The 275,600-nt window shown below is 41.5% G+C and overlaps 3 protein-coding genes and 1 long non-coding RNA gene across 7 annotated transcripts; 3 read left to right on the plus strand and 1 right to left on the minus strand.

Annotated features, from left to right (window-relative positions):
• The first annotated feature begins 2,311 nt into the window (after window positions 1-2,311).
• ND-ASHI (NADH:ubiquinone oxidoreductase subunit ASHI) lies at window positions 2,312-15,134 on the plus strand. The gene is made up of 4 exons (XM_071694155.1): window positions 2,312-2,435; window positions 9,324-9,544; window positions 11,211-11,369; window positions 14,976-15,134. The coding sequence occupies exons 1-4, from the start codon at window positions 2,354-2,356 to the stop codon at window positions 15,033-15,035; spliced, it is 522 nt and encodes a 173-aa protein (XP_071550256.1). The 5' UTR covers window positions 2,312-2,353; the 3' UTR covers window positions 15,036-15,134.
• A 12,606-nt stretch (window positions 15,135-27,740) lies between these two features.
• On the plus strand, window positions 27,741-58,813 carry LOC139765783 (insulin-like growth factor-binding protein 7). Of its 4 annotated transcripts, none has more exons than XM_071693574.1 (5): window positions 27,743-27,924; window positions 34,833-34,898; window positions 36,542-36,653; window positions 42,070-42,229; window positions 58,176-58,813. In XM_071693574.1, the coding sequence occupies exons 1-5, from the start codon at window positions 27,902-27,904 to the stop codon at window positions 58,355-58,357; spliced, it is 543 nt and encodes a 180-aa protein (XP_071549675.1). In that variant the 5' UTR covers window positions 27,743-27,901; the 3' UTR covers window positions 58,358-58,813. The 4 variants fall into 4 exon arrangements, with proteins under 4 accessions (XP_071549677.1, XP_071549675.1, XP_071549674.1 ...); XM_071693573.1 differs by lacking the exon at window positions 27,743-27,924 and adding an exon at window positions 27,933-28,016; XM_071693575.1 differs by lacking the exon at window positions 27,743-27,924 and adding an exon at window positions 31,228-31,276.
• A 24,646-nt stretch (window positions 58,814-83,459) lies between these two features.
• On the plus strand, window positions 83,460-161,894 carry Aldh (Aldehyde dehydrogenase). Its single transcript, XM_071694157.1, has 10 exons — window positions 83,460-83,726; window positions 131,790-131,894; window positions 132,574-132,714; window positions 132,808-133,054; window positions 134,407-134,594; window positions 134,749-134,898; window positions 160,003-160,140; window positions 160,516-160,680; window positions 160,809-160,966; window positions 161,187-161,894. Exons 1-10 carry the CDS (start codon window positions 83,604-83,606, stop codon window positions 161,332-161,334), a joined length of 1,563 nt encoding a protein of 520 aa, XP_071550258.1. The 5' UTR covers window positions 83,460-83,603; the 3' UTR covers window positions 161,335-161,894.
• Window positions 161,895-217,856: 55,962 nt separating this feature from the next.
• Window positions 217,857-257,177, minus strand: LOC139766037 (uncharacterized). The gene is made up of 2 exons (XR_011716772.1): window positions 256,245-257,177; window positions 217,857-218,142 (listed from the first exon to the last, which is right to left on the minus strand). It is a non-coding gene; the product is annotated as an uncharacterized lncRNA (long non-coding RNA).
• Window positions 257,178-275,600: the final 18,423 nt, after the last annotated feature.

The raw sequence follows: 275,600 nt of genomic DNA on the forward strand, positions 1-275,600 counted from the left end.
GTTAGTGAAACCTGATTTCTATTGATTCCCACTATAGTCATTCAACTATTTATGTAAATCTAGGATACATTTACAGTCCTCCAGCAACTAACAAAGCTATAATATTACTAGATGCAGGGAAGAGATGGATTACTTTGGAATTAGGCCCTGAAAAACACTACTTTTTTCACTGATATAACCTCAACAAATATTTTTCTCTTGCACTGTAACCCCATTCAAGTGGGGTTTGGTGACTCCTATTATGTATTATGTAACTCCATGTACTTTCATTCTGAAAAAAACCAAGCTAAAGAATGTAAACAACCTTTTTTAAAACATATCTATACAGTAAGTTATGAGACGAGGCAACACACGTAAAACTCTCTACCGGTAACACCAATAATGATCTCAGCTTGGGTTATGGTTACATGGAGGGTGGGGTAGGGTTCTGTTTTTCTAAAGTCTTGTTAATTTACGTGAGTGACTTGCCAAAAGCTATGGATTCCTACCTGAGTCTTCATGTAAATCATTTAAAGGATTCCTTCCTGAGTATTTATGTAGATCATTTAAAGGTCATGAATGAAGTAGAGTACATGGAGGACTGCAGCAAATTACAAGGAGACCTTGACAGACTCTATAGTTCGTCTGAAGCATATTTCATTAAGTTCAACTTAATCATATCTAAAGTACTGAGGATGGATTACAGGGAAGAAAACCTAGATATGAATACCATCTAGTAAGATAATAGTTACAGATGTCTTTGTCCCTAAATTGTCGCCAAGGTTCCATGTTAACAGAATAGCGAACGAGAGCAACCAACTTTCTGGTAACAAATGATAGAAACATTCAAGTTTAATTGTATGTAAATATTCAGGCAGGTTTTCGCGTCCTACATGAAGCCAAAACCAGAAAGTAATTCTCAAGTTTGGTCTCCACGCCTACAGAAGCACAAAGAGCTCGTAGAGAAGGCCCAGAGGAAAAACAAAGAAGGTATCGGAATTAAGATAACTTGAGTTACAGGGAAAGGACAAAGGCCTTAAGTTTGTCCACTTTGGAAGAGTTAGGGGTGACATGATGACAACTTTTAAAGTTGCTAAAACATCGATGACTTAGTGAACAGTTTGAGATGGATCTCAATATAATAGGAAATCAAGCGAAAAACTTGTTTGAAAGAGATGAAGAGCTCTAACAGTATGAGTGGGAGATGAAAGAAATAGGATTACTGAAGACATGCGGACAACACAAAGAAATTCAAAAAAGATTTTGACAAGAAAGAAAAAGCCTTGGACTTAAACTAGTTTAAGTCGCTGGACTTTGTAACTTGTAAAATGCTTGGAAATGGATTAATTAACGTCCTAGCTGCGACCTGTTGTTGCCGCTATTTGTGGAACCCTATATATGATATACAGCTGTTAACGATAATGAAAACTACTCAATATATCATAAAACAACAAAATAGCAGATCTAAAAGGCACTATCTATTCTTTATCATTTTATAGTTTTATCGTTGAGCCTTACGATATTGATGTCTGAGTGGCCATATGTAAGGAATTCCATTAGCGGTTCATATTCATGAAATACATAATGTCAATTCAGTTCAATTTCAATACTTTATTGCTTACTCTCATTATTTTGTTCAAGTACCAATTTCAGTGTAATTCACCAGATCCAAGGAAACAACGGTTACTTTTTAATATTTGATGAAATATCAAAATACCATACATATCTCTTTTTTTGTCAGATTAGTAAATCATTTTCCTTTAAGTAAGCAAAAGCATATCGTATGTCCCATGCTAGTAGGAAAGCTGACAAGATGTACCTAAAGATTGTTGATAATCATTGAGACAGGAGGGGGCAATATAAGCGACAGGATGACGAAAATTCAATTAGTTTCTACAATTTGAAATCAATCCTCATGGTTAGATTCTCATCCCCTGGATGATTGGTGGCATGAGTGACTGGCTTCTCGTACCATTGAATGTTTCTCAATCCGGCTCAGCTGGGTCGTTTTTCCGCTAGGACGAACAAATACTAACCGAATAATTTTCGCAACTCTAGATGCAATTTTGTAACCTAGAACTAAATCAACCATATTTACTACTGGATGCTGTAGGTCATGTTTCGGCTTTAGATTTGCTTGAACTAAATAAATGAAACATTAATCTGGATCTGAATAATTTCAGATTTATTGTAGTTGCGTTTCTAAAACATGCATTAACATTTAGAAATTTCAATATAAAATAATTTATGCCTTGTTAGAATATATATAGGCTAAAAATTATTGGAATACCTTACGAATTGATTAAATTGCGTTAGTCATACTAGGTAAAGAAACAACCTCCGGGCAGCTGGTGAACGTAGCCGAGTAGTAAACATGGCTGCCCTGGGAAGGTGTCTCCTGAAAACTAAACATCTTCAGGGTCTTGGCGGCGTCCAGGTAACTCGAGCAGCGGGAGGTGTGTATCACCATTGATCTAAATATCGACATAACCCACTTCTGATATGACGTAGACCTTTGGTAATGCGAATTATTAGTTGTTAGAACTAATCTCTTGCTGAGAAGGATATTGAATGGTTAATCTTTATATATTTTCAACTGCCATAGGAACCTCAAGGAGGGGTCGTGGTGTTACCCTAGACCTCATTCCAGGAGCTCCCGCAATTTCAAGGCTGCGCTACATCCAGTAGCAGTGAAACATTTTGCTTCTTTGGGATGAAAAGTTTTCTTACCCGACTGTACTGCTGTACAGGACTGTACAGGACTGAGCCTAAGAGGGAATCCTCACTTGGCCCCCTTCTCTTCCTTTTTTTGCAAAAGTAAAAACTGGAGGAGAGGATTTCCAACCCCCAGCTGCCTCCCCTATTTCGACATGCAGGGAATACGAAGGAATTATTCTTTCTCCCCTATCCCCAGGGATATATTTGTCTTGTTCAGCAAGACTACTGTTGTCAGATAGTTAGTGAGCTAGCTAGTACGTCACTTAGCCAGTCATTATGTTATATATATATATATATATATATATATATATATATATATATATATATATATATATATATATATATTATTAATATTGTTTTTTATTATACTCAGTCGCTTCTCCCGCATTAGCAAGGTAGCGCAAGGAAACAGACAAAAGAATGGCCCAACCCACCCACATATACATGGATATACATGAATGCCCACACACGTACATGTACATACCTATACATTTCAACATATACTTACATATAAATACACAGACATGTAAATATACACACATGTACATATTCATACTTGCTCCGTTCATCCATTCCCATCACCACCCCACCACATATGAAATGACAATCCCCTCCCCCCACACGTGGGCGAGATAGCCTTAGGAAAAGACAACAAAGGCCATATTCATTCACACTCAGTCTCTAGCTGTCATGTATAATGCACCGAAACCACAGCTCCCTTTCCACATCCAGGCACCACAAAACTTTCCATAGTTTACCCCAGACGCTTCACATGCCCTGGTTCAATCCATTTGCAGCACATTGACCCTGGTATACCGCAACGTTCCAATTCAACTCTATTCCTTGCACACCTTCACCCTCCTGCATGTTCAGGCCCCGATCACTCAAAATATTTTTCACTTCATCCTTCCACCTCCAATTTGGTCTGCCACTTCTCGTTCCCTCCACCTCTAACACATATATTCTCTTTGTCAATCTTTCCTCACTCATTTTCTCCATGTGACCAAACCATTTCAATACACCCTCTTCTGCTCTCTCAACCACACTCTTTATTACCACACATCTCTCTTACCCTGTCATTACTTACTCGATCAAACCACCTCACACCACATAATGTCCTCAAACATCTCATTTCTAATACATCCACCCTCCTCTGCACAACCCTATCTATAGCCCACACCTTGCAACCATATAACATTGTTGGAACCACTATTCCTTCAAACATATACCAATTTTTTGCTTTCTGAGATAATGTTCTTGCCTTCCACACATTCTTCAACGCTCCCAGAACTTTTGCCCCTCCCCCACCCTGAGACTCACTTCCGCTTCCATGGTTCCATATGCTGCCAGATCCACTCCCAGATATCTAAAACACTTCACTTCCTCCAGGTTATGTCCTTTTAAACTTACCATTCAGTTGACTCGTCCCTCAACCCTACTGTACCTAATAACCTTGCTCTTATTCACATTTACTCTCAGCTTTCTTCTTTAACGCACTTTACCAAACTCAGGCACCAGCTTCAGCAGTTTCTCACCCAAATCAACCACCAGTGTCGTATCATCAGCAAACAACAACTGACTCACTTCCCAAGCCATCTCATCTGCAACAGACTGCATACTTGCCCCTCTCTCCAAAACTCTTGCATTCACCTCCCTAACAACCCCATCCGTAAACAAATTAAATAACCATGGCGACATCACACACCCCTGCTGCAAACCGACATTCACTGAGAACCAATCACTTTCCTCGCTTCCTACTTTTTACATGCCTTACATCCTCGATAAAAACTTTTCACTGCTTTTAACAACTTGCCTCCCACACCATATACTCTTAATACCTTCCACAGTGCATCTCTACCAACTCTCATATGCCTTCTCCAGATCCATAAGTGCTACATACAAATCCATTTGTTTTTCTAAGTATTTCTCACATACATTCTTCAAAGCAAACACCTGATCCACACATCCTCTACCTTTTCTGAAACCAGACTGCTCTTCTCCAATCTGATGCTCTGTACATGCCTTCACCCTCCCAATCAATACCCTCCCATATAATTTCCCAGGAATACTGAACAAATTTATACCTCTGTAATTTGAACACACACCTTTATCCCCTTTGCCTTTGTACAGTGGCTGCATACTTGCCCTCTCTCCAAAACTCTTGCATTCAATTCCCTAACAACCCCACCCATAAACAAATTAAACAACCATGGAGACATCACGCGCCCCTGCTGCAAACCGACATTCACTGGGAGCCAGTCACTTTCCTCTCTTCCTACTCGTACACATGCCTTACATCCTTGATAAGAACTTTTAACTGCTTCTAGCAACTTGCCTCCCACACCATATATTCTTAATACCTTCCACAGAGCATCTCTATCAACTCTATCATATGCCTTTTCCAGATCCATAAATGCTATATACGAATCCATTTGTTTTTTCTAAGTATTTTTCACATACATTCTTCTAAGCAAACACCTGATTCACCCATCCTGTACCACTTCTGAAACCACACTGCTCTTCACCAGTCTGATGCTCTGTACATGCCTTTACCCTCTCAATCAATACCCTCCCATACAATTTCACAGGAATGCTCAACATACTTATACCTTTGTAATTTGAACACTCACCTTTATCCCCTTTGCCTTTGTACAGTGGCACTATGCACGCATTCCGCCAATGCTCAGGCACTTCACCATGAGCCATACATACATTGAATAGCCTCACCAACCAGTCAACAATACAGTCACCCCCTTTTTTAATAAATTCCAGTGCAGTACCATCCAAACCAGCCGCTTTGCCGGCTTTCATCTTCCGCAAAGATTTCACTAACTCTTCTCTGTTTACCAAACCATTCTCGACCAAAACACCCTATATCTGCCACTCTATCATCTAGCACATTCAACAAACCTTCAAAATACTCACTCCATCTCCCTCTCACATCACCACTACTTGTTATTACCTCCTCTTAGCCCCCTTCAGTGATGTTCCTATTTGTTCTCTTGCCATTTGCACTTTATTTACCTCCTTCCATAATGTCTTTTTATTCTCCCTGAAGTTTAATGATACTCTCTCACCCCAACTCTCATTTGCCCTCTTTTTCAACTCTTGCATGGGGATAATGAAACATGATAAGTTCCCAAGGGCACTTTCGTTTACTGATCACATCATCAGGGGAGATATGAGAAAGAAATATAAGTCAGCTGATATACAAACGAAGAGACGTAGCTAGGACGCCATTTGGTAAATCCGTGATTGTCCAAGACACAATGAGCGTATCATAAACTAATTATGTGGACAAGAAGGTAAATTGTTTACGAGCTTTATCAACAATAAAGCTATCCAATTTGTGTAGACCTTCACTTATATTAAGGTTATAATTCTTTGTGTATTTGATATTAGAAGATTCAATGATGTTTATTGTGGTACTGGAGTTAGATTTAATTACTGAGATGGTATTACTCCAGTCAGTACATTGATCGTAGATTTAACGTGATTAAACATTAAACATACATACTTGTTTTCTCACGTTTGTGAGTTAGTGCCAGGAAACAGACAAAGAATGACCCATGCACTCATATACATATATATATATATATATATATATATATATATATATATATATATATATATATATACTTAAATGCCCAGATATACTCACATAAACATACATATATATATCAACATATACATACATAGACATATATATACTTAGACATATTTATACATGCTTGCCTTCAGCCATTCCTGTTGCTACCCCACCCCAAGGAAATGGCATTGCTACCCCCTGCTTCATTGAGGTAACACCAGGAAAACAGACTAAAAAAGGCCACATTCTTTCACAGTCTCTAGCTGTCATTGTGTACTCGTTCACACTCAGTCTCTAGCTGTCATGTGTAATGCACTTAAACCACAGATCCCTATCCACAAGTCCAGTGGGAAACATTGTACTCTTTTCAGAGATGAGTAGTTAGACAGTACCTGGGAACTGTGAAGCTTAAAGGCACCTTAGATGCTTAGAAATTTCAGTGATTTGATTTTGCAATGGGTGTATATCTTATGTAAAGATAAAATGAAAGCCAGAGAGAATACTTTGGAGCATCCATTTTATTCTTTCATTATAAAAAAGATGATTGTAGCAAGATACTGTGTTAATCATCAAAAGTTGTGGGGTAAAGAATGTAAATGTAGGTGAAATACTGGGAGAAACCAACTGAATATGTGAAATCCTTTTTTGACTTCTAAGAGCCAAAATTTACTTTATTGACATCATTGCTATAGTTTGCCTGTGACACTGAAAAGTAAGGTAATTGTCCATTGCTAGAAGAGATTTGGTGAGGTTTCCATTATGTTTGATTTTTTTTCTACAAGTGTTTCACTTACTACAACATTAATTAGTCCTTATTTTCCCTGAAATTCATTACTTTATTGTTGTCTTATTTTTTATCACAGAAAGAAAAAATATAAATCATGCACTTCTGGCTTCATTCTACTCTGAATAGAGTATGGCATTGCAAAATGATATTACTGATAAACCTTATACTTCATAATTACTGGACATCTTTACTAGACTTACAAGAGTAACTTGAAGTTGATATCAATGTCATCTGTAAGGGTAAGTGGTAAAATTTTATAGCGCCTAAGGGCACCACAGAAACAACATAATGATTCGAAAGAAATGAGTGTAAATGGATTCCTAACACTCAATAGATATGATTTAGACTGGCACTGCATGATTTGGAGAATTGCCATATATTTTATAACAATAAGTAGGAAGGGCTGCAAGTTCATATTATGTGTTAGAAAAATATTGAAGTCTAGGAATCAGCAAAAGTTTCCCTTGCAGCCCAGACTTAACCAGAATTATAATTCTGTAGTTAATTGTACTGTGATTCTAGTCCATACATAAAGCCACATGTTCATAGGCATTTAGTGATAGATTATGTGTATATAAGCAAATTTAGGAGAGTGTGTTTCAGCAAAAAATAGGTTGATTGATCTAAGCTTTTATGGTCAAAATGTAGTCTTTCATAAGGCCACATTTCTGTTGATGCACTAGTAGCATTGTTGATATACTGTAGTCTACATCTGTGGCTAACAAAGGGAAGCATTGGCGAGGAGCTGTATGTAATGCATGCTATAACCTTCAGATATTATCTTAATAACTTAAAATATTAGATATACATTGGTTGATAGAGGAGGTAAGGTTAGGTTTTTATTGGCTCTGTTGGTTCTTTGACTAGTTCCTCTGATTTCTCTTTTATTTTATCCCCACATTTTTTCTAAGCTTCATAACCATCTTTGCTTTAAAAATATTTTTTTGTTGCATAAGAAATAAAGTTCCAGGTAATCCTGTACCATAGAATTTTACTTTTAATAAATGTAAGGGACCAATTGATATGTGTTTCTTCCAAATTCACTATTTCTTTTACTCCTCAAAGTGATATTTTAAGGTCCGTTGACTTTACAATTGTTTCATTATATTAAGATCGTATGCATTTTTCACTGTAGTCTTTGAGTGATAATCATAAGTGTTGGTAAGTGGTTGAATAAATATTTCCTTTTTTTTTTTATTCCAGTTATTTGTAGATACACGTATACTACCGAATTTCCGGCAATTGATGGTTTGGTACCTCCTTTAGTCCAGACAAAATTATGAGGGAACTTGAAATTACTGCGGCCATCAGACTAGTTTACTGGGCGGCCACAGATGGCGTTGTGTGTAGGGTGTGCTTATTTACATTCTTTACACTGCACTTGTTGGTGGTGATACTGCATTTCTGTGATTCTTGGCTTATTTTGCTTAAATTTAACCCTAGCTATGGCTTCTAAGACATATGAGAGTGTCAGTCGTGGTGTCAAAGGTAAACACCAGTCCATATCGATCTAAGATATTGTAGAACTGTTGAAAAAATGGACCGTGGTGTTTCGGTGCATAAGCTGTGTGACATCTACAGAATTGGTTTGTCAACTGTTTTATGATATAAAGAAGCAAAGGGAGACTATTGAAATTCTATGCAGACAGCGATTCCAAGAAGCAAATGACAATTAGAAAAACTATGAAGATGATAAGAGCACTGAGTACGATCGAGTGATGATGGAATGGTTTCAACAGTGTCGGAGTGATGCAGTGGACTTGTCAGGGAGCATGATAATGAACCAGGCTGTTGTTCCATAGAGAACTTAAATTACAACATGAGTGTAACTATAGTGAAGGATGGCTTCAAAGATTCAAGAAGCATCATGGAATTTCCATGAATAAAGTGTGCTGAGAAAAGTGGCCTGCAAACCATGAAGCAGGTGCTGAGTATGTGAATGAATTTGCGAAACTTGTAGATGATGAGCACCTCAGTCCTGAGCAGGTGTGTGATGTATTTCATTTATTTATTTGATTTACATTTAATATTTGTTTGATTTAAATTTCTAGCAGTCCATGGTATACTTTAGACACATGGGAGATATATGATTAATGGGTTAGAGGTGTGTTGATGAATTATTATTATGTGACCACGGTTGGTCCAGTAAAATGGTTAATCCGGCAAGGCTTTGGAACCAAGAGTGCCGGAAAATTGGTGGTGTACCTGTATTTGTTTTAGAACAGAGCATTTATCATCTCAAATTTACAGGATGGAATAAGGATTGGAAACCTGGTCCATATCCAGTTACACCAGAGGAGCGTGCCGCGGCTGCGCGTAAGTATGGACTGCGGCTAGAAGATTATGAACCATACCCCGATGATGGCGCAGGTTATGGGGACTATCCGAAATTACCGATTGTATCAGCAGAATCCCGAGATCCCCAAAGAAACTGGGATTTTCCAGAACATCGCAGAGATTTTGGAGAGCCGGTAAGAGAGTTATATGCAGTATGTATGGACAGTATGAGATTTAGAGAAAAGATAAAGGAGCTTCTGTCCCTGTTTGAGGTGGTTTATATACATGATTTGAAAGTGTTTCCAAATTTGTGACAATAAAACAAACTGTTAAATGTAAAGCATATTCACCAAAATAGTTCCCATTGTATGAAAACACTGATTACTTGCTTTGCTTTCTGGCAGTATTGTATTAATATTAAGGAGAACATTTTTTGTTTGTGAAAGTTGGTGATTGGCATTTTTTCATATGGTGAAAGAAGTTTCAACCATAAGTGAGAAGCCAAAGCTGATTGAACGCTCGAGTGAACCTCATCTCCTACCAGGTAAAAGAAAGATCAAGAGGCACCCTTGTGACATTTGAAGTTTGTGTGAAAACATTTCCCCTAACATCAGTACCTCTCAGGTATGGAAAAAACAGAGTAATTACCTCAAAAGTGATTAAGTTACAGTAAGAATGTATCAGAAGGGTACCACATGAAATAGATTTGCAGGTAGTGAGTACTGAAACTGTAAAGACTGGACAGATGGCTTAAAACTGTTCTAAATGTACCAAGGATATAGAACAATGCAATATGTATGGCTAAGGAGATCAGCACTACTGTATTGTGAATTTGTAACTAACAGAAAGTCTATAGTAGTAGCAAATAGAGTCATGTCTGAGGATGTTTATTAAGGAACTGCATTAGCATCAGTACCCTTCATAAGAATATCAGGCATCGGGAGCAAAATTAGAAAAAGCATGGTTAGGAGCTTTGATGATGGCACTAGAATAAGCAACATGATTGGATTGGAAGCATGATCAAAAGGAGACATTTCACAAGCAAAATTAAGGAAATGGAATATTTCAATTGCTGTACCGTGATAAGTTGAAAGACCTAGAACTCTGTAACCTAGAAAGAAAAAAGTATATGATAATTTAAGAATGGCTGTGTATTTAAGGTGTAAGGGAAAACATAATGATTTTGAAACTCTAAACAAGGTGTCTGCTAAGGCAAAGAAAGGTATGTTTGAAGGTATAGTAGTCCTAGCAGTGATGTATGGATGGAAGTCTTTGGGCTTGAATGCAAAATAACAGAAGAGGGTGGAGATATTGGAAATCAAGTGTCTAAGGACAGACAATATATGGAATGAGGTGAGTTGATCATGTATGCAATGATGGTGTAAGAGAGGGATGGGATTGTAAGTGAACTCTGACAGAGAGCTGACCAGGGTGTGCTGAAGTGGTTTGGACATATGGTGAGGATGAATGAAGGCTGGCTAACTAAAAGTTTCTACATGATGGGAATGGAGAAAGTGGGAGGAGACTAAGAAGGATGGAGTGAAGGAGGCTTTGAGCGATCAGAAACTAAACATTCATGCAGGGGAAAGGCATGTGTGCTTTAAAAGGAATTGGATCCATATGATATACAGTAGGAATATGCTGTCACTGGGATGAATCAAGTCATAGGAAGCTGTCAAAGTAAACCATAGAATAGTCTGTGTGGTTTAGCTATGGATGTTGGGCTTTGGTTTCCATACATTATGCTTGACAGAGAGAGTGAGAATAGATGTGTGCAATGAGACCAATGTTCATTTTCTCCTGACATTACCTTGCTAAGATGGGTGGTATAGTTTATAATGAATATTTTTTTTCTTACAGATCCATCCTGACTTTGACATGTATGGATTGGATCGGGTGAATATTTCTGGGAAGTTTCGCTTCTCAACTCAAGATCAGTTGCTCTCTTTTTTGGCTGTAATGGCAACATTCTTGGGGGCTTACTACTATTTAGATGACCAAAAGATGCATAGGCCAGTTGTGAGTATTATGAATATTTACTATAATTATTATTACCATCTGTTTAATGTGTTCTGGTTCTGACTCATTAAGCATGTTAGGCTGCAACCCCTTTATGAAATAGTTGTTTGAATGCAGGCCATGAGAATTATTTATAATTTTTAAAATATTTTTTGTTTATCCTTTTGCCACTTGTGTAGCTTTCCAGGCACTTTACAATTACTTTCTCTGTTTTGTCTGTCTGTCCATCATAGGGAGTGTAACTTTAACCTACAATATGATCTTGGTCATATCTTAAAAGTTCTGAATTAGATCCTTATGAAACTTATTTAATTATTGTTTCTCAGCATCAGATGATTGAATGGTATGAGATGTGTAACTAGATTTTTGTTTGAATTTTCCTCTGTACGAAAACCTAGAACATAACCTGGCTGATAACCCCCTTTGGCCATGGGAGTTAATATTTTTTCTCCTGTCTGTTCATTGTTTGTAGTCACACTTTGTGCAGCTTAAATGTGGTCATAACTCAAAAAGTCTAAAGCATATAATCATAATACTTCATCCAATTGTTTTCCACTGTACAGAGAATGAAATGGCATAAGACCTATAACTTGCTTGAATTATGCCTCTGATACACTGCTTTTAAAAGGGTTTGATATAAAACTTAAGCTGGCTTGTAACTTTCTTCCGGTCCATGGTTCAGCCATTCCTATTATAGGCCTATTCATGCAAGGAACCTGGCATATTAGACCTGGAAAACTTTCCTCTTTCTGACTTTGTAAGCTTTTGTCTTACCCTAAATTCATATTAGATATGCTGTTCATGAATGAAGGTATTCCTTTGTGTAAAGGAAGTGTGACAGCCTCTCCTTTTCTTTCTTTAATTGGTCTTTCACCAAAAAATGATCCCTGAAAAACTGGTAAAGCTGCTGTTCTTGCTTTTTTTTCAGACAACATTGTAGCCTTCCTGCTAATGACAGAGCAACTTTTTTTTTCTCTCTCCCCAAACTCCACCTTGGTTAGCTAACATTCGCTCGCCTCCTGTCATTCCTTACTAATCTTGTGTCCCTCCCCATGATTTCCTCCCTTAGTCTTGAATGTTCTTGTCTCAGGATATGAGCAAGGCAGATGGATGTGATGACATCTCTCTTAGTGTTTTGTTGAAAGAAAGTTATTCTGAACATGGACCATTGCTTGCTTGTCTCTTCTGCTTCTACTTCAAACAAAACTTTTTCTTCTGAAAAGCATGTACTTTTACAGCCTGTCCCAATCATGGTGACCATTTTGATTCTGCCAATTTTTGTGTTGTTGCTCTGAGTTGTACTGTTTCCAAGGTCAGCTTATTGCTTTTCAGGCCTTATTTTCATAGGCATTTTGAATTTCGCAGTATGGTTTTCACAAGGCAGTGTCTTTGTCAGTGATACCCTTTTTTGTCTTATTGTTCCTGAGCAACTTTTGGGAATCTCTGTTGTAGCCTTTAATGTGTCTAACTCTCTCTCTTGCTATTTCATTTCCATAATTGTTGATGAGTCATCATCTTAGTCTTTTTGTATCAATAGCATCATCACAGGGATTTGTCGTGCCTCCAGCACTCCTCTTCCTTTCTCTCACTGATTTTCTTTAATGGACAGATAACATGCATTCATGTACTGATGACTCACTGCTACAATCTTCCATTTCTTTTAAATCCTCTCCATCTTCTCTTGTTCATTCGTAATTTTCTCTCCTCACAAATGGCTTTATAAACTCAGATTTGAGCAAGATATCTCATTAGTCAAAATCATGAAATTTAATGCCTCCAAAACACACTTTCTTCCTGTTTCACTTATGAAAACCACTCACAGCTGTTAAGTCTCCTTTAATGACTTTGTAATTCAACAACTTGATAAACATATTCAGTACCAGGATATTATCTAATCCTTCTATAAAAACTTTATAAACATATTAGGTATCAGGATATTAACTGATTTGTCCTACAAACCCCACTTGAAACAAATAGCTAGTCTACCTTTTAAGAAACTAGAAGTCGTGTTTAGTTGCCAAAAATTCTTATCTTTTGAACAGTTGCCCAGATGGTACCATAGTTTAATTCATCCTTATAAGGGAAGCTTTGACCTCTGCTTACCTACTTGACTGAGTAAACAGACTTATCAGCTCTCCCAGTTTGACTTCAGAACTTGGACCCCACTTGCCGTACAGCACTGTGTTGGTTCTTGTTCTCCTGTAGGTTTTTGCATTTAAAAACTGACTGATTTTGTGCCCTAACATTAGCTAGACCATGTAATGCTCAGGAAGCTAAGCCAGTGTCACATGATTAGTGTGACTGTTAGCAACTCTGGGATGAGCCTTTGTGATGCCTGTCTGTTATCCTAAATCATTAAGTTTTTGAACTCTGTTTTCTCATGGCTTTCCTAACATTTATGACCTGCCACTTTTTATCCCCTTGGCTGCCAAGTAAATTTCCAGCTGCTTTCCTGAAGTGTCAGTTCTCCAGTAGGACTAGTAGTAATTGGTCCATTTTTTCTTTCTTTGTTTCAAGGCACAACCATGAAGCTTCCATATCTGGCACTAATATTTCGTAAAAACATCTGATAGCATGGGTTGTGAGTGTGTGTATGCATGTATCTTTGATGAGATTTAGCCAAAATGGCAGGGCTGGTGCGAAGCACTCACCACATATATTGCTTGATGCTTAAAACTTCTTTTCAGCTACCACAGATATTACATAATTATTGATTTTTGGTTCATCAGGGATTGGCATCACTCATATGTTGTTTTCTTTTACATGTTCCAAAGAGAGAGAGAGAGAGAGAGAGAGAGAGAGAGAGAGAGAGAGAGAGAGAGAGAGAGAGAGAGAGAGAGAGAGAGAGAAAGAGAGAGAGAGAGAGAATAAGGATTTATTAGTGATACCTGCAGGATGGCATAAAGTCACTCAGGTGTAACAGGTCTTTTGCTCCATATCTTCATAATTATGAATGAATTATGAAAGGCAAGAAAAAATTTACATGTACATATACAATTATATGCATTTACACTGCTCATTTTGACCATATAATGTCCATAGATTCCTTAGATGAATGTGAAAATGAAGAAAAAGAAGAGATGAATGAATCACAGTAGGTGGTGGCTATCATCTGACTGACTCATTATTGTGAAGTTTCAGCCGGTCACCAAATGGGGTCAGCACCCTGGCTGGGGGAGAATGGGTAGGCTGTATAGGATGTGCAAACTTTTTTTTTTTGACAGCTCTGAACTTGAGTTATATTTCACAGTGAGAAGGAAAATTGTTTCCTGTATCATGACTTTAGTCATGATTTGTGGCCAAAGGGTTAAAAAGTACACTTTTCATTTCCTTTAAAACTTATCTTCCTATTCCTCAACTTTTTTTTGTCTTTTTAGCCCTTTTTAATCTTTCACATAAGGACCAGCCTCAAAAGAAGACTTGTGTCCATCTGGAACCTACAAAGTTGAAAAAAAAAATGGGGGAAATGACCCATGTTATTCCATTTTGTGTAAAACATCTCACTTGTTAGTTGCCTGTACTGCTTTATCAAGCTATCACAAAAGACTACAGCTTGAGTTTTAGGTAGACTTTACTGCTCCTTAATGTGATTTTTTTTTTTTTCAGCTTCCAAAGCAGTACCCGCAGGAAGGAGTTGTGCACTACTCTTTTGAACCTGCTGAATGATTCATAAAGCTGTTATTATTGTTTGTACATAAGTATAATGATGAGTATATGATTTGTAAACATATTATGACATAAAGTATTCATAAATGGAATATATAATTATTATCCATTTAGTTATGGTACCCATTAGGGCATAGATTTTTTTTTATCTACCCCTTGATGATATTTCTTTTCCTCCGTCTAGAGTAGGGAAAGAGATACAGTCTTTCAAGGTTTTAGCTACTAGCATTTTTTCAGTCAAATTTCATCAGCAATAGTATATGAACCATTCGCCAGATTTTTTTTTTTTTGTTGAGATATCTTACAATTGAAGTAAGTGTCACATACATGCATTGATAAATAGATTTTTTGATGAAAGGGGGAACTTCAAGTTTTACAGTTTCTAGACTTGGCTGTTAATATGAAATACATGGTACTTGACAGGTACTGAGTGTGAATAACTAACATGAATGAGAACAGATCCATATTTTCACATTAGCAGTCTCGTTGCTGTAACATAATGTTAATTCTCAGCATATCCCCAGTTTTTATGTAGGACATATTCTAAAAGGCCATTAAGATGCTTCAGATTATCTCGGGTGTTTGTACTTCTAAGGCATTTTGAGGATTGTGAGAAATGTAGTCCATACATGGCACAAATTTCTGCCTCCAGTTTCACTGTACTCTATTGAAAGTAATGACATAAAGTCTATAATCACTACCTAGAAGGTAATAAGCTTCAGGATTGTGTGTGTGAGAGGAACCTAGGAGGAATAGACATCATACCTAACCTTTCGCCAGTCACATATGTATTAGGAGAATAGCAAAGGAAACAAACTGCCATCTGGCAATCATCAGAACAGCTTTCAAGTATATGGGTAAGGAAATATTTAGCAAGGTATTCATGTCCTACATGAGGCCAAAACTAGAATATGCTTCTCAGGTTTGGTCACTGCGCCTAAGCAAGCACAAAGAACATACAGAGAAGGTCCAGAGGAAGGCCTCAAAGATGGTACCAGAATTAAGAGCCCTAAGCTACAAGGAAAGGCTTTAAATTTACCCACCTTGGAAGAGAGAAGACTGAGGGATGACGTGATCATAACCTTTTAGGTTTTTAAAAGAGATTGACAAAGTGGATGCAAGGACATGATATCAAAAATTAAGTAATAAACTTGTAAAGAAATCATTTTTTATGATAAAAATGGTGGATATATGGAACAGAATGACTGAGGACATAGTTAATGCAAGCAGCATAAACAAATTCAAGAATTTGTATGATAGTAGAGAGTGTTCAAGAGATGGGGCCCCATGATTGTAAAAGTCCCTCCCTGTACAGATACGTAATTTTGGTACAATCATGGAAATGCTTTCCTTTCTTGGCTATTACAAGAAGCCACTTAGTAAATTAGAAGCCATAAATTTTATCTCATTACCTGTGCAAACAGATGTAACAGTGATATGGCTGTTGTCTGCTAATTGTAATCTGATACACTACCATGTGACAACATGTAATTGTCAAATATAGTGAGTGTAGCTCTATAAACCTCATAAACATTCTCCAATTCCTGAATTAATGCTGCAGCTTCTTTACACAGAACTTCATGTCCCAAGTAACCATTTTACTTACAACACTTTTATGCTGATGAATAGTTGAGTAATACCCTGTTAAAGCAGTATATCTTCAAAAATGTTGCATGCTATATTAAAGTGAGGTATCTACATAGGAGAAGTACCATTTGATTGTGTAAGATAGGAGTGAACAATACATTCACCGATCTTATGGTAAAGAAAAAACAGGATTACTTTCCTTGCTGCTGATTCAGTACTAAGTAATCTTACTCATTTATAGACATTTATTTATTTTAATTATACTTTGTCGCTGTCTCCCACATTAGCGAGGTAGCGCAAGGAAACAGACAAAAGAATGGCCCAACCCACCCACATACACATGTATATATGTACATGTCCACACACGCACATATACATAACTATATATTTCAACGTATATATATATATATATATATATATATATATATATATATATTTATATTTTCTTTGCTTTGTCGCTGTCTCCCGCATTAGCAAGATAGCGCAAGGAAACAGATGAAAGAATGGCCCAACCCGCCCACATACACATGTATATACATACACGTCCACACACGCAAATATACATACCTATACATCTCAATGTACACATATATATACACACACAGACATATACATATATACACATGTACATAATTCAAACTGTCTGCCTTTACTTGTTCCCATCGCCACCTCGCCACACATGGAATAACAACCCCCTCCCCCCTCATGTGTGCGAGGTAGCGCTAGGAAAAGACACCAAAGGCCCTATTCGTTCACACTCAGTCTCTAGCTGTCATGTAATAATGCACCGAAACCACAGCATCCCTTTCCACATCCAGGCCCCACAGAACCTTCCATGGTTTACCCCAGACGCTTCACGTGCCCTGGTTCAATCCATTGACAGCACGTCGACCCTGGTATACCACATCGTTCCAATTCACTCTATTCCTTGCACGCCTTTCACCCTCCTGCATGTTCAGGCCCCGATCACTCAAAATCTTTTTCATTCCATCTTTCCACCTCCAATTTGGTCTCCCACTTCTCCTCGTTCCCTCCACCTCTGACACATATATCCTCTTGGTCAATCTTTCCTCACTCATTCTCTCCATGTGACCAAACCATTTCAAAACACCCTCTTCTGCTCTCTCAACCACACTTTTTATTTCCACACATCTCTCTTACCCTTACATTACTTACTCAATCAAACCACCTCACACCACATATTGTCCTCAAACATCTCATTTCCAGCACATCCACCCTCCTGCGCACAACTCTATCCATAGCCCACACCTCGCAACCATACAACATTGTTGGAACCACTATTCCTTCAAACATACTCATTTTTGCTTTTTGAGATAATGTTCTCGCCTTCCACATATTTTTCAACGCTCCCAGAACTTTCGTCCCCCTCCCCCACCCTTTGACTCGCTTCTGCCTCCATGGTTCCATCCACTGCCAAATCCACTCTCAGATATCTAAAACACTTTACTTCCTCCAGTTTTTCTCCATTCAAACTTACCTCCCAAGTAACTTGTCCCTCAACCCTACTGTACCTAATAACCTTGCTCTTATTCACATTCACTCTGAGCTTTCTTCTTTCACACACTTTACCAAACTCAGTCACTGGCTTCTTCAGTTTCTCACCTGAGTCAGCCACCAGCGAACAACAACTGACTCACTTCCCAAGCCCTCTCATCCACAACAGACTGCATACTTGCCCCTCTCTCCAATACTCTTGCATTCACCTCCCTAACAACCCCATCCATAAACAAATTGAATAACCATGGAGACATCACACACCCCTGCCGCAAACCGATATTCACTGAAAACCAATCACTGTCCACTTTTCCTACTTGTACACATGCCTTACATCCTCGATAAAAACTTTTCACTGCTTCCAGCAACTTGCCTCCCACACCATATACTCTTAATACCTTCCACAGAGCGTCTCTATCAACTCTATCATATGCCTTCTCTAGATCCGTAAATGCTACATACAAATCCATTTGCTTTTCTAAGTATTTCTCACATACATTCTTCAAAGCAAACACCTGATCCACACATCCTCTACCACTGCTGAAACCACACGGCTCTTCCCTAATGTGATGCTCTGTACATGCCTTCACCCTCTCAATCAATACCCTCCCATATGATTTCCCAGGAATACTCAACAAACTTATACATCTGTAATTTGAACACTCGCCTTGATTCCCTTTACCTTTGTACAATGGCACTATGCATGGATTCTGCCAATCCTCAGGCACTTCACCATGAGCCATACATACGTTGAATATCCTCACCTACCAGTCAGCAACACAGTCACCCCCTTTTTTTTAATGAATTCCACTGTAATACCATCCAAACCTGCCGCCTTGCTGGCTTTCATTTTCAGCAAAGCTTTCACTACCTCTTATCTGTTTACCAAATCATTCTCCCTGACCCTCTCGCTTCGCACACCACTTCACCCAAAATTCCCTATATCTGCCACTCTGTCATCTAACACATTCAACAAACCTTCAAAATACTTACTCCATCTCCTTCTCACATCACCACTACTTGTTATTACCTCCCCATTAGCCCCCTTCACCGATGTTCCCATTTGTTCTCTTGTCTTATGTACCTTATTTACCTCCTTCCAAAACATCTATTTATTCTCCTTGAAATTTAATGATACTCTCTCACCCCAACTCTCATTTGCCTTCTTTTTCACCTCTTGCACCTTTCTCTTGACCTCCTGCCTCTTTCTTTTATACATGTCCCAGTCATTTGCACTATTTCCTTGCAAAAATCGTTCAAATGCCTCTCTCTTTCACTAATAATCTTACTACTTCATCCCACCACTCACTATCCCTTCTAATCTGCCCACTTCCCATGCTTCTCATGCCCCTACTCCCCTTACATCCTTTGCTCTCACCTTTTTCCGTTCTGCACTGTCTCTCCTGGTACTTCCTCACATAAGTCCCCTTCCCAAGCTCACTTACTTGTAGACATTAAACTTGATATTATATTCATTAATACTGTTTTGACATTTATTGGCAGCTGCTGTGTAAAAGGATGCCGAGTGAAAGTTCCTTCTGAGATTTCATTTACATCTATTCTAACCTGTCATGCTTTATGATGATGAAATGAGTAGAATTACAAAAACAGAACTTTGAAAACTTATACAATTTTTTTGAAGCAATACAATAAAAGGAAATAAAGTTGCTCATGTAATGATTAACGACTATAGAAGCTTAAATAATGACTAGTCTGAGAGTATTCTATAAATCCAGATTTGAATAGAAGCTTCATAGGAACTCGGTTTCCTTGTTCTTTATATTTTAACAGGTATTATTTCCTGTGTCTTACCAAATCCATTAAAGATCCCATGGATATTATTATCTTTAGCAAGTAGTGTTCCTATATGAAAAGTGACTTCCCCAAACAAACTATATATATATTCTGAGTTTGTGACCTTTTGAAAACAAGTGTATTGCCTTGGTCTTTTGCACGTAATCATGAGGGGGCAGATCCACCTTGCTGCTAGAACTCGTTGTGGATCCCATGTTGTTCATTTCCTTTTGAATCAAGAAATAAGTCCCACTGTATGCTTATGGCAGTCGTTTCCCAGAAGTTCTAGATGCTTTACTTTCTTCCTGTAATCTCTCATACCTGAAGTATTTATTTGATCCTGGCAGAAGTACACAATATACTTGACCTCCGCCACACTGGCTAAGGTTTCCTGTTGGTTATCTGGCTTGGCAAGCCAGATTTGCAATTTGAAAGTTGTGCTTCCAGGCTGTTGAATAACCAGTTATGAGGAGCACAACTCACAGTTCTGTGTGCTATTATTTCCAGGTTCATTGCAAGCTTCTACAAAGGCTACCTTCTCACTCTGAACCTGGTGTCACTCAGGATAACCTGTTACCCTGGCCAGCTGTCCCTGTATGTTCCCTAAACTGTTGTATCTTACCTTCCAAGCAGTCCTACCATTGTAGGTTAAGAACTGTCTGTTCCTCCTGTTGGTCAGACTTTTGTTCATATCACTACCTGCTCCCATTGCCAGTCCAACCACTGTGTAGTCTGACCCGCTTGTCGCTCTTGCTGGTTGAGCTCCTTCTTCTGAAGGTCTTTTTTCACCCAATGCTTATTTAGATGTTATGCTTTCTGCCTAAGATGCTTCTGTAATTCCTTGTTCACTATAAATAAAGGTTCTTTCATACCTGATCCTGTAACTGTTCCTATACTTCATTGACTGTTGTCTTATGACTTCTGCTATGCACTGTTTACCTTGTCTAACAGTTGCTTCAACCATTATGTCAGGTTGTAGAACATCTACATCTTTTACTCTGTTGGGATAAACATGTTGAGTCAGGTTGGTTAGCTACTTCAGTTAGGTAATCAACTGAGGCAAGACTTTGCAGTTGTTATTAGGTCAAATTGTCTTACGTCTGTTGCTTTTACTGAGCGAGGCTGTCACACATCAACTTCAGCATTATCATCACTGCTACCTGGCTCAAATCCAAACCTGAATCACCTCAACCATGTGTACTATTTCTAGTACATAGTCTATCCTTATGGTCAAATATCTTCCACTAATCTCATAGTTTTCACACCAGCTTTTACCTGCTCTGTATCACTTTAAACTTAGGAAAATTGTTGAAATGTGTGTGGAGGTTGATAGAGACAGTCTTAAGCCACTTAAAAATTCCTGAGCATTATTAGAAAAAAAATATGTTGTCAGTGTTTTCAAAGGTATGATGGGCTCAGCTTTGGCACTATGTACATGGTAACCTTGAAAAAAACAGAAACACCTCTGGTAAGTTATACTGTTTGCTTGTGAAATAACACTGGAAAGCTTGGTTCCACCTTTTATTGTGGATCCAACCACAGAACTTGATCGTAGGACGCATGTCGGAGAAGCCTTCTCCAAATGGGTGTTCACAAGTGTTGGGACCTTTAATCTTGATCTATGTAAAGGACTTACCCAAAGTTATGGACTCATACCTGAATATGTTTGCAAAGGATGTAAAAAGGGAAGTGAAGAATGAGGAGGATTGCATCAGCTTATAAGGGAACCTGAACAGACTCCAAGTTCCATAGTTGATGCAATTCAGCCCAAGCAAATGTAAGGTAATGATGGGGAAAAAATGAAAGAAGGCCTCAATATAAATATTATACAGCAGGAATTAAGCTTCAGGATTCTCTGTGTGAGAAGGACCTTGGAGTTGACAGTGTCCCTAAACTGTTACCAGAGATCCCCATTAGGGAATAGTAAAGGAGACAAATAGCGAATATGAGAATTGGATAAGGAAATAACTTAGCAAGCTGTTCAGTCCTACATAAGACCAAAACTAAAATGTGCTTCTCAGATCTGGTCACCACACCTAAAGGATCACAAAAAACTAATAAAGTACAAAGGAGGGTAACACATATGGTATTAGAATTAAGAGTGCTAAATTACAAGGAAAGGCTAGTCTTTAAATTTGCCCATCCTGGAAGTGAGAGTGGCCTGATCACAACCTTTTCCTTTATAAAACCAAGTTATGACATAGACAATGAATAATTCTTCAAGAGTTGTAAGGATTGAGCAACCAGAGGACATAACACAAGTAAGAAACTTAAGGAAATGTAAAGTAGCACGTATAAGAGTGTAGGATCAATGGAACTGAATGAAAGTAGATGTAGGTAATGCAGACACATTACATAGATTTAAGAAGTATGATAGCACATGATGTTCAACAGATGGTGCCCCACAAGTGTAGAACTTCCTGTACAGGACAAGTAGGAAATTAAACTGCAGCATACTTATTAGAGAACCAGGAGCACAACTGATATGATACACTCGTCAAAACTTATGTAGTAGTGGTAGAACTCCTGATGCTTGATACCTACTCGATACAAAAGCAGAACTGAGTTGGCCCCATACTCATCTTTCTGACTGGCTGAGGCAGTCCCAACTAGGCACTATGTAACAGACTGACAGGAAACTGTAAAGCATAAAAAAAAAAATCCTTCTAGGGAAAGAGATGATTCATACTTCCATATGTTACCATATGGTAAATTTTTTGAACATCTGGAATTTAGAAACCAAGGTCTAAATGTCCTTTTTTGTGCAAGGGAGTGGAAACTGCTCCAACGCAAGTCCAATCATTAGTCTGGTGCTGAGGAGGGACATGACCCTTTCAACTATACCTAACAGAATTGATGCCCATAATAATTATAGATATGCCTCACCGGGTTGTTGTCTTGAAATCAGGTATTTTTATTCATAGAGCACATTTTTTTTCCCTTTATCCAACTTTAGTATGAAAATGAAACCTGCTGTTCATACATACATAAGCATTTGATGGGATTTCTACCTTGTCTATCAGGATATAAAGTGCTGTGCTTGCAGCATAAACAAGTCAAGATTCTCCACAACAGCAAGATTCATCTCCCATACCCAATGGCGAAAGATTTTTTGGGCCCTGGGGTCAACATATTCTTGCCACTTTCCCAAGTAGGTCTATGAAAAATGTAATGAACGGTATATAGAGCATATTTCTACATGAAAGTATACAAGCTTTACACCTATACCAAGTCTTGGTAACAGCAACTTGAAAAAAAGAATATTCAAAGAAAATGAGAGGTCAATTTCAGGGATGCCAAAAATGTAGGGCCTTGAGATATTCTAAGAAAGTCTGGTCCTTTCATTTTCATTACACTACCCACCCAATTGTTTAAGAAAAGTCAAATCTTATCATTTTCTTATCCCTAGGTTATTGAGTCCAGGGATCATTTAAGAAAAACTAAATTTTCTCATTTTCAAAGACCCGAAAACCATCAGACTTTGGGCCCATATTTTTCATCACGGAGAAAAGTCTACATCAAGGCCAATCCTAAATTGAAAAATAAAGATGATAATGAAAGGGAAAAAGAAGAGACAAGGGAAATTATTTACGAATTTTGGAGGAAGTGAGAAACCTGTCTTTTAAAATGTGCCAGATCATAGCCATTGAGGAGAGACGAGAAGTTAAGACTTCCACAGCCTCGAGGTGTAGAGAAAGAAATAGTTATCAAAACGGCCCACCTTCCAGTTGCCAACACGGCCACACAATAATCATGTGACGCAGCAGCTTGTCGAGTACTGCCTGGTCTAGCTAGTGGTGAGGTCACACAAGCAACCAGCTTCCGAGAGTTAAAACCAAAGTAATACCTATAGAAGACGTTAAGTGAACCACCACTGCGGCGTAGGGCAAAAAGGATCAAGTTTTGAAATTAATCTGTGAGAGTTTACGAGTCGGACCGCTTTCGATTTAACTCTGTCGAGTAAGGATGCAGAGCTAGAATCACTCCAGACGTGGAAGAAGTACTTCAGACAAGGACGATTCAATCATTTGTACAAACGGAACAACTGTTCAGATAAAAAAAATTCGATATCTGAACAGGACACCCAGTTTCTTAGAAGCAATCTAAGCTATTTATCTTCCATCCCTACTGACTCCCTCTACTGACTGTGGATCAGGCGTTAAGATTATTATTACCATCCTTCACCATTAAACCAACCAAGGCCTCCTGTCATATGGCTTTCCCATGTTCCTCCCACGGGCCGTCGTCACCGCCTGACCCGAGGAGAGCCGCCGGGCTGCACTTGACCTATTCCCTGGAGAGCTACCGGGTAATCCCTTAGACCAACATCGGCCTCCCACGCTGACGTCACCTGCCGCTCCAGTAGCAACCCTCCAGTAGTTCTTTGCTGTACGATTGAGTAGTGTCAATAAGAATTTAAAAATCACTCTAGCATATATGATTATTTTTTTCTGTGTTGGAAGTTCCAGTCGCGGACGAAAGCCCACATCAAAGGCCAGGACTCACTTGATATAAAAAGAGGTATATGAAAAGCAATGGTAATTCACTTACCGTCTTCTATTGGTATTACTTTGGGTTTCGTTTTTGAGAGCTGGCTGCTTGTGTGCTCCCACCACTAGCTAGAGCACACAATGCTCTGCAAGCTGATGCGTCACATGATTACTGTGGCAACTGGCAACTCAAGGGTGGGCCGTTTCGATAACTATTTTCCCTACACCTCGAAGCTTTGGAACTCTCTACCATCTGGCACATTTTGAATGACAGGTTTTTCACTTCCTCTAGAATTCGGAAATGTTTTCCCTTGTCTCTTCTTTCACTCTTTCATAATTCTATCTATACTTCAATTAAGGCCCGGCCTTGGTGTCAACATTTGTCCATGACTGGAGCCTCCAACACGAAAAAAAGTCAATCGTTTTTCATGCAAATGTCACAGCGAGACACAAACACCCGATTCTAGTGGTATATAGTGACATTGAAAAGCCTTCACGGCACATCACCTGTCTCGCGTGCCACATCTCTAGAGTTAGCTACGATGATAAACTGTGTACTGTAGTAATCTACCTCGATATCCTCCTGTACTACGATGAAAAGCTATGTAATAGTTTACAAAAATATCCCTCTGTGCTTAGCTACAATTACAGGCCAACATAATAACTTTTAATAGGCTACGGTGATGACTTTCCTAAAAACACTTTGAAAATACTATTGCCACTTGAACTGAACCACAACGATAGCATCCCTTGTACATAATGTATTGAATTCGTTGTTGCTTTCATTAGTTTTATAGCATTTTATTTCACAGTAGCAACATTACAGGAAGACAAGAAGTCACAGTAGTGGGCGTGATATACAGGTATTCCTCAGGAAAATGAAACACCATAAGGTCTCAAGTGCACTTTCGTGTAATGATCACATCATCAGGGGAGATACAAGAATGAGATATAGAACAGTCATTTGCTATATCCATGCATATCGATTGACTGTTCAATATCTTATTCCTGTATCTCCCCAGATGATGTGATCACTACTCGAAAGTGCACTTGGAAACTTACCGCGTTTCATTTTCTTGTGAAATACCTGCATATATATATATATATATATATATATATATATATATATATATATATATATATATATGTATAAGCAGAAAATCACAACAAACACGTAACTCAGTATGTGCAGAAACATTACTAGGAAAAGGAAACACGAGAATCCAGAGCGCTTTCGTGTATTACCACATCTTCAAAGGACTAGTTACAGAGGGAGGGAATAGATATAACAGAGGTTATGTGTACAGAACCGGAGGTAACGTGGAATACGATCAAGTGACCTTGTAATTACCGAGGGCCTGGGTGACCCACACTTTTCCCGACTTCACCTGACTTCTCCCGGATGACCTCATTCTGGTAAAACATAATACAACTTAATCTCCTGTACAGTTGATAAAGCTTTTTACAATTTTCTCTACAAGAAATGTATCTTGTTTGTACCTACCTCGAATGATATTAAAGACATTAACCTCCTAGTGTTCAATTATGCTGGATTCCCTTATATTTCTTTCGTTTCTGTACCAACGCTTAACTGAGTGATTTATTTTCCTAAAATGTACAGCACAAATAAGGCATTGGATGGATTGCTGGCCATTATGTATATCGTATTGATGCTATTGTATTCTAATATCTAATCCCATGCCTGTCTCACCTATGTAAAGTTTGTTACCATCTCTGCATAGGATTTGATAAATACCACAAGTGACCTCAAAAGGAGAATTCATTATTAGTATACCTTTAACAGTGCAATTGTTCTTAAATACACGTATATCTTATTTTTCCAGTTATAAACTATTCTTTGAGTGACGGTCATCTTAAGGTAAAACTAATAGATTTTTTGTAGACTTTTCTGTTTTAAGGTTCAATCCCATAAAAGGTCTTAGTAGCACTGAGCAATTTTCAATAGACAACCGTAATTTATGGCTACTGCTGTAAATAGTGTCATTTTATTTATCCACGAATTCAGGGTCACATAAACGTAAGAGCTTTACGTCATCATGGCGGTCAGACATCGTTGTGCTCAAGGGTCGTTCCGACGTGACTTGAGAGCCACCTGTCGTACGCCAAAGGTTAAGAGCTGTACTGCGTCAACAATTATCGTATATCTTATGGTGTAACTTGAAAGAATGCTTTTGAACGTGGATTACACATCACAATCTGTACTGACTGTAGTCTTAGATCATTGTTTATAGCGCAGCTGGATATATCTCAGTTAGTTCTATGAAGAAAATAGCAGATTCAACTCGGAAATCACTATATAATTGTAGGTGTTGTAGCAAGGGCGCCGGAACGAAGAACTCTTACCTCAAGTCAGTTCCAGATGGGAAACACCAAGTTATGTATGTGTGTGTGTGTGTGTGTGTGTGTGTGTGAGGATTTTGTTTGGCTGTGTTAAATTTCACTGCCTGATGAGTTTCTATGATGTAATTACGTAGTGTTCATTCTTAAATTCACATTCCTAGCCTTATATAGTGTTGGCAATCAGCTATTTTGATTAACTTTTGATGAAAAAAAAGACTTTATATTTGAAGATATTAAGGGTGCGCATTGTCTCACTATCATGAATTACATAATGTAAGATATTCAACACCTAAAGAACATTTGACATCTGGATACCAACGGAACTTTTTATTTCAGCACTTATTAGGAATATCTCTTTGGATCGGCTAATTTATAGCTTGTCTTGTAAACAGTATGAAACAATCTTAATAACTTATTACATTTTAAAGTGATTTAAATGTATCTATTTTTTCATGATGAAAAAGTGAATTTTTAGACAGGCTACGTACGGAGAAACTTGGTTATCTAGCGTTACCATCAAGCTTAACATATTCCATTTATACAGTTATGAAAAGGAAGGTCAGTTTCCATGCAAATGTGAGCCTCCTGGATCAAATAAGGACTCCTACGCCCCTGTTGCACCGTAGAGCTGAAGCATCCTATGGAAAGTATTAAGCTAAGCTTACCACTTACTGATAGAAATTTCAATATAATCAGTGCCAGCTTACCCTTTCAGTACGATGATTTGCCTTAACAAACAATGTAGTATGTCGGTGTTGCACAGACGACATCAAGAAACACTGCGCGTCACATATAGCGTTCGTGATTTAGCGATTTGAAAAAAAAAAATCAGATATTGAGAGAAACGTTATAGCCATACGTTACCTAATCGAAGTGTCTTTACTATGAAGGTTAAAACCTCTCGAGAACAGACTTCTCCTTCAGAACCTTCCTTATTGACGTCACTGACCTGATCACAGAAACTTCCCACACAAGGAGATTGTTAACCTAAGCTACTTACCTCGCCTCCACCTCCTGGCTCGGCGACGCCAGCTCCTCCCTCTCACTAGCCACCGTCACCCTCAACGAGAAGGCCATTTCTTCAGCTCTTCCGTCAGCCTTACACCACATATCACCACCATGACCAACACCGCTACACTCAGGTGGGACATCGAACTGGATATATGTCTACCCCTCTGTCCAAGCAGTGGGCTACTGCCGTTATTAATACCGCTCGTCCGTCTCTCCATCGTCTGTTAGTCGACTCTGTTTTTTGATGTGCTTACCTGGGACATTAATTGTGCTTTCTGGTATAAATCCTCCAACATTACACAGTGACCTACGTCAGGAGTATTGTGTGCTCGTCATAACTCTGAGATCATGGCTACGCCTCAGTGGTCGTCTGTGCACGGTGACGGCCGGTCTTTCACCTCGACACTTTGTATACAACCGTTCTCGGCAGCCACGGTGCCATGCTTCTGTCCCAGACAACCACGTATTTAAGGAAGAACGTCACTGCAGCGCCACATATTAAATAGGCCTTTGATTTGTGACTGACCGAACATACTGGATCTCGTGTGTGCTGGTGCTCGGAGACACCATGCCACTTTCATCCATGTGTAGTAGGCTAGTATTTGTAGTATGTGTAGTAAACTATATTCATGGTCATTGTTTTTCGCTTTTGAAATATTTGCGTGCTGTTAGAACGGATGAGGACTATGAACGTTAGACTTATGTTGAAAATAGGGAGTCCAGACTACGCAGGGGTTGAGCAAGATGACATTAGACTAAAAATAGGCCCCTGCAGTGGGTATTACGATAGACCCGTCTAAAACCAAAAATGTGCTGCATGTTTCTTTGTATCTGTCCTTTTGAATTCAGCCAACGATGCAGTTGTGAGGTGTTTTCCAATTGACTGATGGTGCAGCAGAGGGTGTCTTGTTCATACACAGTGAGGTTGAACACTATCCCAATGAATTATGATTTAAACCAAAGGTACTTTACCCAAGCAGCCTATTGGTAATTGACTTTTGAAAAGGATATAATTTTTAAGGATGATCTTCATCTTATCTGTATTCTTTGTGCGATAGATGTCTTTGTGACTTCAGGGAAATATGATTTCAGGAAAACATTAATTAAAGAAATGATTCTAATTGCTGTTTCCCTCCAATAGATACATTACTCTTCCCGCTGACTCTATGAAATTATTGATTATAAGAATGTTGGGAATTAACCTGTTCACATCACGAACACCAAAATTCACACGAGCAGTAAAAAAAAAAACAATTCTGGCATTAAACAGATTATGAATGGCGTGTGAAGAACCTCATACGATCGTTCAGCGTATAAAAAGATAATGTTAAACAGAAAGTTTGTGTTGTGTCTTACCGAAAATAATGTTAGACTCATTGAGAATGATTGTTGTCATCACATTGATGTGTGGAATTGATTAAAAAAAAAAAAGCCATTGTACTTAGTAATTGGCAGACAGGATCTACTGTGGCCTAAAAATAAGTACAGCAGAAGCTGCAAAACATTACTCGACAGAACAACTGCCATTCCATACAAACGGGTTGCTTTATATGTATGTTGTCCAGGTAGATTCAGGGGTAAAATATGAATATTTCTTTTTTTACTCGATTGCTTCTTAAAGTTGTTAAAAAGTAATCGAACTAACGTTGGAATAAAAGTGCCAATGCCAATATTCATAGACCCCTGCAATATTACTGATGTCTGGTCAAATTCGATTGTAAAATGTTGATATGATTGAATCGTCTGTTTAATATTCAAATCTTACTGACCGTTTGACTGAAAGTTTTCTTGAATGATGGCCGAAGTAATTGATATTCAGAAATGAAAGTTATTTTTCTGTTTGCATGGTATTACACTTAACCCATCCATAATGGCCTGTTATTTGATATACTATTTCAAATCTCGCATGCGTGAATCAGCTGCCGCCCCACAGTGTTGGTACGACAGAAACATGATGAACAGTAGATAGATGGCAGAATAATGTAGGTTCTGTGAAGACAAGCAGCTGAGGACGTTCTCCTGGTCGTGCCGCCCACTAGCCACCCGGGTCTTTCTCCGCCCGTTCCAACATTACCGCCCTTATTTCAAGCATTCTGACAATGCAGCTCTCGTGCCACCCACTATAGCCCTCAGCCCTCGTGCTGCCAACTCTAGATTTACAGCCCTCTCGCCGCCCACTCTAAGACTCCAGCCTTCATGCCGCCCACTCTAACGCTCCAGCTTTCATGCCGCCCAATTTGATACTCTATCCCTCGTACCGCCCACGTTAATAACCCAGCTCTTGTACCGTCCACTCTAATATTCCAGCTCAAGTGCCGCCCACTTTGACACTTCAGTCCTCATGCCGCCCACTGACATCCCGACTCCAGTATAGTCCATTCTAACACCCCAGCCCTCGTGCCACCCACTCTTACACTCCATCCCTTGTGACGCCCAAGAATATTCAAGCCCTCGTGCCACCCACTCTAACACCCCATTCTTTGTGCCGCCCACTAACGTTCAAGCCCTCGTGCCGCCCACCTTATCCGTTGTGCTGCATATGGCGTGAGGGCTGGAGTCTGCGGGTGGCAGGTGTCAGGAGCCAACAGGAGAGAACAAAGGCGGACCACCTTGTGAGGCGGGGAACCACCCGCCACCCTTCCATACAGCCAGGGGGGCCAGCCAGCCTCCCCTGCTCCTGGCAGCCGCTGAAAGTCCGCCAGACATTTTGTCGTGGTGTTGGTGGGTGTGTGTGTGCGCCCGGCCAGCCAGGCTCTTACCCTGGAGACTGTGGCACGGTGGCGCACTTGATGTCATTTTCATACGAGTCGTAATAACATTCCACCACAGAAGTTGAAACTTCAAAATGATATCTTAATACCCGATTTCTTGTAGTTATACCCATTGTTCCACTGAATTTCGGATGTAAGAGATTACTGCGTTATCCGACGTATTTCTAAGATTCAGTTATCAGTACTTAATCATTATTAATCGAATGTTTTCTTGGAAATAAGCAGAGTTTCTTACGTCTGTATGAGAGTTTTGCTTTATTACTTTCAATAGATATTTTTCTTCACTTTACAAGCGCATGTAAAATAGTGGCACACTATTTACATTTTTATCCCATAGGGAACCAAACCTAATAAACAAAGGAATTCAAATTAAGTGAATTTCTAAAGAAATATCCAAAGTATTATGAATTATAACGTACTTCGCAGCCCAAACTCTCAGCATTCTTCAGGTTCATCACAACAGAAGATACAATGGTCTTCCTAACACCTGTCAATAATGCACCGATAGATTATGATTTTCAGGCAGCAGTATTTGAATAATTCCATCTAGAGGCTGAGAAATCATTGATTTTTTTAATACTCCACACTGGATTCAAAATATTCTCCTCCCCGCTGTGAGGACGAAGGTATATAAAGGCGGGAGGCCAGAGCTGGGGTCCACTGTATCCTGTGTCGATCCCTGTGTACCTGTGGTCTCGCCCGCTCTCCCCGAGTGAGTGTTGGTACCTCGCGATATTCCCAATATTCCCGCCAGTTCCCGTAGATTCTCGTCAAGAATGGGCAAAATATTATTTACATAAGTTTGAAATGTAACTGATATCTTTATTTTGAGGCTCATTTAACACTCAGAGGATGGCAGAGTTATGCTCATAGGAAATTGGTGATGACTGAAGTTGCGCAAACACGACCCAGGCATTGGAAAGCGTAGTTTTTTCAAGAACACTTACAACGCACGGCCTCTACCTTCTGTCAAAGCTGTGCAGTCAGTCACTTCTGACCCGTTATATATACATAGCTCGCTTGACTTGGAAGCTTACTTGATTACTCCGCACACAGCTAAATGGATATTGATACTTAATTTACATACTTTTTTTGGTCTAGTATATTTTTTTCTTATTCTTGTAGCGACCCATTGTTGCTCCACAAGGTGTTACCGGACTGACGACGCCCAGACTTGGTGGCAGGTCACCGCGAGTGACCTGACCTGACCTGATAATCCCCGGAGACTTGGGTTTGGTGGCCCAACCTGGGGCCGCCCCTGTGGTGTTATTTACCCCGTGACATCCAAATGGCAGGTCAGAAGATGCCGCTGTAGATGACCTGACCCTTACCATCATAAGAGCCGCTCTCAGACCAACAACATGGAGACATTAAAAGTTTGTGACTTCCACTTGAACGACCTGACTTTCCCGCCTGTTATATAAGCCGGATATCACCACAGGAACGCAGTGAGGCACTTCTCACTCACTCGAGACAACCTGAAGTCTGGGCGATGTAACACCAGGTTCCAGCTGCCCCGAGGGCGTCTCCTCCGTCAGTCGAAGTCCCAGCGTGACCCCTGGCGCTTCACCTTCCTGGCAGGTTTTCTTGTGGTGCCTCATCTCCGACGCCCACCTTCGGCAGGTCACGGGGGAATGATACCACAGGGCGGCCCTAGGCTAGCCCAACAAACTCATTTGTCTGGTCAGGTCAGGTCACCCGCTGTGACCTGCCACCACGTCAGGGCACCGTCAGTAACGTAACATGTTGTGGAGCGATAGAGAGTCACTGCAATTTTTTTTTTTTTCTTTTACATTGAAGGCTCCTGTTACGGTCTAAAGTCCACATCGTGGCCGGACCTTAACTGAAATATATATAGAGAGAATTATTAAGGGTAAAAGGAAAGAGAAGACAAAGTATTTATAAGCTTTGGAGGAAGTAAAAAAAAAAAAAAAAAAACCCTCATTTTTTTTGAGCTTCAGGCTTGGATGTTGATGAGGCAGATGACATAGTCGGCTGGGGGTGGTGTAGGTCAGGTAGTGATGCTACGATTACCCTCCCTCCCCCCACATCTTCCACCTCCTCTGTCGTAGATCGTCACTGTCTGCGTAACGGACACAGTATACGATGCTTCAAGGTTGTAGAGGTGTTTGTCCTGCTGCAACGCCTCACTGGCAGGAGACGTTGTTGCGCGGGGTCCCTCCTTACCGGCTGAAGGAGACAGAATCACTTGGGGGTTTGTGCTGGGGTGGCCGGCTGGACCTGGCAGTACAAGGTGTGGGGCGACGCTGGGCGGGTGGTGGAAAATCGACAATGACAGCAGAGAGTCAAGGAAGGTTGACCATATCGCAGTAAGGACGTGTATGAAAGTCTCTCAGTCAACTGCAGGGGTCACCAGTTTAGCGGAGTAATACCAGAGGTGCAGCTCCAGGATGGGCCACCACACTAATTTCTCATATCAGGTCAGGTGAGGTCACCCGAAGTGACCTGCTACCAAGCCAGGGTCTCGTCAGTAAGACAGAGCGACGGATTTTACTGCTTTGTCACTTTTTTTTTTTCGGTTGGGCCAGTTTCTCTAGAATGGATTAGTTTTTTCCTTCGTCAAGTAGACCAGAATCGCTCCGGATAATGTCAGTCCAGCGTCACATGCCTGCGTCACCCAGGACAATTCGTCACCCAAGCCTTAGAGTATGTAATCACTGGACAGATAAACAGACGGAATGAACCGGCAGACTGATTGCTGTGTCACTACATATCTATCGGATGTCTTGATATCATATGATACAAGATACAATTCCTAAAGACAAACCAATCAACCTTATCTAACGTTCAACATGGGGTTCCGTGCCCCGCGGAACCCCGAACCTAGCATAATTCATCGCAGCCTAATTGGGTTATGAGATATATCAATAAACGTTAAAGATGTCTGGTGTTACAACACTAATTGCTACACAATTTAGATGGTGATTGTCTGCTGCACTGGTCTGTATCACGGAGGTAGCACTTCGGCGATTACTGGTCTGTTTGGGTTAACCTGCAAGTCGGTTAGAATCAAATTTTCCTGATCCTCGTCAGCGCCTGGGTCGCGGGGCAAACAACATCGCTTCCTCTTTATCCCCTTTCGAAAGAGGCGTCAGGCGATGTCCTTAGCAGCCCATTCTACTATTATACGTATATAATAACGTACTAAAAACACCCCCAAGTTAGTACAGCAACGAGCTCATCAACAAAACATAATGCATGCGACGTATTATGTAAAGATGACGATGTGACGACGAGGGGTTTCGTTTGAAACAAAAGTGGAAGTAGATGGAATAACGGAAAATAAAAAAAAAAAAAACTCCGGCTCTCGCTGAACCCAGGGACCTATAGATTCGACCCCCCCCTCCCCTCTCCCAAGTCCTAACTGATCTGGGGTGGGACGCAGCTGTCAGTCGGTAAACAATCAGCCATTCGTCTGGTGTGATAAGATCAAAAAACATATTCGACAGTTTTTGCCACATTCTGACACCATGGTGTCGGGAGGTGACCAAGTTTGCAAGTATTAAAAAAGTGTTCTACTGTCATTAATGGTTGTCTTACACGACCAGGTGTCGGAGGGCCCTATATACAAAGCGAGTTTATGATCTTATCATCATCGTCAACAACTGAGAGTTTTAAAGGCTTTTCGGTTGGTGGATGTTGCCTAACTCAGGCAGTAGATAGGCCTTAGTGAAGCCCAAACAAGCAAATAGTCAGAGCTTGCCTAACTGTGCGGTCCAGGGTGTTTCGATGTTGGGAAGGTGAGTGCATTAACTCTAATTCCAAATAGAATTAATCTCAAGAGAAAAGGAACCCCATCCACAATTCGTTGAAATGTCTGCTTTACATTAGTATCAGTTTGAACTAGCTTCACAACTATGCGTTTTACTTGACAGTTTTCTTTACATTTTATTCCCAGAGTTTAACATCATTAATGCATTTAAAGATAATAACATGTTCAGATTTCCTATTCTATATCGAAACAATGTTACTTTCTTGAATATAGTGTTAAAGTGTACCCATATATTCCCTACTCCCCTTGTATTCTAGTCAGAGATGTTAATCCTCTCAAAATGGTAATAACAATAATGAATCATTAATTAGTCGAGGGGATGATTCGTAATGCTTTGAGCATTGACGTGGCATGCATGAGTGGGAACGTGGTATGAACCGCGAGATACGTGATGCGATTGAGTGTCACTTGCAACACGATGAGTCCAGCGGTGAGGAAGTGAAGTATGAGTCGTGACACAGTCTCATCTTTGCAGGTGTACCATGCTGGGCTTCTTCGCCTTCACGCTTTTCACTGTCTCCGCCGCCGTCACCGCCATTAGGTAAGCCCTCCATGAATCACCCCCCCCCCCCCCCCCCCCCAACCTTTTCCAGTGATCAGCCCTCCATTTCTGCCCGCAATCCTTCCTCGAACCTGACCTGCCCAGCAAAGGTTGGGATTGTAGTCTACCTTACCCAACGCCCTCTACCTCATGAGCGTAGATTTTCCTCCCCGCGTCCCCGGTGTGTATTCTAAATGTGTGTACCAAGGAATATCTAGTTAGGAAGCTAACTGGCACGCAGAGAAGTCCTTAAAGTCGATCACTTATTACTGAACTGGTGTGTTACTTTAAGAGAATGGTTACGGTAAATTATGAATTTGTCAATACAAAAAAAGAAAATCCTATTTTAACTGCCATTGCAACCATTAGAAATCATTTATGTTACTTGAAACATTTCAGTGCATAGGTTTCAGTTAAGGAGTGGATCTTTAGTGCAATGAGGATGAAATATATATAAGAAATCAGATTATATGTAAATCTCTTTGAATTAAACGTGGTATTTCCCTATAATTTCTATCATGAGAAATCAAGACATTTATTTGTAATTATTTGTACATTTTGTAAGAGTAAATAGCAAATTCCTTCATGCATTTATCTAAATGTGAAGGCAGCTATTTAATGTGAAATTTAAGATGGCAAGCGTAGAAACAAATGTAAATAATATATAGCATAATAACGACAGTGGCGCCATACCATCATTGCTCTTCCCAGCTAGTGTAGATATTAAATGTCGCCTTTAAATACTCGCAAAAACCTGTGAGTATTGTTTACTAAAATATTCCTTGGCCTGTGCTATATTTAGCAGTGACGAAGCGCTCCCCCGTTCACCAACCCAGCCTAGTTTATTATGGACCATGGAAGTTGGTATCATGCCAGTTTGTCCTTCAACCCGTGAATCTTAAATACTGTGAAGTGTTTATCAGAAGATACACGTACCATCTCCAGCGTCTTGTAGAGACATTTTGATCCTCTTAAGTGTTGAGGCTGAACGTCGAGTACTAAAGCCTCTCTTAAACAGTGTACATTATGTACATAGGATGCATTACTCAGTACTTTACTGATGTTAATGTGCACAGCCTTATTTAATACTTTTAATTCAGGTTCATCCTTTATGGTTAGGTTCCCAACCCTCTCCGTTATCCTATTCATATACTGATAGGTTCAGTAATCTATGTAAGGTACAGCTTCATGTCATGATTTTTTTTTTTTTTTTAGGCTGTTTGATTGAAGGTTAAGTAAATATATCTAGTGCCGTGTCATATTAAGGCTCTATAGAAATAGAATTTATGAATAAAACTTTTTTTGTTATATCGAGGTGTATTTTATTACTTCCATGAAAACAGATATTCCTCTGAAATATTTCATTTGTAACGTGTTTCCATGTCTTCATTTGTAACGTGTTTCCATGTCTTTTGAAGTAACAGGTTATTGATCAGTAATCTGTGTATTGTGTGTGAAATGACCAGTTATTTTTTCCAGTTGTTATTTTCATTAGTTTATTGAGATTTCTGTACTAATTATTACCAGTATATAAGATATGCACTAAGGTTGAACCATTCATCAATGACAAGTAATCGTGTGACTTCTACCAATTGTATTATGCTGGACGCAGAGTGAAATAATGTGATTATTTCTTGGTGTAGACCAGATGCCTTGCAGTGCGGCCCTTGTGACCCCAGCCGTTGCCTGGCCATCGGCGAGTGTCACCGAGGGATAACCTGGGACGTTTGCAGGTGCTGCGAAGTCTGCGCCAAGGTGAGATGCTTTCTTTCTTCTCTCTATCCTTTGTCAGACAGAGAAAGGCAGAGTTGTTTTTTGTGGTTTTTATACGTCACTGGGCGACTTTTAACCAACAGCTGTTGGTAGTATTAACAGCGTGCTTTGAGTGGTCGCATGAATTCAAATATAGACCACTGCCAGAGGGCCGGAAGGAGCGTCAGACTCAATAAACAATAGTTTGTTTGGTAGGGTAATAATACTTGTGTTTATCAAGGTAAAAGCCAGTGTGCCAGTAGTAGAAAGTGGCTAGGCTAGCATGACTTCTCTGTCCTGTAGGTAACACCAATATTGAAAATCTAATGGTAACTTACCGAACAAGCTGGCTTCTTTCCGTGTGGCGGTAGGTCCTACATATTCTACATCAGAGGTTATGTGATCTGGCATTGGCAGTGTTGAAGAGCGGATGGTTGGTGGATCTTTGGTCCAGGGGATATACAGTACAGTCACAGTACTAGTCATGTTCACCTATGTGGATTGCAGGATACAGACCGAAACACTAGATACAGTACAACATCAGCAACAGCTGGCTGGAATGACATCTGCTACATTATTTGAAAAAGAATTAGAACAACAGGGAAACACTAGCGAAGGAAGTCAGAAACAATTCCAGCAGTACAGCACTACAAACATTAGCTCAAACGGCAGACACAACAGTGAAAAACATGACATCAAACGCTTTACCTCAACTGTGCAGACGAGGGGTTGAATAGCAAAACCTGCTGAATAGCTCCTCTGGGCTGTAAGGCAAGAAGAACAGCTCAGTAAGTCAATGGTGGTTACTGTACTGATGTAGGGCCAAGCACGCAGCCTGGTAGGTCTCAGATTGGGTGGGTATCTAGAGTGAAACCATGCGAGAGGAGCAGCAATCCTCTATTTCTTCAGGACATATGAATGGTTGCTGTGGGAATCCCTGCAAATGCCACACTAATTCTTCCACATACCTTCGTAGTTTTGTACTTATTTTCATTCGCTAGCTTCTAATCAACCCTATCTCACCCGAGTACTTCAACGTGATTTTCATATAGAATTTAAAGTCAACCCTCGTACTATTCTGAAGTACTCAATGATATAACGAATTTAGTTAAAGCTTAATCAAAGAATTGGTCCATTTTTTTTATAACACTTCACAGGGCATTTTGTCATGCTAATAATCTACAAGCGCAAAAATTAGCTGGGAAGTTTAAGACTCCTCTCATACTACGGCATAATAAACAGTCCTTATATCTTAAAAGAAAAAACTGAGTCTTTGCGACGTAGAGTTTCACTGATCAATCTAATTAATTCGCTTTCACGATCACTGGTTCATGGCCAACAGATGATTATTTGACATACTTTGTCCTTTACATTACCGATAACATATCAAAGTTTTCAGTTTAAACCTAAGAATGACACAAATTGTCATAAATTCAGTTACGTGGTTTTTTCAGCTTATGTTATTAAACTATCGCAGAAATGATAAATATATCGTTCCATCGCATTTTAAGCGAGTTTGGTCCATGGCTTCGCTGTCTTTTTTCGCGCGGTCTTTGCTCTGTTCGATTGATCTATTCACATGCTATCGCTGGTTGTTTAGTGACTGAAATGAGATACAAAAATTTAATCTACATTTCTTGCTAAGGACAATTGTACGAATGAGTTTCCCGTACCGGTCCCCGATTTCTCCAGGCTTCGGAAACGGTAGAGCTGTTTTCGAAGTTAGTTCTTGGGCCGATTTTAAAGGCTAGGTCCTGTTAGGTCCTACGTAAGGTTAGGTTAGGTCCGGCCTTCAGTTAGGTTAGGTACTTGGTTATGTTCTAGATTAGGAAATAGGTTTGGTCTCAGGGCGATTCCTTAGGTTAGTACCTGGGTCAGGTTAGGTTCTAGATTGTTGGATTCCGAGGTCAGGTTGTGAGACTGATCTAGGTTAGTTAGTTACATTAGCTTAGATCCTAAGTTAGAAATGTCCTTCGGTTAACTTACGTTCTTAGGGTGTCATTGGATGGCTAGGTTCCTGGGCAAGATCTTTAGGTTAAAATCCTGTTAGATGAAGTTCATACTGAAGTTGGATTTAGAGTGGGTTGAATTTGAAAGTAATCATTTAGTTAGGTTCTTAGGTTATATAGTCACGTTAAGTCCTACGCTATGTTCTAGTCTTGGTTAGGTTTCTAGATTAGGTTCTTATCTAAGGTTTTAGGTTAGGTCAAGGAAAAGGTTCTTGGTTAAACCCTTAGGTGCCTGGTCCGGACTTAGTTCAAGTTAGGCTTCTGTGTCGTGTCATTTGGTCCTTGGTTAAGTTTGTTTGTCCCAAATAAAGCCCATTGTTAGGATCTAGGGTGAGACATTAAGTTACGTCTTACATTATCTTCGTAGGTTTGGATTTTAGGTCCTTGGAAGGTTAACTACTTGTAGATTAGGGTTAAGTTGTAGGTTTTGTTACTAGCCTAAGACGTTAGGTTCTTGGACGTAGTCTAGGACTTCAGCTAGGTACCCAAGAACCTAACCTAACCTAAACTAGAATTAAGCCAGGTTACTAACTTTACACACCTTGCGAGATCACGCTCGAACTCCGCTGTGTTGGTTTCCGAGCCTGGAGAAATCGTGGACCGATATCGGTTTCCATAAGCGTGAGGTCCTTAATCCTTTTTGCTCTGCAAGTAAAAAATTTGACCGAATTTTTTGTTACAGCAGAAAATGTCCGGATTTAGCTAATAATACCGATTGATTATTTACGCAGTGAATGATTGAACAAATAGCAGTATATGCTGATTGTGAGAAAATGATACAAGTACAGAAGTACCTTGGCACCTCCGTATTGTGGATGGAACGCCCTTTTTCTTAGAACTGAAACACAGGTTACGAATACAACTATGAAACTCTATCAGAGGCTTAGAAAAATAAGCTTCTCGTTTCTTCCTGCCACGTAGGATGACATATTTGTCATGATTGTAATGTAAAAGTTGAAAAACATATGTAAAGAATATTTTTGTTTGCAGAACCTGAAAAGTATCGCCCTTTCTCTAGTTAGTTTTTTTTACAGCTGCACATGGTAGAGCTGCTCTATGTAAGTTTTTCAATAAATCATAACTTATATATGAAATGCTGAACTTACCGTATCAGATTTGCCAGCCCTCCAGGAACGGGCGGGAGTCTACGTAATCAGGTGAGGTCGCCTATCCCGCCAAAGAATGTTACTCTCCCGCATGTGACCAATTATGACTTAGCGTTAACAAAGCCGTCACACTTGTTGTCGACGTCGGATATTTTGTGAGTGAAAAGATTCTTGCACTCATAATGCTTATATTGACTCATTATTTAAGAGTGAATGAGCTTTAGTTTGTGGTTTAGTATAAATGCAGTTTTGTGTTGTTAATACAATTTTTAGCTACTTTTGAGTTTGAATCTAGCGCTAGACATTTACAAAGGTAAGTAGGCACTGGGCAATGTACTGATGTTTCTAGTACTGTATGGTGGCCTGGCATCACACTGTTAGCTCATGGTGGTTTCTGCCTGCTGCGTATACATGTTACACCATGTGTGATTATATTTACAAATCCTGCGAAAAACGTGGTAGAAAGGGTTGTTCACTGGAAAATCTTTCCCTTTTAGAATATGGTGGAAGTTAGTAACTTAAAATTGCGTAGATAGTTACCGATTCTGTATTATCGGAAAAGAGAAAATGATTACTAGTTGTTGATTACATATTCTTTGAAAATGAGAAGATAGTAACTGGTTACTGGTTCTGTATGCTCGTAAATAGAGAAGTTAATAACTGGTTACTGGTTCTGCATGCTCGTAAATAGAGAAGTTAATAACTGGTTATAGTTCTGTATGCTCGTTAATAGAGAAGTTAATAACTGGTTACTGGTTCTGTATGCTCGTAAATAGAGAAGTTAATAACTGGTTACTGGTTCTGTTTGCTCGTAAATAGAGAAGTTAGTAACTGGTTACTGGTTCTGTACTCGTGCTACTGAAGTCAGTTACTGCCTCTGGATTTCCAAATTGTTCAGGTTAATCCCTGCTTACATGCAATGGTATTTCAAATCAATAACTCAAATAACATTCCGCGTGTGTATTGTAGAGAACAGCTGACAACATTGTCTTCGAGTAGTTAAGATACACCCAAATATACGTTCACGTACTGACTTACTCACACTATAGAGAAAACAGAATTCAGTTATCAAATCAGTAACTGGTCAATAACATTTTCCAATGTTTGTATCCTCTATGCCATGGATAAGTATTTTTAAGTGTTCCCTACAGTATACGTGGACTACATAGACAGTACCCAGTTGCTGTCTTCTCATATACAGAAAATACAGACCCAGGATAACTATCTCTGTATTACACACTGGTGAAACAGTAGCTATTATCTAATCACATACCATCAAAATCTCCCAACCTGGCATCTCTGTATGTGCTAACTCATCGTGATGAGACTGTGTGGCCACAATTCCTTCCTTTTTTGTTGTATATGGTGTGTTTGACGTGTAGTAAAAATTGTAGCTAAATGATGCCTAGTTTTGGATAGCCATTGAAGTTCAGCAAATTAACGTAACGGCAAAAAAAAAAAAAAAAAAAGGTTTACGATAAGCGAAAAGAACAAATGGATGTTATCGGATTAGCAAGCCAAGCGCATAGAAATTCATTTGTTTTTGCTCAGCCATCATATCATTAGTTCTCTTTACACTGGGCTTATCATTCTTACGTAACTGGCATTAAGTATATTGCATATATTTACAGCAAGTGAATATCATATACTATTCTAAAACTCACATTTTTATCTAGTGACGAAAGAACTGAATGTAGTTTGTCTTGTTTATCTGTGTTTTCAATGCGGAAGATAAAAGCCTTGATTTTCTTTTTTTTTTTAACCTTGGCATATTACTGCCAGCGGGTTACTGTGATCATGTTAGCTATCACTCTCATGTATCCAGGGGCTGATTAGCTTCATTACGCACCTGTCAGCTGTCAACAGTAATGAGAGACGTAGATTGACACCAACCATTAGTTGTATGTTCCACTTGCTCTTGAGATAAGTCTAGGACTAACGTCAAGAATTAATGCTTCCTTATCTGTGGCCCATCAGGTGAAAATGATCACAGTTTTCCACCCGTGTATATATATATATATATATATATATATATATATATATATATATATATATATATATATATATATATATATATATATATATATAGTTGTATTACGAAGCTCTCCTTATGTGGGCGAGGTCACCAAGCCCTCTCCAAGTTCAAGGGAACAAAATACGGTTGGTCGTAAGGTATGAATGTATGTATGAGAGAGAGGGTGGCAGACACATCATTGTCCATTCACCACGGAATATTTTCTATAACATTGTACATCCACATTTAGCATCTTTTGAGACCTTATTCACTCATGATGATCAATGCAGGGTCTGAATGAGGAGTGTGGCGGCCCGTGGAGCGCGTACGGGAAGTGTGGGTATGGCCTGTCCTGCATGAAGGACGCCCGCGAGTGTCCGTACCTCTTCCACCCGCGGGGCTCCCCAGCCGACACTGGTTCCAACATCTGTGACGAATACCTCTTCAACGGTAAGATAACACACGCACTCCACACCCTGACACTTATACTATATATATATATATATATATATATATATATATATATATATATTATTTATTTTTTTATTTTGCTTTGTCGCTGTCTCCCGCGTTTGCGAGGTAGCGCAAGAAAACAGACGAAAGAAATGTCCCAACCCACCCCCATACACAATGTATATACATACACGTCCATACACGCAAATATACATACCTATACATATCATTGTACACATATATATATACACACACAGACACATACATATATACCCATGCACACAATTCACACTGTCTGCCTTTATTCATTCCCATCGCCACCTCGCCACACATGGAATACCATCCCCCTCCCCCCTCATGTGTGCGAGGTAGCACTAGGAAAAGACAACAAAGGCCCCATTCGTTCACACTCAGTCTCTAGCTGTCATGCAATAATGCCCGAAACCACAGGCCCCACACAACTTTCCATGGTTTACCCCAGACGCTTCACATGCCCTGATTCAATCCACTGACAGCACGTCAACCCCGGTATACCACATCGATCCAATTCACTCTATTCCTTGCCCTCCTTTCACCCTCCTGCATGTTCAGGCCCCGATCACACAAAATTGTACAAAGGCAAAGGGGATAAGAGTGAGTGCTCAAATTACAGAGGTATAAGTTTGTTGAGTATTCCTGGTAAATTATATGGGAGGGTATTGATTGAGAGGGTGAAGGCATGTACAGAGCATCAGATTGGGGAAGAGCAGTGTGGTTTCAGAAGTGGTAGAGGATGTGTGGATCAGGTGTTTGCTTTGAAGAATGTATGTGAGAAATACTTAGAAAAACAAATGGATTTGTATGTAGCATTTATGGATCTGGAGAAGGCATATGATAGAGTTGACAGAGATGCTCTGTGGAAGGTTTTAAGAATATATGGTGTGGGAGGGAAGTTGTTAGAAGTAGTGAAAAGTTTTTATCAAGGATGTAAGGCATGTGTACGTGTAGGAAGAGAGGAAAGTGATTGGTTCTCAGTGAATGTAGGTTTGCGGCAGGGGTGTGTGATGTCTCCATGGTTGTTTAATTTGTTTATGGATGGGGTTGTTAGGGAGGTGAATGCAAGAGTTTTGGAAAGAGGGGCAAGTATGCAGTCTGTTGTGAATGAGAGAGCTTGGGAAGTGAGTAAGTTGTTCGCTGATGATAGAGCGCTGTTGGCTGATTCATGTAAGAAACTGCAGAAGCTGGTGACTGAGTTTGGTAAAGTGTGTGAAAGAAGAAAGTTAAGAGTAAATGTGAATAAGAGCAAGGTTATTAGGTACAGTAGGGTTGAGGGTCAAGTCAATTGGGAGGTAAGTTTGAATGGAGAAAAACTGGAGGAAGTAAAGTGTTTTAGATATTTGGGAGTGGATCTGGCAGCGGATGGAACCATGGAAGCGGAAGTGAATCATAGGGTGGGGGAGGGGGCGAAAATTCTGGGAACCTTGAAGAATGTTTGGAAGTCGAGAACATTATCTCGGAAAGCAAAAATGGGTATGTTTGAAGGAATAGTGGTTCCAACAATGTTGTATGGTTGCGAGGCGTGGGCTATGGATAGAGTTGTGCGCAGGAGGGTGGATGTGCTGGAAATGAGATGTTTGAGGACAATATGTGGTGTGAGGTGGTTTGATCGAGTAAGTAATGTAAGGGTGAGAGAGATGTGAGGAAATAAAAAGAGTGTGGCTGAGAGAGCAGAAAAGGGTGTTTTGAAATGGTTTGGTCACATGGAGAGAATGATTGGGGAAAGATTGACCAAGAGGATATATGTGTCAGAGGTGGAGGGAACAAGGAGAATTGGGAGACCAAATTGGAGGTGGAAAGATGGAGTGAAAAAGATTTTGAGTGATCGGGGCCTGAACATGCAGGAGGGTGAAAGGCGTGGAAGGAATAGAGTTAAGTGGAACGATGTGGTATACCGGGGTCGACGTGCTGTCAATGGATTGAACCAGGGCATGTGAAGTGTCTGGGGTAAACCATGGAAAGTGTTTGGGGCCTGGATGTGGAAAGGGAGCTGTGGTTTCGGTGCATTATTACATGACAGCTAGAGACTGAGTGTGAACGAATGTGGCCTTTGGTGTCTTTCCTAGCGCTACCTCGCACACATGAGGGGAGGGGGTTGTTATTCCATGTGTGGCGGGGTGGCGATGGGAACAAATAAAGGCAGACAGTATGAATTATGTATATGTGTATATATGTATATGTCTGTGTGTGTATATATATATGTGTACATTGAGACGTATAGGTATGTATATTTGCGTGTGTGGACGTATATATATATATATATATATATATATATATATATATATATATATATATATATATATATATATATATATATATGTATACATATATATCTTTTTTTCTTTCTTTTAAACTATTCGCCATTTCCCGCGTTAGCGAGGTAGCGTTAAGAACAGAGGACTGGGCCTTTTTTGGAATATCCTTACCTGGCCCCCTCTGTTCCTTCTTTTGGAAAATTAGAAAAAAAAAAAAAACGAGAGGGGAGGATTTCCAGCCCCCCGCTCCCTCCCCTTTTAGTCGCCTTCTACGGCACGCAGGGAGTACGTGGGAAGTATTCTTAATCCCCTATCCCCAGGGATAATATATATATATATATATATATATATATATATATATATATATATATATATATATATATATATAATTTTTATTTTTTTATTTTTGCTTTGTCGCTGTCTCACGCGTTAGCGAGGTAGCGCAAGGAAACAGACGAAAGAATGGACCAACCCACCCACATACACATATATATACATACACGTCCACACACTCAAATATACAAACCTATACATCTCAACGTATGCATATATATATATATACACACACAGACATATACATATATACACATGTACATAATCATGCTGTCTGCCTTTATTCATTCTCATCGCCACCTCGCCACACATGAAAGAATAACCACCTCCCCTCGCATGTGCGCGAGGTAGCGCTAGGAAAAGACAGCAAAGGCCACATTCGTTCACACTCGTTCTCTAGATGTCATGTATAATGCACCGAGACCACAGTTCCCTTTCCACATCCAGGCCCCACAGAACTTTCCATGGTTTACCCCAGATGCTTCATACGCCCTGATTCAATCCATTGACAGCACGTCGACCCCGGTATAACACATCGTTCCATTTCACTCTATTCCTTGCACGCCTTTCACCCTCCTGCATGTTCGGGCCCCGATCACTCAAAATCTTTTTCACTCCATCTTTCCACCCTCAATTTGGTTTCCATCTTCTCGTTCCCTCCACCCCTGACACATATATCCTCTTGGTCAATCTTTCCTCACTCATTCTCTCCATGTGACCAAATCATTTCAAAACACCCTCTTCTGCTCTCTCAACCACACTCTTTTTATTACCATACATCTCTCGTACCGTATCATTACTTACTCGATCAAACCACCTCACACCACATATTGTCCTCAAACATCTCATTTCCAGCACATCCACCCTTCTCCGCACCACTCTATCTATAGCCCACGCCTCGCAACCATATAACATTGTTGGAACAACTATTCCTTCAAACATACCCATCTTTGCTTTCCGAGATAATGTTCTCGACTTCCACACATTCTTCAACGCTCCCAGAACTTTCGCCCCCTCCCCCACCCTATGATTCACTTCCGCTTCCATGGTTCCATCCGCTGCCAAATCCACTCCCAGATATCTAAAACACTTCACTTCCTCCAGTTTTCCTCCATTTAAACTTACCTCCCAATTGACTTGTCCCTCAACCCTACTGTACCTAATAACCTTGCTCTTATGTACATTTACTCTCAGCTTTCTTCTTTCACACACTTTACCAAACTCAGTCACCAGCCTCTGCAGTTTCTCACACGAATCAGCCACCAGCGCTGTATCATCAGCGAACATCAACTGACTCACTTCCCAAGCTCTCTCATGCACAACAGACTGCATACTTGCCCCTCTTTCCTAAACTTTTGCATTCACCTCTTTAACAACCCCATCCATAAACAAATTAAACAACCATGGAGACATCACCCACCCCTGCCGCAAACCAACATTCACTGAGAACCAATCACTTTCCTCTCTTATTACACGTACATATGCCTTACATCCTCAATAAAAACTTTTCACTGCTTCTAACAACTTGCCCCCCACCCCATATATTCGTATTACCTTCCACAAATGCCTTCTCCAGATCCATAAATGCTACATACAAATCCATTTGCTTTTCTAAGTATTTCTCACATACATTCTTCGAAGCAAACACCTGATCCATACATTCTCTACTACTTCTGAAACCACACTGCTCTTCCCCAATCTGATGCTCTGTACACGCCTTCACCCTCTCAGTCAATACCCTCCCATATAATTTCCCAGGATTACTCAAACTTATACCTCTGTAATTTGAGGACTCACTTTTATCCCCTTTGCCTTTGTACAATGGCACTATGCAAGCATTCCTCCAATCCTCAGGCACCTCACCATGAGACATACATACATTAAATAACCTTACCAACCAGCCAACAATACAGTCACCCCGTTTTTTGATAAATTCCACTGCAATACCATCCAAACCCGCTTTCATCTTCCGCAAAGATTTTATTACCTCTTCTCTGTTTACCAAATCATTCTCCCTAGCCCTCTCACTTTGCACATCACCTCGACCAAAACACCCTATATCTGCCACTCTATCATCAAACATATTCAACAAACCTTCAAAATACTCACTCCATCTCCTCACATCACCAATACTTGTTATCAACTCCCCATTATCCCCCTTCACTGAAGTTCCCATTTGTTCCCTTGTCTTACGCACTTTATCTACCTCCTTCCAAAACATCTTTTTATTCTCCCTAAAATTTAATGATACTCTCTCACCCCAACTCTCATTTGCCCTCTTTTTCACATCTTGCACCTTTCTCTTGACCTCTTGCCTCTTTCTTTTATACATCTCCCAGTCATTTGCATTACTTCCCTGCAAAAATCGTCCAAATGCCTCTCTCTTCTCATTCACTAATAATCTTACTTCTTCATCCCACCACTCACTATCCTTTCTAATCTAGCCACCTCCCACGCTTCTCATGCCACAAGCATCTTTTGCGCAAGCCATCACTGCTTCCCTAAATACATCCCTTACCTCCCCCACTCCCCTTACGTCCTTTGTTCTCACCTTTTTCCATTCTGTACTCAGTCTCTCCTGGTGCTTCCTCACACAAGTCTCCTTCCCAAGCTCACTTACTCGCACCACTCTCTTCACCCCAAGTTTCTCTCTTCTTTTCTGAAAACCTCTTCAAATCTTCACCTTCGCCTCCACAAAATAATGAACAGATATCCCTCCAGTTGCATCTCTCAGCACATTATATATATATATATATATATATATATATATATATATATATATATATATATATATATATATATACACACACACACACGAATAAAGTGCATATGAAAGCGCACCTTCATATATATATATATATATATATATATATATATATATATATATATATATATTGTTACGAATTCTATCTTGGCGAGGTCGCCAATTTTTTATATCACAAATTCTAAACTTATCCTTGTCTTTGCAAGGACGTTATATTTGTTACGTTACACAACACAGGATAACACTATCTTAAAGTCATGGGATTAAATCAAACACCAGCATTAAGACTGCTTGTAATGAAAACTAAAGAGTACAAAATGACAAACACATGAAGCAGGCACAAATAATTTATGTTAACACTGAACATGAGTTTAACATTTCAGGTAAGATTTCAAACCAGATCTCTTTCCTTTAGGACAATTTATCTTTGATAACATTATTCAAAATACACTTATTGTTAGACACTTCTGTGACAAGTTACAATACTCTATGACACTCGAATCTGAATGACAGAGGCAGTTCAACACCGTAGAATCTATATCGCGCACTTCAGTCGGGTTACGGGATTTGGGACAGAGGGAAAACAAGTTACTTCGCTGGGCTAGAGAGGAATCAAGGCTCAGCGGGTGTCAGAGGTTTTTATTACAAGTAGGAACAACTTGCGTCCGCCTTGTTACCCTATAATGCTACCCTTGATTGGCTATGGGCCTAAGGTCCAGTTGTGATTGGAGGAGGATGGCTTCTAAGTGCCAATTCTACTTGGCTGGAGGGCCACAGGTCCGGTGGAGATTGGAGAAGGTGTTATCCATGAAACTGCTGGTTGGCTGAAGGATCCTAAGTCCGTCCCACATCTTGCTTAAAGCTCAGTCTCCTCTTGCCCTGACAGCGACGACGCTGTACAGGAGGCCGTAGGCTGACCTCCCAACTTGACCTGGTGCCTCGGATGAAAGGTCCAAGTGTTGTGGTTAACTGACCGCGCGGCCATCTGGAATCTCCAGAGGCGTGGGAACGCAGCAGGCCTAATGGTCCTGTTCTCCCCTCGGTCGTCCTGCCCGAAAATATCACTTACACCATGAGCACAAACACACACATATACATATATACCCGAACATGTGGGCACACACACACTCACACACACACTCACACATGTTCGTAACAACCTCTGGAATCTCCAGAGGTGTGGGAACGCAGCAGGCCTAATGGTCCGGCTCTCCCCTCGGTCGTCCTGCCATAGAATATCACTTACACCACAACCAAAAGTCACACACACACATATATATGTAGACGAACAGTGGGCACACTCAATGTTCGTAACAATATATATATATATATATATATATCTTTCTTTTTTCTTTCAAACTATTCGCCATTTCCCGCGTTAGCGAGGTAGCGTTAAGAACAGAGAACTGGGCCTTTGAGGGAATATCCTCACCTGGCCCCCCTCTGTTCCTTCTTTTGGAAAATTAAAAAAAAAAAAAAAAAAAAAAAAACGAGAGGGGAGGATTTCCAGCCCCCCGCTCCCTCCCCTTTTAGTCGCCTTCTACGACACGCAGGGAATACGTGGGAAGTATTCTTTCTCCCCTATCCCCAGGGATAGATATATATATATATATATATATATATATATATATATATATATATATATATATATATATATATATATATATATATATATATATATATATATATATATATATATATATATATATATATATTATCCCTGGGGATAGGGGATTAAGAATACTTCCCACGTATTCCCTGCGTGTCGTTGAAGGCGACTAAAAGGGGAGGGAGCGGGGGGCTGGAAATCCTCCCCTCTCGTTTCTTTTTTTTTTTTTAATTTTCCAAAAGAAGGAACAGAGGGGGCCAGGTGAGGATATTCCAAAAAAGGCCCAGTCCTCTGTTCTTAACGCTACCTCGCTAACGCGGGAAATGGCGAATAGTTTAAAAGAAAGACATATATATATATATATATATATATATATATATATATATATATATATATATATATATATATATATATATATATATATATTTATTTTTTTTTTATTATACTTTGTCGCTGTCTCCCGCGTTTGCGAGGTAGCGCAAGGAAACAGACGAAAGAAATGGCCCCCCCCCCCCATACACATGTATATACATACGTCCACACACGCAAATATACATACCTACACAGCTTTCTATGGTTTACCCCAGACGCTTCACATGCCTTGATTCAATCCACTGACAGCACGTCAACCCCGGTATACCACATCGCTCCAATTCACTCTATTCCTTGCCCTCCTTTCACCCTCCTGCATGTTCAGGCCCCGATCACACAAAATCTTTTTCACTCCATCTTTCCACCTCCAATTTGGTCTCCCTCTTCTCCTCGTTCCCTCCACCTCCGACACATATATCCTCTTGGTCAATCTTTCCTCACTCATCCTCTCCATGTGCCCAAACCACTTCAAAACACCCTCTTCTGCTCTCTCAACCACGCTCTTTTTATTTCCACACATCTCTCTTACCCTTACGTTACTCACTCGATCAAACCACCTCACACCACACATTGTCCTCAAACATCTCATTTCCAGCACATCCATCCTCCTGCGCACAACTCTATCCATAGCCCACGCCTCGCAACCATACAACATTGTTGGAACCACTATTCCTTCAAACATACCCATTTTTGCTTTCCGAGATAATGTTCTCGACTTCCACACATTCTTCAAGGCCCCCAGAATTTTCGCCCCCTCCCCCACCCTATGATCCACTTCCGCTTCAATGGTTCCATCCGCTGCCAGATCCACTCCCAGATATCTAAAACACTTCACTTCCTCCAGTTTTTCTCCATTCAAACTCACCTCCCAATTGACTTGACCCTCAACCCTACTGTACCTAATAACCTTGCTCTTATTCACATTTACTCTTAACTTTCTTCTTCCACACACTTTACCAAACTCAGTCACCAGCTTCTGCAGTTTCTCACATGAATCAGCCACCAGCGCTGTATCATCAGCGAACAACAACTGACTCACTTCCCAAGCTCTCTCATCCCCAACAGACTTCATACTTGCCCCTCTTTCCAAAACTCTTGCATTTACCTCCCTAACAACCCCATCCATAAACAAATTAAACAACCATGGAGACATCACACACCCCTGCCGCAAACCTACATTCACTGAGAACCAATCACTTTCCTCTCTTCCTACACGTACACATGCCTTACATCCTCGATAAAAACTTTTCACTGCTTCTAACAACTTTCCTCCCACACCATATATTCTTAATACCTTCCACAGAGCATCTCTATCAACTCTATCATATGCCTCCTCCAGATCCATAAATGCTACATACAAATCCATTTGCTTTTCTAAGTATTTCTCACATACATTCTTCAAAGCAAACACCTGATCCACACATCCTCTACCACTTCTGAAACCACACTGCTCTTCCCCAATCTGATGCTCTGTACATGCCTTCACCCTCTCAACCAATACCCTCCCATATATATATATATATATATATATATATATATATATATATATATATATATATATATATATATATATATATATATATATATATATATATATATATATATATAAAACGCATGTACATATTCATGCTTGCCCTCATCCATTCCTGGCACTACCCCGCCCCACAGGCAACAGCATCCCTACCCACTGCTTCACGAGGTAGCGCCAGGAAAACAGACAACAAAGGCCACATTCGTTCACACTCAATCTCTATCTGTCACGTGTAATGCTCCGAAACTAGAACTCCCTATCCACATCCGGGTCCCACAGACCTTTCCATGGTTTACCTCAGACGTTTCACATGCCTTGGTTCAGTCATATGTATATAAGTCAGGTACACATATTTATCGACCAGCCTGAGGGGTTGGGTGTAGGGTGACTGCCATGCCCAGAGCTCCAACACTTGTAGGTTCCACCCCAGGCTGGCCTGTGCTGACTCATGGTGTGTTTGTGTGTGTGTGTGTGTGTGTGTGGTAATCAATCATTTCTAATATGTAATATGTGTTACTATGTCAAACGCTTTCTGGCAGTCAAGATAAAAACAATCTGCCCAGCCTTGCATTTTGTGAAAGACAGAGCTCATTCTCTTGAAGAAATTTAGAAAGCTTTTCAAACATGTCCATCTTTCCCTAAACCCATCTTGCCTCTCATTTAGGTAATGTCTCCTCTGTGGAAAGTCATCCATTTGCTCTGATTTTTTCTCCAGTACCTTACAGTTGTAGAACGGTATGACGATTGCTCTTTTCCACTCCCTTGGCATTTTGACATCTACCGGATCTGCACGTACCTCAGAATCATGAGCCTTGTATGGCTCTAGACCTTCTGACATTCAGTTGATGTCTTATTAAGATATCTTAATGTTTTCTAAAACCTCCTCCCCATCCCATCTCACTACTGTGGGGTTATGTGTCTACTACTGTGACAACACTTTCGAACTTGTTAATCACTTCCTCGCATATCCTTACATCATCCTCAACTAGTTGTCCCTATGAAATCCTTAATTTGATTAGCTGCTCTTTAACTGCCAGTCTGCTTCAGACAAAATTTATAGATAAGTTTTGGAATTTCACCTGCCTTCTCCAAACTCTCGTTCCTCGTTTCCTATCCTAGATTATTCGTTCCGTTCCTCGTTTCTTATCTTAGTGTACTCGTTCCTTGCTCTCGTATACCTTACATAAACTGGCTGGCTGGAGTGTCGTCTATATCTCTGCCACTGCGAAACTCGAATTTCCCTTGCCCTTTGATATCTATGATGGAAACGTTCTTCCCTTTCTTAACCTTACCTCTGTAGTTGAGGCTAAAGGTAAACATGTTGTTCCCCCTCCATTGTAAATTCCACAGAACCTTTCACCACAACACCCTAGTTCCTGAACTCCCTCTCCCAAACTATGCCATTGTAGAAATTGTCGTCTTGTGTAGTTTCCACGATTATACCTCCTCCTCAAGTCCTGTCACATCTCTGCTCTTATAACTAACTGCCTTGGTTCCCACATATTCAAACTTAAGCATTACAGTCATTTTTCCCAGTTGGTGTATCATTTGCGATATTTTCCATAGCCGTGGTAGCCTGTGTGAAGATAAGATCTAGCAATGAGGATGAATCAGTCCATCTTATCCTATGGTGTTCACTTACTTGCTGGTGTGGGAAAGTTTCTCGTTCACGTTTTAGGAACTTGTGTCTCCATGATTCGCTAACACCATAAGAATCCAAAGCCCGTTCGTGCATCTCATAATTAAAATCTCCCGTTATCACTCCTTTACCTTCTCTGAGAAGTGCATTATTTACTGCTTCATGAACCATGCTGAATGTTCCCTTGTTGTTGTCATTGTATATGTATTATGATTCCTTCAAATTCTTAGGAGGATTGTATAGATCAGCAGCACTACTGTGTACTTTCCCACAGTTACCTTTCCCTCTGTGTATTGTTGAAATGGTCATCTGTTTGTTTCCTGAAATTTCAAGTTTTCGTCTATCAAGAGAGCCAAACCTCCTCCCTCTTTATCTTCTCTTTCCCATCTTATGACCACATACCCCTCCGGACGGAGAAGATGGGATCTTATCTCTATAATTTTGGTTTTCACAAGAACAGTGTCAGGTGCGTTTTCCCTCATACAATCCTTAAATTCCAGCTCTTTACCATGTTGTGTACTACTGATCTGTCAGCATTCGTACAAAATGTTTTCAATCTTCTGTTATCATTTCGTAGTTCCTGATCTCTCCGCACCACTGGCGTGGTGGTCTGTGCTCTTGTCTCTCTTGGCGTCTTCCGTATTTTGCCTAATGACTCTATGTAGTCTTTGTTGTTTTTTCCCTTGGTCTATCACGCTTGATGAATACTCTCCCGAATTCTGTTTTATTCTTTTTTTTTTTTTTTAGCCCGTCTAAAACCTGGTTACATGATTCCAACTGAAACGTAGACACAATGGGTCGTCCCTTGATGGCGTGAGGGTTGTGTTAGTGTGTGTTGCCAGAGTCGGCCACCATCAAGTTACATCACGAGTGAAAATTCGCCTCTGGCGACGCTGTATCAGTGAGTCACTCTGAGTTAAGCCTCGTCAGAGAACTTCTCAGTCCAAAAAAGCTCCATCATTTTCCTGCTACTGGATGTAGCGCAAACTAATCTGCCGAAGCCTATAGAAAATAGGCCTAGATAAGACTAGGACTCTTCGTGTGTGTGTGTGTGTGTGTGTGTGTGGCATTTTACCTTTTAATCCCTAGGATGCGTTTGACCTCATATGAGAAGCTCACCTCTCTCACTATAGGACACTTTGCACTTGAGAAACATTTCGTGAAGCTATAGTGTTGTTTGTCAGCCTTGCCCTCACCAGTTACCATATACAGCCGTCGGTAGCGCCCTGATGGTGCTAGTCATCCCGGATGTTGACACAGTAAGAACCAGTGGCTGGTCTTTCGGCTGAGTCACGTCATATGGTTTGCTGGAATGACGTTGCATCATTAAGATTCCTGTAGGCTTTGTCAGTTGTCTTTGTTGACTAGGTTGGATTTCGTAACTGGATGTAACATTACATGGAGACATTTCACCTTGTCCTTGTGAGCTGTCTCAGGAAATGACTTTACAACTCTTTGTAAGTTCTCACTTGTGTTCATACGTTATCATAACAACATTCGTTATGTAACTGATTTATCAACTCAAAATAAGTAAGCAACCCATTTTGTTGCCAGGCTAACCCAGGGTGTGCCCCAGCCTTCGTAACTGACTTCAAGAGAACTATTACATAACATTATATTATAATCATGTTATACCATTTCATATTAAGTGTTGTGTGCACCATCCCCAGTGATGATGTAGGGTTGTGTTGTGTACATCATCCCTGGTGATGATGTGGGGTTGTGTTGTGTGCACACAATCCCTGGTAATGATGTATGGTTGTGTTGTTTGCACCGTCCCTGGTGATGTGGGGTTGTGTTGTGTACACCATCCCTGGTGATGATGTGGGGTTGTGTTGTGTACACCATCCCTGGTCATGATGTGGGTTTGTGTTGTGTGCACACAATCCCTGGTAATGATGTATGGTTGTGTTGTTTGCACCGTCCCTGGTGATGATGTGGGGTTGTGTTGTGTGCACCATCCCTGGTGATGATGTGGGGTTCAGTTTTGTGCACCGTCGCTGGTGATGATGTGGGGTTGTGTTGTGTGCACTATCTCTGGTGATGATTTGGTGTTGTGCTGTGTGCACCGTCCCTGGTGATGATGTGGGGTTGTGTTGTGAGCACCATCCCTGGTGATGATGTGGGGTTCAGTTGTGTGCACCGTCCCTGGTGATGATGTATGGTTGTGTTGTGTGCACCATCCCTGGTGATGATATGGGGTTGTGTTGTGTGCACCGTCCCTGGTGATGATGTATGGTTGTGTTGTATGCACCATCCCTGGTGATGATGTGGGGTTGTGTTGTGTGCACCACCCCTGATGATGATGTGGAGTTGTGTTATGTACACCGTCCCTGGTGATGATGTATGGTTGTGTAGTGTGCACCATCCCTGGTGATGATGTGGGGTTGTGTTGTGTGCACCATCCCTGGTGATGTGGGGTTGTTATGTACACTGTCCCTGGTGATGATGTGGGGTTGTGTTGTGTGCACAGTTCCTGGTGATGATGTGTGGTTGTGTTGTGTGCACCATCACGTGATGATGTGGGGTTGTGTTGTGTGCACCATCCCTGGTGATGATGTGGTGTTGTGTTGTGTGCACCGTCCCTGGTGATGATGTGGGGTTGTGTTGTGTGCAGAATCCCTGGTGATGATGTGGGGTTGTGTTGTATGCACCGTCCCTGGTGATGATGTAGGGTTGTGTTGTGTGCACCATCCCTGGTGATGATGTGGGGTTGTGTTGTGTGCACCGTCCCTGGTGATGATGTGGGGTTGTGTTGTGTGCACCATCCCTGGTGATGATGTGGGGTTGTGTTGTGTGCACCATCCCTGGTGATGATGTGTGGTTGTGTTGTGTCACCAGTCCGTGGTGATGATGTGGGGTTGTGTTGTGTGCACCGTCCCTGGTGATGATGTGGGTTGTGTTGTGTGCACCATCCCTGGTGATGATGTGGGGTTGTGTTGTGTGCACCATCCCTGGTGATGATGTGGGGTTGTGTTGTGTGCACCATCCCTGGTGATGACGTGGGGTTGTGTTGTGTGCACCATCCCTGGTGATGATATGGGGTTGTGTTGTGTGCACCATCCCTGGTGATGATATGGGTTGTGTTGTGTGCACCGTCCCTGGTGATGTATGGTTGTGTTGTGTGCACCGTCCCTGGTGATGATGTGGGGTTGTGTTGTGTGCACCGTCCCTGGTGATGATGTATGGTTGTGTTGTGTGCACCGTCCCTGGTGATGATGTATGGTTGTGTTGTGTGCACCGTCCCTGGTGATGATGTGGGGTTGTGTTGTGTGCACCGATCCCTGGTGATGATGTGGGGTTGTGTTGTGTGCACCGTCCCTGGTGATGATATGGGTTGTGTTGTGTGCACCGTCCCTGGTGATGTATGGTTGTGTTGTGTGCACCGTCCCTGGTGATGATGTGGGTTGTGTTGTGTGCACCGTCCCTGGTGATGATGTATGGTTGTGTTGTGTGCACCGTCCCTGGTGATGATGTGGGGTTGTGTTGTGTGCACCGTCCTGGTGATGATGTTGGGGTTGTGTTGTGTGCACCGTCCTGGTGATGATGTATGGTTGTGTTGTGTGCACCGTCCCTGGTGATGATGTGGGGTTGTGTTGTGTGCACCGTCCCTGGTGATGATGTGGGGTTGTGTTGTGTGCACCGATCCCTGGTGATGATGTGGGGTTGTGTTGTGTGCACCGTCCCTGGTGATGATGTGGGGTTGTGTTGTGTGCACCGTCCCTGATGATGATGTAGGGTTGTGTTGTGTGCACCATCCCTGATGATGATATGGGGTTGTGTTGTGTACACCGTCGCTGGTGATGATGTGGGGTTGTGTTGTGTGCACCGTCCCTGGTGTTGTATGGTTGTGTTTTGTGCACCGTCGCTGGTGATGATGTGCGGTTGTGTTGTGTGCACCGTCGCTGGTGATGATGTGGGGTTGTGTTGTGTGCACCGTCCCTGATGATGATGTAGGGTTGTGTCATGTGCACTATCCCTGATGATGATGTGGGGTTGTGGTGTGTACACCGTCGCTGGTGATGATGTGGGGTTGTGTTGTGTGCACCGTCCCTGGTGATGTATGGTTGTGTTTTGTGCACCGTCGCTGGTGATGATGTGCGGTTCTGTTGTGTGCACCGTCGCTGGTGATGATGTGTGGTTGTATAGTGTGCACCATCCTAGGTGATGATGTAAGGGTTGTGTTGTGTGCACCGTTGCTGGTGATGTATGGTTGTGTTGTGTGCACCTTCCCTGGAGATTTATTGGATTGTATTGTGTGCACCGTCGCTGGTGATGATGTATGGTTGTGTTGTGTGCACCATCCCTAGGGATGATGTATGGTTGTGTAGTGTGCATCATCCCTGGTGATGATGTGGGGTTGTGTTGTGTGCACCATCCCTGATGATGTGGGATTGTGTTGTGTACACCGGCCCTGGTGATGATGTGGGGTTGTGTTGTGTGCACCATCCCTGATGATGATGTATGGTTGTGTTGTGTGCACCATCCCTGGTGATGATGTGGGGTTGTGTTGTGTGCACCGTCCCTGGTGATGATGTATGGCTGTGTTGTTTGCACCGTCCCTGGTGATGATGTGGGGTTGTGTTGTGTGCACCATCACTGGTGATGATGTAGGGTTGCGTTGTATGCACCATCCCTGGCGATGACGTGGGGTTGTGTTGTGTGCACCGTCCCGGGTGATGATTTGGGGTTGTGTTGTGTGCAGAATCCCCGATGATGATGTATGGTTGTGTTGTGTGCACCATCCCTGGTGATGATGTAGGGTTGTGTTGTGTGCACCGTCGCTGGTGATGTATGGTTGTGTTGTGCGCACCGTCCCTGGTGATGTATGGTTTTGTTGTGTGCACTGTCCCTGGTGATCATGTGGGGTTGTGCTGTGCACCATCCCTTGTGATGATGTGTGGTTGTGTGGTGTGCACCGGTCCTGGTGGTGATGTATGGTTGTGTTGTGTCCACCATCCGTGGTGATGATGTGGGGTTGTGTTGTGTGCACCATCCCTGATGATGATGTGGGGTTGTGTTGTGTGCACCATCCCTGATGATGTGGGGTTGTGTTGTGTGTTGTGGGGGTTGGATCTAGAGTTGTATAAAATCTTAAAGATCAAACATTTGAATTATCTTAGGTCACGTCTCACAATCCTTAACAGTTTGAGAGGAGAACCAGCAGTGACTCAAACAGTAGATCTTAATTTATGGAGACAGTGAGCGGTGTTTAGGAGGAGGGATTGAGAATCGCTGTTTGAAAGAGTTTGGTTGAAGTAAAAATTGTTAGTAGAAATGCCGAGCTTTGGAGTGATGTCAGACATCTTCCATCCTTTGGGATAAGAAACACTCGAACTCTGTAGGGTAACCAGAGCTGCAGTCACGCTCCCACACCTACAATAATCTTGCTTTCTTCCTGCAGCTATTGGACGATGTGTACAAAGTGACAACATGGTGGAGTCGGCTTTCAAGAGAAACCTGGCCAAGGAGGTGATTGAGGTTCAGCGGCAGCAGAAGGAGGCAGAGGAGCCTCCCAAGGAAGTCGACAGCATCGTGGGCAAGCGGCTTATGCTCAAGGGCGTACTGAGGGGCGTCGAATACTAAGCGCAGGTCGCTGCCTCCGCCGCCCAGGGGAGCGCCCCTCCCCCAACATGGAAAATAAGCGTAGTCGGAATATTTGGCCCCAGTGTCATCATGGATTGATTAGACTAGACGTAATTCCAGTAGTATGGGCTCACAACGCAAAGTACGGATGTTAGTTCTGAACCATCAGTCATTCGATATATCGTTAATACTTAGTGGTACATATGTTTCTTGAGAGCAAAATATGGAATTACTGCTGTGGCATGACTTCATATTGCGGCGTAAGCCTGTGCTACTGAGAGCCTGAAGATATAGAAATCATTCTTCAAGATCAGACACAAGTATTATATTCACAGAAATTACTGCAAGAGGAACCAAGTTGGTCACATCTGTTCTGCTAGCTGCGTCAACTCCTGTATTTATTGTATATGGTACTCTGATGTACGGCCTTTTATCCAAATACATACAGTACGAACCTTTTGTTGTATTTATTGTAAATTCATTAAGAAATGTAATTGATAATTACTTCCTACCCGGGATATTCCTTCTTATGTTCTATGGCGCTCCTGCAGCGCTCAGGAAACCAGCCACGTCTAGGGGTCGAGACCACGGGTCATAGAGTGTACGGCTGTGTGTGTGTGGGAGGAGTATGGCCAATAAAGCATTAAGTGTTTGGTGTCTTCACTGTTGTAGTTACATCTCGAGCATGAAAGGTCTTGGTAATATGCTGAACCGGTGTTTGTAGTGTTGTAGGAATTGATGATGTTGAGAACGTAGGCGGATAAAGTGTGATTCGTGTTTGTCTGGAGAGTATGGTTTTAGATGGATGTATTTTCCTGTGGCTTGGTTCTTAAGCCAAAGCTGAGAAGGCAGTGGTTTTATTTAGTTCTTGACGTGACATATCGGTTCGTTCTGTCCATGTTGTTGCTGAGAGTATGGAGGAGCTATGGACACAAGCTGTTGAAGTATAGAACAGGAGTAAGCTTTTTATTTTCATGTGGAGGCTCATGTTTAGTTATGGAGTGGTTTGGCTGGGAGGGTCTGGTGCTGTTGTGAAGAACTGAGTGTCCAGCATGATGAGTTGGTCTAGTACTGGGAGGATGTGTGTTACAGTGGGTTGGTGCTGAGGGTCTGTGGGTCCTACACAACTGACGAATGTTCTGAGCGCTCTGTAGTATGTGGTTTTCAGCTTTGTTATATTTGCTTCTGAGAGTGCCCGACGCGCGCGCGCACACACACACACACACACACACAACATCACTACACTTTTTGACCTAAGGTCTCGACCAGTGGACGTGGCCGGGATCCTGAGAGCTGCAGGAGCTTGATGCAGATGAAAGGGTTTCTTGGGCAGCGAGTAAGGAAGAGGGTGGACGATCGGGTGAGAAACTGCAGAAGTTGGTGACCGAGTTTGGTAAAGTGTGTGAAAGAAGAAAGGTGAGAGTAAATGTGAATAAGAACAAGGTTATTAGGTACAGTAGGGTTGAGGGACAAGTTAACTGGGAGGTAAGTTTGAATGGAGAAAAATGGAGGAAGTGAAGTGTTTTAGATATCTGGGAGTGGATGTAGCGGCGGATGGAACCATGGAAGCGGAAGTGAGTCACAGGGTGGGGGAGGGGGCGAAGGTTCTGGGAGCTTTGAAGAATGTATGGAAGGCGAGAACGTTATCTCGGAGAGCAAAAATGGGTATGTTTGAAGGAATAGTGGTTCCAACAATGTTGTATGGTTGCGAGGCATGGGCTATAGATAGGGTTGTGCGGAGGAGGGTGGATGTGTTGGAGACGAAATGTTTGAGGACAATATGTGGTGTGAGGTGGTTAGATCGAGTAAATAATGAAAGGATAAGAGAGATGTGGTAATAAAAAGAGTGTAGTTGAGAGAGTAGAAGAGGGTGTTGAAATGGTTGTCATATGGAGAGAATGAGTGAGGAAAGATTGACTAAGAAGATATATGTGTCAGAGGTGGAGGGAACGAGGAGAAGCGGGAGACTGAACTGGAGGTGGTAGGATGAAGTGAAAAAGATTTTGAGCGATCGGGGCCTGAACATACAGGAGGGTGAAAGGCGTGCAAGGAATAGAGTGAATTGGAACGATGTGGTATACCGGGGTCGATGTGCTGTCAATGGATTGAACCAGGGTATATGAAGCGTCTGGGGTAAACCATGGAAAGTTTTGTGGGGCCTGGATGTGGAAAGGGAGCTGTGGTTTTGGTGCATTATTACATGACAGCTAGAGACTGAGTGTGAAAGAATGTTGCCTTTTTTTCTTTCTTTTCCTAGCGCTACCTCGCGGGGTGGGGGCGTTGCTATTTCATGTGTGGCGGGGTGGCGACGAGAATGGATGAAGGCAGCAAGTATGAATATTTACATGTGTATACATGTATATGTCTGTGTATGTGCATGTATTTATACGTTGAAACGTATATATATATATATATATATATATATATATATATATATATATATATATATATATATATATATATATATATATATCTTTTTCTTTCATACTATTCGCCATTTCCCGCGTTAGCGAGGTAGCGTTAAGAACAGAGGACTGGGCCTTTGAGGGAATATCCTCATCTGGCCCCCTTCTCTATTCCTTCTTTTGAAAAAAAAAAAAAAAAAAACACGACACGCAGGGAATACGTGGGAAGTATTCTTTCTCCCCTATCCCCAGGGGATATATATATATATATATATATATATATATATATATATATATATATATATATATATATCATCGAGATCATTAGAAGATATCCTCTCCGAGTGTTCCGGATACGTGCTGAGGATGTCTCGTGTCTGGCGTGTTGTATGATGTGATGTCAACATTCAAGGTCACAAGTCAGTTGTATATAACTGACAGGAATGGCTGCTAATCCTATTGTATGATGTAGTGAGAAGACATCATTCAAGAAAATAGAAGTCCCTGCTGTTGTATGTAATTAATAGGAAGAATGGCTGCTCTCAAGCATGGCATCAACCAGTACCCATGACAGAACTGTACTCACGTCTAGAGAACTGGCGTAGAAAGCAAGTTTCTCAGAGAAATGCAACACTAAAAGGAAAGCAGCGTAGGAGAGCACTGGTTGCTGTCCTAGACAAGGAGACTGAATTGCTGAGATCCCTTGAAGCTCACAGAGCTATACACTCTGCTAGGAGGAGGAATGCAGCCATTGCCAGGTTTCTGCAGGAGGTGTCTTCTGTACGAATGTGGAATGGCCTTAGTGCATGATATGGAGCAGCAGCAGCAGCAGCAAGAAACACACGTGACCACTGCCGACTCGACAGAACTTAGTTGATAATAGAAGATCAAGACGAAGCTCGAGTCAGCTGTAGACGCGAGGGTCATCGTAAGCCAAGTTTAAGGTATGGCCGGGGTGGCCCGGGCCAGACTTGACCGCTGGAGGCTGGACGAAGTGGAGGACATCAGTGGCGGCCCAGAGGGATGCTTCTTGTTATATAGGAGAGTAGGGAGATGCCACCCAGTACGCTCACTACGTCTTCAATACTTTCAAACAAAACAACCACGGACAGATCAGCTTTGAGCGCCCCTTCGCAAACGGAACTACCTTGGCCCACCAGTGATGCTACTACGTTTGTGAATCGGGAACCATTGCAACACAAACCTCGCCAGGTGGTAGAGTTTCCCGCAGTGTATCGAGACAGACTTCCCCAGAACTTTTTTTAAAGGGGAAGTAAATGTTTATAGTTGTGTTACTGGAGTGATAGTTTTCATACCTGGTGTTGTGACAAGAAAATAGTGAAATTGGAGAAAAATGTAGCTTAGACATTGAAGCTTATTGATACAGTGGTTAAATTGATGAGAACTGCTATTGACGTTTGTGTAAATAAATTATACATTTCCTTTTTCCATAGCCAGAGGTTGAACCATTATGTGACATTCATTTTTTCATTCATTTCAAGCTAGAAGTCTCAGTTTTCTAAATTGTTTCTTACATTTTTCATATGTATATATATGTATGTGTGTGTGTGTGTATATGTGCGTATGTATGTGTATGTGTGTGTATGTGTATATGTATGTATATATGTATATTATCCCTGGGGATAGGGGTGAAAGAATACTTCCCACGTATTCCTCGCGTGTCGTAGAAAGCGACTAGAGGGGACGGGAGCGGGGGGCCAGAAATCCTCCCCTCCTTGTATTAACTTTCTAAAATGGGAAACAGAAGAAGGAGTCACGCGGGGAGTGCTCATCCTCCTCGAAGGCTCAGAGTGGGGTGCCTAAATGTGTGTGGATGTAACCAAGATGTGAAAAAAGGAGAGATAGGTAGTATGTTTGAGGAAAGGAACCTGGATGTTTTGGCTCTGAGTGAAACGAAGCTCAAGGGTAAAGGGGAAGAGTGGTTTGGGAATGTCTGGGGAGTAAAGTCAGGGGTTAGTGAGAGGACAAGAGCAAGGGAAGGAATAGCAATACTCCTGAAACAGGAGTTGTGGGAGTATGTGATAGAATGTAAGAAAGTAAATTCTCGATTAATATGGGTAAAACTGAAAGTTGATGGAGAGAGGTGGGTGATTATTGGTGCATATGCACCCGGGTATGAGAAGAAAGATCATGAGAGGCAAGTGTTTTGGGAGCAGCTGAATGAGTGTGTTAGTGGTTTTGATGCACGAGACCGGGTTATAGTGATGGGTGATTTGAATGCAAAGGTGAGTAATGTGGCAGTTGAGGGAATAATTGGTATACATGGGGTGTTCAGTGTTGTAAATGGAAATGGTGAAGAGCTTGTAGATTTATGTGCTGAAAAAGGACTGATGATTGGGAATACCTGGTTTAAAAAGCGAGATATACATAAGTATACTTATGTAAGTAGGAGAGATGGCCAGAGAGCGTTATTGGATTACGTGTTAATTGACAGGCGTGCGAAAGAGAGACTTTTGGATGTTAATGTGCTGAGAGGTGCAACTGGAGGGATGTCTGATCATCATCTTGTGGAGGCTAAGGTGAAGATTTGTATGGGTTTTCAGAAAAGAAGAGTGAATGTTGGGGTGAAGAGGGTGGTGAGAGTAAGTGAGCTTGGGAAGGAGACCTGTGTGAGGAAGTACCAGGAGAGACTGAGTACAGAATGGAAAAAGGTGAGAACAATGGAAGTAAGGGGAGTGGGGGAGGAATGGGATGTATTTAGGGAATCAGTGATGGATTGCGCAAAAGATGCTTGTGGCATGAGAAGAGTGGGAGGTGGGTTGATTAGAAAGGGTAGTGAGTGGTGGGATGAAGAAGTAAGAGTATTAGTGAAAGAGAAGAGAGAGGCATTTGGACGATTTTTGCAGGGAAAAAATGCAATTGAGTGGGAGATGTATAAAAGAAAGAGACAGGAGGTCAAGAGAAAGGTGCAAGAGGTGAAAAAAAGGGCAAATGAGAGTTGGGGTGAGAGAGTATCATTAAATTTTAGGGAGAATAAAAAGATGTTCTGGAAGGAGGTAAATAAAGTGCGTAAGACAAGGGAGCAAATGGGAACTTCAGTGAAGGGCGCAAATGGGGAGGTGATAACAAGTAGTGGTGATGTGAGAAGGAGATGGAGTGAGTATTTTGAAGGTTTGTTGAATGTGTTTGATGATAGAGTGGCAGATATAGGGTGTTTTGGTCGAGGTGGTGTGCAAAGTGAGAGGGTTAGGGAAAATGATTTGGTAAACAGAGAAGAGGTAGTGAAAGCTTTGCGGAAGATGAAAGCCGGCAAGGCAGCAGGTTTGGATGGTATTGCAGTGGAATTTATTAAAAAAGGGGGTGACTGTATTGTTGACTGGTTGGTAAGGTTATTTAATGTATGTATGACTCATGGTGAGGTGCCTGAGGATTGGCGGAATGCGTGCATAGTGCCATTGTACAAAGGCAAAGGGGATAAGAGTGAGTGCTCAAATTACAGAGGTATAAGTTTGTTGAGTATTCCTGGTAAATTATATAGGAGGGTATTGATTGAGAGGGTGAAGGCATGTACAGAGCATCAGATTGGGGAAGAGCAGTGTGGTTTCAGAAGTGGTAGAGGATGTGTGGATCAGGTGTTTGCTTTGAAGAATGTATGTGAGAAATACTTAGAAAAGCAAATGGATTTGTATGTAGCATTTATGGATCTGGAGAAGGCATATGATAGAGTTGATAGAGATGCTCTGTGGAAGGTATTAAGAATATATGGTGTGGGAGGAAAGTTGTTAGAAGCAGTGAAAAGTTTTTATCGAGGATGTAAGGCATGTGTACGTGTAGGAAGAGAGGAAAGTGATTGGTTCTCAGTGAATGTAGGTTTGCGGCAGGGGTGTGTGATGTCTCCATGGTTGTTTAATTTGTTTATGGATGGGGTTGTTAGGGAGGTAAATGCAAGAGTTTTGGAAAGAGGGGCAAGTATGAAGTCTGTTGGGGATGAGAGAGCTTGGGAAGTGAGTCAGTTGTTGTTCGCTGATGATACAGCGCTGGTGGCTGATTCATGTGAGAAACTGCAGAAGCTGGTGACTGAGTTTGGTAAAGTGTGTGGAAGAAGAAAGTTAAGAGTAAATGTGAATAAGAGCAAGGTTATTAGGTACAGTAGGGTTGAGGGTCAAGTCAATTGGGAGGTGAGTTTGAATGGAGAAAAACTGGAGGAAGTGAAGTGTTTTAGATATCTGGGAGTGGATCTGGCAGCGGATGGAACCATGGAAGCGGAAGTGGATCACAGGGTGGGGGAGGGGGCGAAAATTCTGGGGGCCTTGAAGAATGTGTGGAAGTCGAGAACATTATCTGGGAAAGCAAAAATGGGTATGTTTGAAGGAATAGTGGTTCCAACAATGTTGTATGGTTGCGAGGCGTGGGCTATGGATAGAGTTGTGCGCAGGAGGATGGATGTGCTGGAAATGAGATGTTTGAGGACAATGTGTGGTGTGAGGTGGTTTGATCGAGTGAGTAACGTAAGGGTAAGAGAGATGTGTGGAAATAAAAAGAGCGTGGTTGAGAGAGCAGAAGAGGGTGTTTTGAAATGGTTTGGGCACATGGAGAGAATGAGTGAGGAAAGATTGACCAAGAGGATATATGTGTCGGAGGTGGAGGGAAGGAGGAGAAGTGGGAGACCAAATTGGAGGTGGAAAGATGGAGTGAAAAAGATTTTGTGTGATCGGGGCCTGAACATGCAGGAGGGTGAAAGGAGGGCAAGGAATAGAGTGAATTGGAGCGATGTGGTATACCGGGGTTGACGTGCTGTCAGTGGATTGAATCAAGGCATGTGAAGCGTCTGGGGTAAACCATGGAAAGTTGTGTAGATATGTATATTTGCGTGTGTGGACGTATGTATATACATGTGTATGGGGGGGGGTTGGGCCATTTCTTTTCGTCTGTTTCCCTGCGCTACCTCGCAAACGCGGGAGACAGCGACAAAGTATAATAAAAAAAATAGATAAAATAACATATATATATATATATATATATATATATATATATATGTTCGTGTGTGGGCGTTTATGTATATACATGTGTATGTGGGTGGGTTGGGCCACTCTTTTGTCTGTTTCCTTGCGCTAGTAGCGCGGGAGACAGCGATAAAGTGCAATAAAATTGAATAACTAAATGAAGAGAGGAAGAAAGACAGAGCTAGAACCATACCCCTACCAAGTGTAAGAGTATACAAAAATAATGTAAGAAACAGATAGACAGTTAATTGTGATGATGATGATCAAGTGTCATGGGAGCACTTAAGCCATGGCATGGGTAAAACCTCTTAATAAAGACATTAAATGATCCGATTAGGCAGAGGGACTACCACGTCTACAGTGACCACTCGCTTCCCTGTAGGCCAGCGAGAGGTCGATAACATTCTTACATTCACTATCTTAATTATGGTTAAAGTAAGGTGGCATGCACCGTTACACACACCTGCTAAAAATGACTTAAGCACCTTAATTCATAAGTATACAAGAAGAATTAGGGAAAATGCACTTAATCTAACGACAAAAGAAATAACCGTAGAGTCACTGCATAGAGTTGAAATGCTCTATCATCCTATCCCTAAACAGTTAAGATAATTCTTACAATATAGAGCTGATGGACGAAGGAAGAGTTCTGAGAAATGCTCAAACTAATCATAGCGAAATAACCTGTTTACTGTAATTCCTGCCTCACAGCTTACTGATGGCTGGCGACTCCGCCTCCCTTCACTGATATCAAAACTTCACCTCCAGAAGCAACAGTTTGTCACACACGTCCTGTAAGTATGATATTAGCTGTATTGCAGACAGGCTGACCGGACCGTGCGTTCGGAAGTCGTTGATCCAGCGACGGACCGTGGCGCCCTGCTCACAGCGACGGACCGTGGTGACCTGCTCACAGCGACGGACCGTGGTGCCCTGCTCACAGCGACGGACCGTGGTGCCCTGCTCACAGCGACGGACCGTGGTGCCCTGCTCACAGCGACGGACCGTGGCACTCTGCTCACAGCGACGGACCGTGGTGCCCTGCTCACAGCGACGTACCACGCACCCTGTCAAGTACACCCGAGTTCGACCTTGGTACAGCTCACCCTTTTAATTGTCACTTTCTTACTGTATATCTTTAGTTGAACACTGTGAATATAACATTTTACAAGCTTACTTAATTCTATAGGGGACCTGCTATGGACGATGCTGGGTCTCGCGAGTTTATCAATTTAACTCTTACTGTTAATATAAAGCAATGATATCGTTACATACTATGTCGGATCTAAAACACTACGCCACTTCTATCATCTTACAATCTGATATTTTGCTCATCACTAACTTCACAATTTTTGAGAAATCTGCTAGTCACTCATAAAAGTTCGTGAGGGTGTCCGTGCGTATGGGTGAATTTCATCTCCAGCCGACAAGTCTCTGGGCACAGTGAAACTGTAGGAATTGTGTGACCGTAATAAATATCGTCGCAAATATTGTGGTATGTCATAGTTTTCACACGTGCATGTGCATGAATGTCAGCGTATGAAGGTTAAATTCTCATGGATACCGCAGAGACAGTGGAGACAAGAGGGAGGTTGAAGTGTTTAGTTCCCACACTGCTATGGTACTCGAGGTGAAAGCCATTTGTTAATATAGTAATGAAATGTTATTTACGATAAACATACGAAATCTTCACTGAATTTATATGATGTTGATCGATTACTTTCTATAAACACTAAGCGTCATATCGTAGTATATTGTCCTTAACGGGAAAACTCATTACTCCTAGTTTCCTCCCTTATCCCTAACTTTAGGTGAGTGACGTCCCGTCACGACACCACAGCGACCACTGCATGACACCACAGCGACCACTGCATGACACCACAGCGACCACGGCATGACACCACAGCGACCACTGCATGACACCTCAGCGACCACGGCATGACACCACAGCGACCACTGCATGACACCTCAGCGACCACTGCATGACACCTCAGCGACCACTGCATGACACCTCAGCGACCACTGCATGACACCTCAGCGACCACTGCATGACACCTCAGCGACCACTGCATGACACCTCAGCGACCACTGCATGACACCACAGCGACCACTGCATGACACCTCAGCGACCACTGCATGACACCTCAGCGACCACTGCATGACAACACAGCGACATTTGCATGGCCACCAGATAAGCGGTAATGACAACAGCTGTGGGTAACGAGACGTAATGCATGATTATACAGGATGTCCTCCATCAGTGATACCATGCCAATGTACAGATGCAGTATCATTGATGAATATTACAGCTTGGTTAACGAGTAATCGACAAATATATAAAGCGCAATGTTAGTATCAGTATTGTTATCCATTTCCGGTCAGGAGTATACCACCTAAACAGACGAAGCAAAGCCATATTACAGCAGGTCCCCCCTCCTCTCTCTCTCTCTCTCTCTCCCTCTCTCTCTCTCTCTCTCTCTCTCTCTCTCTCTCTCTCTCTCTCTCTCTCTCTCTCTCTCTCTCTCTAACCAACACCTCCACATATTAATTCGGTGAATAAATCACATACTGTAAATCTAGGGCTACATGATATTATCCAGTGGAGTCATATCTATAAATGATAACCAGAACGCTGACTTTATATTTCCTCATTTATGTCTTTATATTATATTCCTCTTAAACCAAACGTGCTAATTAGGTCAATCAACCTTATAAGTCATAAAGTATTTACTGATCAAGGAAGCGGCAGCAGCTCCATACGTTTTACTGGTTCTGTGCAGAAGTGTAGTGATAGCCAGTAATCTAACCCACCAGCATATTGAAATCATGTGGTACATAAATCATAAAGTATGCAATGTGCGACCATATGCAGTAATATAGATACTTTCTTGTAGAATAAGTAACCATTTCCATGGATGACTTACACTACACTGTGATAGTCTTCAGCAAACATGTAATCATAGTTTTGAACAGACACGACAGTAAAACAAATCGCATAAACGATATCTTTATTTTGTAAATAATGATAAATACAACACAACACTTATCATGAATAAAACATTTGTTGTGGTGACTACATCCAATGATAACACTATATTATGCAAAAATGCATTAATCGAGAAAAATATGTAAAGCAAATATTGATACCAATGATAAATCTGTCACGTAAATGCTAATAACATAACATTGCAACATGTAAAGTATTCAAACGAAATAGTAAAACGGATCATATTAATAACAGTAATGTCATGTTTATTGTAAATAAGACAAAGAACCATGAGATTCGACATGAGAATAATCAATAGATGGTATACACAGTTTACCTTGAACTGAACCACTTGTTCAGCCACATGCACCCAGCCAAATCAACAGTGTAAATTACATTAGAATTTTCCCCATGACCTTTCTCTGAACATCCAATTAATGATATTACAGGCGGACCAAGCGATTAATATCTTCCACATCCCCCATTTACCTCAATTATTGTACTCAACTTGTCTGGAACTGGATCAACAAGACGTTGACAATAGTTTGGCAGCCTTTATATACTCTCCCATTCGGCAGTGGCGTGATTTACTATCGCTGCCTGATATCGTTCGTCTTGTGTATCCCATGTTCTCTCCATCATTGTCCACATGTTCTCAATTACATTGACGTCACACCCTAGGGTTGGCAATACTATAACCTGAATATCTGGGTGTTCAGCGAACCAATCCCTGACCAAGCGGCTGATGTAGATGGAGATTTTATCATGAACAAATCGAATTGGGTTAGGAGCACGAATGGTGGGAATAATTGTTCCAAGTATCTGTATATATATTTCTTTGAATTAAGGAAATCGTCCATTCGTGTCAGATCTCCACACCCAACCATGGAAGCTCAGACTACAGCGTCCACTTCTCAATTCCTGTATGTTCCATTCCGCATACCTGGGAGTTCAGAGGTCGCCAGCAAACACCAGCCATTGCAGCAGTTGTCATGAACGATTTTTCGTCTGTCCAGATCAACGAGTCTCAAAAATTTGCATCATACGCATCACGGGGATAGTGACCAGCCAATTCCAGTTGTGCTTCCTTATTTGCCTCCGTCAGTTATTTATTTTTAGTTGAAATACATCTTATACCGCTCTCATTAAGCAGACGTCTCGTTGTGTCGGGACTACACTGTAAGCCTAGTTCTCGAGTTATGTCAACAGGTGATGCGAGTGGCTTCTCCATCACAGCTTGGACGATTCGCTGATCATCCTCAGCAGTTACCAAACGTGGTCGACCACATCTTGCTCGGGTAGCTAGTTCCCTCGCCACATGATTGCCATATCCAATTGATCACAGTTTTAACGTTGAGCCCTGTGGTCCGTGCGATGGCTGCCAGTCACACCCGCGTTCCTTATGCCAATTAGAGCTCCAAGTTTGCTAATAACCTCGGGACGGTCTGCACGGTGAGTTGGCCTATGTACTCTCTGTTGGATCCGACGTCGACGAACTCGGTTCATTCTGCAAGACAGATAATACCATTACCCCATGTGTTACAGAACAGGTTTCTAACGTATAATCCCAGTCGACTGTTCATGTGGCCCTACACATTAGCTCATATCAGTTGATTGTAGATTTGGATATGGTGACATTGCAACTCAGTATAGTAATGAATATTGAGCCCGAATTCCTTATTTCTAGATTAACCAGTCTGTCATTACGTGGTTGATCATGTTAGATTAGATGGAGGATATTACATGTGTGAGGTTTTAACTGCTCACCAATACTTTATTACCGACGACTCTTGTGTGTATGAAGGCGATCATTAAGTGGGAGGTAGTGGGGACAGGAGTAATGGCAGTTTTGTACTCTGAACTTCACCGTCTTATTACTATACATGTGTAAAACACTGGAAATAGGATTTGCATTGGTTATAGATATATATTTGAATCAATTATCCACTGCATTACTGTGTTATGGAGAATTTTGCCAATTGTGTGGTTTAGGCACCATAGTTTCCGAGACAAAGTCATCTCACAAACCTAAATTCTGCACACGGTATAACAGTTTCGTCGTAATATTTTCTTTATACTAGGTTAGGTTACTACAGATTAAGATATGTTATCTGCAAGAGTGATATGCAGAACATTGGTTTTCTGTGACGACTTGGCTCTGTCTCCTGTGGTGGCGACCTGGTTTTCTGTGACGACTAGGCTCTGTCTCCTGTGGTGGCGACCATGGCGTAGTGTGGGGAGATTCCCACCTTTTTATTTTAATTAGGAAGGTTACTTTAGGTTAGGTTAGGAAGGTTGGTTAAGTTAGGTTAGGTTACTTTAGCTTAGGTTACTTTGTGTTCAAGAGTATAAGCAAAACGTTATTTTCTACAAAAATGTTATGCAGGAAAAGTTTTTTATTTTTGATGACTGGGTGTCTCAAGTTCACATTTCCGTAAGTGAGGTTAAATTTAGAATAGGCTATCATGTAATTATTTGCCGCCAGTGATTGAAAATACAGGTTATTACAGAATTATGGCCCACAGTATTGATACTATAAATTGATTCAGGCCCATAAATATGCCTGGTGTAAGGATCATGCCAACATAATAGTCATCACTGCATAACTCCCGTATTATTTACTTGGTAGTAAATGAAAACGCAATTAGGTCATGCGGTAGACAGCTAAAGAAGGGAGGAAAGCGGAATTGGTGTTTGCCAGCTATCCTCACACTCTCCTCGCCTTGCTTTCAAGCTTGCTTACAACCACACACACACACACACACACACACACACGGACCACCATGAACTTTTATGAGTGACTCTTCATCCGTGGACACGAAGGCGTGGCTGGGCGGACCGTGAGTTATGATGACTAATAACCCTGGCAAGGAAGGCCACGCTATTTCTTACTCCTCAACTCTCTGCTATATTACAGTCAATAACTTCATGGTTATCAAATTGCTGGTATACAACTACCTGCAGCACGACACTCCTGCTCCACTGTCGCGTAAGGTTGGAAAGACGGAGTGATGTTTATCAAAGTGTCATCTGAACCTCCTCCTGCCTGGTTCCTGAGAGCAACTCTCGTGTTTACAAAAGTGACTGAGGTAACCACCCACACACACACAAACACACACACACACACACACACATCCTTGACTTAGGTAACCACACACACACACACCCTGTCTCCCAACTTGTCACACATATCATACCAACCTTCAACAGCCATAATCGAACCCCGGGACCTCTGACTGTTGAAGGTTTGTATGTTCTTTGAAGGTGCGCGTTCACATGCACTTATATATATATATATATATATATATATATATATATATATATATATATATATATATATATATATCCATAAACAAATTAAACAACCATGGAGACATCACACACCCCTGCCGCAAACCTACATTCACTGAGAACCAATCACTTTCCTCTCTTCCTACACGTACACATGCCTTACATCCTCGATAAAAACTTTTCACTGCTTCTAACAACTTGCCTCCCACACCATATATTCTTAATACCTTCCACAGAGCATCTCTATCAACTCTATCATATGCCTTCTCCAGATCCATAAATGCTACATACAAATCCATTTGCTTTTCTAAGTATTTCTCACATACATTCTTCAAAGCAAACACCTGATCCACACATCCTCTACCACTTCTGAAACCACACTGCTCTTCCCCAATCTGATGCTCTGTACATGCCTTCACCCTCTCAATCAATATCCTCCCATATAATTTACCAGGAATACTCAACAAACTTATACCTCTGTAATTTGAGCACTCACTCTTATCCCCTTTGCCTTTGTACAATGGCACTATGCACGCATTCCGCCAATCCTCAGGCACCTCACCATGAGTCATACATACATTTAATAACCTTACCAACCAGTCAACAATACAGTCACCCCCTTTTTTAATAAATTCCACTGCAATACCATCCAAACCTGCTGCCTTGCCGGCTTTCATCTTCCGCAAAGCTTTTACTACCTCTTCTCTGTTTACCAAATCATTTTCCCTAACCCTCTCACTTTGCACACCACCTCGACCAAAACACCCTATATCTGCCACTCTATCATCAAACACATTCAACAAACCTTCAAAATACTCACTCCATCTCCTTCTCACATCACCACTACTTGTTATCAGGGGTGTGTGATGTCTCCATGGTTGTTTAATTTGTTTATGGATGGGGTTGTTAGGGAGGTGAATGCAAGAGTTTTGGAAAGAGGGGCAAGTATGAAGTCTGTTGGGGATGAGAGAGCTTGGGAAGTGAGTCAGTTGTTGTTCGCTGATGATACAGCGCTGGTGGCTGATTCATGTGAGAAACTGCAGAAGCTGGTGACTGAGTTTGGTAAAGTGTGTGAAAGAAGAAAGTTAAGAGTAAATGTGAATAAGAGCAAGGTTATTAGGTACAGTAGGGTTGAGGGTCAAGTCAATTGGGAGGTGAGTTTGAATGGAGAAAAACTGGAGGAAGTGAAGTGTTTTAGATATCTGGGAGTGGATCTGGCAGCGGATGGAACCATGGAAGCGGAAGTGGATCATAGGGTGGGGGAGGGGGCGAAAATTCTGGGAGCCTTGAAGAATGTGTGGAAGTCGAGAACATTATCTCGGAAAGCAAAATGGGTATGTTTGAAGGAATAGTGGTTCCAACAATGTTGTATGGTTGCGAGGCGTGGGCTATGGATAGAGTTGTGCGCAGGAGGATGGAGGTGCTGGAAATGAGATGTTTGAGGACAATATGTGGTGTGAGGTGGTTTGATCGAGTAAGTAACGTAAGGGTAAGAGAGATGTGTGGAAATAAAAAGAGCGTGGTTGAGAGAGCAGAAGAGGGTGTTTTGAAATGGTTCGGGCACATGGAGAGAATGAGTGAGGAAAGATTGACCAAGAGAATATATGTGTCGGAGGTGGAGGGAACGAGGAGAAGAGGGAGACCAAATTGGAGGTGGAAAGATGGAGTGAAAAAGATTTTGTGTGATCGGGGCCTGAACATGCAGGAGGGTGAAAGGAGGGCAAGGAATAGAGTGATTTGGAGCGATGTGGTATACCGGGGTTGACGTGCTGGCAGTGGATTGAATCAAGGCATGTGAAGCGTCTGGGGTAAACCATGGAAAGCTGTGTAGGTATGTATATTTGCGTGTGTGGACGTATGTATATACATGTGTATGGGGGTGGGTTGGGCCATTTCTTTCGTCTGTTTCCTTGCGCTACCTCGCAAACGCGGGAGACAGCGGCAAAAAAAAAAAAATGTATATATATATATATACAGAGAGAGAGAGAGAGAGAGAGAGAGAGAGAGAGAGAGAGAGAGAGAGAGAAGCCATAGAGTTACCTTGATCGCTTGAAGGTAATCAAAGTTGTTCGTTGTGTGATTGTACGACATTAACTACTACAACGACCACGGCGTCAACAGGTGTAAAACCCACATAACTAACTATCTTTACCAACGAATGTCTGGCTTACCCTCTTGTTTACTTTGTTTTCCAAAACTGTTGACCGTAAACATTGTCAAACCGGTTTACAAAGTTGAACGTTGGGATCGTATGTGTTTGTATGTTTACCCGCGTGCAGTGCGCAGGCAGACCTTTTTGTATGTGCTCATGAAAGATGCTGTCTTTCTTACCATTTTCCACAGACGTATAATTTGTAAATTCCTTCTGTCTGGCCAGTAATGAACGTCGCTGAAGCCGAAGTCCTGCCATCACAAATCCCACCACGTTCGACCTCCAGATCTTGGTTGGTGTGGGAGAACATTTGGACGCCAGCCAAAATGGACATAAATGAAACGATCAAACGTTGCACCATTTCCGGTGCAACTCCGCCACACAGGAAATAGCATCTCTACCCCCTGCTTCAGCAAGTACCAAGACCGTCTACTCGGGTCTTCATCTTTCGTCGTCTCCAATTTCACATAGCAGTGTTCTAAAATCATCAAACACACGAGTTCGAGGTCTCACACACGTCTCGCAACGTCTCATACGCCTTCTATCCTCCTAGAAATATCTGGATCGTTTGATAGGCTTGACAGAGATGCTTCGTGGAAAGTGCCAGGAAAGGAAGAACGAAGGAGGCAGAGCTTAATACAAGAGTTAAAAAGACGGCCTTGGAGTGCTCTAAGATTCCAAGCATATCTTAGAGAAAGTTGCGACTTCAGGTGCACGGAACCGCTTCGGGTGAACATACTTGGACGTGGTGGTACAAGTAGTTGCACGGACTGTGATCCTCGCTTTGGTTACAAGAATGTTCTTCCGCCCACTAGTGATGCTACTACTTTTGTGAATTAAGAACCATTGCAACACAAACCTCGCCAGGTGGTAGAGTGACCCGCAGTGTATCGAGACAGACTTCCCCAGAACCTTTATAAAGGGGAAGTAAATGTTTATAGTTGTGTTACTGGAGTGATAGTTTTCATACATGGTGCTCTGACAAGAAAATAGTGAAATTGGAAAAGAATGTAGCTTAGACACTGAAGCTTATTCTTTCATTGAAATGTGAACAAAGGGAGCATTTTTTTCAAAGTGATAGAGATGGAAAGCAAAAAGGAGTTTTTCATGAATGTACTGCAAAAGTTGAGGTCCAGATAAACTTTTGGTCTGTCAAGGCTTTATTATGGCGGATGACCAACTACCTACCCTCATGTATCCAAGATATGGTTGTACTTTGTGTAATGAAGACAATTGAGAAACATCATAAGCCAATATTCCAGTTTCATGATAAGAGAAGTGGACCAGGCAGTATGATACAGTGGTTAAATTGATGAAAACTACTATTGACGTTTTTGTAAATAAATTATACATTTCCCTTTTCCATAGCCAGAGGTTGAACCATTATGTGACATTCATTTTTCATTTCATTTCAAGCTAGAAGTTTCAGTTTTCTAAATTATTTCTTACATTTTTCATATATATATATATATATATATATATATATATATATATATATATATATATATATATATATATATATACATACATATATATATTATCCCTGGGGATAGGGGTGAAAGAATACTTCCCACGCATTCCTCACGTGTCGTAGAAGGCGACTAGAGGGGACGGGAGCGGGGGGCCAGAAATCCTCCCCTCCGTGTATTTTAACTTTCTAAAAAATGGGAAACAGAAGGAGTCACGCGGGGAGTGCTCATCCTCCTCGTAGACTCAGATTGGGGTGTCTAAATGTGTGTGAATGTAACCAAGATGTGAAAAAAGGAGAGATAGGTAGTATGTATGAGGAAAGGAACCTGGATGTTTTGGCTCTGAGTGAAACGAAGCTCAAGGGTAAAGGGGAAGAGTGGTTTGGGAATGTCTTGGGAGTAAAGTCAGGGGTTAGTGAGAGGACAAGAGCAAGGGAAGGAGTAGCACTACTACTGAAACAGGAGTTGTGGGAGTAAGTGATAGAATGTAAGAAAGTAAATTCTCGATTAATATGGGTAAAACTGAAAGTTGATGGAGAGAGATGGGTAATTATTGGTGCATATGCACCTGGGCATGAGAAGAAAGATCATGAGAGGCAAGTGTTTTGGGAGCAGCTGAATGAGTGTGTTAGTGGTTTTGATGCACGAGACCGGATTATAGTGATGGATGATTTGAATGCAAATGTGAGTAATGTGGCAGTTGAGGGAATGATTGGTATACATGGGGTGTTCAGTGTTGTAAATGGAAATGGTGAAGAGCTTGTAGATTTATGAGCTGAAAAAAGGACTGTTGATTGGAAATACCTGGTTTAAAAAGCGAGATATACATAAGTATACGTATGTAAGTAGGAGAGATGGCCAGAGAGCGTTATTGGATTACGTGTTAATTGACAGGCGCGCGAAAGAGAGACTTTTGGATGTTAATATGCAGAGAGGTGCAACTGGAGGGATGTCTGATCATTATCTTGTGGAGGCTAAGGTGAAGATTTGTATGGGTTTTCAGAAGAGTGAATGTTGGGGTGAAGAGGGTGGTGAGAGTAAGTGAGCTTGGGAAGGAGACTTGTGTGAGGAAGTACCAGGAGAGACTGAGTACAGAATGGAAAAAGGTGAGAACAATGGAAGTAAGGGGAGTGGGGGAGGAATGGGAGGTATTTAGGGAATCAGTGATAGAGTGCGCAAAAGATGCTTGTGGCATGAGAAGAGTGGGAGGTGGGCTGTTTAGAAAGGGTAGTGAGTGGTGGGATGAAGAAGTAAGAGTATTAGTGAAAGAGAAGAGAGAGGCATTTGGACGATTTTTGCAGGGAAAAAATGCAATTGAGTGGGAGAAGTATAAAAGAAAGAGACAGGAGGTCAAGAGAAAGGTGCAAGAGGTGAAAAAAAGGGCAAATGAGAGTTGGGGTGAGAGAGTATCATTAAATTTTAGGGAGAATAAAAAGATGTTCTGGAAGGAGGTAAATAGGGTGCGTAAGACAAGGGAGCAAATGGGAACTTCAGTGAAGGGTGTAAATGGGGAGGTGATAACAAGTAGTGGTGATGTGAGAAGGAGATGGAATGAGTATTTTGAAGGTTTGTTGAATGTGTCTGATGACAGAGTGGCAGATATAGGGTGTTTGGGTCGAGGTGGTGTGCAAAGTGAGAGGGTTAGGGAAAATGATTTGGTAAACAGAGAAGAGGTAGTAAAAGCTTTGCGGAAGATGAAAGCCGGCAAGGCAGCAGGTTTGGATGGTATTGCAGTGGAATTTATTAAAAAAGGGGGTGACTGTATTGTTGACTGGTTGGTAAGGTTATTTAATGTATGTATGACTCATGGTGAGGTGCCTGAGGATTGGCGGAATGCGTGCATAGTGCCATTGTACAAAGGCAAAGGGGATAAGAGTGAGTGCTCAAATTACAGAGGTATAAGTTTGTTGAGTATTCCTGGTAAATTATATGGGAGGGTATTGATTGAGAGGGTTAAGGCATGTACAGAGCATCAGATTGGGGAAGAGCAGTGTGGTTTCAGAAGTGGTAGAGGATGTGTAGATCAGGTGTTTGCTTTGAAGAATGTATGTGAGAAATACTTAGAAAAGCAAATGGATTTGTATGTAGCATTTATGGATCTGGAGAAGGCATATGATAGAGTTGATAGAGATGCTCTGTGGAAGGTATTAAGAATATATGGTGTGGGAGGCAAGTTGTTAGAAGCAGTGAAAAGTTTTTATCGAGGATGTAAGGCATGTGTACGTGTAGGAAGAGAGGAAAGTGATTGGTTCTCAGTGAATGTAGGTTTGCGGCAGGGGTGTGTGATGTCTCCATGGTTGTTTAATTTGTTTATGGATGGGGTTGTTAGGGAGGTGAATGCAAGAGTTTTGGAAAGAGGGGCAAGTATGAAGTCTGTTGTGGATGAGAGAGCTTGGGAAGTGAGTCAGTTGTTGTTCGCTGATGATACAGCGCTGGTGGCTGATTCATGTGAGAAACTGCAGAAGCTGGTGACTGAGTTTGGTAAAGTGTGTGAAAGAAGAAAGTTAAGAGTAAATGTGAATAAGAGCAAGGTTATTAGGTACAGTAGGGTTGAGGGTCAAGTCAATTGGGAGGTAAGTTTGAATGGAGAAAAACTGGAGGAAGAAAAGTGTTTTAGATATCTGGGAGTGGATCTGGCAGCGGATGGAACCATGAAAGCGGAAGTGAATCATAAGGTGGGGGAGGGGGCGAAAATCCTGGGAGCCTTGAAGAATGTGTGGAAGTCGAGAACATTATCTGGGAAAGCAAAAATGGGCATGTTTGAAGGAATAGTGGTTCCAACAATGTTGTATGGTTGCGAGGCGTGGGCTATGGATAGAGTTGTGTGCAGGAGGGTGGATGTGCTGGAAATGAGATGTTTGAGGACAATGTGTGGTGTGAGGTGGTTTGATCGAGTAAGTAATGTAAGGGTAAGAAAGATGTGTGGAAATAAAAAGAACGTGGTTGAGAGAGCAGAAGAGGGTGTTTTGAAATGGTTTGGGCACATGGAGAGAATGAGTGAGGAAAGACTGACTAAGAGGATATATGTGTCGGAGGTTGAGGGAACGAGGAGAAGAGGGAGACCAAATTGGAGGTGGAAAGATGGAGTGAAAAAGATTTTGAGTGATCGGGGCCTGAACATGCAGGAGGGTGAAAGGCGGGCAAGGAATAGAGTGAATTGGATCGATGTGGTATACCGGGGTTGACGTGCTGTCAGTGGATTGAATCAGGGGGTGTGAAGCGTCTGGGGTAAACCATGGAAAGTTGTGTGGGGCCTGGATGTGGAAAGGGAGCTGTGGTTTCGGGCATTATTGCATGACAGCTAGAGACTGAGTGTGAACGAATGGGGCCTTTGTTGTCTTTTCCTAGCGCTACCTCGCACACATGAGGGGGGAGGGGGATGGTATTCCATGTGCGGCGAGGTGGCGATGGGAATGAATAAAGGCAGTGTGAATTGTGTGCATGGGTATATATGTATGTATCTGTGTGTGTATATATATATGTACATTGAGATGTATAGGTTTGTATATTTGCGTGTGTGGACGTGTATGAATATACTTGTGTATGGGGGTGGGTTGGGCCATTTCTTTCGTCTGTTTCCTTGCGCTACCTCGCAAACGCGGGAGACAGCGACAAAGCAAAATAAATAAATAAATAAATATATATATATATATATATATATATATATATATATATATATATATATATATATATATATATATATATATATTCCAACATATGTTCTGCTGAAGGTCACTCGCATAGTGAATTCATGTGATATTAGAAGTGTAAGGCAACACCTGAAGAAGAATTTCCAAATTTTTTCTCAGGTTGGGGATATAGGCTCACGCTGACGGCCATAATGACCCTGAGAGGTGATAAGATTAAACCTCAAACAACTTGATAACCAACCAAATGACTGACACGGGGACTGTAACACTGATGTCCAGCCATTATACGCAGGCGCGACCCTACGCTCAGCGTTTCGTTCAACAATCACGTAAATGCAAACGACACAGGATGTGATCAGATTCTGAATGAACAGTGGACCGGTGCTGCGACCAGGATTGGACTCCTTGGCATGCCGCGAGTACATCACGTCTGGCTGGTCGACGTAAACTGTGGCAGGCGAAACCTAAATTGCAGTGGCCAAGCAAGGTTCTAGCCGTGCATGAGAGGCTCCGCCACCTCAAGATATGAGCATCTCTCTTATCAACAAGTAAACAGGTCTTGCAACGACGTCCACAGAATGGTGCTATGGATTTTGTTTCCTAATCATTCGCAGATTTAATGACCACTGACAAATTAATGAAGATATACAACGAAACTTAATGTGACCGAGGTGGTACACGCAATGGGGTGAAGCAGGGTATGACATGCCTAACTGAGCTCTCCAGGTGTAGCTAAAACGTTATATGTTGACGAAGACCGACATGACAAACTCAAAACATGAAGGAGTGCTATGAAAACAGGGTAATAAGATTAAGATCTTTATCAGAGCTACTTTGTTGGCAGACCTGACTGAATGGTGGAAAGGGTACAGAAGATGGGAAAGTTAAAGAGGGATGGAGGGTTCCACAGCTTCGCTGTTCGTGGGAAGGATTTACTACAACGGTCACTCATCGTGTGGCTCGTCTTCACCCACAAACTTTGGGCAGCAGCAGTCATAGGCGAGTCACGGGTCCATGTTTACGTGGCAGGGAAACAGACTGTCATCTCACGAGAGGAAGTGATCAAATAATCCTGCACGAGAGGGCATCAGCATCACGACGGAGAGGTGACGCCAGAGGATTAATGAGACGAAGGATCGTCGCTCCACATTGGTTCATGAAGGTGGAGGGGGAAGAGCTACCCCAGTCATGTGAGGTGTACTCTATACTGGGGTAATACAACACCTGTAACCATACTGGGGTAATACAACACCTGTAACCATACTGGGGTAATACAACACCTGTAAATATACTGGGGTAATACAACACCTGTAACCATACTGGGGTAATACAACACCTGTAAATATACTGGGGTAATACAACACCTGTAACCATACTGGGGTAATACAACACCTGTAAATATACTGGGGTAATACAACACCTGTAAATATACTGGGGTAATACAACACCTGTAACCATACTGGGGTAATACAACACCTGTAAATATACTGGGGTAATACAACACCTGTAACCATACTGGGGTAATACAACACCTGTAAATATGAAACAGCTGCTCACAAGACAGATGATTTACGGCAGTGCAAGACTTGCAATATAGAATTTAGTGGAGTGTCCGGGACAGAGTGGAGGATGTGGTTACGCTCAACATATTATGCTAATCAAGGATGAACTGGGTGAAGTCGCCTTTAACGAGGTTATAGAGTAACATATACACAGACCACACAGACCTAAGGATAACTTGAGCTCCAGCCTCTCGACTTAACAGGTGACATGGGTTAATCAATGTTGTTACTGCAACATGGCCAGAGAGATCAGTGGTTGGGAAGGTAGCATGATATACCTCTATGTTATGATGACATTAAATGAATTAATTAAAGCTACCATGGAGTGACAAGTGGTGATCAAGCCTAATTTTGAAGATATTAAGGGTGTTCCTCCGAACATTTTCTTGGCGCTTATTTCATGGAACAGTCAGGTAACGAAACGCAGTACACATGTCAGAGAAGTCTCCTGAAAGGAGTCCACTTCTTAAGCTTGTATATACGTACGTGCCATGTCATTATTCCTCTGTATGTACACGAACACACACACACACACACACACACACACACACACATACATACATACATACATATATACATATATCTTAGCTCATACTAGGTAACCATTGAACAGCTGGTGTGGATTATGGACCGGTTGCCACAACCAGGATGCAAACCTATGCAGGTTTGATCCTAGGCGGCTCGTGCATGCATCACAATAACGCTAACCGTTACATAGAGAAGGCCCAACCCTGCTACTGGGTGTTGCGCAGCGTTGAGACAGCGGGAGTCCTGGGCTGGTATTGTCTGTTACAGGGATGACTTGCGAAACTGAAGAGGAAAAAAAAATTATTTGTTTCCCCATTCCCATATACTGCACAGGTTAGAGTGGTGTTCAGAACGAGAAAGAGAACGAGTATTATAGTAAGAAGTGAAGGAATACAGAGTGAAACGTGTAGGGTGAAAATATTTAGGTGTTGACTAGATCGTCGGTGGAGAAAAAGACAATGGGCGATACGACAGAACGGTGAGATACACCATGTCGGTAAAAACCATTGGGATATAGCTCATCATAGACTATTGCAACGGCCTGACTGAAGAGGAAGCTGTCTGTGCATTGTGGAACGGCGACAAGCAGAGAAGCCAAAGAAAAAAAAAGAAAAGCAGATTTATTTTCTCATTGTCACATGTTGGAGATGATGAAGGCTACTTGCCTGACTTGGAAAAGTTAAGCTGAATTGTAGTGACGATTAAACTGTCATGGAAGATATTATATTCATTATTTTAACATTAAAAGATGAGGAGCTTGAGAGTGTTCCTCTAGTAAGTCTGCTTTTCTCATGCAGATAGCGTTCACAAGGTAGCACAAGATGACCTTCAGCCGTGGTTACGAACAGTGCAAGAACTAAGGAAGATTTAGAGCAGGAGTTTCCATTGATCAATGTGTTGATTTTTAACTTATACTGATATGGTTATCAGATGTTTCTCAGCTTTTCTTAAGCTGAGATTGTAACAAATCAACCTCAGTCACATTAATTAGGGCTGAGAATCGACTGATCACCACAAAACAACAAACAAAAGACAAAGCTAAGCTGACGACTGGTCATGAACGATGGTTGCCAGGAACAGCTGTGTGAACAATAATGATATCGTTGTCTGTTGTGATGAAAATGGAGGAAAGTTCATGTTATTTATTTCTATGTATCACATTATGTCTCATGTATCCCAAAATGTAATGTTATTAGTGCAGTTAGGTATGATATAACGCTTGTCTCTGATAGGACAGTATTCTCTCTGCTGGGAGAGGGAACAAGTTCTGTGGCAGTCGACGCCCTCCCTCGTGTCTTACTAATCTCACTTGTGTATTTTGTCTGTGAATAAGCTTGTGTCACATCTTCACCAGCATCTTTGTTTCACCATTTCTTCAGGTTATTGTTGACAATTTTGTTGTACATGCTTGTATTTTAGATAATTCACTTGAATCTTTGATAAAAAAAAGTTTGTATTATCGCATTTCAACCTAGCCATGGTATTGGAGCATTCACGAGGGGTAGGGGTATTATGGGCCTAACTGACAAAAGCAAAGAAACTTCCACGTACACAATTCTGTTCTTTAAACCATCACAAAAATTGATGGGAAAAAGTCAGGGGATAGACGTGAGCCTTAACCTTATCTGGCAATCTTACAATGACCACGGGTCTTTTGATGCCATGTGTATGATGTTCGTTGTATGGGGTATAAAACCCTGAGCACATTATGACGATGATGCAGTCGAATTCTTACATTACGCCATAAGAAATCAACAAGATTGACAAAGGTTAGAAATTATATCCAGACACATGCGGCATGCTGAAGGTATCAAACCTCCATATATCAATACCTACATTGGGGTATTTTCGACCTATTTAGTGAGAAATTATGTAAACCATCCATGGTAATATCAATACGTCTTTCAGCTTCATAAAACTTTTTGTGATGAAGATTTGCAATGTCTACAGTGTTCAGCTAATGACTTATGATATTACAAATCAATAATAGATGTTTAATCATGTACCTTACTGATCTGACACATCCAGGGTATTATCATACTGATACCTGAGGATGCATTTGGCGCCCTCATATTCTCGCCACATCTGGCATTGATTCAGCTGCGCAGACCCAGCAGGGCAAGCCACCCGGCTGGTGCGCGCCACTCAGTCGGCAACTCCGAGACAAGACGAGGGTCTGTAGACACGTTGAGTTCGGCACTGGTGTTTCACTCCATTTGTGGTCTAGACGAGAGACATCATGCTACGTTCGATCCTACGTCACTCCTCCTTGCTGAAGGCAGCAGCAAGGACAAATTTGCCATCAGCATCGTACTCGGCCATCCCTGAGCCAGTGACAGCACCAGACATTCCGTATACCGGGGTGAGTTGTGGCGCCGTATGTGAACCCTACAAGTGTGATCTGTTGGGTAACGATATTAAGTGGTCAGTTTATTATTCAAATAGTTTCCATGTAGTGTGTATCGCTTATTATATAAAAATATATGCTACTAAAAGATTTTGTAATGTGTTCGTCTATGTGTTGTATTGCATTTTCCGCGGTTTTGGTTGTAGGTTAACATTTGTTACATTTTTTTTTTTGGTAAGAATGACTGTCCTTCAGAAACCTAGGTTCTTATGAGTAGTGATGTTTGCCTACATGTAAAATACTGCAATACATTAGCGAAGTGGCAGTTGTAGACCCGTTGAGGGGCCAAAGCCCGAGCTCTTCATTTTCAGTTCCTGCTTAACAATTCATTTCAATACTTTATACCTTGATAGGGGAAAGGGATCCTAGTGCTGTTCCTTGATAGAGGAAAGGGATCCAAGTGCTGTTACTAGGTACCCCTGTACAAACTACTAGAAGCACCTGGCAAGTGTCACGAGTACATATAAATATAACAATGGGGCTTGCTAAAGCGTAAGGAAGAAAGGACAAAACTTCGACACTCCAATATTGTTTACATATCAGGCCAGTATGGGGAGGATCACCGTGTCACCATCATGGGGTCATGGAGTGGTAGTTCAGCAAGTGTCACCCAAGTGTTGTGTGAAGGTGATGGACAAGGGTGCGGCTGTCGGATCTTTTGTATAATGCACACACGCGTTGCTCGGGAAAGGTGGGGATGCCAGTCTCGTAACCAAAGTCGTACCCTATGATGATACGAGCAGCAATCACGCCCCTTTTCTGTGACCCACTCCAGTAGACATAGGAGAGGTCAGGGAGTTTATGGAGGGTATCCCACCAGTTGGGCGAGGAGTCTAGGGGGGGGGGGTGACCTGGAGCTTTTCTCTGATTGCAGCGAATTTGGGTTCTAACTTGTAAAAGTGTTGAGGAACAATATAGTCAGGAGTGCCATTGTTACAACCAGTCTTGGCAAGGCCATCTGCTGCCTCATTCCCCGAGATGCCATGACTAGGTATCCATAGGAATGTCACAGGACGGTCTCCATCCTGAAGTGTTGATGTCAGCCCTCATATTCGGAGGATGAGGTCCTTATTCTCCCGTGATCCAAATGCATTCCCATCGAGAGCAGACCTGGAGTCGCAGCAGTCAAGCTGGGGTTAGAAACCACCGGTATTTTCCTCAGCAAGAAGAGCAGCAGGAAGGGTCACATGGCTTTTGCTTTCGCCGTTGAAAGACTGAAACCAAGTGAATCATACCCTCTGGAGACCAGATCAAGGGCTTCCTGCATGCTAGGGTAGTCAGGGGCTTGGAGAAGACATCGTCGGCATATCCTGAGTGGACGTTCTTTTGGCCTGTGGAGAGATGTAGTGGAGTGCATGAGTGTTAAAGGAGTTAGGACTTGGGACTCCACGTTGAGGGGTGCCGAGGTTTATTTCTTGAACAGGAGATATAGAGCCTTCAACGCGGACCAGGGCCTGACGTCCGTCCAGAGAGGTAAGAGGCGATCCATCGAAGTAGACCCCGTTAACCCATAACTGCGCCGATTCGACTTAAATGTGGGCAGGCTGAGCCGTATCAAAGGCTTTCTTAATATCATGGAAGACGGAGACGCGGTCAGCCTGATTGCAATAAAGGGAAGCAGTGAAGTGTGCTGTACTGCAATGTGATATGAAACCATTGAGGGAGTTGTCAAAGCTGCCTATGCTGTGAAGAAGACGATCTATTATTCTTTTCATCTTGCAAACCTGGGGTAAGGCTAATGGGTCGATATTTCCCAGGATCTGCTTTAGGGATGGGAATATAGTGGCCTTTATCCTGTTAATCATGTTTTAGATGTCACACATGGTCGAGCTCTAAGCGAGTGTGCCTCTTGAGCACAGATCATTGCTTGCATATTTCGCCTCCGTCAAAAAAAAGAAAAAAAAATCCACAAGGAAGTTCTCGTGATGCAGCCCATTTCTAATAAAGGATACCACTTGATCCCTTCTAGTTTTAGCCCCATTGCTCACTCTTCTGCAATCTCCAAAGTCTTTAAAGCTTTCTTTAACTCATTTTTTTCCGAACATGTAGAATTCCATTCCCTCCAGATCACCAGTACGGCTGCTACAATGCTAGGTCTGTCTGCAAGCCACTGGTCTTCCTCTCGGGGATTTGGGCGAAACTTTGGTCGTGTCCCTCAACATCTCCAAAACGTTTGCTTTCTGCGCTTCCTTCCCTCGGCATAACTGCTTGCCAGTTCTTAGATGCTTGGTGTTTACACTTTGGTCGTTCCACTGCGGTTGTCGTCGATTGAGTTCCCCGCCTTATCAGTCCCACCAAGAGCGGTTCGTCAGGGTTCTTGCTCTCTCTCTCTCTCTCTCTCTCTCTCTCTCTCTCTCTCTCTCTCTCTCTCTCTCTCTCTCTCTCTCTCTGGTATCACTGAATGATCTCCCGTCTACTTCTAACCTCATTAACATGTGATAATGATTCCATTAAATACGCTTCCGGTCACTTTTCCCCCTCCTTTTTGTATTACTCTTTCTGATCATATTTTTCACTCATTTTGGACCCGTGCAGTATGTTAAATTTGATAGCAGAGAAAAATATATTTCTCCCTGTGTAGCTTTTTAGGAATCAGTCTTTTCCTATACGTAGAATTTCGCCCTTAAATATTTTAAGAACCTTTTGTTTTCCTGTGTTCAATGTCACCATACCACAGTTGATCTCCAGTAATGTTGGGCATGATCGTAATCTCCATTGTATCAGGCAAGCCCCATATAACATCACAAAGTCTGCATCCCCAAAACTAGTGTGTTGCACAGAGGCCGCGATTATTTACCATACGTGCAGATGTTCCCCATCAACGGGGATTTTATTCGCCAAAGTATGGTGGCTCATCCTGCACCTGTCTGTTAACAAGTGGAATCTCATTAATTCGCCTGGCATCACCGTCCCTCTCCCTACGCTGTAATGTTGCTTCCCCCCCACTTTGGAGGCTCCAGTCATGGACAGAAGTCCGTGGCACTCATCCCATGCTCCTACATCAGTGTGGCACTTATGCTCCCACGATAGTGTGCCACCCGTCCCATTCCCCCACGTCAGCTTGACACCCATCTCATTCTCCCACATCAGCTTGACATCCATCCTATTCTCCCAAGTCAGCTTGACACCCATCCCATTCTCCCACGTCAGCTTGACACCCATCCCATTCTCCCACGTCAGCTTGACACCCATCCCATTCTCCCACGTCAGCTTGACACCCATCCCATTCTCCCACGTCAGCTTGACACCCATCCCATTCTCCCTCGTCAGCTTGACACCCATCCCATTCTCCCACGTCAGCTTGACACCCATCTCATTCTCCCACGTCAGCTTGACATCCATCCTATTCTCCCACGTCAGCTTGACACCCATCCCATTCTCCCACGTCAGCTTGACATCCATCCCATTCTCCCACGTCAGCTTGACACCCATCCCATTCTCCCACGTCAGCTTGACACCCATCCCATTCTCCCACGTCAGCTTGACACCCATCCCATTCTCCCTCGTCAGCTTGACATCCATCCCTCAGCTTGACATCCATCCCATTCTCCCACGTCAGCTTGACATCCATCCCATTCTCCCACGTCAGCTTGACATCCATCCCATTCTCCCACGTCAGCTTGACACCCATCCCATTCTCCCACGTCAGCTTGACACCCATCCCATTCTCCCTCGTCAGCTTGACATTCATCCCTCAGCTTGACATCCATCCCATTCTCCCACGTCAGCTTGACATCCATCCCATTCTCCCACGTCAGCTTGACATCCATCCCATTCTCCCACGTCAGCTTGACACCCATCCCATTCTCCCACGTCAGCTTGACACCCATCCCATTCTCCCACGTCAGCTTGACATCCATCCCATTCTCCCACGTCAGCTTGACATCCATCCCATTCTCCCACGTCAGCTTGACATCCATCCCATTCTCCCACGTCAGCTTGACATCCATCCCATTCTCCCACGTCAGCTTGACATCCATCCCATTCTCCCACGTCAGCTTGACATCCATCCCATTCTCCCACGTCAGCTTGACACCCATCCCATTCTCCCACGTCAGCTTGACACCCATCCCATTCTCCCACGTCAGCTTGACATCCATCCCATTCTCCCACGTCAGCTTGACATCCATCCCATTCTCCCACGTCAGCTTGACATCCATCCCATTCTCCCACGTCAGCTTGACACCCATCCCATTCTCCCACGTCAGCTTGACATCCATCCCATTCTCCCACGTCAGCTTGACACCCATCCCATTCTCCCACGTCAGCTTGACACCCATCCCATTCTCCCACGTCAGCTTGACATCCATCCCATTCTCCCACGTCAGCTTGACATCCATCCCATTCTCCCACGTCAGCTTGACATCCATCCCATTCTCCCACGTCAGCTTGACATCCATCCCATTCTCCCACGTCAGCTTGACACCCATCCCATTCTCCCACGTCAGCTTGACACCCATAACACTGCCTCTCTCCAGACCACAAAGTCAAGTGGTTTATCGAGGGTATCGACACATTCTTTATCACGTATGGTGAAATTTCATCATGAGCATTATATGGGTCAAGTCCTTTTAGCATTACGTTGATATCTTTTCTTGATATCTCGATGATATCCAAAACCTTCTCCCTATCCCATCTCTGACGTTGGGGCTATAGTGTCTTCCCCCTGTGGAAACACTTGAACTTATTATTCAGTTCCTCCTTACATCATCCTCTTCAATATTTTGTTATTCAGTTCTCATATTCTTATGTCATCCTCTACTATTTATAATTCCCTATGAATCCCTTAGCGTGATCAGCTGCTCCTTAACTAATAACTGATTCCTGATGTATTTATGGAATAGTTTTAGATTTCCAACTACCATGTCCACAGTAGACTTTTCAAAGTAGAGTTTTCATAGTATACTTTTCAAAGTTTCTATTTCATTATCTTACTATACTCGTTATATGCTGTCTTATACCTATCAAATGCTAGCTGGCTAGAGTTCCGTCAACCTCGTCACTCGCTGCACATCTTGAAGCGCCTTTGTTTTATGGCGTCTTGTATTGAACTATTCCTTCCTTTCTTTACCATCCCCTCGGTATTTGAGGCGTGAGGTTCCCATGCCTCTACTCCCTCACTATGAATTTCACAGAACTTCCCAACTCACTGCCCTGGTTCTTGGCTACTTGATTTCATTTTCTGATCTACGTTACTGCAGGCATTTTTGAGGGTTACGTCTCCACGATTATAACTTTGCCTCGTCTCACCTGTTCTCTGTATCCACTTTTATCACGTATTTAAACTTTAGTATTAAATGACCTCTTATTCCAACTGGCTTATGGAATACACTCCCAATATCCATGTTAATATGAGTGAAAGTAAAGGCTAGTCATAATGGTGTATCGGCCCCTATCATCCGAATGTGCTATATAACGAGCTGGTACAGATTTGCCAGTAAACACTATCAAAACTTGTCTCCATGACTCCCTATCACAATGAGAATCCGAATTCCCTCTGTTTGTTTATAATTGAAATTCCTCCTTGTCAATACTTTGCCATATTTAGAAACTGAGTGTTTCACTGCTTTATTTACCATCCTGAGAGTTCCCTCGTTGTTGTGTATTAATGTCGGTTCGGTGCAATTTTTGGAGGATTAGATACAGATAACACTATTATGATCTTCCCCTCAGTTTCTGTTCTGATTATGTATTGTCTGGATGGGCCATTTTCTGTTACTGAAACTTGGGAGGTTCTCATTTATTAAGGGTGCTTATCCTCCCTAATATATCCCTCAGGACAGAACAGGTGACTGCTTATCTCTCTTGTAAGCTTAGTTTCCACGACTTCCAAGTATATCAAATGCACTTTCTCTTAAACGATCATTACGTTCCAGTTCTTTTCCGCCATTAACCCATCAACATTTGAGTACATTACTTTCAGTCTAACATCTAGCACTCCTGCCTTCTCTGCACTTGTATCGGGGACGTTCATCCACTTGCCATGTGTAACGTCTGCATTTTTTTTTTTTTTTGTCTGACCGTACTCTGCTTTTCTCCCTCTTCCTCAGATCTGTCACCTTGGATGAATGTCCCACTAAATTCCACCACGCCTTTGATTCTTAGCTTTTCTTAATACCTCTTGGTTGGATGACTCCGTAGAACGTATCTGTAACTGGTCGCCTCCTAACGTCTTGGTTATAAACAATTCTTCTCCCTACCCTTATCACGCAAGTCGATCCTGGCAGTCCCATAGCCTCCAGTGTATGTTGATAGGCATTTCCCTCCTCCTTTTTCCTTTTCTTTTTTATCTGGCGTATGATCTTCCAGTGCAAATTCAGTCTGTGATTTACTTCTGTCACCCTCCTCCAACAATCTGTATAATTTGGGTGTCACCCACTCTTCAGCTAGATGCTTCAGTGTGGTAGTGTCAACCCGTGTGTCTCCGTCTCTCTTTAATCTCTCTTTTGGCTCGTAAGTACTAGTCCTGCATTCCTTGTGCTCTTCATTGTCTTCAGTCTTTTTCGTCCTACCTGAACAGCTTTGGATATCATTATTGTGTTTGGTCTATGTGAAAGTCTCCTGGTAATGCTTCATACTGATTGTGCTACTCATGTTCACTTCAGTGTTATGCACTCACTGTCTGAAAGAATTCATTATTTTTAAGATTAGAGATAAAGAAGAAATAAGATCATAATCACTCAAGTGGGCAACACTCCCTCATGCGATTTGAACCTGGGAATCTTCTGCTTCAAATCCCCATTTAAACGCACAAGGTTTGGCTCTTAGTAAACATTGATGTAACGCATATACGTACTTTTTAGGAACCCTTTATACTCTACTTCCTCACTTGTACATGAGCTGTATATCCCCAGAAATCGTGAAAAAACTCTCGCACAAGTGGAAGTCTGGGATGGTTTCTCTTAAGTGGTCGTGAGAACATTTGACTACCATGTGTGTGTGTGTGTGTGTGTCCAGGACTGATAAGCGAAGGAAGACTAGTGCAGGTGCACTGTGGGTGAAGGACGTACCATTGAACTGTATAGTATTTAGTTGATTTATTCAAGAATGGATTATATTTTTTAGTATTAATCTAACCTCCATTTAGTTCCCGTAAAGGAAAATAGCATTTGCGTGGTTGGATAAACTTGTATTCCATCTTGCTTTAAACAAAGCCAAGGAAATACATACTTGTGTGTTTTAGTAAATATTTATAAATGTTTGCCATGGGTTAAAGACTATAGTGATCAGTGAATCAGTTTTGTCCGTTTCAGCAACAACATAAAACATTAACGTACATACAGAATAGACATTTTTTTTTCCAGGCAAAAGCATATTCATTTATTCCGGAAAAATTCCCTCAATTATTACCATCAGCTTTTTTGTAATTTTATATTCATTAAAGAATTATCATTGAAGTATGACATTTCTTTACAATGGCTGGTTAATATTTACCTCCAAGAGAATTTATCCAGTATTACAAAAAATGGCAGACTGAGTGTTAGGATTAATGAGATATTTGAACTTACAGATTTGTGTTCTATGCGAATTTAACCCACTTTGGAGGGGTCTTGTGGCCTGCATCCTGAAAATCTTTTGGGATTTGAAGCCCTAAAAAGCCATTGCATTTTTTAGAGTGAAATAATCAGTATTTTGGGACATATTAGAAGCCATTGCTAGCTTTCAATACGTTAGATGCCTTGGAAGTTGTTGAAACCACTAACAACAACATGACTGCCTTTTGAATCTGACCAGAAGAAATACATAGTGTGCAGATCAGCAGCTGTAGTAAACTTTATGTGAGGTCAGCTGTGAGCGCGTGAGATGAATGCCAATTCTCGTGAGAGTCTGAAATTTCTTCAAGCAGATGCCGACAGCATATTACCAATTCAAAATCCAGGTAATTCAAGATGCGGGAAAGTCGCACAGAACTGATGCTCGAGTTGTACAATGAGCAACAGCCACAGTGAATGGCAACTTCAGAATATTGTGTATACAGCATGAAAATAATTTCTTACGTCATGTTTTGAGCTTTTTGTCATCTTGACAAGATCAGAAGTGGCCCTTCCCTTTCATCTTGAGGGCGTCTTGTCAACCTACTTCAGTTACAATGAAGCTTGGCTACCTCAAGGTCATGTAACCGGTTACCAGGCGGGAATGCGGCGAGCGGGTTGGTCGTGAGGTGGCATTGCCAGCTTATAAGATGACCATATGATTGCTTGTATATAATGCATACACAATGAAAGGATTTAACGGTAATTAAACCATAAATAATGAGAAAGGATACAAAGGAATTCAAACAGCAGCAGAAGACTAGGTCCTTTCGATGCTGTTTGTGATGGTGGAAGAACTCAAGGAATAGTATAATAAAAGTTAGAAGGCATACAGATAGTTCAGAGAATAACCTGCAGATTGGCATATTGACTATGGAGGCGCAAATAACTAAAGTCGTGGACTTGAAACGAGGTATTTATCAAGTTTATTCTTAAAAGTATCTATACCACTATCAACCACACTCAACCTGGCAGATCGTTCCATAGGTTAACAATCTTGTTGAGGAAAAAGTACTTTGCCTCGTTCTGTGTAAATCGTTTGCGCACATGTTTGTATCCATTACTACGAGTAAAATCAAACGAATCAAGTCTTTAGGTAACGAGATAGATCGTTTATTTTGAGTACCTGTAATAGATCACCTCGTGAAAAAAAGGCCACATTCGTTCACACTCAGTCTCTAGCTGTCATGTGTAATGCACCGAAACCACAGCTCCCTGTGCTCATCCAGGCCCTACAGACCTTACCATGGTTTACCCCAGACGCTTCACATGCCTTGGTTCAATCCATTGACAGCACGTCGACCCTGGTATACCACATCGTTCCAATTCACTCTATTCCTTGTACACCTTTCACTCTCCTGTACAGGCCCCGATCCCTCAAAATCTCTCACTCCATCCTTCCTCCTCTAATTTGGTCTCCCGATTCTCCTTCCCTCCACCTCTTGACACGTATATCCTCTTTGTCGATCTTTTCTCACTCATTCTATCCATGTGTCCAAACCATTTCATCACAGCCTCTTCTCTCTCAACCACACTCTTTTTATTACCACACATCTCTCTTACCCTTTCATTACTTACTCGATCAAGCCACCTCACACCACATATTGTCCTCAAACATCTCATTTCCAACACACCCACCCTCCTCCCCACAGCCCTATCTATAGCCCATGCCTCGCAACTATTTAATGATGTTGGAACCACTGTTCCTTCAAACATACCCATTTTTGCTCTCCGAGGTAACGTTCTCGCCTTCCACACATTCTTCAACGCTCCCAGAACCTTCGCCCCCTCCCCCACCCTGTGACCCGCTTCCATGGTTCCATCGGCCGCTAAATCCGCTCTCATCTAAAACACTTCACTTCCTCCAGTTTTTCTCCATTCAAACTTACCTCCCAATTAACTTGTCCCTCAACCCTTCTGAACCGAAAAACGTTGCTCCCATTCACATTTACTCTCAACTTTCACACACTTTACCAAACTGTCACCAACTTCTGCATTTTCTCACCCGAATCAGCCACCAGCGCTGTATATATATATATATATATATATATATATATATATAATATATATATATATATATATATATATATATATATATATATATATATATTATTTGCCGCTGTCTCCTGCGTTAGCAGGGTAGCGCAAGGAAATCGGCGAAAGAATGGCCTAACTCGCCTACATACACATGTATACACATACATGTCCACACACATGCACACACACACACACATACATACATACCTATACATTTCAACGTATACATATATATTCGGACACATATACATATATACACATACATTATTCATACTTGCTGCCTTTATTCATTCTCGTTGCTACCCCACCACACATGAAATGACAACCCCCTCCCCCCGCATGCGGGCGAGGTAGCCCTAGGAAAAGACAACAAAGGCCACATTCGTTCACACTCGGTCTCTAGCTGTCATGTATAATGCACCGAAACCACAGCTCCCTTCCTCATCCAGGCTCCACAAAACTTTCCTTGGTTTACCCCAGACGCTTCACATGTCCTGGTTCAGTCCATTGATGGCACGTCGACCCCGATATACCACATCATTCCAATTCCCTCTATTCCTTGCACGCCTTTCACCTTCCTGCATGTTCAGGCCCCGATTGCTCAAAATATTTTTCACTCCACCCTTCCACCTCATCACCCACATCTCTTTCCCCCCCACCTATGACATATATCCTCTTTGTCAGTCTTTCCTCACTCATTCTCTCATTGCGACCAAACCATTTCAATACAACCTCTTCTGCTCTCTCAACCACACTCTTTTTATTACCACACATCTCTCTTACCCGCTCACTACTTACTTGATCAAACCACGTCACGTCGCACCACATATGTGCGCGAGGTTGCGCTAGGAAAAGACAACAAAGGCCACATTTGTTCACACTCAGTCTCTAGCTGTCATGCAATAATACACCGAATCCACGGCTCCCTTTCCACATCCAGGCCCACAGAACTTTCCATGGTTTATCCCAGACACTTCACATGCCCTGGTTTAATCCATTGACAGCACGTCGACCCTGGTATACCACATTGTTCCAATTCACTCTATACCTTGCACGCCTTTCACCCTCCTGCATGTTCAGGCCCCGATCACTCAAAATCTTTTTCACTCCATCTTTCCACCTCCAATTTGGTCTCCAACTTCTCGTTCCCTCCACCTCTGACACATATATGCTCTTGGTCAATCTTTCCTTGCTCATTCTCTACATTTGACCAAACCCTTTCAAAACACCCTCTTCTGCTCTCTCAACCACACTCTTTTTATTTCCACGCATCTCTCTTACCCTGTTATGACTTACTCGATCAAACCACCTCACACCACATATTGTCCTCAAACGTATTTCCAGCATATCCACCCTCCTCCGCACAACTCTATCCATAGCCCACACCTCGCAACCATATAACATTGTTGGAACCACTGTTCCTTCAAACATACCCATTGTTGCTTTCGGAGAAAATGTTCTCGACTTCCACACATTCTTCAACGCTCCCAGGACTTTCGCCCCCTCCCCCATCCTATGATTCACCTCCGCTTCCATGGTTCCATCCGCTGCCAAATCCACTCCCAGATATCTAAAACACTTCACTTCCTCCAGCCTTTCTCCATTCAAACTTGCCTCCCAATTGACTTGTCCCTCAACCCTACTGTACCTAATAACCTTGCTCTTTTTCACATTTACTCTCAGCTTTCTTTTTTCACACACTTTACCAAACTCAGTCACCAGCTTCTGCAGTTTCTCACACGAATCAGCCACCAGCGCTGTATTATCAGCGAACAACAACTGACTCACTTCCTAAGCTCTCTTATCCACAACAGACTTCATACTTGCCCCTCTTTCCAAAACTCTTGCATTCACCTCCCTAACAACCCCATCCATAAACAAATGAAACAACCATGGCGACATCACACACCCCTGCCGCAAACCTACATTCACTGAGAACCAATCACTTTCCTCTCTCCCTACACGTACACATGCCTCATCCTCGATAAAAACTTTTCACTGCTTCTAACAACTTGCCTCCCACTCCATATATTCCTAATACGTTCCACAGAGCATCTCTCTCAACTCTATCATATGCCTTCTCCAGATCCATGAATGCTACATACAGATCCATTTGCTTTTGTAAGTATTTCTCACATACATTCTTCAAAGCAAACACCTGATCCTTACATCCTCTACCACTTCTGAAACCACACTGCTCTTCCCCAACTGATGCTCTGTACATGCCTTCACCCTCTCAATCAATACCCTCCCATATAATTTCCCAGGAATACTCAACAAACTTATACCTCTGTAATTTGAGCACTCACTTTTGTCTCCTTTGCCTTTGTACAGTGGCACTATGCAAGCATTCCGCCAATCCTCAGGCACCTAACCATGAGACATACATACATTTGATAACCTTACCAACCAGTCAACAATACAGTCGCCCCCTTTTTTTAGTAAATTCCACTACAATACCATCCAAACACGCTGCCTTGCCGGCTTTCATCTTCCGCAAAGCTTTTACTACCTATTCTCTGTTTACCAAATCATTTTCCCTAACCCTCTCACTTTGCACACCACCTCGACCAAAACACCCTATATCTGCCTCTCTATCATCAAACACATTCAACAAACCATCAAAATACTCACTCCATCTCCTTCTCACATCACCATTACTTATCACCTCCCCATTAGCCCCCTTCACTGAAGTTCCCATTTGTTCCCCTGTCTTACATACTTTATTTACCTCCCTCCAAATATTTTTATATTCTACCTAAAATTTAATGATACTCTCTCACTCCAACTCTCATTTGCCCTCTTTTTCACCTCTTGCACCTGTCTCTTGACCTCCTGCCTCTTTCTTTTATACATCTCCCAGTCATTTGCATTATTTCCCGGCAAAAATCGTCCAAATGCCTCTCTCTTCTCTTTCGCTAATAATCTTACTTCTTCATCCCACCACTCACTCCGTTTTCTAGTCTGCCCCCCCTCCTACGCTTCTCATGCCACAAGCATCTTGCGCAAGCCATCACCGATTCCTTAAATACCTCCCATTCCTCCCCCACTCCCCTTACGTCCTTAGTTCTCACTTTTTATATATATATATATATTTATATATATATATATATATATATATATATATATATATATATATATATATATATATATATATATATATATATATATCTTTTCTTTCAAACTATTCGCCATTTCCCGCATTAGCGAGGTAGCGTTAAGAACACAGGACTGGGCCTTTGAGGGAATACCCTCACCTGGCCCAATTCTCTGTTCCTTCTTTTGGAAAATTAAAAAAAAACGAGAGGGGAGGTTTTCCAGCCCCCCGCTCCCAAATATATATATATATATATATATATATATATATATATATATATATATATATATTTTTTTTTTTATACTTTGTCGCTGTCTCCCGCGTTTGCGAGGTAGCGCGAGGAAACAGACGAAAGAAATGGCCCAACCCCCATACACACGTACATACACACGTCCACACACGCAAATATACATACCTACACAGCTTTCCATGGTTTACCCCAGACGCTTCACATGCCTTGATTCAATCCACTGACAGCACGTCAACCCCTGTATACCACATCGCTCCAATTCACTCTATTCCTTGCCCTCCTTTCACCCTCCTGCATGTTCAGGCCCCGATCACACAAAATCTTTTTCACTCCATCTTTCCACCTCCAATTTGGTCTCCCTCTTCTCCTCGTTCCCTCCACCTCCGACACATATATCCTCTTGGTCAATCTTTCCTCACTCATTCTCTCCATGTGCCCAAACCATTTCAAAACACCCTCTTCTGCTCTCTCAACCACGCTCTTTTTATTTCCACACATCTCTCTTACCCTTACGTTACTTACTCGATCAAACCACCTCACACCACACATTGTCCTCAAACATCTCATTTCCAGCACATCCATCCTCCTGCGCACAACTCTATCGATAGCCCACGCCTCGCAACCATACAACATTGTTGGAACCACTATTCCTTCAAACATACCCATTTTTGCTTTCCGAGATAATGTTCTCGACTTCCACACATTTTTCAAGGCTCCCAAAATTTTCGCCCCCTCCCCCACCCTATGATCCACTTCCGCTTCCATGGTTCCATCCGCTGACAGATCCACTCCCAGATATCTAAAACACTTCACTTCCTCCAGTTTTTCTCCATTCAAACTCACCTCCCAATTGACTTGACCCTCAACCCTACTGTACCTAATAACCTTGCTCTTATTCACATTTACTCTTAACTTTCTTCTTCCACACACTTTACCAAACTCAGTCACCAGCTTCTGCAGTTTCTCACATGAATCAGCCACCAGCGCTGTATCATCAGCGAACAACAACTGACTCACTTCCCAAGCTCTCTCATCCCCAACAGACTTCATACTTGCCCCTCTTTCCAGGACTCTTGCATTTACCTCCCTAACAACCCCATCCATAAACAAATTAAACAACCATGGAGACATCACACACCCCTGCCGCAAACCTACATTCACTGAGAACCAATCACTTTCCTCTCTTCCTACACGTACACATGCCTTACATCCTCGATAAAAACTTTTCACTGCTTCTAACAACTTGCCTCCCACACCATATATTCTTAATACCTTCCACAGAGCATCTCTATCAACTCTATCATATGCCTTCTCCAGATCCATAAATGCTACATACAAATCCATTTGCTTTTCTAAGTATTTCTCACATACATTCTTCAATGCAAACACCTGATCCACACATCCTCTACCACTTCTGAAACCGCACTGCTCTTCCCCAATCTGATGCTCTGTACATGCGACAAAGTATAAAAAAAAAAAAAAAAAAAAAAAAAAAAAAAAAATATATATATATATATATATATATATATATATATATATATATATATATTATTTATTTTGCTTTGTCGCTGTCTCCTGTGCCTGCAAGGTAACGCAAGGAAACAGACGAAAGAAATGGCCCAACCCATCCCCACACACATGCACACACACACACACGTTCACACACGCAAACATACACACCCACACATCGCAACGTCCACACAGACACACACATGCACACAGTTCGCACTGTCTGCCCCTACTCGCCCCCATCGCCACCCCGCCACACACGGAATAACATCCCCCTCCCCCCTCATGTGCGCAAGGCAGCGCCAGGAAAAGACAACAAAGGCCCCATTCACTCACACTCAGTGTCTAGCTGTCATGCAATAATGCCCGAAACCACAGCTCCCTTTCCACATCCAGGTCCCACAGAACTTTCCATGGTTTACTCCACATGCTTCACATGCCCTGATTCAATCCATTGACAGCACATCGACCCCGGTATACCACATCGATCCAATTCACTCTACTCCTTGCCCGCCTTTCACCCTCCTGCATGTTCAGGCCCCGATCACTCAGAATCTTTTTCACTCCATCTTTCCACCTCCACTTTGGTCTCCCACTTTTCCTCGTTCCCTCCACCTCTGACACATATATGCTCTTGGTCAATCTTTCCTTGCTCATTCTCTACATTTGACCAAACCATTTAAAACACCCTCTTCTGCTCATTCAACCACACTCTTTTTATCTCCACGCATCTCTCTTACCCTGTTATGACTTACTCGATCAAACCACCTCACACCACATATTGTCCTCAAACATATTTCCAGCACATCCACCCTCCTCCGCACAACTCTATCCATAGCCCACGCCTCTCAACCATATAAAATTGTTGGAACCACTGTTCCTTCAAACATACCCATTTTTGCTTTCGGAGATAATGTTCTCGACTTCTACACATTCTTCAAGGCTCCCAGGACTTTCGCCCCCTCCCCCATCCTATGATTCACCTCCGCTTCCATGGTTCCATCCGCTGCCAAATCCACTCCCAGATATCTAAAACACTTCACTTCCTCCAGCCTTTCTCCATTCAAACTTGCCTCCCAATTGACTTGTCCCTCAACCCTACTGTACCTAATAACCTTGCTCTTTTTCACATTTACTCTCTGCTTTCTTCTTTCACACACTTTACCAAACTCAGTCACCAGCTTCTGCAGTTTCTCACACGAATCAGCCAGCAGCGCTGTATCATCAGCGAACAACTGACTCACTTCCTAAGCTCTCTTATCCACAAGACTGCATACTTGCCCCTCTTTCCAAAACTCTTGCATTCACCTCCCTAACAACCCCATCCATAAACAAATGAAACAACCATGGCGACATCACACATCCCTGCCGCAAACCTACAATCACTGAGAACCAATCACTTTCCTCTCATCCTACACGTACACATGCCATACATCCTCGATAAAAACTTTTCACTGCTTCTAACAACTTTCCTCCCACACCATATATTCTTAATACCTTCCACAGAGCATCTCTCTCAACTCTATCATATGCCTTCTCCAGATCCATTAATGCTACATACAAATCCATTTGCTTTTCTAAGTATTTCTCACATACATTCTTCAAAGCAAACACCTGATCCACACATCCTCTACCACTTCTGAAACCACACTGCTCTTCTCCAATCTGATGCTCTGTACATGCCTTCACGCTCTCAATCAATACCCTCCCATATAATTTACTAGGAATACTCAACAAACTTATACCTCTATAATTTGAGTACTCACTCTCATCCCCTTTGCCTTTGTACAATGGCACTATGCACGCATTCCGCCAATCCTCAGGCACCTCACCATGAGTCATACATACATTAAATAACCTTACCAACCAGTCAATAATACAGTCACCCCCTTTTTTAATAAATTCCACTGCAATACCATCCAAACCCGCTGCCTTGCCGGCTTTCATCTTCCGAAAAGCTTTTACTACCTCTTCTCTGTTTACCAAATCATTTTCCCTAACCCTCTCACTTTGCACACCACCTCGACCAAAACACCCTATATCTGCCACTCTATCACCAAACACATTCAACAAACCTTCAAAATACTCACTCCATCTCCTTCTTACATCACCACTACTTGTTATCACCTCCCCATTTGCGCCCTTCACTGAAGTTCCCATTTGCTCCCTTGTCTTACGCACTTTATTTACCTCCTTCCAGAACATCTTTTTATTCTCCCTAAAATTTAATGATACTCTCTCACCCCAACTCTCATTTGCCCTCTTTTTCACCTCTTGCACCTTTCTCTTGACCTCCTGTCTCTTTCTTTTATACATCTCCCACTCAATTGCATTTTTTTCCTGCAAAAATCGTCCAAATGCCTCTCTCTTCTCTTTCACTAATAATCTTACTTCTTCATCCCACCACTCACTACCCTTTCTAATCAACCCACCTCCCACTCTTCTCATGCCACAAGCATCTTTTGCGCAATCCATCACTGGGAGGGTATTGATTGAGAGGGTAAAGGCATGTACAGAGCATCAGATTGGGGAAGAGCAGTGTGGTTTCAGAAGTGGTAGAGGATGTGTGGATCAGGAGTTTGCTTTGAAGAATGTATGTGAGAAATACTTAGAAAAGCAAATGGATTTGTATGTAGCATTTATGGATCTGGAGAAGGCATATGATAGAGTTGATAGAGATGCTCTGTGGAAGGTATTAAGAATATATGGTGTGGGAGGCAAGTTGTTAGAAGCAGTGAAAAGTTTTTATCGAGGATGAGGCATGTGTACGTGTAGGGAGAGAGGAAAGTGATTGGTTCTCAGTGAATGTAGGTTTGCGGCAGAGGTGTGTGATGTCTCCATGGTTGTTTAATATGTTTATGGATGGGGTTGTTAGGGAGGTAAATGCAAGAGTTTTGGAAAGAGGGGCAAGTATGAAGTCTGTTGGGGATGAGAGAGCTTGGGAAGCGAGTCAGTTGTTGTTTACCAAGATTTTCTAGCAATGGCAGATGAGTAACAACAAAAATTTTACTAGAAAAATCACATCCTCAGCACGTAAGTTACATTACAGTTTGAGCCTCGACTGTTAATTAACGGATATAAAATGAACTACTATGTATAAGCTCGCTCCTTTCTGCAAAATGTAGTTTGGGTTATCTCAAACCAACCAGTGAAAATGTTCATATTACCATTATATGTGCCAAATCATGTCTTTGTAAAAACGTTTAAAAAGTGATAGGAGGAAAATCAGTTAGACAATTACCAATTCATAATGGAAGAGTTTGAAGAGGTCAAAATGTCATATCCATCTCCCACTAGGCCCTCATGATTGGCTAGCTGCTGCTGTTGGTATGGCATATAATCGTACTAGGCATCATTGAGCGAGTAGACTTTGAGCTGGAGAAGAGTATAGTCTCTTCATCATGGCATCTATTTCGGGTTCAAAATCAAGCAGGAAGAAGTAGCCTTTTTGGTTGGAATACATTAGGAAGTGGCTGTGCATTGTGTGATTGAGAAAGGATAAATTTACTGTAAGATATCAAGTTTGTGCTTCAGATTTTAGCGTTGCGCTCGGAGCAAATGACAGTCAGACCCGTCAGAGCAGGGAAAAACATACCAGCATGGCTGAAAGTTCAGGGAGCAATAGACATTGGACAGTTCTTCCATCAACGGACTAATTACTCATTCTGAAGCTATATTGATTGGAACTAGGAAAAAGGCTGATTTGTCTTCCAGTGCAGACTGTGTAGGAAGTGTTTCTGTGGACAAAACTGGTAAGATCCTTACAAGACTTAATGGTTACAACAAGCTGTACTGTATGTTCATCCTTAAAACCGTGTCTCTGTTCAACAAACTCAATCTTGAGCTGCAAGAAGAAGCACCAAAGATCCATGTTTTACATGTGAAGTTACAGGTCTTCTTGTAAGGGATACTGCTTTGCTTTGTGAACCCCTCAATGATTGCAATTTCTCCATCACGAGAACAGTACAGTTTTAGGGAAAATGCATTCAATGACCAGATGAGGATCTCATCTAGGGGAATGATGTTAAGAACTTTCTCAACAGAAGCATTCTTATCAAAACAGAAGGAAGAATTCTTCACATCAATCAGGAAATACTTTGTGTATGTGATTATATGTTCAAGAAGTTCCCCCTGAAGAATGATTAGATTTAGATTGCATGTGTTGCTGACCAAAAGAAGGGAATGGATACAAATTTTGCATCAATGCTATACTTTGTGTAGAAATTTCACTTCATGGAAGAGCAGATAGATGAGCTTGAACTTGATTTTGCTCACTACCAGGTAGATCATCTTGAAGGTGTATATCTTCAGCAAAGAGCTGAGTTGTGGGTGGCCATTTCATTAGTCATAAGGAAAAGTATGTACATCTTTCCAGAATCATGTTTGCTATCCTGTCAGTTGCTCACAGCAATGCTGAAGATGAGAGAATTTTCAGTCTGGTAAAAAATTCCACAGAATTTTGCTTAAGTGAATGGCTATTTGAAAAAAAAAAAATGCCATTTAGTAAAGTTTAGTGAAAGGCTTCTGGAGAATTGCAAACAGGCAACCACTGCTGATAAAAAGTTCTCTAGCCATGACTGAATGTTTGTGGACAAAGAAACATTAGAACCTTTGTTGACTTAGTTCGAAGACAAAAAATGAAATCCTAAATAGTTTTCTTGCTGACTACTACTACTTAATGCTCCTGCCTAATGTTCCAACCCACTGCTTCTACCTAATGCTCCTGCCTAAATATTTCCACCTACTACTCCTATCTATTGTGCCACTTTGCCAAAAAGCAGGGCTAGCACATAGTGCTCGCCATAGGAAAAGTTATAGTTATGAAGAATGAGCTGTGTGAGTTAAGTGTTATGTGTGACAAGGTGAGATTGTATTTTATGAACAGAATGCCAGTAGTCCACATTTGGGTGAGACAGAAACATTATATGGTTTCTTGAATGCTCTTACCTCTTGTGCATTGACGATTCCTCTAGTCTGCAGTGCCAGATGTCAAGAACTCCCTGTGTGACCAGATATTTTTTGGTACTGTATTTGATAAGGCTTTTGTATATTTTGAACTAATGTCCCCGAGCTTATTTATCACCTTCACATCATATTTACCTTTAGCAATTGCTCATATCCCACCATATCTATATATGTATATAGAAGGTGACTAAAGGGGGTCGGAAAAGGGGGCTGGAAACCCCTCTCCTTGTATTTGAATTTCTAAAAGCAAAAACGGAAGGAGTCATGCAGGGAGTGCTCATTCCCCTTGAAGGCTAAGATTGGGGTGTCTGAATGTGTGTGGATGCAACCAAGATGAGAAGAAAGGAGAGATGGGTAGTATGTTGGCTCTGAGTAAAATGAAGCTCAAGGGTAAAGGGGCAGTGGTTTGGGAATATCTTGGGAGTAAAGTGAGGGGTTGGTGAAAGGACGAGCAAAAGAAGGAGTAGCACTTCTGCTGAAGCAGGAGTTGTGGGAGTATGTGATAGAGTGTAAGAAAGTATGGATGGAGAGAGATGGGTGATTATTGGTGCCTGTGCACCTGGTCATGAGAAGAAAGATCATGAGAGGCAGTTGTTTTGGGAGCAGCGTTGTGTGTTAGCAGCTTTGATGATGTGCGAGAGCGGGTTGTAGTGATGGGTGATTTGAATGGAAAGGTGAGTAATGTGGCGGTTGAGGGTATAATTGGTGTGCAGTGTTGCAAATGGAAGTGAAGAGCTTGCAGATTTGTGTGCTGAAAAATGACTGGTGATTGGGAATACTTGGTTTGAAAAGAGAGATATACATAAGTATACATATTTGAGTAGGAGAAAAACTGGAGGAAGTGATGTGTTTTAGGTGTCTGGGAGTGGACTTAGCAGCAAGTGGAACCATGGAATAGGAAGCGAGTCACAGGGTGGGGGGAGGGGCAAAGGTTTTGGGAACATTGACGAATGTGTGGACATCAAGAACGTTATCTCATAGAGCAAAAAGTGTATGTTGAAGGAATAGTGGTTCCAACAATGTTACATGGTTGCGAGGTGTGGACTATAGATGGGGTTGTGTTGAGGAGGGTGGATGTGTTGGAAATGATATGGTTGATGATGGTATTTGGTGTGAGGTGGTTTGTGTAAGTAATGAAAGGGTAAGAGAGATGTGTGGTAATAAAAAGAGAGTGGTTGAAAGAGCAGAAGAGGGTGTGTTGAAATGGTTTGGTTGAAAGAGCCGAAGAGGGTGTGTTGAAATGGTTTGGACACATGGAGAGAATGAGTGAGGAAAGATTGACAAAGAGGATATATGTGTCAGAGGTGGAGGGAACAAGTAGAAGTGGGAGACCAAATTGGAGGTGGAAGGATGGAGTGAAAAAGAGTTTAAGGGATTGGGGGCCTGAGCATACAGCAGGGTGAAAGGCACACAAGGAATAGAGTGAATCGGAACAGTGTGGTATACGTGGATTGACATGCTGCCAGTGAATGGAACCAGGACACTTGAAGCGTCTGGTTTACACCAGATGCTTCACATGTCCTGGTTCAGTCCATTGAAAGTTTTGTGGGGTCTGGATATGGAAAGGGAGCAGTGTTTTCAGTGCATTATACATGACAGCTAGAAACTGATTGTGAATGAATGTGGCCTTTTTTTTCTTTTCCTGGTGCTACCTCACTCGGGGGTGCTATTTCCTGTGTGGCGGGGTGGCATTGGGAATGGATGAAGGCAGCACACAGGAAACGGCATCGTTACCCCCCACTTCAGTGAGGTAGCTTCAGGAAAACAGACAAAAAAGGCCACATTTGTTCACACTCAATCTCTAGCCGTCATGTGTAATGCACCAAAACAACAGCTCCTTATCCACATCCAGGCCCCACAGACCTTTCCATGGTTAACCCCCGACGCTGGTTCAATCCATTGGCAGCACGTCGGACCCAGTATATATCATTCCAATTCCCTCTATTCCTTGCATGCCTTTCACCCTCCTTTATGTTCAGGACCCAATTGCTCAAAATCTTTTTCACACCATCCTTCCACCTCCAATTTGGTCTCTTGTTTCTCCTTGTTCCCTCCACCTCTGACACATATATCCTCTTTGTCAATGTTTCCTCACTCATTCTTGCCATATATCCAAACCATTTCAACACACCCTCCTCTTCTCTCTCAACCATACTCTTTTTATTTCCACACATCTCTCTTACCCTTACTTTACTTACTCGATCAAACCACTTCAAACATTTCATTTCCAAGACATTCACCATCCTTCCAACACCCCTATCTATAGCCTATGCCTCACAACCATATAACATTGTCAGAACTACTATTCCTTCAAGCATCCTCATTTTTGCTCTCTGAGATAACGTTCTCTCCTTCCACACTTTCATCACTCTCAGAACCTTTGCCCCCTCCCTCACCCTGTGACTTACTTCCGCTTCGATGGTTCCATCTGCTGCTAAGTCCACTCCCAGATGTATAAAACACTTCACTTTTTCCAGTTTTTCTCCAATTAAACTTATATCCCAGTTAACTTGGTCACCAACCACAGCAGTTTCTCACACGAATCTGCCATTAGAGCTGTATCATCAGCGAACAACAACTGAGTCACTTCCCAGGACCTTTCATCTACAACAGACTGCTTACTGGTCCCATCTCTCCAAAACTCTTCTATTTTCCTCTATAACAACCCCACACATAAACAGAAACAACAATGAGGACATCACATGCCCATGCAGCAGACCGACATTTACTAGGAACCAATCACTCTCCTCTCTTCCTACTTGTAAACATGCCTTACATCCTTGGTAAAAATTTTCACTACTGGCAACATGCCTCCCACACTATATACTCTTAAGTCCTTCAACAAAGCATCTCTGTCAACCCTATCATATGCCTTCTCCAGATTGGTAAATGCTACATACAAATCTATTTGTTTTTCTAATATTTTTCTCATGCATTCTTCAAAGCAAACACCTGATCCACACATCCTCTACCACTTCTAAAACCACACTGCTATTCCCCAATCTGATGCTCTGTACATTCCTTCACCCTCTCAATCAATACCCTCCCACATAGTTTCCCAGGAATACTCAACAAACTTATGCTTCTGTAGTTTGAACACTTACCTTTATACCCTTTGCCTTTGTACAATAGCACTGTACATGCATTCCGCCAATCCTCAGGGACTTCACCATGGTCCATACATACACTGAATATCCTTACCAACCATCCATTCCATCAACTCAACTCTTTGACACCCAAACTGCTTCCTACTACCCCATTCTCATCCACTCCCCCATGCATTCTTTCACTTGCCATCCTAACTATCCTCCTTTACTTTTCCTCTCCATCACAATCTCCTTTAATCACTTACTCCACCACTTCTTCACAACATTTTCTCTCTGTTTCTGTCTACTCTCACTCAAGCATACATCTGCACTTATTCTCTAGAAATATTATACCCACCTCTACTTTATTCTTCTTATTCTCTCCACACATATACGATCCACATCTTCACACCCTTAATTCTTCCCACTCTCATCTCAACTTCCATCTCTCACTTTCTATACACGCTAACTCACTCCTACATTCTTCCATTGCCATGCCACCATCTCTTCGCAAATTTTCAATTCATTCCTGCAACCTCTCACAACGCTACAAGAAAAGAAAAGAAAATATATATCCTCCCCCTCATTTTTTTTTAATTTTCCAAAAGAAGGAACAGAGAAGGGCCAGGTGAGGATTTCCTCAAAGGCCCAGTCCACTGTTCTTAACGCTACCTCGCTGATGCGGAAATGGCGATATAGTATAAAAGAAAGAAAAAAAATATGTATAAAATATTTATATATATATATATATATATATATATATATATATTTTTGCTTTGTCGCTGTCTCCCACGTTTGCGAGATAGCGCAAGGAAACAGACGAAAGAAATGGCCCAACCCAACCCCATACACATGTATATACATACACGTCCACACACGCAAATATACATACCCATACATCTCAATGTACACATATATATACACACACAGACACATACATATATACACATGCACACAATTCACACTGCCTTTATTCATTCCCATCGCCACCTCGCCACACATGGAATAACATCCCCCTCCCCCCTCATGTGTGCGAGATAGCGCTAGGAAAAGACAACAAAGGCCCCATTCGTTCACACTTAGTCTCTAGCTGTCATGTAATAATGCCGGAAACCACAGCTCCCTTTCCACATCCAGGCCCCACACAACTTTCCATGGTTTACCCCAGACACTTCACATGCCGTGATTCAATCCATTGACAGCACGTCTACCCTGGTATACCACATCGATCCAATTCACTCTATTCCTTGCCTGCCTTTCACCCTCCTGCATGTTCAGGCCCCGATCACTCAAAATCTTTTTCACTCCATCTTTCCACCTCCAATTTGGTCTCCCTCTTCTCTCGTTCCCTCCACCTCCGACACATATATCCTCTTGGTCAATCTTTCCTCACTCATTCTCTCCATGTGCCCAATTCATTTCAAAACACCCTCTTCTGCTCTCTCAACCACACTCTTTTTATTTCCACACATCTCTCATACCCTTACATTACTTACTCGATCAAACCAACTTACACCACATATTGTCCTCAAACATCTCATTTCCAGCACATCCACCCTCCTGCGCACAACTCTATCCATAGCCCACGCCTCGCAACCATACAACATTGTTGGAACCACTATTCCTTCAAACACAGCCATTTTTGTTTTGTAAATAATGTTCTCGACTTCCACACATTCTTCAAGGCTCCCAGGATTTTCGCCCCCCCTCCCCCACCCTATGATTCACTTCCGCTTCCATGGTTCCATCCGCTGCCAGATTGACTCCCAGATTTCTAAAACACTTTACTTCCTCCAGTTTTTCTCCATTCAAACTTACCTCCCAATTGACTTGACCCTCAATCCTACTGTACCTAATATATATATTATCCCTGAGGATAGGGGAGAAAGAATACTTCCCACGCATTCCTCACGTGTTGTAGAGGGCGACTAAAGGGGACGGGAGCAGGGGGCTGGAAACCCTCCTCTCCTTGTATTTTTACTTTCTAAAAGGGGAAACAGAAGAAGGAGTCATGTGGGGAGTGCTCATCCTCCTCGAAGGCTCAGATTGGGGTGTCTAAATGTGTGTGGATGTAACCAAGATGAGAAAAAAGGAGAGATAGGTAGTATGTTTGAAGAAAGGAACCTGGATGTTCTGGCTGTGAGTGAAACAAAGCTCAAGGGTAAAGGGGAAGAGTGGTTTAGGAATGTCTTGGGAGTAAAGTCAGGGGTTAGTGAGAGGACAAGAGCAAGGGAAGGAGTAGCACTACTCCTGAAACAGGAGTTGTGGGAGTATGTGATAGAGTGTAAGAAAGTAAATTCTAGATTGATATGGGTAAAACTGAAAGTTGATGGAGGGAGATAGGTGATTATTGGTGCATATGCACCTAGGCATGAGAAGAAAGATCATGAGAGGCAAGTGTTTAGGGAGCAGCTGAGTGAGTGTGTTAGCAGTTTTGATGCACGAGACCGGGTTATAGTGATGGGTGATTTGAATGCAAAGGTGAGTAATGTGGCAGTTGAGGGAATAATTGGTGTACATGGGGTGTTCAGTGTTGTAAATGGAAATGGTGAGGAGCTTGTAGATTTTTGTGCTGAAAAAGGACTAGTGATTGGGAATACCTGGTTTAAAAAGAGCTATATTTACATAAGTATACGTATGTAAGTAGGAGAGATGGCCAGAGAGCGTTATTGGATTACGTTTTAATTGATAGGCGCACAAAAGAGAGACTTTTGGATGTTAATTTGCTGAGAGGTGCAACTGGAGGGATGTTTGATAATTATCTTGCAGAGGCGAAAGTGAAGATTTGTAGAGGTTTTCAGAAAAGAAGAGAGTATGTTGGGGTGAAGAGAGTGGTGAGATAAGTGAGCATGGGAAGGAGACTTGTGTGAGGAAGTCCCAGGAGAGAATGAGTACAGAATGGAAAAAGGTGAGAACAAAGAAGGTAAGGGGAGTGGGGGAGGAATGGGATGTATTTAGGGAAGCAGTGATGGCTTGCGCAAAAGATGCTTGTGGCATGAGAAGCGTGGGAGGTGGGCAGATTAGGAAGGGTAGTGAGTGGTGGGATGAAGAAGTAAGATTGTTAGTGAAAGAGAAGAGAGAGGCATTTGGACGATTTTTGCAGGGAAAAAATGCAAATGAGTGGGAGATGTATAAAAGAAAGAGGCAGTAGGTCAAGAGAAAGGTGCAGGAGGTGAAAAAGAGGGCAAATGAGAGTTGGGGTGAGGGAGTATCATTAAATTTTAGGGAGAATAAAAAGATGTTTTGGAAGAAGATAAATAAAGTGCATAAGACAAGGGAATCAATGGGAACTTCAGTGAAGGGGGCTAATGGGGAGGTGATAACAAGTAGTGGTGATGTGAGGAGATGGAGTGGAGTGAGTATTTTGAAGGTTTGTTGAATGTGTTTGATGATAGAGTGGTGGATATAGTGTTTTACTCGAGTTGGTGTGAAAAGTGAGAGGGTTAGGGAGAATGATTTGGTAAACAGAGAAGAGGTTGTAAAAGCTTTGCGGAGGATGAAAGCCAGCAAGGCAGCGGGTTTGGATTTTATTGCAGTGGAATTTATAAAAAAAAAGGGGTGACTGTATTGTTGACTGGTTGGTAAGGTTATTTAATGTATGTATGACTCATGGTGAGGTGCTTGAGGATTGGCGGAATGCTTGCATAGTGCCATTGTACAAAGGCAAAGGGGATAAAAGTGAGTGCTCAAATTACAGAGGCATAAGTTTGTTGAGTATTCCTGGGAAATTATATATGAGGGTATTGATTGAGAGGGTGAAGGCATGTATAGAGCATCAGATTGGGGAAGAGCAGTGTGGTTTCAGAAATGGTAGAGGATGTGTGGATCAGGTGTTTGCTTTGAAGAATGTATGTGAGAAATAGAAAAGCAAATGGATTTGTATGTAGCATTTATGGATCTGGGGAAGGCATATGATAGAGTTGATAGAGATACTCTGTGTAAGGTATTAAGAATATATGGTGTGGGAGGCAAGTTGTTAGAAGCAGTGAAAAGATTTTATCGAGGATGTAAGGCATGTGTACGTGTAGGAAGAGAGGAAAGTGATTGGTTCTCAGTGAATGTAGGTTTGCGGCAGAGGTGTGTGATGTCTCCATGGCTGTTTAATTTGTTTATGGATGGGGTTGTTAGGGAGGTGAATGCAAGAGTTTTGGAAAGAGGGGCAAGTATGCAGTTTGTTGTTTCGCTGATGATACAGCGCTGGTGGCTTATTTGTGTGGCTTATTTGTGTGAGAAACTGCAGAAGCTGGTGACTGAGTTTGGTAAAGTGTGTGAAAGAAGAATGCTGAGAGTAGATGTGAATAAGAGCAAGGTACAGTAGGGTTGAGGGACAAGTCAAGGAGGTGAGTTTGAATGGAGAAAAACTGGAGGAAGTGAAGTGTTTTAGATATCTGGGAGTGGATTTGGCAGCGGAGGGAACCATGGAAGTGGAAGTGAATCATAGGGTGGGGGAGGGGGCGAAAGTTCTGGGAGCGTTGAAGAATGTGTTGAAGTCGAGAATATTATCTTGGAAAGCAAAAATGGGTATGTTTGAAGGAATAGTGGTTCCAACAATGTTATATGGTTGCAAGGTGTGGGTTATGGATAGAGTTGTGTGGAGGAGGGTGGATGTGCTGGAAATGAGATGTTTGAGGACAATATGTGGTGTGAGGTGGTTTGATCGAGTAAGTAATAATAGGGTAAGAGAGATGCGTGGTAATAAAAAGAGTGGTTGAGAGAGCAGAAGAGGGTGTTTTGAAATGGTTTGGTCACATGGAGAGAATGAGTGAGGAAAGATTGACAAAGAGGATATATGTGTCAGAGATGGAGGGAACGAGGAGAAGTGGAAGACCAAATTGGAGTTGGAAAGATGGAGTGAAAAAGATTCTGAGTGATCAAGGCCTGAACATGCAGGAGGGTGAAAGGCATGCAAGGAATAGATTGAATTGGAACGATGTGGTATACCGGGGTCGACATGCTCTCAATGGATTGAACCAGGGCATGTGAAGCGTCTGGGGTAAACCATGGAAAGTTGTGTGGGGCCTGGATGTTGAAAGGGAGCTGTGGTTTTGATGCATTGTTACATGACCGCTAGAGACTGAGTGTGAACGAATGTGGCCTTTGTTGTCTTTTCCTAGCGCTACCTCGCACACATGAGGGGGGAGGGTGTTGTTATTCCATGTGTGGCGGGGTGGCAATGGGAATGAATAAAGGCAGACAGCATGAATTATGTACATGTGTATATATGTATATGTCTGTGTGTGTGTATATATATGTATACATTGAGATGTATAGGTATGTATATGTGCTGTGTATGGACGTGTATGTATATACATGTGTATGTGGGTGGGTTGGGCCATTCTTTCGTCTGTTTCCTTGCGCTACCTCGCTATCGCGGGAGACAGCGACAAAGCAAAAGAAAAAAAAAATATATATATATATATATATATATATATATATATATATATATATAGATATAGATATAGATATGTATATATATTTAGTTATTTAATTTATTATACCTAGTCACTGTCTCCCGTGTTAGCAAGGTAGCGCAGGGAAACAGACAAAAGAAGTGGCCCAACCCACCCACATACTGATGTATATACATAAACGACACACACGCACATATACATACCTCTACATTTCAACATATGCATACATATACACACACAGACATATACATATATGCACATGTACATATACTTAATGCCTTCATCCATTTCCGTCGCCACCCCACCATCACACATGAAATAGCACCCCCCTCCCCCTGCGCACGCACAAGGTAGCGCTAGGAAAGACAACAAAGGCCACATTTGTTCACACTGTCTCTACATGTCATATGTAATGCACCGAAACCACAGCTCCCTTTCCACATCCAGGCCCCACAAAACTTTCCATGGTTTACCCCAGACACTTCACATGCCCTGGTTCAGTCCATTGACAGCACATCGACCGTATACCACACCATTATTCACTCGTATTTCTTGCATGCCTTTCACCCTCCTGTATGTTCAGGCTCCAATCGCTCAAAATCTTTTTCACTCCATCCTTCCACCTTCAATTTGGTCTCCCACTTCTCCTCGTTCCCTCTACCTCTGACACATATAACCTCTTTGTCAATCTTTCCCCACTCATTCTCTCCATGTGACCAAACCATTTCAATACACCCTCTTCTGCTCTCTCCACCACAATCTTTTTACTACCACACATCTCTCTTACCCTTTCATTACTTACTCGATCAAACCACCTCACACCACATATTGTCCTCAGACATCTCATTCCAACACACCCACCCTCCTCTGCACAACCCTATCTATAGCCCATGCCTCAGAACCATCTAATAATGTTGTAACCACTATTCCTTCAAACATACCCATTTTTGCTCTTCGAGATAATGTCTCGCCTTCTACACATTCTGCAACGCTCCCTAAACCTTCGCTCCCTCCCCCAACCTGTGACTCACTTCCGCTTCCATGGTTCTATCTGCTGCTACATCCACTCCCAGATATCTAAAACACTTCACTTCCTCCATTCAAACTTACCTCCCAATTAACTTCTCCCTCAACCCTACTGAACCTAATACTTGCTCTTATTCACATTTACTCTCAACTTTCTTCTTTCACACACTTTACCAAACTCAGACACCTACTTGTGTAGTTTCTCACCTGAATCTGCCACCAGTGCTGTATCATCAGCGAATAACAACTGGCTCACTTCCCATGTCCTCTTATCCACAACACTACATACTTGCCCCTCTTTCCAAAACTCTAACATTCACCTCCCCAACAACCCCATCCATAAACAAATTAAACAGCCATGAAAACACTACACACCCCTGCTGCAAACTGACATTCACTGAGAACCAGTCACTTTCCTCTCTTCCCATACACATGCCTTAAAACCTCAATAAAAACTTTCACTGCTTCTAGCAACTTACCTTCCACACCAATTCCTCTTAATACCTTCCACACCAATTCCACTTAATACCCTCCACAAAGCATCTCTGTTCACTCTATCATATGCCCTCTCCAGATCCATAAATGCTACATACAAATCCCTCTGTTTTCCAAGTATTTCTTGCATACATTCTTCAAAGGAAACACCTGATCCACAAATCCTCTACCACTTCTGAAACCACACTGCTCTTCCCGAGACTGATGCTCTCTACATGCCTTTACCCTCTCAATCAATACCCTCCCATATAATTTCCCAGGATTACTCAACACACTTATACCTCTGTAATTTGAACACTCACCTTTATCCCCTTTGCATTTATACAATGGCACTATGCATGCTTTCCGCCAATCCTCAGGCACTTTACCATGAGCCATATATACACTGAATATCTATACCAACCAACCAACAACATAGTCACCCCCTTTTTTCATAAATTTCACTGTAATATGATTTGAAACCCGCCGCCTTGCTGGCTTTCATCTTCCGCAAAGCTTTCACTACCTCTTCTCTGTTTACCAAATCATTCTCCCTGACCCTTTCGCTTCACACACCACCTTGCCCCAAAAAACACCCTATATTTGCCACTCTATCATCAAACACATTCAACAAACCTTCAAAATACTCTCTCCATCTCCTCACTTAACCACTACTTGTTATTACCTTCCCATTAACCCCCTTCACTGATGTTCCCGTTTGTTCTCTTGTCTTATGCACTTTATTTACCTCCTTCCAAAACATCTTTTTATTCTCCCCAAAATTTGATGATAATCTCTCACCCCAACTCTCATTTGCCTTCTTTTTCACCTCTTGCACATTTCTATTGACCTCCTGCCTCTTTTATACATCTCACAATCATTCGCACTACTTCCCAGTGAAAATCATCCAAACGCCTCTCTTCTCTATTCACTAACACATGTACTTCTTCAGCCCACCACTCACTACCCTTTTTAATTTGTCCACCTCCCACCTTTCTTATGCCACAAGCATCTTTTGCACAAGCCATCACTGCTTCCCTAAATACATCCCATTCCTCCTCCACTCCCCTTACGTCTTTTGCTCTCACATTTTTTCCATTCTATACTCGATCTCTCCAGGTACTTCCTCACACAAGTCTCCTTTCCAAGCTCACTTACTCCCAACACTCTCTTCACCCCTTGCTGTTGTCGGCAATCATAACTCCCTAAGTATTGTGCTTACTGTTAAATCCAGTCAGTTAAATCCTAAATCTGTTATATCGCAGGGGGTTTCATGTATGACGAGGTGGCGACGGGAATGGATGAAGGCAGCAAGTATGAATATGTGCAAGTGTATATATTTTTGTCTCTGTATGTATATGTATGTATACTTTGAAATGTAAGGGAATGTATATGTGCGTGTGTGGGCATTTATGTATATACATGTGTATGTGGGTGGGTTGGGCCATTCTTTTGTCTGTTTCCTTGCGGTACCTCGCTAATGTGGGAGAGAGCGACTAGGTATGATAGATGATGAATAAATATTTATTTATTTATTATACTCTGATGCTCTCTTCCGCTTTAGCGAGGTAGCGCAAAGAAACTTATGTAAGAATGGCCCAACCCACCCACATGCACATGTATATCCATAAACGCCCACACCTGCACATATGTATACCTGTACATTTTAACGTATACATACATAAACATACACAGACATATACATATATACTCATGTACATATTCATACATGCTGCCTTCATCCATTCCTGACACCACTCCGCCACACATGAAATGACGCTCCCCTCCCCCCGCTTGTGCACGAGGTAGCACCAGGAAATAACAAAAGCCACATTCGCTCACACTCAGCCTCTAGCTGTCCTGCGTGATGCACCAAAACCACAGCTCCCTTTCCACATCCAGGCCCCACAAAATTTTGTGTGCTTTACCCCAGACGCTTCACATGCCCTGGTAGAATCCATTAACAGAATGTCAACCCCGGTATACCACATCGTTCCAGTTCACTCTATTCCTTGCACGCCTTTCATCCTCCTGTATGTTCAAGCCCCGATTGCTCAAAATCTTTTTCACTCCATCTTTCCACCTCCAATTTGGTCTCCACTTCTCCTCATTCCCTCCACCTCTGACACATTTATCCTCTTTGTCACTCTTTCCCCACTCATTCTCTCCATGTGACCAAACCATTTCAATACACCCTCTTCTGCTCTCTCAACCACACTCTTTTTATTACCACATATCTCTCTTACCCATTCATTACATTATCGATCAAACCACCTCACACCTCATATTGTCCTCAAACATCTCATTTCCAGCACATCCACCCTCCTCTGCACAACCCTATGTATCGCCCATGCCTCACAACCTTATAACATTGTTGGAACCACTATTCCTTCTAACATATCTATTTGTACTCTCCGAGATGACATTCTTGCCTTCCACACATTCTTCAACGCTCCCAGAACCTTTGCCCATTCCCCCACTCTGTGACTCACTTCTGCTTCCATAGTTCCATCCGCTGCCAAATCCACTCCCAGATATCTAAAACACTTCACTTTCTCCAGTTTTTCTCCATTCAAACTTACCTCCCAATTTACTTGTCTCATCCCTACTGAACCTAATAACCTTGCTCTTATTCACATTTACTCTCAGCTTTCTTCTTTCACACACTTTACCAAACTTAGTCACCAGCTCCCGCATTAGTGAGGTAGCACAAGGAAACAGACAAAAGAATGGCCCAACCCACCCACATACACATGTATTTACATACATGTCCACACACGCTCGTATACATACCTATACATTTCAACATATACATATATATTCATACACAAATATATACACATGTACATAATTCATACTTGCTGCCCTTATTCATTCCCGTTGCCACCCTGCCACACATAAAATGACAAACCCCTCCCCCTGCACATGCGTGAGGTAGCCCTAGGAAAAGACAACAAAAGCTACATTCGTTCACACTCAGTCTTTACCTGTCATGTATAATGCACCAAAACCACAGCTCCCTTTCCACATCCAGGCCACACAAAACTTTCCAAGGTTTACCCCAGATGCTTCACATGCCCTGGTTCAATCCATTGACAGCATGTCGACCCCAGTGTACCACTTTGTTCCAGTTCTTTCTATTCCTTGCATGCCTTTCACCCTTCTGCATGTTCAGGTCCTGATCGCTCAAAATCTTTTTCACTTCATCCTTCCACCTTCAATTTGGTCTCCCACTTCTTTTTCCCTCCACCTTTCACATATATCCTCTTTGTCAGTCTTTCCTCGCTCATTCTCTCCATGTAACCAAACATTTCAATACCCCTCCTTCTGCTCTCTCAACCACACACTTTATATGACCACACATCTCTCTTACCCTTTCATTATTTACTCGATCAAGTCACCTCACACCACATATTGTCCTCAAACATCTCATTTCCAACACACCCACCCTCCTCCGCACAACCCTATCTATAGCCAACACCTTGCAACCATATAACTTTGTTGGAACCACTATTCCTTCAAACATATCCATTTTTGCTTTCCAAGATAATGTTCTCGCCTTCCACACATTTTTCAACATTCCCAAAACTTTCGGCCCCTCCCCCACCCTGTGACTCACTTCCACTTCCATGGTTCCATCCACTGCCAAATCCACTCCCAGGTATCTAAAACACTTCACTTCCTCCCGTTTTTCTCCATTCAAACCTACCTCCCAATTGACTTGTCCCTCAACCCTACTGTAACTAATTACCTTGCTCTTATGCACATTTACTATCAGCTTTCTTCTTTCACACACTTTACCAAACTCAGTCACAAGCTTCTGCAGTTTCTCATTCGAATCAGCCACCAGTGCTGTATCATCAGCAAACAACAACTGACTCATTTCCCAAGCCCTCTCATCCACAACAGAGTGCATAGTTGCTCCTCTTTCCAAAACTCTTGCATTCACCTCCCTAACAACCCCATCCATAAACAAATTAAACAACCATGGAGACATCACACACCCCTGCTGCAAACCGACATTCACGTAGAACCAATCACTTGCCTCTCTTCCTACTCATACACATGCCTTACATACTCGATAAAAACTTTTCACTGCTTCCAGCAGCTTGCCTCCCGCACCATATACTCTTAATACCTTCCACAAAGCATCTCTATCAACTCTATATATGCCTTCTCCAGTTCCATAAATGCTACATACAAATCCATTTGTTATTCTAAGTATTTCTCACATTCTTCGAAGCAAACACCTGATCCACACATCCTCTACCACTTCTGACACTGCACTGCTCTTCCCCAATCTGATGCTCTGTACATGCCTTCACCCTCTCAATCAATACCCTCCCATATAATTTCCCAGGAATACTCAGCAAACTTGTACCTCTGTTATTTGAACACTTGCTTTTATCCCCTTTGCCATTGTACAATGGCACTATGCATGCATTCTGCCAATCTTCAGGTATTTCACCATGAACCATGCATACATTGAATATCCTCACCAACCAGTCAACAACACAGTCACCCCTCTTTCTTAACAAATTCCACTGCAATACCATCCAAACCTGCCGCCTTACTAGCTTTCATCTTCCGCAAAGCTTTCACTGCCTCTTCCCTGTTTAACAAACCATTCTCCCTGACCCTCTCACTTCACACACCACCTCGACCAAGATATCCTATATCTGCCACTCTATCATCTAACACATTCAACAAACCTTCAAAATACTCCATCTACTTCTCACATCACCACTGCTTGTTATTACCTCCCCATTAGCCCCCTTCACCGATTCCCATTTGTTCTCTTGTATTGCGCACTTTATTTACCTCCTTCCAAAACATCTTTTTGTTCTCCCTAAAATTTAATGATCCTCTCGCCCCAACTCTCATTTGTCCTCTTTTTCACCTCTTGCACCTTTCTCTTGACCTCTTGCCTCTTTCTTTTATACATCTCCCAGTCATTTGCACTATTTCCCTGCAAAAATCGTCCAAATGCCTCTCTCCTCTCTTTCAATAATTATCTTACTTCATCCCACCACTCACTACCCTTTCTAATCTGTCAACCTCCCACGCTTCTCATGCCTTAAGCATCTTTTGCGCAAGCCATCACTGCTTCCCTAGATACATCCCATTCCTCTCCCACTCTCCTTACGTTCTTTGCTCTCACCTTTTTCCATTCTGCATTATTTATTATACTTTGTTGCTGTCTCCCGCATTAGCGAGGTATCGCAGGGAAACAGACAAAAGAATGGCCCAACCCACTCATATACACGTGTATACATAAATGCCCACACACGTACATATACATACCTATACATTTCAACGTATGCATACATATACATGCAGACACAGACATATACATATTTACACATGCACATATTCATGCATGCTGCCTTCAGCCATTCCTGCCGCAACCCCGCCACACATGAAATGACACCCCCTTCCCCCCACATGCATTCAAGGTAGCACTAGGAAAGGACAACAGAGGCCACATTCGTCCACACTCAGACTCTATCTGTTATGTGTATTGAACCAAAACCAGAGCTCCCTTTCCACATCCAGGCCCAACAAAACTATCTATGGTTTACCTCAGATGCTTCACATGCCCTGGTTCAGTTGATTGATGGCATGTCAACCCAGGTATACCACATCATTCCAAATCACTCTGTTCCTTTCACCCTTTTCACCCTCCTGTATGTTAAGGCCCCGATCGCTCAAAATCTTTTTCACTCCTTCCTTCCACCTCCAATTTGGTCTCCCTCTTCTCCTCGTTCCCTCCACCTCTGGCATGTATATCCTCTTTGTCAATCTTTCCTCACTCATTCTCTCTATGTGACCAAGACGTTTCAATATCCCCTCTTCTCCTCTGTCAACCACACTCTTTTTATTACCACACATCTCTCTTACCCTTTCATTACTTACTCGATCAAACTCCCTTACACCACACATTGTCCTCAAACATCTCATTTCCAGCACATCCACCCTACTCTGCACACCCCTATCTATTACCCATGCCTCACAACCATATAACATGGTTGGAACCACTATTCCTTGAAACATACCCATTTTTGCTTTTCAAGATAAGGTTCTCGCCTTCCACACATTTTTCAATATTTATATATGACTGAGAGATGTATAAAAGAAGAGGAAGAGGTCAAGAGAAAGTGGAAGATGTGAAAAAGAGGGCAAATGACAGTTGGGGCAGAAGAGTATCATTGAATTATAGGGAGGATAAAAAGATGTTTTGGAAGGAGGTAAATAAAGTGCGTAAGACAAGAGAACAAATGGGGACATCGGTGAAGGGGCAAATGGGGAGGTGATAACAAGTACTGGTGAAGTGAGAGGGAGATGGAGTAAGTATTTTGAAGGTTTGTTGAATGTGTTTGATGATAGAGTGGCAGATATAGGGTGTTTTGGTTGAAGTGGTGTGAGAAGGTAGAGGTCAGGGAGAATTACTTGGTAAACAGAGAAGAGGTAGTGAAAGCTTTGCGAAAGATGAAAGCCGGCAAGGCGGTGAGTTTGGATGGTATTGCAGTGGAAGTTATTAGATAAGGGGGTGACTATTGTTGACTGGTTGGTGAGGATATTCAATGTATGTATGGTTCATGGTGAAGTGCCTGAGAATTGGCAGAATACATACATAGTGCCATTGTACAAAGGCAAAGGGGATAAAGGTGAGTGTTCAAATTACAGAGTATTCCTTGGAAATTATATGGGAGGGTTTTGATTGAGAGGGTGAAGGCATATATAGAGCATCAGATTGGGGAAGAGCAGTGTCGTTTCAGAAGTGGTAAAGGATGTGTGGATCTTGTGTTTGCTTTCAAGAATGTATGTAAGAAATACTTAGAAAAACAGATGGATTTGTATGTAGCATTTAAGGATCTGGAGAAGGCATGTGATAGAGTTGATAGAGATGCTTTGTGAAAGGTATTTAAGAGTATATGGTGCGGAAGGTAAGTTGTTAGAAACAGTGAAAAGGTTTTATCGAGGATGTAAGGCATGTGTATGAGTAGGAAGAGAGGAAAGTGATTAGTTCCCAGTGAATGTTGGTTTGCGGCAGGGGTGAGTGATGTCTCCATGGTTGTTTAATTTGTTTATGTATGGGGTTGTTAGGGAAGTGAATGCAAGAGTTTTGAAGAGAGGGGCAAGTATGCAGTCTGTTGTGGATGAGAGGGCTTGGGAAATGAGTCAGTTGTTGTTTGTTAATGATACAGCACTGGTCGCTGTTTCAGGTGAGATATTGTAGAAGTTGGTGACTGAGTTTGGTAAAGTGTGTGAAAGAAGAAAGCTGAGAGTAAATGTGAATAAGAGCAAGGTTATTAGGTTTAGTAGAGTTGAGGGACAAGTCAATTGGGAGGTAGGTTTGAATGGAGAAAAAGTAGAGGAAGTGAAGTGTTTTAGATATCTGGGAGAGGATTTTGCAGCGGATGGAACTATGGAAGTGGAAGTGAGCCACAGGTTGGGGGAGGGGACAAAGGTTTAAGGAGTGTTAAAGAATGTGTGGAAGGTGATAATTTTATCTCCGAGAGCAAAAATGGGTATGTTTGAAGGAATAGTGGTTCCAACCATGTTATATGGTTGCAAGGTGTGGGCTATAGATATGGTTGTGCGGAGGAGGGTGGATGTGTTGGAAATGAGATGTTTGAGGACAATATGTGGTGTGAGGTGATTTGATTGAGTAAGTAATGAAAGAGTAAGAGAGATGTATGGTAATAAAAAGAGTGTGGTTGAGAGAGCAGAAGAGGGTGTATTGTATTGGTTTGGTCACAAGGAGAGAATGAGTGAGGAAAGATTGACAAAGAGGATATATGTGTCAGAGGTGGAGGGAACAAGAAGTGGGAGATCAAATTGGAGGTGGAAAGGAGTGAAAAAGATTTTGAACGATCAGGGCCTGAACATATAGGAAGATGAGAGGCTTGCAAGGAATAGAGTGACTTGGAACAATGTGGTGTACCGGGGTCGAAGTGCTGGCAGTGGATTGAACCAGGGCATGTGAAGCGTCTAGGGTAAACCATGGAAAGTTTTGTGGGGCCTGGTTGTGGAAAGGGAGCTGTGGTTTTGCATTATACATGACAGCTAGAGACTGGGTGTGAGTGAATGTCACCTTTGTTATCCTTTCCTAGTGCTACATCGGGCACGTGTGTGTGTGTGTGTGTCATTTCATATGTAGCGGGCTGGCGATGGGAATGAATAAACGTAGGAAGTATGAATTATGTACATGTGTATATATATGTGTTTCTGTGTATGTACATATATGTATATGTTGAAATGTATAGGTATGGATGTGTGTGGATGTGTATGTATATACATGTGTATGTGGGTGGGTTGGGCCATTCTTTCGTCTGTATCCTTGTGCTGCCTCGCTGATGCGGGAGACAGCGACAAAGTATAATAAATATATATGAATATTTTTTTATTATTGTTATTTTGCTTTGTCGCTGTCTCCCGCGTTAGCGAGGTAGCACAAGGAAACAGACGAAAGAATGGCCCAGCCCATCCACATACACATGTATATACATACACGTCCACACAAGCAGATATACGTACCTATGCATCTCAACGTATACATATATATATACACACACAGACATGTACATATATACACATGTACATAATTCATACTGTCTGCCTTTATTCATTCTCATCGCCACCTCACCACACATGAAATAACAACCCCCTCCCCCCTCATGTGTGCGAGGTAGCGCTAGGAAAAGACAACAAAGACAACATTCGTTCACACTCATTCTCTAGCTGTCATGTAATAATGCACTGAAACCACAGCTCCCTTTCCACATCCAGGCCCCACAGAGCTTTCCATGGTTTACCCCAGACGCTTCACATGCCGTGGTTCAATCTTTGCTCTTATTCACATTTACTCTCAGCTTTCTTCTTTCACACACTTTACCAAACTCAGTCACCAGCTTCTGCAGTTTCTCACATGAATCAGCCACCAGCGCTGTATCATCAGCGAACAACAACTGACTCACTTCCCAAGTTCTTTCATCCACAACACACTGCATACATGCCCCTCTTTCCAAAACTCTTGCATTCACCTCCCTAACAACCTCATCCATAAACAAATTAAACAACCATGGAGACATCACGCACCCCTGCCGCAAACCTACATTCACTGAGAACCAAATCACTTTCCTATCTTCCTACACGTACACATGCCTTACATCCTCGATAAAAACTTTTCACTGCTTCTAGCAACTCGCCTCCCACACCATATATTCTTAATACCTTCCACAGAGCATCTCTATCAACTCTATCATATGCCTTCTCCAGATCCATAAATGCTTCATACAATTCCATTTGCTTTTCTAAGTATTTCTAACATACATTCTTCAAAGCAAACACCTGATCCACACATCCTCTACCACTTCTGAAACCACACTGCTCTTCCCCAATCTGATGCTCTGTACATGCCTTCACTCTCTCAATCAATACCTTCTCATATAATTTCCCAGGAATACTCAACAAACTTATACCTTTGTAATTTGAGCACTCACCTTTATCCCCTTTGCCTTTGTACAATGGCACTATGCATGCATTCCGCCAATCCTCAGGCACCTCACCATGAATCATACATACATTAAATAACCTTACCAACCAGTTAGCAATACAGTCACCCCCTCTTTCTAATGAATTCCACTGCAATACCATCCAAACCCGCCGCCTTGCCGGCTTTCATCTTCCGCAAAGCTTTTACTATATATATATTTATTTATATATTTTGCTTTGTTGCTGTCTCCTGTGTTAGCGAGGTAGTGCAAGGAAACGGACAAAAGAATGGCCCAACCCACCCACATACACATGTATATACATACACATCCACACACGCAAATATACATACCTTTACATCTCACCGTATACATATATATACACACACAGACATATACGTATATACACATGTACGTAATTCATACTGTCTGCCTTTATTCATTCCCATCGCCACCTCGCCACACATGAAATAGAAACCCCCTCCCCCCTCATGTGTGGGAGGTAGCGCTAGGAAAAGACAACAAAGGCCACATTCGTTCACACTCAGTCTCTAGCTGTCATGTAATAATGCACTGAAACCACAGCTCCCTTTCCACATCTAGGCCCCACTGAACTTTCCATGGTTTACCCAAGACACTTCACATGCCATGGTTCAATCCATTGACAGCACGTCAACCCCGGTATACCACATTGTTCCAATTCACTCTATTCCTTGCACGGCTTTTACACTCCTGCATGTTCAGGCCCCGATCACTCAAAATCTTTTTCACTCCATCTTTCCACCTCCAATTTGGTCTCCCACTTCTCCTCGTTCCCTCCACCTCTGACACATATATCCTCTTTGTCAATCTTTCCTCACTCATTCTCTCCATGCGACCAAACCATTTCAAAACACCCTCTTCTGCTCTCTCAACCACACTCTTTTTATTACCACACATCTCTCTTACCCTATTATTACTTACTCGATCAAACCACCTCACACCACATATTGTCCTCAAACATCTCATTTCCATCACATCCACCCTCCTCCGCACAACTCTATCCATATCCACGCCTAGGAACCACATAACATTATTGGAACCACTATTCCTTCAAACATACCCTTTTTTGCTTTCCGAGATAATGTTCTCAACTTCCACACATTCTTCAAGTTGACTGGTTGGTGAGGATATTCAATGTATGTATGGTTCATGGTGAAGTGCCTGAGAATTGGCAGAATACATACATAGTGCCATTGTACAAAGGCAAAGGGATAAAGGTGAGTGTTCAAATTACAGAGTATTCCTTGGAAATTATATGGGAGGGTTTTGATTGAGAGGGTGAAGGCATATAAGAGCATCAGATTGGGGAAGAGCAGTGTCGTTTCAGAAGTGGTAAAGGATGTGTGGATCTTGTGTTTGCTTTCAAGAATGTATGTAAGAAATACTTAGAAAAACAGATGGATTTGTATGTAGCATTTAAGGATCTGGAGAAGGCATGTGATAGAGTTGATAGAGATGCTTTGTGAAAGGTATTTAAGAGTATATGTGCGGAAGGTAAGTTGTTAGAAACAGTGAAAAGGTTTTATCGAGGATGTAAGGCATGTGTATGAGTAGGAAGAGAGGAAAGTGATTAGTTCCCAGTGAATGTTGGTTTGCGGCAGGGGTGAGTGATGTCTCCATGGTTGTTTAATTTGTTTATGTATGGGGTTGTTAGGGAAGTGAATGCAAGAGTTTTGAAGAGAGGGGCAAGTATGCAGTCTGTTGTGGATGAGAGGGCTTGGGAAATGAGTCAGTTGTTGTTTGTTAATGATACAGCACTGGTCGCTGTTTCAGGTGAGATATTGTAGAAGTTGGTGACTGAGTTTGGTAAAGTGTGTGAAAGAAGAAAGCTGAGAGTAAATGTGAATAAGAGCAAGGTTATTAGGTTTAGTAGAGTTGAGGGACAAGTCAATTGGGAGGTAGGTTTGAATGGAGAAAAAGTAGAGGAAGTGAAGTGTTTTAGATATCTGGGAGAGGATTTTGCAGCGGATGGAACTATGGAAGTGGAAGTGAGCCACAGGTTGGGGGAGGGGACAAAGGTTTAAGGAGTGTTAAAGAATGTGTGGAAGGTGATAATTTTATCTCCGAGAGCAAAAATGGGTATGTTTGAAGGAATAGTGGTTCCAACCATGTTATATGGTTGCAAGGTGTGGGCTATAGATATGGTTGTGCGGAGGAGGGTGGATGTGTTGGAAATGAGATGTTTGAGGACAATATGTGGTGTGAGGTGATTTGATTGAGTAAGTAATGAAAGAGTAAGAGAGATGTATGGTAATAAAAAGAGTGTGGTTGAGAGAGCAGAAGAGGGTGTATTGTATTGGTTTGGTCACAAGGAGAGAATGAGTGAGGAAAGATTGACAAAGAGGATATATGTGTCAGAGGTGGAGGGAACAAGAAGTGGGAGATCAAATTGGAGGTGGAAAGGAGTGAAAAAGATTTTGAACGATCAGGGCCTGAACATATAGGAAGATGAGAGGCTTGCAAGGAATAGAGTGACTTGGAACAATGTGGTGTACCGGGGTCGAAGTGCTGGCAGTGGATTGAACCAGGGCATGTGAAGCGTCTAGGGTAAACCATGGAAAGTTTTGTGGGGCCTGGTTGTGGAAAGGGAGCTGTGGTTTTGCATTATACATGACAGCTAGAGACTGGGTGTGAGTGAATGTCACCTTTGTTATCCTTTCCTAGTGCTACATCGGGCACGTGTGTGTGTGTGTGTGTCATTTCATATGTAGCGGGCTGGCGATGGGAATGAATAAACGTAGGAAGTATGAATTATGTACATGTGTATATATATGTGTTTCTGTGTATGTACATATATGTATATGTTGAAATGTATAGGTATGGATGTGTGTGGATGTGTATGTATATACATGTGTATGTGGGTGGGTTGGGCCATTCTTTCGTCTGTATCCTTGTGCTGCCTCGCTGATGCGGGAGACAGCGACAAAGTATAATAAATATATATGAATATTTTTTTATTATTGTTATTTTGCTTTGTCGCTGTCTCCCGCGTTAGCGAGGTAGCACAAGGAAACAGACGAAAGAATGGCCCAGCCCATCCACATACACATGTATATACATACACGTCCACACAAGCAGATATACGTACCTATGCATCTCAACGTATACATATATATATACACACACAGACATGTACATATATACACATGTACATAATTCATACTGTCTGCCTTTATTCATTCTCATCGCCACCTCACCACACATGAAATAACAACCCCCTCCCCCCTCATGTGTGCGAGGTAGCGCTAGGAAAAGACAACAAAGACAACATTCGTTCACACTCATTCTCTAGCTGTCATGTAATAATGCACTGAAACCACAGCTCCCTTTCCACATCCAGGCCCCACAGAGCTTTCCATGGTTTACCCCAGACGCTTCACATGCCGTGGTTCAATCTTTGCTCTTATTCACATTTACTCTCAGCTTTCTTCTTTCACACACTTTACCAAACTCAGTCACCAGCTTCTGCAGTTTCTCACATGAATCAGCCACCAGCGCTGTATCATCAGCGAACAACAACTGACTCACTTCCCAAGTTCTTTCATCCACAACACACTGCATACATGCCCCTCTTTCCAAAACTCTTGCATTCACCTCCCTAACAACCTCATCCATAAACAAATTAAACAACCATGGAGACATCACGCACCCCTGCCGCAAACCTACATTCACTGAGAACCAAATCACTTTCCTATCTTCCTACACGTACACATGCCTTACATCCTCGATAAAAACTTTTCACTGCTTCTAGCAACTCGCCTCCCACACCATATATTCTTAATACCTTCCACAGAGCATCTCTATCAACTCTATCATATGCCTTCTCCAGATCCATAAATGCTTCATACAATTCCATTTGCTTTTCTAAGTATTTCTAACATACATTCTTCAAAGCAAACACCTGATCCACACATCCTCTACCACTTCTGAAACCACACTGCTCTTCCCCAATCTGATGCTCTGTACATGCCTTCACTCTCTCAATCAATACCTTCTCATATAATTTCCCAGGAATACTCAACAAACTTATACCTTTGTAATTTGAGCACTCACCTTTATCCCCTTTGCCTTTGTACAATGGCACTATGCATGCATTCCGCCAATCCTCAGGCACCTCACCATGAATCATACATACATTAAATAACCTTACCAACCAGTTAGCAATACAGTCACCCCCTCTTTCTAATGAATTCCACTGCAATACCATCCAAACCCGCCGCCTTGCCGGCTTTCATCTTCCGCAAAGCTTTTACTATATATATATTTATTTATATATTTTGCTTTGTTGCTGTCTCCTGTGTTAGCGAGGTAGTGCAAGGAAACGGACAAAAGAATGGCCCAACCCACCCACATACACATGTATATACATACACATCCACACACGCAAATATACATACCTTTACATCTCACCGTATACATATATATACACACACAGACATATACGTATATACACATGTACGTAATTCATACTGTCTGCCTTTATTCATTCCCATCGCCACCTCGCCACACATGAAATAGAAACCCCCTCCCCCCTCATGTGTGGGAGGTAGCGCTAGGAAAAGACAACAAAGGCCACATTCGTTCACACTCAGTCTCTAGCTGTCATGTAATAATGCACTGAAACCACAGCTCCCTTTCCACATCTAGGCCCCACTGAACTTTCCATGGTTTACCCAAGACACTTCACATGCCATGGTTCAATCCATTGACAGCACGTCAACCCCGGTATACCACATTGTTCCAATTCACTCTATTCCTTGCACGGCTTTTACACTCCTGCATGTTCAGGCCCCGATCACTCAAAATCTTTTTCACTCCATCTTTCCACCTCCAATTTGGTCTCCCACTTCTCCTCGTTCCCTCCACCTCTGACACATATATCCTCTTTGTCAATCTTTCCTCACTCATTCTCTCCATGTGACCAAACCATTTCAAAACACCCTCTTCTGCTCTCTCAACCACACTCTTTTTATTACCACACATCTCTCTTACCCTATTATTACTTACTCGATCAAACCACCTCACACCACATATTGTCCTCAAACATCTCATTTCCAGCACATCCACCCTCCTGCGCACAACTCTATCCATATGCCACGCCTTGCAACCATACAACATTGTTGGAACCACTATTCCTTCAAACATACCCATTTTTGCTTTCCGAGATAATGTTCTCAACTTCCACACATTCTTCAAGGCTCCCAGAATTTTCACCCCTTCCCCCACCCTATGATTCACTTCCGCTTCCATGGTTCCATCCGCTGCCAAATCCACTCCCAGATATCTAAAACACTTCACTTCCTCCAGTTTTTCTCCATTCAAACTTACCTCCCAATTGACTTGACCCTTAACCCTACTGTACCTAATAACCTTGCTCTTATTCACATTTACTCTCAACTTTCTTCTTTCACACACTTTACCAAACTCAGTCACCAGCTTCTGCAGTTTCTCACATGAATCAGCCACCAGCTAACAGCTGACTCACTTCCCAAGCTCTCTCATCCACAACAGACTGCATACTTGCCCCTATTTCCAAAACGCTTGCATTCATCTCCCTAACAACCCCATCCATAAACAAATTAAACAACCATGGAGACATCACACACCCCAGCTGCAAACCTACATTCACTGAGAACCAATCACTTTCCTCTCTTCCTACATGTACACATGCCTTACATCCTCGATAAAAACTTTTCACTGCTTCTAACAACTTGCCTCCCACACCATATACTCTTAATACCTTCCACGGAGCATATATATATATATATATATATATATATATATATATATATATATATATATATATATATATATATATATATATAAATATATATATATATATATATATAAATATATATATATATATATATATATATATATATATATATATATATATATATATATATATATATATATATATATATATATATATATAAGGTATTAAGAATATATGGTGTGGGAGGAAAGTTGTTAGAAGCAGTGAAAAGTTTTTATCGAGGATGTAAGGCATGTGTACGTGTAGGAAGAGAGGAAAGTGATTGGTTCTCAGTGAATGTAGGTTTGCGGCAGGGGTGTGTGATGTCTCCATGGTTGTTTAATTTGTTTATGGATGGGGTTGTTAGGGAGGTAAATGCAAGAGTTTTGGAAAGAGGGGCAAGTATGAAGTCTGTTGGGGATGAGAGAGCTTGGGAAGTGAGTCAGTTGTTGTTCGCTGATGATACAGCGCTGGTGGCTGATTCATGTGAGAAACTGCAGAAGCTGGTGACTGAGTTTGGTAAAGTGTGTGGAAGAAGAAAGTTAAGAGTAAATGTGAATAAGAGCAAGGTTATTAGGTACAGTAGGGTTGAGGTTCAAGTAAATTGGGAGGTGAGTTTGAATGGAGAAAAACTGGAGGAAGTGAAGTGTTTTAGATATCTGGGAGTGGATCTGGCAGTGGATGGAACCATGGAAGCGGAAGTGGATCATAGGGTGGGGGAGGGGGCGAAAATTCTGGGGGCCTTGAAGAATGTGTGGAAGTCGAGAACATTATCTCGGAAAGCAAAAATGGGTATGTTTGAAGGAATAGTGGTTCCAACAATGTTGTATGGTTGTGAGGCGTGGGCTATGGATAGAGTTGTGCGCAGGAGGATGGATGTGCTGGAAATGAGATGTTTGAGGACAATGTGTGGTGTGAGGTGGTTTGATCGAGTGAGTAACGTAAGGGTAAGAGAGATGTGTGGAAATAAAAAGAGCGTGGTTGAGAGAGCAGAAGAGGGTGTTTTGAAGTGGTTTGGGCACATGGAGAGAATGAGTGAGGAAAGATTGACCAAGAGGATATATGTGTCGGAGGTGGAGGGAACGAGGAGAAGAGGGAGACCAAATTGGAGGTGGAAAGATGGAGTGAAAAAGATTTTGTGTGATCGGGGCCTGAACATGCAGGAGGGTGAAAGGAGGGCAAGGAATAGAGTGAATTGGAGCGATGTGGTATACCGTGGTTGACGTGTTGTCAGTGGATTGAATCAAGGCATGTGAAGCGTCTGGGGCAAACCATGGAAAGCTGTGTAGGTATGTATATTTGCGCGTGTGGACGTATGTATATACATGTGTATGGGGGGGGGTTGGGCCATTTCTTTCGTCTGTTTCCTTGTGCTACCTCGCAAACGCGGGAGACAGCGACAAAGTATAATAAATATAAAATGATATATATATATATATATATATATATATATATATATATATATATATATATATATATATATATATATATATTATCCCTGGGGATAGGGGAGAAAGAATACTTCCCACGTATTCCCTGAGTGTCGTAGAAGGCGACTAAAAGGGGAGGGAGCGGGTGGCTGGAAATCCTCCCCTCTTGTTTTTTTTTTAATTTTATTCCCTCTAAGGCCCAGTCCTCTGTTCATAGCGCTACCTCGCTAATGCGGGAAATGGCGAATAGTACAAAAAAATATATATATATATATATATATATATATATATATATATATATATATATATATATATATTTATTTATTTATTTATTTATTTTGCTCTGTCACTGTCTCCCGCGTTTGCAAGGTAGCGCAAGGAAACAGACGAAAGAGATGGCCCAACCCACCCCCATACACATGTATATACATACACGTCCACACACGCAAATATACATACCTATACTTCTCAATGTACACATATGTATACACACACAGACACATACATATATACCCATGCACACAATTCACACTGTCTGCTTTTATTCATTCCCATCGCCACCTTGCCACACATGGAATACCATCCCCCTCCCCCCCTCATGTGTGCGAGGTAGCGCTAGGAAAAGACAACAAAGGCCCCATTCGTTCACACTTAGTCTCTAGCTGTCATGCAATAATGCCCGAAACCACAGCTCCCTTTCCACATCCAGGCCCCACACAACTTTCCATGGTTTACCCCAGATACTTCACATGCCCTGATTCAATCCACTGACAGCACGTCAACCCCGGTATACCACATCAATCCAATTCACTCTATTCCTTGCCCGCCTTTCACCCTCCTGCATGTTCAGGCCCCAATCACTCAAAATCTTTTTCACTCCATCTTTCCACCTCCAATTTGGTCTCCCACTTCTCCTCGTTCCCTTGGGATAGGGGAGAAAGCATACTTCCCACGTATTCCCTGCATGTCATAGAAGGCGACTAAAAGGGAAGGGAGCGGGAGGCTGGAAATCCTCCCCTCTCCTTTTTTTTTTTTCCAAAAGAAGAAACAGAAAAGGGGGCCAGGTGAGGATATTCCCTCAAAGGCCCAGTCCTCATCCTCTGTTCTTAACGCTACCTCGCTAATGCGGGAAATGGCGATTAGTATAAAAAAAGATATATATATATATATATATATATATATATATATATATATATATATATATATATATATATATATATATATATATATATACTTTTTCTTTCATACTATTCGCCATTACCCGCGTTAGCAAGGTAGCGTTAAGAACAGAGGAGTGGGCCTCTGAGGGAATATCCTCACCTGGCCCCCTTTTCTGTTTCTTCTTTTGGAAAAAAAAAAAAAAGGAGAGGGGAGGATTTCCAGCCTCCCGCTCCCTTCCCTTTTAGTCGCCTTCTACGACACGCAGGGAATACGTGGGAAGTATTCTTTCTCCCTTATCCCCAGGGAATATATATGCTACTGTCAGTAGTTGTAACTCCCTTAAGCATTGTACTTATTGTTACACAGTGTTTATTAAATGAATATCTTTTCATGTCCAGTAGATTGAAATCCATTACAGAAGGCTTCATTGATGAGATAACTATATGTAAGTACAGGTGTTAGGGGTTAAGAGTATTTGTTTTATTTGTGGTATTGCCAGTTTCTGTTTGCTAAAACTTTTTTCAGTCCACACTTTTGTCACAGCCCATTCATCCATATCTAAACCTCTTCCATATGCACTTTATTTTTCATACATGTTTGCCATTTCTTGCATTAGTGAAGTAGTGCCAAAAATAGACAAGAAATTACTTCATTTTTTTACATTCACACACCAGCTATCATGTACAATGCTAAATATCTCATAATTTTATTCTTTTGTTTCCAATCTAATTGCTTATTATCCTTAGGTCTTCATCAATAATGAGTTCCACAAATCGGAGAGTGGAAGGCAATTTCCAACTGTCAACCCTGCCACTGGGGAGGTTATCACTATGGTGGAGGAGGGAGACAAGGTAAGAACAGTTTTAAAATGCTGTAGATGTGCTTTAATTACAGGTTCACTGATGTAATATTGATTCCAGTTTGTCATTTAATCTTGTTTTGATATCTATATAATTTGTGATGAGAATATGAGTTTTTATTATGACTATCTCTGTCATAGTTTCTCTTATATAGTGAAATATATGATTCTAATTGAATTATAGGAGTGTACTTTATTTGTTCATGTACTTTGTGGCCCATTGTTACTGTTGGTAAAGGGATTCATTTGTTTTTTGATATATCTAGTATTATTTTATGTTAACCTTTGTAGTGGCGACTTCATTATTATTTACCGAATGATTCACCGGCTTGGAAACAGTTGTGGACTTAAATCATGAATAATTGACATTTAGAATGGAAAACATGCTGTCACATAGGTTCTGGTAGACAAATTCCTCCTCAGTAGCAAGATGAACAAGATTGCACATAGTCAGGGGCTGATAGGAGCCTGCTAAGAGGTAGCATTATTGAAGTAGTTACAGTAATAAGTGACTTTAGTATGAGAGTATACTTGAGATTGTTGTAGATGTTACTTGGCAGATACTGGATATGTTTGTATGCTGTGCTGGTAGTCATCAGAATGTAGTTAGGCACTGGTGGCCGATTACTTTTCAAAGAACTTTAGATACTTTATCTGACCATATATTGCAGGCTGATGTTGAGAAAGCAGTGAAGGCAGCTCGTCAGGCTTTTGAACTTAATTCTCAGTGGCGACAGATGGATGCTTATGATCGTGGCCGGCTTTTACACCGATTGGCAGACCTCATGGAAAGAGACAAAGTTTACCTGGCAGTAAGTTATCATTTTTTTTATTTGTCACAGTTGCTGTTATCTTATTTCTTCAAGAAATTATATTGATAATGTATATTTCATTAATTCTTCCAGAGCCTGGAGACGCTTGATAATGGAAAACCTTACACAAATTCTTTTATGGTGGATGTTGAATTAAGCATTAAGAATCTCCGCTACTTTGCTGGTTGGGCAGACAAGATTCATGGTAAAACCATTCCCACTGATGGCCCACATTTTGCATATACTCGTCATGAACCAATTGGTGTTTGTGGTCAAATCATTCCATGGAACTTCCCTCTTCTAATGCAAGCTTGGAAATTTGGACCTGCTCTGGCTACAGGTACAGATGAAATGAACAAGATAAGTATTACAGGCTAGACTCAGATGGCAAAACTCCAACTCTTAGAAATTTTAATTTTTTCGCAGTGAATTCTAGTCTGATTTCCCCGGGGATTTTTACGAGTCATTGTATTTCCTTTGGTGTTGAAAACAAATGTGACTTTTACTTATTTTAAGGTTCATGTTTTTTTGTGATTTTATTGTTACAAATGTACCATGTAATATTGAGTCAATATGATTTATAGTATGATTTTAAATTTGATCGCATTTTGCAAATTTTCTACAGTAAACTGTAATTACAGTTTCATCACCTTATCTCCTTGTGTGGCTATGTTTAAGGATGTCTTGTGTTAGTGTTTAACCACGAGTAGTACTATATTGTGCTACATTTGTAGAACCACATATACCGTAGGCTGTAGATAGAGTTGTGCGGAGGAGGGTGGATGTGCTGGAAATGAGATGTTTGGGGACAATATGTGGTGTGAGGTGGTTTAATTGAGTAAGTAATGAAAAGGTAAGAGAGATGTGTAGTAATATAAAGAGTGTGGTTGAGAGAGCAGAAGAGGGTGTTTTGAAATGGTTTGGTCACATGGAGAGAATGAGTGAGGAAAGATTGACCAAGAGGATATATGTGTCAGAGGTGGAGGGAACGAGGAGAAGTGGGAGACCAAATTGGAGGTGGAAAGATGTAGTGAAAAAGATTTTGAGTTATCGGGGCCTGAACATGTAGGAGGGTGAAAGGCGTGCAAGGAATAGAGTGAATTGGAACGATGTGGTATACCGGGGTTGACATGCTGTCAATGGATTGAACCAGGGCATGTGAAGCGTCTGGGGTAAACCATGGATAGTTTTGTGGGGCCTGGATGTGGAAAGGGAGCTGTGGTTTCGATGCATTGTACATGACAGCTAGAGATTGAGTGTGAACGAATGTGGCCTTTGTTGTCTTTTCCTATCGCTACCTCATTACACGTGTGGCTGGGTGTCGACGGGAATGAATAAGGGCAGACAGTATGAATTATGTACATGTGTATATATGTATATGTCCGTGTTTGTATATATATGTATACATTGAGATGTATAGATATGTTATGTGCTGTGTGTGGACGTGTATGTATATACATATGTACGTGGGTGGATTGGGCCATTCTTTCGTATGTTTCCTTACGCTACCTCGCTAACCCGGGAGACAGTGACAAAGTATAATGAATAAATAAATAAATGTAGAACCACAGGTATTTATTAAACAGTGTATCTCATGGACATATATTTAGTTAATAATGATTTGATTTTTTTTGTCTCGCCTTGACTTTTATTACTTGCATAATTGTAAGAGATGATGAATGTTCTTTTCAGGCAATACTATTGTTATGAAATTAGCTGAGCAGACCCCTCTGACTGGCTTGTATGTGGCTAAGTTGGTGGCAGAAGCTGGCTTTCCTCCAGGTGTGGTTAATGTTATCCCAGGGTATGGGCCAAGTGCAGGAGCTGCCATTGCTTCGCACATGGATGTTGACAAGGTTGCATTCACAGGATCTACAGAAGTAAGTTCTATTTATGTCAGTAGGAAGGGGCTTCATTTTTCACATACACAAAGGTAGTCAATTGTAATAGTTATATATTCTTTAAAAAATAATAATTAAGTCTTTTATGTACTTTAAATACAAATTGTGAATTCTCTCTTTAAATGACCACTAGATAGGACACCTGATTCAACAAGCAGCAGGTGCTAGCAACCTAAAGCGCATTACTCTAGAACTGGGAGGAAAAAGCCCAAACATTGTTTTCAAGGATGCTGACTTGGACTATGCTGTGGAACAGTCTCATTTTGGACTTTTCTTCAATCAGGTTAGTAAACATTATTTTTTTTTTTTTTCCGCTGTCTCCCGCGTTTGCGAGGTAGCGCAAGGAAACAGACGAAAGAAATGGCCCAACCCACGTCCACACACGCAAATATACATACCTACACAGCTTTCCATGGTTTACCCCAGATGCTTCACATGCCTTGATTCAATCCACTGACAGCACGTCAACCCCGGTATACCACATCGCTCCAATTCACTCTATTCCTTGCCCTCCTTTCACCCTCCTGCATGTTCAGGCCCCGATCACACAAAATCTTTTTCACTCCATCTTTCCACCTCCAATTTGGTCTCCCTTTTCTCCTCGTTCCCTCCACCTCCGACACATATATCCTCTTGGTCAATCTTTCCTCACTCATTCTCTCCATGTGCCCAAACCATTTCAAAACACCCTCTTCTGCTCTCTCAACCACACTCTTTTTATTTCCACACATCTCTCTTACCCTTACGTTACTTACTCGATCAAACCACCTCACACCACACATTGTCCTCAAACATCTCATTTCCAGCACATCCATCCTCCTGCGCACAACTCTATCCATAGCCCACGCCTCGCAACCATACAACATTGTTGGAACCACTATTCCTTCAAACATACCCATTTTTGCTTTCTGAGATAATGTTCTCGACTTCCACACATTCTTCAAGGCTCCCAGAATTTTCGCCCCCTCCCCCACCCTATGATCCACTTCCGCTTCCATGGTTCCATCCTCTGCCAGATCCACTCCCAGATATCTAAAACACTTCACTTCCTCCAGTTTTTCTCCATTCAAACTCACCTCCCAGTTGACTTCACCCTCAACCCTACTGTACCTAATAACCTTGCTCTTATTCACATTTACTCTTAACTTTCTTCTTTCACACACTTTAGCAAACTCAGTCACCAGCTTCTGCAGTTTCTCACATGAATCAGCCACCAGCGCTGTATCATCAGCGAACAACAACTGACTCACTTCCCAAGCTCTCTCATCCCCAACAGACTTCATACTTGCCCCTCTTTCCAAAACTCTTGCATTCACCTTCCTAACAACCCCATCCATAAACAAATTAAACAACCATGGAGACATCACACACCCCTGCCGCAAACCTACATTCACTGAGAACCAATCACTTTCCTCTCTTCCTACACGTACACATGCCTTACATCCTCGATAAAAACTTTTCACTGCTTCTAACAACTTGCCTCCCACACCATATATTATTGTAAAGATATAAAGCAGTTGTTAAACAAGAATCGATGTTTCAAAGTTATCATGAGGTCAGTACACAAATTATGAAACTGCCTTAGCAATGACCTAATTGCTCCTGAGGAGTCCATCATTTCCCTACTTCTCCATATAGTACATATTCAAACCTACAGGAGCCCCACCTAATGATTATGATAATAATAATGATAATAATAATGATCATAAAAATCATTTAAGTAGGAGAGATGGCCAGAGAGCATTATTGGATTGTGTTAATTGATAGGCACGTGAAGGAGAGACTTTTGGATGGCAATGTGCTGAGAGGTACAACTGGAGGGATGTCTGATCATTATCTTGTGGAGGTGAAGGTGAAGATTTGTAGATGTTTTCAGAAAAGAGAAAATGTTGGGGTAAAGAGAGTGGTGAGAGTAAGTGAGCTTGGGAAGGAGACTTGTGTGAGGAAGTACCAGGAGAGACTAAGTGCAGAATGGAAAAAGGTGAGAGCAAAGGATGTAAGGGGAGTGGGGGAGGAATGGGATGTGTCTAGGGAAGCAGTGATGGCTTGCGCAAAAGATACTTGTGGCATGAGAATCGTGGGAGGTTGGCAGATTAGAAAGGATAGTGAGTGGTAGGATGAAGCAAGATTGTTAGGGAAAGAGAAGAGAGAGGCATTTGGATGATTTTTTCAGGGAAATAGTGCAAATGACTGGGAGATGCATAAAAGAAAGGGCAAGAGGTCAAGAGAAAGGTGCAAGAGGTGAAAAAGAGGGCAAATGAGAGTTGAGGTGAGAGAGTATCATTAAATTTCAGAGAGAATAAAAAGATGTTTTGGAAGTAGGTAAATAAAGTGCGTAAGACAAGAGAACAAATGGGAACATTGGAGAAGGGGGCTAATGGGGAGGTAATAACAAGTAGTGGTGATGTGAGAAGGAGATGGAGTGAGTATTTTGAAGGTTTGTTGAGTGTGTTAGATGATAGAGTGGCAGATATAAGATGTTTTGGTCGAGATGATGTGTGAAGTGAGAGTCATAGAGAGTGGTTTGGTAAACGGAGAAGAGGTAGGGAAAGTTTTGCGGAAGATGAGAGCCGGCAAGGCGGCAGGTTTGGATAGTATTGCTGTGGAATTCATAAAAAAGGGGGTGACTGTGTTGTTGACTGGTTGGTTAGGATATTCAGTGTATGTATGGCTCAGGGTGAAGTGCTTGAGGGTTGGCGGAATGCATGCATAGTGCCATTGTACAAAGGCAAAGGGGATAAAAATAAGTGTTCAAATTACAGAGGGATAAGTTTGTTTATGGATGGGGTTGTTAGGGAGGTAAATGCAAGAGTCCTGGAAAGAGGGGCAAGTATGAAGTCTGTTGGGGATGAGAGAGCTTGGGAAGTGAGTCAGTTGTTGTTCGCTGATGATACAGCGCTGGTGGCTGATTCATGTGAGAAACTGCAGAAGCTGGTGACTGAGTTTGGTAAAGTGTGTGGAAGAAGAAAGTTAAGAGTAAATGTGAATAAGAGCAAGGTTATTAGGTACAGTAGGGGTGAGGGTCAAGTCAATTGGGAGGTGAGTTTGAATGGAGAAAAACTGGAGGAAGTGAAGTGTTTTAGATATCTGGGAGTGGATCTGTCAGCGGATGGAACCATGGAAGCGGAAGTGGATCATAGGGTGGGGGAGGGGGCGAAAATTTTGGGAGCCTTGAAAAATGTGTGGAAGTCGAGAACATTATCTCGGAAAGCAAAAATGGGTATGTTTGAAGGAATAGTGGTTCCAACAATGTTGTATGGTTGCGAGGCGTGGGCTATGGATAGAGATGTGCGCAGGAGGATGGATGTGCTGGAAATGAGATGTTTGAGGAAAATGTGTGGTGTGAGGTGGTTTGATCGAGTAAGTAACGTAAGGGTAAGAGAGATGTGTGGAAATAAAAAGAGCGTGGTTGAGAGAGCAGAAGAGGGTGTTTTGAAATGGTTTGGGCACATGGAGAGAATGAGTGAGGAAAGATTGACCAAGAGGATATATGTGTCGGAGGTGGAGGGAACGAGGAGAAGAGGGAGACCAAATTGGAGGTGGAAAGATGGAGTGAAAAGGATTTTGTGTGATCGGGGCCTGAACATGCAGGAGGGTGAAAGGAGGGCAAGGAATAGAGTGAATTGGAGCGATGTGGTATACAGGGGTTGACGTGCTGTCAGTGGATTGAATCAAGGCATGTGAAGCGTCTGGGGTAAACCATGGAAAGCTGTGTAGGTATGTATATTTGCGTGTGTGGACGTGTGTATGTACATGTGTATGGGGGGGGGGGGTTGGGCCATTTCTTTCGTCTGTTTCCTTGCGCTACCTCGCAAACGCGGGAGACAGCGACAAAGTATAAAAAAAAAAAAAAAAAGTTTGTTGAGTATTCCTGGAAAATTATATGGGAGGGTATTGATCGAGAGGGTCAAGGCATGTATAGAGCATCAGATTAGGGAAGAGCAGTGTGGTTTCAGAAGTGGTAGAGGATGTGTGGATCAGGTGTTTGCTTTGAAGAATGTTTGTGAGAAATACTTAGAAAAGCAAATGGATTTGTATGTAGCATTTATGGGTCTGGAGAAGGCATATGATAGAGCTGATAGAGATACTCTGTGGAAAGTATTAAGAGTATATGGTGTGATAGGCAAGTTGCTAGAAGCGGTGTAAAGTTTTTATCGAGGATGTTAGGAATGTGTATGAGTAGGAAGAGAGGAAAGTGATTGGTTCCCAGTGAATGTCGGTTTGCAGCAGGGTTGCGTGATGTCTACATGGTTAACTTGTTTATGGATGGGGTTGTTGGGGAGATGAATGCAAGAGTTTTGAAGAGAGGGGCAAGTATGCAGTCTGTTATGGATGAGAGGACTTGGGAAGCGAGTCAGTTTTTGCTTGCTGATGATACAGCGATGGTGGCTGATTTGGGTGAGAAACTGCTGAAGCTGGTGACTGAGTTTGGTAAAGTGTGTGAAAGAAGAAAGCTCAGAGTGAATGTGATTAAGAGCAAGGTTATTAGGTTTAGTAGGGTTGAGGTACAAGTCAATTGGGAGGTAAGTTTGAATGGAGAAAAACTGGATGAAGTGAAGTGTTTTAGATATCTGGGAGTGGATTTGATAGCGGATGGAATCATTGAAGCGGAGGTGAGTTGCAGGGTGGGGGAGGGGGTGAAGGTTCTGGGAGTGTTGAAGAATGTGTGGAAGGCAAGAACATCATCTCAGAAAGCAAAAATGGGTATGTTTGAAGAAATAGTGGTTCCAACAATGTTATATGGTTGCGAGGCATTGGCTATAGATAGGGTTGTATGGAGGAGGGTAGATGTGTTGGAAATGAGATGTTTGAGGACAATATGTAGTGCGAGGTGGTTTGATCGAGTAAATAATGAAAGGGTAAGAGAGATGCATGGTGATAAAAAGAGTGTGGTTGAGAGAGCAGAAGAAATTGTTCTGAAATGGTTGGGTCACATGGAGAGAATGATTGAGGAAAGATTGACAAAGAGGATATATTTGTCATAGGTGTAGGGAATGAGAAGTGTGAGGCCAAATTGGAGGTGGAAGGATGGAGTGAAAAGGATTTTGAGCGGTCAGGGTCTGAACATGCAGGAGGGTGAAAGGCTTGCAAGGAATAGAGTGAATTGGAACGACGTGGTATACCGGGATCGACGTGCTGTCAGTGGATTGAACCAGGGCATATGAAGCATCTGGGGTAAACCATGGAAAGTTTTGTGGGGCCTGGATGTGGAAAGGGAGCTGTGGTTTTGGTGCATTATACATGACAGCTAGAGACTGAGTGCGAATGAATGTGGCCTTTGTTGTCTTTTCCTATCGCTACCTCGTGCACTCATGGGGGAAGGGGGGTGTCATTTCATGTGTGGCAGGGTGGCGACGGGAAATGAATAAAGACAGCAAGTATGAATTATGTACATGTGTATATATGTATATGTCTGTTTATGTATATGTATGTATACGTTGAAATGTATAGGTATGTATATGTACATGTGTGGACGTGTATGTATATACATGTGTATGTGGTAGGGTTGGGCCATTCTTTCGTCTGCTTCCTTGCGCTACCTCGCTAATGCGGGAGACAGCAACGAAGTATGATGAAATAAAAAATCAGAAATAATATATGTATGTATGTGAAGATTTGTATGGGTTTTCAGAATAGAAGAGAGAATGTTGGGGTGAAGAGGGTGGTGAGAGTAAGTGAGCTTAGGAAGGAGACTTGTGTGAGGAAGTACCAGGAGAGACTGAGTACAGAATGGAAAAAGGTGGGAACAAAGGAGGTAAGGGGAGTCGGGGAGGAATGGGACGTATTTAGGGAAGCAGTGATGGCTTGCACAAAAGATGCTTGTGGCATGAGAAGCGTGGGAGGTGGGTTGATTAGAAAGGGTAGTGAGTGGTGGGATGAAGAAGTAAGATTATTAGTGAAAGAGAAGAGAGAGGCATTTGGACGATTTTTGCAGGGAAAAAATGCAAATGAGTGGGAGATGTATAAAAGAAAGAGACAGGAGGTCAAGAGAAAGGTGCAGGTGAAAAAGAGGGCAAATGAGAGTTGGGGTGAGAGAGTATCATTAAATTTGAGGGAGAATAAAAAGATGTTCTGGAAGGAGTTAAATAAAGTGTGTAAGACAAGGGGGCAAATGGAAACTTCAGTGAAGGGGGCTAATGGGGAGGTGATAACAAGTAGTGGTGATGTGAGAAGATGGAGTGAGTATTTTGAAGGTTTTTTGAATGTGTTTGATGATAGAGTGGCAGATATAGGGTGTTTTGGTTGAGGTGGTGTGAAAAGTGAGAGAGTTAGGGAAAATGATTTGGTAAACAGAGAAGAGGTAGTAAAAGCTTTGCTGAAGATGAAAGCCGGCAAGGCAGCAGGTTTGGATGGTATGGTATTGCAGTGGAATTTATTAAAAATGGGGGTGACTGTATTGTTGACTGGTTGGTAAGGTTATTTAATGTATGTATGATTCATGGTGAAGTGTCTGAGGATTTGCGGAATGCGTGCATAGTGCCATTGTACAAAGGCAAAGGGGATAAGAGTGAGTGCTCGAATTACAGAGGTATAAGTTTGTTGAGTATTCCTGGTAAATTATATGGGAGGGTATTGATTGAGAGGGTGAAGGCATGTACAGAGCATCAGATTGGGGAAGAGCAGTGTGGTTTCAGAAGCGGTAGAGGATGTGTGGATCAGGTGTTTGCTTTGAAGAATGTATGTGAGAAATACTTAGAAAAGCAAATAGATTTGTATGTAGCATTTATGGATCTGGAGAAGGCATATGATAGAGTTGATAGAGATGCTCTGTGGAAGGTACTAAGAATATATGGTGTGGGAGGCAAGTTGTTAGAAGCAGTGAAAAGTTTTTATCAAGGATGTAAGGCATGTGTACGTGTAGGAAGAGAGGAAAGTGATTGGTTCTCAGTGAATGTAGGTTTGTGGCAGGGGTGTGTGATGTCTCCATGGTTGTTTAATTTGTTTATGGATGGGGTTGTTAGGGAGGTGAATGCAAGAGTTTTGGAAAGAGGGGCAAGTATGAAGTCTGTTGGGGATGAGAGAGCTTGGGAAGTGAGTCAGTTGTTCGCTGATGATACAGCGCTGGTGGCTGATTCATGTGAGAAACTGCAGAAGCTGGTGACTGAGTTTGGTAAAGTGTGTGAAAGAAGAAAGTTAAGAGTAAATGTGAATAAGAGCAAGGTTATTAGGTACAGTAGGGTTGAGGGTCAAGTCAATTGGGAGGTAAGTTTGAATGGAGAAAAACTGGAGGAAGTAAAGTGTTTTAGATATCTGGGAGTGGATCTGGCAGCGGATGGAACCATGGAAGCGGAAGTGAATCATAGGGTGGGGGAGGGGGCGAAAATCCTGGGAGCCTTGAAGAATGTGTGGAAGTCGAGAACATTATCTCCGAAAGCAAAAATGGGTATGTTTGAAGGAATAGTGGTTCCAACAATGTTGTATGGTTGCGAGGCGTGGGCTATGGATAGAGATGTGCGCAGGAGGATGGATGTGCTGGAAATGAGATGTTTGAGGAAAATGTGTGGTGTGAGGTGGTTTGATCGAGTAAGTAACGTAAGGGTAAGAGAGATGTGTGGAAATAAAAAGAGCGTGGTTGAGAGAGCAGAAGAGGGTGTTTTGAAATGGTTTGGGCACATGGAGAGAATGAGTGAGGAAAGATTGACCAAGAGGATATATGTGTCGGAGGTGGAGGGAACGAGGAGAAGAGGGAGACCAAATTGGAGGTGGAAAGATGGAGTGAAAAGGATTTTGTGTGATCGGGGCCTGAACATGCAGGAGGGTGAAAGGAGGGCAAGGAATAGAGTGAATTGGAGCGATGTGGTATACCGGGGTTGACGTGCTGTCAGTGGATTGAATCAAGGCATGTGAAGCGTCTGGGGTAAACCATGGAAAGCTGTGTAGGTATGTATATTTGCGTGTGTGGACGTGTGTATGTACATGTGTATGGGGGGGGGGGGTTGGGCCATTTCTTTCGTCTGTTTCCTTGCGCTACCTCGCAAACGCGGGAGACAGTGACAAAGTATAAAAAAAAAAAAAAAAAAAAGTTGAGTATTCCTGGAAAATTATATGGGAGGGTATTGATCGAGAGGGTCAAGGCATGTATAGAGCATCAGATTGGGGAAGAGCAGTGTGGTTTCAGAAGTGGTAGAGGATGTGTGGATCAGGTGTTTGCTTTGAAGAATGTTTGTGAGAAATACTTAGAAAAGCAAATGGATTTGTATGTAGCATTTATGGGTCTGGAGAAGGCATATGATAGAGCTGATAGAGATACTCTGTGGAAAGTATTAAGAGTATATGGTGTGATAGGCAAGTTGCTAGAAGCGGTGTAAAGTTTTTATCGAGGATGTTAGGAATGTGTATGAGTAGGAAGAGAGGAAAGTGATTGGTTCCCAGTGAATGTCGGTTTGCAGCAGGGTTGCGTGATGTCTACATGGTTAACTTGTTTATGGATGGGGTTGTTGGGGAGATGAATGCAAGAGTTTTGAAGAGAGGGGCAAGTATGCAGTCTGTTATGGATGAGAGGACTTGGGAAGCGAGTCAGTTTTTGCTTGCTGATGATACAGCGATGGTGGCTGATTTGGGTGAGAAACTGCTGAAGCTGGTGACTGAGTTTGGTAAAGTGTGTGAAAGAAGAAAGCTCAGAGTGAATGTGATTAAGAGCAAGGTTATTAGGTTTAGTAGGGTTGAGGTACAAGTCAATTGGGAGGTAAGTTTGAATGGAGAAAAACTGGAGGAAGTGAAGTGTTTTAGATATCTGGGAGTGGATTTGATAGCGGATGGAATCATTGAAGCGGAGGTGAGTTGCAGGGTGGGGGAGGGGGTGAAGGTTCTGGGAGTGTTGAAGAATGTGTGGAAGGCAAGAACATCATCTCAGAAAGCAAAAATGGGTATGTTTGAAGAAATAGTGGTTCCAACAATGTTATATGGTTGCGAGGCATTGGCTATAGATAGGGTTGTATGGAGGAGGGTAGATGTGTTGGAAATGAGATGTTTGAGGACAATATGTAGTGCGAGGTGGTTTGATCGAGTAAATAATGAAAGGGTAAGAGAGATGCATGGTGATAAAAAGAGTGTGGTTGAGAGAGCAGAAGAAATTGTTCTGAAATGGTTGGGTCACATGGAGAGAATGATTGAGGAAAGATTGACAAAGAGGATATATTTGTCATAGGTGTAGGGAATGAGAAGTGTGAGGCCAAATTGGAGGTGGAAGGATGGAGTGAAAAGGATTTTGAGCGGTCAGGGTCTGAACATGCAGGAGGGTGAAAGGCTTGCAAGGAATAGAGTGAATTGGAACGACGTGGTATACCGGGATCGACGTGCTGTCAGTGGATTGAACCAGGGCATATGAAGCATCTGGGGTAAACCATGGAAAGTTTTGTGGGGCCTGGATGTGGAAAGGGAGCTGTGGTTTTGGTGCATTATACATGACAGCTAGAGACTGAGTGCGAATGAATGTGGCCTTTGTTGTCTTTTCCTATCGCTACCTCGTGCACTCATGGGGGAAGGGGGGTGTCATTTCATGTGTGGCAGGGTGGCGACGGGAAATGAATAAAGACAGCAAGTATGAATTATGTACATGTGTATATATGTATATGTCTGTTTATGTATATGTATGTATACGTTGAAATGTATAGGTATGTATATGTACATGTGTGGACGTGTATGTATATACATGTGTATGTGGTAGGGTTGGGCCATTCTTTCGTCTGCTTCCTTGCGCTACCTCGCTAATGCGGGAGACAGCAACGAAGTATGATGAAATAAAAAATCAGAAATAATATATGTATGTATGTGAAGATTTGTATGGGTTTTCAGAATAGAAGAGAGAATGTTGGGGTGAAGAGGGTGGTGAGAGTAAGTGAGCTTAGGAAGGAGACTTGTGTGAGGAAGTACCAGGAGAGACTGAGTACAGAATGGAAAAAGGTGGGAACAAAGGAGGTAAGGGGAGTCGGGGAGGAATGGGACGTATTTAGGGAAGCAGTGATGGCTTGCACAAAAGATGCTTGTGGCATGAGAAGCGTGGGAGGTGGGTTGATTAGAAAGGGTAGTGAGTGGTGGGATGAAGAAGTAAGATTATTAGTGAAAGAGAAGAGAGAGGCATTTGGACGATTTTTGCAGGGAAAAAATGCAAATGAGTGGGAGATGTATAAAAGAAAGAGACAGGAGGTCAAGAGAAAGGTGCAGGTGAAAAAGAGGGCAAATGAGAGTTGGGGTGAGAGAGTATCATTAAATTTGAGGGAGAATAAAAAGATGTTCTGGAAGGAGTTAAATAAAGTGTGTAAGACAAGGGGGCAAATGGAAACTTCAGTGAAGGGGGCTAATGGGGAGGTGATAACAAGTAGTGGTGATGTGAGAAGATGGAGTGAGTATTTTGAAGGTTTTTTGAATGTGTTTGATGATAGAGTGGCAGATATAGGGTGTTTTGGTTGAGGTGGTGTGAAAAGTGAGAGAGTTAGGGAAAATGATTTGGTAAACAGAGAAGAGGTAGTAAAAGCTTTGCTGAAGATGAAAGCCGGCAAGGCAGCAGGTTTGGATGGTATGGTATTGCAGTGGAATTTATTAAAAATGGGGGTGACTGTATTGTTGACTGGTTGGTAAGGTTATTTAATGTATGTATGATTCATGGTGAAGTGTCTGAGGATTTGCGGAATGCGTGCATAGTGCCATTGTACAAAGGCAAAGGGGATAAGAGTGAGTGCTCGAATTACAGAGGTATAAGTTTGTTGAGTATTCCTGGTAAATTATATGGGAGGGTATTGATTGAGAGGGTGAAGGCATGTACAGAGCATCAGATTGGGGAAGAGCAGTGTGGTTTCAGAAGCGGTAGAGGATGTGTGGATCAGGTGTTTGCTTTGAAGAATGTATGTGAGAAATACTTAGAAAAGCAAATAGATTTGTATGTAGCATTTATGGATCTGGAGAAGGCATATGATAGAGTTGATAGAGATGCTCTGTGGAAGGTACTAAGAATATATGGTGTGGGAGGCAAGTTGTTAGAAGCAGTGAAAAGTTTTTATCAAGGATGTAAGGCATGTGTACGTGTAGGAAGAGAGGAAAGTGATTGGTTCTCAGTGAATGTAGGTTTGTGGCAGGGGTGTGTGATGTCTCCATGGTTGTTTAATTTGTTTATGGATGGGGTTGTTAGGGAGGTGAATGCAAGAGTTTTGGAAAGAGGGGCAAGTATGAAGTCTGTTGGGGATGAGAGAGCTTGGGAAGTGAGTCAGTTGTTCGCTGATGATACAGCGCTGGTGGCTGATTCATGTGAGAAACTGCAGAAGCTGGTGACTGAGTTTGGTAAAGTGTGTGAAAGAAGAAAGTTAAGAGTAAATGTGAATAAGAGCAAGGTTATTAGGTACAGTAGGGTTGAGGGTCAAGTCAATTGGGAGGTAAGTTTGAATGGAGAAAAACTGGAGGAAGTAAAGTGTTTTAGATATCTGGGAGTGGATCTGGCAGCGGATGGAACCATGGAAGCGGAAGTGAATCATAGGGTGGGGGAGGGGGCGAAAATCCTGGGAGCCTTGAAGGATGTGTGGAAGTCGACAACATTATCTCCGAAAGCAAAAATGGGTATGTTTGAAGGAATAGTGGCTCCAACAATGTTGTATGGTTGCGAGGCATGGGCTATGGATAGAGTTGTGCGCAGAAGGGTGGATGTGCTGGAAATGAGATGTTTGAGGACAATATGTGGTGTGAGGTGGTTTGATCGAGTAAGTAATGTAAGGGTAAGAGAGATGTGTGGAAATGAAAAGAGCATGGTTGAGAGAGCAGAAGAGGGTGTTTTGAAATGGTTTGGGCACATGGAGAGAATGAGTGAGGAAAGAATGACCAAGAACTTTCCATGGTTTACCCCAGACGCTTCACATGCCCTGGTTCAATCCATTGACAGCACGTCGACCCCGGTATACCCCATCGTTCCAATTCAATCTATTCCTTGCACGCCTCTCACCCTCCTGCATGTTCAGGCCCCGATCACTCAAAATCTTTTTCACTCCATCTTTCCACCTCCAATTTGGTCTCCCACTTCTTGTTCCCTCCACCTCTGACACATATATCCTCTTGGTCAATCTTTCCTCACTCATTCTCTCCATGTGACCAAACCATTTCAAAACACCCTCTTCTGCTCTCTCAACCACACTCTTTTTATTACCACACATCTCTCTTACCCTATTATTACTTACTCGATCAAACCACCTCACACCACATATTGTCCTCAACATCTCATTTCCAGCACATCCACCCTCCTCTGCACAACTCTATCTATAGCCCATGCCTCGCAACCATATAACATTGTTGGAACCTCTATTGCTTCAAACATACCCATTTTTGCTTTCCGAGATAATGTTGTCGACTTCCACACATTCTTCAACGCTCCCAGAGTTTTTGCCCCCTTCCCCACCCTATGATTCACTTCTGCTTCCATGGTTCCATCCGCAGCCAGATCCACTCTCAGATATCTAAAACACTCATTCTTGATCATAGTTTCTGGCATGTGTGGTAGCATAAGGAATGGATGAAGAATGGCCTCCTTTGTTCACATCCACTCTCCAGTGTTCATTTATGATAATGATGTTGATTAATGATCATAATGATAATAATAATATCTCTGGGGACAGGGGAGAAGAATACTTCCCACTTATTCCCTTTGTGTCGTAAAAGATGATTAAAGTGGAAGGGAGCTCAGGAGCTGGAAATCCTCCCCTCCAATTTTTACTTTTCCAAAAGAAGGAACAGAGAAGGGGGCCAAGTGAGAATTTTCCCTCTTAGGCTCAGTCCTCTGTTCTTAATGCTACCTCACAAATACAAGTAATGTGAATATGTATGAAAATGATTATAATAATAATAATTTTTTTACATACTAATCGCCATTTCCTGCATTAGCAAGGTAGCATTAAGAACAGAGGACTGAGCTTTTGAGGGAATATCCTCACTTGGCCCCCTCCTCTGTTCCTTCTTTTGGAAAATTAAAAAACAAGAGGAGAGGATTTCCAGCCCCCTGCTCCCTTCCCTTTTAGTCACCTTCTATGACATGCAGGGAGTATGTGGGAAGTAAGTCTTTCTCCCCTATCCCCAGGGATAATGATGATGATAATAATAATAACAATTATCTATTACTATACTTAATTGCTGTTTTCCCCATCATTGAGGTAGTGCCAGGAAACAGAAGAAGAATGGCCCATCCACTCGTATACACACACACATATATATATATACATAAATGCCCATACACGCTTATATATATACTTATACAAGGTGCAAGAGGAGAAAAAGAGGGCAAATGAGAGTTGGGGTGAGAGAATATCATTAAATTTTAGGGAGAATACAGAGATGTTGTGGAAGGAGGTAAGTAGTGTGCATAAGACAAGAGAACAAATTGGAACATTGGTGAAGGGGCTAATGGGGAGGTAATAACAAGTAGTGGTGAAATGAGGAGGAGATGGAGTGAGTATCTTGAAGGTTTGTTGAGTATGTTTGTTGATAGAGTGGCAGATATAGGGTGTTTTGGTTGAGGTGGAGTGCAAAGTGAGAGGGTCAGGGAGAATGGATTGGTAAACAGAGAAGAGGTAGTGAAAGCTTTGTGGAAGATGAAAGCCAGCAAGGCTGTGGGTTTGGATGGTATTGCAATGGAATTCATTAAAAATGGGGGTGACTGTGTTGTTGATTGGTTGGTGAAGATATTCAGTGTTCATGGTGAAGTGCCTGAGGATTGGTGGAATGCATGCATAGTGCCATTGTACAAAGGCAAAGGGGATAAAGTTGAGTGTTCTAATTACAGAGGTATAAGTTTTTGAGTATTCCTGGGAAATTATACGGCAGGGTATTGATTGAGAGGGTAAAGGCATGTACCTCCAGAGTATCAGACTGGGGAAGGCTGTGTGGTTTCAGAAGTGGTAGAGGATGTGTGGATCAGGTGTTTGCTTTGAAGAATGTATGCGAGAAATACTAAGAAAAACAAATGGATTTGTATGTAGCATTTATGGATCTGGAGAAGGCATATGGTAGGGTTGATAGAGATGCTTTGTGGAAGATTTCTTTTTTCTCTTTTGCTAAATTCTTTACTTCTTGATCCCACCACTCGCTACCCTTTCTTTCACTAAAAACTTGGTTTCTTGATCCCACCACTCGCTACCCTTTCTAATCTGTCCACCTTTCTTATGCCGCATGTATCTTTTGTACAAGCCATCACTGCTTCCCTAAATACATCCCATTCTTCACCCACTTCCCTCAGATCATTTGCTCTTACCTTTTGCCACTCTACACTCTCTCTCTCCTGGTACTTCCTCACTCTAGTCTCTTTTCCAAGCTCACTTATTCCCACCACTCTCTTCTCCCCAACATTCTCTCTTGTTTTTTGAAAACCTGTACAAATCTTCACCTTTACCCCCACAAGATAGTGATCAGACATCCCTCCAGCTGCCCCTCTCAGCACATTAACATCCGAAAGTCTCTCTTTTACTGGCCTATCAGTCAACACATAATCCAGTAATGCCCTTTAATTGTCTCTCCTACTCACATATGTATCCTTATGATTATCTCTCTCTTAAAACCAGGTATTTCCAATCACCAGTCTTTTTTCTGCACATATTCACAAACTCTTCACCATTTCCATTCATAACACTGAATACCCCATGTACGCCAGTTACCCTCCATAACACTGAATACCCCATGTACACCAGTTACCCTCAACTGCCACAGTACTCGCCTTTGCATTTAAATCGCCCATAAGTAAAACCTGGTCTCGTGCATCAAAGCTCCCAACACACTCTCTCAGCTGCTTCCAAAACACTTGCCTCTCATGGTATTTCTTCCCATGACCAGGTGCATAAGCACCAATAATCACCCAGTTGCCTTGATCCCTTTTCAGATTTACTGACAATAATCCAGAATTTACTCTCTTACACTTTATCACATACTCTCACAGCTCCTGCTTCAGGACTAGTGCTACTCCTTCCTTAACTCTTGTCATCTCACCAACCCCTGACTTTACTCCCAAGACTTCCCCAAACCTTTCTTCCCCTTTACCCCTGAGCTTTGTTCTCTCACAGCAGAACATCCAGGTTTCTTTCCTCAAACATACTACCTATTTTACCTTTCGTCCCCTCTTGGTTAAATCCACACACATTCAGACTCCCCAATCTGAGCTTTCGAGGAGGATGAGCACTCCCAGCTTGACTCCTTTCATTTCCCTTTTTAGAAATTGAAATACAAGGAGGGGAAGGTTTTCAGCCCCCCGTACCTTCCCCCTTTAGTTACCTTCTATGATACGCAGGGAATACTTCAGAAGGCTTTTAAGAAATAACTATAAGGGACACTTGTGTTGTCTGCATGCAGTACAGATACTGTGTGTAAAATAAGAATAGGTGAGTAGTTTTATAGAATATCAAAAATGTATTAGATCATGTGGCCAAAGTTGTGATATTTGTATGAGATAGGTGAAGATCCAAGTTAAATCTTATTATGAGGGTACACTCCAAATTAGTTTTGAATCTCATGTGTTCGCTTTAACCCTCAAACTGTGGTTACAAGAAAACTTAGCTACCTATGTATGTGCAACAGTACTACAAAAAAATATTTTAGATATATTATATTGTTTTAGAATTAAGGATAAGCTAGCACAAGTGAAAAAAAAAATCCATTACCTACCTTTGCTTTGCTGTGGATGAGTGTTGAAGTGAGCATCTGGGGGATACCCAACCAGCTTATTAGTGCATAGCGAGAGAGGGGGGGGGGGGAGCATTATATAATGGGGGAGGAAGTGGTGAGGAGTGAATGGAGTGTTGAACTTGTCATGCAATTTTTAAAGCAGCAGAAATTTTGTCGGGATGCCATAACTATTTTTGTATCGTTATCACTTGATGTGTCCCAGTTAGGACGTCTGAACAAATGAGTAATTGACAGCAACCAAGTTCATCTGAGAATTACTGTAAAGCTTACAGTTTACAATACACATCTTTGCTGGCGATTTCCTTTACACATCATCCCTATTGTAGTAAGTAGATGGTAGTGGAAGATGGTGATGTTGGTGACAGAGATGCAGCTGAGGTTCTCAGTGGTGTAGAGGCCTGCAGGGGCATGCAATATGGTTAATGAATGCTAAACATGGTGTACATTTTACAAGAGTAGGATGAAAATCCTGTTGTTTATATGTCGCAGTTGATCGTAAACCATCTGTGACATCTGTCACAGTTTAAGAATTAAGATGCAGAACAACTGTTTAAAGTATACAGTGTGATACATTTGACCTGACTCTTCAGGTTCATGTCGGTGCTTCTTCACTGAACCATGTTTACTCCAGATGACTGATGGATGACAGATTAATATCAGACAGACAAAGATATGCACAAGTGTCTGGGATGTTATGCAAGAGATGGAATAACAGATTCTAGACTGGCATAAGAGGAGGACTTTATTGAAGGATCAAAAATTCTCTTAAGTGAATGGTAATGAAAAATGCATACAGGAGGTGCCTCTTAAAACAAGGTTTAGATGAGAAAGACAGACAACAAGAGGCCTGATTGGTCCATGTCTCGGTTGTCTGAAAAAAATGAGTTTAACGTGGCAAGAAAATTTAATTCCTCTCTGCAGCTTTTTAAGCTGTCCCTGTTACCTCTTGTCATTTATACTTTATTTCTAGCATTTTTCTCAGAGTATACCTGAATTTATAAAATTTTTGTCTAAATGACTTTTGAAGGCATTTATGATCTAAGCATTCACTATGTCTGATGGTAACTTATTCCAATGCTCAACACACTTTTGGAAAAAGAAGCATTTTTTTTTACGTTCATACCACATCTTTTAACTTTGAGTTATGATCTATTTGTCCTGATAACCGTACTTTCTTTTATTTTGAAAGGATGTTTGTGATTTACGTTATCGAACTTGTTCGGAATTTTGAACACTTGGATTAAGTTCAGTTTTGTCGCATGTCTTTGTACTTGCTCTAATTTTTCCTCTTTTTTTGATAGTTTGGGGACCAAAACTGGACTGCATATTCAAGGTGTGGTCCTACTAAAGAATTTTAAAGTATGGGAATTATTTGTGGTGTCTTGTAATCTACGTTCCTGGCTGTGAAACCTAACATTTGGTTGTCTTTTTTACATGCTGCTTGACACTGCTTAGTGTACTTCAGATTGTTGCTAATGACAACTCCAAGGTCTTTTTCTTCATTAATTGGTAGTCATAATGGATATTCTTGTCTCCAAAGTGCATGACTTCACACTAGTTTACTTTAAACTTCACTTGCCATCTGTCACTGATCCATGTACAGAGTTCTTCACTGATTCCAAGTTCTTTAAGTTTATGTAAGTCTCTTTTGAGGTACTTTATCAAAAGCCTTTTGGAAATATATATATATACTACATCAGACTACTTTTTTGTCCCAGTTCTGATAAACATAAAAGAATTCCAGCAAATTTGTCAGGCAGGCTCTTCTATTGCAGAGAAACGTGTTGGTTGTCCGATATGATTGTGTTATCTTCTGGATATGACAATTTTATCTTATTATTTTTTTCAATCATTTTACCTAACACTGATGTAAGGCTAATTGGGAGGTAGTTCAAAGCACACTTTTTGTTTCCATTTTATATATATAGGAGTAACATTTGCTGGTTTCCACTCAGTTGTCACTTGACCATCCGATTGAGATATGTTGGGTAGTTTTGATATGGGGTATATCAGCTGTCTCTTGACCTTTAAAAATCTTGTGGAGTTATTTGGGCCATTGGATTTGTTAGGATTTAATTGGTCTAGGTATTTAAGTACTTCAGAGCTCTTTATTTCTCTAACCTTCAACTCTTCTTCATCAGATCTTTGAAAAGATTGCAGTATTCAAGATGTTTCTTCAATTGTGAATATGGAGTTAATAGAATAATTTAGTATGGTAGCCATTTCCTTGAATGTAGTTAGTGTGTCATGTTCATTTCATAATGGTCCAATTCCTTCTTTTACTGTCCTTCTTTGTTGTATATATTTGAAGAATTCCTTAAAATTATTCTTAGCTTTCAAAGAAATTCTTTTTCTTCCTTGTGTTTATTGTCTTATGACCTTTCACTCTCTTTGGATTTTGATTGATTCTTGGCGATTTTCATCGGTTCCCATTGATTTGAATTTCTTATATGTTTTCTTCGTTTGACAAATAGGTCATTCTGTTTACCTATTCAACCATTATGGTTTTGAAGTATTGCAAGTTCTCTTCATAATTTGTGGAATACGTTTATTTTCAATCTCGAGTAGTATGTTTTTAGAATCATTCCACATTTCCTTTACTGTGTGAATGTCAAGAAGTTTTATCCAATTGGTACTGCAAATTTTGCCTTGTTTTCGAAATTTGCTTGCATGTAATCTGGGATCAAGAGTTTGTTGTCATTTCATAATCTAAATTTATCTCTTAATTTAATAAAATTGTAATTGCTTTGTGACAAACTCTCAGCAACTTCATAGTGGTTAATTAAGCTTGTGTCACTGATGAGGACAAGATCAGGAATGTTTTTATCACTAGACAGTGTTTTGATTAACTGTTCTAGAAAAGAGTTTTCAATTGGTTCCGTTAGTCTCTTTCCCTCTTGGTCACCTGTTGACGTGTTCCAGTTTATGTTTGGACTGCTGAAGTCTCCTACTATTATAACATCTTAATATTTCCTATAGTTTTGATTTCATTGTATAGCATCTTATCGTCGACTTCTTTTTGCTTAGAAGGTCTGTAAATAATACCAAGATGTAGTTTTACTTTTGAACTTGCCAGTAATGTCATTATAAAGAGAGTCGTAAGTGTGTGTGTCTACTTTGCTTCTCATGATAGCACTTAGATTGTTATCATTGTCGATCAAAACTCCACCAGCTATCCTTACAAGCGATCTTTTGTATATAGTTCGCTTTTTCAGTAACTGCATAGGATACAAGTTCAAAATGTTTTGTAAAGATGCTCAAGGTATTTTTGTATATTGAATTTACTTTCCTTAGAGTTGATTTCTGGACTGAATTTGCTTTTTGTGTGTGTGTGTGTGTGTGTGTTTGTATTATCACTGATAATGTCTGCATGTGCAGCAGCAGCAGAGAGATTGTTCCCCATCTGTTTTGGGTTCACCACCTTAACTCTGACCTTCCCCACACTGGACCCTATCAGCCTTGTTACTTGAGAGTTGACCTGTAGCTGTATGAACCTGCTATTTATAATGCCCGAGTTGTCCCCAACTGACCCTACTTGACCTTTCTTTGCTCATTCCTCTGCTGCTACCTTTATAGTGACCAGACTGGATTCCGTGTCTTTCAGATTCCCCCTGCACAGACCCACCCCACACAGTTACCTTCTTACCATCCCCCACTCTTGCAAGTTCCTCTGTCAGCTTAACCATGATTTGCCATCCTGAGTAGTATCTCTATTGAAAAAAAGGCCTAATGTTCTCATCCAGTAATCTGCCAAGGCTGGCTTTCCCTATTCCATTTAAGTGAAGATCTTCCCTAGCATACAGAGATCTTTCAAGACTAAACAGGTCCCACAGGTTTATACTAAACACACTATCCTCCTCCCCATAGAAAGCTTCAGTTCTGTTTATCCCCAGCATTTTACTTGGGGTACAGGAGTTGACAATATACCTTGGCAGCAATCTCGGTTTTATATGCTTCCTTTATTTTTTTTTTTATTTTGCTTTGTCGCTGTCTCCAACGTTAGCGAGGTAGCGCAAGGAAACAGACGAAAGAATGGCCCAACCCGCCCACGTACACATGTATATACATACACATCCACACACGCAAATGTACATACCTACATCTCAATGTACACATATATATACACACACAGACATATACATATATACACATGTACACAATTCATACTGTCTGCCTTTATTTGTTCCCATCGCCACCTCGTCACACATGGAATAACAACCCCCTCCCCCATCATGTGCGCGAGGTAGGGCTAGGAAAAGACTCCAAAGGCCCCATTCGTTCACACTCAGTCTCTAGCTGTCATGCAATAATGCACCGAAACCACAGCTCCCTTTCCACATCCAGGCCCCACACACTTTCCATGGTTTACCCCAGACGCTTCACATGCCCTGGTTCAATCCATTGACAGCACGTCGACCCAGGTATACCACATCGTTCCAATTCACTCTATTCCTTGCATGCCTTTCACCCTCCTGCATGTTCAGGCCCCGATCACTCAAAATCTTTTTCACTCCATCTTTCCACCTCCAATTTGGTCTCCCACTTCTCCTCGTTCCCTCCACCTCTGACACATATATCCTCCTGGTCAATCTTTCCTCACTCATTCTCTCCATGTGACCAAACCATTTCAAAACACCCTCTTCTGCTCTCTCAACCACACTCTTTTTATTTCCACACATCTCTCTTACCCTTACATTACTTACTCCATGAAACCAACTCACACCACATATTGTCCTCAAACATCTCATTTCCAGCACATCCACCCTCCTGTGCACAACTCTATCCATAGCCCACGCCTCGCAACCATGCAACATTGTTGGAACCACTATTCCTTCAAACATACCCATTTTTGCTTTCCGAGATAATGTTCTCGACTTCCAAACATTCTTCAAGGCTCCCAGAATTTTCGCCCCCCTCCCCCACCCTATGATTCATTTCCACTTCCATGGTTCCATCTGCTGCCAGATCCACTCCCAGATATCTAAAACACTTTACTTCCTCCAGTTTTTCTCCATTCAAACTTACCTCCCAATTGACTTGACCCTCAACCCTACTGTACCTAATAACCTTGCTCTTATTCACATTTACTCTTAACTTTCTTCTTTCACACACTTTACCAAACTCAGTCACCAGCTTCTGCAGTTTCTTACATGAATCAGCCACTAGCGCTGTATCATCAGCGAACAACAACCTGACTCGCTTCCCAAGCTCTCTCATCCACAACAGACTTCATACTTGCCCCTCTTTCCAAAACTCTTGCATTCACCTCCCTAACAACCCCATCCATAAACCAATTAAACAACCATGGAGACATCACACACCCCTGCCGCAAACCTACACTCACTGAGAACCAATCACTTTCCTTTCTTCCTACCCGTACACATGCCTTACATCCTCGATAAAAACTTTTCACTGCTTCTAACAACTTGCCTCCCACACCATATATTCTTAAAACCTTCCACAGAGCATCTCTGTCAACTCTATCATATGCCTTCACCAGATCCATAAATGCTACATACAAATCCATTTGTTTTTCTAAGTATTTCTCACATACATTCTTCAAAGCAAACACCTGATCCACATATCCTCTACCACTTCTGAAACCACACTGCTCTTCCCCAATCTGATGCTCTGTACATGCCTTCACCCTCTCAATCAATACCCTCCCATATAATTTACCAGGAATACTCAACAAACTTATACCTCTGTACTTTGAATTTGAGCACTCACTCTTATCCCCTTTGCCTTTGTACAATGGCACTATGCAAGCATTCCGCCAATCCTCAGGCACCTCACCATGAATCATACATACATTAAATAACCTTACCAACCAGTCAACAATACAGTCACCCCCTTTTTTAATAAATTCCACTGCAATACCATCCAAACCTGCTGCCTTGCCGGTTTTCATCTCCCGCAAAGCTTTTACTACCTCTACTTTATTTACCAAATCATTTTCCCTAACCCTCTCACTTTGCACACCACCTCGACCAAAACACCCTATATCTGCCACTCTATCATCAAACACATTCAACAAACCTTCAAAATACTCATTCCAACTCCTTCTCACATCACCACTACTTGTTATCACCTCCCCATTAGCCCCCTTCACTGAAGTTCCCATTTGCTCCCTTGTCTTACGCACTTTATTTACCTCCTTCCAAAACATCTTTTTATTCTCCCTGAAATTTAATGATACTCTCTCACCCCAACTCTCATTTGCCCTCTTTTTCACCTCTTGCACCTTTCTCTTGACCTCCTGCCTCTTTCTTTTATACCTCCTATGACTTTCTGCTTCCTTAGACTTTCTTTAAACTTGCAAATAAGTCCTCTCTTCTTTGCTAATATATCTTCCAATCTCCCATTAACTACATTGTTTGTCCCCACCTAATTGACAAAAATCACATCCGTGGGCTTGTTTGAGACTATGTTGTCAAATTTTTCTCAGATGTGTTTTACCCTAGCACCTGCATATCAGAAGTTCTTTCTATTTCTACCTCTTGCATGGAACTCCTGGTCTTAATGTCTAACTATGGAGTCCCCGACCAAGGTGATGCTACAATCATCCTGTACTTCATCATCTAGTATGCCAAACATATTGTGAGTGGAGAGTTTGTTGCTAGTATGTTGTTTGATGATGTGGCAACAAGTTTTCCTCACAGGTTGGAAGATGGAAGTATCTTTCAGCTTTTTCTCAATGGTTTCAATCTTACTAAGACATCTACGCTAAATGATGTACACTTTCTCTTCCCACCCTTTCATCTTAACATCAGTTTCTCCAAGGCTTCGCTGTTTTTCTAACCCTACCAAAAGCCTATCAAACATGTTTCAGAACAAACAAACAAATGTACTCACTTTCTTTAAGGAGATAATCCCTGGTGAACTTCCAGTGGCATCTAGGGCAGGCAACTTTATAAGCTGGAGCCATCTTCAAGGATTTCACTAAGATTCAAAGGATTTACTAAGATTCAAGAGATTTCACTAAGATTCAAGTAAGTCACTAAGCGGCACACAAAAAGACCTGTTTGAAACTGGTTTGCCAAGTGTGTTGCTAGAGCAAGTCTGTTCTTGACAAGTGTTGGCACACAACTTTGGTGTAAGGATGACTGTAAGTAGGCTACTGACACAATTTTACTGGCCTGGTATTAAAGTTGTTGCCGAATTTTGTAGTTGTCCAGTTTGTTAGAAAGTAGGAAAACCAAGTAAGATTATTCACTCAGCTCAGTTAAAACCTCTTCCAGTTTTTGGCAAGCCTTTTATTAAAATCATAATTGATCGTGTTGGACATTTGCCAAAAAACGCGAAGAGGAAATAATTATTTGTTGACGTGTTTATCAACCCACTTTTCTGAACCAGTTCTGCTGTTGAGTATCCACACTAAAAACATTGTAAGAGAGTTCGTTGAATATTCTTCATGGGTATGATTGCCAGAGATAATTCAGTCAAATCAAGGGAGCAATTTCACCTTCACTGTTTAAAAAAGTTTTGTAATGATTTCACATTAAACAGAATCTTTCAAGTCCATATCACCCTCAGCATTAAGGTAGCTTAGAATGGTTTCATCAAGCATTGAAGAATACCCTGAGAGTGTATTGTGAACTTGAAATTGATTGGAATGAGGATATCCTGTTAGCTTTGTATCCTTCTTTGTGCTGCCACTGGAGATCACAGTTGAGGCCAGATACCCCGATGACACAGGACCGAGTGAACCATCTGAGGAGGATTGCGATGTCATGCCAGGCGACAAAATTGGGCCAAAAGCGGACCACCCTCCAGACCCCAAAGTTGATGAAGATGAGGCGATAAAACCTCAGTTGGAAGACAGTAGCCTAAAGGAAGGCTGGAACAAAGCAAAGAGATATGATCAGCCAGATGATGAGTTAGCAGGACTCCACACCCACGGTGAGTTGCTTCTGAGAAAGTGGAGACCTCTAAGGATTCCCATGCCAGATCACTGAGAGACAAAAAAGTGAACTGCAGCTCCTTAGGTGTGCAGGAACAGCATCACTGATTCACCCCATGATTCCAGTTCATTTGGACTCTCAGGAACAAGGAAGATCACAAGGAGGTCACCGACATGGCTCCACTAGCTTAGAACTTTGAAAGGCGCTGCCCAACCCTACAGAAGCTGTCCAACATGTCACAAAGTTGGAAAACCAAATAAGATTATTCACCCAGCTCCACTAAAACCTATTCTAGCTTTTTGCAAGCCTAATAGTAAAATCATAATTGATTGTGTTGGACTTTTGCCAAAAACTCAGAGGAAATGATTTGTTGATTATTGTGTTTATCAACCACTTTCCCAAAGCAAATCCGCTTAGGAGTATCCACACTATTTTAAAACGATGTAAGAGATTAAGTTGAATATTTTTCATGGTTAGGATCATCAGAAATAATTCAGTCAGATCAAGGAAGCAATTTCACTTCCACTTTGTTTAAGATAGTTTTGAAAGGATTTCACATTAAACAATCTTTCAAATCCATAGCATCCTCGAAGACAAGGTATCTTAGAACGGTTTCATCAAACATTGAAGAATACTTTGAGAATGTATTGTGAAGAACTTGGAATTGATTTGGATGAGGGTGTCCCGTTAGCTCTACATTCTGCTTATGTTGTTACTAGAGCTGTGGTTCACGTTAGAGATGTAGATGCTGTAGGATTGAATGAGATATTTGAGGAGGAGGAGTGTGATGTCAAGTTAGGTGACAAAGTGGAGTTAAAAGTGGATTATCTTCCAAATTTCAAAGTTGATGAGGTGATAAAGGTTAAGTTGTAAGATAGTAGTTTGGAGGAAGATTGGAATGAAACAAAGAGAAATGATCAGTTGGATGATGAATCGGTAGGATTATATATTCATGTGAGGTGTTAATGAGAAAATGGAGACCTCCAAGTATTCCTCAGATCATTGGGAGATGAAAAAAGTAGATTATAGTTCCTTGGGTGTGAAGGAATATCATGATTCTAGTTTTTCTGGTATAGGTGTAGGGAAGACTGTAAGTAGGTTACTGGTGCATTTCTATTGGCCTTGGTATTAAGAAAGATTATGAATTTTGTAGTTGTCCAACTTGTCAGAAAGTAGGAAAACTAAATAAGATAATTCAACCAGCTACACTAAAACCTCTTCCTGCTTTTGGCAAACCTTTTAATAAAATCGTAAGTGATTGTGTTGGACCTTTGCCAAAAACTCGGAGGAAATAATTATTTGTTGACTGGCATGTTCATCAACCCATTTTTCTGAAGCAATTCCACAGAGGAATATCCACTCCAAAAACATTGTAAGAGTTAGAAATCATTTGAAGTATTAAGGTAGTGTAAGGGTGGAGGGATGATTGAAATGAGCTAACCAAGGAAAAGGTAAATCCAGGCAGTTTCCAAAGGTTTAAAAGGCTACTTTAAGGCAGAGAATGCTTGGGAGATGGGATCCAGCGAGCATGTAAACTATTAATTTCTCTTTTTGGGGGGTCACTAAATTTCCTCTCCTATTTCATATCAGATAATTGCTTTAACCAAATTTCATATTATAGGATACAACATCCCATATCCCTGTGTATTAACAAAACTCGATTCCCATTTATCTAGAGTGGATCAGATGTATACAATCGTTTGGTTCTTTTGTACACATCTTCAGCTTTTGAGCAGCATGCTAAAGATATGCTGTCACAAAACTGCAGGTAAAAATGTTTCATGATAAACTATATATGTAGGATATGCAGAGATTAATGTCTGTGTTTCTGTTTTTGATAGGGTCAATGTTGTTGTGCTGGTACAAGGATTTTTGTTGAAGATGATGTTTATGATGAATTTGTTGAGCGCAGTGTTGAACGTGCCAAGATTCGCAAAGTTGGTAACCCATTTGACTCGCAGACTGAACAAGGACCCCAGGTTTGCCCATTTTCATCTTGTGTTTTTGTCAGAGGTTGAATGTAATGTTTTGCATGACACTTTGTACTTGCTTGAAACTGTCATTTTTCCATCCTCTTTAAGGATTTCAGTAACTGCATATCGAGTATTGCCAATTGACTAATATCTGTATAAACAAATTTTTCTCTTGACATTCTGAATTGCTAAAAGTATTTTCAGGATATTGGAACTTACATAGTTTGAATATTTAAAGAAGTATTCAGTATTATCTTTACAGGACCTTATATATTTTACTTTTTTAATCTAACCTTTTTATACTTTACTAGATGTATAATAAAAATATTGCATTAGCATCATCATAGTACAATGTGTTTACTTGTATTTATCTTTGAACAGGTGGATGGAGAACAAATGAATAAGATTTTATCCCTTATTGAATCTGGAAAGAGTGAAGGAGCCAAGATGTGTTTTGGAGGAAAGCGTATAGGCGAGAAGGGATACTTCATTGAACCAACGGTTTTTGCTGATGTTCAAGACAATATGCGCATTGCTAAGGAGGAGGTACTGCGACAGTTACTGTGAATGACCTTGCTCATTATGCTTTTGTGTAGATATGGGAAATCATCTTTCTCAAATAGGTCTGTTACATACAAGTCTTGTGTAAATAAATCAAACTCCTTATTCTACAGATTTTTGGGCCAGTCCAGCAGATTTTGAAATTCAGTGATATTAATGAAGTAATTAAACGTGCTAACACGACTGAGTATGGTTTAGCAGCAGCAGTATTCACAAAGGATTTGGATAAGGCCAACTTGTTTGCACAGGGTCTGCGTGCTGGAACTGTTTGGTAAGTGAGAGTATTTTCATTCATCTTGCTAATATGATGTTAACATTGCTGTGTAAATGAATCCTTTACACTACCATTTTACTTTGAGAATATTATCTGTAAAAGGTCCCACCATTTTCAACAGAACATTGTGATATGTGGAGCATAGTTGTGTATAGACACAGCCACTTGTACATTTGATATGTATAAACACTGATAATGCACCATTCATTTTTTTCAGGATCAACTGCTATGATGTACTGAATGCCCAGACTCCTTTTGGAGGTTACAAAATGTCAGGCCAAGGGAGAGAAAACTCAGAATATGCATTACGGAACTACTATGAAGTAAAGGCAGTTATAACGAAACTTCCAGTCAAGAATGCCTGAAGTTGTAAGCGGAAGAAAATGTAATCTAAGGAAATTCCAGTGTTTTGTTGTTATATATGAATAGGAAAGACTGTTCTGCTTATTCCACTGAATGTCAGTATTATGTTAAAAGCATTTTTGTAAGGTCTATTATTGTGTGATGAATAGAAAAGGAAGATAGTAAATTATAATGAGAACAGGGATTTAATTTTGGTGTAAGAAATCTTATTCTTCAATGTTGGGGTTTTAATAAAAGTTGAATTTTGATTATCTATGGTTTAGTTTTGAAATCTCTTAATGAAAAATTAAAAATTAAAGGCTTACTTTTTGTAAGATGAAAACTGGCTGGTTTGATATTGTACTTCAGGATTTGAAGAGCAGAGCAGAAAATTAATCAACTAATAACGGTAGGGATAATGCATTCTGTGTATTTGGACACCCTGGGTAATATTATCTTCATAGTTATTTGTGTCTTACACCAAGCAAATGTCTACTTGCATATTTGAAGTACATTATTATTGTTGACTACTTTGTAGTGTTCATCAAGCTGATGAGAACTTAAATATATTTTAATAATTTTGTATGCTCATTTCTTTCCCCTTTCACTGGTTAACATTACATAACTGAAAAGAAATTGTACATGTGCATTTGTTGCGAAATGAATAAAGGATTTTGTGTAAAAAATGTAGTCATGGTTTACTTTTAAATCAGCAATGCTTAGTTATAATTTCTTCACTTTCAATTGTTTACTGTGAAAGCATGATGTTTAAAGTTTCTGCAGAGATGAATTTTATTTAAAGTTAATTGTACTTGTAGTAATAAAGTAAGTCAAGCCAGGAACAGGTAAATGGTATTGCAATTCAAGTCTGAATAAATAGAGGGTCCAGTAATTTTGGCATCATAAGATTACAATCACTTTCCTCTCTTCCTACACGTACACATGCCTTACATCCTCGATAAAAACTTTTCACTGCTTCTAACAACTTTCCTCCCACACCATATATTCTTAATACCTTCCACAGAGCATCTCTATCAACTCTATCATATGCCTTCTCCAGATCCATAAATGCTACATACAAATCCATTTGCTTTTCTAAGTACTTCTCGCATACATTCTTCAAAGCAAACACCTGATCCACACATCCTCTACCACTTCTGAAACCACACTGCTCTTCCCCGATCTGATGCTCTGTACATGCCTTCACCCTCTCAATCAATACCCTCCCATATAATTTACCAGGAATACTCAACAAACTTATACCTCTGTAATTTGAGCACTCACTCTTATCCCCTTTGCCTTTGTACAATGGCACTATGCACGCATTCCGCCAATCCTCAGGCACCTCACCATGAGTCATACATACATTAAATAACCTTACCAACCAGTCCACAATACAGTCACCCCCTTTTTTAATAAATTCCACTGCAATACCATCCAAACCTGCTGCCTTGCCGGCTTTCATCTTCCGCAAAGCTTTCACTACCTCTTCTCTGTTTACCAAATCATTTTCCCTAACCCTCTCACTTTGCACACCACCTCGACCAAAACACCCTATATCTGCCACTCTATCATCAAACACATTCAACAAACCTTCAAAATACTCACTCCATCTCCTTCTCACATCACCACTACTTGTTATCACCTCCCCATTTGCGCCCTTCACTGAAGTTCCCATTTGCTCCCTTGTCTTACGCACCCTATTTACCTCCTTCCAGAACATCTTTTTATTCTCTCTAAAATTTAATGATACTCTCTCACCCCAACTCTCATTTGCCCTTTTTTTCACCTCTTGCACCTTTCTCTTGACCTCCTGTCTCTTTCTTTTATACATCTCCCACTCAATTGCATTTTTTCCCTGCAAAAATCGTCCAAATGCCTCTCTCTTCTCTTTCACTAATACTCTTACTTCTTCATCCCACCACTCACTACCCTTTCTAATCAACCCACCTCCCACTCTTCTCATGCCACAAGCATCTTTTGCGCAATCCATCACTGATTCCCTAAATACATCCCATTCCTCCCCCACTCCCCTTACTTCCATTGTTCTCACCTTTTTCCATTCTGTACTCAGTCTCTCCTGGTACTTCCTCACACAGGTCTCCTTCCCAAGCTCACTTACTCTCACCACCCTCTTCACCCCAACATTCACTCTTCTTTTCTGAAAACCCATACAAATCTTCACCTTAGCCTCCACAAGATAATGATCAGACATCCCTCCAGTTGCACCTCTCAGCACATTAACATCCAAAAGTCTCTCTTTCGCACGCCTGTCAATTGACACGTAATCCAATAACGCTCTCTGGCCATCTCTCCTACTTACATAAGTATACTTATGTATATCTCGCTTTTTAAACCAGGTATTCCCAATCATCAGTCCTTTTTCAGCACATAAATCTACAAGCTCTTCACCATTTCCATTTACAACACTGAACACCCCATGTATACCAATTATTCCCTCAACTGCCACATTACTCACCTTTGCATTCAAATCGCCCATCACTATAACCCGGTCTCGTGAATGTAGGTTTGCGGCAGGGGTGTGTGATGTCTCCATGGTTGTTTAATTTGTTTATGGATGGGGTTGTTAGGGAGGTAAATGCAAGAGTTTTGGAAAGAGGGGCAAGTATGAAGTCTGTTGGGGATGAGGGAGCTTGGGAAGTGAGTCAGTTGATCGCTGATGATACAGCGCTGGTGGCTGATTCATGTGAGAAACTGCAGAAGCTGGTGACTGAGTTTGGTAAAGTGTGTGGAAGAAGAAAGTTAAGAGTAAATGTGAATAAGAGCAAGGTTATTAGGTACAGTAGGGTTGAGGGTCAAGTCAACTGGGAGGTGAGTTTGAATGGAGAAAAACTGGAGGAAGTAAAGTGTTTTAGATATCTGGGAGTGGATCTGGCAGCGGATGGAACCATGGAAGCGGAAGTGGATCATAGGGTGGGGGAGGGGGCAAAAATTCTGGGAGCCTTGAAGAATGTGTGGAAGTCGAGAACATTATCTCGGAAAGCAAAAATGGGTATGTTTGAAGGAATAGTGGTTCCAACAATGTTGCATGGTTGCGAGGCATGGGCTATGGATAGAGTTGTGCGCAGGATGTGCTGGAAATGAGATGTTTGAGGACAATGTGTGGTGTGAGGTGGTTTGATCGAGTGAGTAACGTAAGGGTAAGAGAGATGTGTGGAAATAGAAAGAGTGTGGTTGAGAGAGCAGAAGAGGGTGTTTTGAAGTGGTTTGGGCACATGGAGAGAATGAGTGAGGAAAGATTGACCAAGAGGATATATGTGTCGGAGGTGGAGGGAACGAGGAGAAGAGGGAGACCAAATTGGAGGTGGAAAGATGGAGTGAAAAAGATTTTGTGTGATCAGGGCCTGAACATGCTGGAGGGTGAAAGGAGGGCAAGGAATAGAGTGAATTGGAGCGATGTGGTATACCGGGGTTGACGTGCTGTCAGTGGATTGAATCAAGGCATGTGAAGCGTCTGGGGTAAACCATGGAAAGCTGTGTAGGTATGTATATTTGCGTGTGTGGACGTATGTATATACATGTGTATGGGGGGGTTGGGCCATTTCTTTCGTCTGTTTCCTTGCGCTACCTCGCAAACGCGGGAGACAGCGACAAAGTATAATAAATATAAATAAATAAAAGATTACAATATGTGTCATTCCACATAATTGGTATTGTTCAATAAATAATTCCTGTGTTGATATTAAAATAGTCAAAAAGTATGTTAATATTTTGGATTTTTTATGCGTTGGTAGAACAATAGTTTCAAAATTGGAAAATATTTTGGTTAAGGGTACCTTTACCTTTATTACCAGAATTAAATTGCCAATTCAGTGTAGTGGATCAGATACATACAGCCTCTACTTGCTTACAAGTAACATGTTCCTTAAGGTGAAGGTTCTTGTAAACAAAAGTAGATGGCTTAGTAGCAAATGGAGGGAGTTAAATGCGTAATGAGCCAGCACATTAGTGGTTGACAAGTAGCTGTCTCATATTTCTACCTCACCCACATGTTAACTACTGGCATTCTGTCCATACAATCTCTCTCCGTCATACATAACACTTGACGACACTGCACTCTCACAGCTCATCCTTCGTATCTAGAATTTCCTTTGGTGACCGCTATGTGCTAGCCCTGTCTTTTGGCAAAATGGTAGGAGCAAAAGATGGAAGTACTAGGTAGGAAAATTTAGATAGGTACATTAGATAAATACATTAGTTAGTAGTAGTTGGGAAGTACAATAGACATGAGCATTAGATAGTGGTAGTCCGTAGGAACATTAGGTAGGAGCCTCTGCAAACACTGTGCTAGAGTTGCCCTCTGGTAGTGGCCTGTTAAGGGTGAGGTGCTAAAGGTGTGTTTAAAGTATTCATAAGAATCAATGTGCCCATAGATATGTCTGGTTTTCTATGAATTGTCCACAGAAACAATGGGAAAGTGACAGCCAGCAAAGCAGATTTTTTCAGAGCACCCATCAGACACTTAATTGTGAAGACACTTTATAATCATTCTTATACATATCCGTTCTAATATCTATTTCTTTTCTTTTTCTTTCTTTCGTACTATTCGCCATTTCCCACGTCAGCGAGGTAGCGTTAAGAACAGAGGAATGGGCCTTTGAGGGAACATCCTCACCTGGCCCCCTTCTCTGTTCCTTCTTTTGGAAAATTGAAAAAAACGATAGGGGAGGATTTCCAGCCACCCGCTCCCTCCCCTTTTAGTCGCCTTCTACGACACGCAGGGAATACGTGGGAAGTATTCTTTCTCCCCTATCCCCAGTGCATTCTAATATCTATTTCTATTATTACATTATAAAAATTATGCTTTTAAATATGTATGAATGTTTATTTAGAATATTTATTTTATTTGTTATACTTAGTCGCTGTCTCCCGTGTTAGCGAGGTAGCGCAAGGAAACAGATGAAAGAATGGCCCAACCCACCTGCATATACATAAACGCCCACACATGCACATATACATACCTATACATTTCAACATATATATACTTATACATACACATGTACATATTCATACTTGCTGCCTTCATCCATTCCTGTTGCCACCCTGCCACACATGAAACCATCCCCCCTCCCCTCGTGCATGCATGAGGTGGCGCTAGGAAAAGTCAATGAGGGCCACAGTTGTTCTCATTCAGTCTCTAGCTGTCATATGTAATGCACTGAAACCACAGCTCCCTTTCCACATCAAGACCCCACAAAACTTCCCATGGTTTACCCCAGATGCTTCACATGCCTTGTTTCAATCTATTGACAGCACATTGACCCTGGTATACCACATCGTTCCAATTCACTCTATTCCTTGCACGCCTTTTACCCACCTGTATGCTCAGGCACAGATCGCTCAAAATCTTTTTCAGTCCATCCTTCCGCCTCCAATTTGGGCTCCCATTGCTCGTTCCCTCCACCTATGACAAATATATCCTCTTTGTCAATCTTTTCTCACACATTCTCTCCATGTGACCAGACAATTTCAATACACCCTTTTCTGCTCTCTCAACCACACACTTTTTATTACCACACATCTCTTACCCTTTCATTACTTACTCGATCAAACTACCACACACCACATATTGTCCTCAAACATTTCATTTCTAATACATCCACCTTCCTCTGCACAACCATATCTATACCCCATGCCTTGCAACCATATTTTATTGTTGGAACCACTATTCCTTCAAACATAACCATTTTTGCTCTCAGAGATAACGTTCTTACCTTCCACACATTCTTCAGTGCTCAAAGAACCTTCGCCCCCTCCCCCATCCTCTGACTCGCTTCCACTTCCATGGTTCCATCCACTCCCAGATATGTAAAACACTTCACTTCCTCCAGTTTTTCTCCATTCAAACTTACCCCCAATTGACTTGTCCCTCAACCCTAGTGAACCCAATAACCTTGATCTTATTCACATTTACTCTGTTTTCTTCTTTCACACACTTTACCATACTCAGTCACCAACTTCTGCAGTTTCTCACCCAAATCAGCCACCAGCGCTCGATCATCAGTGAACAACAACTGACTAACTTCCCAAGCCCTCTCATCTACAACAGACTGCATATTTGCCCCTCTCTCCAAAACTCTTGCATTCACCTCCTTAACAACCCCATCCATAAACAAATTGAACAGCCATGGAGACATCACACACCCCTTCTGCTAACTGACATTCACTGGGAACCAATCCCTTTCCTCTCTCCCTACTCGCACACATGCCTTACATCCTTGATAAAAACTTTTCACTGCTTGCAGCAACTTACCTCCCACACCATATACTCTTAATACCTTCCACAAAGCACCTCATATCATATGCCTTCTTCAGATCCATAAATGTTACATACAAATCCATCTGTTTTTCTAAGTATTTCTCGCATACATTCTTCAAAGCAAACACCTGATCCACACATCCTCTACCACTTCTGAAACCACACTACTCTTCCCCAATCTGATGCTCTGTACATGCCTTCACCCTCTCAGTCAATACCCTCCCATATAATTTCCTAGGAATACTCAACAAACTTATACCTCTGTAATTTGAACACTCACCTTTATCTCCTTTGCCTTTGTACAATGGCACTATGTATGCAGTCCACCAATCCTCAGGCACTTCACCATACATATATTGAATATCTTCACCAGACAGTCAGCAATAGTCACCCCTTCTTAATAAATTCCACTGCAATACCATCCAATCCCACCGCCTTGCTGGCTTTCTTCTTCCGCAATGCTTTCACTACCTCTTCTCTGTCCACCAAACCATTCTCCCTGACCCTCTCTCTTTACACACCAACTCGACTAAAACACCCTATATCTGCCACTCTATCATCATACATATTCAACAAACCTTCAAAATACTCATTCCATCTCCTCACTTCACCACTAATTGTTATTACCTTCACCAATGTTCCCATTAATTCTCTTGTCTTACGCACTGTATTTACCTCCTTCCAAAATATCTTCTTATTCTCTCAAAAATTTAATGGTACTCTATCACCCCAACTCTCATGCCTGTTTTTCACCTCTTGCACCTTTCTCTTGACCTCTTGCCTCTTTCTTTTATACATATCCCAGTCATTCGCACTACTTTCCCGCAAAAAACATCCAAACGCCTCTCTTTTTCACTAATAGTCTTACTTCTTCATCCCACCACTTGCTACCCTTTCTAATCTGCCCACCTCCCACCTTTCTCATGCCACAAGCATCTTTTGTGCAAGCCATTACTGCTTCCCTAAATAACTCCCATTCCTCCCCCACTCCGCTTATGTTACTTGCTCTCTCCTTTTTTGTTATATCCGCAAGATATCACATTCAGACCATCAATTGACCCTCGAGCGAAAACAAACATTCAAGAAAGAGCAGCAGCTGAAATCACAAGATTGGTATCGATTTTCTTCTGTAGCAGTGGTTTTACCCACTTTTCTTTTCCTTCTTCAATTCCTTGTACACACTTGGGTAGTTTGATGTGGCAATAGTCAGCAGGAATTGTTCAGGTTACATCATGGCAGACTGTTTACACTAGAATTGCTGGGCTAGGATGGTTGTTCTCATTGCAGTTTTCATGTGAAAGAACAGATGGATGAGGGAAATCCAACCCACAAAAAACTGTGTATCCCATTGCTAAATGTTTAGTGTAAATTTACCCTAAGAAGCAGCACTGAAGTTCACTAGTTTTGGAGAGACTATTGCCATGGCCACCCCCCTTAAGGGATTTCCAGATGGGAATAGGTGTCAAATTTATAGATAGATTTAGATAGATAGGAAGGAGTTATACTTTTATTTTAGGAAATGCATACAGCTTTGCAACCCAGACATTGTGGGAGTGGTGATGAAACTTGCAAATGAGCTTGCCTCTCACCTTGTCTGTCCAGAAGGATACAAAATACCAAAAATGGATAGTGAATATAAGGGGGATTTGTCCTCTTGATAAAGGATTCCATTAAATTTTGGGATATATCAGTAACTGATGCTTCAGACAGCAGCCAATGGGGAAGTGTCATACAATCCTCAAAAGAAGTGTTATGATGCACAACATATGTATATAGAGAATAATAAAGGAACGATAAATATAGTGGAGCCAACATGACACCATCTTGTATGGGAAATTTATGATAATGGGTACTTCAGTAACAAGGAAATTCCTTGAAAGCATACAAAATGTCCTGCTTCATGTTGTAATAAGCATATAACTAGGGTAGATGATGTGCCAATACTTGTTCTTAAACACCAGCATGAACATTAAATGGTTTAGAACATGGTAACCTCTGATGACTAAGGGAGGAGGATAAAAATGTTGAGATATGATTCAACCAGAAAGGTCAAATGAGAGATCTAGGGGATATACAATGGAGATAGCCATCAAATGCAAGATACAGGGGAGCAAGGAATGAGAACTGCAAATGGAGAATGGAGGAGCAGAGATTTTGAAAAAAAGGCAAGACAGTCCAAAACTTCACATAAGCTCACCAGGAAGAAACACTCGGTGAAAGAGTAACTAATCAGGTTAAAGGACTTGGAGGGAAGATTTATCAAGGATAACAACGAAGTGTGAGGAGATGAATAAGTCCAAAAGTGTTTTTTCTGGTGGGGGGAAAAAACACCATTACCAAAGTGGGAGGGAATGAAGTCTTGGAACACACAGCAGAAATGATGTGATCAGGCTCTTGAAACAACTTGACTCATATAGAGCACATGATACAGATGAAATCTTCCCATATCTTCTGAAAGATGGCAAACGTGCCTTTATTATAAAAAAGGTGATTTGGAAACCACCGAACTACAAACCAGTCTCACTTACAAGTGTGGTTTGTAAGATATTCAGAAGGCATATGATTTATTGCATGCAAAGGAGGAACTGTTGAACTGGGAGACAATACTTACAGAAATGTCCACCCATTTTGTAGAATTCTATGACATGGTGTGCTTCATCTTGGATCAGAGAGAAGGATGGGCAAACTTTTGTGTTCTTGGACAGCTAAGAAGTTTTTGGCACTTCTCCATCTGAGTTTGAATAGATACATTTGTACGAGCATTAGTTAGTAATTGTCAGTGGGAACATTAGGTAGGAGCCTCTGCAAACACTACCCTCGAGTTGCCCTCTGCCAGTGGCCTGTTAAAGGCGAGGCACTAAATGCTAAGAAGCAGCCCTGGAATTCATTAGTTATGGAAACTGTTGTCATGGCCATCCCCCTAAGGGAGTTCCAATTGTGAACAGGCATCAAATCAACAGGCAGGAATAAAGGATAGGCTCCAGCACTGAAAAAGAGACCATTGTATTGCATGGGAACAAAAGCAAGTAAGAAGTACATCCTCAAAGTGAGCAGGGTTATAAGTGGCGTGTTGGAGGGGTCAGTCTTGGGTATAACTTGCATGAAAAATTGGATATGTATCTAAACATATTTATGGAGACTGCCAAGGTCATGAGAAAAATAAAAAATGATAATGCATCTGCCTACAGGCTACAGGAGGAGCTGAATTAACTCCACAATTGATTTGATAAATGGATGATAAGATTTAATCCATGTTGATGAAAATGGGACAAGTGAAAGAAAGCCTGATATGATTATTACCTTGAGGGAAATAAATGACAGGAATGTGCATGTGAAATACCTAATGCCTAATTTACTGCTGCAGTTAAAATTCAGAACTGAAAGAGATGAATTGTTTGCTGGCAAATGTAAGAGTCACATTCAAATTTATGGAATTCATGTTTGTAAAATTATCCACTACATATGCTTAACAAGTCTGGTCTGCACCTAGAGAATTACAATAATCTGACTGAGAGGGTACAAAGAAGAGCAACTAAGATGGTACTCGAATTAAGAGAACAGCAACAGCAATAAAACCGTCAATGTGGTGAAGAGAGAGAGGGGTGACCCAGTAACAGCCTTTAAGTCTCTAAACCACCTGAATGATACAAGGAACAGTTCTTAAAAGAGATGCAAAACCAGAGCAACCAGAGGCCATAACTACAACATGGGTAAAATGCTAGTCAGAAAAGAACTTAAGAAGTACTGGTTTAGTGTTAGTGTTGGAACAAGCTAACCAATGGGATAGGAAACATTGGCATATTACAAAGGTTTAAAAGATTACTCAGTGACATGCAAAATTCAGGAGTCAAGGCTAAATGAATGTACAACTTTCTTGTATTGTCCAAATACATAATTACATCTTCAACCCATGTACAGTGTCATGTATGCCCTGGAAATTTTTTTTGCTTTATTCTACAAGAGCTGGGGCACATATGCACTTTTTTTTTTTATATAACTGTAGGTGTGATGTATATATACAGCCATTAATGCTTGTTGTGGCATCCCACTAATTGTTAGCACAAGCCACTGCCTTTTTTCACTGATCAGTGTGACAGATGTCAGGAAAGCCTGTGATCTATGTCATCATGCCATATAATAATAAGTGATGTGATTATCTTACAAGATCATAGATATCAGTATTAAAAACACCATAGTAATCATATTAGTGACAAAAACCACTTCCAATTTACCACACATCTCATTATGTATACTTGACTATTCCCAGAGTACTTTTACACCTGGCAATGGAGGAGCACAAGTTAGAGCACATAGTAAATCAGTGTTTCACCCGGCTAAAATTTGTATATAATTTTATTTATGAAACTATATTCTTGCAATGATTTGATTCGAATGATGATACAGCTGATGTGTGATTGATAGATGAGAAAGTGAAGAAGCTGGATATGATTTGCCTAAGGTGAAAAGAAATGAAGAGTGAAGTGAATAAGCCAAGGTTACTTGCGTAAAATTCAGATGAAAGAGATGAATGTTCAATGGTAAGAGTACATTAATTAGGAATTCATGTGAGTAAAATTTCTATAATATGCTTGAAGTAGTCTGTCGACCTAGGAACGAATGATCAAGGGGGGTAAAAGAGAGCAACTAAGATTGGAGCCGATTGAAGAAAAGACATGCAATAAAACCGATCAATTGTGAAAGAGAGAAAATGGGTATGTTTACGCCTTTAAGTCTCTAAACCAACTAATGTACAAGGAACAGTTGCTTGAAGAGATGCAAGGAGGAACGAGGCTGAAACTAGAATGGGAGATCAATGGTAAGAGTTAGAGGTTGGTTTATCGAGTAGTAGAAAAGGGTAACCAAGATGGTGGAAATAAATTACAAGGTTTAAAGATACAGAGAGGCTAAATTTCGAATGGAGTTATGGGCTACAATGATGATGTATGTCAGATAAAATTAATCTCAAGCCTAATGTATAGGTCGATGGCCGAATTGTTGAAAGGCTTAGTCTAAATGAGGGGAAAGATGCAGTTTTATGTATTTTTGTGGATCGGGATGTATTATACAGGTAATGCTTGTGTGGATAAATGTAGAACAAGCAGTGCTTTTTAGTCGTGTACAGGGTTGAAAGTGCTGTCATGGATAAAGCAAGTAATAAAGGATTGATCTTAACAGATAGTTGTAGTATTAAAACCTTGTATCATGTAGTGAATAAACATTCAATTTGCCGGGGCGTTTGGGTCATTTCTTTCGGTACTTTTACCCTGCATGCGCACAATCGAAACGGGGAGACAGTGACAAAGTAAAAATTTATAATAAAAAAAAAAAAATATTCTTGTTAACTGCAGTAACAAACAAGCTTTTTTAGATATTTAAGAATATCCCATGTATACAGTGTACACTGGATATTCAACTACTGCTGTGAAATGTTAAAGTGAAACAAGGAATTCTACACTTATAAACTGCTTCTTACTTTTCACTATGCATATATCCTTATTCAACATGTTGAATAGCAACTACAAGCTTAAACAAAATAAAAATTGTGAAAACAGCCTAAAAATAAATATGTTTTTGTTTCAGAACTGAAAAATCATAAGATAATTTACCTTTACTATTAATATCCATTGAAAAATAAGGTTCCTACTGTGAAAGTTTAAAGTGCTTCTTACTTTTTCACTATGCATATATCCTTATTCAACATGTTGAATGGTAACTGCAAGTTAAAAAAGAAGAAAAAAAACTTGCCCTAAAAGCAAATTTGTTTTTATTTCAGAGCTGAAAATACCATGATTAAAGTAATTTACTTATAATATCAATATCATTTAAAAAACGTTCCTACACCAATGTCAGGATCAATTAGCTATGGGTTTTCTTCTGCATTTTGTTGTTTAAATTTCACTGTTTGGGTTTTCATTCATTTTTAAAGCTCAAGGGTAAAGGGGATGAGTGGTTTGGGAATGTTTTGGGAGTAAAGTCAGGGGTTGGTGAGAGGTCAAGAGCAAATGAAGGAGGAGCACTCCTCCTAAAACAGGAGTTGTGGGAGTATGTGATAGAGTGCAAGAATGTAAACTCTAGATTGATATGGGTAAAACTGAAAGTGGATGGAGAAAGATGGGTGATTATTGGTGCCTATGCACCTGGGCATGAGAAGAAAGATCATGAGAGGCAAATGTTTTGGGAGCAGCTGAGTGAGTGTTTTAGCAGTTTTGATGCACGAGACTGAGTTATAGTGATGGGTGATTTGAATACAAAGATGAGTAATGTTGCAGTTGAGGGAATAATTGGGGTACATGGGGTGTTCAGTGTTGTAAATGGAAATGGTGAAGAACTTGTAGATTTGGGGGCTGAAAAAGGACTGGTGATTGGGAATACCTAGTTTAAAAAGAGAGACATACATAAGTATACATATGTAAGTACAAGAGATGGCCAGAGAGTGTTATTGGATTACATTTTAATTGATAGGTGCATGAAAGAGAGACTTTTGCACGTTAATGTGCTAAAAGGTGCAAATGGAGAGATTTCTGATCATTATCTTGTGGAGGTGAAGGTGAAGATTTTTATAGGTTTTCAGAAAAGAAGTGAGGAAGTGGGGGTGAAGAGAGTGGTGGGAGTGAGCGAGCTTGGGAAGGAGACTTGTGTGAGGAAGAACCAGGAGAGACTGAGTGCAGAATGGAAAAAGATGAGAGCAATCGATGTAAGGGGAGTGGGGGAGGAATGGGATGTGTTTAGGGAAGCAGTGATGGCTTGCGCAAAAGATGCTTGAAGCATGAGAAATGTGGGAGGTGGGCAGATTAGAAAGGGTAGAGAGTGGTAAGATGAAGAAGTAAGATTGTTAGTGAAAGAGAAGAGGGAGGCATTTGGACAATTTTTGCAGGGAAATAGTGCAAATGGCTGGGAGATGTAGAAAAGAAAGAGGCAGAAGGTCAAGAGAAAGGTGCAAGAGATGAAAAAGAGGGCAAATGAGAGTTGGGTTGAGATAGTATCATTAAATTTCAGGGAGAATTAAAAGATGTTTTGGAAGGAGGTAAAGTGTGTAGAACAAGAGAACAAATGGGAACATCGGTGAAGGGGGCTAATGGGGAGGTAATAACAAGTAGTGGTGATGTGAGAAACAGATGGAGTGAGTATTTTGAAGGTTTGTTGAATGTGATAGATGATAGAGTGGCAGATATAGGATGTTTTGGTTGAAGTGGTGTGCGAAGAGAGAGGGTCAGGGAGAATGATTTGGTAAACAGAGAAGAGGTTGTAAAAGCTTTGCAGAAGATGAAAGCCAGCAAGGTGGCAAGTTTAGATGGTATTGCAGTGAAATTTATTGAAAAAGGGGTGACTGTTGTTGACTGGTTGGTGAGGATATTCAATGTGTGTATGGCTCATGGTGAAGTGCCTGAGGATTGGCGGAATGCATGCATAGTGCCACTGTATAAAGGCAAAGGGGATAAAAGTGAGTGCTCAAATTACAGAGATATAAGTTTGTTGAGTATTCCTGGAAATTTGTATGGGAGGGTATTGATTGAGAGGGTGAAGGTATGTACAGAGCATCAGATTGGGGAAGAGCAGTGTGGTTTCAGAAGTGGTAGAGGATGTGTGGATCAGGTGTTTGCTTTGAAGAATGTATGTGAGAAATACTTAGAAAAGCAAATGGATTTGTATGTAGCATTTATAGATCTGGGGAAGGCATATGATAAGAGTTGATAGAGATGCTCTGTAGAAGGTATTAAGAACATATGGTGTGGGAGTCAAGTTGTTAGAAGCAGTGAAAAGTTTTTATCGAGGATGTAAGGCATGTGTACGTGTAGGAAGAGAGGAAAGTGATTTGTTCTCAGTGAATGTTGGTTTGCAGCAGGAGTGTGTGTTGTCTCCATGGTTGTTTAATTTGTTTATGGATGGGGTTGTTAGGGAGGTGAATGCAAGAGTTTTGGAAAGAGGGGCAAGTATGCAGTCTGTTGTGGATGAGAGAGCTTGGGAAGTGAGTCAGTTGTTGTTCGCTGATAATACAGAGCTGGTGGCTGATTCATGTGAGAAACTGCAGAAGCTGGTGACTGAGTTTGGTAAAGTGTGTGAAAGAAGAAAGTTAAGAGTAAATGTGAATATGAGCAAGTTTATTAGGTATAGTAGGGTTGAGGGTCAAGTCAATTGGGTAGTAAGTTTGAATAGAGAAAACTGGAGGAAGTGAAGTGTTTTAGATATCTGGGAGTGGATCTGGCAACGGATGGAACCATGGAAGCGGAAGTGAATCATAGGGTGGGGGAGGGGGCAAAAATCCTGGGAGCCTTGAAGAATGTGTGGAAGTCGAGAACAGTATCTCGGAAAGCAAAAATGGGTATGTTTGAAGGAATAGTGGTTCCAACAATTTTGTATGGTTGCGAGGCGTGGGCTATGGATAGAGTTGTGTGAAGGAGGGTGGATGTGCTGGAAATGAGATGTTTGGGGACAATATGTGGTGTGAGGTGGTTTGATCGAGTAAGTAATGTAAGGGTAAGAGAGATGTGTGGAAATAAAAAGAGCGTGGTTGAGAGAGCAGAAGAGGGTGTTTTGAAATGGTTTGGTCACATGGAGAGAATGAGAGGAAAGATTGACCAAGAGGATATATGTGTTGGAGGTGGAGGGAACGAGGAGAAGTGGGAGACCAAATTGGAGGTGGAAAGATGGAGTGAAAAAGATTTTGAGTGATCGGGGCCTGAACATGCAGGAGGGTGAAAGGCGGGCAAGGAATAGAGTGAATTGGATCGATGTGGTATACCGGGGTCAATGTGCTGTCAATGGATTGAATCGGCATGTGAAGCATCTGGGGTAAACCATGAAAAGTTGTGTGGGGCCTGGATGTGGAAGGGGAGCTGTGGTTTCGGGCATTATTACATGACAGCTAGAGACTGAGTGTGAACAAATGGGGCCTTTGTTGTCTTTTCCTAGCGCTACCTCACACACATGAGGAGGGAGGGGGATGTCATTCCATGAGTGGCGAGGTGGCGATGGGAATGAATAAAGGCAGACAGTGTGAATTGTGTGCATGTGTATATATATATATATGTCTGTGTGTGTGTATATATGTGTACATTGAGATGTGTGGGTATGTATATTTGTGTGTGTGGACGTGTATGTATATACATGTGTATGGGGGTGGGTTAGGCCATTTCTTTCGTCTGTTTCCTTGCACTATCTCGCAAACGCAGGAGACAGCGACAAAGCAAAATAATAAAAAAATAAATAACATATATATATATATATATATATATATATATATATATATATATATATATATATATATATATATCTGTTTCCCCTTTTGGAAATTATATGGGAGGGTATTGATTGAGAGGGTGAAGGCATGTACAGATCATCAGATTGGGGAAGAGCAGTGTGGTTTCAGAAGTGGTAGAGGATGTGTGGATCAGGTGTTTGCTTTGAGAAATGTATGTGAGAAATACTTAAAAAAGCAAATGGATTTGTATGTAGCATTTATGGATCTGGAGAAGGCATATGATAGAGTTGATAGAGATGCTCTGTGGAAGGTATTAAGAATATATGGTGTGAGAGGCAAGTTGTTGGAAGCAGTGAAAAGCTTTTATTGAGGATGTAAGGCATATGTACTTGTAGGAAGAGAGGAAAGTGATTGGTTCTCAGTGAATGTAGGTTTGCGGCAGGGATGTTGTGAGATGTCTCCATAGAACGATGTGGTATACCGGGGTCGACGTGCTGTCATTGGATTAAACCAGGGCATGTGAAGCGTCTGGGGTAAACCATGGGAAGTTTTGTGAGGCCTGGATGTGGAAAGGGAGCTGTGGTTTCGGTGCATTATACATGACAGCTAGAGACTGATTGTGAACAAATGTGGCCTTTCTTGTCTTTTCCTAACGCTACCTCGCGCACATGCGGGGGAGAGGGTTTTCATTTTATGTGTGGCGGGGTGGGGACGGGAATGAATAAGGGAAAACAGTATGAATTATGTACATGTGTATATATGTATATGTCTGTGTGTGTGGACATATATGTATACATTGAGATGTATAGGTATGTATGTGTGCTTGTGTGGACGTGTATGTATATATACATGTGTATGTGGGTGGGTTGGGCCATTCTTTCATCTGTTTCCTTGCGCTACCTTGCTAACACGGGAGACAGCGACAAAGTATAATAAAAAAAGAATATATATATATATATATATATATATATATATATATATTGGGAATACCTGGTTTAAAAAGCGAGATATACATAAGTATACGTATGTAAGTAGGAGAGATGGCCAGAGAGCGTTATTGGATTACATGTTAATTGACAGGCGTGCGAAAGAGAGACTTTTGGATGTTAATGTGCTGAGAGGTGCAACTGGAGAGATGTCTGATCATTATCTTGTGGATGCTAAGGTGAAGATTTGTATGGGTTTTCAGAAAAGAAGAGTGAATGTTGGGGTGAAGAGGGTTGTGAGAGTAAGTGAGCTTGGGAAGGAGACTTGTGTGAGGAAGAACCAGGAGAGACTGAGTACAGAATGGAAAAAGGTGAGAACAATGGAAGTAAGGGGAGTGGGGGAGGAATGGAATGTATTTAGGGAATCAGTGATGGATTGCGCAAAAGATGCTTGTGGCATGAGAAGAGTGGGAGGTGGGTTGATTAGAAATGGTAGTGAGTGATGGGATGAAGAAGTAAGATTATTAGTGAAAGAGAAGAGACAGGCATTTGGACGATTTTTGCAGGGAAAAAATGCAATTGAGTGGGAGATGTCTAAAAGAAAGAGACAGGAGGTCAAGAGAAAGGTGCAAGAGGTGAAAAAGAGGGCAAATGAGAGTTGGGGTAAGAGAGTATCATTAAATTTTAGGGCGAATAAAAAGATGTTCTGGAAGGAGGTAAATAAAGTGCGTAAGACAAGGGGGCAAATGGGAACTTCAGTGAAGGGCGCAAATGGGGAGGTGATAACAAGTAGTGGTGATGTGAGATGGAGATGGAGTGAGTATTTTGAAGGTTTGTTGAATGTGTCTGATGATAGAGTGGCAGATATAGGGTGTTTTGGTCGAGGTGGTGTGCAAAGTGAGAGAGTTAGGGAAAATGATTTGGTAAACAGAGAAGAGGTAGTAAAAGCTTTGCGGAAGATGAAAGCCGGCAAGGCAGCAGATTTGGATGGTATTGCAGTGGAATTTATTAAAAAAGGGGGTGACTGTATTGTTGACTGGTTGGTAAGGTTATTTAATGTATGTATGACTCATGGTGAGGTGCCTGAGGATTGGCGGAATGCGTGCATAGTGCCATTGTACAAAGGCAAAGGGGATAAGAGTGAGTGCTCAAATTACAGAGGTATAAGTTTGTTGAGTATTCCTGGTAAATTATATGGGAGGGTATTGATTGAGAGGGTGAAGGCATGTACAGAGCATCAGATTGGGGAAGAGCAGTGTGGTTTCAGAAGTGGTAGAGGATGTGTGGATCAGGTGTTTGCTTTGAAGAATGTATGTGAGAAATACTTAGAAAAGCAAATGGATTTGTATGTAGCATTTATGGATCTGGAGAAGGCATATGATAGAGTTGATAGAGATGCTCTGTGGAAGGTACTAGGAATATATGGTGTGGGAGGCAAGTTGTTAGAAGCAGTGAAAAGTTTTTATCGAGGATGTAAGGCATGTGCACGTGTAGGAAGAGAGGAAAGTGATTGGTTCTCAGTGAATGTAGGTTTGCGGCAGGGGTGTGTGATGTCTCCATGGTTGTTTAATTTGTTTATGGATGGGGTTGTTAGGGAGGTGAATGCAAGAGTTTTGGAAAGAGGGGCAAGTATGAAGTCTGTTGTGGATGAGAGAGCTTGGGAAGTGAGTCAGTTGTTGTTCGCTGATGATACAGCGCTGGTGGCTGATTCATGTGAGAAACTACAGAAGCTGGTGACTGAGTTTGGTAAAGTGTGTGAAAGAAGAAAGTTAAGAGTAAATGTGAATAAGAGCAAGGTTATTAGGTACAGTAGGGTTGAGGGTCAAGTCAATTGGGAAGTAAGTTTGAATGGAGAAAAACTGGAGGAAGTGAAGTGTTTTAGATATCTGGGAGTGGATCTGGCAGCGGATGGAAACATGGAAGCGGAAGTGAATCATAGGGTGGGGGAGGGGGCGAAAATCCTGGGAGCCTTGAAGAATGTGTGGAAGTCGAGAACATTATCTCGGAAAGCAAAAATGGGTATGTTTGAAGGAATAGTGGGTCCAACAATGTTGTATGGTTGCGAGGCGTGGGCTATGGATAGAGCTGTGCGCAGGAGGATGGATGTGCTGGAAATGAGATGTTTGAGGAAAATGTGTAGTGTGAGGTGGTTTGATCGAGTAAGTAACGTAAGGGTAAGAGAGATGTGTGGAAATAAAAAGAGCGTGGTTGAGAGAGCAGAGGAGGGTGTTTTGAAATGGTTTGGGCACATGGAGAGAATGAGTGAGGAAAGATTGACCAAGAGGATATATGTGTCGGAGGTGGAGGGAACGAGGAGAAGTGGGAGACCAAATTGGAAGTGGAAAGATGGTGTGAAAAAGATTTTGTGTGATCGGGGCCTGAACATGCAGGAGGGTGAAAGGAGGGCAAGGAATAGAGTGAATTAGATCGATGTGTTATACCGGGATTGATGTGCTGTCAGTGGATTGAATCAGGGCATGTGAAGCGTCTGGGGTAAACCATGGAAAGTTGTGTGGGGCCTGGATGTGGAAAGGGAGCTGTGGTTTCGGGCATTATTGCGTGGCAGCTAGAGACTGAGTGTGAATGAATGGGGCCTTTGTTGTCTTTTCCTAGTGCTACCTCGCACACATGAGGGGGGAGGGGGAAGGTATTCCATGTGTGGCGAGGTGGTGATGGGAGTGAATGGGGGCAGACAGTGTGAATTGTGTGCATGGGTATATATGTATGTGTCTGTGTATGTATATATATGTGTACATTGAGATGTATAGGTATGTATATTTGCATGTGTGGACGTGTGTGTGTATACATTGTGTGTGGGGGTGGGTTGGGCCATTTCTTTCGTCTGTTTCCTTGCGCTACCTCGCAAACGCGGGAGACAGCGACAAAGCAAAATAAAATAAAAAAAATAATATATATATATATATATATATATATATATATATATATATATATATATATATATATATATATTGTTTCCCATTTTAGAAAGTTAAAATACAAGGAGGGGAGGATTTCTGGCCCCCTGCTCCCGTTGAGATGTATAGGTATGTATTTTTGCGTGTGTGGGCGTGTATGTATATACATGTGTATGTGGGTGGGTTGGGCCATTCTTTCGTCTGTTTCCTTGCGCTACCTCGCTAACACAGGAGACAGCGACAAAGCGAAATAAATAAATAAATAAATATATATATATATATATATATATATATATATATATATATATATATATATATATATATATATATATATACAGCAAGGTCTGACCTTCTACGATGTCACTGACGGCCGCACTGATGCCAAGGGATCCCCTAGGATGAGGAAATGTCCCAGTTGCCAGCGGAACTACCTTGGCCCACCAGTGATGCTACTACGTTTGTGAATCAAGAACCATTGCAACACAAACCTCGCCAGGTGGTAGAGTGTCCCGCAGTGTATCGAGACAGACTTCCCCAGAACTTTTTTTTAAAGGGAAAGTAAATGTTTATAGTTGTGTTACTGGAGTGATAGTTTTCATACATGGTGCTTTGACAAGAAAATAGTGAAACTGGAAAAAATGTAGCTTAGACATTGAAGCTTATTGATACAGTGGTTAAATTGATGAGAACTACTATTGACGTTTGTGTAAATAAATTAAACATTTCCTTTTTCCATAGCCAGAGGTTGAACCATTATGTGACATTCATTTTTTCATTTCATTTCAAGCTAGAAGTTTCAGTTTCTAAATTGTTTCTTACATTTTTCACATGTATATATATGTATGTGTGTGTGTGTGTATGTGTGCGTGTGTGTGTGTATGTGTGTGTATGTGTATATATATATGTATATTATCCCTGGGGATAGGGGTGAAAGAATACTTCCCACGCATTCCTCGCGTGTCGTAGAAGGCGACTAGAGGGGACGGGAGCGGGGGAGCCAGAAATCCTCCCCTCCTTGTATTTTTTTTTTAACTTTCTAAAATGGGAAACAGAAGAAGGAGTCACGCGGGGAGTGCTCATCCTCCTCGAAGGCTCAGATTGGGGTGCCTAAATGTGTGTGGATGTAACCAAGATGTGAAAAAAGGAGAGATAGGTAGTATGTTTGAGGAAAGGAACCTGGATGTTTTGGCTCAGTGAAACGAAGCTCAAGGGTAAAGGGGAAGAGTGGTTTGGGAATGTCTGGGGAGTAAAGTCAGGGGTTAGTGAGAGGACAAGAGCAAGGGAAGGAGTAGCAGTACTCCTGAAACAGGAGTTGTGGAAGTATGTGATAGAATGTAAGAAAGTAAATTCTCGATTAATATGGGTAAAACTGAAAGTTGATGGAGAGAGATGGGTGATTATTGGTGCATATGCACCTGGGCATGAGAAGAAAGATCATGAGAGGCAAGTGTTTTGGGAGCAGCTGAATGAGTGTGTTAGTGGTTTTGATGCACGAGACCGGGTTATAGTGTTGGGTGATTTGAATGCAAAGGTGAGTAATGTGGCAGTTGAGGGAATAATTGGTATACATGGGGTGTTCAGTGTTGTAAATGGAAATGGTGAAGAGCTTGTAGATTTATGTGTGGAAAAAGGACTGATGATTGGGAATACCTGGTTTAAAAAGCGAGATATACATAAGTATACTTATGTAAGTAGGAGAGATGGCCAGAGAGCGTTATTGGATTACGTGTTAATTGACAAGCGCGCGAAAGAGAGACTTTTGGATGTTAATGTGCTGAGAGGTGCAACTGGAGGGATGTCTGATCATTATCTTGTGGAGGCTAAGGTGAAGATTTGTATGGGTTTCCAGAAAAGAAGAGTGAATGTTGGGGTGAAGAGGGTGGTGAGAGTAAGTGAGCTTGGGAAGGAGACTTGTGTGAGGAAGTACCAGGAGAGACTGAGTACAGAATGGAAAAAGGTGAGAACAATGGAAGTAAGGGGAGTGGGGGAGGAATGGGATGTATTTAGGGAATCAGTGATGGATTGCGCAAAAGATGCTTGTGTCATGAGAAGAGTGGGAGGTGGGTTGATTAGAAAGGGTAGTGAGTGGTGGGATGAAGAAGTAAGAGTATTAGTGAAAGAGAAGAGAGAGGCATTTGGACGATTTTTGCAGGGAAAAAATGAAATTGAGTGGGAGACGTATAAAAGAAAGAGACAGGAGGTCAAGAGAAAGGTGCAAGAGGTGAAAAAAAGGGCAAATGAGAGTTGGGGTGAGAGAGTATCATTAAATTTTAGGGAGAATAAAAAGATGTTCTGGAAGGAGGTAAATAAAGTGCGTAAGACAAAGGAGCAAATGGGAACTTCAGTGAGGGGCGCAAATGGGGAGGTGATAAGAAGTAGTGGTGATGTGAGAAGGAGATGGAGTGAGTATTTTGAAGGTTTGTTGAATGTGTTTGATGATAGAGTGGCAGATATAGGGTGTTTTGGTTGAGGTGGTGTGCAAAGTGCGAGGGTTAGGGAAAATGATTTGGTAAACAGAGAAGAGGTAGTAAAAGCTTTGCGGAAGATGAAAGCCGGCAAGGCAGCAGGTTTGGATGGTATTGCAGTGGAATTTATTAAAAAAGGGGGTGACTGTATTGTTGACTGGTTGGTAAGGTTATTTAATGTATGTATGACTCATGGTGAGGTGCCTGAGGATTGGCGGAATGCGTGCATAGTGCCATTGTACAAAGGCAAAGGGGATAAGAGTGAGTGCTCAAATTACAGAGGTATAAGTTTGTTGAGTATTCGTGGCAAATTATATGGGAGGGTATTGATTGAGAGGGTGAAGGCATGTACAGAGCATCAGATTGGGGAAGAGCAGTGTGGTTTCAGAAGTGGTAGAGGATGTGTGGATCAGGTGTTTGCTTTGAAGAATGTATGTGAGAAATACTTAGAAAAGCAAATGGATTTGTATGTAGCATTTATGGATCTGGAGAAGGCATATGATAGAGTTGATAGAGATGCTCTGTGGAAGGTATTAAGAATATATGGTGTGGGAGGCAAGTTGTTAGAAGCAGTGAAAAGTTTTTATCGAGGATGTAAGGCATGTGTACGAGTAGGAAGAGAGGAAAGTGATTGGTTCTCAGTGAATGTAGGTTTGCGGAAGGGGGGTGTGATGTCTCCATGGTTGTTTAATTTGTTTATGGATGGGGTTGTTAGGGAGGTGAATGCAAGAGTTTTGGAAAGAGGGGCAAGTATGAAGTCTGTTGGGGATGAGAGAGCTTGGGAAGTGAGTCAGTTGTTGTTCGCTGATGATACAGCGCTGGTGGCTGATTCATGTGAGAAACTGCAGAAGCTGGTGACTGAGTTTGGTAAAGTGTGTGAAAGAAGAAAGTTAAGAGTAAATGTGAATAAGAGCAAGGTTATTAGGTACAGTAGGGTTGAGGGTCAAGTCAATTGGGAGGTGAGTTTGAATGGAGAAAAACTGGAGGAAGTGAAGTGTTTTAGATATCTGGGAGTGGATCTGGCAGCGGATGGAAACATGGAAGCGGAAGTGGATCATAGGGTGGGGGAGGGGGCAAAAATTCTGGGAGCCTTGAAGAATGTGTGGAAGTCGAGAACATTATCTCGGAAAGCAAAAATGGGTATGTTTGAAGGAATAGTGGTTCCAACAATGTTGTATGGTTGCGAGGTGTGGACTATGGATAGAGTTGTGCGCAGGAGGATGGATGTGCTGGAAATGAGATGTTTGAGGACAATGTGTGGTGTGAGGTGGTTTGATCGAGTAAGTAACGTAAGGGTAAGAGAGATGTGTGGAAATAAAAAGAGCGTGGTTGAGAGAGCAGAAGAGGGTGTTTTGAAATGGTTTGGTCACATGGAGAGAATGAGTGAGGAAAGATTGACCAAGAGGATATATGTGTCGGAGGTGGAGGGAACGAGGAGAAGAGGGAGACCAAATTGGAGGTGGAAAGATGGAGTGAAAAAGATTTTGTGTGATCAGGGCCTGAACATGCAGGAGGGTGAAAGGAGGGCAAGGAATAGAGTGAATTGGAGCGATGTGGTATACCGGGGTTGATGTGCTGTCAGTGGATTGAATCAAGGCATGTGAAGGGTCTGGGGTAAACCATGGAAAGCTGTGTAGGTATGTATATTTGCGTGTGTGGACGTATGTATATACATGTGTATGGGGGTGGGTTGGGCCATTTCTTTCGTCTGTTTCCTTGCGCTACCTCGCAAACGCGGGAGACAGCGACAAAGCAAAAAAAAAAAAAAAATATATATATATATATATATATATATATATATATATATATATATATATATATATATATATATCGTAGAAGGCGACTAAAAGGGGAGGGAGCGGGTGGCTGGAAATCCTCCCCTCTCGTTTTTTTTTAATTTTCCAAAAGAAGGAACAGAGAAGGGGGCCAGGTGAGGATTTTCCCTCTAAGGCCCAGTCCTCTGTTCTTAATGCTACCTCGCAAATGCGGGAAATGGCGAATCGTATGAAAAAAAAAAATATATATATATATATATATATATATACCTACCTACATATATATACATACCTATATATATACATACCTACACAGCTTTCCATGGTTTACCCCAGACACTTCACATGCCTTGATTCAATCCACTGACAGCACGTCAACTCCGGTATACCACATCGCTCCAATTCACTCTATTCCTTGCCCTCCTTTCACCCTCCTGCACGTTCAGGCCCCGATCACACAAAATCTTTTTCACTCCATCTTTCCACCTCCAATTTGGTCTCCCTCTTCTCCTTGTTCCCTCCACCTCCGACACATATATCCTCTTGGTCAATCTTTCCTCACTCATTCTCTCCATGTGCCCAAACCACTTCAAAACACCCTCTTCTGCTCTCTCAACCACGCTCTTTTTATTTCCACACATCTCTCTTACCCTTACGTTACTCACTCGATCAAACCACCTCACACCACACATTGTCCTCAAACATCTCATTTCCAGCACATCCATCCTCCTGCGCACAACTCTATCCATAGCCCACGCCTCGCAACCATACAACATTGTTGGACCCACTATTCCTTCAAACATACCCATTTTTGCTTTCCGAGATAATGTTCTCGACTTCCACACATTCTTCAAGGCCCCCAGAATTTTCGCCCCCTCCCCCACCCTATGATCCACTTCCGCTTCCATGGTTCCATCCGCTGCCAGATCCACTCCCAGATATCTAAAACACTTCACTTCCTCCAGTTTTTCTCCATTCAAACTGACCTCCCAATTGACTTGACCCTCAACCCTACTGTACCTAATAACCTTGCTCTTATTCACATTTACTCTTAACTTTCTTCTTCCACACACTTTACCAAACTCAGTCACCAGCTTCTGCAGTTTCTCACATGAATCAGCCACCAGCGCTGTATCATCAGCGAACAACAACTGACTCACTTCCCAAGCTCTCTCATCCCCAACAGACTTCATACTTGCCCCTCTTTCCAAAACTCTTGCATTTACCTCCCTAACAACCCCATCCATAAACAAATTAAACAACCATGGAGACATCACACACCCCTGCCGCAAACCTACATTCACTGAGAACCAATCACTTTCCTCTCTTCCTACACGTACACATGCCTTACATCCTCGATAAAAACTTTTCACTGCTTCTAACAACTTTCCTCCCACACCATATATTCTTAATACCTTCCACAGAGCATCTCTATCAACTCTATCATATGCCTTCTCCAGATCCATAAATGCTACATACAAATCCATTTGCTTTTCTAAGTATTTCTCACATACATTCTTCAAAGCAAACACCTGATCCACACATCCTCTACCACTTCTGAAACCACACTGCTCTTCCCCGATCTGATGCTCTGTACATGCCTTCACCCTCTCAATCAATACCCTCCCATATAATTTACCAGGAATACTCAACAAACTTATACCTCTGTAATTTGAGCACTCACTCTTATCCCCTTTGCCTTTGTACAATGGCACTATGCACGCATTCCGCCAATCCTCAGGCACCTCACCATGAGTCATACATACATTAAATAACCTTACCAACCAGTCCACAGTACAGTCACCCCCTTTTTTAACAAATTCCACTGCAATACCATCCAAACCTGCTGCCTTGCCGGCTTTCATCTTCCACAAAGCTTTCACTACCTCTTCTCTGTTTACCAAATCATTTTCCCTAACCCTCTCACTTTGCACACCACCTCGACCAAAACACCCTATATCTGCCACTCTATCATCAAACACATTCAACAAACCTTCAAAATACTCACTCCATCTCCTTCTCACATCACCACTACTTGTTATCACCTCCCCATTTGCGCCCTTCACTGAAGTTCCCATTTGCTCCCTTGTCTTACGCACTTTATTTACCTCCTTCCAGAACATCTTTATATTCTCTCTAAAATTTAATGATACTCTCTCACCCCAACTCTCATTTGCCCTTTTTTTTCACCTCTTGCACCTTTCTCTTGACCTCCTGTCTCTTTCTTTTATACATCTCCCACTCAATTGCATTTTTTCCCAGCAAAAATCGTCCAAATGCCTCTCTCTTCTCTTTCACTAATAATCTTACTTCTTCATCCCACCACTCACTACCCTTTCTAATCAACCCACCTCCCACTCTTCTCATGCCACAAGCATCTTTTGCGCAATCCATCACTGATTCCCTAAATACATCCCATTCCTCCCCCACTCCCCTTACTTCCATTGTTCTCACCTTTTTCCATTCTGTACTCAGGCTCTCCTGGTACTTCCTCACACAGGTCTCCTTCCCAAGCTCACTTACTCTCACCACCCTCTTCACCCCAACATTCACTCTTCTTTTCTGAAAACCCATACAAATCTTCACCTTAGCCTCCACAAGATAATGATCAGACATCCCTCCAGTTGCACCTCTCAGCACATTAACATCCAAAAGTCTCTCTTTCGCACGCCTGTCAATTAACACGTAATCCAATAACACTCTCTGGCCATCTCTCCTACTTACATAAGTATACTTATGTATATCTCGCTTTTTAAACCAGGTATTCCCAATCATCAGTCCTTTTTCAGCACATAAATCTACAAGCTCTTCACCATTACCATTTACAACACTGAACACCCCATGTATACCAATTATTCCCTCAACTGCCACATTACTCACCTTTCCATTCAAATCACCCATCACTATAACCCGGTCTCGTGCATCAAAACCACTAACACACTCATTCAGCTGCTCCCAAAACACTTGCCTTTCATGATCTTTCTTCTCATGCCCAGGTGCATATGCACCAATAATCACCCACCTCTCTCCATCAACTTTCAGTTTTACCCATATTAATCGAGAATTTACTTTCTTACATTCTATCACATACTCCCACAACTCCTGTTTCAGGAGTATTGCTACTCCTTCCATTGCTCTTGTCCTCTCACTAACCCCTGACTTTACTCCCCAGACATTCCCAAACCACTCTTCCCCTTTACCCTTGAGCTTCGTTTCAGTCAGAGCCAAAACATCCAGGTTCCTTTCCTCAAACATACTACCTATCTCTCCTTTTTTCACATCTTGGTTACATCCACACACATTTAGGCACCCCACTCTGAGCCTTCGAGGAGGATGAGCACTCCCCGCGTGACTCCTTCTTCTGTTTCCCATTTTAGAAAGTTAATACAAGGAGGGGAGGATTTCTGGCCCCCCGCTCCCGTCCCCTCTAGTCGCTTTCGACGACACGCGAGGAATACGTGGGAAGTATTCTTTCACCCCTATCCCCAGGGATAATATACATATATATATACATATACACATACACACACATACACATACATATGCACATACACACACACACACACACATACATATATATACATATGAAAAATGTAAGAAACAATTTAGAAAACTGAAACTTCTAGCTTGAAATGAATGAAAAAAATGAATGTCACGTAATGGTTCAACCTCTGGCTATGGAAAAAGGAAATGTATAATTTATTTACACAAACGTCAATATATACGTCAATAGTATATATATATATATATATATATATATATTCTTTTTCTTTCATACTATTCGCCATTTCCCACGTTAGCGAGGTAGCGTTAAGAACAGAGGACTGGGCCCTAGAGGGAATATCTTCACCTGGCCCCCTTCTCTGTTCCTTCTTTTGGAAAATTAAAAAAAATGAGAGGGGAGGATTTCCAGCCACCCGCTCCCATGCTTTCACCCTCTCAATTAATACCCTCCCATATAATTTCCCAGGAATTCTCAACAAACTTATACCTCTGTAATTTGAGCACTCACTTTTATCCCCTTTGCCTTTGTACAATGGCACTATGCAAGCATTCTGCCAATCCTCAGGCACCGCACCATGAATCATACATATATTAAATAACATTACCAACCAGTCAACAATACAGTCACCCCCTTTTTTAAGAAATTCCACTGCAATACCATCCAAACCCGCTGCCTTTCTGGCTTTCATCTTCCGCAAAGCTTTTACTACCTCTTCTCTGTTTACCAAATCATTTTCCCTGACCCTTTCACTTTGCACACCACCTTGACCAAAACACCCTATATCTGCCACTCTATAATAAAACACATTCAAGAAACCTTGAAAATACTCACTCCATCTCCTTCTCACATTACCACTACTTGTTATCTCCTCCCCATTATATGCATATATACTACCGTCCTGACTGAGGTGTTTAAGTGGTGCCTGGAACTGTCTTACACTTTTCATATCAGGATTGCAGGTTTTACTTTCTGTTTTATCAAAACGGGACTACCAGGCTAGTCCTACAAAGCACCATACACCTACTCAAACCTTGCTTATTATTATTATTTTCATTTTATCACATAAGTAATTTTGCCACTTCCTGTCCCCTCAAACACTTATAAGTATCACCGTGACAGAGTGTGTCAAATCTATGGCTCTTTGTCCCTGGCATCATGGGGTGCTAAAAATCTCCAGGTTTCTGCCTGACTCTACAGCCAATGAGGGAGAGGGCTCTGGCAGTAGTAGTACCAACCTGTCTCTGTTAGACCTTCCTCTTTTTCTGTTCACTATACCAACATTCGTGGAACCTCAAGTAACCTATCCTCAGTTGAACACCGTCTTCTAGTACCTCTCCTAGTATCTTACTTCTGAGACATATCTAACTATAACCTCCATTCCCAATTCCGGTTTAATAGTGGGGTTTGTGCTTATTCCAACATCAATGGACCTGCTGCATGCCTCAAGGACTTTGAGTCTCCAAACTATGATGTTATGTGGCTCAAGGTCGATCTCCCTACTTCCACACTTTCCCTCTGTTTCACCTATTGCTCACTTAATTCTTCAAATTTGATTTCCTTCTTCGACCATCTAAACTCCTGCCATGAGACTGTGACATCCTCTTACCCACAAGCAAAGATCCTCTACCTCAGGGATTTCAATGTTCACCATTGGGAAGGGTTGAATTCCTCCCAGATGGATGGTTGAGGGATTGAAGCCCTCATATTTTCCATTCTCAAGGACTGAGAGCAAATTATCTCCCACCCTACCCATATTCCTGACCACTGTGACCACTCCTGATATTTTTTTTTTCAACCTCTAGTCTATCACGCTGTAAATACACAATCTTGATCCCATAAATGTAAAATTCTAATGGCACCTCCCCCTCCAGCAGCCCCTTCTAATTGTAAGAACTGGCACCTGACCGAAGATGAATGGAATAACTTATGTAGCTTCTTTTCTGACTTTCCTTGGGTAAATTAGTTTCTTATGTGGTGATGCTTCTGTCTTCCCCAAACACGTAGCAGAGATTATTCTTGCAGGAATGGAAGCATTTATCCCCTTTTCCCCCAAGAAATCTCTTCATCCAATCCATGGTTCAACCATTCCTGTTCTGAGGCCATTCAGGCAAGGGATCAAGCATATTGGGCTTGGAAAAGCTCTCGTTCCTCAGGTTCCCATTCAGCTTCCATTACTGCCAATAATCGTTGCAAGCATGTTAATCTTCTGGCGAAGCTTTCCTTTATTCAAAGAAAGTGCAATAACATCTAGTCATCCACTGATAGGTCTTTTTGGCCTTTAGCTAAGGGTATCTCAAACAACTGTCGCTCTACCTTCCCTTCATTTTAATGTTGTTATAGCTGTCTCTGCTGTAGGCAAAGCAACTCTGGTTCCTGTTCCTCTTCAAACTCAACCTTGGATGACTCTTAACATTCCTTCACCCCCTGATGCTCCTCTTATTTACCCTATGCCCCTCCCTGTAATCTCTTTGGACTACCTGAAAAGTGCTTTTATCTGAACACAAGCAAGGCTTATGGTCCTGGTGGTATCCATCCCCGTGTACCCTGAACTTGCACCTGTGCTTGTTCATCTGTTCCAATTCTGTATAAAAAACAAAAGTTTTCCTCCTCGGAAGCATGCATTGATACACCCTATCCCAAAGAGGGGTGACTTCCGACTCCTCTAATTATCATCCTATTGCTTTGACATCTACCATTTCCAAAGTCTTTGAATCCCTTCTCAACTCCCATATCCTTAAACACCTCTAATATCACAGTCTTCTCTCTGATCACCAGTATGGCATACATAAGGTGAGATCCAATGGTGATATTCTTTCCTATCTTACTAATGTCTGGTCATCATCCCTGAAAGATTTTAGGGGAGTCAAGCCTAGTTGCCCTTGACTTATCTAAAGCTTTTGACAGGGTGTGGCATCAGGGTCTCATCTCTAAGCTCCCCTCCCTCACTTTGTTCCTTCATATCCAACTTCCTCTCAGGCCACTCTATCCCTTTGGTAGTTGATGGATCAGCCTCCCCTTTTCTCCAACAGTGTCCCTCAAGGTTCTCCTTTTTCAATGATTTCCTCTCCTCCACAAATAATCCAATGCACTCATACACTGATGACTGAACACTGCATTCATCCACATCCTTCAGTTCTGCTCCCTCTTCTCTCACTCAATCTGGATCTCATCTTGACACATCCTGCTCAATAAACTAAGACAGGATATCTCAGTGGGGTACGTAAAATCATGTGAAGTTTAATGCCTCCAAGACCCAGTTTATAAACATCTCTTGCCTCTCCTGTGACGGTTCTCTTATAACCATACTGCCACGCATATAGCTTTGGGGGACTGGGACTGGGTATCAGTGATGGGTGATTAAATGCAAAGGTGAGTAATGTGGCAGTTGAGGGTATAATTGGTGTACATGGGGTATTCAGTGTTGTGAATGGACATGGTGAAGGGGGGGCGCTATTTCATATGTGGCAGAGTGGCAACGGAAATAGATAAAAGCAGCAAATATGAATATGTACGTGTATAAATGTATATGTCTGTGTATGTATATGTGCGTGTGTGGGCGTTTATGTATGTACATGTGTATGTGGAGGGTTGGGCCATTCCTTCATCTGTTTCCTTGCACTACCATGCTAATGCAGGAGACAGCAATTAAGTATAATAAATATAAATAAATACAAATATATATATATATATATATATATATATATATATATATATATATATATATATATATATATATATATATATATATTATGCTCTATCATATACTCCCACAACTCCCGCTTCAGGAGTAGTGCTACTCCTTCCTTTGCTCTTGTCCTCTCACCATCCCCTGACTTTACTCCCAAGACATTCCCAAATCACTCTTCCCCTTTACCCTTGAGCTTCGTTTCACTCAGAGCCAAATCATCCTGGTTCCTTTCCTCAAACATACTATGTATCTCTCCTTTTTTTCTCATCTTGGTTACATCCACACACATTTAGACACCCCAATCTGAGCCTTCAAGGGGGATGAGTGCTCCATGCATGACTCCTTGTGTTTCCCCTTTTAGAAAGTATAAATACAGGGAAGGGAGGGTTTCTAGCTCCCTGCCCCCTTTAGTCACCTTCTACAAGAGAGTACATGAGATATCTAAAGATATCCCAGATATCTAAAACACTTCACTTCCTCCAGTTTTTCTCCATTCAAACTCACCTCCCAATTGACTTGACCCTCAACCCTACTGTACCTAATAACCTTGCTCTTATTCACATTTACTCTTAACTTTCTTCTTTCACACACTTTACCAAACTCAGTCACCAGCTTCTGCAGTTTCTCACATGAATCAGCCACCAGCGCTGTATCATCAGCGAACAACAACTGACTCACTTCCCAAGCTCTCTCATCCCCAACAGACTTCATACTTGCCCCTCTTTCCAAAACTCTTGCATTCACCTCCCTAACAACCCCATCCATAAACAAATTAAACAACCATGGAGACATCACACACCCCTGCCGCAAACCTACATTCACTGAGAACCAATCACTTTCCTCTCTTCCTACACGTACACATGCCTTACATCCTTGATAAAAACTTTTCACTGCTTCTAACAACTTGCCTCCCACACCATATATTCTTAATACCTTCCACAGAGCATCTCTATCAACTCTATCATATGCCTTCTCCAGATCCATAAATGCTACATACAAATCCATTTGCTTTTCTAAGTATTTCTCACATACATTCTTCAAAGCAAACACCTGATCCACACATCCTCTACCACTTCTGAAACCACACTGCTCTTCCCCAATCTGATGCTCTGTACATGCCTTCACCCTCTTAATCAATATCCTCCCATATAATTTACCAGGAATACTCAACAAACTTATACCTCTGTAATTTGAGCACTCACTCTTATCCCCTTTGCCTTTGTACAATGGCACTATGCACGCATTCCGCCAATCCTCAGGCACCTCACCATGAGTCATACATACATTAAATAACCTTACCAACCAGTCAACAATACAGTCACCCCCTTTTTTAATAAATTCCACTGCAATACCATCCAAACCTGCTGCCTTGCCGGCTTTCATCTTCCGCAAAGCTTTTACTACCTCTTCTCTGTTTACCAAATCATTTTCCCTAACCCTCTCACTTTGCACACCACCTCGACCAAAACACCCTATATCTGCCACTCTATCATCAAACACATTCAACAAACCTTCAAAATACTCACTCCATCTCCTTCTCACATCACCACTACTTGTTATCACCTCCCCATTTGCGCCCTTCACTGAAGTTCCCATTTGCTCCCTTGTCTTACGCACTTTATTTACCTCCTTCCAGAACATCTTTTTATTCTCCCTAAAATTTAATGATACTCTCTCACCCCAACTCTCATTTGCCCTTTTTTTCACCTCTTGCACCTTTCTCTTGACCTCCTGTCTCTTTCTTTTATACATCTCCCACTCAATTGCATTTTTTCCCTACAAAAATCGTCCAAATGCCTCTCTCTTCTCTTTCACTAATACTCTTACTTCTTCATCCCACCACTCACTACCCTTTCTAATCAACCCACCTCCCACTCTTCTCATGCCACAAGCATCTTTTGCGCAATCCATCACTGATTCCCTAAATACATCCCATTCCTCCCCCACTCCCCTTACTTCCATTGTTCTCACCTTTTTCCATTCTGTACTCAGTCTCTCCTGGTATATATATATATATATATATATATATATATATATATATATATATATATATATATATATATATATATATATATATATTTCTTTCTTTCTTTCAAACTATTCGCCATTTCCTGCGTTAGCAAGGTAGCGTTAAGAACAGAGGACTAGGCCTTTGAGGGAATATCCTCACCTGGCCCCCTTCTCTGTTCCTTCTTTTGGAATACTAAAAAAAAAAAAAAAAAGAAAAAAAAGAAAAAAAAAAGACAGACGAAAGAATGGCCCAACCCCCCACCTACACATCACAGGTATATACATACATCCACACACCTAAATATACATACCTATACATCTCAATGTACACATATATATACACACACAGACATATAAATATATACACATGTACATAATTCATACTGTCTGCCACACATGGAATAACAACCCCCTCCCCCCTCATGTGTGCTAGGTAGCGCTAGGAAAAGACAACAAAGGCCACATTCGTTCACACTCAGTCTCTAGCTGTCATGCAATAATGCCCGAAACCACAGCTCCCTTTCCACATCCAGGCCCCACAGAACTTTCCATGGTTTACCCCAGATGCTTCATATGCCCTGGTTCAATCCATAGACAGCACGTCGACCCCGGTATACCACATCGTTCCAATTCACTCTATTCCTTGCATGCCTTTCACCCTCCTGCATGTTCAGGCCCCGATCACTCAAAATCTTTTTCACTCCATCTTTCCACCTCCAATTTGGTCTCCCACTTCTCCTCGTTCCCTCCACCTCTGACACATATATCCTCCTGGTCAATCTTTCCTTACTCATTCTCTCCATGTGACCAAACCATTTCAAAACACCCTCTTCTGCTCTCTCAACCACACTCTTTTTATTTCCACACATCTCTCTTATCCTTACATTACTTACTCCATGAAACCAACTCACACCACATATTGTCCTCAAACATCTCATTTCCAGCACATCCACCCTCCTGTGCACAACTCTATCCATAGCCCATGCCTCGTAACCATACAACATAATTGGAACCACTATTCCTTCAAACATACCCATTTTTGCTTTCCCAGATAATGTTCTCGACTTCCAAACATTCTTCAAGGCTCCCAGAATTTTCGCCCCTCCCCCACCCTATGATTCACTTCCGCTTCCATGGTTCCATCCGCTGCCAGATCCACTTCCAGATATCTAAAACACTTTACTTCCTCCAGTTTTTCTCCATTCAAACTTACCTCCCAATTGACTTGACCCTCAACCCTACTGTACCTAACAACCTTGCTCTTATTCACATTTACTCTTAACTTTCTTCTTTCACACACTTTACCAAACTCAGTCACCAGCTTCTGCAGTTTCTCACATGAATCAGCCACCAGCACTGTATCATCAGCGAACAACAACTGACTCACTTCCCAAGCTCTCTCATCCCCAACAGACTTCATACTTGCCCCTCTTTCCAAAACTCTTGCATTCACCTCCCTAACAACCCCATCCATAAACAAATTAAACAACCATGGAGACATCACACACCCCTGCCGCAAACCTACATTCACTGAGAACCAATCACTTTCCTCTCTTCCTACGCGTACACATGCCTTACATCCTCGATAAAAAGTTTTCACTGCTTCTAAGAATTTGCCTCCCACCCCATATATTCTTAATACCTTCCACAGAGCATCTCTATCAACTCTATCATATGCCTTCTCCAGCCCCATAAATGCTACATACAAATCCATTTGCTTTTCTAAGTATTTCTCACATACATTCATATCTGTATATATATGTGTGCAAAGTGAGAGGGTTAGGGAAAATGATTTGGTAAACAGAGAAGAGGTAGTAAAAGCTTTGCGGATGATGAAAGCCGGCAAGGCAGCAGGTTTGGATGGTATTGCAGTGGAATTTATTAAAAAAGGGGGTGACTGTATAATTGACTGGTGGGTAAGGTTATTTAATGTATGTATGACTCAGGTGAGGTGCCTGAAGATTGGTGGAATGCGTGCATAGTGCCTTTGTACAAAGGCAAAGGGGATAAGAGTGAGTGCTCAAATTACAGAGGTATAAGTTTGTTGAGTATTCCTGGTAAATTATATGGGAGGGTATTGATTGAGAGGGTGAAGGCATATACAGAGCATCAGACTGGGGAAGAGCAGTGTGGTTTCAAAAGTGGTAGAGGATGTGTGGATCAGGTGTTTGCTTTGAAGAATGTATGTGAGAAATACTTAGAAAAGCAAATGGATTTTTATGTAGCATTTATGGATCTGGAGAAGGCATATGATAGAGTTGATAAAGATGCTCTGTGGAAGGTATTAAAAATATATGGTGTGGGAGGCAAGTTGTTAGAAGCAGTGAAAAGTTTTTATTGAGGATGTGAGGCATGTGTACGTGTAGGAAGAGAGGAAAGTGATTGGTTCTCAGTGAATGTAGGTTTGCGGCAGGGGTGTGTGATGTCGCCATGGTTGTTTAATTTGTTTATGGATGGGGTTGTTAGGGAGGTGAATGCAAGAGTTTTGGAAAGAGGGGCAAGTATGAAGTCTGTTGGGGATAAGAGAGCTTGGGAAGTGAGTCAGTTGTTGTTCGCTGATGATACAGCGCTGGCGGCTGATTCATGTGAGAAACTGCAGAAGCTGGTGACTAAGTTTGGTAAAGTGTGTGAAAGAAGAAAGTTAAGAGTAAATGTGAATAAGAGCAAGGAAATTAGGTACAGTAGGGTTGAGGGTCAAGTCAATTGGGAGGTAAGTTTGAATGGAGAAAAACTGGAGGAAGTAAAGTGTTTTAGATATCTGGGAGTGGATCTGGCAGTAGATGGAACCATGGAAGCGGAAATGGATCATAGGGTGGGGGAGGGGGCGAAAATCCTGGGAGCCTTGAAGAATGTGTGGAAGTCGAGAACATTATCTCGGAAAGCAAAAATGGGTATGTTTGAAGGAATAGTGGTTCCAACAATGTTGTATGGTTGCGAGGTGTGGGCTATGGATAGAGTTGTGCGCAGGAGGATGGATGTGCTGGAAATGAGATGTTTGAGGACAATGTGTTGTGTGAGGTGGTTTGATCGAGTAACGTAAGGGTAAGAGAGATGTGTGGAAATAAAAAGAGCGTGGTTGAGAGAGCAGTAGAGGGTGTTTTGAAATGGTTTGGGCACATGGAGAGAATGAGTGAGGAAAGATTGACCAAGAGAATATATGTGTCGGAGGTGGAGGGAACAAGTAGAAGTGGGAGACCAAATTGGAGGTGGAAAGATGGAGTGAAAAAGATTTTGTGTGATCGAGGCCTGAACATGCAGAAGGGTGAAAGGAGGGCAAGGAATAGAGTGAATTGGATCGATGTGGTATACCGGGGTTGACATGCTGTCAGTGGATTGAATCAGGGCATGTGAAGCGTCTGGGGTAAACCATGGAAAGCTATGTAGGTATGTATATTTGCGTGTGTGGACGTATGTATATACATGTGTATGGGGGTGGGTTGGGCCATTTCTTTTGTCTGTTTCCTTGCGCTACCTCGCAAATGCGGGAGACAGCGACAAAGCAAAAAAAAAATAGATAAAAATATTTATAAATAAAATATATATATATATATATATATATATATATATATATATATATATATATATATATATATATATTTTTTTTTTTTTTTTGTCGCTGTCTCCCGCGTTTGCGAGGTAGTGCAACGAAACAGACGAAAGAAATGGCCCAACCCACCCCCATACACATGCCTTGATTCAATCCACTGACAGCACGTCAACCCCGGTATAACACATCGCTCCAATTCACTCTATTCTTTGCCCTCCTTTCACCCTCCGGCATGTTCAGGCCCCGATCACACAAAATCTTTTTCACTCCATCTTTCCACCTCCAATTTGGTCTCCCTCTTCTCCTCGTTCCCTCCACCTCCGACACATATATCCTCTTGGTCAATCTTTCCCCACTCATTCTCTCCATGTGACCAAACCATTTCAAAACACCCTCTTCTGCTCTCTCAACCACGCTCTTTTTATTTCCACACATCTCTCTTACCCTTACGTTACTTACTCGATCAAACCACCTCACACCACACATTGTCCTCAAACATCTCATTTCCAGCACATCCATCCTCCTGCGCACAACTCTATCCATAGTCCACGCCTCGCAACCATACAACATTGTTGGAACCACTATTCCTTCAAACATACCCATTTTTGCTTTCCGAGATAATGTTCTCGACTTCCACACATTCTTCAAGGCTCCCAGAATTTTCGCCCCCTCCCCCACCCTATGATCCACTTCCGCTTCCATGGTTCCATCCGCTGCCAGATCCACTCCCAGATATCTAAAACACTTCACTTCCTCCAGTTTTTCTCCATTCAAACTCACCTCCCAATTGAATTGACCCTCAACCCTACTGTACCTAATAACCTTGCTCTTATTCACATTTACTCTTAACTCTCTTCTTTCACACACTTTACCAAACTCAGTCACCAGCTTCTGCAGTTTCTCACATGAATCAGCCACCAGCGCTGTATCATCAGCGAACAACAACTGACTCACTTCCCAAGCTCTCTCATCCCCAACAGACTTCATACTTGCCCCTCTTTCCAAAACTCTTGCATTCACCTCCCTAATGACCCCATCCATAAACAAATTAAACAACCATGGAGACATCACACACCCCTGCCGCAAACCTACATTCACTGAGAACCAATCACTTTCCTCTCTTCCTACATGTACACATGCCTTACATCCTCGATAAAAACTTTTCACTGCTTCTAACAACTTGCCTCCCACACCATATATTCTTAATACCTTCCACAGAGCATCTCTATCAACTCTATCATATGCCTTCTCCAGATCCATAAATGCTACATACAAATCCATTTGCTTTTCTAAGTATTTCTCACATACATTCTTCAAAGCAAACACCTGATCCACACATCCTCTCCCACTTCTGAAACCACACTGCTCTTCCCCAATCTGATGCTCTGTACATGCCTTCACCCTCTCAATCAATACCCTCCCATATAATTTGCCAGGAATACTCAACAAACTTATACCTCTGTAATTTGAGCACTCTTATCCCCTTTGCCTTTGTACAAAGGCACTATGCACGCATTCCGCCAATCCTCAGGCACCTCACCATGAGTCATACATACATTAATTAACCTTACCAACCAGTCAACAATACAGTCACCCCCTTTTTTAATAAATTCCACTGCAATACCATCCAAACCTGCTGCCTTGCCGGCTTTCATCTTCCGCAAAGCTTTTACTACCTCTTCTCTGTTTACCAACTCATTTTCCCCAACCCTCGCACTTTGCACACCACCTCGACCAAAACACCCTATATCTGCCACTCTATCATCAAACACATTCAACAAACCTTCAAAATACTCACTCCATCTCCTTCTCACATCACCACTACTTCTTATCACCTCCCCATTTGCGCCCTTCACTAAAGTTCCCATTTGCTCCCTTGTCTTACGCACTTTATTTACCTCCTTCCAGAACATCTTTTTATTCTCCCTAAAATTTAATGATACTCTCTCACCCCAACTCTCATTTGCCCTTTTTTTCACCTCTTGCACCTTTCTCTTGACCTCCTGTCTCTTTCTTTTATACGTCTCCCACTCAATTTCATTTTTTCCCTGCAAAAATTGTCCAAATGCCTCTCTCTTTTCTTTCACTAATACTCTTACTTCATCCCACCACTCACTACCCTTTCTAATCAACCCACCTCCCACTCTTCTCATGCCACAAGCATCTTTTGCGCAATCCATCACTGATTCCCTAAATACATCCCATTCCTCCCCCACTCCCCTTACTTCCATTGTTCTCACCTTTTTCCATTCTGTACTCAGTCTCTCCTGGTACTTCCTCACACAAGTCTCCTTCCCAAGCTCACTTACTCTCGCCACCCTCTTCACCCAAACATTCACTCTTCTTTTCTGAAAACCCATACAAATCTTCACCTTAGCCTCCACAAGATAATGATCAGACATCCCTCCAGTTGCACCTCTCAGCACATTAACATCCAAAAGTCTCTCTTTCGTGCGCCTGTCAATTAACACGTAATCCAATAACGCTCTCTGGCCATCTCTCCTACTTACATAAGTATACTTATATATATCTCGCTTTTTAAACCAGGTATTCCCAATCATCAGTCCTTTTTCAGCACATAAATCTACAAGCTCTTCACCATTTCCATTTACAACACTGAACACCCCATGTATACCAATTATTCCCTCAACTGCCACATTACTCACCTTTGCATTCAAATCACCCAACACTATAACCCGGTCTCGTGCATCAAAACCACTAACACACTCATTCAGCTGCTCCCAAAACACTTGCCTCTCATGATCTTTCTTCTCATGCCCAGGTGCATATACACCAATAATCACCCATCTCTCTCCATCAACTTTCAGTTTTACCCATATTAATCGAGAATTTACTTTCTTACATTCTATCACATACTTCCACAACTCCTATATATATATATATATATATATATATATATATATATATATTTATTTTTTTTTTTATTTATTATACTTTGTCGCTGTCTCCCGCGTTTGCGAGGTAGCGCAAGGAAACAGACGAAAGAAATGGCCCAACCCCCCCCCCATACACATGTATATACATACGTCCACACACGCAAATATACATACCTACACAGCTTTCCATGGTTTACCCCAGATGCTTCACATGCCTTGATTCAATCCACTGACAGCACGTCAACCCCGGTATACCACATCGCTCCAATTCACTCTATTCCTTGCCCTCCTTTCACCCTCCTGCATGTTCAGGCCCCGATCTTACAAAATCTTTTTCACTCCATCTTTCCACCTCCAATTTGGTCTCCCTCTTCTCCTTGTTCCCTCCACCTCCGACACATATATCCTCTTGGTCAATCTTTCCTCACTCATCCTCTCCATGTGCCCAAACCACTTCAAAACACCCTCTTCTGCTCTCTCAACCACGCTCTTTTTATTTCCACACATCTCTCTTACCCTTACGTTACTCACTCGATCAAACCACCTCACACCACACATTGTCCTCAAACATCTCATTTCCAGCACATCCACCCTCCTGCGCACAACTCTATCCATAGCCCACGCCTCGCAACCATACAACATTGTTGGAACCACTATTCCTTCAAACATACCCATTTTTGCTTTCCGAGATAATGTTCTCGACTTCCACACATTCTTCAAGGCCCCCAGGATTTTCGCCCCCTCCCCCACCCTATGATCCACTTCCGCTTCCATGGTTCCATCCGCTGCCAGATCCACTCCCAGATATCTAAAACACTTCACTTCCTCCAGTTTTTCTCCATTCAAACTCACCTCCCAATTGACTTGACCCTCAACCCTACTGTACCTAATAACCTTGCTCTTATTCACATTTACTCTTAACTTTCTTCTTCCACACACTTTTCCAAACTCAGTCACCAGCTTCTGCAGTTTCTCACATGAATCAGCCACCAGCGCTGTATCATCAGCAAACAACAACTGACTCACTTCCCAAGCTCTCTCATCCCCAACAGACTTCATACTTGCAAAGGGGATAAGAGTGAGTGCTCAAATTACAGAGGTATAAGTTTGTTGAGTAGTCCTGGTAAATTATATGGGAGGGTATTGATTGAGAGGGTGAAGGCATGTACAGAGCATCAGATTGGGGAAGAGCAGTGTGGTTTCAGAAGTGGTAGAGGATGTGTGGATCAGGTGTTTGCTTTGAAGAATGTATGTGAGAAATACTTAGAAAAGCAAATGGATTTGTATGTAGCATTTATGGATCTGGAGAAGGCATATGATAGAGTTGATAGAGATGCTCTGTGGAAGGTATTAAGAATATATGGTGTGGGAGGAAAGTTGTTAGAAGCAGTGAAAAGTTTTTATCGAGGATGTAAGGCATGTGTACGTGTAGGAAGAGAGGAAAGTGATTGGTTCTTAGTGAATGTAGGTTTGCGGCAGGGATGTGTGATGTCTCCATGGTTGTTTAATTTGTTTATGGATGGGGTTGTTAGGGAGGTAAATATATATATATATATATATATATATATATATATATATATATATATATATGTATATATATATATATATATATATATATATATACATATATATATATGTAGGAAGAGAGGAAAATGATTGGTTCTCAGTGAATGTAGGTTTGCGGCAGGGGTGTGTGATGTCTCCATGGTTGTTTAACTTGTTTATGGATGGGGTTGTTAGGGAGGTGAATGCAAGAGTTTTGGAAAGAGGGGCAAGTATGAAGTCTGTTGTGGATGAGAGAGCTTGGGAAGTGAGTCAGTTGTTATTCGCTGATGATACAGCGCTGGTGGCTGATTCATGTGAGAAACTGCAGAAGCTGGTGACTGAGTTTGGTAAAGTGTGTGAAAGAAGAAAGTTAAGAGTAAATGTGAATAAGAGCAAGGTTATTAGGTACAGTAGGGTTGAAGGTCAAGTCAGTTGGGAGGTAAGTTTGAATGGAGAAAAACTGGAGGAAGTAAAGTGTTTTAGATATCTGGGAGTGGATCTGGCAGTGGATGGAACCATGGAAGCGGAAGTGGATCATAGGGTGGGGGAGGGGGCAAAAATCCTGGGAGCCTTGAAGAATGTGTGGAAGTCGAGAACATTATCTCGGAAAGCAAAAATGGGTATGTTTGAAGGAATAGTGGTTCCAACGATGTTGTATGGTTGCGAGGCGTGGGCTATGGATAGAGTTGTGCGCAGGAGGGTGGATGTGCTGGAAATGAGATGTTTGAGGACAATGTGTGGTGTGAGGTGGTTTGATCGAGTAAGTAACGTAAGGGTAAGAGAGATGTGTGGAAATATAAAGAGCGTGGTTGAGAGAGCAGAAGAGGGTGTTTTGAAATGGTTTGGGCACATGGAGAGAATGAGTGAGGAAAGATTGACCAAGAGGATATATGTGTCGGATGTGGAGGGAACGAGAAGTGGGAGACCAAATTGGAGGTGGAAAGATGGAGTGAAAAAGATTTTGTGTGATCGGGGCCTGAACATGCAGGAGGGTGAAAGGACGGCAAGGAATAGAGTGAATTGGATCGATGTGGTATACTGGAGTTGACGTGCTGTCAGTGGATTGAATCAGGGCATGTGAAGCGTCTGGGGTAAACCATGGAAAGCTGTGTAGGTATGTATATTTTGCGTGTGTGGACGTGTATGTATATACGTGTGTATGGGGGTGGGTTGGGCCATTTCTTTTGTCTGTTTCCTTGCACTACCTCGCAAACGCGGGAGACAGCGGCAAAAAAAAAAAAAATATATATATATATATATATATATATATATATATATATATATATATATATATATATATATATATATATATCCTTGGGGATAGGGGAGAAAGAATACTTCTCATGTAGAAGGTGACTAAAGGGGGCAGGGAGCTAGAAACCCTTTGTTCCTTGTATTTAAACTTTCTAAAAGGGGTAACAGAAAGAGTTATGCATGGAGCACTCATCCCCCTTGGAGGCTCAGATTGGGGTGTCTAAATGTGTGTGGATGTAACCAAGATGAGAAAAAAGGAGAGATACATAGTATGTTTGAGGAAAGCAACCTGGATGATTTGGCTCTGGGTGAAACGAAGCCCAAGGGTAAAGGGGAAGAGTGATTTGGGAATGTCTTGGGAGTAAAGTCAGGGGATGGTGAGAGGACAAGAGCAAAGGAAGGAGTAGCACTACTCCTGAAGCGGGAGTTGTGGGAGTATGTGATAGAGTGTAAGAAAGTAAACTCTAGATTGATATGGGTAAAACTGAAAGTGGATGGAGAGAGATGGGTGATTATTGGTGCCTATGCACCTGGTCATGAGAAGAAAGATCACGAGAGGCAAGTGTTTTGGGAGCAGCTGACTGAGTGTGTTAGCAGCTTTGATGCACAAGACCAGGTTATAGTGATGGGTAATTTGAATGCAAAGGTGAGTAATGTGGCAGTTGAGGGTACAAATGTTGTACATAGCATGTTTAGTGTTGTAAATGGAAATGGTGAAGAGCTTGTAGATTTGTGTGCTGAAAAAGGACTGGTGATTGGGAATACCTGGCTTAAAAAGAGAGATATATATATAAGTATGCGTATCTTATTAGAAGAGATAGCCGGAGAGCGTTATTTAATTTACATGTTAATTGATAGGTGTGTGAAAGAGACTTTTGGACGTTAATGTGCTGCGAGGGGCAGCTGGAGGGATGTCTGATCATCATTTTGTGGAGGGGAAGCTGAAGATTTGTAAAGGTTTTCAGAAAAGAAAAGAGAATGTTGGGGTGAAGAGAATGGTGAGAGTAAGTGGGCTTGGAAAGGAGACTTGTGTGAGGATGTACCGGGAGAGACTGAATGAAGAATGGCAAAGGTGAGAGCAAATGACTCTCAATTTTCTTCTTTCACACACTTTACCAAACTCAGTCACCAACTTCTGCAGTTTCTCTCTTGAATCAGTCACCAGCGGTGTATCATCAGCGAATAACAACTCACTCACTTCCCATGCCCTCTCATCCACAACAGACTACATACTTGTCCCTCTCTCCAAAACTCTTGCATTCACCTCCCTAACCACCCCATCCATAAAAAATTAAACAACCATGAAGACATCACGCACCCCTGCTGCAAACTGACATTTACTGGGAACCAATCACTTTCCTCTCTTCCTACTCGTACACAAGCCTTATATCCTTGATAAAAACTTTTCACTGCTTCTAGCAACTTACCTTCCACACCATATATTCTTAAAAACTTCCATAAAACATCTCTATCCACTCTATCATAGCCTTCTCCAGATCCATAAATGCTACGTACAAATCCATCTGTTTTTCTAAGTATTTCCCACATACATCTTTCAAAGCAAACACCTGATCCACACATCCTCTACCACTTCTGAAACCAGACCACTCTTCCCCATTCTGATGCTTTGTCAATGCCTTTACCCTCTTAATCGATACCCTCCCATATAATTTCCCAGGAGTACTCAGCAAACTTATGCCTCTGTAATTTGAACACTCACCTTTATCCCCTTTGCCTTTGAACAATTGCACTATACATGCATTCTGCCAGTCCTCAGGCACTTCACCATGATCCATACATGCATTGAATATCCTTACCAACCAAACAACTAACCCCCTTTTTAATAAATTCCACTGAAATACCATCCAAACCTGCTGCCTTGCTGGCCTTCATCTTCTGCAAAGCTTTGACTACCTCTTCTCTGTTCGCCAAACCATTCTCCCTGACTCTCTCACTTTGCACTCCACCCCGACTTAAACACCCTATATCTGCCACTTTATCATCAAACACATTCAACAAGCCTTCAAAATATTCACTCTATATCCTTCTCTCTTCATCACTACTTGTTATTAACTCCCCATTTGCCCCCTTCACCGATGTTCCCATTTGTTCTTTTCTCTTACGCACTTTATTTACCTCCTCCCAAACCATCTTTTTAGTCTCCCTAAAATTTAACAATACTATCTCACCCTAACTCTCAGTTGCCCTCTTTTTCACCGCTTGCACCTTTCTCTTGACTTTCTGCTGCTTTCTTTTATACCTTTCTCAGTCATTTGCATTACTTCCCTGCAAAAATCGTCCAAATGCCTCTTTCTCTTCTCTTTCACTAACAATCTTACTTCTTCATCCCACTATTCACTACTCTTTCCAATCTACCCACTTCCCACCTTTCTCATGCCACATGAATCTTTTGCACAAGCCACCACCGCTTCCCTAAATACATCCCATTCCCTCCCTGCTCCCCTTATTTCAATTGCTCTCACCTTTTGCTATTCTGTAATCAATCTCTATTGGTATTTCCTCATACGTCTCCTTTCTAAGTTCACTTACTCTCACCACTCTCTTCTACCCAACATTTTCTCTTCTTTTCTGAAAACCTCTACAAATCTTCACCTTTGCCTCCACAAGATAGTCATCAGGCACCCCTCCAGCTGCCCCTCTCAGCACATTAACATCCAACAGCTTCTATTTTACACGCTGAGAGGTGCAACTGGAGGGATATCTGATCATTATCTTGTGGAGGCAAAGGTGACGATTTGTAGAGGTTTTCAGAAAAGAAGAGAGAATGTTAGGGTGAAAAGAGTGGTGAGAGTAAGTGAGCTTGGGAAGGAGACTTGTGTGAGGAAGCACTAGGAGAGACTGAGTACAGAATGGAAAAAGGTGAGAGCAAAGGAGGTATGAGGTGTGGGGGAGGAATGGGATGTATTTAGGGAAGTAGTGATGGCTTGCACAAAAGATGCTTGTGGCATGAGAAGCGTGGGAGGTGGGCAGATTAGAAAGGGTAGTCAGTGGTGGGATGAAGACATAAGATTATTAGTGAAAGAGAAGAGAGAGGCATTTGGATGATTTTTGCAGGGAAATAATGCAAATGAGTGGGAGATGTATAAAAGAAAGAGGCAGGAGGTCAAGAGAAAGGTGCAAGAGGGGAAAAAGAGGGCAAATGAGAGTTGGGGTGAGAGAGTATCATTAAATTTTAGAGAGAATAAAAAGATGTTGTGGAAGGAGGTAAATAAAGGGCGTAAGACAAGGGAACAAATGGGAACTTCAGTGGAGGGGGCTAATGGGCAGGTGATAACAAGTAGTGGTGATGTGAGGAGATGGAGTGAGTATTTTGAAGGTTTGTTAAATGTGTTTGATGATAGAGTGGCAGATATAGGGTGTTTTGGTCGAGATGGTGTGCAAAGTGAGAGGGCTAGGGAAAATGATTTGGTAAACAGAGAAGAGGTAGTAAAAGCTTTGTGGTTGAGAGAGCAGATAAGGGTGTTTTGAAATGGTTTGGGCACATGGAGAGAATGAGTGAGGAAAGATTGACCAAGAGGATATATGTGTCAGAGGTGGAGGGAACAAGGAGAAGTGGGAAACCAAATTGGAGGTGGAAAGATGGAGTGAAAAAGATTTTGAGTGATCGGAGCCTGAGCATGCAGGAGGGTGAAAGGCGTGCAAGGAATAGAGTGAATTGGAACGATGTGGTATACTGGGGTCGACGTGCTGTCAATGGATTGAACCAGGGCATGTGAAGCGTCTGGGGTAAACCATGGAAAGTTCTGTGGGGTCTTGATGTGGAAAGGGAGCTGTGGTTTCAGTGCATTATTACATGACAGCTAGAGACTGAGTGTGAGCGAATGCAGCCTTTGTTGTCTTTACCTCGCACACATGAGGGAAGAGGGTGTTATTTCATGTGTGGCGAGGTGGCAATGGGAATGGATAAAGGCAGACTGTATGAATTATGTACATGTGTATACATGTATATGTCTGTGTGTTTGTATATATATGTATATGTTTAGACGTATAGGTATGTATATTTGCGTGTGTGGACGTGTATGTATATACATGTGTATGTGGGTGAGTTGGGCCATTCTTTTGTCTGTATCCTTGTGCTGCCTTGCTAATGCGGGAGACAGAGACAAAGCAAAATAAATAAATGAATAAAATAAAATAAATATGTATATTTATTTATTTATTTATTTATGTTTGATTGCCGTCTCTGCATGAGTGAGTTAATGCCAGGAAAGAGATGAAGAAAGACCCATCCACTCATATACAACCTAGATTTAACGGACTAGCAGTTGGAGGGGTGTCCATTCACGCTGAAAGTCCATTAAATCGAATGTAACACTTCTATGCCACATTTAAGTCCACATGCTTTTTTTTTTTCTAACTCCTTTATCACTATAGGGTTTAGTGTGTGGTACAATGGTTCTGCAGTGGGCACCTGGCAGCGTGGGCATGCTTGCCTGGCAGTTGGAGGCACAAGTCAGACTGAGATAGAGGTGATGCTACCCCTCTCCTTTGAAAGGATACTTCTTTGTGAGGATGGACGACCTGCTTTCATTGCACCTCTTACATGGTGCAGTGAGTGGGATGCAAACCTATGCCAAGAAAATCCCAAGTCATCGCAAGGCTGCTTGCCTTCTTCAGGAGATGGGGCACACCCAAGGAAATTGCCTTGAACAGTGGAACCATTCTAGACAGTGAGAAAATGGAAGCTTTCTACAAAAAATGGGGAATCATGGCCTGCATCTCCTCAGCGTACTTCCTCCAGTCCAATGGATATGCCAAAGGAGCGATAAAGGCAACCAAACTGGTGTTGAGGGGTAACACAGGTGTTGGAAGTAGCTTGCACAACAGCAAAGCGACTCAGGCTATGCTCCACAATCTCAACATCTCCCTCAGAGAGGGGTATAAGTCATCTGCACAGCTGGCAGCAGGAAGACAGTTGCAAGATGGTGTCCTGGCACCACAGCAACATTATCTGATAAGCTAGCGATAAAGAACTGCTCTGCAAAACGGAGGAAGCCATAACAGAGAGCCAGTTTCACATGCAAGGTGGCCTAGCAGGTGATGCCACTAAACTGCCCCAGCTGTTTGTAAGCACCCTGTTTGCATGCAGGTCATCACTTCGGAGGTGTGGGACAGGTTGGGTGTGGTAGTAGAGGTGAAGCCGCATAGACAACAATTAGTGAAGCTGAATGGCAGTGGCCGCCTGTCTTTGTGAAACTGACATCACCTACACCCCCGTGTTTTGCCGATCCCCACTACACCCATTGGTCAAGGGGGAGTACCCATCAGCATCAGCTTCACCCCCAGTTGTAGTGACACCCAGCCTCAGGTGGCAGTGCCCTCGCTGTGTGAGATATTGTGCCACACACTTGCAAGATTATGTTTGTGGTGGCTCCTGTGAAGAGTGAACACACTAATTTGCTGTCATTTTTGTTTTGCTCATATGTAAAGGAAGTGTATTGTTGCAGAGCAGTAATTTGTATGTGTATTAGCCTTATGCCTTGTTGAATTTCAATTTCATTCTTTTGATTTTTTTTTTGTTTTGTTTTCATACAAAATGTCACATTTAGTTACCAAAACCTCATGGGGGGTGTAGAGTTTAATAAGTGGTACAATAGTTGGGCAATGGGCATCCGGCAGCATGAGAACACTTGCCGGGCAGTTGGGGGCAGGAGTCAGACCGAGATAGAGGTGATGCCACCCCTCTCCTGTGAAAGGATACCCCTTTATACTAAAGTGAGAGTGGATTACCTGCTTTCATTGCACCTATTCCAATTACTTGATACCATTTTGAGTTTCAGGATTGCAAAATTATGTAATAAATGAAGTCAATTCTGAAATAACAGAAACACTGTGTACAACCTGACCACATGATAGCTTGATTCAGACTGAGATCAAAACAAAGCAAATCTACCCCGCAATACCAAAAACAAGTGTGATATGAAATTCACATGGTGTAGCATTTGAGATTTTTTAATTTTCTTATAAATTTTATCAATTAATGTACTGCATTAATATCTGTCCATTAAATCTGAAATCTATTAAATCGTGGGTTTACTGTATATACATACACATACATGTCAACATATACATATATATATATATATATACATACATTCTTTCGTCTGTTTCCTTGCGCTACCTCGCAAACGCGGGAGACAGCGACAAAGTATAAAAAAAAAAAAAAAAAAAAAAAATATATATATGTGTATGTGTATATATATATATATATATATATTTATATATATATATATATATATATATATATGTGTATATATATATAATATATAATGTGAATAAGAGCAAGGTTATTAGGTACAGTAGGGCTGAGGGTCAAGTCAATTGGGAGGTGAGTTTGAATGGTGAAAAACTGGAGGAAGTGAAGTGTTTTAGATATCTGGGAGTGGATCTGTCAGCGGATGGAACCATGGAAGCGGAAGTGGATCATAGGGTGGGGGAGGGGGCGAAAATTTTGGGAGCCTTGAAAAATGTGTGGAAGTCGAGAACATTATCCCGGAAAGCAAAAATGGGTATGTTTGAAGGAATAGTAGTTCCAACAATGTTGTATGGTTGCGAGGCGTGGGCTATGGATAGAGTTGTGCGCAGGAGGATGGATGTGCTGGAAATGAGATGTTTGAGGACAATGTGTGGTGTGAGGTGGTTTGATCGAGTAAGTAACGTAAGGGTAAGAGAGATGTGTGGAAATAAAAAGAGCGTGGTTGAGAGAGCAGAAGAGAGTGTTTTAAAATGGTTTGGGCACATGGAGAGAATGAGTGAGGAAAGATTGACCAAGAGGATATATGTGTCGGAGGTGGAGGGAACGAGGAGAAGAGGGAGACCAAATTGGAGGTGGAAAGATGGAGTGAAAAAGATTTTGTGTGATCGGGGCCTGAACATGCAGGAGGGTGAAAGGAGGGCAAGGAATAGAGTGAATTGGAGCGATGTGGTATACAGGGGTTGACGTGCTGTCAGTGGATTGAATCAAGGCATGTGAAGCGTCCGGGGTAAACCATGGAAAGCTGTGTAGGTATGTATATTTGTGTGTGTGGACGTGTGTATGTACATGTGTATGGGGGGGGTTGGGCCATTTCTTTCGTCTGTTTCCTTGCGCTACCTCGCAATACGCGGGAGACAGCGACAAAGTATAAAAAAAAAAAAAAAAAAAAAAAAAATATACATACACATACATATATACAAATCTTCATACTTGCTTGCCCTCATCCATTCCCGGCACACTGCACCCCACCCCCAGGAAACAGCATCGCCACCCCCTGCATCAGCGAGGCAGTGCCAGGGAATGGACGGAAAAAAGGCCACATTCACTCACGCTCATTTTTTAGCTGTTATGTGTGATGCACCAAAACCACAGCTTCCTATCCACATCCAGGCCTCACAGACCTTTCCATGGCTTACCCCAGATGTTTCACATGCCCTGGCTCAGTTCATTGACAGCACATCGACCCCAGTATACTACATTATTCCCATTCACTCTATTCCGTCCATGCCTTTCACCCTCCTGCACATTCAGGCTCTGATTGCTAAAAATCTTTTTCACTTCATCCTTCCCCCTCCAATATGGTCTCCTGCTTCTCCTTGTACCCTCCACCTCTGATACATATATCCTCTTTGTCAACCTTTCTCCCTCATTCTCCCTGTGTCCAAATAATTCCAATACCCTCTTCTGCTCTCTCAACTACAGTTTTTATTACCGCACATCTCTTACCTTTTCATTACTTAATCAAACCACCTCATACAACATTCTGTCCTCAAACATTTCATTTTCCAATGCATCCACCCTTCCTCTGTTCAACCCTATCTATAGCCCATGCTTCGCAACCATATAATATTGTTGGACTACTATTCCTTCAAACATACTCATTTTTGCTTTCTGAGATAATGTCCTCTCTTTCCAAATATTCTTCATTGCTTCCAGAACCTTCTCCCCCTCTCCCATCCTATAACTCACTTCCACTTCCATGGTTCCATTTGCTGCCAAGTTCACTCGCAGATATCTAAAACACTTTACTTCCTCCAATTTTTCTCCATCCAAACTTACATCCCAAATAACTTGTCCCCCCAACACCGCGGAAGCTAATATCTTACTCTTATTTACATTTACTCTCAACTTTCTCCTTTCAAACACTTTTCCAAATTCAGTCACCATCTTCTGCAGTTTCTTACTTGAATCAGCCACCAGTGCTGTATCATCAGCGAACAACATTTGACTCACTTCCCAGGCCCTCTCATCCCCAACAGACTGTATGCTTGCCCCTTTTTCCAACCACCCCATCCATAAACGAATTAAGCAACAATGGTGATATCACACACCCCTGCCACATACAAACCATCACTTGGCTTCCTACTTGAACACATTCTTTACACCCTTGATAAAACTTCTCTGCTTCTAGCAGCTTACCTCCCACACCATATATTCTTAAGACCCTCCATGAAGCTACATACAAATCCATGTTTTACTAAATACTTCTCACACACATTCTTTAAAGCAAACTCCTGATCCACACATCCTCAACCACTTCTGAAACCACACTTTTCCTCCTCAATCCTAAGCCCTGTATTTGCCTTCATCTTGTCAATCAATAACCTCCAATTCAACTTATCAAGTATACTTAACAAACTTATACCCCTGTAGTTTAAACACACACCTTTATCCCTCCTTGCCTTTATACAGTGGCACTTCACAGGCATTCTGCCGATACTCAGGCATATCACTATGATCCATGCATACACTGAATATCCTTACCCATCAGTCACCAACAAAGTCACCCTTTTTCTAAATAAAGTCATATATAATACCATCCACCTTGCTGCTTTTCATCTCATGTGACTTTTACCACTTCTCTCTTCACCAAACCACTCTTCATGTTTCTATCACTTTGTATACCACTCTGACCAAAGCCCCTACATCTGCCACTATCATCACACATTTAACAATCTTTTAATTCTCCCTAAGTTTAACAATACTCTCTCACTCAACTCTCATTTGCCCTCTTTTTTACCCCTGCACCTTCAACTTGAAATCCTGCCACTTTCTCTTATACATCTCCCAATCTTTTGCACTTCTTCCCTGTAAGTATTATCTAAATGCCTTTCTTTTCTCTTTCACAAGCAACTTTACTTCTTCATCCCACCACTCACTACCCTTTCTGATCTGCACACCTCCCACCTTTTGCATGTCACATAAATCTCTTGCACATGCCATTACTGCTTCCGTAAATACCTTCCAAACTCAACTCGCTTCATTTACTCTCACCTTTTGCTATTCTGCACTCAATCTTTCCTGGTAATTCTTCACACAAGTTTCCTTCCCAAGCTCACTTACCTTCAACACTCTCTTATCCCCAACACTATTTCCTCTTTTTTGAAAACCTCTACAAATTTTCACCATCATCTCCACAAGACAGTGATCAGACATCCCACCATCTGCCCATCTCAGCACATTTACATCCAAAAGTCTCTACTTGACATGCCAATCAATTAATATGTATTGTAATAATGCTCAATGACCATCTTTCCAGCTTACATATGTATACCTGTGTATATCTTTTTTTAAACCAGGTATTCCCAATCCCCAGTTTTTTATCATCACACAACTCCACAAGCTGTTCATCATTTCCATTAATGACACTAAACACCGCATATGCCCCATTTATACCCTCAACTATCACATTACTTACATTACCATTTAAATCACCCATCGTAAATACCTGGTCTCATACATCAAAACTACTGACACATTCACTCAGCTGCTCCCAAAACACTTGCCCCTCATGATCTTTCTTCTCACGGCCAGGAGCATTAGCACCAATATCACCCATCTCTTGCCATCCACCTTGAGTTTTACCCACATCAATCCAGGATTTACTTCTTTATACTATAACACATTCCCATAACTCCTGCTTCAGGATTAATGTTACTCCTTCCTTAGCTCTTGTCCTCGCACCAAACCCTGACTTTACCCTAATGACATTTCCAAACCATTCTTTCCCTTTACCCTAGAGCTTTGTTTCACTCAGTGTCAGAGCATCCAGGTTTCTTTCCTCAAACATACGACCTATCTCTTCTCTTCTCATCTTGGATACATCCACACATGATCAGCCACCTCAGTCTGAGCCTTCGAGGATGATGAGCACTCCCCACCTGGCTCCTTCTTCTGTTTCCTCTTAAAAATTGAAATACACAAATAGGAAGGTTTCCAGGTCTCTGCTCCCATCCCCTTTAGTTACCTTCTATGACACACAAGGAAAACAGAGGAAGAATTCTTTCTATGTGTATAAACTGTGTATTTTTTTTAAACAAGTTTGCCATTTCTTGCTTTGTGCGGTAGCACCAGGAAATGATGAAAATACAGTCTCACTTCCATCGTCTTCTCTAGGTGTTATGTATAATACAATTAAACCAGAGCCCCCCTACACTCCAGAGACCTTTTTGTGATTTCCTCCGACCATTTCATATGCCCTAGTTCAATCTACTGATAGCAAATCAACCTCTGTATACCACACTGCTCCAGTTCACTCTGTTCTTTCATGCCTCACACCCTCCTGCATTTTTAGGGCTCCACACCTTCAAAGCATATTTCACCCCATTCTTCCACCACCTCCATTTTTTTTTTGTTCTCTCCACTTCTGACATGTGTACCCTCTTAGTTATCTTCTCTTCTTTTACCTCTCCATATGCATACTTATCATATTACCAAACATCTCTCTTACTCATCATTTTGTAAACAATAAATCCTCACATCAGGTATTGTCCCCCATCATTTCATTTCCAGCACATCTATGCTCTTCTTTACATTTTTGCATAAGGCCCATGCCTTGCATCCATACAGCACTGGTGGGAATATTATACCATCAAACATACACATCTTTACCCTTAAAGACAATGACCTCTCTCCACATATTCCTCTATGTGTCTTGGAACTTTACCCCCCTCACCCATCCTATGGCTCACTTTAGCTCCCATGGTTCAATTCAGTGCTATATCCACTTTCAGGTATCTAAAAACTCCAATTCCTTCAAGTTCTCTCCAATCAAATCCACGTTTTGAGGGAAACCACAGAAAGGTCTATTGGGCATGGTTGTGATTAGGAGGCTCTGGTTTCAGTGCATTACTCATGGTAATTAGAGAAAGGATATGAGCACATGAGGCCATTTCTTCTGTTTTTTCTGTTCCTAGCGTTGCCTGGTTAACACCGGAAATGGCATACCACTCTCATAATATTCTAGATCTGATTTTCACCTCTTGTCCATCCTGCTGTTACCACACAATCTTGCCCCAAATTGGTTCATATGATCAGACTCTCATAAATGTATCTATTTTAATGGCACCTTCCCCTTCAGGAGCCCCTTTTAAAGATAAATACTGGCACCTTAACAAAGCTGACTGGAATAACTTATGTAAATCCTTTTCTGAGTTTCCTTGGGTAAATTACTCTCATGTGGTGATGCTTCTGTTTCCACCAAATGTATAGCAGAGGTTATTCTTGTAGAAATGGCAGCATTTATCCCTTCTTCCTCCAAGATGACCTCTTCTTCCAAACCATGGTTCAACCATTCCTGTTTTGAGGCCATTCAGGCAAGGGAACAGGCATATCAGCCATGGGAACTCACCTCTGACACTCATTCAGTTTTTATCACAGCCTGTAATCATTACAAAGGAAAATTTTTCTTTATTTTAAGGAAACGAGATAACCTTTCCTCATCATCCAATGATAAGTCTTTCTGGCCTTTAGCTAAGGGCATGTCCAACAACTTCTGTTGCTCTGCCCTTCTTTCACTTTTCCATTTTGATGGTACTATAACTGTCACTCCTATAGACAAAGCAACTCCCTTTGGTTCCTGTTTCTTCTCTAACTCCATCCTGGATGACTCTAACATTCCTTCATCCCCTGATGCCCCTCTTACTAATTTCATGCCCTTCTCTGCCATCTCTTTTTGGGCTGTCCGAAAAGTGCTTCTCTCTCTGATAGCATCCATTCCTGTGTACTGAAAGTGTGTGCCTCTGAACTTGCACTTGTGCATGCTCATCAGTTCTGTCTCTGTTCAAAAACCAAAACGTTTCCTTCTTCTTGGAAGCTTGTGTTGATACATCCCATCTCGAAGAAACTGACCATTCTGACCCCTCTAACTAATGTCCTACTGCTTTGACATTTCTATTTTCAAAGTCCTTAAATCCATCCTCAACTCCCATATCCTTAGACACCTTGAATCTACCAGTCTTCTCCCTGATTACAAGTATGGTTTCCATAAGGTGAGATCCACTGATGATATTCTCTCTTAATCTTAATTTCTGGTCATCATCATCCCTGAAAGATTTTTGGGCATCTTATGTAGATGCCCTTGAAATATCCAAAGATTTTAGCAAGGTGTGGCACAGGGGTCTCATTTCTAAGCTCCCTCCTCTTTTGGTTTTCCTCACTCACTTTGCTCCATCACATCTAGCTTCCTCTCTGGCCAATCTTTCTCTGGTTTTTGATGGGTCAGCCTCCCCCCCTTTCTCCATCAACAGTGCTGTCCTTCAGGGTTCTGTCCTGTCCCCTACAATTTTTCTCCTTTGATTCACAATTTCCTCTCTTCCACAAATAACTAAAAGCACTCATATGCTGACAACTGAACAATGCATTCATCAACATCCTTCAATTCTGCTCCTTCTCTCAGCCTCCCCCCTTTTCTCCATCAACTTCGCTGTCCTTCAGGGTTCTGTCCTGTCCCCTACAATTTTTCTCCTTTTGATTCACAATTTCCTCTCTTCCACAAATAACCAAGTGCACTCATATGCTTACAACAATGCAGTCATCCACATCCTTCAATTCTGTTTCTTCTCTCACTCGATCTGCATCTTGTCTTGACCCAGCTTCCTCAATGAACTCAGACTTGTACAGGATATCTCAGTAAGGAAAATGAAACCTAGCCAATTTATTGCCTCCAAGACCAAGTTTCTACCCACCTCTCTTTTTCAAAAACTCCTCACATTTCTTACCTCTCTTTTGATGGTTCTGTAATTCCACCTACTGACTCAATAAACATACTTAGTGTTACTGCAACATCCATTCTTTCTTGGAAACCCCACATTATGGAAATAGCTAAGTCCTGGGAATCCTGTTTAGATGTTGAAATTTCTTCTCTTCTGAACAGTTGCTCCAATTATACAAAGAATTGATTCGTCCTTGTACAGAGTACTGCTCTCACATCGGGTGGTTCTAGCTCTACATCCTTACTTGACAGAGTTGAACGCAGTCCAAAATATAAATTCGATAAAGGCTAACTTCAACACTACCCTCTTGACCTATGCTACATTGTTGCTTCATTTTCCCTCTTCTACCAGTATCTATTTAGTTTTTGTTCCTGAAAGCTGGCTGCTTATGTGTCCCCACCACTAGCTAGATCACAGGATACTTGGCAAGCTGCAGCGTCACATGATTACTATGTTGTTGTTGGCAACTTAAGGGTGGGCCGCTTTGATAATAGTTTCTTTCCCTACATCTTGGATCTGTGGAACTCTCTACCTCCCTACAATAACTATGACCTGGCACGTTTTGCAAAACAGGTTTTTCACTTCCTCCAAAATTCATGAATACTTTACATTGTCTCTTCTTTTCCCCTTTCATAATCCTCAATTAAGGCTTGGCCTTGATGTGGACTTCTGTCCATGACTAGAAAAAAAAAATCCAAGGTAGCATTGATTTAGTTGTCTAATCCAAAAGTTGCACACACTACACAAAATTTACTTCAAAGCTCAAACTGAGCAATCTCTGATATGAGTGAATATAGTTCATGGATGTAATACCAACAAGTAGGATATGCATTCTGGCCTTTTTACCTGATGATGGTAGATGGTATCTCAGATTCCAGCCAAAACAGGGTCTGTAATTTGTATTTCCCCTATCACTGGAATCCTGCTGATGTTAAGCAACAGGTATGTACGTCATGATCATAAAAGTCAGAACACAATCCATATACTTGGTTCTTTTCAAGTGTATAAGAATTAAAGAAGTTATATACAAATGAAGCTCACTGTATCTCCATACCATCTCGATGTATTTCTGTACCTTAATTTCATAAGAAGTCTCATTTGCAAGCCTCATATGTTTGGACTAAGATTATTTTCTGTCAGCCAACCTGCTTTGGTAGTTGCATTTTATCTTCTGGGACTACATGGCTGGCATATTTAGGAATAGCTATTCAAAGTGAATACTATTTTAGAGTAGTTTGGGCTTTCCATGTTTGAAATCAACTGCTCTGGACAGGAGAGAAACAAAGCTTAGTCTTTCAAGCCTCAATGAGTGTGAAAACAAGTTCTTCAAGTGGAATAATTTCTTTAATCTTCTTCTTTCAAAAAAACTTATTAGATACCCTCACTGCAGTCCTATGTATAGGTGTTTCACACTGTCTAACACTGAATCTTTTATTATATTTCTGACCACTTTATCAATTCCACTCACACTTGAAAATAAGTTAAAATAATCATTCCCTAAACCATATAAATGAAGATAACACGAATAAAATATTACTAAGTAAAAAAATTATTAACTATTTCAAAAACTTTAATTGAAAAATAAAGACATTTACATAAATTCAATAAATAGACTAATAATTTTATACACTCCAAAATGTAAAAGTCATTAGGATGAACCCAAACATTCTTGTAAACAATTAAGTGAAGCTCTGTTGAACAAGGAAAGTTATGATATAGAAAATCACAAACAGCCTAAAGAATAATCTCATTTTTGTAGCTCCGGGGAAGATCCTTGTAGGGTAGTACGATGGAGTTCAGAACTATCACTTCAGGTGGAACATTCACATTGCACCCTGAAGAAAAAATGAAAGTTTAAAGAACAAATGGATAGGAAAAGTTATTCTCTATCATTGCAATGTAAGATGATGTTACCAATTTATTTAATGATATTCAAAGTTAAATTACCACATGCACTACAAAAATTCCATTAAACAATGGAAAACAAGTAATCACAAAGTAACATCCATATACGTATCAGTAACAACAGGAACTAATAATGGATACATTCTTCTGAATTTCACTAGTTTACACTTCAGCAACCTTCCACAAAATGGTACATGAACTAAAGCTATGTTTGAACACCATAAACAATACCACCAAATATCAAAAGAGAGTAATTTCCAACATTTTGATCACAATCTACGATGAATAAAGTAACTTTCAACACATATACGTAAGAATGACTGACTCGAATATATGAACCTCAGCAGACAGTCTACGAAGAATAATCCCAAATATGTATGACTTTTACACCATGTGATTTAAAAAAAATTTTGTAATCATGAAATACAGTGTAAGATACCATATGTATTGATATACAAGAAAGTGATTTTATTTATTTCCAATCTTGATCTGAGAATTACAGAAAATGAGTAATCTCATCAAACAATCTAAAGCCACCATAATTTAACAAAGCTAACAAGAGGAAACAGAAGTTTCAAACATATAAACAAATGGATATACAGGTATGTGATATGCCCCCATCTTTAAACCTGAAACTGGGGTCAACAAACTGAGAAAGCTCACATCTTATAAAAATCCAGTATCATTTGGACAGAAAATTATACAAAACTAAGGCTTGGAACATATATGCACGTATAGAAAAGAGATACAGTTCCATCTCTAAGGATGAGTTGAGGATCACTACGATGACAAAAAATATTTCTTTGAAATCTAACATGATTTTGCATAGCTCGTGCCAAGAAACTGAAGACTGCAACAAATAAATGCATGGACATGAGGATGCATAATTCAGCTTCATCCTTGAGTAGAAGAGTGATGATACTGGTCTCACAAAGGCTACTAAAAATCAAATATGATAGCAAAGAGAAACTTTAGGTCACCAAATGAATAGGGAGGAATGTATAGACAACCCATCAAGTCTTATCTTTAAACTTTAGATGACGACTGATGAAATCTGAAACCTTACTAAACCTAATAATATTCCAGTCTAAGACATGTATTTCTACATAAATATGTGGTTACATTTGTGCACATGCACTATGCACCAATATTGGTTCGCTTTCTCATGTGAATGTCACTTCTAGCATGCTCTGTTTGCAGCAAGAAAATATGGTTTGAAAATTTAGTTATAACATTTTCAACTATTTTTTGACAGATGCAAAGGAAAACCTTTATAAATCTCATCTAATCGATGGATGTTTAATAATATGCATTGTTTTTTGTATATATTGTACCAAAAAATTAACAAATTAAAAGGACACTATTCTGTCCTAAATTGTTTAGCAACATTACATGTATATTACTTAAGTCTGTGTGAGGTGATTTTGAGTGTACATGAGTAAGAATTTATAGCAAATAAGTGCAATATGTAAACAAGTTCAAAATAACTATTCACCTTTTAGATTTCATCTCTATCAAATTTTTTCAATAATATGAAACTATATGTATTCAGTAATCTCATAGTTATCTATCAATCAATGTTACTGAAGTATCATTTACATATAGGTAATTCATAATAACATCAATTCACTGGTCCTTCTGCTATAAATTGTGTCCATACACAAAGTCTTCTGCTATTACTCTGTCTTATACAGTATTCTCAAAATTTTCAGTCTGCTTAACATTATTATATTTTTCCCTTCCACTGACCAATCTCTTTTAAAGTCCAGTATATCTGGACCACCTGTACTACCACATCCAGTCCTCTCTTCCTTCCTATGCATATCATATGAGTTCTTCCCAGGCATCTGGTCATTAATCCTTAACCCTTAAAGAACCCTAGCAATGCTTGTATGAATTGCCTCTTCCTGCCCTCAATTAAGTCTGTAGGAGTAAGTGATCAATATGTAGATTGCCTTGCATTACAAGCAGTGTATTTAGCACTAGGAAAAATTCTAAGAGTTATATTTAACCATGGAGAACAATGGCTTACCCTGTGGGGATCTCAAGTTTACTGGTTGCCTTTTCCTGCCATCATTTAAACTGAAAAGTGTCCTTTATCAATATGCAGTGATACCTCATGTCACAAACAACTACAGTTAGCAATAAGAAAGAATCTTGGGGGTCTCAGTTGCCAACTTAACATTATGGAGAAGATACAACCTTGGTGTACACCCCATATCAGTTAGAAGCTAATTATCCTCTGTAGCACTAAATAGCAGCAAATCAGCAAGTCTTTGTAGCACTAATTACAGTGATACTTATTTGCTGGATGTTGATCTGCTTGCACTGGGAAAAGTTCTTTGTGTGTCAGTAAACCATTAGTGGCAGCAGAAAATGGACAAAGATACATATATGGAAAATCTAACAGGTTTTTCTTATCTTGATATTTCTTACTAACTGAATTTTTGGATGAACCCTGATCCTGAGGACCTCCCTAAAATTACAACCTGTAAATTTAGGGAAAAAAAAGGAAGTAAATTATCCATATTTTGTTGCTGTACATGAATAACTTGGGGTGCCAAACAAGCTTGGCTTATCACTTGTTTGTTAACTTTTATTGATTCATACATCTTCATCTCTTGTCTGTCATCACTTGTGGATCGCTGATACACTAAGAACTTTCCCTGGTGCTAATAGTTCAAGATCTGCCAAATTATTATCCTCATACTTTGTGCCCAAAAGACTAAACACAAACTAGTCACTAACTGGTGGCCATACCTTCCCCATCATGTTATATGTGAGATGCTATAATTCTTTCCTGGTGCTATCTAGAGTTGCATGTAACCTAAGGCATCTACAAATTGATAAAATGCATCTTACGAGTTAAATGAAGGTGGGAAAAGGGTGTTAGTGCAGCATCTGCCAAGAGGCATACTGATGTTCGTAAGTCAACAGTGTGAATCATAAAGAAAAATAAGACAGTCTTTTGAGACAAACAGTTGGCTGGTTACTTTAGAGGAGTACAGAAGCCAACTGCAGAGCATCAGGGGTGATACATTCCTTTTTTGTCCTGTATTGTATATCATTTCTTAAAGTTTTTTATAATAAACATTGTTTTTGAGTACAGAATGCTGATCTCTCATACTGAAGAGCTCATAGTAAGACTTAAGGTATAGCTTTAAAGGGTCACTCTTCCTAAACCCCTATTGGCTATAGGGCTAGTACCTCACCAATCACAGTTTTGCCAAACATGGGTTTTTCCAGGAACATGACTCCTGTGGATGGCAAGGGACCTCTGTATGGGTAACTGACACTCAAAAAATTATATCTTAATGCCAATTACAATTGCTTGTAACATTATATATCTCTACATACCAATAAAAAGTGATACACCTCTTGACTCAATGAATATACCTAGTATTACTGTAACATCCACTCTTTTTTGGAAACCCCACATAATGGGAATAGTTAGGTCTGCGTATTCTATTAGGTCTGCGTATTCTATAAGAAACTGGATGTCCTGTTTAGATGTTAAAACTTCTCTGAACAGTTGCTCCATTTATACAAGGGATTGATTTGTCCTTGTATAGAGTACTGCTCTAACATTTGGGGTGGTTCTAGCTCTGCATCCTTACTTGACAGAGTTGAGTCGAAAGTGGTTCAACTTATAAATTGTCCCAGGCTAACTTCCAAACTTGACTCCCTTGCCCTACACCACAATGCTGGTTCACTTTCTTTCTTCTATAGGTATCACTTTGATTTTTGCTCCTGAGAGCTGGCTGCTTGTGTGCCCTTATCACTAACTAGACTAAGCAATACTCGACAAACTACTGCATTTGATTTATTTTGTGGCTATCAGCAACTCAAGGGTGGGCTTTTTTGATACCTGCTCTCTACCTTCTCATGTCTTTCCCAATAACTATTACCTGGCACATTTCAAAAGAAAGTTTTTCACTTCCTCCAAAATTCGTAATTACCTTCCCATCTTTTCTTTTTTAGTTTCATAATTCTCTCTATATTTCTTATCCATGACTGGAGCCTTAAAAATAAAAAAGTCTCTCTCTCTCTCTCAGTACAGGAACCTCTACCAGGATAGCTGGATCCTGCAGGAGTTATCATCCTTTTCATCCCAAAAGAATAATGTAAGGCTATGGAAAGTGTATGCAAGAGTGTTGTTTGACAGAGTGATGGAAGTTACTGAATGCAGAATAAGTGAGGAGCAAGGGGGTTTCAAGAAAGGTAGATGTGTAGATCTGATTTTCTGTGGTGAAAATGACTGTGGAGAAGTAACTAGCAAAGGGTAAGATGCTGTATGCAGTTTTTATGGCTCTGAAGAGAGCATACAGATATATGGGGTTGGGGGACAACTGTTAGATGGTGTGAACGCCTTCTACAAAGCAGCAAATGCATGTGTGTAAGAGTGGATGGAGAGTTGAGCAAAAGTTTTGGTATACATGTTGGTGTGAAACAGGGCTGTGCAATATTGCCAAGGCTAATTCAACAGATATATAAGGCTTTTTAACATATATATATATATATATATATATATTTTTTTTTTTTTTTTTTTAATACTTTGTCGCTGTCTCCCGCGTTTGCGAGGTAGCGCAAGGAAACAGACGAAAGATATGGCCCAACCCCCCCCATACACATGTACATACACACGTCCACACACGCAAATATACATACCTACACAGCTTTCCATGGTTTACCCCGGACGCTTCACATGCCTTGATTCAATCCACTGACAGCACGTCAACCCCGGTATACCACATCGCTCCAATTCACTCTATTCCTTGCCCTCCTTTCACCCTCCTGCATGTTCAGGCCCCGATCACACAAAATCTTTTTCACTCCATCTTTCCACCTCCAATTTGGTCTCCCTCTTCTCCTCGTTCCCTCCACCTCCAACACGTATATCCTCTTGGTCAATCTTTCCTCACTCATTCTCTCCATGTGCCCAAACCATTTCAAAACACCCTCTTCTGCTCTCTCAACCACGCTCTTTTTATTTCCACACATCTCTCTTACCCTTACGTTACTCACTCGATCAAACCACCTCACACCACACATTGTCCTCAAACATCTCATTTCCAGCACATCCATCCTCCTGCGCACAACTCTATCCATAGTCCACGCCTCGCAACCATACAACACTGTTGGAACCACTACTCCTTCAAACATACCCATTTTTGCTTTCCGAGATAATGTTCTCGACTTCCACACATTCTTCAAGGCTCCCAGAATTTTCGCCCCCTCCCCCAACCTATGATCCACTTCCGCTTCCATGGTTCCATCCGCTGCCAGATCGACTCCCAGATATCTAAAACACTTCACTTCCTCCAGTTTTTCTCCATTCAAACTCACCTCCCAATTGACTTAACCCTCAACCCTACTGTACCTAATAACCTTGCTCTTATTCACATTTACTCTTAACTTTCTTCTTTCACACACTTTACCAAACTCAGTCACCAGCTTCTGCAGTTTCTCACATGAATCAGCCACCAGCGCTGTATCATCAGTGAACAACAACTGACTCACTTCCCAAGCTCTCTCATCCCCAACAGACTTCATACTTGCCCCTCTTTCCAAAACTCTTGCATTCACCTCCCTAACAACCCCATCCATAAACAAATTAAACAACCATGGAGACATCACACACCCCTGCCGCAAACCTACATTCACTGAGAACCAATCACTTTCCTCTCTTCCTACACGTACACATGCCTTACATCCTCGATAAAAACTTTTCATTGCTTCTAACAACTTGCCTCCCACACCATATATTCTTAATACCTTCCACAGAGCATCTCTATCAACTCTATCATATGCCTTCTCCAGATCCATAAATGCTACATACAAATCCATTTGCTTTTCTAAGTATTTCTCACATACATTCTTCAAAGCAAACACCTGATCCACACATCCTCTACCACTTCTGAAACCACACTGCTCTTCCCCATATCCCCAGGGAAATATATATTCCCAGTCCTCTGTTCTTAATGCTACCTCGCTGACGCGGGAAATGGCGAATAGTATGAAACAAAGAAAGAAAGATATATATATATATATATATATATATATATATATATATATATATATATATATATATATTATCCCTGGGGATAGGGGAGAAAGAATACTTCCCACGTATTCCCTGCGTGTCGTAGAAGGCAACTAAAAGGGGAGGGAGCGGGGGGGCTGGAAAGCCTCCCTTGTTTTTTTTTTTTGTTTTTTTTTTAATTTTCCAAAAGACGGAACAGAGAAGGGGGCCAGGTGAGGATATTCCCTCAGAGGCCCAGTCCTCTGTTCTTAACGCTACCTTGCTAATGCGGGAAATGGCGAATAGTTTGAAAGAAAAGAAAGAAATATATATATATATATATATATATATATATATATATATATATATATATATATATATATATATATATATATATATATACATACATGGATGGCACAATTAAAGGCTTAAAGGTAAGAAGTGGGAGCTGGAGTTCACCTGTTATGGAGACTTTTGCTGTGGCCACCCTCTCTAGGGAGTTCTCAAAAGGAACAGGTATCAGAAATATATATAGATAGATAGTGATAAGAGAGGTGAGAGCAAAACTAGGGAAAGGGTGTGCAGAGATGGAGTGTGGTGGTAAGTTATGGTGGCTAGTGACAAGCCTGTCTGCAGATGATACTGTGTTATATGCTGAGAGTGAAGAAGAGTGAAGGTTGTACGTGTGTTTTATGATGCATGGAAGCATAGGCAATTGAAGATTAATGCAAGTAATAGTACAGTCATGGTGACTGAAAGGGTACAGAGTGAAAGTACAGATTTTGCAAAACCCTATGGAATGGAGAGAGAAAGTGAACTAAACTTACAGATATGGGAGGAGAAAGACTGGAAGAGGTGAGAGAATTTAAGTATTTACGAGCTATTTTGGGTAAGTCTGGTGACATGGATGGAGATATAATGGAGAGAGCAGTGCAGGGTAGAAGAGTCATAGGGACCCTTAACAGAACAGTGAAAGGTAGAGATGTAAGTATGAAAGTGTAAAAAGGATTAAGGGACACCACAGTCCTCCTGACCTATGAAGCCAAAATATAGACATGAGGCTGGTCACAGAGGTCAAGAATCCAGACTATGGAAATAAGCTATTTGAAAGGAACATGTGTTCTGTCTAGATGAAATGAAGAGAGAAGTGTGGGGGTGTATGAGAGATATGGTATGTCAGAGAATGCATCAGGAATGAATTGTGGAAAGGTAGAGTGGGTGAAACATAATACTTTGAGGTGGCTCAGGCATGTGGAAAGAATGCAAGACAGAAGTTTACAAGGAGAATGTATAGTACAATCAAAGGGGTTGGTGTGAGAACAAGAACACATGTGACATGGGAAATGAAGTGGAAAAGTGCTGCAGGGAGAGAAATTGTGGAAGAATGCTTGAAATGGTGTATGCGAGGAAAGTATGTAGGGCAGGGATAAGTGGAGCCTCATTTGCTGTGGCCACCCCCTTGGTGAGAGCTCCTGGAGGGGAATGGGTCCCGTTTTTACTTTTCCAAAATAAAAAACAGAGAAGGGGGCCAAGTGAGGGTATTCCCTCTAAGGCTCAGCGCTCTGTAATCTTAATGCTACCTCACTAAAGTGGGAAATGGCAAATGTATGAAAAAAAAAAAAGATTTTGAGTGATCGGGGCCTGAACATGCAGGAGGATGTGAAGTATTTTAGATATCTAGGAGTGTATCTGGCAGCAGATGGAACCATGAAAGCGGAAGTGAATCACAGGGTGGGGGAGGGGGCAAAAATTCTGGGAGCCTTGAAGAATGTTTGGAAGTCGAGAACATTATCTTGGAAAGCAAAAATGGGTATGTTTGAAGGAATGGTTATTCCAACAATATTGTGTGGTTGCGAGGCGTGGGCTATGGATAGAGTTGTGTGCAGGAGGGTGGATGTGCTGGAAATGAAATGTTTGAGGACAATATGTGGTGTGAGATGGTTTGATAGAGTAAGTAATGTAAGGGTGAGAGAGATGTGTGGAAATAAAAAGAGTATGGTTGAGAGAGCAGAAGAGAGTGTTTTGAAATGGTTTGGTCACATGGAGAGAATGAGTTAGGAAAGATTGACCAAGGGGATATATGTGTCAGGGGTGGAGGGAACAAGGAGAAGTGGGAGACCAAATTGGAGGTGGAACGATGGAGTAAAAAAGATTCTGAGTGATCGGGGCCTGAACATGCAGGAGGGTGAAAGGCGTGCAAGGAATAGAGTGAATTGGAACGATGTGGTATACCGGGGTCGAGGTGCTGTCAATGGATTGAACCAGGGCATGTGAAGCGTCTGGGGTAAACCATGGAAAGTTCTGTGGGGCATGGATGTGGAAAGGGAGCTATGGTTTCGGTGCATTTCTACATGTCAGCTAGAGACTGAGTGTGAACGAATGGGGCCTTTGTTGTCTTTTCCTAGCACTACCCCACACACATGAGGGGGGAGGGGGTTGTTATTCCATGTGTGGCGAGGTGGCGATGGGAATAAAATAAAGGCAGACAGTATGAATTATGTACATGTGTATATATGTATACGTCTGGGTGTGTATATATATGTGTACAGTGAGATGTATAGGTATGTATATTTGCATGTGTGGACGTGTATGTATATACATGTGTATGTGGGTGGGTTGGGCCATTCTTTTGTCTGTTTCCTTGTGCTACCTCGCTAACACGGGAGACAGCAACAAAGCAAAAATAAATAAATATGCCCACCAGTGATGCTACTACGTTTGTGAATCAAGAACCATTACAAAACAAACCCCGCCAGGTGGTAGAGTGTCCCGCAGTGTATCGAGACAGACTTCCCCAGAACTTTTTTAAAGGGGAAGTAAATGTTTATTGTTGTGTTACTGGAGTGATAGTTTTCATACATGGTGCTTTGACAAGAAAATAGTGAAATTGGAAAAAAAAAATGTAGCTTAGACATTGAAGCTTATTGATACAGTGGTTAAATTGATGAGAACTACTATTGACGTTTGTGTAAATAAATTATACATTTCCCTTTCCATAGCCGGAGGTTGAACCATTATGTGACATTCATTTTCTCATTTCAAGCTAGAAGTTTCAGTTTTCTAAATTATTTCTTACTTTTTTCATATGTATGTATATGTGTGTGTGTGTATATGTGCGTGTGTATGTGTATGTATATATATATGTATATATATATATATTATCCCTGGGGATAGGGGTGAAAGAATACTTCCCACGCATTCCTCGCGTGTCGTAGAAGGCGACTAGAGGGGACGGGAGCGGGGGGGCCAGAAATCCTCCCCTCCTTGTATTTTTTAACTTTCTAAAATGGGAAACAGAAGAAGGAGTCACGCGGGGAGTGCTCATCCTCCTCGAAGGCTCAGACTGGGGTGTCTAAATGTGTGTGGATGTAACCAAGATGTGAAAAAAGGAGAGATAGGTAGTATGTTTGAGGAAAGGAACCTGGATGTTTTGGCTCTGAGTGAAACGAAGCTCAAGGGTAAAGGGGAAGAGTGGTTTGGGAATGTCTTGGGAGTAAAGTCAGGGGTTAGTGAGAGGACAAGAGCAAGGGAAGGAGTAGCAGTACTCCTGAAACAGGAGTTGTGGGAGTATGTGATAGAATGTAAGAAAGTAAATTCTATATTAATATGGGTAAAACTGAAAGTTGATGGAGAGAGATGGGTGATTATTGGTGCATATGCACCTGGGCATGAGAAGAAAGATCATGAGAGGCAAGTGTTTTGGGAGCAGCTGAATGAGTGTGTTAGTGGTTTTGATGCACGAGACCAGGTTATAGTGATGGGTGATTTGAATGCAAAGGTGAGTAATGTGGCAGTTGAGGAAATAATTGGTATACATGGGGTGTTCAGTGTTGTAAATGGAAATGGTGAAGAGCTTGTAGATTTATGTGCTGAAAAAGGACTGGTGATTGGGAATACCTGGTTTAAAAAGCGAGATATACATAAGTATACGTATGTAAGTAGGAGAGATGGCCAGAGAGGGTTATTGGATTACGTGTTAATTGACAGGCGCGCGAAAGAGAGACTTTTGGATGTTAATGTGCTGAGAGGTGCAACTGGAGGGATGTCTGATCATTATCTTGTGGAGGCTAAGGTGAAGATTTGTATGGGTTTTCAGAAAAGAAGAGTGAATGTTGGGGTGAAGAGGGTGGTGAGAGTAAGTGAGCTTGGGAAGGAGACTTGTGTGAGGAAGTACCAGGAGAGACTGAGTACAGAATGGAAAAAGGTGAGAACAATGGAAGTAAGGGGAGTGGGGGAGGAATGGGATGTATTTAGGGAATCAGTGATGGATTGCGCAAAAGATGCTTGTGGCATGAGAAGAGTGGGAGATGGGTTGATTAGAAAGGGTAGTGAGTGGTGGGATGAAGAAGTAAGATTATTAGTGAAAGAGAAGAGAGAGGCATTTGGACGATTTTTGCAGGGAAAAAATGCAATTGAGTGGGAGATGTATAAAAGAAAGAGACAGGAGGTCAAGAGAAAGGTGCAAGAGGTGAAAAAGAGGGCAAATGAGAGTTGGGGTGAGAGAGTATCATTAAATTTTAGAGAGAATAAAAAGATGTTCCGGAAGGAGGTAAATAAAGTGCGTAAGACAAGGGAGCAAATGGGAACTTCAGTGAAGGGCGCAAATGGGGAGGTGATAACAAGTAGTGGTGATACGAGAAGGAGATGGAGTGAGTATTTTGAAGGTGTGTTGAATGTGTTTGATGATAGAGTGGCAGATATAGGGTGTTTTGGTCGAGGTGGTGTGCAAAGTGAGAGGGTTAGGGAAAATGATTTGGTAAACAGAGAAGAGGTAGTAAAAGCTTTGCGGAAGATGGAAGCCGGCAAGGCAGCAGGTTTGGATGGTATTGCAGTGGAATTTATTAAAAAAGGGGGTGACTGTATTATTGACTGGTTGGTAAGGTTATTTAATGTATGTATGACTCATGGTGAGGTGCCTGAGGATTGGCGGAATGCGTGCATAGTGCCATTGTACAAAGGCAAAGGGGATAAGAGTGAGTGCTCAAATTACAGAGGTATAAGTTTGTTGAGTATTCCTGGTAAATTATATGGGAGGGTATTGATTGAGAGGGTGAAGGCATGTACAGAGCATCAGATTGGGGAAGAGCAGTGTGGTTTCAGAAGCGGTAGAGGATGTGTGGATCAGGTGTTTGCTTTGAAGAATGTATGTGAGATATACTTAGAAAAGCAAATGGATTTGTATGTAGCATTTATGGATCTGGAGGAGGCATATGATAGAGTTGATAGAGATGCTCTGTGGAAGGTATTAAGAGTATATGGTGTGGGAGGCAAGTTGTTAGAAGCAGTGAAAAGTTTTTATCGAGGATGTAAGGCATGTGTACGTGTAGGAGGAGAGGAAAGTGATTGGTTCTCAGTGAATGTAGGTTTGCGACAGGGGTGTGTGATGTCTCCATGTTGTTTAATTTGTTTATGGATGGGGTTGTTAGGGAGGTGAATGCAAGAGTTTTGGAAAGAGGGGCAAGTATGAAGTCTGTTGGGGATGAGAGAGCTTGGGAAGTGAGTCAGTTGTTGTTTGCTGATGATACAGCGCTGGTGGCTGATCCGTGTGAGAAACTGCAGAAGCTGGTGACTGAGTTTGGTAAAGTGTGTGAAAGAAGAAAGTTAAGAGTAAATGTGAAAAAGAGCAAGGTTATTAGGTACAGTAGGGTGGAGGGTCAAGTCAATTGGGAGGTAAGTTTGAATGGAGAAAAATTGGAGGAAGTAAAGTGTTTTAGATATGTGGGAGTGGATCTGGCAGCGGATGGAACCATGGAAGCGGAAGTGAATCATAGGGTGGGGGAGGGGGCGAAAATTCTGGGAGCCTTGAAGAATGTTTGGAAGTCGAGAACATTATCTCGGAAAGCAAAAATGGGTATGTTTAAAGGAATAGTGGTTCCAACAATGTTGTGTGGTTGCAAGGCGTGGGCTATGGATAGAGTTGTGCGCAGGAGGGTGGATGTGCTGGAAATGAGATGTTTGAGGACAATATGTGGTGTGAGGTGGTTTGATCGAGTAAGTAATGTAAGGGTAAGAGAGATGTGTGGAAATAAAAAGAGTGTGGTTGAGAGAGCAGAAGAGGGTGTTTTGAAATGGTTTGGTCACATGGAGAGAATGAGTGAGGAAAGATTGACAAAGAGGATATATGTGTCAGAGGTGGAGGGAACGAGGAGAAGTGGGAGACCAAATTGGAGGTGGAAAGATGGACTGAAAAAGATTTTGAAGGTGAAAGGCGTGCAAGGAATAGAGTGAATTGGAACGATGTGGTATACCAGGGTCGATGTGCTGTCAATGGATTGAACCAGGGCATGTGAAGCGTCTGGGGTAAACCATGGAAAGTTCTGTGGGGCCTGGATGTGGAAAGGGAGCTGTGGTTTCGGTGCATTATTATATGACATCTAGAGACTGAGTGTGAACGAATGGAGCCTTTGTTGTCTTTTCCTAGCGCTACCTCGCACACATGAGGGGGGAGGGGGTTGTTATTCCATGTGTGGCGGGGTGGCGATGGGAATAAATAAGGGCAGACAGTATGAATTATGTACATGTGTATATATGTATATTTCTGTGCGTGTATATATATGTGTACATTGAGATGTATAGGTATGTATATTGCGTGTGTGGACGTGTATGTATATACATATGTATGTGGGTGGGTTGGGCCATTCTTTCGTCTGTTTCCTTGCACTACCTTGCTAACGCGGGAGACAGCAACAAAGCAAAATAAATAAATAAATAAATAAATATATATACAAAGGCAAAGGGGATAAAGGTGAGTGATCTAATTACAGAGGTATAAGTTTGTTGAGTATTCCTGGTAAATCATATGGGAGGGTACTGATTGAGAGGGTGAAGGCATGTACAGAGCATCAGATTGGGGAAGAGCAGTATGGTTTCAGAAATGGTAGATGTGTGGATCAGGTGTTTGTTTTGAAGAATGTATGTGAGAAATACTTAGAAAAACAAATGGATTTGTATGTAGCATTTATGGATCTGGAGAAAGAATATGATAGAATTGATAGAGATGCTCTGTGGAAGGTATTATGAGTATATGGTGTGGGAGGCAAGTTGCTAGAAGCAGTGAAAAGTTCTTATTGAGGATGTAAGGCATGTGTATGAGTAGTAAGAGAGGAAAGTGATTGGTTCTCAGTGAATGTCAGTTTGCAGCAGGGGTGCGTGATGTCTCCATGGTTGTTTAATTTGTTTATGGATGGGGTTGTTAGTGAGGTGAATGCAAGAGTTTTGGAGAGAGGGGCAAGTATGCAGTCTGTTGTGGATGAGAGGGCTTGGGAAGTGAGTCAGTTGTTGTTCACTGATGATATAGCACTGTTGGCTGATTTGGGTGAGAAACTGCAGAAGCTGGTGAGTTTGGTAAAGTGTGTGAAAGATGAAAGTTTAGAGTAAATGTGAATAAGAGCAAGGTTATTAGATTCAGTAGGGTTGAGGGACAAGTCAACTGGGAGGTAAGTTTGAATGGAAAAAAACTGGAGGAAGTGAAGTGTTTTAGATATCTGGGAGTGTTTGGCAGCAGATGGAACCATGGATGCGGAAGTGAGTCAAAGGGTGGGGGAGGAGGCGAAAGTTCTGGGAGAGATGAAATGTGTGTGGAAGGTGAGAACATTATCTTGGAAAGCAAAAATGGGCATGTTTGAAGGAATAGTGGTTCAACAATGTTATATAGTTGCAAGGCGTGGGCTACAGATAGGGTTGTGCGGAGGAGGGTGGATGTGTTGGAAATGAGATGTTTGAGAAAAATATGTGGTGTGAGGTGGTTTGACCGAGTAAGTAATAAAAGGGTAAGACAGATGTGTGGTAATAAAAAGAGTGTGGTTGACAGAGCAGAAGAGGGTTTATTGAAATGGTTTGGTCACATGGAGAGAATGAGTGAGGAAAGATTGACAAAGAGGATATATGTGTCAGAGGTGGAGGGAATGAGGAGAAGTGGGAGACCAAATTGGAGGTGGAAGGATGAAGTGAAAAAGATTTTGAGCAATTGAGGCCTGGACATGTAGGAGGGTGAAAGGCATGCAAGGAAAAGAGTGAACTGGAATGATGTGATATACTGGGGTCAATATTCTGTCAATGGATTGAACCAGAGCATGTGAAGTGTCTAGGGTAAACCATGGAAAGTTTTGTGAGGCCTGGATTTGGAAAGGGAGCTGTGGTTTTGGTGCATTATACATGACAGCTAGAGACTGGGTGTGAACGAATGTGGCCTTTGTTGCCTTTTGCTAGCCCTACCTCATGTGTGTGTGGGGGGGAGGGGGTTGTCATTTCATGTGTGGCGGGTGGCAACGGGAATGAATAAAGGCAGCAAGTATGAATTATGTACATGTGAATATATGTATATGTCTGTGTGTGTATATATATATGCATGTGTATGTGGATGGGGTGGGCCTTTCTTTCATCTGCTAATACGGGAGACAGCAACAAAGTATAATAAATAAAATAAATATGAATATATGCCTATAAGTCCACGGGGAAAATGAAACACAATAAGTTCCCAAGTGCACTTTTGTGTAATAATCACATCATCAGGGGAGACACAAGAGAGAAATATAACAGTCAGTTGATATACAACATAGCTAGAACGCCATTTGGTAAACGTGATTGTCCAAGACAGACAACGAGCGAATCGTAAACTTATTATGTGGACAAAAACGTGAATTATTCACAAATTTTCAACAATAAAGTTATCCAATTTGTATAGACCTTTACTAATATTAAGATTACAATTCTTTGTGTATTTGATGATACAAGATTCAATGATATTTCTCTTGGTACTGGATTAGAGTTAATAACTGAGAATGCATTAATCCAGTCAATACAATGATCATAGTTTTTAATGTGATTAAACAAGGCATTTGATTCTTGTCCTGTTCTTATACTATATCTATGTTGCTTAAGTCTAACAGAAAGATCCTTACCAGCCTGCCCAACATAAAACTTATTACAATTTCTACATGGCATTTTATAGAGGCACCCAGGAGAATTTTCAGGTGAGTTCCTGATTAAGATACTGTTTATAGTATTATTGTTGCTGATGGCAACATTTATATTAAAGGATTTAAGCAACATACGAAGTAAAGCAAAATTATTATCAAATGGGAGAACTAAAAGATTCTTGGTGTCAATGGGAGGTTTGGGCTCAACTCTATAAAATGATTTCTTTGCTAACTTAAGGAATTTATCAATGAAAGATCTAGGGTACTTTAACTTAGATCCAATAGAATATATCTTCTCAAACTCATCATCAATATACTCTGGACTGCAAATACGTAATGCCCTAAGGAACATAGATTGAAATGATGATAATCTAACTCTGTTATGTTGAGTAAAAATGGATATATGAGCAAACATTGGTAAGTTTTTTGTATATGCTAAACTTAAACTTCTTTCCTTTCCTACAGATCATGCAATTTGATGTTTTGGATGATATTCATTTACCTGTTTCAAAGTCCGTTTTCATTGAACTGATAAAATTGTGTATAAAAGACTGTGTATTTCAATTCAATGGAGATTATTATGCACAAAAATTTGGTATGGCAGCGGGTAACCCTCTTTCACCGGCACTAAGTAATCTTTATATGGAATTTTTTGAAACAAAATTACTAAAGGATATCTCACCTTCTAATGCAATTTGGTTTAGGTATGTAGATGTTCTTTATGTTTGGCCAACAAATGAAAATTTACAAACATTTCTCCCCTTACTTAACAATTTAGTACCTTCCATCAAATTTAATGTAGAAAATGAAAATAATGGTATGTTACCATTTTTAGATTGCATGATCCATAGGAAAGGAAACAAGTTTTAAGTTTAGCATATCCAGAAAACCTACCAATGTAAACTCATATATCCATTTTTACTCATCTCAACATGACAGAGTTAAATTATCATCATTTCAATCTATGTTCCTTAGGGCATTACATATTTGCAGTCCAGAGTATATTGATGATGAGTTTGAGAAGACATATTCTAATGGATCTAAGTTAAGGTACCCTAGATCTTTCATTGATAAATCCCTTAAGTTAGCAAAGAAATCATTTTATAGAGTTGAGCTCAAACCATCCATTGTATTAACTTTCTAAAATGGGAAACAGAAGAAGGAGTCACGCGGGGAGTGATCATCCTCCTCGAAGGCTCAGAGTGGGGTGCCTAAATGTGTGTGGATGTAACCAAGATGTGAAAAAAGGAGAGATAGGTAGTATGTTTGAGGAAAGGAACCTGGATGTTTTGGCTCTGAGTGAAACGAAGCTCAAGGGTAAAGGGGAAGAGTGGTTTGGAAATGTCTGGGGAGTGAAGTCAGGGGTTAGTGAGAGGACAAGAGCAAGGGAAGGAGTAGCAATACTCCTGAAACAGGAGTTGTGGGAGTATGTGATAGAATGTAAGAAAGTAAATTCTCGATTAATATGGGTAAAACTGAAAGTTGATGGGGAGAGGTGGGTGATTATTGGTGCATATGCACCTGGGCATGAGAAGAAAGATCATGAGAGGCAAGTGTTTTGGGAGCAGCTAAATGAGTGTGTTAGCGGTTTTGATGCACGAGACCGGGTTATAGTGATGGGTGATTTGAATGCAAAGGTGAGTAATGTGGCAGTTGAGGGAATAATTGGTATGCATGGGGTGTTCAGTGTTGTAAATGGAAATGGTGAAGAGCTTGTAGATTTATGTGCTGAAAAAGGACTGATGATTGGGAATACCTGGTTTAAAAAGCGAGATATACATAAGTATACTTATGTAAGTAGGAGAGATGGCCAGAGAGCGTTATTGGATTACGTGTTAATTGACAGGCGTGCGAAAGAGAGACTTTTGGATGTTAATGTGCTGAGAGGTGCAACTGGAGGGATGTCTGATCATTATCTTGTGGAGGCTAAGGTGAAGATTAGTATGGGTTTTCAGAAAAGAGGAGTGAATGTTGGGGTGAAGGTGGTGAGAGTAAGTGAGCTTGGGAAGGAGACCTGTGTGGGGAAGTACCAGGAGAGACTGTGTACAGAATGGAAAAAGGTGAGAACAATGGAAGTAAGGGGAGTCGGGGAGGAATGGGATGTATTTAGGGAATCAGTGATGGATTGCGCAAAAGATGCTTGTGGCATGAAAAGAGTGGGAGGTGGGCTGTTTAGAAAGGGTAGTGAGTGGTGGGATGAAGAAGTAAGAGTATTAGTGAAAGAGAAGAGAGAGGCATTTGGACGATTTTTGCAGGGAAAAAATGCAATTGAGTGGGAGAAGTATAAAAGAAAGAGACAGGAGGTCAAGAGAAAGGTGCAAGAGGTGAAAAAAAGGGCAAATGAGAGTTGGGGTGAGAGACTATCAGTAAATTTTAGGGAGAATAAAAAGATGTTCTGGAAGGAGGTAAATAGGGTGCGTAAGACAAGGGAGCAAATGGGAACTTCAGTGAAGGGCGTAAATGGGGAGGTGATAACAAGTAGCGGTGATGTGAGAAGGAGATGGAATGAGTATTTTGAAGGTTTGTTGAATGTGTCTGATGACAGAGTGGCAGATATAGGGTGTTTTGGTCGAGGTGGTGTGCAAAGTGAGAGGGTTAGGGAAAATGATTTGGTAAACAGAGAAGAGGTAGTAAAAGCTTTGCGGAAGATGAAAGCCGGCAAGGCAGCAGGTTTGGATGGTATTGCAGTGGAATTTATTAAGAAAGGGGGTGACTGTATTGTTGACTGGTTGGTAAGGTTATTTAATGTATGTATGACTCATGGTGAGGTGCCTGAGGATTGGCGGAATGCGTGCATAGTGCCATTGTACAAAGGCAAAGGGGAAAAGAGTGAGTGCTCAAATTACAGAGGTATAAGTTTGTTGAGTATTCCTGGTAAATTATATGGGAGGGTATTGATTGAGAGGGTGAAGGCATGTACAGAGCATCAGATTGGGGAAGAGCAGTGCGGTTTCAGAAGTGGTAGAGGATGTGTGGATCAGGTGTGTGCTTTGAAGAATGTATGTGAGAAGTACTTAGAAAAGCAAATGGATTTGTATGTAGCATTTATGGATCTGGAGAAGGCATATGATAGAGTTGATAGAGATGCTCTGTGGAAGGTATTAAGAATATATGGTGTGGGAGGCAAGTTGTTAGAAGCAGTGAAAAGTTTTTATCGAGGATGTAAGGCATGTGTACGTGTAGGAAGAGAGGAAAGTGATTGGTTCTCAGTGAATGTAGGTTTGCGGCAGGGGTGTGTGATGTCTCCATGGTTGTTTAATTTGTTTATGGATGGGGTTGTAAAGGAGGTAAATGCAAGAGTCCTGGAAAGAGGGGCAAGTATGAAGTCTGTTGGGGATGAGAGAGCTTGGGAAGTGAGTCAATTGTTGTTCGCTGATGATACAGCGCTGGTGGCTGATTCATGTGAGAAACTGCAGAAGCTGGTGACTGAGTTTGGTAAAGTGTGTGGAAGAAGAAAGTTGAGAGTAAATGTGAATAAGAGCAAGGTTATTAGGTACAGTAGGGGTGAGGGTCAAGTCAATTGGGAGGTGAGTTTCAATGGAGAAAAACTGGAGGAAGTGAAGTGTTTTAGATATCTGGGAGTGGATCTGTCAGCGGATGGAACCATGGAAGCGGAAGTGGATCATAGGGTGGGGGAGGGGGCGAAAATTTTGGGAGCCTTGAAAAATGTGTGGAAGTCGAGAACATTATCTCGGAAAGCAAAAATGGGTATGTTTGAGGGAATAGTGGTTCCAACAATGCTGTATAGTTGCGAGGCGTGGGCTATGGATAGAGATGTGCGCAGGAGGATGGATGTGCTGGAAATGAGATGTTTGAGGACAATGTGTGGTGTGAGGTGGTTTGATCGAGTAAGTAACGTAAGGGTAAGAGAGATGTGTGGAAATAAAAAGAGCGTGGTCGAGAGAGCAGAAGAGGGTGTTTTGAAATGGTTTGGGCACATGGAGAGAATGAGTGAGGAGAGATTGACCAAGAGGATATATGTGTCGGAGGTGGAGGGAACGAGGAGAAGAGGGAGACCAAATTGGAGGTGGAAAGATGGAGTGAAAAAGATTTTGTGTGATCGGGGCCTGAACATGCAGGAGGGTGAAAGGAGGGCAAGAAATAGAGTGAATTGGAGTCATGTGGTATACAGGGGTTGACGTGCTGTCAGTGGATTGAAGCAAGGCATGTGAAGCGTCTGGGGTAAACCATGGAAAGCTGTGTAGGTATGTATATTTGCGTGTGTGGACGTGTGTATGTACATGTGTATGGGGGGGGGGGTTGGGCCATTTCTTTCGTCTGTTTCCTTGCGCTACCTCGCAAACGCGGGAGACAGCGACAAAGTATAAAAAAAAAAAAAAAAAAAAAACTTTACTTCCCATGTTGCTTAAATCCTTTGATGTAAATGTTGCCTTCAGCAACAATAATACTATAAACAATATCTTAATCAGGAACTCACCAGAAAATTCTCCTGGGTGCATCTACATAAAAGTGCCTTGTAGAAAATGTGATAAGTTTTATGTTGGGCAGACTGGTAAGGATCTTTCTGATCTTTCTGTTAGACTTAAGCAACATAAACATAGTATATGAACAGGACAAGAATCAAATGCCTTGTGTAATCACGATAAAAACTATGATCATTGTACTGACTGGAGTAATGCCATCTCAGTTATTAACTCTAACTCCAGTGCCACAAGAAATATCATTGAATCTTCTATTATCAAATACAAAAAGAATTATAATCTTAATATCAGTGGTCTATACAAATTGGATAACTTTGTTGTAGATAAAATTTGTAAACAAGTCACCTTCTTGTTCACATAATAAGTTTATAATACACTCGTTGTCTATCTTGAACAATCACGTTTACCAAATGGCGTCCTAGCTATGTCTCTTTGTTGTATATCAACTGACTGTTATATTTCTCTCTTGTGTCTCCCCTGATGATGTGATTATTACATGAAAGTGCACTTGGGAACTTATCGTGTTTCATTTTCCCCGTGAACTCATAGGAATACATATACATACATAGACTTATATATGTGTGTGTATATATATATATATATATATATATATATATATATATATATATATATATATATATATATATATATATATACATTTTATTTTTTATTTATTATACTTTGTCGCTGTCTCCCGCGTTTGCGAGGTAGCGCAAGGAAACAGACGAAAGAAATGGCCCAACCGCCCCCCCATACACATGTATATACATACGTCCACACACGCAAATATACATACCTACACAGCTTTCCATGGTTTACCCCAGACGCTTCACATGCCTTGATTCAATCCACTGACAGCACGTCAACCCCGGTATACCACATCGCTCCAATTCACTCTATTCCTTGCCCTCCTTTCACCCTCCTGCATGTTCAGGCCCCGATCACACAAAATCTTTTTCACTCCATCTTTCCACCTCCAATTTGGTCTCCCTCTTCTCCTCGTTCCCTCCACCTCCGACACATATATCCTCTTGGTCAATCTTTCCTCACTCATTCTCTCCATGTGCCCAAACCACTTCAAAACACCCTCTTCTGCTCTCTCAACCATGCTCTTTTTATTTCCACACATCTCTCTTACCCTTACGTTACTCACTCGATCAAACCACCTCACACCACACATTGTCCTCAAACATCTCATTTCCAGCACATCCATCCTCCTGCGCACAACTCTATCCATAGCCCACGCCTCGCAACCATACAACATTGTTGGAACCACTATTCCTTCAAACATACTCATTTTTGCTTTCCGAGATAATGTTCTCGACTTCCACACATTCTTCAAGGCCCCCAGAATTTTCACCCCCTCCCCCACCCTATGATCCACTTCCGCTTCCATGTTTCCATCCGCTGCCAGATCCACTCCCAGATATCTAAAACACTTCACTTCCTCCAGTTTTTCTCCATTCAAACTCACCTCCCAATTGACTTGACCCTCAACCCTACTGTACCTAATAACCTTGCTCTTATTCACATTTACTCTTAACTTTCTTCTTCCACACACTTTACCAAACTCAGTCACCAGCTTCTGCAGTTTCTCACATGAATCAGCCAAGTTGTGGGAGGCAAGTTGTTAGAAGCAGTGAAAAGTTTTTATCGAGGATGTAAGGCATGTGTATGTGTAGGAAGAGAGGAAAGTGATTGGTTCTCAGTGAATGTAGGTTTGCGGCAGGGGTGTGTGATGCCTCCATGGTTGTTTAATTTGTTTATGGATGGGGTTGCTAGGGAGGTGAATGCAAGAGTTTTGGAAAGAGGGGCAAGTATGAAGTCTGTTGGGGATGAGAGAGCTTGGGAAGTGAGTCAGTTGTTGTTCGCTGATGATACAGCGCTGGTGGCTGATTCATGTGAGAAACTGCAGAAGCTGGTGACTGAGTTTGGTAAAGTGTGTGAAAGAAGAAAGTTAAGAGTAAATGTGAATAAGAGCAAGGTTATTAGGTACAGTAGGGTTGAGGGTCAAGTCAATTGGGAGGTGAGTTTGAATGGCGAAAAACTGGAGGAAGTGAAGTGTTTTAGATATCTGGGAGTGGATCTGGTAGCGGATGGAACCATGGAAGCGGAAGTGGATCATAGGGTGGGGGAGGGGGTGAAAATTCTGGGAGCCTTGAAGAATGTGTGGAAGTCGAGAACATTATCTCAGAAAGCAAAAATGAGTATGTTTGAAGGAATAGTGGTTCCAACAATGTTGTATGGTTGCGAGGCGTGGGCTATGGATAGAGTTGTGCGCAGGAGGATGGATGTGCTGGAAATGAGATGTTTGAGGACAATGTGTGGTGTGAGGTGGTTTGATCGAGTAAGTAACGTAAGGGTAAGAGAGATGTGTGGAAATAAAGAGAGCGTGGTTGAGAGAGCAGAAGAGGGTGTTTTGAAATGGTTTGGGCACATGGAGAGAATGAGTGAAGAAAGATTGACCAAGAGGATATATGTGTCGGAGGTGGAGGGAACGAGGAGAAGAGGGAGACCAAATTGGAGGTGGAAAGATGGAGTGAAAAAGATTTTGTGTGATCGGGGCCTGAACATGCAGGAGGGTGAAAGGAGGGCAAGGAATAGAGTGAATTGGAGCGATGTGGTATACCGGGGTTGACGTGCTGTCAGTGGATTGAATCGGGGCATGTGAAGCGTCTGGGGTAAACCATGGAAAGCTGTGTAGGTATGTATATTTGTGTGTGTGGACGTATGTATATACATGTGTATGGGGGTGGGTTGGGCCATTTCTTTCGTCTGTTTCCTTGCGCTACCTCGCAAACGCGGGAGACAGCGACAAAGCAAAAAAAAAAAAAAATTACGGATCTGGAGAAGGCATATGATAGAGCTGATAGAGATGCTCTGTGGAAGGTATTAAGAGTATATGGTGTGGGAGGCAAGTTGTTAGAAGCAGTAAAAAGTTTTTATCGAGGATGTAATGCATGTGTACATGTAGAAAGAGAGGAAAGTGACTGGTTCTCAGTGAATGTAGGTTTGTGGCAGGGGTGTGTGATGTTTCCATGGTTGTTTAATTTGTTTATGGATGGGGTTGTTAGGAAGGTGAATGCAAGAGTTTTGGAAAGGGGCAGGTATGCAGTCTGTTGTGGATGAGAGAGCTTGGGAAGTGAGTCAGTTGTTGTTCGCTGATGATACAGTGCTGGTGGCTGATTCATGTGAGAAACTGCAGAAGCTGGTGACTGAATTTGGTTAAGTGTGTGAAAGAAGAAAGTTAAGAGTAAATGTGAATAAGAGCAAGGTTATTAGGTACAGTATGGTTGAGGGTCAAGTCAATTGAGAGGTAAGTTAGAATGGAGAAAAACTGGACAAAGTAAAGTGTTTTGGATATCTGGGAGTGGATCTGGCAGCGGATAGAACATGGAAGCGGAAGTGAATCACAGGGTGGGGGAGGGGCAAAAATTCTGGGAGCCTTGAAGAATGTGTGGAAGTCGAGAACATTATCTCGGAAAGCAAAAATGGGTATGTTTGAAGGAATAGTGGTTCCAACAATGTTGTATGGTTGCGAGGCGTGGGCTATGGACAGAGTTGTGCGCAGTAGGGTGGATGTGTTGGAAATGAGATGTTTGAGGACAATATGTGGTGTGAGGTGGTTTGATTGAGTAAATAATGTAAGGGTAAGAGAGATGTGTGGAAATAAAAAGAGTGTGGTTGAGGGAGCAGAAGAGGGTGTTTTGAAATGGTTTGGTCATATGGAGAGAATGAGTGAGGAAAGATTGACCAAGAGGATATATGTGTCAGAGGTGGAGGAACGAGAAGTGGGAGACAAAATTGGAGGTGGAAAGATGGAGTGAAAAAGATTTTGAATGATCGGGGCCTGAACATGCAGGAGGGTGAAAGGCGTGCAAGGAATAGAGTGAATTGGATCGATGTGGTATACCGGGATCGACATGCTGTCAATGGATTGAACCAGGGCATGTGAAGCGTCTGGGGTAAACCATGGAAAGTTCTATGGGGCCTGGATGTGGAAAGGGAGTTGTGGTTTCGGTGCATTATTACATGACAGCTAGAGACTGAGTGTGAACAAATGGGGCCTTTGTTGTCTTTTCCTAGCGCTACCTCGCACACATGAGGGGGGAGGGGGTTGTTATTCCATGTGTGACGAGGTGGCGATGGGAATAAATAAAGGCAGACAGTATGAATTATGTATATGTGTATATATGTATATGTCTATTTGTGTATATATATGTATACATTGAGATGTATAGGTATGTATATTTGCGTGTGTGGACGTGTATGTATATACATCTGTATGTGGGTGGGTTGGGCCATTCTTTCGTCTGTTTTCTTGCGCTACCTCGCTAACACGGGAGACAGCGACAAAGCAAAATAAATAAATATAATAAATCAATAATTTTTTTTTTTTGCTTTGTCGCTGTCTCCCGCGTTTCCGAGGTAGCGCAAGGAAACAGAAGAAAGAAATGGCCCAACCCACCCCCATACACATGTATATACATACACTTCCACACACGCAAATATACATACCTACACAGCTTTCCATGGTTTACCCCAGACGCTTCACATGCCCTGATTCAATCCACTGACAGCACGTCAACCCCGGTATACCACATCGATCCAATTCACTCTATTCCTTGCCCTCCTTTCACCCTCCTGCATGTTCAGGCCCTGATCACACAAAATCTTTTTCACTCCATCTTTCCACCTCCAATTTGGTCTCCCACTTCTCCTTCCCTCCACCTCCGACACATATATCCTCTTGGTCAATCTTTCCTCACTCATTCTCTCCATGTGCCCAAACCATTTCGAAACACCCTCTTCTGCTCTCTCAACCACGCTCTTTTTATTTCCACACATCTCTCTTACCCTTACGTTACTTACTCGATCAAACCACCTCACACCACACATTGTCCTCAAACATCTCATTTCCAGCACATCCACCCCCCTGCACACAACTCTATCCATAGCCCACGCCTCGCAACCATACAACATTGTTGGAACCACTATTCCTTCAAACATACCCATTTTTGCTTTCCGAGATATTGTTCTCGACTTCCACACATTCTTCAAGGCTCCCAGGATTTTCGCCCCCCTCCCCCACCCTATGATCCACTTCCGCTTCCATGGTTCCATCCGCTGCCAGATCCACTCCTAGATATCTAAAACACTTTACTTCCTCCAGTTTTTCTCCATTCAAACTTACCTCCCAATTGACTTGACCCTCAACCCTACTGTACCTAATAACCTTGCTCTTATTCACATTTACTCTTAACTTTCTTCTTTCACACACTTTACCAAACTCAGTCACCAGCTTCTGCAGTTTCTCACATGAATCAGCCGCCAGTGCTGTATCATCAGCGAACAACAACTGACTCACTTCCCAAGCTCTCTCATCCACAACAGACTTCATACTTGCCCCTCTCTCCAAAACTCTTGCATTCACCTCCCTAACAACCCCATCCATAAACAAATTAAACAACCATGGAGACATCACACACCCCTGCCACAAACCTACATTCACTGAGAACCAATCACTTTCCTCTCTTCCTACACGTACACATGCCTTACATCCTCGATAAAAACTTGTCATTGCTTCTAACAACTTGCCTCCCACACCATATATTCTTAATACCTTCCACAGAGCACCTCTATCAACTCTATCATATGCCTTCTCCAGATCCATAAATGCTACATACAAATCCATTTGCTTTTCTAAGTATTTCTCACATACATTCTTCAAAGCAAACACCTGATCCACACATCCTCTACCACTTCTGAAACCACACTGCTCTTCCCCAATCTGATGCTCTGTACATGCCTTCACCCTCTCAATCAATACCCTCCCATATAATTTACCAGGAATACTCAACAAACTTATACCTCTGAAATTTGAGCACTCACTCTTATCCCCTTTGCCTTTGTACAATGGCACTATGCATGCATTCCACCAATCCTCAGGCACCTCATCATGAGTCATACATACATTAAATAACCTTACCAACCAGTCAATAATACAGTCACCCCCTTTTTTAATAAATTCCACTGCAATACCATCCAAACCTGCTGCCTTGCCGGCTTTCATCTTCCGCAAGGTGAAAAAGAGGGCAAATGAGAGTTGGGGTGAGAGAGTATCATTAAATTTTAGGGAGAATAAAAAGATGTTCTGGAAGGAGGTAAATAAAGTGCGTAAGACAAGGGAGCAAATGGGAACTTCAGTGAAGGGCGCAAATGGGGAGGTGATAACAAGTAGTGGTGATGTGAGAGGGAGATGGAGTGAGTATTTTGAAGGTTTGTTGAATGTGTTTGATGATAGAGTGGTAGATATACGGTGTTTTGGTCGAGGTGGTGTGCAAAGTGAGAGGGTTAGGGAAAATGATTTGGTAAACAGAGAAGAAATAGTAAAAGCTTTGCGGAAGATGAAAGCCGGCAAGGCAGCAGGTTTGGATGGTATTGCAGTGGAATTTATTAAAAAAGGGGGTGACTGTACTGTGGACTGGTTGGTAAGGTTATTTAATGTATGTATGACTCATGGTGAGGTGCCTGAGGATTGGCGGAATGCGTGCATAGTGCCATTGTACAAAGGCAAAGGGGATAAGAGTGAGTGCTCAAATTTCAGAGGTATAAGTTTGTTGAGTATTCCTGGTAAATTATATGGGAGGGTATTGATTGAGAGGGTGAAGGCATGTACAGAGCATCAGATTGGGGAAGAGCAGTGTGGTTTCGGAAGTGGTAGCGGATGTGTGGATCAGGTGTTTGCTTTGAAGAATGTATGTGAGAAATACTTAGAAAAGCAAATGGATTTGTATGTAGCATTTATGGATCTGGAGAAGGCATATGACAGAGTTGATAGAGATGCTCTGTGGAAGGTATTAAGAATATATGGTGTGGGAGGCAAGTTGTTAGAAGCAGTGAAAAAGTTTTTATCGAGGATGTAAAGCATGTGTACGTGTAGGAAGAGAGGAAAGTGATTGGTTCTCAGTGAATGTAGGTTTGCGGCAGGGGTGTGTGATGTCTCCATGGTTGTTTAATTTGTTTATGGATGGGGTTGTTAAGGAGGTGAATGCAAGAGTTTTGGAAAGAGGGGCAAGTATGAAGTCTGTTGGGGATGAGAGAGCTTGGGAAGTGAGTCAGTTGTTGTTCGCTGATGATACAGCGCTGGTGGCTGATTCATGTGAGAAACTGCAGAAGCTAGTGACTGAGTTTGGTAAAGTGTGTGAAAGAAGAAAGTTAAGAGTAAATGTGAATAAGAGCAAGGTTATTAGGTACAGTAGGGTTGAGGGTCAAGTCAATTCGGAGGTGAGTTTGAATGGAGAAAAACTGGAGGAAGTGAAGTGTTTTAGATATCTGGGAGTGGATCTGGCAGCGGATGGAACCATGGAAGCGGAAGTGGATCATAGGGTGGGGGAGGGGGCGAAAATTCTGGGAGCCTTGAAGAATGTGTGGAAGTCGAGAACATTATCTCGGAAAGCAAAAATGAGTATGTTTGAAGGAATAGTGGTTCCAACAATGTTGTATGGTTGCGAGGCGTGGGCTATGGATAGAGTTGTGCGCAGGAGGATGGATGAGCTGGAAATGAGATGTTGGAGGACAATGTGTGGTGTGAGGTGGTTTGATCGAGTAAGTAACGTAAGGGTAAGAGAGATGTGTGGAAATAAAAAGAGCGTGGTTGAGAGAGCAGAAGAGGGTGTTTTGAAATGGTTTGGGCACATGGAGAGAATGAGTGAGGAAAGATTGACCAAGAGGATATATGTGTCGGAGGTGGAGGGAACGAGGAGAAGAGGGAGACCAAATTGGAGGTGGAAAGATGGAGTGAAAAAGATTTTGTGTGATCGGGGCCTGAACATGCAGGAGGGTGAAAGGAGGGCAAGGAATAGAGTGAATTGGAGCGATGTGGTATACTGGGGTTGACGTGCTGTCAGTGGATTGAATCAAGGCATGTGAAGCGTCTGGGGTAAACCATGGAAAGCTGTGTAGGTATGTATATTTGCGTGTGTGGACGTATGTATATACATGTGTATGGGGGTGGGTTGGGCCATTTCTTTCGTCTGTTTCCTTGCGCTACCTCGCAAACGCGGGAGACAGCGACAAAAATATATATATATATATATATATATATATATATATATATATATATATATATATAATTCATTTTTTCTTTTATACATATTCGTCATTTCCAGCACTAGCAAGGTAGCATTAACAACAGAGGACTGAGCCTTAAAGGGAACATCCTCACTTGGCCCCTTTCTCTGTTCCCTCTTTTGGAAAATTAAAAACGAGATGGGAGGATTTCCAGCCCCGCGCTCCCTCCCCTTTTAGCTGCCTTCTACGACACGCAGGGAATACATGGGAAGTATTCTTTCTCCCCCATCCCCAGGGAAAATACATGTGTGGCGAGGTGGCGATGGGAATGAATGAAGGCAGACAGTATGAATTATGTACATGTGTATATATGTATATGTCTGTGTGTGTGTGTGTGTATATATATATATATATATATATATATATATATATATATATATATATATATATATATATATATATATATATACTTTGAGATGTATAGGTATGTATATTTGCGTGTGTGGATGTGTATGTATACACATGTTTATGTGGGTGGGTTGGGCCATTCTTTCGTCTGTTTCCTTGCACTACCTTTGCCCCCTCCCACACCATGACTCACTTCACTTCCATGGTTCCATCCACTGCCAGATCCATTCCCAGATATCTAAAACACTTCACTTCCTCCAGATTTTCTCCATTCTAACTTACCTCCCAATTTACTTGTCCCTCAACCCTACTGATTCTAATAACCTAGCTCTTATTCACATTTACTCTCAGCTTTCTTCTTTCACACACTTTACCAAACTCAGTCACCAGCTTCTGCAGTTTCTCACCTGAATCAGACACCAGCACTGTATCATCAGCTAACAACAACTGACTCACTTCCCAAGCCCTCTCATCCACAACAGACTGCATACTTGCCCCTCTCTCTAAAACTCTTGCATTCACCTCCCTAACAACCCCATCCATAAACAAATCAAACAACCATGGAGACATCACACACCACTGTCACAAACCGACATTCACTGGAAACTAACCACTTTCCTCTCTTTCTACTCACAGACATGCCTTACATCCTCAATAAAAACTTTTCACCGCTACTAGCAACATACCTCCCCACCATATACTCTTAATACCTTCCACAAAGCATGTCTATCAACTCTATCATATGCCTTCTCCAGATCCATAAATGCTACATACAAATCCATCTGCTTTTCTAAGTATTTCTCACAAACATTCCTCAAAGCAAACACCTGATCCACACATCCTCTATCACCTCTGAAACCACACTGCTCTTCCCCAATCTGGTGATGTATACATGCCATGACCCTCTCAATCAATACCCTCCTATATATCTTCCCAGGAATACTCAACAAACTTATACCTCCGTTATTTGAACACTTACCTTCAACCCCTCTTTGTACAATGGCACTACACATGCATTCCACCAATCCTCAGGCACCTCACCATTAACCATACATACACTGAATATCATCACCAACCAGTTAACAACTCAGTCACCCCCTTTTTTGATATATTCCACAGCAATATCATCCAAACCCACCACCTTGCCAGCTTTCATCTTCCACAAAGCTTTCACTACCTCTTCTCTGTTCACCAACTCATTCTTCCTGACCCTCTCACTTTGCACACCACCTCGACCAAAACACCCTATATCTGCCACTCTATCATCACACACATTCAACAAATCTTTTAAAATACTCACCCCATCTGCCTCTCACTTCATTAGTACTTGTTATTACCTCCCAATTTGCCCCTTTCACCGACATTCCCATTTGCTCTCTTGTCTTACGCACTTTATTTACCTCCATCCAAAACAACTTTTTATTCTCCCTAAAATTTAATGATACTCTCTCACCCCAACTCTCATTTGCCCTCTTTTTCACCTCTTGCACCTTTCTCTTGACCTCTTGCCTCTTTCTTTTATACATCTCCCAGTCACTTGCACTATTTTGCTGCAAAAATTGTCCAAATGCCTCTCTCTTCTCTTTCACTAACAATCTTAATCTTACTTCTTTATTCCACCACTCACTACTCTTTCTGATCTGCCCACCTTCCACCTTTCTCATGCCACAGGTATCTTTTGCACAAGCCATCACTGCTTCCCTAAATACATCCCATTCCTCCCCCACTCCCCTTACGTCATTTGCTCTCACATTTTTCCATTCTGCACTCAATCTCTCCTGATACTTCCTCACACAAGTCTTCTTTCCATGCTCACTTACTCACACCACTCTCTTCACCCCAACATTTTCTCTTCTTTTCTGAAAACCTCTACATATCTTCACCATTGCCTCCAGACATCCCCTCAGTTACCCCTCTCAGCACATTAACATCCAAAAGTCTCTCTTTCGCACGCCTATCAATTAACACGTAATCCAATAACGCTCTCTGGCCATCTCTCCTACTTACATAAGTATACTTATGTATATCTCTCTTTTTAAACCAGGAATTCCCAATCATCAGTCCTTTTTCAGCACACATATCTACAAGCTCTTCACCATTTCCATTTACAACACTGAACACCCCATGTACACCAATCATACCCTCAACTGCCACGGCGGCAGCGAAGGTTCTGGGAGCAATGAAGAATGCACGGAAGGAGAGAACATTACCTTGGAGATCAAAAATGGGTACGTTTGAAGGAATAGTAATTCCAACAATGTTATATGGTTGTGAGGCATGGGCTATAGATCGGGATGTTTGGATGAGGATGGATGTGATAGAAATGAAATATTTGAGGACTGTGGTGTGAGGTGGTTTGATCGAGTAAGTAATGAAAGGGTAAGTGAGATGCATGGTAATATAAAGAGTGTGGCTGAGAGAGCAGAAGAGGGTGTGTTGAAATGGCTTGGACATATGGAGAGAATGAGTGAGGAAAGATTGACAAAGAGGATATATGTCTCAGAGGAACAAGGAGAACGGGAGACCAAATCAGAGGTGGAAGGATGGAGTGAAAAAGATTTTGAGCGATCAGGGCCTGAAAATACGGATGGGTGAAAGGCATTTAAGGAATAGAATAAATTGGAACAATGTGGTATACCAGGATTGACATGCTGTCAATGGACTGAACCAGGGCATGGGAAGCATCTAGGGGTAAACCACGAAAATCTATGGGGCCTGGATGTGGATCGGGAGCTGTGATTTCAGTGCATTACACATGACAGCTAGAAACTGAGTGTGAACGAATGTGGACTTTGTTGTCTTTTCCTGGCATTACATCGCTGAAGGGGAGGGATGCTATTTCTTGTGTGGGGGTAGCAATAGGAATGGATGAAGGCAATCAAGAATGAATATGTTCATGTGCATATATGTATGTGTCTATGAGTGTATATGTATGTACATGTTGATATTTTTATGCACATACATGTGCGTGCGTGGGCGTCTATGAATATAAGTGTGTATATAAGTGGATGGGCCATTCTTCGTCTGTTTTCTGGCACTACCTTGCTGACATGGGAAACAGCAATTAAGTATAAAAAATAAATTTACATAAATACAACCCTATCTATACCCCATACCTCACAACCATATACTGTTGTTAGAACCATTATTCCTTCAAACATACCCATTTTTGCTCTCCAAGATAACGTTCTTACCTTCCACACATTCTTCAGTGCTCCCAGAATCTTCATCCCCTCCCCCACCCTGTGACTCACTTCCGCTTCCACGGTTCCATCTGCTGCTAATATTACTTCCAGGTACGTAAAACACTTCACTTCCTCCAATTTTTCTCCATTCAAACTTACCTCCCAATTAACTTGCCCCTCAACCCTACTGAACCAAGGTAATAACCAAGGTTATTACCTTGCTCTTGTTCACATTTACTCTCAACTTTCTTCTTTCACACACTTTGCCAAATTCAGTCACTAACCTCTGCAGTTTCCCACCCAAATCAGCCACCAGCGCTGAATCATCAGCAAACAACAACTGACTCACTTCCCAAGCCCTCTCATCCACAACAGACTGCATACTTGCCCCTCTCTCCAAAAGTCTTGCATTCACTTCCCTAACTACCGCATCTGTAAACAAATTAAACAACCATGGAGACATCACACACCCCTGCTACAAACCGACATTCACTGGGAACCAATCACTTTCCTCACTTTCTACCTGTACACATGCCTTACATCCTTGGGAAAACTTTTCACTGCTTCTAACAACTTACCTCCCACACCATATACTCTTAAAACCTTCCACAAAGCATCTCTATGCCTTCTCCAGATCCATAAATGCTACATACAAATCCATCTGTTTTTCTAAGTATTTCTCATATACATTCTTCAAAGCAAACACCTGATCCACACATCCTCTACCACTTCTGAAACCACACTGCTCTACCCTAATCTGGTGCTCTGAACATGCCTTTACCCTCTCAATCAATACCCTCCCATATAATTTCCCAAGAATACTTAGCTAACTTGTGCCTCTCAAATTTGAGCACTCACCTTTATTCCCACTGTCTTTGTACAATGGCACTATGCATGAATTCTGTCAATCCTCAGGCACTTCACCATGAACCATACATACATTGAATATCCTTACCAACCAGTCAACAACACAGTCACCCCCTTTTTTTAATAAATTCCACTGCAATACCATCCAAACCTGCTGCCTTTCATCTTCTGCAAAGCTTTCACTACCTTTTCTCTGTTTACCAAACCATTCTCCCTGACCCTCTCACTTCGCAAACCACCCCAACCAAAACGCCCTATTTCTGCCACTCTATCATTAAACACATTCAACAAACATTCAGAATATTCACTCCATCTTCTCACTTCATTACTACTTGCTATTATCTCCCCATTAGCCCCCTTCACCATTGTTCCCATTTGTTCTCTTGTCTTACACACTTTATTTACCTCCTTCCAAAACATCTTTTTATTCTCCCTGAATTTAATGACACTCTCTCACCCCAACTCTCAACTCTCATTTGCCTTCTCTTTCACTTCTTGCACCATTTTCTTGACCTCCTGCACTTTCTTTTAAACATCTCCCATTCATTTGCACTACTTCCCTGCAAAAATCATCCAAATGCCTCTTTCTTCTCTTTCACTAACAATCTTACTTCTTCATCCCACCACTCACTACCTTTTCTAATCTGCCCACCTCCCACCTTTCTCATGCCAAATGCATGTTTTGTGCAAGCCATCGCTGCTTCCCTAAATACATCCCATTCCTTCTGCACTCCCCTCACGTCATTTGCTCTCATCTTTTGCATTCTACTCTCAATCTCTCCTGGTACTTCCTCACACAAGTCTCCTTTTTCAAGCTCACTTACTCTCACCACTCTCTTCTCCCGAACATTCTCTCTTCTTTTCTGAAAACCTCTACAAATCTTCACTTTCTCCTCCACAAGATAACAAATGATCAGACAACCCTCCAGCTGCCACTCAGAACATTAACATCCAAAAGTCTCTCTTTTACATGTCTATCAATAAACACATAATCTAATAACGCCCTTTGACCATCTCTCCTACTCACATATGTATACTTATGTATATCTCTCTTTTTAAACCAGGTACTCCCAATCACCAGTCCTTTTTCAGCACACATCCACAAGCTCTTCGCCACTTCTATTTATAACCCTGAACACCCCATGTACACCAATCATACCCTCAACTACCACATTCAAATCACCCATCACTATAACCCAGTCTTGTGCATCAAAGCTGCTAACACACTCACTCAGCTGCTTCCAAATCACTTGCCTCTCACGACCTTTCTTCTCATGACCAAATGCATAGGCACCAATAATCACTCATCTTTCTCCAACTACTTTCAATTTTACCCACATCAATCTAGAATTTACTTTCTTACACTCTGTCACATACCCCCACAACTCCTGCTTCAGAAGTGCTACTCCTTCCTTTGCTCTTGTCCTCTCACCAACCCCTGACTTCACTCCCAAGACATTCCCAAACTACTCATCCCCTTTACCCTTGAGCTTCGTTTCACTTAAAGCCAAAACATCCAGGTTCCTTTCCTCACACATACTATCTATCTCTCCTTTCTTCTCATCTTGGTTACATCCACACATATTCAGACACCCCAATCTGAGCCTTCAAGGAGGATGAGCACTCCCCGCTGGACTCTTTCCTTTGTTTCCCCTTTTAGAAACTTAAATACAAGGAGGGGGGCTGGGGGTTCCAGCCCCCCACTCCTGCCCCATTTAGTCAGCTTCTACAACACACAGGGAATAAATGGGAAGTATTGTTTTTCCCCTATCCCTGGGGAAAGGGGAGAAGAGGGTGCGTTGAGATGGTTTGGACACATGGAAAGAATGAGAGGGAAGATTGACAAAGAGGATATATGTGTCTGAGGTGGAGGGAAAAACAAGAAGCGGGAGGCCAAATTGGAGGTGGAAGGATGGAGTGAAAATGATTTTTTAGGTTTTTATTTAAAGGGGGTGAAAAAATTAGGAGGGTGAAAAGCATGCAAGGAATAGAGGGAATTGGGAAGGAAAGGGTATTCCAGGGTTTTACCCGCTGCCAAAGGGATTTAACACGGGCATTTGAAGCTGTTGGGGGGAAAAAAACCCTGGAAAGGTCTGTCGACCCCGGTATTCCCCATTTTCCAATTCACTCTATTCCCTTTAATGCTTTTCCCAAACCCCTATAAAAAATATATTTATTTAATTTTTTTTATTTATACTTTGTCGCTTCTCCCGCGGTTTTGCGAGGTTTTGCCCCAAGGGAAAAAAAGACCCAAAGAATGGCCCCCCAAACCCCCCCACATTTCAAACCCATATATATTTTTATATATATATTATATTATTAAAATATATTATTTATTATATATTTATAAATTATATGGGTATGTTTGAAGGAATAGTGGTTCCAACAATGTTGTATGGTTGCGAGGCGTGGGCTATGGATAGAGTTGTGCGCATAGAAAAATTGATAGATAGATACAGCATCATACAGAATACACTATAACGCTTTATATCATCTTTGTGCATAAAATGCATGGTTTATGTAAGCACAGCTTCTCAACTCACTTACAAACACCTTCCATTTACGTCTTCACTTACAAATATACTCCACATGTCTTACATGCTTAAATGAATATGGACTTCGACCCTAATAAAAGTTATCAATATTTCACTTTGCACACAAACTTCATTCATGCACCAAAGGTACCATGTTAATGCACACTTCCAACCTCAAACAAAAAACATCTTGATGTACATGATTACAAAACAATAATTCCCCTAGCAACATCTGAAACTATTCGCTCACTATATCTGTCAATCTTTTTTGTGACCTAACCTTTTTCCCAGCACTGTACCTTCAACTATACTTCCTTATATCATCTTCACTTCATATCTACCACACAGCCTACATCTTAAAAGGCTTTCTTGAATATACTCTTATGGTTTCAACTATTATTCACTATGTACCTCAATTGCTCTTATTACTGTCCTATAAAAAGAAAACTAATGCTTCACATTCAAAAATGGGTCAAGCACTGTAATGTGCTCCTTTCTTGTACACTATAAGCTTGAAGTCTTTTCCTTCATCAGAGCTCTTAGTGTACCACCAATTCTCCTCCCTTACACAAGTCTTTACATACACTTTCTGACTACCTTGTGTACTGATCATCACTCCCAAATACCTAAATTCATTCACAATTTATAATTCTTAATTCACACTGATAAAACAGTGACTGCTGACTTCTTTTAAAAAAATAATCTTGCTCATACTTGCATTTACCTTCAACATCTTTCAACACAAATCATCTAAACAACTAAATATTCTATCTCAGCTTTCTGATCTAGTTAAAAGTACATCATTTGCATACAACAACAGTTCATGTAATTCCCCATCCATAAAAATCTAAACAATTTGTTTCTAATACATAACCTTAATGCACACTCACACTTATTTCAAAACACTCACTTGTACTATCACTCAGGGTAGTAATTCTCCCTTTAAGGCTCTTAAAAGAATTTTGAGGTCTTCCATACACACCAAAATATCAAAACCTCCTGAAAATATTTAATATTATCTCTATCACATTCCTTTTTTAAACCCATACATAATGCTACATAATATTCCAATTTTCAAGGACTTTCTCTACTACCTGTACAAATGCAGTCTGGTCTGCACATCTTCCACTCTTAACCACCTTGTGTTGCACTTACAAAGGGGTCATTATAATTCTAAAATAGTCAATCTCAAACAATGTAACACAGTGAATCACTGCCAAACCTAATTCTAAAAAAATATGTCTGCGTGTTACTATATTCACTGTAGGGTATATCTAAATGAATTTTCCACAAATATTCCCACTGCTGATCGATCACACACTTTTAAGTGCTAAGACAACTGCAATGCTTGAAGTATTTGCTGAAAAAATTGGCAAGTTTCTTTGGCTATCACTTGAGTGATACAGGCACTAAAAACACAGAATGCATGGAAACAATGGGGGCTGCCACTGAAAGTTTGAATAAAGGGAAATTATGAAGAGAGCATAGAAAGACTGACACGCAAAAGAGAAACATATCCAAAAACAGGATTGCAATATTTGACAAAGTATATGGAGTTTAAGAATATGTAGTTTAAGAATATGTAGCATACCACAGTGATACAACAGTAATTATGTCTAAAGGAAATATGGTAAGAAGAAAGGAGGGCAAACTCTCATCTGTCATCTAGGTGTCAAGGGCATACAAATCTGTGACCATAATCCAGAAGCATGTAGTTCAAATGTTTCTGTGTGCCATCATCCCATAAACTAAGCTTATGATGCATTCATTACTCTAACTGAACATTATATGAATAATTAACAAGCTCCTGATAAAATTTGCTCTACATGACAAATCTCCATAAATCACAGCTATTCACAACATTTGCAATTCCCACCCATACAATTCCTAATCTTATGCCTTCGCTATGTAGTTATGACACTGGGTTTTAAAACTGCCTTTACATGAGGGTACAGCCAATACTTCCATTAGAACTTTTAGTACAATATTTTTCCATGAGTTATGGTGTATTTCTGAGAACTTCCAACCCATTCTCTCGACACCCTATCCATAATTCATCTGCTTTAAATGACAAATGGGTTCTGGTATTGTGCATGAATGCTTGGGACTGACTGTATGCAAATGAGGCCATTGTTCTGTTCCTGATGCTACCTTGCTATCAAAAAAATCTCAAACTGTCTATTCAAAACACAATTTTCCAACAAACTCTGCTAGGGTTATGTTGAAATATAACAGAAAAAAGTACACTTACATACCTAATAGGTACCATAATAATGTAAAACGTTCGTATTAAACCTAATCCAGAATTTGTAGTTTCAAGTGCAATTGTTGACTTTAGAACAACTAAGCAGAGACTGACTACCTGGGATTCAAGGTCTTAAAAATCAATATGGTAATGAGCTGAAATTTATTCATGGAATGCAAAAGATTAGTGATTTTAATGTCACAGGTTACTAAGTTCTTAACTACTACAAAAGAATACTTTTCTTTAAAAAGACTAATCAAATGATATGGATCCAATCATTTTCTTAAATGTGATTAGCACCTGTGGTATACAAACTGTATTGGAAAGAAAGAGAAAGGGGAGGGATGGAAACTGGACTTGAGTCAGCTACAGTGCCCACAAAAAAAGCCTCATCCCTCCCCACCTTATTTTCAAAGGCAATGTCACACTTACATTTCAGTACTTTGTCATCTCTCCTTTGGCCTTGACTACCATCTGTAGACGTATGGGCATGGAAATGGCAAGGTTCCTGAAGTATTCTAAGTCCATATTTTAGGTCCACAGAGTCTTGATCTCCTGAATGAAGTGAGGCACTGACACAGTGTTGCAGAAAGCAGTTGCCTGATCATGTGTTCTAAGAACCCAGTGTGCCTAAAACTCTCACATGAAACCACATTTTCTTGATTCCAGATAAGAATTTGGGCTTTCTCCTCCATAAAACAGTAAGTGTCAACCATCTTGAAGCACAAGTGGAAGAAGGAAAATTCCCAAAATGAAGTAACAGCCAGGAAGAATAAAGAATGCATACCCTTCCCTAGAGATATCCTGAGGCACACTGAAATGGACTGTTGGTGCTCACATGCTTAAAAATACATGTCTCAGTGACCAGATGCAGAGTGATTTCACCATCAGAGTGTCAAAATTTCACCATCAGAGTGTCATATGCTTATACCCACAACAGACTTTAGCCGTGTATTGCCTTTGAAAACATATGGGAGCAGACAAGGTTTTTTGCAGACACTGTATAGTTAACAAGATAAGGACGGTTTGTTGATTTTACTTTGGCACACTAGTAGTAAGGATGGTGAGAGAATTAGTATCAAAGAGAAATTACTATGAGAAATCAAATGCCTGAGATTAACAGACCAAAGGATTATACAGTATTAGTCATATATATGTGACTTTGAGTAAGTGTGCCAAAATTATAATTTCAATGTCTGAGGATGATTCTTACATGGAACAACCTACAGAGAATTGTAGGAATCATTAATGGAAAGTCACAAATCATTACTGTATATAACTAATTAAAGACCCGCCACAAGAGCATGCATAAAACTGAAGGTTAAAGCCATCACTAACACTACTCAAAGAATTATCTCATTTTTGGTGCTAGCTGAGAGTTCTTTGTATGGAAGAACTATGGAGTTTATCACCACCACCTCAGAAGGGACTTTGACATCATTACCTGAAGCAAAAGATAAAATGATACGTAAAATATTTACAAGAAGAATATGTTATACTACTTATTTACTTAAAAAAATTACCCAAGTACCTCATACACTATGCATGTAGTTTTTCGCAGATGATGCTAATGTCAAATCAGTTTAAGCATAGAATTAGAGCACATTGGAAGTAATTTAATCTGTAAACTAAAAAATGTGAGTATGAGATAATGGGACATATATCTAAAGAAAATATGATTATTAGTAATCCCAAAGTACAATATTACCATTCACCAGGAAAAAATCAAAAGCCTCATGAATATCAGTTCTGCAAATGCTCATTCCTTATCGTATATACTTTTTGTCATGTTTAGTACCAGCCATGCTAAACCTCCTTCAACCAGTTTCCTTACTGCACACTAAAGCATCTTCCTCCACATCCCTATGAAATTCATTAACCAAAAAAATAATTACCTCTGTATTCTGTTCGCTTGATTTGGTACATTACACACAACAGTTAGAGAAAGGCTGTGAGCAAATGAGGCCTTTTCTTTGTCTGTTTCTGGTGCTACCTCATTAACACAGGAAATGGCAAACAAGTATGATAAATAAAAGCAAACTATCAACCTCATTCTTTTGTTCAAAACATATAATGCAAGTCTCAGACTTTATCAAGTGCACCCTTTTCAAGCTTCCTTTCCTGTCTGTCTATCTATCTATATAAATTGTCTAATCATAAACCCAAGAACCCTTTAATGGGGCTTCTGCAGCTTCAAGGCTGTGTTACAACCAGTAACAGGTAAAGGATGGCCTCCCTTGGGGTGAGAAGTTCCTCAAAGAAACTGTGCTGCTTTCCATTCACTGACACTGATGCAACTTTGCCAAAGGTGACTTTTCACTTGCAGCATAACAATATGCAGGCTCAGTCCAGTAATGCATATATATATATATATATATATATATATATATATATATATATATATATATATATATATATATATATATATATAAATATATATATATATATATATATATATATATATATATATATATATATATATATATATATATATATATTTTTCTTTCATACTATTCGCCATTTCCCGAGTCAGCGAGGTAGCATTAAGAACAGAGGACTGGGCCTCTGAGGAAACATCCTCATCCAGCCCCCTTCTCTGTTCCTTCCTTTGGGAAAAAAAAAAAAAGAGAGGGGAGGATCTCCAGCCCCCCACTCCCTTCCCTTTTAGTCGCCTTCTACGACATGCAGGGAATACGTGGGAAGTATTCTTTCTCCCCTATCCCCAGGGATATATATATATATATGGTGTGGGAGGAAAGTTGTTAGAAGCAGTGAAAAGTTTTTATCGAGGATGTAAGGCATGTGTACGTGTAGGAAGAGAGGAAAGTGATTGGTTCTCAGTGAATGTAGGTTTGCGGCAGGGGTGTGTGATGTCTCCATGGTTGTTTAATTTGTTTATGGATGGGGTTGTTAGGGAGGTAAATGCAAGAGTTTTGGAAAGAGGGGCAAGTATGAAGTCTGTTGGGAATGAGAGAGCTTGGGAAGTGAGTCAGTTGTTGTTCGCTGATGATACAGCGCTGGTGGCTGATTCATGTGAGAAACTGCAGAAGCTGGTGACTGAGTTTGGAAAAGTGTGTGGAAGAAGAAAGTTAAGAGTAAATGTGAATAAGAGCAAGGTTATTAGGTACAGTAGGGTTGAGGGTCAAGTCAATTGGGAGGTGAGTTTGAATGGAGAAAAACTGGAGGAAGTGAAGTGTTTTAGATATCTGGGAGTGGATCTGGCAGCGGATGGAACCATGGAAGGGGAAGTGGATCATAGGGTGGGGGAGGGGGCGAAAATCCTGGGGGCCTTGAAGAATGTGTGGAAGTCGAGAACATTATCTCGGAAAGCAAAAATGGGTATGTTTGAAGGAATAGTGGTTCCAACAATGTTGTATGGTTGCGAGGCGTGGGCTATGGATAGAGTTGTGCGCAGGAGGATGGATGTGCTGGAAATGAGATGTTTGAGGACAATGTGTGGTGTGAGGTGGTTTGATCGAGTGAGTAACGTAAGGGTAAGAGAGATGTGTGGAAATAAAAAGAGCGTGGTTGAGAGAGCAGAAGAGGGTGTTTTGAAGTGGTTTGGGCACATGGAGAGGATGAGTGAGGAAAGATTGACCAAGAGGATATATGTGTCGGAGGTGGAGGGAACAAGGAGAAGAGGGAGACCAAATTGGAGATGGAAAGATGGAGTGAAAAAGATTTTGTGTGATCGGGGCCTGAACATGCAGGAGGGTGAAAGGAGGGCAAGGAATAGAGTGAATTGGAGCGATGTGGTATACCGGGGTTGACATGCTGTCAGTGGATTGAAGCAGGGCATGTGAAGCGTCTGGGGGTAAACCATGGAAAGCTGTGTAGGTATGTATATTTGCGTGTGTTGACGTATGTATATACATGTGTATGGGGGGGGTTGGGCCATTTCTTTCGTCTGTTTCCTTGCGCTACCTCGCAAACGCGGGTGAAAGCGACAAAGTATAATAAAAAAAAAAATATATATACATATATATATTTTTTTTTTTGCCGGTCTCGCGCGTTTGCGAGGTAGCGCAAGGAAACAGACGAAAGAAATGGCCCAACCCACCCCCATACACATGCCTTGATTCAATCCACTGACAGCACGTCAACCCCGGTATACCACATCGCTCCAATTCACTCTATTCTTTGCCCTCCTTTCACCCTCCTGCATGTTCAGGCCCCGATCACACAAAATCTTTTTCACTCCATCTTTCCATCTCCAATTTGGTCTCCCTCTTCTCCTCGTTCCCTCCACCTCCGACACATATATCCTCTTGGTCAATCTTTCCTCACTCATTCTCTCCATGTGACCAAACCATTTCAAAACACCCTCTTCTGCTCTCTCAACCACGCTCTTTTTATTTCCACACATCTCTCTCACCCTTACATTACTTACTCGATCAAACCACCTCACACCACACATTGTCCTCAAACATCTCATTTCCAGCACATCCATCCTCCTGCGCACAAAACTCTATCCATAGTCCACGCCTCGCAACCATACAACATTGCTGGAACCACTATTCCTTCAAACATACCCATTTTTGCTTTCCGAGATAATGTTCTCGACTTCCACACATTCTTCAAGGCTCCCAGAATTTTCGCCCCCTCCCCCACCCTATGATCCACTTCCGCTTCCATGGTTCCATCCGCTGCCAGATCCACTCCTAGATATCTAAAACACTTCACTTCCTCCAGTTTTTCTCCATTCAAACTCACCTCCCAATTGACTTGACCCTCAACCCTACTGTACCTAATAACCTTGCTCTTATTCACATTTACTCTTAACTTTCTTCTTTCACACACTTTACCAAACTCAGTCACCAGCTTCTGCAGTTTCTCACATGAATCAGCCACCAGCGCTGTATCATCAGCGAACAACAACTGACTCACTTCCCAAGCTCTCTCATCCACAACAGACTTCATACTTGCCCCTCTTTCCAAAACTCTTGCATTTACCTCCCTAACAACCCAATCCATAAACAAATTAAACAACCATGGAGACATCACACACCCCTGCCGCAAACCTACATTAACTGAGAACCAATCACTTTCCTCTCTTCCTACACGTACACATGCCTTACATCCTCGATAAAAACTTTTCACTGCCTCTAACAACTTGCCTCCCACACCATATATTCTTAATACCTTCCATGTATATATATATATATATATATATATATATATATATATACATTTATTCATTCAATTTTATTTTGCTTTATCGGTCTCCCGTGTTAGCAAGGCAGTGCAAGGAAACAGACGAAAGAATGGCCCAACCCACCCACATACACATGTATATGCATACAAGTCCACACACGCACATATACATACCTATACATCTCAACGTATACATATATATATACACATACAGACATATACATACATACACGTGTACACATTTCATACTGTTTTCCTTTATTCATTCCCATCGCCACCCCGCCACACATGAAATAACAACTCCCTCCCCTTCATGTGTGCGAGGTAGTGCTAGGAAAAGACAACAAAGGCCACATTCGTTCACACTCAGTCTCTAGCTGTCGTGTAATAATGCACCGAAAGCACAGCTCCCTTTCCATATCCAGGCCCAACAGAACTTTCCATGGTTTACCCCAGATGCTTCACATGCCCTGGTTCAATCCACTGACAGCATGTCGACCCCGGTATACCACATCGTTCCAATTCACTCTATTCCTTGCATGCCTTTCACATTCCTGCATGTTCAGGCCCTTATCACTCAAAATCTTTTTCACTCCATCTTTCCACCTCCAATTTGGTCTCCCACTTCTCGTTCCCTCCACCTCCGACACATATATCCTCTTGGTCAATCTTTCCTCACTCATTCTCTCCATGTGACCAAACCATTTTTAAACACCCTCTTCCGCTCTCTCAACCACACTCTTTTTATTTCCACACATCTCTCTTACCCTTACATTACTTACTTGATCAAACCACCTCACACCACATATTGTCCTCAAACATATCATTTCCAGCACATCCACCCTCCTCCGCACAACTCTATCCATAGCCCATGCCTTGCAACCATATAACATTCTTGGAACCACTATTCCTTCAAACATACCTAATTTTGCTTTCGGATATAATGTTCTTGACTTCCACACATTTTTCAACGCTCCCAGAGCTTTCGCCCCTTTTCCCACCTTATCATTCACTTCTGCTTCCATGATTCCATCCACAACCAAATCCACTCCCAGATATCTAAAACACTTCACTTCCCCCAGTTTTTCTCCACTCAAACTTACCTCCGAGTTGACTTGTCCCTCAACCCTACTGTACCTAATAACCTTGCTCTTATTCACATTTACTCTCAGCTTTCTTCTTTCACACACTTTACCAAACTCAGTCTCCAGCTTCTGCAGTTTCTCACATGAATCAGCCACCAGCGCTGTATCATCAGCGAACAACAACTGACTCACTTCCCAAGCTCTCTCATCCACAACAGAATGCATACTTGCCCCTCTTTCCAAAAGTCTTGCATTCACCTCCCTAACAACCCCATCCATAAACAAATCAAACAACCATGGAGACATCACACACCCCTGCTGCAAACCTACATTCACTGAGAACCAATCACTTTCCTCTCTTCCTACACATACACATGGCTTACATCCTCGATAAAAACTTTTCACTGCTTCTAACAACTTGCCTCCCACACCATATATTGTTAATACCTTCCACAGAGCATCTCTATCAACTCTATCATATGCCTTCTCCAGATCCATAAATGCCACATACAAATCCTTTTGCTTTTCTAAGTATTTCTCACATACATTCTTCAAAGCAAACACCTGATCCACATATCCTCTACCACTTCTGAAACCACACTGCTCTTCCCCAATCTGATGCTCTGTACATGCCTTCACCCTCTCAATCAATACCCTCCCATATAATTTACCAGGAATACTCAACAAACTTATACCTCTGTAATTTGAGCACTCACTCTTATCCCCTTTGCCTTTGTACAATGGCACTATGCAAGCATTCCGCCAATCCTCAGGCACCTCATGATGAATCATACATACATTGAATAACCTTACCAACCAGTCAAAAATACAGTCACCCCCTTTTTTAATAAATTCCACTGCAATACCATCCAAACCTGCTGCCTTGCCGGCTTTCATCTTCCGCAAAGCTTTTACTACCTCTTCTCTGTTTACCAAATCATTTTCCCTAACCTTCTCACTTTGCACACCACCTTGACCAAAACACCCTATGTCTGCCACTCTATCATCAAACACATTCAACAAACCTTCAAAATACTCACTCCACTCCATCTCCTTCTCACATCACCACTACTTGTTATCACCTCCCCATTATCCCCTTTCACTGAAGTTCCCATTTGCTCCCTTGTCTTACGCACTTTATTTACCTCCTTCCAAAGCATCTTTTTATTCTCCCTAAAATCTAATGATACTCTCTCACCCCAACTCTCATTTGCCCTCTTTTTCACCTCTTGCACCTTTCTCTTGACCTCCTGCCTCTTTCTTTTATACATCTCCCACTCATTTGCATTTTTTCCCTGCAAAATTTGTCTAAATGCCTCTCTCTTCTCTTTCACTATTAATCTTACTTCTTCATTCCACCACTCACTACCCTTTCTAATCAACCCATCTCCCACGCTTCTCATGCCACAAGCATCTTTTGCGCAAGCCATCACTGCTTCCCTAAATACATCCCATTCCTCCCCTACTCCCCTCACCTCCTTTGTTCTCACTTTTTTCCATTCTGTACTTAGTCTCTCCTGGTACTTCCTCACACAAGTCTCCTTCCCAAGCTCACTTACTCTCACCACCCTCTTCACCCCAACATTCTCTCTTCTTTCCTGAAAACCCATACAAATCTTCACCTTAGCCTCCACAAGATAATGATCAGACATCTCTCCAGTTGCACCTCTCAGCACATTAACATCCAAAAGTCTCTCTTTCGCGTGCCTGTCAATTAACACGTAATCCAATAACGCTCTCTGGCCATCTTTCCTACTTACATACGTATACTTATGTATATCTCACTTTTTAAACCAGGTATTCTCAATCACCAGTCCTTTTTCGGCACATAAATCTACAAGCTCTTCACCATTTCCATTTACAACACTGAACACCCCATGTATACCAATTATTCCCTCAACTGCCTCATTACTCACCTTTGCATTCAAATCACCCATCACTATAACCCGGTCTTGTGCATCAAAACTACTAACACACTCATTCAGCTGCTCCCAAAACACTTGCCTCTCATGATCTTTCTTCTCATGCCCAGGTGCATATGCACCAATAATCACCCATCTCTCTCCATCAACTTTCAGTTTTACCCATATTAATCTAGAATTTACTTTCTTACATTCTATCACATACTACCACAACTCCTGTTTCAGGAGTAGTGCTACTCCTTCCCTCGCTCTTGTCCTCTCACTAACCCCTGACTTTACTCACAAGACATTCCTAAACCACTCTTCCCCTTTACCTTTGAGCTTCGTTTCACTCAGAACCAAAACATCCAGGTTCCTTTCCTCAAACATACTACCTATCTCTCCTTTTTTCACATCTTGGTTACATCCACACACATTTAGACACCCCCAATCTGAGCCTTCGAGGAGGATGAGCACTCCCCGCGTGACTCCTTTCTCAACCCACATTAACAAGGTAGCTCCAGGTATAGACATACAAGTGACCTCATTCGCTTATATCCACTTTCATGCTATCATGCATAATGCAATGAAACTGAAGACCCTTTACCACAATCAGGCCCTAGAGATTTTTTGATGGTTTCCCTTGATTGCATCATACGTCCTGCTTCAGTCCACCGACAACATGGTGTCGTCTGTATACCACATCACTCCAATTTGCTCTATCCCATGCATGCATCAACACCTTCCTACATGTTCAGGCCCCAAACTCTCAAAACACTGTTCTCTTCATCCTTCCATTTTGTCCTTGGTTTCCACCAGTTCCTGTTCCCTCCACTTCAGACATTTATATCCTCCTAGTCATGTTATCTCACTTATTCTCTCCATATGTCAAAACCACTTTAGAACACACTCTTCAGTTCTCTCATACATACTCATTACTACCACACCTCTCTCTTACCCTGTCATTTCATATCTAATAACCTTACTCACACCAAAGGCTATCCTCAAACAGTTCATTTCCAAAACATCCACTCTCTTATATTTTTGCCTAAGGCCCATGCCTCGCATCCATACAGCACCAACGGGATTACTAGATCATCAAACATACCCATCTCTTCCTTTAAAGACAGTGATCTCTCTTTTCATACATTCTCCAATGCATCTAGGACCTCCCATCCCATGACTCAATTGAGCTCCCATGATTCCAATTGTTTTCATGTCCACTTCCATGTACCTAAAACACTCCATTTACTCTAACTTTTCTCTATTCAAACTCATACTCCAAACAACCTGTCCCTCTTCACTGCTAAACCTAATAACCTTATTTTTATTTACATTCATCCTCATCTTTCTCCTGTTACATTCTCCCAAACTCAAGCATCAGCTTCTGCAGTTTTTCACTTGAATCTGCTACCCATGTCATCAGCGAACAACTGACTCACCTTCCAGCTACCTCTACCCCAACAGACTGCATCCTTCTCTCTCTCTATGACCCTCTTATCAACCATTCCATTCATAAACAAACTAAATATCTAAGCCACAGAGCATCACACTCCTGATGCAAACCCACCATCTACTGGAACCACTCACCCTCTCTCTTTATACTTGTTTAGATGCCTTACTCTCTTGATAAAAACAACTTCACTGCTTCCAGCAGCTCTCCTCTCACACCTTATATTAGCAACATCTTCCATAGAGCATCTTTAATTAGCAACATCTTCCACAGAGCATCTTCATCAACCCTACCATACGCTTTCTCTGGATCCATAAATGTCACAAACAGGTTCATCTGTTTATCCAAGTACTTTTCACATCCATTTTTCAAAGCAAACACTTGCTTCACACATCTACCACTCCTGAAGCCATATTGTTCCTTCCCAATCTGAAACTCTTTGTATGCCACCATCTCTCAAGCACCATTCTCCAATACCAGCTGCACTCAACAAACTTATACCTCTGTAATCTGAACATTCACTTTTGTATCCCTTGCCTTTATACAGTGGCACTATACAGGCATTCTGCCAATCCTCAGGCACCTTACCATGAGCCATACATATACTGAAAATCCTACCAAATAACAAAACCGTCATTCCCTTTCTTAACTAATTCAACTGCAATACCATCCACTTCAACCACTTTGCGGGACTTCATTTTACACAATGCATTAAACATCTTTCTCTTTTCACAAAACCACTTTCCATGACTCTCTCTCTTCGTATACCTCCATGTATACTTCCATTCCAAAACATTCCACATCTGCTACCTTATGATCTGATACATTTAACATCCCTGAAAAATATTCACTCCATTTCCTCTTCACGTCATTTCTGCCAATTACCTCTTCCCCATTTGCCTGAATCACTGATTTTCCCATTTTTCTTTTGTCTTTCTCACACTATTTACCTCCTTCCAAAACATTTTTTTTCCTCTCTGACATTTGTTGATACACAGTCACCTCAATTTTCATTTTCCCTCTTTTTCTGTCCCAGTACCTACCTCTTGACCACCTGTAGCTTTCTCCTGTACATCTCCCAATCACTTGCACCCTTTTCTGTAACATAATGCCTATACACCTCTCTTTTCTCTTTCACAAGCAATTTGACTTCCTCATCCCACTACATATTACCCTTTCTCACCTGTCTACCTCCCACCTTCCGTATGCTACATACTTCTCTCATACCTGTAAGCAGTGCTTACACAAGCAATTTGACTTCCTCATCCCACTACATATTACCCTTTCTCACCTGTCTACCTCCCACCTTCCGTATGCTACATACTTCTCTCATACCTGTAAGCAGTGCTTCTTTAAACATCTCCAACTCCTCATAAATTTCCTTTGTTTCATTTACCCATTTACTTTACTTATTTGCTTTTATACACTCAGTCTTTCCTAGTATCTCTTCTAACAAGCCTCTTTTCCAAGCTCACTCATATTTACAACCCTCTCTCTCATTGTCAAAAGCTTCTATAAAACTTCACCCTCCCCCTCACCATAATATAATCTGGCATCCCACCGGCGGCCCTTCTCAACACACTCACACCCAGTCTCTCCCCTGCATGCTTGTCAGTTAGTACATAATCCAATAATGATCCCTTATCATCTTTCCTAATCATCTATGCATAATCATGTATGTCCATCTTTTTAAGCCAGGTATTCCCAATTGCCAGTCCTTTACTTGCACAAAACTCCACAAGTTCACCATTCTCATTCACAACACCAGGGACTCTAAAAACCCCAATTTTACCCTTAACTTCCACATCATCCACCATTGCATTCAAATTACCCATCACAAATACTCAAATCCCTTGCATCAAAACAAATGACACACTTGCTCATCTATTTCCCGTGTATGCAAGATAGTGTAAGGAACAGTTGAATGAGGCTTGGAGGTGATAAACCTCGTTTGGCTCTTGCCTCTATTCCTTAATTTGGAAAGCAGTATACATGGGTAGGATTTCCAAACTCCACCCCATCCCATCTTATTTGCCTTCTTCAAATGCAGATTTTCTTTCATACATATTCGCCATTTCCCATGCCAGCAAGGTAGCATTAAAAACAAAGGACCGAACCTTGAAGGAAATATCCTCACTTGGCCCCCCTTCTCTGTTCCTTCTTTTGGAAAATTAAAAAACAGAAGAGGATTTCTGCTCCCTCTCCCTCCCCTTTAAGATGCCATCTAAGACACGCAGGCAATACATGAGAAGTATTCTTTCTTCCCTATCCCCAAATTGGGGTGTCTCAATGTGTGTGGATGTAACCAAGATGAGAAAAAAGAAGAGATAGGTAGTATGTTTGAGGAAAGAAACCTGGGTATTCTGGCTCTGAGTGAAATGAAATTCAAGGGTGAAGGGGAAGAGTGGTTTGGGAAAGTCTTGGGAGTAAAGTCAGGGGTTGGTGAGAGGACAAGAGCAAAGGAAGGAGCAGCATTACTCCTAAAGCAGAGTTGTGGGAGTATGTGATAGAGTTCAAGAAAGTGAATTCTAAATTGATTTGGATAAAACTGAAAGTGGATAGAGAGAGAGAGATGGGTGATTATTGGTGCATATGCATCTGGTCATGGGAAGAAAGATCATGAGAGGCAAGTGTCTTGGGAGCAGCGAGTGAGTGCGTTAGAAGCTTTGATGCACAAGACCAGATAATGATGATGGGCGATTTAAATGCGGAGGTGAGTAATGTGGCAGTTGAGGGTATAATTGATGAACAGGGCATGTTCAGTGTTGTAAATGGTGAAGAGCTTTGGGCTTGTGTGCTGAAAAAGACTGGTAATTGAGAATACCTGGTTTAAAAAGAGAGATATACATAAGTATACGTATGTGAGTAGGAGAGATGGTCAAAGGGCATTATTGGATTATGTGTTAATTGATAGGCATGTAAAAGAGAGTTTTGGATGTTAATGTGCTGAGAGGGGCAGCTGGAGGGATGTCTAATCACTACCTTTTGGAGGCAAAGGTGAAGATTTGTAGAGGTTTTCAAAAAAGAGGAGATAATGTTGGGGAGAAGAGAATGATGAGAGTAAGTGAGCTTGGAAAGCTTGGAAAGGAGACTTGATTGAGGAAGTAACAGGAGAGATTGAGTGTAGAATGGCAAAAGTGAGAGCAAATGACATAAGGGGACTGGGTGAGGAATGAGATGTATTTAGGGAAGCAGTGATGGCTTGTGCAAAAAATGCATGTGACATGAGAAAGGTGGGAGGTGAGCAGATTAGCAAGGGTAGTGAGTGGTGGGATGAATAAGAAAGGTTGTTGGTGAAAGAGTGAAAGAGATAAGAGAGGCGCTTAGATGATTTTTGCAAGGAAGTAATACAAATGACTGGGAGATGAATAAAAGAAAGCAATGAGAGGTCAAGAGAAAGGTGCAAGGGTTGAAAAAGAGGGCAAATGAGAGCTGGGGAGAGTATCATTAAACTTTAGGGAGAATAAAAAGGTGTCTTGAAGGGAGGTAAATAACAAGCGTAAAACAAAAGAACAAATGGGAGCATCGGTGAAGGGGGCAAACGGGGAGGTAATAACTGGTAGTAATGAAGTAAGGAGGAGACGGAGTGAGTATTTTGAAGGTTTGTTGAATGTGTTTCAGATACAGGGTGTTTTGGTCAAGGTGGTGTGCAAAGTGAGAGGGTCAGGGAGAATGGTTTGGTAAACAGAGAAGAGGTGGTGAAAGCTCTGCACAAGATGAAATCTGGTAAGGTGGCAGGTTTGAATGGTATTGCAATGGAATTTTTTGAAAAAGGGGTTGACAGTGTTGTTGACTGGTTGGTGAGGATATTCAATGTATGTATGTACCATGTTGAAGTGCCTCAGGATTGGCAGAATGAATGCACAGTGCCATTGTACAAAGGCAAAAGGGATAAAGGTGAGTGTTCAAACTGCAGAGGCATACGTCTATCGAGTATTCCTGGAAAATCATATGGGAAGGTATTGATTAAGATGGTGAAGGCATGGGCAGAGTGTCAGATTGGGGAAGATCAGTGTGGTTTCAGAAGTGGTAAAGGATGTGTGTGTGGATCAGTTGTTTGCTTTGAGGAATGTATGTGAGAAATACCTAGAAAAACAGATGGATTTGTATGCAGCATTTATGGATCTGGAGAAGGCATATGATAGGGTTGATAGAGATGCTTTGTGGAAGGTTTTAAGAGTATATGGTGAGGGAGGAAAGTTGCTAGAAGCAGTGAAAGGATTTCACCAAGGGGAAACAAAAAGAGGAGTCATGCAGGGAGTGCTCATCCTCCTTGAAGGCTCAGATTGGGGTGTCTAAATGAGTGTGGATGAAACCAAGATGAGAAAAAAAGGAGAGATAGGTAGTATGTTTGACGAAAGAAACCTAAATGTCTTGGCTCTGAGTGAAACGAAGCTCAAGAGTAAAGGGGAAGAGTGGTTTGGGAATGTTTTGGGAGTAAAGTTAGGGGTTGGTGAGAGGACAAGAGTAAAGGAAGGAGTAGCACTACTCCTGAAACAGGAGGTGTGGGAGTGTGTGATAGAGTGTAAGAAAGTAAACTCTACATTGATATGGGTAAAACTGAAAGCGGATGGAGAGAGATGGGTGACTATAGGCACCTATGCACCTGGGCATGAGAAGAAAGATCATGAGAGGCAAGTGTTTTGGGAGCAGCTGAGTGAGTGTGTCAGCAGTTTTGATGCACGAGACCAGGTTATAGTGATGGGTGATTTGAATGCAAAGGTGAGTAATGTGGCAATTCAGGGAATAATTGGTGTAAATGAGGTATTCAGTGTTGTAAAGGGAAATGGTGAAGAGCTTGCAGATTTGTGTGCTGAAAAAGGAATGGTGATTGGGAATACCTGGTTTAAAAAGAGATATACATAAGTATACGTATGTAAGTAGGAGAGATGGCCAGAGAGCGTTACTGGATTACGTGTTAATCGATAGGCGCGTGAAAGAAAGACTTTTGAATGTTAATGTGCTGAGAGGTGCAACAGGAAAGATGTCTGATCATAATCTTGTGGAGGCAAAGGTGAAGATTTGTAGAGATTTTCAGAAAAGAAGAGAGAATGTTGGGGTGAAGAGAGTGGTGAAAGTGAGCAAGCTTAGGAAGGAGACTTGTGTGAGGAAGTACCAGGAAATAGTGAGTGCACAATGGAAAAAGGTGAGAGCAAAGGACATAAGGGGAGTAGGGAAGGAATGGGATGTATTTAGGGAAGCAGTTATGCCTTGCACAAAAGATGCTTGTGGCATGACAAGTGCAAGAGGTGGGCAAATTAGAAAAGGTAGTGAGTGGTGGGATGAAGAAGTAAGATTATCAGTGAAAGAAGAGAAAGGAATTTGGACGAGTTTTGCAGAGAAATAGTGCAAATGAGTGCGAGATGTATAAAAGAAAGAGGCAGGAGGTCAAGAGAAAGGTGCAAGAGGTGAAAAAGAAAACAAATGAGAGGTGGGTTGAAAGAGTATCATTAAATTTTAGGGATAATAAAAAGATGCTTTGGAAGGAGGTAAATAAAGGGTGTAAGACAAGAGAACAAATGGGAACATTAGTGAAGGGGGCTAATTGGGAGGTAATAACAAGTAGTGGTGATGTGAAAAGGAGATGGAGTGAGTATTTTGAGGGTTTTTTAAATGTGTTAGATGATAAGCGTGGCATATATAGGGTGTTTTGGTCGAGGTGGTGTGCAAAGTGAGAGGGTCAGGTAGAATAGCTTGGGAAACAGAGAAGAGGTAGTGAAAGCTTTGCGGAAGATGAAAGCCAGCAAGGCAGCGGGTTTGGTTGGTATAGCAGTGGAATTTATTAGAAAAGGGGGTGACTGTTGCTGACTGGATGGTGAGGATATTCAATGTATGTATGGCTCATGGTGAAGTGCCTGAGGATTGGCAGAATGCATGCAAAATGCCATTGTACAAAAGCAAAGGGGATAAAAGTAAGTGTTCAAATTAGAGAGGCATAAGTTTGTTGAGTATTCCAGGGTAATCATATGGGAGGGTATTGATTGAGAGGGTGAAGGCATGTACAGAGCATCAGATTGGGGAAGGGCAGTGTGGTTTCAGAAGTGGTAGAGGATATGTGGATCAGGTATTTGCTTTGAAAAATGTATGTGAGAAATACTTAAAAAACAAATGGATTTGTATGTAGCATTTATGGACCTGGAGAAGGCACATGTTAGAGTTGATAGAGATGTTCTGTGGAAGGTATTAAGAGTATATGGTGTGGGAGGCAAGTTGCTAGAAGCAGTGAAAAGTTTTTATCAAGGAGGTAAGGAAAGCAATTGGTTACCAGTGAATGTCGGTTTGTGGCAGGGGTGCGTGATGTCTCCATGGTTATTCAATTTTTTTACGGATGGGGTTGTTAGGGAGGTGAATGAAAGAGTTTTGGAGAGAGGGGCAAGTACGCAGTCTGTTGTGGATGAGAGGGATTGGAAAGTGAGCCAGTTGTTGTTCGCTGATGATACAACGCTGGTGGTAGATTTGGGTGAGAAACTGCAGAAGCTGGTGACTGAGTTTGGAAAAGTGTGTGAAAGAAGAAAGCTGTGAGTAAATGTGAATAAGAGCAAGGTTATTAGGTTCAGTAGTGCTAAGGGACAATTCAACTGGGAGATAAGTCTGAATGGAGAAAAACTAGAGGAAGAAGTGTTTTAGATATCTGGGAGTGGATATGACAGCAGATGAAACTATGGAAGTGGAAGTGAGTCACAGGGTGGGGGAGGGAGTAAAAGTTCTTGGAGCGTTGAAGAATGTGTGGAAGGCGAGAACGTTATCTCAGAAAGCAAAAATGGGTGTTTGAAGGAATAATGGTTCCATTAATGTTATATGGTTGCAAGGCGTGGGCTATAGATAGGGTTGTGCGGAGGAGGGTGGATGTGTTGGAAATGAGATGTTTGAGGACAATATGTGGTATGAAGTGGTTTGATCGAGTAAGTAATGAAAGGGTGAGAGAGATATGAGGTAATAAAAAGAGTGTGATTGAGGGAGCAGAAGAGGGTGTATTGAAATGGTTTCGTCCCATGAGGAGAATGAGTGAGGAAAGATTGACAAAGAGGATATATGTGTCAGAGGTGGAGGGAATGAGGAGAAGTGGGAGACCAAATTGGAGGTGGAAGGATGGAGTGAAAAATATTTTGAGCGATCGGGGCCTGAACTTGCAGGAGGGTGAAAGGCGTGCAAGGAATAGAGTGAATTGGAATGATGTGGTATACCGGGGTCGACATGCTGTCAATGGATTGAACCAGGGCATGTGAAGCTTCTGGGGTAAACTATGGAAAGTTTTGTGGGGCCTGGATGTGGAAAGGGAGCTGTGGTTTTGGTGCATTATACAAGACAGCTAGACACTGAGTGTGAACAAATGTAGCCTTTGTTGCCTTTTCCTAGCGCTACCTCATGCACATGAGGGGGGAGGGGTTGTCATTTTATGTGTGGCGGGGTGGCGATGGGAATGAATAAAGGCAGCAAGTATGAATTATGTACATGTGTATATATGTATATGTCTGTGTATGTATATATATGTATACATTGAAATATATAGGTATGTATATGTGCATGTTATTGTGGGTGGGTTGGGCCGTTCTTTTGTCTATTTCCTTGCTAACGCAGGAGACAGCGACAAAGTATAATAAATAAATATGTATATATATATATATATATATATATATATATATATATATATATATATATATATATATATGAAGTATGAAGTCTGTTGGGGATGAGAGAGCTTGGGAAGTGAGTCAGTTGTTGTTCGCTGATGATACAGCGCTGGTGGCTGATTCATGTGAGAAACTGCAGAAGCTGGTGACTGAGTTTGGTAAAGTGTGTGAAAGAAGAAAGTTAAGAGTAAATGTGAATAAGAGCAAGGTTATTAGGTACAGTAGGGTTGAGGGTCAATTCAATTGGGAGGTGAGTTTGAATGGACAAAACTGGAGGAAGTGAAGTGTTTTAGATATCTGGGAGTGGATCTGGCAGCGGATGGAACCATGGAAGCGGAAGTGGATCATAGGGTGGGGAGGGGGCGAAAATTCTGGGAGCCTTGAAGAATGTGTGGAAGTCGAGAACATTATCTCGGAAAGCAAAAATGGGCATGTTTGAAGGAATAGTGGTTCCAACAATGTTGTATGGTTGCGAGGCGTGGACTATGGATAGAGTTGTGCGCAGGAGGATGGATGTGCTGGAAATGAGATGTTTGAGGACAATGTGTGGTGTGAGGTGGTTTGATCGAGTAAGTAACGTAAGGGTAAGAGAGATGTGTGGAAATAAAAAGAGCGTGGTTGAGAGAGCAGAAGAGGGTGTTTTGAAATGGTTTGGGCACATGGAGAGAATGAGTGAGGAAAGATTGACCAAGAGGATATATGTGTCGGAGGTGGAGGGAACGAGGAGAAGAGGGAGACCAAATTGGAGGTGGAAAGATGGAGTGAAAAAGATTTTGTGTGATCGGGGCCTGAACATGCAGGAGGGTGAAAGGAGGGCAAAGAATAGAGTGAATTGGAGCGATGTGGTATACCGGGGTTGACGTGCTGTCAGTGGATTGAATCAAGGCATGTGTATGGGGGTGGGTTGGGCCATTTCTTTCGTCTGTTTCCTTGCGCTACCTCGCAAACGCGGGAGACAGCGACAAAGCAAAAAAAAAAAAAAAAAATTATATATATATCTTTTTATTTTGCTTTGTCGCTGTCTCCCGCATTTGCGAGGTAGTGCAAGGAAACAGAAGAAAGAAATGGCCCAACCCACCCCCATACACATGTATATACACACACGTCCACACACGCAAACCTACACACCCATACATCTCTATGTACACATATATATACACACACAGACACATACATATATACCCATGCACACAATTCACACTGCCTGCCTTTATTCATTCCCATCGCCACCTCGCCACACATGGAATACCATACCCCTCCCCTCATGTGTGCAAGGTAGCGCTAGGAAAAGATAACAAAGGCCCCATTTGTTCACACTCAGTCTCCAGCTGTCATGCAATAATGCCCAAAACCACAGCTCCCTTTCCACATCCAGGCCCCACACAACTTTCCATGGTTTACCCCAGACGCTTCACATGCCCTGATTCAATCCACTGACAGCATGTCAACCCCGGTATACCACATCGATCCAATTCACTCTATTCCTTGCCCGCCTTTCACCCTCCTGCATGTTCAGGCCCTGATCACTCAAAATCTTTTTCACTCCATCTTTCCACCTCCAATTTGGTCTCCCACTTCTCCTCGTTCCCTCCACCTCCAACACATATATCCTCTATGTCAATCTTTCCTCACTCATTCTCTCCATGTGCGCAAACCATTTCAAAACACCCTCTTCTGCTCTCTCAACCACGCTCTTTTTATTTCCACACATCTCTCTCACCCTTACATTACTTACTCGATCAAACCACCTCACACCACACATTGTCCTCAAACATCTCATTTCCAGCACATCCACCCTCCTGCGCACAACTCTATCCACAGCCCACGCCTCGCAACCATACAACATTGTTGGAACCACTATTCCTTCAAACATACCCATTTTTGCTTTCCGAGATAATGTTCTCAGCTTCCACACATTCTTCAATGCTCCCAGGATTTTCACCCCCTCCCCCACCCTATGATTCACTTCCACTTCCATGGTTCCATCCGCTGCCAGATCCACTCCCAGATATCTAAAACACTTTACTTCCTCCAGTTTTTCTCCATTCAAACTTACCTCCCAACTGACTTGACCCTCAACCCTACTGTACCCAATAACCTTGCTCTTATTCACATTTACTCTTTACTTTCTTCTTTCACACACTTTACCAAACTCAGTCACCACCTTCTGCAGTTTCTCACATGAATCAGCCACCAGCGCTGTATCATCAGCGAACAACAACTGACTCACTTCCCAAGCTCTCTCATCCCCAACAGACTTCATACTTGCCCCTCTTTCCAAAACTCTTGCATTTACCTCCCTAACAACCCCATCCATAAACAAATTAAACAACCATGGAGACATCACACACCCCTGCCACAAACCTACATTCACTGAGAACCAATCACTTTCCTCTCTTCCTACACGTACACATGCCTTACATCCTCGATAAAAACTTTTCACTGCTTCTAACAACTTTCCTCCCACACCATATATATATATATATATATATATATATATATTATCCCAGGGGATAGGGGTGAAAGAATACTTCCCACGCATTCCTCACGTGTCGTGGAAGGCGACTAGAGGGGACGGGAGAGGGGGGCCAGAAATCCTCCCCTCCTTGTATTTTAACTTTCTAAAAAATGGGAAACAGAAGGAGTCACGCGGGGAGTGCTCATCCTCCTCGTAGACACAGATTGGGGTGTCTAAATGTGTGTGGATGTAACCAAGATGTGAAAAAAGGAGAGATAGGTAGTATGTTTGAAGAAAGGAACCTGGATGTTTTGGCTCTGAGTGAAACGAAGCTCAAGGGTAAAGGGGAAGAGTGGTTTGAGAATGTCTTGGGAGTAAAGTCAGGGGTTAGTGAGAGGACAAGAGCAAGGGAAGGAGTAGCAATACTCCTGAAACAGGAGTTGTGGGAGTATGTGATAGAATGTAAGAAAGTAAATTCTATATTAATATGGGTAAAACAGAAAGTTGATGGAGAGAGATGGGTGATTATTGGTGCATATGCACCTGGGCATGAGAAGAAAAATCATGAGGCAAGTGTTTTGGGAGCAGCTGAATGAGTGTGTTAGTGGTTTTGATGCACAAGACTAGGTTATAGTGATGGGTGATTTGAATGCAAAGGTGAGTAATGTGGCAGTTGAGGGAATAATTGGTATACATGGGGTGGTCAGTGTTGTAAATGGAAATGGTGAAGAGCTTGTAGATTTATGTGCTGAAAAAGGACTGGTGACTGGGAATACCTGGTTTAAAAAGCGAGATATACATAAGTATACGTATGTAAGTAGGAGAGATGGCCAGAGAGCGTTATTGGATTACGTGTTAATTGACAGGCACGCGAAAGAGAGACTTTTGAATGTTAATGTGCTGAGAGGTGCAACTGGAGGAATGTCTGATCATTATCTTGTGGAGGCTAAGGTGAAAATTTGTATGGGTTTTCAGAAAAGAAGAGTGAATGTTGGGGTGAAGAGGGTGGATG

This window comes from Panulirus ornatus, chromosome 56 (assembly GCF_036320965.1).
Source record: "Panulirus ornatus isolate Po-2019 chromosome 56, ASM3632096v1, whole genome shotgun sequence".
NCBI classification, from domain to species: domain Eukaryota; kingdom Metazoa; phylum Arthropoda; class Malacostraca; order Decapoda; family Palinuridae; genus Panulirus; species Panulirus ornatus.

Excerpts from the sequence above, each read along its gene's own strand:
- ND-ASHI (XM_071694155.1), top strand. The coding sequence starts at position 2,354 with ATGGCTGCCCTGGGAAGGTGTCTCCTGAAAACTAAACATCTTCAGGGT. Across the intron at positions 9,545-11,210 it reads GCAGAGATTTTGGAGAGCCG|ATCCATCCTGACTTTGACAT; the intron begins GTAAGAGAGTTA and ends TTTTTCTTACAG. Across the intron at positions 11,370-14,975 it reads AAAAGATGCATAGGCCAGTT|CTTCCAAAGCAGTACCCGCA; the intron begins GTGAGTATTATG and ends TTTTTTTTTCAG.
- LOC139765783 (XM_071693573.1), top strand. The coding sequence starts at position 27,946 with ATGTCTACCCCTCTGTCCAAGCAGTGGGCTACTGCCGTTATTAATACC. Across the intron at positions 28,017-34,832 it reads CGTCCGTCTCTCCATCGTCT|GTGTACCATGCTGGGCTTCT; the intron begins GTTAGTCGACTC and ends TCATCTTTGCAG. Across the intron at positions 34,899-36,541 it reads GCCGCCGTCACCGCCATTAG|ACCAGATGCCTTGCAGTGCG; the intron begins GTAAGCCCTCCA and ends TTCTTGGTGTAG.
- Aldh (XM_071694157.1), top strand. The coding sequence starts at position 83,604 with ATGCTACGTTCGATCCTACGTCACTCCTCCTTGCTGAAGGCAGCAGCA. Across the intron at positions 132,715-132,807 it reads GAGACAAAGTTTACCTGGCA|AGCCTGGAGACGCTTGATAA; the intron begins GTAAGTTATCAT and ends TAATTCTTCCAG. Across the intron at positions 160,141-160,515 it reads AGACTGAACAAGGACCCCAG|GTGGATGGAGAACAAATGAA; the intron begins GTTTGCCCATTT and ends ATCTTTGAACAG.